Below are 243,793 nucleotides of genomic sequence, written 5' to 3' on the forward strand. Positions count from 1 at the left end.
AACAGCATGTGAAATTGAATGTCAATCAGTGTTGCTTCCTAAGTGGACAGTTTGATTTCACAGAAGTTTGATTTACTTGGAGTTATATTCTGTTGTTTAAGTATTCCCTTTATTTTTTTGAGCAGCGTATATATTGTAAGGTGGAAGCATAATCGATGGGAGGTATGTGTCACAGAGGTAGCTGTCCTCTGTGATGTGACTCAGTGTTTCTCTAGTGCACGTACGCACTAAGAGGACTAATTAGTGCACCTGAGACCGGGTTATGGGTAGCATGGAGAGTTGGGCGGGTCTTTCTACCCACATACCTCACCTCTGGGTGTGGTTAACAGCCTTTAAAATGGATGTTGGTTTTGGCTCATAGTCTGTGTGTTTGGAGGGAGAAGGCCTCCTGTGTGTTGTCGCCAGACTGAGCCGTGTACTGGATGCTTACCCACAGGATGGTTTACCAGAGACCTTCCTTAAAGGACTGTTTTCTTTGTTTTTGCCTGCACTAAAGGCTGTTTGTCTGCATCTTGTTTTTGACCGGTTTATGAAGCAAATAAACAGTTATGGATATTTAAATGAAAACTCTTCCTGTATGCCTCCCATCGCGCCCAAGTGAGTAACATCCCTACAATATATATATATATTTATATTATGTATAATAATATAGAGCTAAAGTGTCCCCACAACAGAGCCTGACTGCCCCTATAATAGCTAGAGTATCCCCATAACAGGATAGGAGTGCCTCCATAACATTACCAGAGTGTCCCCATAACAGAGCCAGAGTGCCCCATCACAAAATCAGCGTGTTTCCATAACAGAATGGTAGTGTCCCCATACCAGAGGCAGATTGCCCTTAACATAATCAGAGTGCCCCATAACAGAATCAAAGTTCCCAATAACATAACCAGAGTGTCCCTATAACAGAGCCAAAGTGTCCCTATAATAGAACCAGCATGTCCCCATAATAAAATCAGATTGTCCCCATAACAGAGTCAGAATGTCTCTATATCAGGAGTGTTCCCAAAACAGAGCAAGTGTATCCCATCACAGTATCTGATTTTGCCCATAAAAAAAAGAGGTGCTCCCATAACAGAATCAGAGCACCCCCATAAAAAAGCCAGTATCCCCATAAGGGCCAGAGTGTCCCATCACAAAATCAATGTGCTCATAACAGAACCAGCGTCCAAATAATAGAGCAAGAGTGTCCGCATACCAGAGACATCATAAGCCATCACAAAATAAGATAGCCCCCATTAAAAATAAGTGTCCCAATAACATTATGGGACTGCATCATCACAGAATCAGAGTGCGCCCATAAAATACTAAGTGCCCCTATAATAAAATCAGTGTTCCAATAGCAGAATCAGAGTGGAGCCATAACAGGACAGGAGCCCACAAATGACCACTCATATGGGACAGACTACACTTTTTTTCGGAAGCCATGACAGACATGCGCTACCCCCATGGTCCTCTGGCCACAGGTAACATTCCATCCCCAGTCTCAGTGATCATGAAGGACACAGCAGACGGGAATGGATCACCTCGGCACCAGATGATCAGTGTCAATTGACAAAAGCCTGCAAGGGTCTGAAACGTTCTGTTGTAGTTTTCCTACATGTGGAATAAATGAATTGATCATATACATGTGAGTACTGGGGTCTTGTCTCTCTAGTCCTGCATGAACCTGGATAGGATAGACTTTAATCTTAATATTAGTCCATGGTTCTTGGTCAAATCAATTAAAAAATGTCTGGTTTTAGTGATCTGAGCAGCGACTGCTATCTACAAATTGGCCACTAGATGGCAGCATAACTTACATAATGTGCAGGACCCTCCATCTCTGAAGTAGAGGTATGACAGGCGGAATTAAAAGGGCATGAAAATTTTTTTTTCTAGTTTTGGGTAAATCATTGTTTCTAACAAGATTTATGTTTGCGGTCAGTGAATGGAAACATTTATAGTTGTCATTATTACTTCTTTTTTATTTAATTCTTACAGCCTTCCGCTTAATCTCCAGCCATGGCAGTTTGATGGATGAACGATCTGTAGGAAGATCGATTTTGTACAAGCCTAGATAGGTCCACCAGGGTCTTCTCCACCATTATCTTGATAGTATTAAGCCATCGGTTTGCTGGTGTTCCTCTTCGCCTTGTTCCTTCTATTCTTCCAACTATGATGTCTTTCTCCAGTGATGTGTCCAAAGTAGGCAAGCCATAGCTTAGTGATCCTTGCTTCAAGTGATATGTCTGGCTTGATTTGTTCCAAAATTGATTTCTTTGTTCTTGCCATCCATGGTATTGATAACATCCTTCTCCAGTACCACATTTTGAAGCTGTAGATTCTTCTTCTGTCTTGTTTCTTTATTGTCCATGTTTCGTATTCGTATGTTACCATAGAAAAAAGACCAAACATGTATGTACGAGCCATGTCCTCATTGCCAGTGAAATGTTCCTCGATTTGAAGACTTCATTGATGATTCGCCCATAACTAATCTCCTTTGACTTCTGGTGTCATGGATGCATCTCAAATATGTCCCAGTCGTACCTGGCCGTAGTCAATATCTTTGTCGTCTTAGTATGGAGTAGCAGTCCCAATGTTCAAGCTTTTCATCTTGACACTCTATAATAAGTCCTTCATTCCATCAACGCTTTTTGCTATCAATGTTGTATCGTCTACGTATTTAAGATCGTTGATGATTTGTCCAGCAATTTTGATTCCTTCTTCTTTTTCAGCAAGTCCAGTCTCCCTGAAAATAGCTTCTGCATATAAATTGAAGAGAAATGGTGACAGGATGCAACCTTGTCTGACTCTTCACTCTACTTTGAACCATACTGTGTCGCCGTGTTCCGTTCGAACTGTTGCCTCTAGGTCGATGTAAAGGTTACTAATGAGACTGATCAGATGGTTCGGCACACACATATCCTTTCATGGTATTCCAAAGTTTCTGGTGATCAACACAGTCGAAGGCTTTGCTGTAGTCGAAGCTCCCCTTGTTGTATTCTTTGGCATTTTCCATCTAAGGCCATGGCCCCACTATCAGTATTCGGTCAGTATTTTTTCTCAGCAGTGGGAGCCAAAACCAGGAGTGGGTGATAAATGCAGAATTGGTGACTTGTTTCTATTATACCTTTTCTCTGATTGTTCCTCACCTGGTTTTGGCTCCCACTCCTGAGAAAAAGTACTGACCAAGTACTGAGAGTGGGGCCGTGGCCTAATGTCAGCAATCACATCTCTTTTTCCTCTGCCTTTTCTGAATCCTGCTTGTTCCTCTGGCAGCTCTTTGTCAAAATAAGGCTGTAGTAGTCTTTGTAGGATCTTCAGTAGTATTTTGCTGGTATGAGCGCAAGTTATAATTCCCCCAGTGGCACTAAAAGCACGCTCCGATAACACGCTAGCGGCAGGGCAGGCCAGGACCTCCAAGGCGTACAGAGCGAGTTCATTCCAAGTGTCCAGCTTGGATACCCAATAATTAAAAGGCACAGAGGAATCACAGAGGATGTTGGTACGGTCGGCAACTTACTCCCTCACCATCTTTTGAAACTTTCCACTCCTTGTGAGAGTACTCCGCGCCTCAGGGCCTGTAAGCTGGGCGGGTCTCAGAAAACTGTCCCAGAACGTTGACAGTGTTCCCCTGCCTCTGCTGGATTGGAGTTGCGTCTCTCTCGCCTGTACGCCTTGGTTGGTCAACGAACTGTGACCTCAGCCGCTAGCGTGTTCAGATGGGAATTTTTTTAACAGTTCTGCAGCAAGGGCCTTCTGGTACTGCCACATTTTTGTAGACCTCTCCACCTCAGGAATAAGAGAGTGAAAGTTCTCCTTGTAGCGGGGGTCTAAAAGTGTCACCAACCAGTAATGACTGTCACCCAACATTTTGACAACGCGAGGGTCATGGTTAAGGCAGCGTAACATAAAGTCAGCCATGCGTGCCAGACTGGTAACGGGCAAGACTTCCGTGTCCTCACCAAGATGACGACTGACTATGCTCTCCTCCTCCTCCTCACCCCTGTCCTCAGGCCACCCACGCTGAACCGACGGTATGACAGTTGTACAGGTACTACCGTCTACAGCGCATGATTCCAGCTCCTGTTCTTCCTCCTCCTCCTCTCCCTCATTGTCCCCCAATGCACATTGGGATGAGATAAGGCTGGGCTGTGTGTAATCGCCCATTACGGCTTCTTGATCCATCTCATCATACTCTGGCTGCAATGCCTCCTCTTTAATTCTCTGCAGAGAGCGTTGCAAAAGACAGACAAGTGGGATGCTGACGCTAATGATGGCGTCATCACCACTCACCATCTTGGTGGACTCCTCAAAGTTTGTCAGGATGGTACATATGTCAGACATCCAGGTCCACTCCTGAGGTCTTATGTGTGGAGTCTGACCTGAATATCGATGGCCTTGTTGCAGCTGGTACTCCACAACTGCTCTCTTCTGCTCAAAAATCCTTTGCAACATGTGGAGGGTAGAGTTCCAACGTGTGGGGACATCACACACCAGTCGGTGTGCCGGAAGCTGCAAACGCTGCTGCAACACAGCAAGGGCGGCGGAAGCTGTAGCCGACTTCCGAAAATGAGCTGACAGGCGGCGTACTTTGACGAGCAGATCTGGCAACTCGGGGTACGATTTAAGAAACCGCTAAACCATGAAGTTAAGCACATGAGCCAGGCATGGTACGTGTGTGATCTCGCCTCGCCTCAGAGCCGCCACCAGGTTACGGCCATTATCACACACGACCATGCCTGGATGTAGGTTCAGCGGTCTCAGCCACAGATCTGCCTGCTCTTTCACAGCTGTCCACAACTCACAACCAGTGTGAGGTTTATCGCCTAAGCTTATGAGTTTCAGCACAGCCTGTTGCTGCTTGGCTGAGGCAGTACTGCAGTGCTTCCAGCTTGTAACTGATGTGGTGATATCTGAGATGGAGGCTGAACATGAGGAGGAGGAGGAGGATGATGTGCAGGAGCTGTACACTGTGGGGGCAACTCTGACTGACATAGGGCTCGCAATCCTCAGTGTGGGGAGGATGTGTTCCGTCCCAAGGTCCGACTGGGTCCCGGCTTCCACTATGTTTACCCAGTGTGCTGTCAGGGAGATGTACCGTCCCTGGCCACAAAAGCACTTGTCAACGTGTCCGTTGTCAGGTGGACTCTCCCAGTAACTGCGTTGTTGAGGGCACAGCAGATGTTCTGTAGTGCGGGGATGGCACACCGGGCAAAATAGTGTCGGCTGGGGACCGAGTACCGAGGGACGGCCACCGCCATAAGGTTGCGGAAGGATTCTGTCTCCACCAGCCTAAAAGGCAGCATTTCCAACGCAAGCAGTTGTGAAATGTGCGAATTTAGGACTGTGGCCTGTGGGGTGTTGGCTGCGAATTTGCGCTTTTGTTCAAAGCTCTGTGATATGGACAATTGAACGCTGCGGTGGGACGTGGACGTGGACGTTGATGCTGTTTCTTGAGAAACTGCCATAACAAAGACTGAGAGGAGGGGGCATCTTTGCATGCAGTATGGACATGGGATTGCGTAGCGCCCCGAGGGTTCAGTTGCTACAGGGGTATTGCACCTCAACCAGAGGTGTGATATTCCACTCCCAGGTAAGGATGGAGTGTGGACCAGGGCTCAGTTAGCTGCACACACACACTCACCCCATTTCCGGGGGACAGCTCGACGGTGCTCCCAGCTGCGGGCACAACTGACCATGTCCCTGGCTGGAGTGGGGAGGGGGGAGAGAACCCAGTGGTGTAGGAGCAGAAGGGGGCGGTTTCTGGAGCACAGGAAGGAGCTCATTGGGTGCAGGTCACCTGAGCTCAGACACAGAGAAGCAGATAAAAGGTGGGAGCCATCTTAAGGAGTAGAGTTTGGAGTAGAGGAGAGAAGTGGTTCAGTCAGCGGGAGAGAGAGCTGACAGGGAGCAGCGGCTCAGCCTGAGCTCAGCTCCACGAGGCAGGCCTAGAGAGAAGGCCGGGGCCAGAGAGGAGAAGGAGAAGGAAGGAAGGAGAAGAGCCAGAGGAGTGGAAGGGCTCCAGAAACAAGAAGGCAGAAGGGACCCTAAGAGTGCAGAACGGCCAGCAACCGTTGCATACCCCATTATACCGGGTGAAAGGGTCAGGCTGTGGAAAGGTACCGGATCCCTAAATTGGTGGAGGCGAATCTACCCTCAGCCAAGAACCGGAGGTTGTGACCATTTATTGGTGCAACCCCCCGCTAAACCTGCTAGGAAGGCACCATATAGGATAGCGGGAAGTGAAGGCCAACGCTTACCCGACACGGTCCGCGGTAGCCGGACAGAAGTCAGGACACTGGTGGGGCACGAGAGGCCAGAGAAAGGACAGAAGGGGGTCCTGTGCCATACTCCTGAATTGCCTGGGGGTTGACCGAGCTCCTCACCTGGTGGACGCAGCACGGCTCGGGCAGTCCTTGCTGACAGAAGTGACTTGGATAACAACTGTGAGTAAAAGACCCTGGACTGCATCATTGGACTCTGTGTGATTTCTGCCGCGCCAGCACCATCACCCCCCAGCATCCAATTACACTGCCCTGAGGCTACACTCTTCCCGTGGGGAGTTATCCTACCCCTGTGCTGCACACCAACACCAGCCTCAGCGGTCTGCCTCGCAGCGGCGGTTATCTCTGACCGCAATCCCACGGGTGGCGTAGTCGGACATTCAAAACACTGATAAATAGACTGCCACAACATTTGGTCTGACCACCCTGAGCCACGGGATCGGGTTGCCAATACTACCCCCATCAGCACCGTACACCAGAAGGCCCAGTTCCGGGTACCCCACGGCCCAGGGGGTGAGTCAATTGCCTTGCACGTACAACCGCTGACACTGGTCATGGACCCTGGGGTACACCCCACAAAGTCGGGTGCTTTGCTGCCATGTGCCTGATCATGCTGGTGGTGGTCAGGCTGGTAGTTTTGTCACCCCTGCTGATGCTGGCATGGCAGGTGGTACAAATGGCCTTTTTGGGGTTATCAGCAGAGCCTTTAAAAAAATTCCAGACTCTGGAAGACCTACCGGTTGTACTGGCAATGTCCCTCGTGTTGGTGTTACGGGGAACTGTTGCCCGCCTTCAGTGTGCGGCCACCACACTGCTTCTTCCTGCCTGTTGGGGTACTCTTCCTCCCTCCCCCGTGTGCTGCTGGCCTCGCTCTGCGTGTCCTCCTGCCACATTGGGTCAGTTACTAGATCATCCACCACCTCCTCCTCTTCCACTTGCGCACCACGATCCTCCTCCTCACTTCGTGGCAATTGTGTCTCGTCATCGTCCACCTCTTGTGACAAATTACCAGCGTCGACTTCCTCTGGCCGTAGCTGTTCAAATATTTGGCCATAGCTACATGGGAACTCCTCTTCCACCACTTCAAGCAGAGCAGGCGAGGGGCACAAATATGGAAATGGACCAGTGAACAGCTCTTCAGAGTGTCCAAGTGTGGGATCAGTTGCTGTTTGACGACACTCGGCATGGTGGGAGGAAGGAGCATCAGGGTGAGGAGGAGTATGCGGTCGAGACTTACGGCTACTAAAACACAGGACACATGTTTCGGGTAAAACTTCCTGCTGGTTTATTCTGTGGCATAAACTCCAGTAACATCCCATAAAAATAAACAGGCCCTCTTGGGGTTAACGGGAAAACAATAGAGAAAGTACAACAGAGTCTATTAGCAAGCAAGACTCAGCCTGCTCCAGGTAGTACAGTAAAGTCTGAGCAACACCAGTCCTCCGGTGTTGCTCTCTGGCTTCAGCCCGACACAGCCTGGAGACTTCCCTCTCCAGGCCACACACTACACAAAGCAAACTACTGACTGAGTATTTAACCCTGCTCAGCCACACCCTGAGGGGAGGTAGGGGAATGGCCTCCCACCCTCACTGCCATTCCCATAAAATCACACCCTTTAAGAGAGTTAACCCCCAGCATATAACATGCTGGCAGAAATTTAGTAGGTTTCAGTTCACACAGGCTAGCAACCTGAGTGACACATACCTCCCCTCGTATATCAAACCAGTGACTCTGTCAGAATACATATATATATATATATATATATATATATATATATATATATATAATACATACATACACTGCTCAAAAAAATAAAGGGAACACTCAAATAACACATCCTAGATCTGAATGAATTAAATATTCTCATTGAATACTTTGTTCTGTACAAAGTTGAATGTGCTGCCAACAAAATCACACAAAAATCATCAATGGAAATCAAATTTATTATCCAATGGAGGCCTAGATTTGGAGTCACCCCCAAAATAAAAGTGGAAAAACACACTACAGGCTGATCCAACTTTGATCTAATGTCCTTAAAACAAGTCAAAATGAGGCTGAGTATTGTGTGTGGCCTCCACGTGCCTGTATGACCTCCCTACAATGCCTGGGCATGCTCCTGATGAGGTTGCGGATGGTCTCCTGTGGGATCTCCTCCCAGACCTGGACTAAAGCATCCGCCAACTCCTGGACAGTCTGTGGTGCAACGTGACGTTGGTGGATGGAGCGAGACATGATGTCCCAGATGTGCTCAATCGGATTCAGGTCTGGGGAACGGGCGGGCCAGTCCATAGCTTAAATGCCTCCATCTTGCAGGAACTGCTGACACACTCCAACCACATGAGGTCTGGCATTGTCCTGCATTAGGAGGAACCCAGGGCCAAACGCACCAGCATATGGTCTCACAAGGGGTCTGAGGATCTCATCTCGGTACCTAATGGCAGTCAGGCTACCTCTGGCGAGCACATGGAGGGCTGTGTGGCCCTCCAAAGAAATGCCACCCCACACCATTACTGAGCCACTGCCAAACCGGTCATGCTGAAGGATGTTGCAGGCAGCAGATTGCTCTCCACGGCGTCTCCAGACTCTGTCACGTCTGTCACATGTGCTCAGTGTGAACCTGCTTTAATCTGTGAAGAGCACAGGCACCAGGGGCGACTTTGCCAATCCTGGTGTTCTGTGGCAAATGCCAAGCGTCCTGCATGGTGTTGGGCTGTGAGCACAACCCCCATCTGTGGAGGTCGGGTCCTCATACCACCCTCATGGAGTCTGTTTCTAACTATTTGTGCAGACACATGCTCATTTGTGGCCTGCTGGAGGTCATTTTGCAGGGCTCTGGCAGTGCTCCTCCTGTTCCTCCTTGCACAAAGGCGGAGGTAGCGGTCCTGCTGCTGGGTTGTTGCCTTCCTACGGCCCCCTCCACGTCTCCTGGTGTACTGGCCTGTCTCCTGGTAGCGCCTCCAGCCTCTGGACACTACGCTGACAGACACAGCAAACCTTGCCACAGCTCGTATTTGTTAGAACTCTCCTGTTAGGTATTTTTAGTTTGCTGGTCACATGACCATTTTTGCCTATTTAATCCGGCTCCGCCCTCCTGGTCTTGCTGGACTTCATTGTATTTACTACTCTTGAGCTAGCTTGGTGCTCTGTTGCCGTTCTCTGTTAGTTTTGCTAGGTCTTCTGACCTCTATGCTTTTTGTTGTGTGTTTGTCTTTGACTGCTACTATTTCTGCTAGGAGGTGTCCAACTTATCCCAGTCCCTAGTTCTTGTAGGGATCCCTCCCTCACATCTATAGGTCTTCGTACAGACTAGCCGAGGACTTTAGCGGGTCTGATCGCAGGATCAGGTTCCCCGTTACATCGTAGGGATCTAGTTTAGTTCTATTGTAGGGACAGTTCTCCTGTCTTTCCTTAGTCCCTGTAGCAGATCATAACAGTAAGTCCAGCCCTAAAAGAAAAAAAAAATTTCTCTAAGGAAAGACCTCCAGTTTTCCATCATGGTCTCGGTTCAAGATTTGGCTCAACGCTTGCAGGGACTCTCTCTGGAGGTGGCCGAGCTCCAACAACACGTGAGTAGCTGTTCTGGAGCACATTTTGTGGAACCAAAGGTACGTCTGCCTGATCTATTTTTTGGCGAACAACAAGATTTTTTTTCTTTTAAAAATGCTTGTTTATTGTATTTTCGTTTGAGACCCGGATCCTCTGGTGATGAATCACAGCGCATAGGGTTCATAATGTCACTTTTGCGCAAAGATCCTCAGGGATGGGCCTTCTCTCTCCAACCTAGTGATCCGTGCTTTAGATCAGTGGATAGTTTTTTTTTCTGCTTTGGGGTTGTTGTATGATGATCCTGATCGTGTCTCATCTGCTGAGTCTGAATTGAGACGTTTGAGGCAGGGATCAGGTAATGTGGAAAAATATTGTTCTCACTTCCGTCGGTGGTCTGCCCAGGTGGGGTGGAGCGATTCAGTTTTGAAAAGCTTGTTTCTTGCAGGGCTAGGTGAAAGGGTTAAGGATTTACTGATTGCTTATCCCACACCTGGAAACTTGCAGGAGGCAATGCAATTAGCTATACGGATGGACAGGAGACTGCGTGCAAGGGTTAATGAGAGCAAATCCTCTGCTATGTCAGCTCCGAGTCCTGAGAGGGTCTGTGCTGACAATGGAGAGCCGATGGAGATTGGGGCGATGACACCCCGCTCTCAGGAAAAAGATGGCAGGCTTTCTGAAGGCTTGTGCTTCTATTGCGGAAATTCTGGTCATTTTATTAAGAACTGTGTGCTTCTTATGAAGAAAGAAAAAAAAATGGTCAGTTATGCCCGTATTGCCTGTTTAAATTCTAAGGGAGTATTCCTATCTGCCACTACTGCTGCTCAGGATGAATTAATTGAATTTCGGGTATTTGTGGATTGTGGTTCTACTCTGAATGTGATTGATGGGGGATTCTTGGAAAAACTTAGATTAGAACCTAAAACTTTGTCATCCCCTATTGCTGTGGTTTCTGTTGATGGCTCTCCCTTGAAGAGTGTTACTCATAAGGTCTGTGAATTTCCCCTCACTATTAATGGTATTCACCAAGAAAATTTGGATTTGGTGGTATTGGATAATTTGCCTTCTCCAGTAATATTGGGGTTACCCTGGTTAAAATTGCACAATCCTGTACTGGATTGGTCTACCAATGAAATTAAGTCCTGGAGCCCTAAGTGTTATGACAAGTGTTGTAACGGACATATTGCTGCTGTGGATAAAGGGGAATTGCCTGTACCTATTCAGGATTTTTGGAGAGTTTTTTCTGAGGAGGAGTCACAAATTTTGCCTCCCCATAGAGACTATGATTGTACCATTGAATTTGTCCCTGGAGCGACTCTTCCTAAAAGTCGTTTATTTAATCTTACTATTCCTGAGAGAAAGGCTTTGGAGGAATACATACAGACAAGCTTGGCCGCCGGTCACATTAGGCCTTCCAAGTCTCCTGTGGCTGTTGGATTTTTTTTTGTAAAAAAAAAAGATGGCGGTTTACGTCCTTGTCTGGATTTTCGTGAGATTAATAAAATTACTGTACGCAATCCTTACCCACTGCCATTGATTCCTGATTTATTTAACCAGTTAGTGGGGGCCAAGTGGTTCTTTAAAATTGATCTCCGGGGGGCATACAATTTGTTGCGCATGAAGGAGGGTGATGAATGGAAGACTGCTTTTAACACTCCTGTGGGTCATTTTGAGAATCTGGTTATGCCTTTTGGTCTTACCAATGCTCCAGCATTTTTTCAGAATCTTATTAATGACATCCTTAGACCTTTAATCGGCAAAAATGTGGTTGTGTATTTGGATAACATTCTGATTTATTCGCCTGATCTGGAGTCTCATTGGCGGAGCGTACGTGAGGTATTACAGTTATTAATGGACAATTCGCTTTTTGCTAAGCTGGAGAAATGTGAGTTCGCTGTACAGAGAATTAGTTTTTTGGGCTACATTATCTCCAGTGAAGGTTTTGAGATGGACCCGGTTAAAGTTCAAGCTGTGCAGGAATGGCCTAGGCCTATTGGTTTGAAATCCATACAGAGGTTTTTGGGTTTCGCCAATTATTACAGAAAATTCATAAAAAAAATTTCTATTATTGTCAAACCGCTGACCGATCTCACCAGGAAAGGTGCTAATGCGGTTCAATGGATTTCTGAGGCCATTGAAGCTTTTGTGTTTCTAAAGGAGAGGTTCACCTCTGCTCCCATCCTTATGCAGCCTGATGTGACTAAGCCGTTTTTGGTTGAGGTTAATGCTTCTTCGGTGGGGGTCGGTGCGGTGTTGTCTCAGGAAAACAAGGATGGAGTACATCCCTGTGCCTTTTTTTCAAAAAAATTTTCTGAGACTGAACTTAATTACGATATTGGTAATCGGGAATTGCTGGCGATTAAACTCGCATTTGAACACTGGCGTCACCTCTTGGAAGGTGCTGAATTTCCCATTCAGGTTTTCACTGATCATAAAAATCTGATCTATCTTGATGCTGCCAAGCGCTTGAATGCCCGTCAGGCTAGGTGGGCACTTTTTTTCTCGCGGTTTAATATTTCTGTTACTTACATCCCGGGTACCAAGAATGTTAAAGCGGATGCTTTGTCTCGCAGCTTTTCTCCCATGGTCGGTGTTGAGGAGGAAGAGGAGAGCATTTTACAAGAAGGTGTTGTGATTGCTGCTTTGGACTCCGTTTTGGAGGATGAGATTCTTAAAGCTCAGGAGAATGCCCCATCTAACACTCCCCATGGGAGGTTGTTTGTGCCTAGGACCTTTAGGAGAGATTTGTTTGTTGAGTGTCATGAGTCTCGGTTGGCAGGTCATCCAGGAATATCTGAGACCAAGAGACTTGTGGGTCGCAGTTTTTGGTGGCCTGGATGGCAGAAGGAAGTCATTAAGTGGGTGCGTCAATGTATTGTGTGTGCTAGATCCAAGTCTTTGCATGCTCCTGCTGCGGGGTTGCTTTGCCCTCTGGAGGTTCCTAGTGCACCTTGGACACATCTGGCTATGGACATCTGGGTGGTCGTGGACCGTTTTAGCAAGATGTGTCACTTGGTTCCCTTCATCAAACTGCCTTGCGCTAAGACACTCGCTAAGGCCTTTGTCAAGGAAATTGTCAGACTACATGGTGTTCCTACTGACATTGTTTCTGATAGGGGACCTCAGTTCGTGGCTCGTTTTTGGCGTGCCTTTTGTGACAGGTTGGGAGTTCATTTGTCGTTTTCATCTGGATATCATCCTGAGTCTAATGGCCAGACAGAAAGGAAGAACCAGGATGTTGAGCAGTTCTTGCGTTGTTTTGTGGCAGACAATCAAGAGGGGTGGTCTGAGTTTCTGCCACTTGCTGAATTTGCTCTTAACAACCATACATCCTCTTCTGCTGGGTGTTCGCCTTTTTTTTGTTGTTCTGGGAGACATCCGTCTTTTGGGTCATTCTCCAAATTGGTTTCGGCTGTGCCTGAGGAGGAGAGTTTTTCCGGTGATTTGGAGAGAGTTTGGACAGATGTGCGTGGTAATCTTCAGGAGGCTAACAAAAAATCTAAGAGGTACTTTGATAGGAAACGGCAAGAGGTTTTGTTTGCTGTTGGTGACATGGTTTGGTTGTCCTCTAAGAATCTGCGATTGAGGATTCCTTCTAAAAAATTGGGTCCCAAGTTTGTAGGGCCCTTTAAGGTGCTTCAGGTTGTCAACCAATCTGCTGTTAGGTTGGAGGTTCCTACATCCTGGAAGATTAACCCGGTGTTTCATGTTTCTCTGTTGAAAAAAGCTGATGTGTCGGATGGTGACGCCTCTGCCACTGTTCCTCCGGTGGTGGAGGACGGGGAATATGAAATTTCCCGCATCCTAAATTCTAGACGGTATAGAGGGAGTTTGCAGTATCTCGTCGCTTGGAAGGGTTTCGGACCTGAGGATAACTCATGGGTGAGGGCGGATGATGTTTCTGCTTCCAGACTTGTCAGAGCGTTTCACAGGAGGTTTCCTGGTAAGCCTGGGCCTAGGGGATCCGGAGGATCCTCTTAGAAGAGGGGGTACTGTTAGAACTCTCCTGTTAGTTTTTTTTTAATTTGCTGGTCACATGACCATTTTTGCCTATTTAATCCGGCTCCGCTCTCCTGGTCTTGCTGGACTTCATTGTATTTACTACTCTTGAGCTAGCTTGGTGCTCTGTTGCCGTTCTCTGTTAGTTTTGCTAGGTCTTCTGACCTCTATTCTTTTTGTTGTGTGTTTTTCTTTGACTGCTACTATTTCTGCTAGGAGGTGTCCAACATATCCCAGTCCCTAGTTCTTGTAGGGATCCCTCCCTCACATCTATAGGTCTTCGTACAGACTAGCCGAGGACTTTAGCGGGTCTGATCGCAGGATCAGGTTCCCCGTTACATCGTAGGGATCTAGTTTAGTTCTATTGTAGGGACAGTTCTCCTGTCTTTCCTTAGTCCCTGTAGCAGATCATAACAGTATTGATGTGCCATCCTGGATGAGCTGCACTACATGAGCAACTTCTGTGAATTGTAGAATCTGTCTCATGCTACCGCGAGTGTGAAAGCACAACCAACATTCAAAAGTGACCAAAACATCAGCCAGAAATCATTGGTACTGAGATGTGGTCTGTGGTCTCCACCTGCAGAAACACTCCTTTATTGAGGGTGTCTTGATAATTGCCAATAATTTCCATCTTTTGTCTATTCCATTTGCACAACAGCATGTGAAATTGAATGTCAATCAGTGTTGCTTCCTAAGTGGACAGTTTGATTTCACAGAAGTTTGATTTACTTGGAGTTATATTCTGTTGTTTAAGTATTCCCTTTATTTTTTTGAGCAGCGTATATATTGTAAGGTGGAAGCATAATCGATGGGAGGTATGTGTCACAGAGGTAGCTGTCCTCTGTGATGTGACTCAGTGTTTCTCTAGTGCACGTACGCACTAAGAGGACTAATTAGTGCACCTGAGACCGGGTTATGGGTAGCATGGAGAGTTGGGCGGGTCTTTCTACCCACATACCTCACCTCTGGGTGTGGTTAACAGCCTTTAAAATGGATGTTGGTTTTGGCTCATAGTCTGTGTGTTTGGAGGGAGAAGGCCTCCTGTGTGTTGTCGCCAGACTGAGCCGTGTACTGGATGCTTACCCACAGGATGGTTTACCAGAGACCTTCCTTAAAGGACTGTTTTCTTTGTTTTTGCCTGCACTAAAGGCTGTTTGTCTGCATCTTGTTTTTGACCGGTTTATGAAGCAAATAAACAGTTATGGATATTTAAATGAAAACTCTTCCTGTATGCCTCCCATCGCGCCCAAGTGAGTAACATCCCTACAATATATATATATATTTATATTATGTATAATAATATAGAGCTAAAGTGTCCCCACAACAGAGCCTGACTGCCCCTATAATAGCTAGAGTATCCCCATAACAGGATAGGAGTGCCTCCATAACATTACCAGAGTGTCCCCATAACAGAGCCAGAGTGCCCCATCACAAAATCAGCGTGTTTCCATAACAGAATGGTAGTGTCCCCATACCAGAGGCAGATTGCCCTTAACATAATCAGAGTGCCCCATAACAGAATCAAAGTTCCCAATAACATAACCAGAGTGTCCCTATAACAGAGCCAAAGTGTCCCTATAATAGAACCAGCATGTCCCCATAATAAAATCAGATTGTCCCCATAACAGAGTCAGAATGTCTCTATATCAGGAGTGTTCCCAAAACAGAGCAAGTGTACCCCATCACAGTATCTGATTTTGCCCATAAAAAAAAGAGGTGCTCCCATAACAGAATCAGAGCACCCCCATAAAAAAGCCAGTATCCCCATAAGGGCCAGAGTGTCCCATCACAAAATCAATGTGCTCATAACAGAACCAGCGTCCAAATAATAGAGCAAGAGTGTCCGCATACCAGAGACATCATAAGCCATCACAAAATAAGATAGCCCCCATTAAAAATAAGTGTCCCAATAACATTATGGGACTGCATCATCACAGAATCAGAGTGCGCCCATAAAATACTAAGTGCCCCTATAATAAAATCAGTGTTCCAATAGCAGAATCAGAGTGGAGCCATAACAGGACAGGAGCCCACAAATGACCACTCATATGGGACAGACTACACTTTTTTTCGGAAGCCATGACAGACATGCGCTACCCCCATGGTCCTCTGGCCACAGGTAACATTCCATCCCCAGTCTCAGTGATCATGAAGGACACAGCAGACGGGAATGGATCACCTCGGCACCAGATGATCAGTGTCAATTGACAAAAGCCTGCAAGGGTCTGAAACGTTCTGTTGTAGTTTTCCTACATGTGGAATAAATGAATTGATCATATACATGTGAGTACTGGGGTCTTGTCTCTCTAGTCCTGCATGAACCTGGATAGGATAGACTTTAATCTTAATATTAGTCCATGGTTCTTGGTCAAATCAATTAAAAAATGTCTGGTTTTAGTGATCTGAGCAGCGACTGCTATCTACAAATTGGCCACTAGATGGCAGCATAACTTACATAATGTGCAGGACCCTCCATCTCTGAAGTAGAGGTATGACAGGCGGAATTAAAAGGGCATGAAAATTTTTTTTTCTAGTTTTGGGTAAATCATTGTTTCTAACAAGATTTATGTTTGCGGTCAGTGAATGGAAACATTTATAGTTGTCATTATTACTTCTTTTTTATTTAATTCTTACAGCCTTCCGCTTAATCTCCAGCCATGGCAGTTTGATGGATGAACGATCTGTAGGAAGATCGATTTTGTACAAGCCTAGATAGGTCCACCAGGGTCTTCTCCACCATTATCTTGATAGTATTAAGCCATCGGTTTGCTGGTGTTCCTCTTCGCCTTGTTCCTTCTATTCTTCCAACTATGATGTCTTTCTCCAGTGATGTGTCCAAAGTAGGCAAGCCATAGCTTAGTGATCCTTGCTTCAAGTGATATGTCTGGCTTGATTTGTTCCAAAATTGATTTCTTTGTTCTTGCCATCCATGGTATTGATAACATCCTTCTCCAGTACCACATTTTGAAGCTGTAGATTCTTCTTCTGTCTTGTTTCTTTATTGTCCATGTTTCGTATTCGTATGTTACCATAGAAAAAAGACCAAACATGTATGTACGAGCCATGTCCTCATTGCCAGTGAAATGTTCCTCGATTTGAAGACTTCATTGATGATTCGCCCATAACTAATCTCCTTTGACTTCTGGTGTCATGGATGCATCTCAAATATGTCCCAGTCGTACCTGGCCGTAGTCAATATCTTTGTCGTCTTAGTATGGAGTAGCAGTCCCAATGTTCAAGCTTTTCATCTTGACACTCTATAATAAGTCCTTCATTCCATCAACGCTTTTTGCTATCAATGTTGTATCGTCTACGTATTTAAGATCGTTGATGATTTGTCCAGCAATTTTGATTCCTTCTTCTTTTTCAGCAAGTCCAGTCTCCCTGAAAATAGCTTCTGCATATAAATTGAAGAGAAATGGTGACAGGATGCAACCTTGTCTGACTCTTCACTCTACTTTGAACCATACTGTGTCGCCGTGTTCCGTTCGAACTGTTGCCTCTAGGTCGATGTAAAGGTTACTAATGAGACTGATCAGATGGTTCGGCACACACATATCCTTTCATGGTATTCCAAAGTTTCTGGTGATCAACACAGTCGAAGGCTTTGCTGTAGTCGAAGCTCCCCTTGTTGTATTCTTTGGCATTTTCCATCTAAGGCCATGGCCCCACTATCAGTATTCGGTCAGTATTTTTTCTCAGCAGTGGGAGCCAAAACCAGGAGTGGGTGATAAATGCAGAATTGGTGACTTGTTTCTATTATACCTTTTCTCTGATTGTTCCTCACCTGGTTTTGGCTCCCACTCCTGAGAAAAAGTACTGACCAAGTACTGAGAGTGGGGCCGTGGCCTAATGTCAGCAATCACATCTCTTTTTCCTCTGCCTTTTCTGAATCCTGCTTGTTCCTCTGGCAGCTCTTTGTCAAAATAAGGCTGTAGTAGTCTTTGTAGGATCTTCAGTAGTATTTTGCTGGTATGAGCGCAATAGTCTGATAGTTTCCACAGGCAGTAGCATCTCCCTTCGAAATAGGAATAAACACTGATCTTGTCCAATCCTTGGGCCATTTACCAGTTGTCCATATCAGTTGACACAAGCATGTGATGACATCAACTGTTGCTTCAGAAGATTTTATTATTTCTAATGGAATATTGTTACAACCAGGTGCTTTGTTGTTTGTCAGAAGCTTTATCGCAGCAACGACTTAGCCATAGACTATGTGCCCTTGATGCAGAAATGCTCCGGATTTTTTCCTGAGCGTTTCTGCATCTCCCTGGCAGAAAAAACGCATGCGGATTGTACATGCGGATTGTACATGCGGATTGTACATGCGTTTTTCCTGCCAGGGACATGCGGATGTGAAGTGTTCTTCACTTGCATTTCCGCATGCGGGTTGTCAAGCGCTTTCCAAGCGATTTTAGCATGCAAACGGCATGGATTTATATAGTGTGACCCCAAAGAATGTCAAAAAATAAAAAAATAAATCTATACTTACCTTCCGATGGCCCCCGGAGTCTTGCTTCGCTCTGTCCTGGCTTGCCGGCAGCTCGCGGTACACTGCACTGAAGGACCTGCTGTCACATGACTAAATGACATCAGCGCAGGTCCTTCAGTCCACCGTGAGCTGCCGGCAAGCGAAGACAAGGAGACCGGGGGCCATCAGAAGGTAAATATAATATTTATTTTTTATTTTATTCTTTTTTTCACAGGTTCTATGGTACCCGGGTCCGGAGGAGAGTCTCCTCTTCTCCAAACACAGTTACCATCCGCACATTGAAACGCTTGGATTCCGCATGTACAGATGCAGTGATGCGGATTCCATGCGTTCCAATGCAAGTCAATGGCGGCAATTACGCTGCGTGTCCACAAAATTAATGGACATGCTGCATATTTTTCCGCAATGATAATCCGCAGTGGAAATTTCCGCAGCATGTGCACAGCACATGCGGATTATCATTGGGGAACATGGCAGACCTTCTACCATGCGTTTTTTAAGCGTTTCTGCAGCGTTTTTGCCGCTGCGGAAACGCTTAAAAAACGCATCGTGGGCACACAGCCTTTCACGATGTTCGTCTCTCTATCATTTCCATTCTCAGTTTCTTCTTGTATCACTACCATTCTTTCCATCTTTCCTTGATCTGTTCTGGCTCAGTTAGTTTGTTCCGGTTGGCTTCTTTCTACATGCCCACTCTTGGTTGAAACTTTTGTCTCCTCTCTTAGCTATGCCTTCCTGGTCTTGCCCCTCAGATGTTCTCTATCTCTGTATATATATTTTGGTAATGCAGTTCTTTGTCTGCTCAAATGGCTCTCTTTAGTCTTTTTCTGATGTTGTCTGCGTCGTGCCTGTTACTTTTTACTTTTGCCATTTGTCTTTCTTAGCTGATCTTTAGGGTCTCTTATGTTAACCATGGCTGCGAAGGTCTCTTCTGCTTCTTATTTATGGTCTTACTGGCTTCTTCAGTAATAATAGTCTTCATATGTGTCCATAATTCCTCAGGCTTTCTTCAATCTGTGTCCAGTAAATCGGTTGTGCAGGCTGTACCAAAAAACTTCGGGTATGTTGGACAAATCAAAGTTGGAAAGGGCTTGTTGTCTAGTCCATTTGCGTACCTTGATTATAATCTTTGATGTCAAAAGGTTCATGATCAGTTCCACAGTCAGCTCCTGGCCTTGTTTTCAACGACCTCCATAATTGGTGAACACATATGTAGTCAATCCGATTCTTATAGCAATCAGCTGATTGCTCACGTGACCGCACCCTGGGAACTTTCAGAAGAAAGTTCCCAGGGTGCGGTGACGTCAGCGATCAGCCATCACGTGACCGATCAGCTGACCGCTGATGTCACCGCAGGTCCTAGCAGCTCAGTATACTGCGAGAAGCAAGCCCGCTTCCCGCAGTATACTGCTGGCCGCGGGGAGGAGAGGATCGCCGCCGGGGACAAGGAGGACACCAGGGGGCCGCCGGACAGGTGAGTATAGAGGGTTTTTTTTTGTTTTTTACTTTGTTTTTTCTTTCTTTTACAGCGTGTTGTAGCCGGCTTGGCTGGGAAGACTACTGCTCTTCCCAGCCACGCCGCACCCGCTGTTATCAGCGTGAGCGACGGTCGGGATGAGAGAAGTTGTAGTCCTCCTCTCCAACCCAGGAACCACCCGCACCGCGTTTCCGCCGCAAATTAGCGACCATTGACTTTAATTGAAATGCAGCAAATCCACTTATACCTGCGGGTTTGCTGCATTTCAATGGACCTCAATGGGTTCTAATTCACTGAGTGCTAGAAATTGTCCTGCTGCGTCTTTTAACGCAATGCGAATCCGGAGCAGAAATTCCCGCATCATGTGCACAGCACATCCGGATTAGCATTGCTATGCATGGCAGACCTATTAACAAGCGTTTTTGCAGCTTTTCCGAGGTGGGAAAACCGCCTCAAACGCATCAAAAACGCTATGTGTGCACAAAGCCATGAAACACATTATGAATTGCTACATTTGTAGAAGATAAGAACCACTGTCAGCACATGAGTGCAGTGCCAGAACCATCATCAGTACAGGAATGCAGCAGCAGAACCACCCTCAGCACATGAATGCAGCACGAGGACCACTATCAGTGCATGAATGCAGTGCCAGAACCACTGTCAGTACATGAATGCAGCGCCAGAACCACTGTCAGTACATGAATGCAGCGCCAGAACCACCATCAGTACATGTATACAGCACCAACCATAGTGCAGCAATCAAATGTAATGTCAGGTCAGCCCCTTATATAATTGTATTGCTTGAACCTAGAATTCCCTATATGTCCTTAAAAATGGTAATTAGATAGTGGGAGTTGTTGTTACCAGTCATTATCAGACTGCAGACCATACAGGAACCACAGTACTGATGAAACATGGTCAGTATCACAAATAAACATTTGCATCCAAGTACCTTATAAGTGACATCTTGCTTGATTGGAGTCATTCCCAATCCTTTTGTCTCTACATAGAACAGACGCCATGATGACATTTCATGCCCATAGCTAGTCTCTGCAGACTTCCCCTTCTCCATCTACAGCAGCACTTCCTGACAAGGTACCCTTAAAAATAAAAGTATCATTATACTGCACCATAAATATAAATATCTCCCATGCTAATCCCCTGAATAAATAATTGCTCCTCACTGTGCTTCCTGCACAAAATGTCCCCCCATACTACCCCTCTCTATAATATCCCCCCACTTCATATTATCCTTCTCTACACAGCCCCCTCTCAGTAATGTTCTACCTCACAGTCCCTCTCTATAATGTCCCCCAACAGCCTTTCTCCATAATATTCCCCCCACACTGCTTTTCTCCATAATTCCCCCTCCACACTGAGCCTCTCTATAATACCCCCCATAATGCCCCTCTCCATAATATACCACCCAGAGCCTCTCCATAATATCCCTCTCTCCCCCAGTGCCCATCTCCGTAATTCGCCCCCCACACTGGGCCTCTCCATAATATCCCCTTCCCACTGTTCCCCTCTCCATAATATCCCCCCATAAAGTGCCTCACTCCATAATATACCCACACACTGAGCCTCTACATAATATCCCCCTTCCCCACAGTGCCCCTATTTATAATATCCTCCCACAGAGCCCCTCTCCATAATATACCCCTTACACTGAGTCTCATGTTATCACCCCTCCACACACTGACCCTCTCCAAAATATGCCCCCAAACTGCCCCTTTCCATAATATTCCAATGACACTGCCTCTCTACATAAAGTCCTCCCACCCCATTGCCCCTCACTATACTTTTCTCAATTCACAATCCCTTCCATAATGAGCCTTGGCAGTAATCTCAATCCTCCCCGCCTCCTCATCTAAAACCATTGAACATTTAATCTTCGGCTCCTCCATGGAGCGCTTACTGGGGCCCGATGTCACGATGACTCTGCGGTGCCAGCAGCACTGTGATGACGGCACCAGCGTGATGACTTCATCATGTCGCTGCACGTCGGGGCGGGGGCTCCTCTGCCCAAGTCCTGGCGCCACAGTGTTCAAACGTATTTGCATCTCAAAGATGAAAATTTGAGCATGGAAGAAGGGAGCGGCGTCTGCGGACAGCTCCGCAGGCTGCAGCAAATCCTTTGGTGGGCTGTATATTGTGCAGGCCTGTACTAACTTGTCCTACAGCCTCACCATCCTGAAATGGCTGATAACAAGGAGTAATAGATTGTAGGTCTTTTTTATTTTATAGAAGAATACACTACATGACACAACAATAATACATTACAGGATATAAAGCATAAGAACAAAACTCCAGAACAAGACGACAAAACACGACACAAATCACAGAAAATAGAAGCAAAATAAATCAACCAGAAAGGGGAGAAGATTCGACCTACTGAGAAGGAAAAAAAACACAAAAATTAGAAAATAGAAAATTAATGAAACATAAATAACTATCACCACAGGAATATATAAATACACATAAATATATATACTTTTTTTTTTCATAAACAATTATAAATATTATAACATCATATAAAACCACAGGCCCAGCTTCATTCATACTACTAAATACAAACCCACAACGTTCACACTGTCCTATATTCACTTAGAAAACACGCCATCCTATATACAATATTATATACAATGAAACCACATTACACTAAACCTAAATATATTATACAATGTAACACATAACCTGAAACGAAACTTTCCAACTGGTCCCACTGCCTTACCTTACAGTTACACACCCTTACTGCACCTCATTCACACCACAGCAAACCAAAATACAATATATACAAAAGCAACATGGATTTTTTTTTTATATATATATATATATATATATATATATATATATATGTATATATATATATATATATATATATATATTTTAATATTTTTATTTATTTTCCTATATATAACCACACACCTACACTAACTATCCCACCACTCCTGATCCGGCCCTGGCCACAAAGTTCAGGATACTCCGAGCTAGGATCAGGCCCCAAAGTTTGTCCCCAGGCGGGGCCTGGGCCAGGCCAGATCAGTCCTCTTATCACCGCTGATGAAAAGCCCCCAAATCCCCACCTAACCTAACTAAAAAAAAACTATTATACATTATATACATATACAAGAAACCAGCATAACAGAAACACAACCTACATACTCACCATCCAAGGCTCAAGTTCGATGCTTGCAAACCTTCTATTCAGGAGACATAAATACAAAACAAAAATCTAGGGTGGAAAGACATCAGCCCACCACCAGGATATAGGAGTCCTACCTGACTAAGGCACCCTGAAGGAAAAGCCCCTCCAGAGACGGGCCGCCCTCTGGGCACTGAGTCTTTCATGCTCCAGAGAACGTACCTTCACCAGGTCACCTAGGATGTTCCTACAAACTTCATCTACATGGAGGATTTTACTCTGCGTCGAAACTAAAACTCGTGCGTTCCACGTGAAATACCTGACCACTCCACTTACTATGAATAAAGTGGTTTGGTCCCTTCTCCCAAGGTCTCCGAACGCTCCATAGGCCCATCCAACATAGGACTGAGTAGCCAGCCGCGGCCAAGCGCAAGACCCTCATATCGAGGAGTTTCCTCGGGACAGACCTCACCTTCCACATTTCCAGATCCCAACTGGCGGATCATTTTCAGAACCGGGGTAACGTAAGCCGGGAGATGCCCATGCGGTGTGCAAAGATTCTTCAATATTCCCTCTGTCTCCCATTCCTGGAAGAAAGGCTGAAACCATCCCTTGCAGGAGAATACCCACGGAGGAGAGCTCTCTTTCCAGAGGTTTGCCACGTTCACTTTCAAGAAGGTGTTCACTAGGAAAACAAGGTTCACCATATTCAACCCCCCTAGTCTCCTCGTGTGGTAAGTGACCTCCCGCTTGACTAGGTTCAGTCTGTTCCCCCATAACATCTGGAAGAACAGACTGTAGACCCGTGTCCAGAGAGGTTCTGGCAAGACAGACGCTGCCCATGTAGATTAGCAAGGGGAGCAGGAAAGCTTTGCACAGGCCAACCCTTTCCCTCAGGGTCAAAGACCAACCCTTCCATTGGTCCACTCTTTGGGCGACACCTTTGATTCTGCCTTCCCAGTTTTTCGTGGGGTAATCACCCTGGCTGAATTCGATGCCCAGGACTTTGGCATGTTCTTGGGGTTCGGGGAGGGTGTCCTGAAGATCAAACCCAGAATCTCCGCCTCCCAGCCAGAGACTCTCACACTTATCCTGGTTGACCTTGGATCCGGATGCCTCTGAGTAGCGCTCCACTTCTTACATCACCACCACTGCCTCCTCTAGCGAAGAAACAATGATTGTGACATTGTCTGCATAGGCCACTACCCTCAGGATAGCCTCCGGTGCCACCCCGCCCAATTGCACCCCCGCCAACGGTCCACAATCGATCCCTCTGAGAAAGGGATCAATTGCAAACGGGTAAAGCAAAGGGCTAATAGGACAACCCTGACGGACACCAGATCCTACCCCGAAAGGTTGTCCAATCCACCCATTTACCAGAGGGAAAGACTCAGCCCCTGCATACAAGGTCTTAAGCCAGTCCACAAACCCTCCAGGCAGACCATACCTCAAAAGAGTGGACCAGAGGTACTCGTGGTTAACCCGATCAAAGGCATTTGCCTGATCCAGGGTCAGCAAGAACCCCTTCCAAAGGCTTGCCCTGCCTTTCTCCACGGCCTCCAAGAACAGCACTAAAAGTGCTACGGCCAGGAATGCAACAGTGCTGAGCCTCCGAAAGGAGATGGGGTGCAAACTTCACCTGCCTGTTGAAAAGTATCTTAGCCAAAATCTTCCTGTCCACATTGAGAAGTGCTATGGGACGCCAATTCTCAATGCGTGATGGATCTCTACCCTTTGACAAAATGATCAAAGCTGACATCCTTAATGATCTCGGTAGAGTGCCCGAGGCGAGACACTCATTAAACACCTGACTCAAAAGGGGGACCAAAGAGTCCCTAAAGGTCCTAAAGAACTTGGAGGTTAAGCCATCCTGACCTGGCGACTTTTTGGGCCTAAGCCTCACTTCCTCTTCTTTGATCGTTTCTGCCAAACTGCCCAGCGAGAGGTCAGCCCCTGGCTCCTGGCTCAGGAACAGCTTCAGCCAGGAAAGCTGACATCCTATCACAATCCAGCTCTCTCCTTCCCAAAAGGTGCGAGTAGTAGGACCTGACGACCTCCAAGATCCCTGATCTGGACCTTCTCAGAGACCCCATACTGTCCATCAGCCCCGTCACTATATTACTCTTCACTGACATCTTACAGTTTCTGTAAGGGTGGGGCGAGCAGTACTTCCCGTAGTTCCTCTCAAAAAACAAAGATGCGTGCCTATCGTACTGACACCTCATCAGCAAGGACTTCACTCTGGAGATCTCCTCGTGGCTACCTCCAGTCGAGACAAGATGCTTGAGTTTCCTCCTCAGAAGCCTGAACAGGGATCACCTATATCAGAGCATGAGGTTCGAGAGCTGCCGGAAGAATTTTGCCACCCGATGTTTGAACATCTCCCATCACTCTGACTTAGTGTTACTAAGGCCGAGCAATGGTACCTGGCTCTGAAGGAATTCCTCAAAAGACCGTCTTACAGCTTCTTCCTCAAGGAGTGACGAATTCAGCTTCCAATAACCTCTACCCATCCAAGGAGTCTCTGTAACATTCAGAGAAAACATAATCAAACAGTGATCGGAGAACTCCACCTCCACAACCGACAACGGTGAAGAGATGGCCTCCTCCTTCAAATAAAACCTGTCTAGCCTAGACCTGCACTGACTACCTCTAAAAAAGGTGAATCCCGTGTGGCCTGAGTTGTGCCGGATGTGGACATTCACCAGGCGAGCCTCAGTTACTATCCTGTTTAAAGCGACGCAGTCATAAGCCAGCTCCAAACCTCCACTATCACAGGATCTCATTGTTGAAATCCCCTCCGAAGACCACCTGCCAACTCGAAAATAAAAAAAGTTTCATATTAAGGAAGAGACATTTGCGGTCCCACTTGGACTGGGGACCATAGATGTTAATGAGCCGAAGCTCCTGTCCCCCCATGGAGACATCTAGGATCAAGCATCTCCCCATTTCAAATTTGATCACTTGTCTGCATTCAACAGCAGCGGTCTTAAAAAGGACCGTCACCCCGCTATATGGCTCAGCCGCAAGAGACAAGTAGGTGGGCCCATGCCTCCACTCCCGCCTTGCTTTATACAACGTTGATATATCGGTCAACCTGGTCTCCTGCAAAAATAAAATGTCGGCGTCAAGTTGGCCGAGAAAATAAAAGGCCGTGTACCTTGCCACATCTGACTTTATGCTGCAAACATTAATAGTTGCCAGCATCAACGGGGTGGGTGCCGCCATCATGATTGAATTAGATAGCCTTTTTCTTCCCACCACTGACAGCCCCAACCTCTTCCTCTGATAATGATGGGTTTTTAGTGCACCTAAGACAAACAGACTCATCCACTCGCTCCTTACATACATTCTTGCCCTTGTCTGGTGGTCCTGGGTTAGTCTCCCCATCAGGAGGCTTTTTATTTGCCCCCTGAGAGGAAGACCCAGCCACCTCCTGAGCCCCAACCACCTTGTCCGCAAACTCCGTCCCCGTCCCTCCCACTCCAGAAGGAAGTCTTGAAAGGCCCAGAACCAGTTGGAGAGATCCACCAGAGGAGGGGCGGCTGGACCTGCCAATGGCACCTAGATCAGGGCCAGAGAGTCAGAGGGGTCGCACTCCAAAAAGGCAGCTCAAGACCTGGTTTCCCTCCTACCCCTGGCTGTTCTCCTGTTACCCTTTTTACTTTTTTGTGACCACTCCCCCTCTCCTTCATCAAGACTGTCACCAGATGAAGGTTCCTGGGAAGACATGGCGTTATCTAGCTCTTCCCTTTCAAGTCTCTTGACTTCCTCGCTCAGTTCACTGTCTTTAGGACCCTCAGCTGCAAGTAAACTACCTGGGTCAGAGTTTGGGGACATTACTCCCTTCCCTCTGTTCCCACGCACTGCTCCCTGCCGCCTGGTGTTGGATGGCAGCAGCTTCCTCCTCACCGATTCCCTGACTCCCCAGCCACTTCTGGCCCCTTCACCGGCAATATTAGTCCCGGCTTTCGCCTGTCCCGTACCTGCCGCTTTCAGGACCGCATTGGCTAAGGAACAAGGTCAGTTTCCCTCCCCAATAAGGTTGAGGACGGGATATGGGTAACGGTGTTTTCTGAAACCTTCAATTTCACCATGAAGGTCCATGCCCCTGACCAAATACCATGGTCATCGAGATTCTTTTGAGGAATATCGGTGATCTCTCCGTATTGACCTACTCAGGTAGTATTGGCCATACAGGAAAGCAACTCGTTACTAGTCAAAACGGTCACTTTCCTGACTGAATTCTAACGGGTTATTGCCAGGGGAAAGAAACTCTGACTTTCGGGGCGACTCCGAGCCAGCTCATGGCGAGACCAGAAAAGCTCAAGGCCCTCCAGTCTCACGAAGCTGACATTGAAGTATGAGGTCAAGGCAAAAATGTCATATGCCGCAAAGCCCATCCCCAGCAGGAGCTCAACCACCTTCGACCTATCAGGACAAACATCCTTGCTTACTCACTGAAGACGGGCCACGTTCCTATGGTTACTCTTCTGCCCCGTTGTCGGCAGAGACCAAACAGTCTCTGCCCCAGTCTCTGCCCCTCTATCTCGGAAAGCTGAAAGACCATGTCTCTCTATACAGAAAGACAGATCAACCTGCCTCCCCTCTACAGTGATGGAGCTCTCCCCTCTTCTCAGGGCGTCCAGGAGCTGCTGTTGCAAGTCACCATCCCCAGGGCCACCAGACAAGGGCGCACTACTACCCCCAGTACTGACAGCTCCTGAATAGCTTTGGGCTGAAGCCCCTGCCAACGCTGGGGGAGCAGCGGGACCAGGGCCTACTTCCTCCCCACCAACAACAGTGCTGCCCCCATCAATCACTCCACTACTACTCCCATCATTTGCTGCACCACTACTCCCATCATTCACTCCACTACTACTCCCACCATTTGCTGCACCACTACTCCCATCAGAAGTACGTTCCCCTATCCCATTCACACGCCTTTTCTCCTCCGTTGAGGCGCACTGCGCCCCTGTCACCACAGAGCGCCTCACTTCACTGGCTCCAGGAACCGCCTTGCCTGATGCTGGAGCGGTGCGCCCCCCTCTCACAGCAACGCGTACATCCCTCCTGGCCTCCCCGGCCCCGTTGATAACCGACTTAGTCGCAGAGGGCAGGGAGGGAAACTCCACAGGATTTGCTATGTCCGGCTCCATGAGTACCTCCACAGCCTCGCCCCCTGCACTATTCTCCGTACAGATGGCAGCATCACCGGACGTCCTCCTCTCCCCACCTTGCCTCTGCCTCGAACCCACTGCAGAGCCCGTGCCTTTAGGTTTGGGCTAGCCCGGCTGGCGGCTCTCCTGAGGTGTTCAACCCCTTCATTTCCGAGAACCGCCGCTGGTTCTTAAACCTCTCCAGGAAGGGACCTGCACTTTTCTCAATCCCCTCCCGTGGAGCACTAACCTGACCACCTTGTCTCTGAGGGCTTTATACCTCTGGGAGGTCACGAGTCTTTCCTTGTTAGACTCCCGGGTGTTCAGGACCCGGGCCTCCCGCAGCTCCTCTTTCAGCTGGGTTAGTGCTTTGCCGGCGTCCTCATACTCTCGCAACATGGCGACCACTCGGGAGGTGAAGGAACTTGGGGACTCGCTGGAGCTCATCTCCCCCGAGGATCTTACTGGGCTCTTCTTCCTGGAGCCTGGGGCACTGTAGCATCGGCGTCTCTGTCTCCTGCCAGGCAGAGATGCCGTCCCTCTCACCTCCCCGCTCCCCGCCCGGTGTCCTCCAGCGCTCCTCTTCCTGCAGCGGCCGGAGCGCGCTCTTTCCCGGGCACTGTGCTTAGGGCGCGTGCTCCCTCTCTCTTAAAGGGGCCGCGCGCACCGTCCTAAGGAGTCCCCGGCCAATTGCCGGAGGACCTCCCATATTTAAGGCACCTCCTCCAAAATGGAGGTGCCCGAGCAAAAGTTGTTGCACAAGTATACTTACCTCTGCTTCAGCCCTCAGGTCCCATTGCCAGCCTGACTACCAGTCCTGTCTGCCAGCTTGTCTACTCTCCAGCCCGACTGTCTGTCTCCGCTCATCCGCCAGTCTGTCTATGGGCAAGTCCACCTGCTTACCAGGAAGCACCTGCCAGTTACCTGCCTGCTACCTGCCATGCCTGCTAACCCGCTCACCTGGGAGCGCTCGCCTGCTACCCGTCTGTTACCTACTAGCCTACCTGGAGGCTCTGCCGTCATTTGCCGTGACCACCTGCCTGCTAGCCTAGAGACTTCAGCCTGCTTGGCCGTCACTTGCCGTGACCACCTGTTAGCCTACCTGGAGGCTCCTGCTGTCACTTGCTGTGACCACCTGCCTGGTAAACCTAGAGACTACCACTTGCTCTGCTGTCACGTACCGTGACCACCTGTCAGCTAACCAGAGACTTCTGCCTGCTTGCTGTGTCCATCCGCCATACCGGTCAGTCCCAGCCATCTGACCCGTGGGAGCCACCTGCTCTCTTACAAGGTCGTCCCCAGAGTAGCACCTGCTCCCTCTGCCCGGATCCTCCCTGGTCACGGAGTCGTTAGCCGCCATCCGACCAGGGTCGGTTTGGGTAGATACTTAGTTACGCCCCTCTGGGTCCCTCCTTGCACCGCGGCACAGAGGTTCCACCACCAGGACCCGTAACAGTTTGCTCGGGCCAGGAACTCGGTGGCACCCAAGCTCCCTCACTCTCTGACCTATATCACGAAGTCTCCCGTCAGAGATCTCAACAGGAATCCATCCTGAACCACCTGCGGAATGTCAACTCCCGCCTGGACACACTGACTGCTCCACCAGTACCCGCCTCTAGTTGCACAACTCGCACCCCGGCAGCACCACTGCCCATCAATACCATGGTATCCGGCCCCGGTCCCCGGCTTTCTGCACCGCCTCGTTTTGGTGGAGACCCCGCCTTGGCTCGAGGTTTCATAAACCAGTGCACCCTGCACTTTGAACTCTTGGCACATCAGTTTATCTCCGACCGGGCCAAAGTGGCATTCATCATGTCCCATCTCACTGGGGAGGCACTGGCTTGGCTAAATCCCCTGTGGGAGAGAGGGGATCCCCTGGTGTCCGACCTGTCGTCTTTCCTCACTGCTTTCCGGAAAGTCTTCGATGAACCGGGATGCAAGACCTCATCAGCCTCCTCTCTGCTACGTCTCCGCCAAGGGAGTCTCACAGTGGGCCAATATGCCATACGGTTCCGCACCCTCGCTTCTGAGCTTGCCTGGGATAACGAGGCCCTGGTGTCCGTCTTCTGGGAGGGCCTTTCCGGTCGGATTAAAGACGAGCTCGCCGGTCGGGGCATTCCTACCACCCTGGATGACCTGGTGTCACTGGCTACCCGGATTTACATCCGGTTTCAAGAGCGCACCAAAGAGACCACCCGTGAGAGAAGGTTTCCCCGCCTTGCTCCTACTTTCCAGAGACCTGTCTCCTCATCTGTCACTCCCCGGGCGCACTCACCCGAGCCCATGCAGATCGACCAGACCAAGATGGTCAAATCTCGCCAAGAGTCACGCCGAGCTGAGGGGAGCTGTTTCTATTGTGGCAGTAAGGAGCACCTGATCCGTTCCTGCCCGGAGAGGCCAGGAAACTCCAGTGTCTAGGACCGCTCGGAGAGGTTGCCCTAGACAAAAATAAGCCCTCTCCATCCCTGACTTTGTCTGTCTCTATCTCCTGGGGAGAGAACCGTCACTTTGAACTCGCCCACCTGGATTCTGGAGCTGCTGGAAACATCATTTCCCAGTCCCTGGTGGAGAAATACCGTATTCCCACCAAGTCTCTGGTTGAACCATTGTCAGTCGCCTCCGTGGATGGAAGACTCCTTCCGGTGACCATCCTGCTCATCACGGAACCCATAACCCTGCAGGTGGGAATGCTGCACTCTGAGAAAATCTCCTTCCATGTGCTACCCGGACTCTCTCACTCCCTATTGCTAGGCCTACCTTGACTCCAGACACATGAACCCGTGTTGAACTGGCAATCCGGTGAAGTACTCCGGTGGGGGCCGGCCTGCCATAAAACCTGCCTGGTTCTGGTTCGTCCACCACCTACCCCAGCTAATTTACCCGGTCTTCTGGCTCCTTACTGGCCCTATGCTGACGTCTTCGGTAAAAATGAAGCAGAGACATTGCCACCTCATAGGCCATATGATTGCCCGATCGACCTGGTACCTGGCGCCACTCCACCCCGTGGCCGTATTTACCTGTTGTCTGCGGCCGAAACCCAGGCCATGTCTGAGTACATTGAAGATAATCTGGCTAGGGGATTCATCCGGAAGTCTACCTCCCCGGCTGGAGCCGGATTCTTCTTTGTCAAAAAAAAGAATGGCTCGCTACGCCCCTGTATTGACTATAGAGGACTCAATCAGATCACGGTAAAGAATAAATACCCCCTGCCACTCATCTCCGAGTTGTTTGACCGCCTTAAAGGTGCCAGGATCTTTTCCAAGCTGGATCTACGTGGAGCATATAACCTGGTCCGTATCCGGCAAGGAGACGAGTGGAAGACAGCATTCAATACCCGGGACGGTCACTATGAGTGCCGTGTGATGCCCTTTGGTCTCTGCAATGCTCCCGCCGTCTTCCTTGAACTGGTCAACGACATCTTCCGTGATCTTCTTTACTCCTGCGTGGTGGTATACCTGGACGACATCTTGGTCTTCTCTTCGGATCTTACCACACACACGGGATGTTCGTCAGGTCCTGCTTAGGCTCAGGTAGAACCACCTCTATGCTAAATACGAGAAGTGCCTCTTCGAGCAGACCTCTCTTCCATTCCTGGGCTATGTTATCTCCCAGACAGGCTTGCGAATGGATCCCAAGAAACTCTCTGCTGTCCTAAAGTGGCCCCGTCCGGAGGGATAGAACGCGATTCAGCGATTCCTGGGCTTCGCCAATTACTATCGTCTCTTCATTCCACACTACTCGTCCCGGACGGCTCCCATATCTGCGCTCACCCGTAAGGGAGCAAATCCCAAGGTATGGTCGCCCGAAGCCGAGGAAGCCTTCCTTTCCGTAAAGCAAGCCTTCTCCTCTGCCCCAGTACTGCACCATCCGGACTGCAATAAACAATTCTACCTGGAGGTTGATGCTTCCTCCTCCGGAGCCGGAGCGGTGCTCACCCAAAAATCTTCTTCCAGGAGAATGGTAACCTGCGGCTTCTTCTCCAAAATCTTCTCCTCATCTGAGCGCAACTACTCCATAGGAGACCGAGAATTGCTAGCCGTCAAATTGGCGCTGGAGGAGTGGCGCTACCTGTTTGAGGGGGCTCTATACCCGGTGATCATCTATACGGATCACAAAAATCTGGCATATCTCCAGAATGCCACTGAATCCGCGTCAGGCCCGGTGGTCTTTGTTCTTTCCCCGCTTCGACTTCATCCTACATTTCCGCCCGGTGGACAAGAATGTCAAAGCCGATGCCTTGTCCCGATCCTTCCTGTCCTCCGATCTAGAGGAGGACCTATGCACATCATCGATCCCTCTAAGGTGATGAATGTGGCCCCCTTGGATGTAACTCGTCTTCCACCCGGTAAGACGTTTGTAGCGGTTGCAGAACGTGAGAAGGTTCTTCGCTGGGGTCATTCTTCTAAACTTGCTGGCCATGCTGGCCAAAAGAAGACCTTCCAGCTCATTACCCGGCATTACTGGTGGCCTACTCTGCGTAAGGATGTGGTAGACTTCGTCTCAGCCTGTTCATCTTGTGCCCGCAACAAAGTTCCCAGACATTTACCAGCCAGTCATCTCCTACCTCTTCCCGTATCTGCTGCCCCGTGGCAACACATTGCTATGGACTTTATTACCGATCTCCCTGTTTCTGCCGGTTGTACAGTCATTTGGATGGTCGCGGACCGCTTTTCTAAAATGGCCCACTTCATTCCTCTGCCTGGTCTCCCGTCTGCATCTGAGCTAGCTAAGGACTTCTTTCACCATATCTTTAGTCTCCATGGCCTACCCCTCCACATCGTTTCGGATCGAGGGGTTCAGTTCACCTCACGCTTTTGGAGAGCTACCTGTAAGTTGCTGGATGTCACCCTGGATTTCTCCTCCGCTTACCACCCTCAGTCCAATGGTCAAGTAGAGTGGATCAACCAGATCCTTACCAGCTACCTCAGGCACTTTGTCAATGCCCACCAAACTGATTGGGTGGACCTCCTACCATGGGCCGAATTCTCTTCTAACAATCATGAGAGCGAATCCACTTCCAAGTCCCCGTTCTTTATTGTCTATGGCCAACACCCCCGGATTCCGTTTCCCGTCTCCGCTTCTGTGGACAACCCGGCTACGGAGTCCCGGGTCAGTGATTTTTCCACTATTTGGGAGAATACTAGGTCCGCACTTCTTCAGTCTTCCGAGTGGATGAAGAGATTTGCTGACAAAAGACGTCTGGATCCGCCTCAATTCCGTCCGGGAGACAAGGTTTGGCTCTCCTCCAAACATGTGCGGCTCAAAATACCCTCCTACAAGCTGGGTCCTCGGTTCATCGGTCCATTTGAGGTCCTTAAACAGATCAATCCAGTGGCCTACAAGTTGAAGCTTGCACCCACCCTACGCATTCCCAACTCCTTCCACGTATCTCTCCTCAAACCTGCTGTCTTTAACTCTTTCTCCAATAATTCAGGTACTCCTCCTGCTCCGGTTGCTGCTGAGGACATTTTTGAGGTAGAGAATATTCTGGCCACCAAGAGGGTAAGAGGGAGAACCTTTTTCTGGTGGATTGGAAGGGGTTTGGCCCAGAGGAGAGAACTTGGGAACCCAGGGAGAACATCCACGCCCCGCTTCTCCTTGAAAAATTTCTTGGCAGCCTAAAAAAGAGGGGGCGTAAAGGAGGGGGGTACTGTAGCATCGGCGTCTCTGCCTCCTGCCAGGCAGACACAGCGTCCCTCTCACCTCCCTGCTCCCCGCGCGGTGTGCTCCAGCGCTCCTCTTCCTGCAGCGGCCGGCGCGCGCTCTTTCCCGGGCACTGTGCTTAGGGCGCACGCGCGCTCCCTCTCTCTTAAAGGGGCCGCGCGCACCGTCCTAAGGAGTCCCCGGTCAATTGCCGGAGGACCTCCCATATTTAAGGCACCTCCTCCAAAATGGAGGTGCCCGAGCAAAAGTTGTTGCACAAGTATACTTACCTCTGCTTCAGCCCTCAGGTCCCGTTGCCAGCCTGACTACCAGTCCTGTCTGCCAGCTTGTCTACTCTCCAGCCCGACAGTCTGTCTCCGGTCATCCGCCAGTCTGTCTATTGGCAAGTCCACCTGCTTACCAGGAAGCACCTGCCAGTTACCTGCCTGCTACCTGCCGTGCCTGCTAACCCGCTCACCTGGGAGCGCTCGCCTGCTACCCGTCTGTTACCTGCTAGCCTACCTGGAGGCTCTGCCGTCACTTGCCGTGACCACCTGCCTGCTAGCCTAGAGACTTCAGCCTGCTTGGCCGTCACCACCTGTTAGCTTACCTGGAGGCTCCTGCTGTCACTTGCTGTGACCACCTGCCTGGTAAACCTAGAGACTACCACTTGCTCTGCTGTCGCGTACCGTGACCACCTGTCAGCTAACCAGAGACTTCTGCCTGCTTGCTGTGTCCATCCGCCATACCGGTCAGGCCCAGCCATCTGACCCGTGGGAGCCACCTGCTCTCTTACAAGGTCGTCCCCAGAGTAGCACCTGGTCCCTCTGCCCGGATCCTCCCTGGTCACGGAGTCGTTAGCCGCCGTCCGACCAGGATCGGTTCGGGTAGATACTTAGTTACGCCCCTCTGGGTCCCTCCTTGCACCGCGGCACAGAGGTTCCACCACCCGGACCCGTAACAGGCACCCTGGTCTCCCTCTCTGGGCGGGCGATGAACAGTCTCAGGCAGTGCCGGCTCCAGGTGTTAGAACCTTGCTCTTAGTTTTTTTTTCCTTTGCTGGTCACATGACCTTGTTGGCCTATTTAATCCTGCTCCGCCCTTCTGGCTTTGCTGGACTTCATTGTATATCTACTTTCTAGCTAGCCTGTGCTCTGTGTCTTGCTCTGTTAGTTTGCTTGGTCTACTGACCTCTATGTTCTATATATTTTGTTTGTTCGTCTGTCTGCTACTATTTCTGTTAGGAGGTGTCCCATATTCCTCCCAGTCCTTAGTACTTGTAGGGATTCCTCCCCCACATCTATAGGTCTCCGTACAGACTAGCTTAGGACTTTAGCAGGTCTGATCGCAGGATCAGGTTCCCTGTTACATCGTAGGGATTAAGTTGAGTTCTATCGTAGGGACAGATCTCCTCTCTTTCCTTAGCTCTGATAGCAGAACATAACAGTAAGTCCAGCCTGCAAATTCTCTAAGGAAAGATTTTTCTGTTCCATCATGGTGTCGGTTCAGGATTTGGCTCATCGCCTGCAGGGACTCTCTCTGGAGGTGGCCGAGCTCCGTCAGCACGTGAGTAACTGTCCTGGAGCACATTTCTTGGAGCCTAAGGTATGTTTGCCGGATTTATTTTTTGGTGAACACCGAGAATTTTTTTCATTCAAAAATGCTTGCTTATTGTATTTTCGTTTGAGACCTAAGTCCTCTGGGGATGAATCCCAGCGCGTAGGGTTCATAATGTCACTTTTGCGCAAAGAGCCTCAGGAGTGGGCCTTTTCTTTGCAACCTAGTGATACATGCTTCAGATCAGTGGATAGTTTTTTTTCTGCTTTGGGACTATTATATGATGATCCTGACCGCGTCGCATCAGCTGAGACTGAGTTGAGACGTTTAAAACAAGGATCAGGTAATGTGGAAAAATATTGTACTCATTTGCGTCGTTGGTCTACTCAAACAGGGTGGAACGATTCTGCTCTGAAAAGTCTATTTCTTGCTGGGCTCAGTGAAAGGGTTAAAGACCTGCTAATTGCTTATCCTACACCTGAAGATTTGCAACAGGCTATGCAATTAGCTATACGGGTGGATAGAAGACTGCGTGCAAGGGTTAATGAGAGCAAATCCTCTGCTATGTCAGTTTCTGGTTATAAGAATGTGTGTACTAACAGTGGTGAACCGATGGAGATTGGATCGGTGGCACCTCGCTCTCAAGAAAAAGACCGTCGATTTTTTGAAGGCTTGTGTTTCTATTGCGGAAAATCTGGTCATTTGATTAAAGGCTGTGAGCTTTGTATGAAGAAAGAAAAAAAAATGGTCAGTCATGCCCGTATTGCCTGTTTAAATTCCAAGGGTGTATTTTTAGCTGCTTCCACGATTGCTCAGGAAAAATTAATGGAATTTCGGGTGTTTGTCGATTGTGGGTCTACTCTGAATGTAATTGATGGGGGATTCGTGGAAAGACTCAATTTAAAACCTGAACCTTTATCATCCCCCATTGCTGTGGTTTCTGTGGATGGTTCCCCTTTGAAGAATATTACTCTCAAGGTCTGTGAATTTCCTCTCACTATTAATGGTGTTCACCATGAGAAATTGGATTTGGTAGTGTTGAATAACTTGCCTTCTCCAGTAATATTGGGATTGCCCTGGTTAAAATTTCACAATCCTGTACTGGATTGGTCTACCAGTGAAATTAAATCCTGGAGCCATAAATGTTATGACAAGTGTTGTAACGGGCGTATTGCAGCTTTGGATAGGGGAGAATTGCCTGTTCCTATTCAGGATTTTTGGAGAGTTTTTTCTGAGAAGGAATCGCAGGTTTTGCCTCCCCATAGAGACTATGATTGTTCTATTGAATTTGTCCCTGGAGCGACTCTTCCTAAAAGTCGTTTATTTAACCTTACTATTCCTGAGAGGAAGGCTTTGGAGGAATACATACAGACAAGTTTGGCCGCCGGTCACATTAGGCCCTCTAAGTCTCCTGTGGCGGTTGGATTTTTTTTTGTAAAAAAAAAAGGACGGCGATTTACGTCCTTGTCTGGATTTTCGTGAGATTAACAAAATTACTGTACGCAATCCTTACCCACTGCCATTGATTCCTGATCTGTTTAACCAGTTAATGGGGGCCAAGTGGTTCTCTAAAATTGACCTTAAGGGGGCATACAATCTGTTGCGCATGAAGGAGGGTGACGAATGGAAGACTGCTTTTAACACTCCTGTGGGTCATTTTGAGAATCTGGTTATGCCTTTTGGTCTTACTAATGCTCCTGCATTTTTTCAGAATCTGATTAATGACATCCTTAGACCTTTGATCGGTAAAAATGTGGTTGTGTATTTGGATGACATTTTGATTTATTCGCCGGATCTGGAGTCTCATTGGCGGAGCGTGCGTGAGGTATTACAGTTATTAATGGACAATTCGCTTTTTGCTAAGCTGGAGAAATGTGAGTTCGCTGTACAGAGAATTAGTTTTTTGGGCTACATTATCTCCAGCAAAGGTTTTGAGATGGATCCGGTTAAGGTTCAGGCTGTGCAGGAATGGCCTAGGCCTATTGGTTTGAAATCGATACAGAGGTTTTTGGGTTTCGCCAATTACTATAGAAAATTCATAAAAAAAAATTCTAGTATTGTCAAACCTCTGACTGATCTCACCAGGAAAGGTGCTGATGCGGTTCAGTGGTCTTCTGAGGCCATTGAAGCTTTTGTGTATCTCAAGGAGAGGTTCACCTCTGCTCCCATCCTTATGCAGCCTGATGTTACTAGGCCGTTTTTGGTTGAGGTTGATGCTTCCTCTGTGGGGGTTGGCGCAGTATTGTCTCAGGATAACGGGAATGGATTACATCCCTGTGCCTTTTTTTCAAAAAAATTTTCGGAGACTGAACTGAATTACGATATTGGTAATCGGGAATTATTGGCTATTAAACTCGCATTTGAACACTGGCGCCACTTCTTGGAAGGTGCGGAATTTCCCGTTCAGGTTCTTACGGATCATAAAAATCTGATATATCTTGATGCTGCCAAGCGCCTGAATGCCCGTCAGGCTAGGTGGGCACTGTTTTTCTCGCGGTTTAATTTCTCCGTTACTTACATCCCTGGTACTAAGAATGTTAAGGCGGATGCCTTGTCTCGCAGTTTTTCTCCCATAGTCGGTGCTGAGAAAGAGGAGAACATTTTACAAGAAGGTGTTGTGATAGCTGCTTTGGACTCCGTTTTGGAAAATGAGATTCTTAAAGCACAGGAGAATGCCCCTTCTAACACTCCTCATGGGAGGTTGTTTGTGCCTGGGACCTTTAGGAGAGATTTGTTTGTTGAGTGTCACGAATCTCGGTTGGCAGGTCATCCCGGAATCTCTGAGACCAAGAGACTGGTGGGTCGCAGTTTTTGGTGGCCTGGATGGCAGAAGGAAGTCATTAAGTGGGTGCGTCAATGTACTATATGTGCTAGATCTAAGTCCTCACATACTCCTGCTGCGGGGTTGCTTTGTCCTTTGGAGGTTCCCAGTGCTCCTTGGACACATTTGGCTATGGACTTTATAACTGACCTTCCCCCCTCTGAGGGTTTTACTGTCATCTGGGTGGTCGTGGACCGTTTTAGAAAGATGTGTCACTTGGTTCCTTTCGTCAAACTGCCCTGCGCTAAAACTCTCGCTAAGGCCTTTGTCAAGGAAATTGTCAGACTTCATGGCGTTCCTACTGACATTGTTTCTGATAGGGGTCCTCAGTTCGTGGCTCGTTTTTGGCGTGCCTTTTGTGATAGGTTGGGAGTTCATTTGTCGTTCTCGTCCGGATATCATCCTGAATCTAATGGCCAGACAGAAAGGAAAAACCAGGATGTTGAGCAGTTCTTGCGTTGTTTTGTGGCAGACAATCAAGAGGGGTGGTCTGAGTTTCTGCCACTTGCTGAATTTGCTCTGAACAATCATACATCTTCTTCTGCTGGTTGTTCGCCTTTTTTTTGTTGTTCTGGGAGACATCCGTCGTTTGGGTCATTCTCCAAGTTGGGATCTGCCGTGCCTGAGGAGGAGAATTTTTCCGGTGATTTGGAGAGAGTTTGGACGGATGTGCGTGGTAATCTTCAGGAGGCCAACAGAAAATCTAAAGACTACTTTGATAGGAAACGACAGGAGGTTTTGTTCGCTGTTGGTGACATGGTTTGGTTGTCCTCTAGGAATCTGCGGTTGAGGATTCCTTCAAAGAAATTGGGTCCCAAGTTTGTAGGGCCTTTTAAGGTGCTTCAGGTTGTCAACCAATCTGCTGTTAGGTTGGAGGTTCCTACCTCCTGGAGAATTAATCCGGTATTTCATGTATCTCTGTTGAAAAAAGCTGTTGTATCGGATTGTGACGCCTCTGCCTCTGTTCCTCCGGTGGTGGAGGACGGGGAATATGAAATTTCTCGCATCCTTAACTCTAGACGGTATAGAGGTAGTTTGCAGTATCTTGTGGCCTGGAAAGGTTTCGGTCCCGAGGATAACTCTTGGGTGAGGTCGGATGATGTTTCCGCGTCCAGACTTATCAGAGCGTTTCACAGGAGATTTCCTGATAAGCCTGGTCCTAGGGGATCCGGAGGATCCTCTTAGAAGAGGGGGTACAGTTAGAACCTTGCTCTTAGTTTTTTTATCCTTTGCTGGTCACATGACCTTGTTGGCCTATTTAATCCTGCTCCGCCCTTCTGGCTTTGCTGGACTTCATTGTATATCTACTTTCTAGCTAGCCTGTGCTCTGTGTCTTGCTCTGTTAGTTTGCTTGGTCTACTGACCTCTATGTTCTATATATTTTGTTTGTTCGTCTGTCTGCTACTATTTCTGTTAGGAGGTGTCCCATATTCCTCCCAGTCCTTAGTACTTGTAGGGATTCCTCCCCCACATCTATAGGTCTCCGTACAGACTAGCTTAGGACTTTAGCAGGTCTGATCGCAGGATCAGGTTCCCTGTTACATCGTAGGGATTAAGTTGAGTTCTATCGTAGGGACAGATCTCCTCTCTTTCCTTAGCTCTGATAGCAGAACATAACACCAGGTTTTCATGGGCCCCGGACGAAAGAGTCTCAGTTGGGCCCTTTTAAACACACACCACGATTCCTGATGCTGCCCTTCACTGTGCAAGCCCCCCAACATGCAGCCCTGTGCATGCAGCATCAGCCAGATTCCATGTGCAAGAGGAATGAAATGCAACATCGCTCCCTTACATATGCAAGGCCCCAACATGCAACATTAACCCATTCCCTGTGCAAGCCCTCACAACATGCATGCATCACCCCTTCCCTGTGCAAGACGCCCAACATCACCCACTTACTTATGCCAGCCCCAACATGCAACATCACTCCCCTATGCAAACCTCCACAACATGCAGTGACATGCATGCATCACCCCCTTCACTTTGCAAGCCCCCCAACATGCAGCCCTGTGCATGAAGCATCAGCACATTCCATATACAAGACCAGTGACATACATCACACCTCTTCCATGTGAAAGGCCCCAGAACATGCAGCACATGCATGCATCACTACCTTCCCTGTACAAGACCCTCAACATCACCCACTTACTTATGCAAGGCCCCCACATACAATAGTAACCCATTCCCTTTGCAAGCCAACACAACATGCATCACCCCTTCCCTGTGCAAGACCACCAACATCACCCCCTTGCTTAAGCAAGCCCCTACAACCTGCCGAACCGTGCGTGCAACTTCTGCACATTCCCTGTGCAAGACAAACTACATGCAACCCCCCATATAGTAACCTAATCCAAATTTCTTTTGTGGCAACAAAACACTGTATCAGATCACTTACCCTTGACCTATATATAAAAAACTAAAATACATAATTCCCGTCTGTACAGAGACCCATTATGCATCTGCTCAGTCCTCCACGATCTTGTGTAGTGAAGTATCACATCTCATGTCCAGCAGCCTCAGTAGCATACTGCTTCCTGATATGGGGTCCATCTGAACTGGAGGAGGCCCCGCCCCTTCCAATGACATCATCCCTTAACAGGAGCAACTCCATTATAGATGCTACTCAGAACTGATACCAGGAGCAGCGTTGTCCCTGACAGTGAGTGGGCCCCCCAGTTTGTCCAGGGCCCCAGAACTTGCCCGGGTCCGCCGGATGGTAACGCTGGCCCTAGTCTCAGGATTGGAGTAGGTAGGTACGGTCTTCCTCACCCTTCCTGATCTCTTCACTCCCTCTTGGGCCTGTTGCTGGTGCTCACTGTTCCCCGCCGGCATGGACCGGGGAACAGAAGCCTAGGAAGCCATGCTGGTCTCCCAGGAAGCCTGCCTCTCCCTGGGGAGAAAAGAGGCAGACTATGGGCCTCCTCCTGGAAGTCCTGGAGCTCACGAGGCAGGTGCTACTCTCAGCAGGGAGTAATAGATTGTAATCACCTGTCCTACAGTCTCCTCTCCCCATTAATGGCTGATAACAGGGAGTAATAGATTGTAGTCACCTGTCCTACAGTCTCCCCCCCCATTAATGGCTGATAACAGGGAGTAATAGATTGTAGTCACCTGTCCTACAGACACCTCCCCCCCATTAATGACTGATAACAGGGAGTAATAGATTGTAGTTCTTTTTTATTTATGGAAGAAAACATTACAGGACACAAAACATAAGAACAAAACTGCAGAACAAGACGACAAAAACCCGACACAAATCACAGAAAATAGAAGCAAAATAAATCAAAACAGAAATATAAGGTCCGACCTACAGAGAAAGAACAAAATCACCATCACCCCAGGAATATATATATAGAGAAGAAATAACTATTATAAAACCTATAAAACCTCAGCTTCATTCATACTACTATATACAATCCCACACAACGCTCACACCGTCCTATATACACATAAAACACCGTCCTACATACAAGATTATATACAATAAAACACTAAACCTCATATAACTTATATACAACCGGACACTAACACTAACCTACTGGTCCCACTGCCTGACCTTACAGTCACACCCTTACCGCACCTCATTCACACCACAGAAAACCAAAAATAACAATATATACAATAGTGACATGGACAAAAAATTATTATTATTATTTTTTTTAATATATTTTTTTTATATTTTATATTTTTTTTTGTAATTTTTAATATATATACATAAAACACAGACCTACACTAACTATCCTGCCACCCCTGATCCAGCTCTGGCCACAAAGTTCAGGATTACTCCGAGCTAGGATCAGGCCCCAAAGTTTTTCCCCAGGCGGGGCCTGGACCAGGCCAGATCAGTCCTCTTATCGCCTCTGATGAAAATCCCCAAATCCCCCACCCAACCTAACTAAAAACCCCTATTATACATTATATACAATATATACAGAACACAACCTACACACTCACCATCCAAGGCTCAAGTTCGATGCCTGCAAACCTTCTATTCAGGAGACAGAAATACAAAACAAAAATCTAGGGTGGAAAGACATCAGCCCACCACCAGGATATAGGAGTACTACCGGACTAAGGCACCCTAAAGGAAAAGCCCCTCCAGAGACGGGCCGCCCTCCGGGCACCCAGTCTTTCATACTCCAGAGAACGTACCTTCACCAGGTCACCTAGGATGTTCCTACAGACTTCATCTACATGGAGGATTTTACTCTGCGTCGAGACTAAAACTCGTGCATTCCACGTGAAATACCTGACCACTGCGCTGACTATGAATAAAGTGTCTCGGTCCCTTCTCCCAAGGTCTCCGAACGCTCCATAGGCCCACCCGGCGTAGGACACAGTAGCCAGCCGCGGCCAACCAATGGAAGCCCCCACCCTGTTGTACACCTCTGTATTAAAGGGACAATGAAGCAGGAAGTGCTCCATGCTTTCCAGCACGTTAGCACAAGCCTCACGGGGGCAATTCCTGTCCTCGGAGCTCCTGTACTTCAAATTGTCCCTCACATACAGCTTAGCAGGGAAGCATCGCCAAGTCAAGTCCCAGTACTTCTTGGGGATCCTGCTAGAATTTAACAAACTCAACCCAACCTCCAGATCTCGACTTGGGCAGTCTTTGAGGACCAATGGACTCTGAAAATGAGAAAGCAAGACCCTCATATCGAGGAGTTTCCTCGGGAGGGACTTCACCTCCCACATTCCCAGACCCCACCGGCGGATCATTTTCAGAACCGGGGTAACGTAAGTCGGGAGATGCCCGTGTGGTGTGCGAAGATCCTTCACTCTTCCCCCTGTCTCCCATTCCTGGAAGAAAGGCTGAAACCATCCCTTGCAGGAGAATACCCACGGAGGAGCCCTCTCTTTCCAGAGGTTTGCCACGTTCACTTTCAAGAAGGTGTTCACTAGGAACACCACGGGGTTCACCATATTCAAACCCACTAGTCTCATCGTGTGGTAAGTGACCTCCCGCTTGACTAGGTTCAGTCTGTTCCCCCATAACATCTGGAAGAACAGACTGTAGACCCGTGTCCAGAGAGGCTCTGGCAAGACACAGACGCTGCCCAGGTAGATTAGCAAGGGGAGCAGGAAAGCTTTGCACAGGCCAACCCTTTCCCTCAGGGTCAAAGACCAACCCCTCCATTGGTCCACTCTTTGGGCGACACCTTTGATTCTGCCTTCCCAGTTTTTCGTGGGGTAATCACCCTGGCCGAATTCGATGCCCAGGACTTTGGCATGTTCTTGGGGTTCGGGGAGGGTGTCCGGAAGATCAAACCCGGGATCTCCGCCTCCCAGCCAGAGACTCTCACACTTATCCTGGTTGACCTTGGACCCGGATGCCTCCGAGTAGCGCTCCACTTCTGACATCACCGCCGCTGCCTCCTCTTGCGAACAAACAAAGACGGTGACATCGTCCGCGTAGGCCACCACCCTCAGGATAGCCTCCCGCGCCGCCCCGCCCATCCGCACCCCCGCCAACGGTCCACAATCGATCCTTCTGAGGAAAGGATCGATCGCAAACGCGTAAAGCAAAGGGCTAAGAGGACAGCCCTGACGGACACCGGATCCTACCCCGAAAGGTCGTCCAATCCACCCATTCACCAAAGGGAAAGTCTCAGCCCCTGCATACAAGGTCTTAAGCCAGTCCACAAACCCTCCAGGCAGACCATACCTCAAAAGAGTGGACCAGAGGTACTCGTGGTTAACCCGATCAAAGGCATTTGCCTGATCCAGGGTCAGCAAGAACCCCTTCCAAAGGCCCGCCCTGCCTTGCTCCACGGCCTCTCGGACACCTAGAACAGCACTAAAAGTGCTACGGCCAGGAACGCTACAGTGCTGAACCTCCGAAAGGAGCCGGGGAGCAAACTTCACCAGCCTGTTGAAAAGTATCTTAGCCAAAATCTTCCTGTCCACATTGAGAAGTGCTATGGGACGCCAGTTCTCAATGCGTGATGGATCCTTACCCTTTGACAAAATGATCAAAGCTGACCTCCTTAATGATCTCAGCAGAGACACTCGTTAAACACCTGAGTCAAGAGGGGGACCAAAGAGTCCCTAAAGGTCCTAAAGAACTCGGATGTTAAGCCATCCGGACCTGGCGACTTTTTGGGCCTAAGCCCATCGATCGCCAGTCTCACTTCCTCTTCTTTGATCGCTTCTGCCAAACCGCCCAGCGAGAGGTCAGCCCCTGGCTCAGGAATAGATTCAGCCAGGAAAACCGACATCCCATCAAGATCCAGCTCCCTCCTTCCCAAGAGATGTGAGTAGTAGGAACTCTCGACCTCCAAGATCCCTGATCTGGACCTTCTCAGGGACCCCGTACTGTCCAGCAGCCCCGTCACTATCTTACTATTCACTGACATCTTACAGTTTCTGTAAGGGTCGGGCGAGCAGTACTTCCCGTAGTCCCTCTCGAAAACCAAAGATGCGTGCCTATCATACTGACACCTCTTCAGCAAGGACTTCACTCTGGAGATCTCCTCACGGCTACCTCCAGTCGAGACAAGATGCTCGAGTTTCCTCCTCAGGCTCTGATACAGGCGATCCCTGTTCAGGCTTCTGAGGTTCGAGAGCTGCCGGAAGAATCTCGCCACCCGATGTTTGAACATCTCCCACCACTCCGACTTAGTGTTACTTAGGCCCAGCAATGGTACCTGGCTCTGAAGGAATTCCTCAAAAGACCGTCTTACAGCTTCTTCCTCAAGGAGTGACGAATTCAGCTTCCAATAACCTCTTCCCATCCGAGGAGTCTCTGTAACGTTCAGAGAAAACATAATCAAACAGTGATCGGAGAACTCCACCTCCACAACCGACAACGGTGAAGAGACGGCCTCCTCCTTCAAATAAAACCCGTCTAGCCTAGACCTGCACTGACTACCTCTAAAAAAGGTGAATCCCGTGTCGCCCGGGTTGTGCCGGATGTGGACATCCACCAGGCGAGCCTCACTCACTATCCTGTTTAACGCGACGCAGTTATAAGCCAGCTGGTCTCCGGAACCTCCTCTATCACAGGATCTCGTGACGTTGTTGAAATCCCCTCCGAAGACCACCTGCCGACTCGAAAATAAAAAGGTTTGATCTTCAGGAAGAGACATTTGTGGTCCCACTTGGACTGGGGACCGTAGATGTTAATGAGCCGAAGCTCTTGTCCCCCCATGGAGACATCTAGGATCAAGCATCTCCCCATTTCTAATTCGATCACTCGTCTGCATTCAACCGCTGCGGTCTTAAAAAGGACCGCCACCCCGCTATACGGCTCGGCCGCAAGAGACCAGTAGGAGGGTCCATGCCTCCACTCCCGCCTTGCTTTATGCAAGGTTGATATATCAGTCAACCTGGTCTCCTGCAAAAACAAAATGTCGGCGTCAAGTTGGCCGAGAAAATGAAAGGCCGTGTACCTTGCCGCATCTGACTTTATGCTGCAAACGTTAATAGTTGCCAGCGTCAACGGGGTGGGTGCCGCCATCATGATTGATTGAATTAGATAGCCTTTTTCTTCCCACCACTGACAGTCCCAACCTCTTCCTCCGATAAAGACGGGTTTTTAGTGCGCTTAAGACAAACAGACTCGTCCATTCTCTTCTTACATACATTCTTGCCCTTGTCTGGTGGTCCTGGGTTAGTCGTCCCCCCAGAGGGCTTTGTATTTGCCCCCCGAGAGGAAGACCCAGCCATCTCCTGAGCCCCAACCACCTTGTCCGCAACCTCCGGCCCCGGGTCCCCACTTCCCCCCTCCAGAGGGAGGTCCTGGAGAGCCCCGAACCGGTTGGAGAGATCCACCAGAGGGGGGGCGGCTGAACCCTCCAATGGCGCCTGGATCACGGCCAGAGAGTCAGAGGGGTCGCACTCCAAAGAGGCAGCTCGAGACCTGGTCCCCCTCCTACCTCTGCCCGTTTTCCTGTTACCCTTTTTCTTTTTCTGTGACCACTCCCCCTCTCCCTCATCAAGACTGTCACTAGAAGAGGGTTCCTGGGAAGACGTGGCACCCTTTAGCTCTTCCCTTTCAAGTCTCTTGACTTCCTTGCTCAATTCGCTGTCTTTAGGATCCTCAGCTGCAAGTGAAGTACCTGGGTCAGTGTTTAGGGACATTACTCCCTGCCCCCTGTCCCCACAGCGCTGCTCCTGCGGTCTGATGTTGCATGGCGGCAGCTTGCTCCTCACCAGTTCCCTGCCTCCCCCGCCTCTGCTGGTCCCTTCACCGGCAGGATTAGTCCCGGCTTTCGCCTGTCCCGCACTCGACGCTTTCAGGACAGCATTGGCGAAGGAACGCGGACAGTGACTGAACGGGTGACCGAGGTCACCACACAAGTTACACCTAATCCTGCCACAGGCAGCAGCAAGATGACCAAGGTCCCCACACAGTGCGCATTTCTGGGTGGTACACTGCGCACTGAAGTGTGTGGGGCTACCGCACCTGTGACAGACCTTAGGCTGCCCCCGGTAGAAAATCAAGATCCTATCCCTCCCCAAAAAGATTGAGGAGGGGATATGGGTAACAGTGTTTCCCGAAACCTTCAATTTCACCATGAAGGTCCAGGCCCCTGACCAGATACCATGGTCATCGAGATTCTTTTGGGGAATATCGGTGACCTCTCCGTATTGACTTACCCAGGTCGTAATGTCCATACAGGAAAGCGACTCGTTACTAGTTGTCAGGAAAACGACACCCACTTTTGGGTCAGACCTTGCAGCTCTCTGGTGCCCCCTTATCCTGCTGGTCAAACACGGTATTGACCGAGGATAAGCACGGGTGCAGCTGCTCTAATTTATGTCGACTATTGCGGCACGTGATGTGACAGGACGTATATATACCACCAGTTCCTTCCAGGAACGTATATATACCTCCGACCAGCCACCCTCAAACCACAATATCACATAAATACTGGTATACTGCCACCACCGATCGCTTAACAGGTGGATCGGGTACCCGTTAGGTAACATGAATTAGCGGTGAGGAACGTGTTTCCTCGACATAGGACAAGAAGAACGAAACTGATAACTAATAATGATTTACTCCCAAAGGGGGGCAGTGTTTACAAAATATATACAAGATATTATAAAAGAGACAATTTACATATATGCATAAAACAGTTATTAAAATAAAAGGGATAAGTAATAGCAAAACCTGTGCCACGTGGTGATGGTCTCAGATTCTGTGGGGGGGACGGCTCCCCGGAAATTAGATTTGATTCCTCCACGCAGCGTGTAGTGCATGCGTCTGACGTCCCTGGTTGGAATGACTTGAAAATGGCCGATTTGCTTTTTAGTAAAATGGCCAAATTATTAGGAACCACCCATATTGTCTACCTCACAAGGGGGCTCGGTTTTGTGAAACCACCCAGCTGCATAGAACATAGAAACCTTCAGATTTCATATCTTGGTGTGGGGGAGTCCCACCTCCAAGATGGAGACATCATGTTGGCCGTCACCAATATTCATGAAGATTGATATTAAATATGAAACCTCTATGACGCTCAGAATCCATTATCTCAGTTCCCGGTCATTCCTCAGTTATGCAAGTTATACTATTGTAATGGGAAAAAGGTGAGCATTCCAAAAATGTGGTCCCGGTGTTTCTGTCAGACCTGTGCGTTATTCAAATTGACATTAAACGTTTGTACAATTAAACAATGGGGTTTTTTGGAGGGACTTTCCGGTTTGTACCAGTGCTTGCCCTGGACTGAGGTTTTATGGCGGGTCATAAAGATTCCTGGTTTGGGGGAAAGCAAAAGTGAGTTCTATGTACTCTCTACAAACGGATAGGGGGTGGGGGTGTTTCTTTTTCTTTGAGACGTCTCTCTTTTTTAAAAACTCGGGCAGAAATACATTTTGCCTGACACCTCCCCCTTTTAGACTGCGCTATGGAGGTAGGACCTTCTGGTACTCCTCCAAGCGTATATCTGTAGGTTCCCCCCGCCGGGACAACCCATCGGCATTGCCATGCTTGCTGCCCTTGCGGTGTTGAACGGTAAAGTCGTACTGCTGGAGCGTGAGGCTCCAGCGTAACAACCTTCCGTTGGCACCGGACATGGTGTGCAGCCAACTCAGGGGGTTGTGGTCAGTCACGACAGTGAAGGGGCGCCCGTACAAAAAAAGGCTGTAAGCGGTTGAGGGCCCATACAATGGCCAGGCACTCCTTCTCTATGGTGGAATAGGCCACTTCCCTCGGCAGCAGTTTCCGGCTTAGGTACAACACGGGGTGTTCTTGGTTTCCCGAGTCAACCTGGCTGAGTACAGCACCGAGGCCAAACTCACTGGCGTCGGTCTGTACTAAGAGTGGCCGTGTGCCGTCGACCGCCTTTAGCACAGGGGATCTGCTCAAGGCAGTCTTCAAAGCCCTAAAGGCCACCTCGCATTCATCCATCCATTTGACGGAATGGGATAGGCTCTTCCTGGTGAGGTCTGTCAAGGGCTTCGCAAGGCTACTATAGTCTTGTACAAAGCGTCTATAGTACCCTGCGGTGCCCAAGAAGGACTGCACCTGCTTCTTGGTCCTGGGGGTGGGCCAGGACACGATAGCGTCCACCTTCCCAGGCTCTGGCTTCAGAGTACCCCCACCTACCCGGTGCCCCAGGTAGTGGACCTCGTTCATGCCCATCTGGCACTTTCCTGGCTTAATGGTCAAGCCCGCCTGGTGAATGCGCCCGAGCACCTGCTGCAAATGCTTGAGGTGATCCTCCCAGGTGGGACTGAAGATGGCCATGTCATCCAGGTACAGTCCCTGGAGAAGGTGGTTGACCATTCGCTGGAACGTGGCAGGGGCATTTTTCATGCCGAAAGGGATGACCGTGGATTCATACAATCCGAAGGGGGTGATAAAGGCGGACTTCTCCTGGGCCCCGGGGCTCAAGGGAATCTGCCAATATCCCCGACTCAAATCCATAGTGGAGAGATAGCTCGCACTGGCTAACTGCTCTAGCAGCTCCTCAATGCGTGGCATTAATTGTGCATCAGAGGCTGTGATAGCGTTGAGCCCCCTGTAGTCCACACAGAACCGGGTGGTCCGGTCCTTCTTTGGCACCAGGACTACAGGTGAGGCCCACGCGCTCTTGGACCGCTTAATCACCCCCAACTGCAGCATCTCCTCGACCTCCTGGCGCATGACATGCTGCACCTCGTCGGAGATTCGATAGGCTGTCCGCCGGAGTGGGGCATGATTCCCGGTGTCCACTTCATGGACCGCCGCCTCAGTCCTGCCAGGCATGTTGGTGAACACTGCTTGGAAGGGTTTCAGCACTGCTCGCATCTGAGACCTCTGGTCTGTGGATAGCAAGTCGCTTATCTCTACATCCTCTAGGGACCCGCTGGCCTTCGTTTGGGTGAGCATGTCCAAGAGGGGGTCATCCTCCCCATCCTCGGGCAGGTTGCAGACCGGTAGGACGCAGGTTCCACGTTCTTGATGAGCCTTCATCATATTAACGTGAAACGCCTTCCGCCTACCCCGCTCGTGGTCAAGTGTGATCACGTAGGTGACCGGGTTGAGCTGTTGGTGAATGACGTAGGGGCCTTCCCAGGCCGCCTGAAGCTTGTCCTTTGGTACGGGGACCAGCACCCACACCTTCTGACCCACCTGGTAGGTCCGTTCTCGGGCGTTCTGGTCGTACCAATGCTTCTGGTCAGCCTGGGCTTGCGGCATGTTGTCATGCACCAACTGCGTCAAGGTCTGCATCTTGTCACGGAAGCGCATGACATACTCCACGATTGACACTCCTGGGGAGCTTGGCTCTTCTTCCCAGAATTCCCTTATCAACCCAAGGGGTCCTCGGACACGCCTGCCATACAGGAGCTCAAAGGGGGAGAACCCCGTTGAGGCCTGTGGAACCTCTCTGTAAGCAAATAGCAGGTATGGGAGGTAACGTTCCCAGTCGCGACCCTGGGTTTCAACCAGCATTTTTAACATCTATTTGAGGGTACCGTTGAATCGCTCACACAAACCATTGGTCTGTGGGTGATACGCGCTCGATACCAAATGCTGCACCTGCATTTTCTTACATAGGGCCTCCATTAAGCGTGACATGAACTGGGTCCTGTGATGAAAGCCGGCCGGTGGGTGCAGCTCTCTGGCGCCCCCTTACCTCTCAGGTCAGTCAAGGTACTGCACCTAGAGAAAGTAGTGCCAGGAAGCTGCAACCAGCGCAGGGAACACGGTAGTGTGTTATCCCTTCAACGTCACTAAACCGTAACGTCACTACACAGCACAACTCGCTAGCGCCCTCTTAGCCTCAGGTCAGTCAAGGAACTGCACCTAGGATAAGCGGTCGCCAGGGAGACTGTCCTGTAACCTACTGGGTATCGGGGCCCTCTGTAGTGAGGGCGGTATATATATCTTCCTTGGCCGCGCCAGGAATATATATATCTGAACCTCCGACCGTCACTACCAGCCTTCCCCAATCCCCAGTTGGTATGCTGCCACCAGTCCCTATTTTAGATATACGCCCAGTCCGTGAATGGGCCTATATCGGGTCAGGAACCAACCCTGGGTAGCGTTTTTGGCTTGAGCCGAGCTCACACGGACGTGCGTTCGTTATGCAGAATAAAAGGCAGGCCCACAATTACTTGAGGTAATTGATTATAATAATACATTAGATACACGATATACAACTAAATATACACAGGTATAAGGTCAGGCTAAACTATACAACAATGGAATACAACACACAGAATCACCACAGCATATCAGTTACCGGTTTCTTGATTTTCTTGTGACGCAGGGAGAGGATTCTGCGGTCGCAGGCACGGTTCTTTGTTACAGGCTGAGGCCTACCACCGCATGGTCAAACTGCTCCTCCCCTTGGTGGCCTCAGCTGGTGCTCAGATGTTCAGCACACCACTCTTGGGTCAAAAACTGACTTGTCTCTTGTCTGTCCTGCTATCTTACCTGCCCCGTCCCGCCCACTGCTGGTGAGGTCAGCTGGCTCAGTCTCCACCCTCAGGTCTAACTTCGATCAGAAGCCCAAATTCTATGGAACCCAATAACTTCTTCTGGGATGGTCTCATGATACCCCCAGGGGTTCCCATGGATTCGGGCCGCCGTAACCGACCTTTTGATATCAATTATGATACCATACGGTCCTCAGGAATGGCTCCGCGCTATATCTTGGCTTCCAGAGCACGTACAAACGTCTACCGCGGAGGCTTGTGTGCGCAATGGCTCCGGGACGCCGTGATATTTTTTTATTGGCCCATCCCACGCAACATGCGTGTACTATTCATGTTTCTATATCTTATGCCTCCATGCTTGTGACAGACAAAGAAACTAGTCCTATGGGACAAATGGTCAGGTACAGATAGACGAAGCACCCCCCCCTGCTGGCTGTGTTTCCTCTCGAAGTCTTTGAAGCTCCTAGCATTCAAGTGTTAAGTAGGCTTCTTATCTTACAGGAGCCTGGATGGGGGGAAACTATCTAGTTGACGTTTTAACAGAAGGTCCCAAGGGTGGGGGCTGCTGAAGTGTGGCCATCCCTGGATATGATTTATCATTACCAAGATGGCGGCTACAGGTTCATCACACCTCCCCCTATACGAGGGCGCGAGGGGGTAGCACATTCCTGTGTTCCCCCGTGCGTCCTTCTGCACCCTCCCCTTGCCGGGATAACCCGTCAGCGTTACCGTGGTCACGGCCTCTTCTGTGGCGAATGGAGAAGTGGTACTGCTGGAGAGCGAGGCTCCAGCGTAGCAACCTGCCATTCGACCCAGAGACCGTGTGTAACCAGCTGAGGGGGTTGTGGTCCGTCTCCACGGTGAAATGGCTCCCGTACAAGTAGGGCTGCAGACGCTGCAGGGCCCATACAATTGCCAGGCATTCTTTTTCCACCGTGGAGTAAGCCACCTCCCGGGGCAGTAGCTTCCTGCTCAGGTACAAGACAGGATGTTCCTGGCCTGTCGTGTTGACCTGACTTAGCACAGCACCGAGGCCAAAGTCACTGGCGTCGGTCTGTACCACAAACGGCCGGTCGAAGTCGGCAGCTTGCAGTACAGGGGAGCTACTTAGGGCGGCCTTGAGTGCCCCGAAAGCTGTCTCGCAGGCGACTGTCCAGTCGACTGCGACGGGCAGCTTCTTCTTGGTGAGGTCCGTCAGGGGCTTGGCCAGGGTGCTATAGTGTGGGACGAACCTCCTATAGTACCCGGCGGTCCCCAAGAAGGACATCACCTGCTTTTTGGTCCTAGGAGTGGGCCAGGATGCGATGGCATCCACTTTCCCCGGTTCTGGCTTCAGAACCCCCCCGCCTACCCGGTGACCCAGGTAGAGGACCTCACTCATGCCCAGCTGGCACTTTTCCGGCTTGATGGTCAAGCCTGCCCGGTGGATCCGACCGAGCACCTGCCGCAGGTGCTCTAGGTGATCCTCCCAAGTGGGACTGAAGACTGCAATATCGTCCAAGTACGCAGCCGCGTACCCTTCAAGTCCCTCAAGCAGCGTATTGACCATCCGCTGAAAAGTGGCAGGGGCATTCTTCATGCCGAATGGCATCACTGTGGACTCGTACAGTCCAAAAGGGGTGATAAAGGCAGAGCGTTCCCTTGCCGCGGGGGTCAGAGGAATCTGCCAGTACCCCCGGCTCAGATCCATGATGGTCAGGTACTTAGCCCCGGCCATCCGATCGAGCAGGTCATCGATGCGTGGTATGGGGAACGCATCGGTGGCCGTTACAGCGTTGAGCCCCCGGTAGTCCACGCAGAACCGTGTAGTTCGGTCCTTCTTTGGTACGAGGACTACAGGCGAGGCCCACGCGCTGCTGGATGCCTGGATCCCCCCCAGCTTCAGCATCTCGTCTATCTCTTGGCGCATGTTTCCCTGCACCTCGAAAGAGACCCGATATGCTGAACGCCGGATCGGCGGGTGATCGCCAGTGTCCACGTCGTGGACAGCCATCTCAGTCCTTCCGGGCAGGCTGCTGAACAGCCCCCGGAAGGGGTGCAGGGTGGTCCCCAGCTGGGACCGTTGGTCCTCCGTGAGCTGGTGGCCAACCCCCACATCCTCGATGGACCCACCCGCCTTGGCTTGGGTGAGCAGATCCAGGAGGGTTTCTACCTCTCCTTCCTCGGGAAGGTTGCACACTGGGTGGGCAGTCGCTTCCCGCTCATGATGAGCCTTCATCATGTTCACGTGGAAGGCCTTCCTCCTTCCACGGGCGTGATCCAGGGTGACCAGATAGGTGACGGCATTGAGTTTCTGGTGCACGAAGTAGGGACCTTCCCAGGCTGCCTGAAGCTTGTTCTGTGGTACGGGGACCAGTACCCACACCTTTTGACCCACCTGGTAGGTCCTCTCACAAGCATTCTGGTCGTACCACCGCTTCTGGTCGGCCTGGGCCTGGGCCATATTGTCCTGCACCAGCTTTGCCAAGGCCATCATCCTGTCCCGGTGGCGCACGACATACTCGATGACCGACACCTCGGGGGTGGCCAAATCCCCTTCCCATGCTTCCTTCACCAGAGCCAGGGGGCCCCGTACCCGTCGCCCGTACAGGAGCTCAAAGGGGGAGAACCCCGTTGAGGCCTGCGGAACCTCCCGGTAAGCAAATAGGAGGTGTGGGAGGTAACGCTCCCAGTCTCTCCCGTGGGAGTCGACCAACATCTTAAGCATCTGCTTTAAGGTGCCATTGAACCGCTCACACAGGCCATTAGTCTGTGGGTGATACGGGCTGGCCACCAGATGTTGCACCTGCATTTGCTTACAGAGGGACTCCATCAGCCGCGACATGAACTGGGTCCCTCGGTCGGTGAGCATTTCTTGGGGGAAACCCACTCTGGAGAAGATCTCCAGTAAGGCGGTAGCCACCTTGTCGGCCCGAATGGACGACAAAGCTACCGCTTCCGGGTACCGGGTGGCATAGTCCACTACCGTGAGTATGAAGCATTTCCCGGAGTGGCTGGGAGTGGACAGAGGTCCAATAAGATCCACAGCGACCCTCGAGAAAGGCTCTTCGATGATTGGCAGAGTTACCAGTGGGGCTTTGGGGCGCGGCCCCGCCTTCCCCACCCTCTGACAGGTGTCACACGAACGGCAGTAGGCACCCACCGCGGCTCCCATCCCAGGCCAGTAGAAATGCTGAGCTATCCTGGCCTTGGTTTTAGCGATCCCTAGGTGTCCGGCCATCGGAATCTCGTGTGCGATCCGCAACAATTCCGCCCTGAACGGATAGGGTACCACTAACTGTCGGTCCCTGGGCCACGCCTCCGGTGAACCCTGCTGGACCGTTACCCGGTACAGCCGTCCCTGGTCCCAGACCACCCGCTCGCAGTCTGACTCCATGGGAGGCTGTGCCGCCTGTTCCTTGAGAGCTTTCAGGCTGTCGTCTGCTTCCAACGCAGCCTGAAATTCCTGACTTGATGTGGCCAGAATTGACGAAACTGCCACATCCTCTGTCAGCCCCTCCGGGCATGTCACCTGGCCGCTGTCTGACCCGGCAGACACTTGGTCAGAAGTGGGGAAGCCGTCGGACCTCTGCAAGGCTCCTTGGGCTCCGGCGCTCCCACTCCTGGTGACAGCGGCTATGACCGCTGTGACCGTGGGTAGTGCCTGCTTCCCCTCTGTTTCTGACCAAGCCGCCCGATCAGGCAGGCTTCCTAGGCCTTTGGACATCTCGGATGTGGGGAACTCCTGCCCTGGGGTCTTACCTGGCGGCTCCTCTCTTGGGACACCCCCACCTCCCATGGCCTGTTCCTCCCCCTGCAGTGGGCCTATACTCAGCAGCCTGGATACCCCTGGGAGCCCTACACTGCCGGTAGCTGCCCCCCTCTCCATCCCTGAGCTTCCCTCTACAGAATCCTGCCCGCCCCCTCCCTCACCGGAGGACAAGAGGTCACGGCACGCCGGCTGAGCACCTCTGCGGGCATCCCCACACTCCCCACCTGCTTTCACTAACCCTGTTTGTGTTGTGTCTGTGCAGGTGTTACCCTCAGGTTTCACTCCCTCCTCCTCAGCAGGACACACACTACATACAACATGGTTGGCATTAGCAGCAGACAAATCAATACACTCTTGGGGGGCCGAACTTGGGGGTTCAGAGGGTACATACTGCGATACTAGACGCCCCAAGTCGGTCCCTAATAAAACATTTGCGGGAATATTTGGCGTTACTCCCACCTCCCGCATCCCCCTTCCGGCACCCCAGTCCAAATACACCATGGCAACGGGAAGTGCCGGCTCCACGCCTCCAACCCCGGAGACGGAAAGAGTCTTCCCTGGTACCAAGTCCTGGGGGGACACCACCTCAGGCCGTACCAGTGTTCGTTCAGCGCCCGTGTCCCGCAGTCCCATGACCGCAGAACGGCCTATGGTGACGGGTTGGATGTTGTCCAGGGACCTACCACCACCCCCTCCCACACACAAAACATTGGGCGCTCTCTGGGACTGGGATGGGGTCTTTTGGCGCTGGGGACACTCAGCCCTAAAGTGTCCTGGTTTGTTGCATAGATGACAACGTCTTACGTCTGGTCCTTGCCTGGAGAGGGCAACAGGGGGATACACCCCTTGTGTTCTAGGGGCCGGGGAAACAGGGGCATGACTGGGCTTACCCCCTCTCCAGGTGCTGCTGGCAGACTTCTTCAGCTCAGGCGCCCTGTTATTGGCATACTCGTCTGCCAGGGCGGCTGTAGCAGAAGCCCCTGTTGGTTTTCGGTCACGGAGGAACTGTCGGAGGTCCTCTGGGCAGTTCCACAAGAACTGCTCCGTGACGAACAGTTCCTGGACCTCCTGGCGGGTAGTAAGCGCTAGACCCGAGGTCCAGTGCTCTGCGGCTCTCAACAGCGCCCGCATATGATCGGTCCAGGTGTCCTTGGGGCCACGCAGCAGGCTCCGGAACTTCTGGCGGTACGACTCGGGAGTGAGGTTGTACTGCCGGATCAGGGCCCGCTTGATGCAGTCGTAGTTCTGTACCTCCCCGGCAGGTAAGTCCCCCAAGGCATCCAGGGACTTACCCCTCAAACGGGGGGTCAGGTATCTGGCCCACTGATCCCGGGCCAGATGGTGCTGAAGACAGGTCCGTTCAAATGCCACCAGAAAGGAGTCCAGGTCCCCATCCTTCTCCAGTAGAGGGAAGTCCTCAGCTCGGACTTTGGACGACTTGGTCTCCTGATGGGTTGGTTGCTCTAGCGGAAGCCCCCGCTGGGCCAGGTCCAGTTGGTGCTGGCGCTCCGCAGCTCGCTCTGCACGCTCCGCAACCTCCCGGCGCTCTGCAGCTTCACGCTCCGCAGCCCGCTCCGCAGCCCGCTCTGCACGCTCCTCCTCCGCTGCCTTCTCTGATGCTGCCAGGAGGGTTTTGTAGACGGCATCGCCATGAGACTGGAGACTTGCCATAGCCGCTTGTAAAAGGGCTTGTGATCTGGACAGGCTGGGCTGGGTAGGTGGTGGGCAGCCCACTGCGGGACCGTATACTGGGGACTGGCTCCCTGAGGTGCCCGGGCTGGACTCCTCCTCGCCATGAGTAACAATGTCCTCCCCTCCTGCCACACGGACCGTAGCATTAGCCTCTTGCAGGGTCTTGCTCCTGGTGCCGTCTGCCATCTTGGTAACTGACACCGCTGCAACCCTGAGTTTGCACACACCTTGTTATACTTTTAGCCTGACCGTCTAACGTTGGGCTGACCTTAAGACTCCAGCAGTGGAAGTTACCACTGGCAGTCTTTAGTGCCTGGGAGTAGGGGTCCCACAACACTATTATTCTGCAATCCCACCGCTCTGCCACCAATGTGATGAAAGCCGGCCGGTGGGTGCAGCTCTCTGGCGCCCCCTTACCTCTCAGGTCAGTCAAGGTACTGCACCTAGAGAAAGTAGTGCCAGGAAGCTGCAACCAGCGCAGGGAACACGGTAGTGTGTTATCCCTTCAACGTCACTAAACCGTAACGTCACTACACAGCACAACTCGCTAGCGCCCTCTTAGCCTCAGGTCAGTCAAGGAACTGCACCTAGGATAAGCGGTCGCCAGGGAGACTGTCCTGTAACCTACTGGGTATCGGGGCCCTCTGTAGTGAGGGCGGTATATATATCTTCCTTGGCCGCGCCAGGAATATATATATCTGAACCTCCGACCGTCACTACCAGCCTTCCCCAATCCCCAGTTGGTATGCTGCCACCAGTCCCTATTTTAGATATACGCCCAGTCCGTGAATGGGCCTATATCGGGTCAGGAACCAACCCTGGGTAGCGTTTTTGGCTTGAGCCGAGCTCACACGGACGTGCGTTCGTTATGCAGAATAAAAGGCAGGCCCACAATTACTTGAGGTAATTGATTATAATAATACATTAGATACACGATATACAACTAAATATACACAGGTATAAGGTCAGGCTAAACTATACAACAATGGAATACAACACACAGAATCACCACAGCATATCAGTTACCGGTTTCTTGATTTTCTTGTGACGCAGGGAGAGGATTCTGCGGTCGCAGGCACGGTTCTTTGTTACAGGCTGAGGCCTACCACCGCATGGTCAAACTGCTCCTCCCCTTGGTGGCCTCAGCTGGTGCTCAGATGTTCAGCACACCACTCTTGGGTCAAAAACTGACTTGTCTCTTGTCTGTCCTGCTATCTTACCTGCCCCGTCCCGCCCACTGCTGGTGAGGTCAGCTGGCTCAGTCTCCACCCTCAGGTCTAACTTCGATCAGAAGCCCAAATTCTATGGAACCCAATAACTTCTTCTGGGATGGTCTCATGATACCCCCAGGGGTTCCCATGGATTCGGGCCGCCGTAACCGACCTTTTGATATCAATTATGATACCATACGGTCCTCAGGAATGGCTCCGCGCTATATCTTGGCTTCCAGAGCACGTACAAACGTCTACCGCGGAGGCTTGTGTGCGCAATGGCTCCGGGACGCCGTGATATTTTTTTATTGGCCCATCCCACGCAACATGCGTGTACTATTCATGTTTCTATATCTTATGCCTCCATGCTTGTGACAGACAAAGAAACTAGTCCTATGGGACAAATGGTCAGGTACAGATAGACGAAGCACCCCCCCCTGCTGGCTGTGTTTCCTCTCGAAGTCTTTGAAGCTCCTAGCATTCAAGTGTTAAGTAGGCTTCTTATCTTACAGGAGCCTGGATGGGGGGAAACTATCTAGTTGACGTTTTAACAGAAGGTCCCAAGGGTGGGGGCTGCTGAAGTGTGGCCATCCTTGGATATGATTTATCATTACCAAGATGGCGGCTACAGGTTCATCACAGGTCCCCTGGTCGGTAAGCATCTCCCTGGGAAATCCTACTCGCGAAAAGATGTCCAAGAGGGCGTCCGCCACCTTATCCGCCCTAATTGAGGACAGGGCTACTGCCTCTGGATACCGGGTAGCATAGTCTACCACGGTAAGGATGAAACGTTTTCCAGAGCTGCTGAGCATGGCCAGTGGTCTCACAATGTCCACAGCAATCCTCTGGAAAGGATCCTCTATCACTGGCAAAGAGATCAGGGGGGCTTTGGGGGCCGGCCCTGACTTTCCCACTCTTTGACACGTGGTACAGGAGCGACAGTAGTTCACCACATCTGTCCTCATTTTGGGCCAATAAAAGAGATGAGACAGCCGGGCCTTGGTTTTGCTGACCCCCAAGTGTCCAGCGAGTGGAATTTCATGGGCGATCCGCAACAACTCATCCCTGAATTGGTAGGGGACGACCAGCTGTCTTTCCCTCAGCCACTCCTGTTGATGTGTACAGGGAACTGACTCCCGGTACAACCTCCCTTGGTCCCAGAATACCCTCTCCTTATCCGACTCGGAGGTGGGCTTCTCAGCGAGGCTCCTTAACGTCTCTAGGCTAGCATCTGAGTGCAGAGCTGCCTGAAACTCCTGGCTGGAGGAAGCCAGAAGTGAGGTTAAGGCCACGTCCTCACTGGGACCCTCTGGGACCGGCTCTGGGTCCATACCTGATCCTGTTATTCCTCTGTCCGAGGAGGGTCCAGAAGGCAGGGCATTACTTGCGTTCTGGGCACGCTGACTGCGGGTAACAGCGGCTATATAGGCCGTCTCCCCGGGGAATAACACCGTCTCATTAGCCTGCGAGGCCATGAGAACTACTTCTCCATCATCAAGGTCACCTTCTGTTGTGACACTGGTCACTGGCACAGCACCACCTGCTTCATGGTCCTCGTGCCTCTCCCCATTACCCTTGGCACTGACATTTGCTCCTGCTAGGGGATCCTCAGCAACATCACCCCGCAGAGTGACAGGGCTGAGTTCTCCTGCACCTTCCAATACAACATCATCATCATCAGGTAAAGCATTGACATTCACAGTATCAGTATTAACCTTACCAACCGTATCAGATCTGGGAGGGGTGTCAGGGACATAATAAGCAAACATCCTCCCCAAATCAGTTCCCAACAAAACATTTGAGGGTAGGTTTGCAGATATTCCCACTTCCTTCACCCCACTCCCCGCACCCCAATCAATAAAAACCCGGGCCATGGGCAAGGGGCATCGGACGCCCCCAATCCCGGTGACAGTCAGGATCTTTCCCGGAATAAGCGCTTCAGTGGACACCAGTTCGGGTCGGATGAGGGTTCGTTTGGCCCCAGTGTCCTTGAGGCCTACAGTGAGAGTGTCCCCCACCCTGACAGACTGCAAGTTTTCACAGGCCCTCCCAAACGGCACACCCACCAAAAGAACTGAGGCATTAGGCCCTGGGGCCTTGGATGGGGGGTTCTTCCTCTGCTTCTCTGGGCAAGTGGCGCTGAGATGACCAGTCTGGTTGCAGAAATAACACCTGCGGGCATCAGATGCAGGCCGGGCATTGGTAACGGGAAAAAGGCCTCCGGAAGGTCGGCTGGCAGGGGCAGGGATGGTGGTTGATGGCTTACCCCCTTTCCAGCTGGCGAAGACCAGCTTCCGCACCTCTGGTCTCCGGTTGGCCTCGTAGGTGTCTGCGATCTGCGCTGCTTTATTGGCATCTGGTGGCTCTCGATCCATCACGAACTGCCGTACCTCAGTCGGACACAGATGCAGGAACTGGTCTTTCACCATCAGATCCTTTAGCTGCTCAAAGGTGGTCGCTGACAGTCCTTGGATCCACTGCTCAAAGTTGGTCCGGAGCCCATGCACCACATCGCTGTAACTGTCGTGCGGTCCACGCTGGAGGCTCCGGAACTTTTTACGGTACACCTCAGGGGTCAGTTGGAACCTCTGGATTAGGGCCTGCTTAATGGCATCATAGTTCCCATCAAGGCTTGGAGGAAGAGCCACAAACACATCCAGAGCTTTGCCTCGCAGCCCTGCAGTTAAATATCGCGCCCACTGTTCCTCAGGCAGCTGGTATTGTCTGCAAGTCTTTTCAAAACCCCTCAGAAAGGTGTCGAGGTCGCTGTCCTTTTCCATCACAGGAAAATGCTCTGGACGGGGCTTAAACAGGGTCGCATTGTTGGTCTCACCGTTCCGTGAGGTGGATGCTGGGATCCCGAGTTGGGCCATCTGCAGTTCATGGGCCTCGGAGCTTGGGCCTCCGCTCGCCGCTCGGCAGCCTCTCGCTGGGCTCTCTCGGCCTCTGCTCGCTCGGCTCTCTCGGCCTCCTGGTGCTGTTGAATTAGGCTGAGTTCACACGATGCGTTTTTCATGCGTTTCCGCGGCGTTTTTGCAGTTGCGTAAACGCCGCGGAAACGCATGAAAAACGCATGGTAGAAGGGCAGCAATGTTCCCCAATGGAAATCCGCATGTGCTGTGCCTATGATGCGGATTTTTCCGCAGCGTAAACGCTGCGGTCAAAAATCCGCAGCATGTCAATTAATTTTGCGGAAACGCTGCTCTTTTGCCGCCATTGACTTGCATTAGACCGCATGGAATCCGCATCACTGTATATGTTGATGCGCTTTTCATGCGGTCTAATGTGCGGATGGTACCCGGGTGTGGATGAGAGGACTCTCATCCAGACCCAGGTACCATTAAAAAAAAAAAGAATAAAATAAAAAATATATATATTCTCACCTTCTGACGGCCCGCGCTGCGTCCTGCCGGCTTCCCGCGCACTTCGCGGTTGAATGAAGGACCTTCGCTGACGTCAGAGTCATGTGACGGGTCACGTGACGCTGACGTCGGAAGGTCCTACAGTCTTCACTGCCGGCAGCCGGGACCGATGAAGCAGGACACCGGGGGCCATCAGAGGGTAAAGTATAGATTTATTTTTTATTTTTTGACATCACACACTATATAAATCCATGCCGGTTGCATGGATTTATATAGTGTGAAGTTGACAAGCACTTTCCAAGTTATGCTAAAATCGCCTGAAAAGCGCTTGTCAACCCGCATGCGGAAATGAAAGTGAAGACCGCTTCATTTCCGCATGTCCCTGGCAGGAAACCGCATGTACAATCCGCATGCGTTTTTTCCTGCCAGAGAGATGCAGAAACGCTCAGGAAAAAATCCTGAGCATTTCTGCATTGTGTGCACATACCCTTACTCTCAGCCGTCCTTCATGATCCTCTGCAGGAAGTTGCTGTAGAGCCATCTGCAGATAGGGGTCCACGCTGCCCTGGTCGCTGACGCGGCGTGCGTCTACAGGTGGGACCCCTGCAGCAGTACTGTCCATATCTCGGCTGACCTCTGGCCCTGCTGAGGTCTGGAGAAGGGCTTGCTCAGTCTCCAGTTGTGCCAGTGCAGCAGCCATTTGTTCTTTGTTTTTGTTGCGGTGGTCAATGCCTCTGGTTATACATATTCCAATAAGAGTGTCCTTTTTCTGCTGGCGGTACCAGGGCTCCCCAACTACGACCATGATCACCAAAATAAGAATATAAAAGAAAAACCGAAGAAGGGTAGGGGTAACAGCTACACATACAGTATTGTCTCAGATCTAATAAACACTGAGTTCGATCTTCAAAACTTTGTGCAGGGTCCAGGTAAGAACCGTGCAAGCTTTTAGTGAGAGGAATGATTGCTCAAACCAGATCACTAATGTCCTATGATCCCACCGCTTGCCACCAATTTGTCAGGAAAACGACACCCACTTTTGTGTCAGACCTTGCAGCTCTCTGGCGCCCCCTTATCCTGCTGGTCAAACACGGTATTGACCGAGGATAAGCACGGGTGCAGCTGCTCTAATTTATGTCGACTATTGCGGCACGTGATGTGACAGGACGTATATATACCACCAGTTCCTTCCAGGAACGTATATATACCTCCGACCAGCCACCTTCAAACCACAATATCACATAAATACTGGTATACTGCCACCACCGATCGCTTAACAGGTGGATCGGGCACCCGTTAGGTAACGTGAATTAGCGGGTGAGGAACGTGTTTGCTCGACATAGGACAAGAAGAACGAAACTGATAACTAATAATGATTTACTCCCAAAGGGGGGCAGTGTTTACAAAATATATACAAGATATTATAAAAGAGACAATTTACATATATGCATAAAACAGTTATTAAAATAAAAGGGATAAGTAATAGCAAAACCTGTACCACGTGGTGATGGTCTCAGATTCTGTGGGGGGGACGGCTCCCCGGAAATTAGATTTGATTCCTCCACGCAGCGTGCAGTGCATGCGTCTGACGTCCCTGGTTGGAATGACTTGAAAATGGCCGATTTGCTTTTTAGTAACAGGGCCAAATTATTAGGAACCACCCATATTGTCTACCTCACACGGGGGCTCGGTTTTGTGAAACCACCCAGCTGCATAGAACATAGAAACCTTCAGATTTCATATCTTGGTGTGGGAGAGTCCCACCTCCAAGATGGAGACATCATGTTGGCCGTCACCAATATTCATGAAGATTGATATTAAATATGAAACCTCTATGACGCTCAGAAGCTCAGAATCCATTATCTCAGTTCCCGGTCATTCCTCAGTTATACAAGTTATACTATTGTAATGGGAAAAAGGTGAGCATTCCAAAAATGTGGTCCCGGTGTTTCTGTCAGACCTGTGCGTTATTCAAATTGACATTAAACGTTTGTACAATTAAACAATGGGGTTTTTTGGAGGGACTTTCCGGGTTGTACCAGTGCTTGCCCTGGACTGAGGTTTTATGGCGGGTCATAAAGATTCCTGGTTTGGGGGAAAGCAAAAGTGAGTTCTATGTACTCTCTACAAACGGATAGGGGGTGGGGGTGTTTCTTTTTCTTTGAGACATCTCTCTTTTTTAAAAACTCGGGCAGAAATACATTTTGCCTGACACTAGTCAAAAAGGTCACCTTCCTGACTGAATTTTGCCGGGTTATTGCCAGGGGAAAGAAACTCTGCCATTCGGGGTGACACTGAGCCAGCTCATGGCGAGACCAGAAAAGCTCAAGGCCCTCTGGTCTCACGAGCTGACATCGAAGTAGGAGGTCCCGTAGGGATAGATCAAGTCAAAGATGTCATATGCCGCAAAGCTCATCCCCAGCAGGAGCTCAACCACCTTCGACCTATCAGGACAGGCATCCTTGCTTACCCACTGGAGACGGGTCACGTTCCTACGGTTACTCCTCTGCCCCGTTGTCGGCAGAGACCAGACAGCCTTTGCCCCTCTATCTTGGAAGGCTGAAAGACCATGTCTCTCTATCCAGAAAGACAGATCAACCTCCCTCCCCTCTACAATGATGGAGCTCTCCCCTCTCCTCAGGGAGTCTAGGAGTTGCTGTTGCAAGTCACCATCCCCAGGGCCACCAGACAAGTGCACTACTACCCCCAGCACTGACAGCTCCTGAATAGTTTTGGGCTGAAGCCCCAGCCAATGCTGGGGGGGGGCAGGGGACCAGCGCCTACTTCCCCCCCACCAACACCAGTACTCCTCCCATCATTCACTCCACTACTACTCCCACCATTTGCTGCACCACGACTCCCATCATTCACTCCACTCCTACTCCCACCATTCCTACTACTCCCATCATTCACTCCACCACTACTCCCACCATTCACTGCACCACTACTCCCATCCCCTTTACTTGTCACCCCATTACCACCATTTACTCCGCTTTTCTCTGCACCTTCCACAGTCACATCCATTCCTACTTCACTTGTGTCTGGTGTCTCTGCACTCACACCTGCTGGGCCGGGGAAGGGGAGCACTTCCAGAGACTCCTTTCCCTGCAGCACCACACCCGTTTTCTTTTGGTTGGTGCTGGCTTTCTGCAGGTCGTCTCCTGGAGCGCCCTGTCCCTCTACTGCAGCATTTTGTTTCCTATCATGGGCAGACTGTTTGTTGGGCACCGCTGCCCGCCCTGTACCGCAGATTTTGGGGCCTTAGTGTCCTTTTTGGGCGCTGGGGCACACTGCCCCCCTGTCGCAGCAGTGCGCCCAGTATTCCTTGCAGATGTTTTTTTTTACATCCCTCCCGGCCTCTCCGGCCCCGGTGATAACCGGCTTAGCCACAGAAGGTAGGGAGGGAAACTCCACAGAACTTCCTATGTCCGGCGCTGTGAGTACCTCCACAGCCTCACCCCCTGCACTGTTCCCCGCACAGATGGCAGCATCGCCGGACGTCCTTCTCCTCTCCCCACCTTGCCTCTGCCTCGAACACACTGCAGAACCCGTGCCTTTAGGTTTGGTGGGGTTTACACAGGAGGTGGCAGGCGCAACATCAGACATTGGTACATACTTGAAACTCAGCACCTCCTATGCAGCTCCTCCGGTCTTCTTCTTCCTCTTCTTTGTCTCCTCCACTGGTTCATCCTCACCAAAAGAAAACCGCGTCAGGTCCACAGGAGACTCCAGCAGTCGGATCTCCCTCAGCAATCCACCTCCCCCCCCCCCCCCCCGACACTCCAGCCTCTGCTGTCGGAGTCCTCTGCCCTGCAGGGAGACCACTTGAACACCAGCTCTACCCCTCGCTGGCTCCAGCACCTGGGACTCCAGTCACCTCTTCATCCTCCCCCTCCTCTTCACTAAGGACGCCCGCTGGCGGTTCTCCTGAGGTGTTTAACCCCTTCATTTCTGAGAACCGCCGCTGGTTCTTAAACCTCTCCAGGAAGTGACCTGCACTTTTCTCAATCCCCTCCCGGAGAAGCACTAACCTGACCACCTCGTCCCCATGTGCACATGTAGTGATGCAGATATTAAGCGATTCAATGCAAGTCAATGGCGGCAAAAATGCCAGCGATTACTCAAAATAATTGGTAGTGCTGCGGATTTTTCCGTAATGATAATCCGCAGCGGAAATTTCCGCAACATGTGCACAGCACATGTGGATTATCATTGGGGAACATGGCAGACCTTCTACCATGCGTTTTTTAAGCGTTTCTGCAGTGGAATTGCCGCTGCGGAAACACTTAAAAAACGCATAGTGGGCACACAGCCTAACACTGGCTAGGATTAGAGATACACGGCTCAGCAGACAGTATCACACAGGATAGGATTAGAGATACACGGCTCAGCAGACAGTATCACACAGAATAGGATTAGATACACAGCTCATTAGACAGAAATCACACAGGATAGGATTAGATACACAGCTCAGCAGACAGTATCACACAGAATAGGATTAGATATACAGCTCAGCAGACAGTATCACACAGAATAGGATTAGATACACAGCTCAGCAGACAGAAATCACACAGGATAGGATTAGATACACTGCTCAGCAGACAGTATCACACAGGATAGGATTAGATACACAGCTCAGCAGCGAGTATCACACAGGATAGGATTAGATACACGGCTCAGCAGACAATATCACACAGGATAGGATTAGATACACGGCTCAGCAGACAATATCACACAGGATAGGATTAGATACACAGCTCAGCAACCAGTATCACACAGGATAGGATTAGATACACGGCTCAGCAGACAGTATCACACAGGATAGGATTAGATACACGGCTCAGCAGGCAGTATCACACAGGATAGGATTAGATACACAGCTCAGCAGACAGTATCACACAGGATAGGATTAGATACACAGCTCACCAGACAGTATCACACAGCATAGGATTAGATACACAGCTCAGCAGACAGTATCACACAGGATAGGATTAGATACACGGCTCAGCTGACAGTATCACACAGGATAGGATTAGATACACAGCTCAGAAGATATTATCACACAGGATAGGATTAGATACACAGCTCAGCAGACTGTATCACACAGGATAGGATTAGATACACAGCTCAGCAGACAGTATCACACAGGATGGGATTAGATACACGGCTCAGCAGACAGTATTACACAGGATAGGATTAGATGCACGGCTCAGCAGACAGTATCACACAGGATAGGATTAGATACATGACTCAGCAGACAGTATCACAGAGGATAGGATTAGATACACAGCTCAGCAGACAGTATCACACCGGATAGGATTAGATACATGACTCAGCAGACAGTATCACAGAGGATAGGATTAGATACACGGCTCAGCAGATGTATCACACAGGATAGGATTAGACAGTATCAGACAGAATATGATTAAATACACGGCTCAGCAGACAGTATCACACAGGATAAGATTAGATACACAGCTCTACAGACAGTATCACACAGGATAGGATTAGATACACAGCTCTACAGACAGTATCACACAGGATAGGATTAGATACACAGCTCTACAGACAGTATCACACAGGATAGGATTAGATACATGACTCAGCAGACAGTATCACACAGGATAGGATTAGATACACGGCTCAGCAGACAGTATCACACAGGATAGGATTAGATACACGGCTCAGCAGACAGTATCACAGAGGATAGGATTAGATACACGGCTCAGCAGACAGTATCACAGAGGATAGGATTAGATACACGGCTCAGCAGATGTATCACACAGGATAGGATTAGATACACAGCTCAGCAGACAGTATCAGACAGAATATGGTTAAATACACGGCTCAGCAGACAGTATCACACAGGATAAGATTAGATACACAGCTCTACAGACAGTATCACACAGGATAGGATTAGATACACAGCTCAGCAGACAGTATCACACAGGATAGGATTAGATACACAGCTCAGCAGCCAGTATCACACAGGATAGGATTAGATACACGGCTCAGCAGACAGTATCACACTGGATAGGATTAGATACACGGCTCAGCAGACAGTATCACACTGGATAGGATTAGATACACCACGTTAACAGTACACGGAAATTCAGTGACATTACATGATGGGAGTTGTAGTTCTGTGTACAGTGGTGGGGGCATTGCTAGGGGAAGTGAGGCTGTCCCTTTAAGAGTGGGTGGAGCCAGGTCAGAGAGGCAGAGGATGTAACTGAATGCAGTAAGAGGAGGAGGCAGCAGAGATGATCACACAGCTGAGAGCTGGCCAGAGTGCAGACCCATGCCAGTCCATGTGCCACCTCCAGGCTGCTGCGGGTAGTGTGCACGGGGGTCTCCGGCTTACAGTAGATTCCACGCAGAGCCCCCTCCGCCTACAATCTGTTGTACCTCTTCGATCCTCTGGACACCTCATTGTATCTGATGTCAGCGTCATGGACGTGGCTTCTGCACGTCACCTGCCGCTAGATAACCCAGTGGCATAAGGCTTGCAGAGGCAGCGGTGCAGGTCCGGCGCCCACCATGGGGTTCCTGCATCAGCTGCACCTTCTGCTCTGGAAGAACATCTCACTGAAGCGGAGAAGCCCGGTATGTTACAGCATCTATTATATAGCACCAACATATTCTGCAGCGATGGCAACTCCCCCGGCACGGCAAGGGTTTACGCCAGCGGGCACACAATGGGTTAATGGTCGTGGACAGCTGGCAGGGCCTAGTGGGCTTCATGAATATGGAGTGCACATTCCTGATCTGTGCAGGGTGTCAGCGACTCCGCACCTCCAACACACCGGGCGGTGACTTCACCTACATGTGACTCTGGGCGACAAATGTCACCAGCAGCTACTGTACCTGCCATCTTGTCTGCCACCTGCCAGGAGGGGGCTGTCATTAATGTCTCTTCCCTTCCACTCTGCTGTCTCTCTTCCCTCCACCTTCCCACTCTGCTGTCTCTCTTCTCTCCACCTTCCCACTCTGCTGTCTCTCTTCCCTTCCACTCTGCTGTCTCTCTTCTCCCCACCTTCCCACTCTGCTGTCTCTCTTCTCTCCACCTTCCCACTCAGCTGTCTCTCTTCTCTCCACCTTCCCACTCAGCTGTCTCTCTTCTCTCCACCTTCCCACTCTGCTGTCTCTCTTCTCTCCACCTTCCCACTCTGCTGTCTCTCTTCTCTCCACCTTCCCACTCTGCTGTCTCTCTTCTCTCCACCTTCCCACTCTGCTGTCTCTCTTCTCTCCACCTTCCCACTCTGCTGTCTCTCTTCTCTCCACCTTCCCACTCTGCTGTCTCTCTTCTCTCCACCTTCCCACTCTGCTGTCTCTCTTCTCTCCACCTTCCCACTCTGCTGTCTCTCTTCCGCACTCTACCTTCCCACTCTGCACCTTTTATATTCAGTCTGTGCTCTATTTGCACCTAATCGTTCTCTGTCCTCAGTCTCTTGTTTGTATAGAGTTGATCTGTCTATTGCCTCAGCCACCTCTCTCTTACCCTGTAGTCTCTTGCTGTTTCTTGCATACATAGTTTTCCACCTTCTGTGTATTCTCTTGCTGTTTCTCGACTGTATATTTTCTAGCTGTCTCTTCCGCCTGAACTATGTTCAGCTGTCTCTATCCTTTCTTGTCTGTTCTCTTGCATGTTTATTGTTCAGCGGTCTCTTGTCTCTCTCTTCACTTGCTGCTTGTCCATCCCCCCCCCTGGATGGGTGAAAGGAATAATCCCCATTGGTTTAGATTTGGGGTGCAGCAGATATATGAATGGAGATGGATGCAGCCTGTTTAGTGTATGCAGATGTGTGGCCACTCACCAGACGTAGGACTCCATCATTGATCTCCATTACCGTACGCAATCTGTTCATCGACCCCCCCCCCCCATAGGATCACATATTTAGAGTGCAAGCTTCTCAGGCAAGTACGCCGTCGTGAAAACATTGCAATATTTGCGACTATATTGCCCTGATGGCCGTCGGCTTTGCTTGTCTTGCTTGTCTGTGTGGATGTGCAAGCGGTCACTCATCACCTCGCCGGTAATAAATGGGGAAAACTCCCTTTTCAAGTAGTTGGATGCTGAAATTTAAAAAAACAACTTAATTATTTGGAGTGAGTATATTCGCAATCATCCGATATATAGGGGCATGCACATTTACGCACTTGGCTGAAAATAGTTTTAAAGGAAACCTGTCACTAATTTTTTCATGTCTGAACTAAGACTATAAGACTATGACCTTAATCAGTGCCTGTGCTGCATTCCATATAGGGGTATATAACCCCTCTGACTCCCCCTGTATTCCCCCCCAAAAACCTTTTGAAATTCTGCCGCTCTATGTAAATCTTGACTGTCCGGTAGGCGTCCTTGCTGAGGTGTCTATCCCTCCTCCCGGCTGCTGTTCACCATCCTCCTGCTCTGATTGATGTGGATGATGCGCATGCGCTCTTTTGTTTTAGGTTCAGTAGGGCAGAGCAAAGTGCGCATGCGCAAGCTGGTGGTGTCTCTGCGCAGGTGCGTGATTTCGCCCAGCTATGAGGATGACGCTGGAGGCTTCATTCACGTCAATCGGAGCAGGATAACAGCGAACAGCAGCCGGGAGGAGGGATACACCATGCAGCAAGGACGCCTATCGGACCAGACCGTCAGGATTTTCATAGAGCGTTGGAGAATTTCAAAAGGTTTTTGGGGGTATACAGGAGGAGTCAGGGGGAGTTATATACCTCTTTATGGAATGCAGAACAGGTGCTGATTAAGGTGATAGTTGTAGTTCAGACATGAAAAAACTGGTGACAGGTTCCCTTTAAATCACGACGTTCTTCAATGGAAGGCGATTTCGATATGAAATTGTGCTTGAATTGGCTGCCGCCTGTTTATTTCCCTGTAATACGGCCACCTGGTGCTGTCTACATGGCCGAGGGCACGGCTTGCCGCTGTGTCACTGCATGGAGAGACCCCACCAGGCCTTGATCGAAGGCTGTCTCTAGCAATAGATGACACAAGCGCCTCACCCGCTTCTGCTGCGGGGAGGATAGTGAATGATCTGCCGCTTCCTAGCTCTATATTTCACAATCCGCCTCCTTTTAAAAAAGAACTTATCCACAAACCCAATAATACTGTGACTCACGTCGTGTTATGTACACATATAAAGCTCCCAGGCTGTAACTGGGTCACTGCAAGAAGCTGGCGGAAGCTATATGTACATGCAAATCCCTATAATGGAGACCTGTTATTCCCCCATATGTAAAGGGCAACTCCATCTACTATAAATATAACCATCAGCAATCATCCCTCAGTCACAGGGAGAGGAGGTGTAATGAATCCTGGTTAATAGCATCATTTTTATTCTGAATGTGTATTCTCCCATCATGCATCACGATGAAGCCCAGATTTCATATTCTCTTCATGCTGGGGGGAGATTTTTTTCACTGTCAGCCCCTGCTGAGTCGTGTATTTGTTCCCAGAGAAGTGTAGTGAAAAAGAAAATTATTACGGCCCCATATGAACAAGAATATAACTACTAGAATACTGCTCTCTATGTACATAAAATATAACTGCAATAATACTACCCCTATGTACAAGACTATAACTGCTATAATACTGCCCCCTATGTACAAGACTATAACTGCTATAATACTGCCCCCTATGTACAAGAATATATATTTAGGTCCAGAAATATTTGGACAGTGACTGAATCTTTGTGATTTCAGCTCTGCAGGCCACTATTTTGGATTTAAAATGAAAGAACTGAGATGCAATTGAAGTGGAGACTTTCAGTTTTAATTAAGGGGGTTGAGCAAAAATATCCTGTGAAACGTTTAGGAATTGTAACTATTTTTCTACAAAACCTCCTCATTTCAGGGGCTCAAAAGTAATTGGACAAATTAACTTCACCATAAATAAAACGTTTGCTTTTAATACTTTGTAGAGAATCCTTTTGCTGGTAATGACTGCCTGAAGTCTGGAAGCCATGGACGTCACCAAACGCTGAGTTTCCTCCTTTATGATGCTTTGCCGCATTTACTGCAGCGACTTCAATTGTTGCTTGTTTGGGGTTTTTCTGCCTTAAGTTTTGTCTTAAAGCACCACTCACGCGTTTTTTTTTTTTTTTTTAAATTTCACCACTGGAGCGGTGCTTAAAATCCAAGCCCCCCTGTCTGATACTCACCTTTCGGCGTTTTCATCTGTTTTTGCCTCCACTCCAGTCCTTCTCCTGCAGTTAATGACCTGCCGGCTGCGCATGTGTTTCATGGAGTAAGCCGGAGGTCACTAATCAATGTAGGTCTAAGAGAGCCTCTTTCTGGCTCTCATAGACTTGCATTGAGAGCTTGTGACATAGCTTCTAAGTTCCTGCCAGTCAGAAGCTACGCTCACAAGATGGAGCCGCGGGACCGGAGCGCCTCTGAAAAATGGTGAAGACGCTGGAGGGTGATTTATATGACTAGGGGCAGGGGATTTAAAGCATCAATCCAGCGATGGGGAGAAAAAACGCTGGAGTGGTTCTTTAAACTTGTGAAATGCTGCTCGATGGGGCTGAGATCTGGTGATGACTCAACCATTGCAGAATATTCCACTTCTTTGTCTTTAACTTCTGGGTTACTTTTTGTTTTTGTTTTGTGTCATTGTCCATCTGTCCTGTGAAGCACCATTGAATCTGAGCAGAAAGTATCGCCCTGTACACTCCAGAATTCATCCGGCTGCTTCTGTCTTCAGCCACATCATCAATAAACTCTAGTGACCCAGTGCCATTGGAAGCCATGCATGCCCACGTCATCATATTGCCTCCACCATGTGTTACAGAGGATGTAGTCTGCTTTGGATCATGAGCCGTTCCAATCCTCCTCCATATTTTCTTCTTCCCATCATTCTGGTACAGGTTGATCTTAGTTTCATCTGTCCTATGAATGATTTTCCAGAACTGGGAGGCTTATTTATGTGATTTTTGGCAAAGTCTAATCTGGCCTTTCTATTTTTGAGGCTTATTAATGATTTGCACCTTGTGATGAACCCTCTGCATTTGCTCTCATGAAGTCTTCTCCTTATGGTACACATAGATACTGAAACACCTACTTCCTGGAGAGTGTTCATCAGTTGGGTGGATGTTGTGAAGGGGTTTTTCTTCACCATGGAAGATTCTGCGACACTAATGATGGTCTGTTTCTCTTCCATTGAGAGCTCCTTTGTCTACATGTTGTGGGTTCACAGAAACAGCTTCCAACCGCAAATGCCACACCTGGAACCAGCTCCAGACCTTTTACCTGCTTAATTGATGATGGATTAATAAGGAAATAGCCCATGCAGCCCATTAAAGAGCTTATGAGATAATTACCTTTGGTCCCTATAAATAGAGGCAGCAGCATATTAAAGAACTGTAATTCCTAAAGCCTTACTCCAATTATGATGTGAATACCCTCAAATGAAATCTGAGTCTGCACTTTAAGCCCATATTGATTATATTACTGTATCCTGAATACTATACTATAATACTGCTCCCTACGTACAAGAATATATCTACTATAATAGTGCCCCCTATGTACAAGAATATATCTACTATAATACTGCCCCCTATGTACAAGAATATAACTACTATAATACTGCCTCCTATGTACAAGAATATAACTACTATAATACTGCTCCTATGTACAAGAATATAACTACTATAATACTGCCCCCTATGTACAAGAATATAACTACTATAACACTGACCTCTATTTACAAGAATATAACTACTATAATACTGCCCCCTATGTACAAGAATATAACTACTATAATACTGCCCCCTATGTACAAGAATATAACTACTATAATACTGCTCCTATGTACAAGAATATAACTACTATAATACTGCCCCCTATGTACAAGAATATAACTACTATAATACTGACCTCTATTTACAAGAATATAACTACTGTAACAATACAAGGAATACATTGGTGTCATATTCTCAGCGACCCTCCCTGCGGCAGAGATATGAATCTATCTTCCGCTTGTGGATATGTGAATGTTCATCTAATGATAAGTTTATCTAGAATTTTCTATTCCGTCTTTATAAATGTCAACACAGATTGTATCTGCGCCCTTTATGTTACGGATCCGGGTGGTGGAACCTCTGTGCTGTGATACAAGGAGGGACCAGAGGGGTGTAACTAAGTGCCTACCCGGACCGACTCTGGCCACACGGCGGCTTTGTCGACTCCGTGAACCAAGGAGGGACCGGGAAGGTGAACCAGGTGCCACTCTGGGACCAACCTTGTGTGAGAGCAGGCGACTCCCAAGGGACTGATGGCCGAGGCCCACAGGCACAGCAGATGAGCACGGCTGGTAGACAGGCCGGGGACTCTTTAGGACGGCGCATGTGGCCCCTTTAAGAGGGAGGGAGTGCACGCGCGCCCTAAGCACAGTGCCCAGGGAACTGCACGTGGTGCGCGCATCCCGGGCTGATGCGGGAGTGGAGCCTTAGGACGCAGGACCGGGACCGCGGCGGTGAGGGGATCGGCATCTCTGCCCGCCAGGAGGCAGAGACGCCGATACTACACTTCATATTAGGACACGTTCAGTATTTGGTCAGTATTTTACATCAGTATTTGTAAGCTGAAGTCAGGAGTGGAACAAACAGAGGAAAATTATAATAGAAACACGTCACCACTTCTGTATTTATCACCTACTCCTGGTTTTGTCTTACAAATACTGAGGTACATAAAACATTGACCAAATACTGGATGTGTGAACATGGCCTTGTATGTGAAAATCCCAGACATCTTGTTACCCTGATTGCTAAGAATTTCAGTAGAATTTGCATCACTTGCTCTTCATTCACATCCAAAGCTGCACTCTTAATTCTTTGCTGGATGTTGAGCAGACTGTAAGGCTGCGTTCCCACTATGCGTTTTTCAAGCGTTTTTTCCACGGAATTTCTGCAGAGCAAACGCTAGAAAATGCTTGGTAATACGTGCCCCATGTCCCCCAATGATAATCCGCATGTGCTGTGCACATGCTGCGGAAATTTCCGCTGCGGATTATCATTGCGGAAAAATACGCAGCATGTCCATTAATTTCGCGGACACGCAGCGTAATCGCCGCCATTGACTTGCATTGAATCGCTTAATATTTGCATCACTACATGTGCACACGCGGATATGAAGCGTTTCAATGTGCGGATGGTACCCGGGTCTGGAGAAGAGGAGACTCTCCTCTGGACCTGGCTACCTGTTTAAAAATAGAATTTAAAATAAAAAATAAAGATTATACTCGCCTTCCGATGGCCCCCGGTCTCCATAGCGATGCGTCCGGTGTGTTGGGCGGCTCGCGATGGTCTGAAAGGACCTTCCATGACGTCATTTAGTCATGTGACAGGTCATGCTACCGCTGACGTCAGTGGTCCCATGACCTGTCACATGACTAAATGACTATTGCTTTTCATTGAATACATTCTTTTTTTACGCCCAAAGACTACAAACCTGTACAGGCACAGTTCTGAGGGTTTGCTACAATTGTATCCAGCCTAGACCATCAAGTGCAGGGGTCTCAAACACGCGGCCCGCGGGCCGCATGCGGCCCCTGAGGCTGCTTTATGCGGCCCGCAGGCACAGACCCCTTGATGATCCCGACCTGGTCCAGGAGGAGCCGCCGACAGCAGCGCTGCATTGCCGCACAGAGACTGTTTCCCAGCACTGCATTTCCAATGCCAGCCGCTGGCCAATCAGAGGCCAGCAGCTGATATCTGCGTGTCGGCGCAGCGAGTATGACGTCATTGCCATATGCAGATGTCAGCTGCTGGCCTCTGATTGGCCGGCGGCTGACATTGAAAATGCTGTGCTGGGAGACAGTCTCTGTGCGGCAATGCAGCGCTGCTGTCGGCGGCTCCTCCTGGACCAGGTCGGGATCGTCAAGGGGTCGGACTCTGTGGTGCCTGCGGGCCACATCTGCAGGAAGGCCGCCGAGGGAACGGAGGACAGGTGAGAATCATCTTTTTTTTTTTTCTATTTTATGTGTGTGAAGAACAGCACAGGGGGCACAGAGCCAAAAGAGGGGACCTGGATGGGGCACATAGCCACAAGAGGGGACCTGGATGGGGCACATAGCCACAAGAGGGGACCTGGATGGGGCACATAGCCACAAGAGGGGACCTGGATGGGGCACATAGCCACAAGAGGGGACCTGGATGGGGCACATAGCCACAAGAGGGGACCTGGATGGGGCACAGAGCCACAAGAGGGGACCTGGATGGGGCACAGAGCCTCAAGATGTGGACCTGGATGGGGCACATAGCCACAAGAGGGGACCTGGATGGGGCACATAGCCACAAGATGGGGACCTGGATGGGGCACATAGCCACAAGAGGGGACCTGGATGGGGCACATAGCCACAGGATGGGGACCTGGATGGGGCACATAGCCACAAGAGGGGACCTGGATGGGGCACATAGCCACAAGAGGGGACCTGGATGGGGCACATAGCCACAGGATGGGGACCTGGATGGGGCACATAGCCACAGGATGGGGACCTGGATGGGGCACATAGCCACAGGATGGGGACCTGGATGGGGCACATAGCCACAAGATGGGGACCTGGATGGGGCACATAGCCACAAGAGGGGACCTGGATGGGGCACATTGCCACAGGATGGGGACCTGGATGGGGCACATAGCCACAGGATGGGGACCTGGATGGGGCACATAGCCACAGGATGGGGACCTGGATGGGGCACATTGCCACAGGATGGGGACCTGGATGGGGCACATAGCCCCAAGATGGGGACCTGGATGAGGCACATTAGTACAAGATGGGCGCCAGGATGGGGAACGTTGCCACAGGATGGGGACCTGGATGGGGCACATAGCCACAGGATGGGGACCTGGATGGGGCACATTAGTACAAGATGGGGACTTGGATGGGGAACATTACTACAAGATGTTTTCCATTATTACTATATGATGCTAATTGTAAGACAATATTACTGTATGTGGCCAATTGAGGGAAATAAAATTGTAAAAAAAATAAAAAATAAAATAAAGCATGAAAAAATATTGGGCACTAAAAATGCTGTTTTATATGTAAACTAAAGTAAACACAAAAAAGTGCACGTTTATTATCGCCACATCCATAACGACCCAAGCCATAAAAAAATAAACACGGCAAAAATGTTCAAAAGGTGTATACAAAAAAAATGGTATCACTAAAAATGTCACATTGAACAAAGAATGCGGCCCCCCAAATTCAAATTTTTTCCATGTGCGGCCCATATACCCAGCCGAGTTTGAGACCCCTGATCAAGTGGAAAGTCTGGACTCCAGACTTATACATTGTAACGAAATTGCAACACTGGAGAGAAATTTGTGCAGCTACTGTATTCTAGCCCAGACATCAGAGACGTAGTCTCGATATGACTGACACCGACTGTGAGAAGTATTAGTTTTAAAAACAAAGTGCAGCACTTAAATACTCTGCAACGCTCTGCACAGTGCAATTCTACTTTTTTTTATTATTATTATTGGCTAAGGTTGTCGACAAGATTTATTGTGGGAAATTCTATGACTGATCAGATAGATAATCATGGGGATATCTAGGATTGCTGAGCCCAGTCAGCTCCTGCATTCAATAGGGTATTACACCATTTATTATAAGGCTTTTTATTATTTTCTTCTGAGCATAGTTCGGGAAATATCATTTCCGTAATGTGCTAAAGGTAATGGTGACGTTATCAGTACTGAGGACTATGACACACGTATGGATAATCCTGTCCCTGTACAGAAGATTTAACAGTACTGACCTATTTGTTACAAGAAACTATTTAAAGGGACCTACCATCTACGTTCCTTTTATGATCTGTGCTGTAGAGCTAATGGTGCTGAGTAAAATGATATGTCTACCATTTCTGAATGACACTCCCTTGACAAGCTATTACGTATCAAATATTGTTTTGTCAAAACTAAGGTTTAATAATGGGGGCGCCATTGCATTGGGCCTATGGAAAACCCAGTAGTTATAAGTGGTATTGCAAGTAAGAAAAGTTTTATTTGTAATATGCCCATCACTATAATGTCACTAAATAGCAAGTCAGCAACCAATATACAGGTGCTTCTCACAAAATTAGAATATCATCAAAAAGTTAATTTATTTCAGTTCTTCAATACAAAAAGTGAAACTCATATATTATATAGAGTCATTACACACAGAGTGATCTATTTCAAGTGTTTATTTCTGTTAATGTTGATGATTATGGCTTACAGCCAATGAAAACACAAAAGTCATTATCTCAGTAAATTAGAATACTTTATAACAACAGCTTGAAAAATGATTTTAAAATCCGAAATGTTGGCCTACTGAAATGTATGGTCAGTAAATGCACTCAATACTTGGTTGCGGCTCCATTTGCATCAATTACTGCATCAATGCGGCCATGTGGCATGGAGGCTATCAGCCTGTGGCACTGCTGAGGTGTTATGGAAGCCCAGGTTGCTTTGATAGCAGCCTTCAGCTCGTCTGCATTGTTGGGTCTGGGGTCTCTCATCTTCCTCTTGACAATACCCCATAGATTCTCTATAATAGATTCTCTATGGGGTTAAGGTCAGGTGAGTTTGCTGCCAATCAAGCACAGTGATCCTGTTGTGTGTAAACCAGGTATTGGTACTTTTGGCAGTGTGGACAGGGGCCAAGTCCTGCTGGAGAATGACATTTCCATCTCCAAAAAGCTTATCAGCAGAGGGAAGCATGAAGTGCTCTAAAATGTCCTGGTAGACGGCTGCGCTGACTTTGGTCTTGATAAAACACAGTGGACCTACACCAGCAGATGACATGGCTCCCAAAACCATCACTGATTGTGGAAACTTCACACTAGACCTCAAGCAGCTTGGATTGTGGCCTCTCCACTCTTCCTCCAGACTCCAAGACCTTGATTTCCAAATGAAATGCAAAATTTACTTTCATCTGAAAACAACACCTTGGACCACTGAGCAATAGTCCAGGTCTTTTTCTCCTTGGCCCAGGTAAGACGCTTCTGGCGTTGTCTATTGGTCATGAGTGGCTTGACACAAGGAATGTGACACTTGTAGCCCATGTCCTGGATACGTCTGTGTGTGGTGGCTCTTGAAGCAATGACTCCAGCAGCAGTCCACTCCTTGTGAATCTCCCCCAAATTTTTGATTGGCCTTTTCTTAACAATCCTTTCAAGGCTGCGGTTATCCCGGTTGCTTGTGCACCTTTTTTCTACCACACTTTTTCCTTCCACTCAACTTTCCATTAATATGCTTGGATACAGCACTCTGTGAACAGCCAGCTTCTTTAGCAATGACCTTTTGTGGCTTTCCCTCCTTGTGGAGTGTGTCAATGACTGCCTTCTGGACATCTGTCAAGTCAGCAGTCTTCCCCATGATTGTGGAGCCTACTGAAACAGACTAAGGGACCTTTTTAAACGCATCAGAAGCCTTTACAGGTGTTTTTTGTTAATTATTCTAATTTACTGAGATAATGACTTTTGTGATTTCATTGGCACTAAGCCATAATCATCAACATTAACAGAAATCATAGAACGGTAGAGTTGGAGGGGACTTCCTGGGTCATCTGGTCCAACCTCCTGCTCAAAGCAGGATTCACTAAATCATCTCAGACAGATGTCTGTCCAGCCTCTGTTTGAAGACGTCCATTGAAGGGGAACTCACCACCTCTCGTGGCAGCCTGTTCCACTCATTAATCACCCTAACTGTCAAAAAGTTTTTTTCTAATATCTAATCTGTCTCATCCCATTGCTTCTAGTCTTTCCTTGTGCAAATGAGAATAAAGATGATCCTTCTACAATGTGACAGCCCTTGAGGTATTTGTTGACAGCTATTAAGTCTCTGCTCAGTCTTCTTTTTTGCAAGCTAAACATTCCCAAATCCTGTAACCGTTCCTCATAGGACATGGTTTGCAGACCGGTCACCATTCTGGTCGCTCTTCTCTGAACTTGCTCCAGTTTGTCGGTCTTTTTTAAAATGTGGTGCCCAGAACTGGACGTAAACACTTGAAATCGATCACTCTGTTTGTAATGACTCTATATAATATATGAGTTTCACTTTTTGTATTGAAGAACTGAAATAAATGAATTTTTGATGATATTCTAATTTTGTGAGAAGCACCTGTAGTTCACAGTGGAGTTGTTGTCTAACTTTCTGAGACTCCTGAATTGCAAATTACCCTAAGTTCACACATTCAGTATTTTACATCAGTTTTTGTAAGCCAATACCAGGAGTGGGTGACAAATACAGAAGTGGTGATGTGTTTCTATTACACTTTTCCTCTGTTCCACTCCTGGTTTTGACATAGAAATGGGTTTACAAATACTGATGTAAAATACTGAACGTGTGAACGTGGCCTTATTCAGTAGGTTATCCTTTCTTTAAACTCCTACATAACCAAGACAGAGCAGCCAAATAAAGCTGGGCAGCATATCCAGGCCCATGATATTTTGCAGGTACTGATGTCAGGGTATGAAATATTAATGGTCTGCTTGCTGTGTAAGAAGCCCCCTGAGACGTGGAGCTTGTTTTTATAGCAGCTGCTTCTGCTCCTCCAGGATGTCGCCCCCAGGGATAGGACCCATAATGACCGAATGCCTCCAGTCTATAGAGCAGTGCCTGTTATTTCATGCAGGGGATGGCTGGAATTCTGTAGTTCTGCATTTTTTTTAGTTCTATCAGGTCCCGGGAAAGCTGAGTGGTGGCAACCAATATGGCTAACATCATAATTCCTAGTGGGATTGCCACCTGGCTTTCCTGAATTCCTGAGAATAAATCTTTCTACTTGTGCACAGTCATATTTGCCTTTCTGGATTCTAGGAAAGCTGGGTTACAGCCAGTATGCATCAATATATTCCCCAAAGGTCTGCAGGAAAGGAGGTGCCATCCAGGACTCTAGCGAAGATTAGTCACAGCGTTGCAGTGTATTGTAGGGCGTGTATGGCAACGTTATATTGGCTCTATATTGCTGTATTATGTAGGCCGATTTGTACTTCTTTAATCTTGACACTATGTGGTGGTATTATGTGGGTTGTGTATGGCAATACATGGTGGTATTATATGAGCTGCGTGTATGGCAGTGTTATATTGGCACTACGTATATGGCATTACAATGTGGGCTTTATATGGATATATATGGTATTGTGTGGGCTGTGTAAGGCAGTATTATATTGGCACCATATGGCAGTATTATTTGGGCTGACTAAAGAATTATAATCATGACGCTATATCATAGTATTATGTGGGCTGGAGATTTGATTCAAAATATTTGAAGATTCCTGATCCATCGTCCATGTTGATTGTTGTCTATGACTGCCAGACCAGAGCCCTATGGACCATCTCCTACCTGTCGGCTTATCACTGGCCCCTCTTCTGATGATTGTCATGCTGACTGGTGATGTGGTGTAAGATGGGAGGTTCATAGGGCTCTGGTCTGGTGGCAATGGATTACTGACGTGGACTCTAATAGGCTGTATATAGCCGTATTCTCTTGGAAGTATAATGTTGGCACTATATAGTGATATTGTGCACTATTTAATGGTATCATGTGAGATTTATATATCAGTATTATCTTGGCTCCATATTTCAGCACAATATGACAGAATGTAGCAGTATTATCTTATCACTAGGGTAGTATGTGTTCTGTATACTGTATATCAGTTATCCTTGTGGTAGTTTATAGCAATATGGTCTTGGAACTATATGGTGATAGTATGGGGGCTGTATATATCAATATTACCCTAGCACTGTATGGTGGTATAACGTAGCAGAACCCTTTTGGCACTATATAGCGATAGAATGTAGCCTGTATTTAACAGTATTATCCTGGTTCTGTATGGCGGTGTTATGTCGCAGTATCTTTTTGGCGCTATGTGGTAATAGTATGTGGGCTGTATATATGAGTATTATCCTAGCATTGTATTGTGGTATAATGTAGCATTATCCTTTTGGCACTATATTTCTCATGCTCGTACTGACTTCAGTGAGGTGAACGGAGTTCATTGGCTATGAACTCCGCTCACCTTATTTACGTGACAGTGCTGCATCAGTGCCTCGCAATCACGCGCAGTTCAGGGTCTCTACTGGATGTCAGGCTGAACGGTCGCATCATGCCACCGTTTAGCAAGACATCTAGATGTAGCAGAGCCAGACTCGTCGTGGGACAAATGAATTATCTTCTCGTCGAACAGGTGCGGAACATGGTGGTTTATTATTTGTCCTTTTTCCATAATAATTGGGTAAAAGAGAGGGAGGTGAAGTGTTTATTACAATAAAGGAGTCTGTGTCATTATTTCAAATAAAGAACTTTATTCTGGGTGCTTTTTATTTACAATATGACTATGGGGTTAGTAATGGGGACGTCTTTTATAGACGCATCTCCATTACTAACACCTGGCCTGATGTCAGCTGTCAATAAAAAGCTGGCATCAACCCCAATACTATTACCTCTCTTGCCACCGCACCAGGGCAAGTGGGAAGAGCAACGGCTAAGCTGATGTATTTAGTCTAGGACGGGGCCAATATCCATGGCCCCTTCCCAGGGCCGGCTTCAGATTTTCGTGGGCCCCGGGTAAAAGACTCTCTGTGGGCCCCTTTAACACATACCACGATTCATGATGCACAGATATGGCGGAGAAATATAGATATACAACACATGGCCCAGGATGTTCCCTAATCCTTCACATATGTAGACACGCACGGTACGCAGAAGACACGCACACGGTACGCAAACATGCACGTACACAGAAATGCACATATACAATATGCAGACACGCACATACACAAACATGTACATATACAGACATACATACATATTTGAACACATTCTTAAAAACACATATAAAACAGACCTAAATATATATACACTGACATACAGAGATATTCACATCATACATGCACACACACATACACATTAGAAATATTTGTAATTTGGGGAAACTGGCAACAAGCCTCGCTCACCTGCCCCCGTCCTGTCTCCCGTCCAGCTCCTCGGATATGTGGCTGTGCAGGGCTGCCGGCGTGTGTTTGATGGCTGTCAGAGACATGGCCCTGGACCATCAGGGGGGCCCACTCGCCGTCGGGGCCCGGGCCGCTCCCCCATCAACTGTGAAGGACCTCTGGTGCTGTTTGATGGACTTTACCAGACATGGCCACGCACAGTGCGCTGTGCGGCTGTGTCTGCTAGTAATGATGCGGTAGGCGCGACACACAAGCAAAATTAAAGTCGCAGTGCCGACCCTGCCGTGTCATTACTACCAGACACAGCCGCACAGCGCACTTGGCATGGCCATGTCTGGTAAAGTGACAGCAATCAAACAGCGCCAGAGGTCCTGCATAGATGCCGGGGAAGCGGCCCAGGCCACGACGGCAAGTGGGCCCCCCTGATGGTCCAGGGGCCCTGCCGCTTCCTAGCCTATTAATATCAGCCACACAGCTGTCTGCCTAGCCTTTGGTTATTATTGGGGTAACCCCACAACATTTTTTTTTTTTGGGGGGGGGGTCCCCATTTTAATAACAAGTAAGGGCTATGATCTGATATTAATAGTCTGGTGAAGCTCCATGTGTATTACCCCTTTCCCAGGCGATAAACATCAGCCCCCAGCTGTCGGCTTTCCCCCAGCTGGTTAATAAAAATTATGGGGGACCCCATGCCATTTTTTTCACTAATTTATTGTTTAAATACATGTACAGTAAGCTACACACGCAAAGCACTGATTATATATCTCACTCACATATTCTATCTATGTTTTCAAACTAAATATTCTTAAAAGCAATCTTTAAATGATATAGAGAATTATTCTATGTAAAAGCTAATGCTAAAATCGGATTGCATACGGATTGCTTTCTCATGTCATTCGAATTCTAGATGAGAAAAATCACATTGTACTCGCATGACACTTTCATGACACTCGTTCAACGTTTCAGGAACCACATCGGACTGATTTTTATTTTTTTAAGGATGATGGATATGAGCCCTTATCCTGACTATATGGTGGTGGTATTACATGGGATCACCCTACTTTGCTTGTTGCCCCATTTCTATAAACCCGCCCTTGCATACATTGGTATTTTCCTGCGATAATAATAGAATCTCATTAATGGTAAAGGATCTGCGTGACAGCACCGATCGGAGGCCTGAGCAGCCTTTGCAGTCAATTGATTTAAGCTTCAATTGCAGAGCGGTGAATGATGAGAGAGCAGGGGACTCTGCAGACGCGCAAACCCTCCTGATTTATTGGCCGCTTCATTGAAATCCAATGTTCCGAACAGTGGGCGTGTAACGAGGGGATGCCGATGTTTCTAATTAACGTAATTTAGACGTATACGCAGGCTGTCACGCAAATCGTGTCCCTACTGTAAAGGACTTGAGAGTAGCTTATTATAGTGGGGAGCCCTTTTAGTCTAAAGTAAATAAATCCTTTCATGTGGATCCATATGTGAGAAGAAATGTCCTCTGTTGTTGACGTGCTCATATGGTTGAGGACTCCTCAGATGGGGTCACAGGGGTGGGGGCTTACTTATTTTGACCCTGTGTGCTTTTTCTGTGGATCATTTCTTGTGTGATTTTTTTTTTTTTTTTTTTTTTTTTTTTTTGGGTTCTTTGATTAGGAACAATTTTAGATCCCCTAATCTACAGGGCTATGGCAGTGGGGACGGGTTCCTTTAAACGTTCCTTGTACCTGTTCTCATAATTTGTATGCAGCAGAGGTTTACATTTAGCTCTGGGCAATTCTCCATTATAAAACGGAGCTGCTTGTCACTGATGGATTAGTTGTTACTGCAGTATAGGAGACATTAGAAGGAAATGACTAATTCAGAGTAGAGTTGTCCTTTAAATCTGGATTCAAACTAAATTTGAATTTAATGATGGATTTTTAAAATTTTAGGGCATTGAATGAAATACAAAGCCAGTATTGAGGTTACATGGAGGCACAAGATCCTAGTTATTCTCACCTCCTACACACTGCTGAGTAGATTGGGGGGCTCCATAGATAAGGGCAAGGGGGAGAGGGATGGGGGGCTTAACAAAGGTCCCCTTCATAGTCTCTGTTCTAGTACTGTACTGCTTAGCACACTGTGGAGAATATTGTGTTGGGATTTAAAGAGAAACTCCTCTTATTTTATTTTTAAACTCTGCATGAAACTTTTTGTAACTTTTCAAACTACTCAATTTTACTAGTTTAAACCTAATACTGGAGTTAAAACCTATTTATTCTTCATGCAGTAGTTATTCACTGCTAGCAAGCAGTTTTCCCTCACTGTTTTGGGGATCTTTGCTTGTTGTCAGTGAATGAAAACATTTGTGTTTACATTCAATGATGACTGTAATATCCATTCCTGACCTAGTGTTGTTTAAAGACTGTTACAATCCAGTTAAACACAACAGCTGCACACAGCTTCTGTCCTGCTAGTTTGTTACATCTTTCCTGCACTGATACATTGTATCAGTTTGGACTGTCCAAATTTCTAACAAGCCCCCCAGGGTGCAATATTACAGGTTTTCACATTCTCTATATAGAGAAAAAATGTTTCCCGTCTAGGGAGTAACTATAGGCGGTGCAGTTGTCTCCGGGACCTGACGCCTATGGACTCTAAAGGTCTCTTTGGCTAATATAAGGTGATTTAATACTTTTGTTGATCGGCGATAGTTGGGGACTGTGTTGGATATTTTGCATTGCGGCCAATGAACTTCAAAACTTCAAGTTCTGATACTGTTTTCCATCACTGAAAGCAGGCAGAAATATTGGGAATGTGGAGGAAATCGGACACAAAGGGGCCAATTTTGTTTTCCTAATTTTTTATTTTTTTGTGCCTTTTTGTCTCTTTTGTTTAATACGGGCATACGTAGCCAATTGATTTTGGAAAGAACAAAAATGTTATGTTTTTTTTTTATTTTTTATTTTTTTGCCACAAATACACACACTACACTTACCCAGCCCCTGGTGTTTTTTTTTTTTTTTTTTCTGTACTGTGGTTGAGGTGTTGGTACATTGATCTCCTAACGTGTCTGGGTTTTACAGATCAGTAATTTGATGCAATATTATAATTTAGTTCATTGTACAAATGGACCCATGAAAAATATACATTAAAAAATATATATCTTTAACATGCAGCATTTAATCGTTTGAGCCACTTTTAACTGTACAAAAGCACACAAAAAGAAGCTTCTTTGAATATGCAAAAATATCCAACATTGTGCGGTATTTTGATTTAATTTGTCTCAAAATCCACCAGGCAAAAAAGAACTACTTTAAATTTTTTTTTTAAAACAAACTCAAATGATGACTCAGGACCTAAGGGTATTAGAAGGTTCTACAGATACAGGAGCTCATTGACTCACATGTCCTGTTACAATGAAACGCAAGCTCAGACAGTAACATGTGACTCCCGGCTCCTTTCTCGGCTCTTATAATGGTGCTTGGTGCGAACTGGAGTTTATAGAAATCCCTTTTCTTTCCCAGATAAAAGTCTCCAGTGTCGGTGCCTGGATGTTTATCACAGGCGGCCCCTTATAATTGTCCCCTTGTTCTGAGAAGGGCACGCAGTCTAGACGTGGCATGCTCGCTGGAGCTGGGCAAAGCCAAGGTGGAATGTGATACGTCTCATTATATGAGCAGCGGGGTGATATTGATTGACAGCTGTCCATCCAGGCGGTGCAGCATGAGCTGTCATCTTCTGCATGACAACTAAAGTTTTGGCGGTCATATTGTTTGTCACCCAGCTTTCCCAGAAACAGATATAAAGACTAAAATGGAAAACTAGCATACTTGTACGTATTTGAGAGACCTATTAATGTTTGTTTTTTTTTGGACACTGGGACTGATTTCCCTCCTTTCCATCATTTAGTGTAAATGGGTCATAGATTCCTGTGAGCCACGATTAGGGTTTATCAATGCAGCTTGTCTCTGGTAGCCTGAGGGAGGAGATGGCGAGTCCTTGCTTCCTGCGTCACACACTGTCTGTGGGTGGAAATATCTGTGATCATTCCGCAGCCTCGGTACAGAGTCTTCATGACTCCCAACATCTGCTCTGTTTGCCCGCCACATGGTGCACACAGACCCCAGAGCTGTAGATCAGCCCTGCATCACAGAGCACGCTGGGAACAGGACATTGATCCTTCTCCGGTTGACTCTAGTATGCATTATACATTGAATTAATTATTTTTTATGCCTTTTTCATGTTTATATTAGTTTTGTTTCTTCATACAATTTTTTTTTTTAAAACATTTGTATTTAGCTTATTGTGTTTTCATATCTTCTTTATTTATTATATATATATATATATATATATATATATATATATATATATATATATATATATATATAATATTAAAAAAAAAAAAAACACAAGAAATATTAATCAGGTTTTGGCTCAAAAATTCAAGTTGTGGCATATACCGCACATGCGCTCAGGAGCGGCGTTATACATCCGGCACCTGAGTTTAAGGACTTCTGTACTTGGACTGGTTGTGGATCTCTTGACTAAAAACTCGGCAATGTCTTAAATGCTGATCAGGCAGTCGATTTCTTCCCCAAAACATTAGATCTGAAAAAATAAACCTAATTGCTATTGCTGGGTGCGTGACGGTCCAAATTAACAGAATATCTTATTTATCTCACACAGTAAATGCCAAAATTGAAAAGCAAAAAAAACCTAGAAATGGCAAAAACTTCCAGCATATAAAGGACAAAACAAAATGCATATGTTGAATTGGGGCACATGTCTGGATATCGCCAGGACAGACTCTCTTGTGGGTTCATCTGATTGCAGCCAAGTAACTGTTACCCATGTAGGTGACTTTGTCCAAGATGGCGACTTGAGGACTTTTTTGTATTTTTTTTTTTAGGGTGAAGTTTTCCTTTTGGGCTGGTTCACATCATTTGTGACATGTTAGGAGGCATGCGGATAGTTTTTTGTTTTTCTTTTACTGTTTTAGGTGGTTGCCCTGGAGGTTAATACAGGCAGGCAAAGGGATTTTATTATGTTTACTAAGGGAAGGGAGCTGGCTGGTTTATGACCGGGAAGTATAGAGACTGGAGGTGATGTGTCCACAGATACAGTAGGGTCAAGAGCAGTGTATGCTAATCTTGTGGAGGTTCACAGATAGAGTTAGAATGGAAGGAGCAGTGTCCACAGCAGCACAGAGTTTTTCAGGAGAGCTTTTGCTCTTCAGTGACTTGTTTATGTAACTGAGGTCGGATAGTGGTAATGTGAGAGAGTTACCAGTCTGATAGCAGCACAAAGCATTTAAGGACAGGATTGCAAACATTGCTATTGACAGTCATGAAGTGGTAGCACAATAAAGCTTTATGGCCTCCAGAACACACTCTTTACAGTATACGTCCTACGTCATGGCCTCTTTATAGGGCTGTAAGCTGGAGTTGAAAATATAAATATTTGTATCTATTGCTATGCTGCTTGTTTGCTTTTGTACTTTGGGAGGGAAGCAAAATCTTGACACAGAAAATGTAAAATGTCCTCCTACAACCAGGACTAAATCCTCATTTGCAGCAAATTGTTATAGATGAGAGAACTTGACCAACATTTTGTTCTTCCTTTCTGCATTCACATCCACCAATCACAGCCCTTGTTTCAATTCTCCAAAGCGGTTTTGGAGATGTAAGCTAAGTTCTTATTGGTTGCTATGGCGATGAGGCCTAGCTGTGTCTGAAGCCACTATGTGATTTTTCTGTGTCATATATGTATAATCATTTGTTGTGTGCCTTTTTAAATCGTATGACTTTTTTGAAAAAGTCTTAATTAATTTTGTGTGGTCTTTTTCTTGAGGTGGAGTAAAGCAGAGAATTTTGTTTATTAGTCAGTGAGTTGCACCAATTGCATGGCTGTCATTATTTTAATAAATATATGCCTGTCAATTGTCCACTTCTTCTTTTTTTTTTTTTTTTTTTTTTTTAAGCTTAATGATCATGAAAAATGGTAGATGTCATAATGATGTGTACCCCAAAATGGAAAATTTTCAGTAGGCCCCTATTGACTTCAATGGACATAGAATTCACCATAAAAATTGCAGTCTGTCTCGGCTTGCACGTGCTGTATCAACACCATATTGTGACCTATGCATCAGATTTGTATTAGGCCACGGCCCCACTATCAGTATTTGGTCAGTATTCGGTCAGTGTTTTTTCTCAGGAGTGGGAGCCAAAACCAGGTGAGGAACAATCAGAGAAAAGGTATAATAGAAACAAGTCACCAATTCTGCATTTATCACCCATTCCTGAGAAAAAATACTGACCGAATACTGACCAAATACTAATGGGGGAGCTGTGGCCTTAACCTGATAGTCAGTGTCCTATACTTTTCTATAACTGTCTGACCTGCTGCGGATGCCGTACTGCCAGAAGTTTGCAGAATCTGTATTAGTCACCATTCTCATCTATACTGCTCTGTCTCCCTTGCAGTGGGTCCTGGCTTTCGAAATCTTCATCCCTCTGGTCCTGTTCTTCATCTTGCTTGGACTACGCCAGAAAAAGCCCACAATCCGCGTGAAGGAAGGTAAGGCGTGTGACCACAAGGGGTTAAACGACACATGCGGGCATATGATCTCAATGGCGGGCACAAAGAAGCAAATTCAGGTCACAGACGACGCAACGATGTAAAACCGCTTATCTGCCTTTGTTTCATTAATCAATGATTGGCACTCAGCCTGGCACCTGTGACCTGTATGCACCAGGCTGTGCCACAATGACGGGTAGAACAAAGCCGCCGTCTATTATAATGTCACTTTATATAATGACCGCCTATTATAACGATCTTTTGTTCATAAAAAATTAAATAAATTTTTTGATCTAAGCAATAATTAATTTAGCATCGCCATATTTGTTATATTCATAAGGAATTCACAATTAAACCCCAAAATAAATTGGATGTTAAAATAGGTAGAATTAGGTTGCTACGGGTGTAAAGTGGCAGCCATTTTTGTATTCTGTGAAATTAGTATGTTTCTAGGTTCTGCTCAAGCTATCGTCATGGTTTCCAATCCTAAAGGAGCATTTCATTGACTTAGGCCGCGTTCACACTTCCAGTATTCATGGCACAAGTACGGACTGCTCTGTCTGGACTGATGAGACCCATGGCCAGTTTGGACCTAGCAGTGCATAATTGTATTGTGAATATCGGATGAGTGATGTCGGCCGTATAATGAGGTCCATCAGGTTTAATTTTTTTTTTTGTGGGCGGTCTTCGCAAATCTTGCTGTCAAAATCATTTGAACATCACTTTTGCACACTTTTTTTATTTTTTATATGAATTACAGCTTTGCTGTGATAAATGGCGGCCACATCCATTGTCTTTCTGAATTCCTAATAATTGACAGAGCATGTTTTATTTTATTTACTTTTTTTCAATTCAAGGTTAGCACCCAAATTATTTTTTTATTTATTACATTTTTCCCCCTGATTTGTCATTAGGCAGGGTAATTTTTTTTTTTTTTAGATTCGAAGGGTTTAGAATATCAATCCGTTCGTTTTACAGACGGACATAACTCGAGGATTACTCGTGTGCAGGGATATTTTGTGGCTGCAGTTCTCGGCATTAATTATATAATGGAGCTTCGGGGTATATTTTATTTGTATTGACAGCTGAGATTGGAAATCCCGACCTTCACCTGGTAAGACGAGATTTCAGCACTGTCATTAGTAGTGAAGGGGCCCCATATCTGTCCCCCTGTCTACTATTTACTACATCGCTGTTACTCATAAAATGGCATCCATTTTGTTTATTGAACAAGTCCATTATAAAACACTAGTAAAAATTTTGATTTGATTTTAGATTGTTTTGAGGGAGAGAAGAATGTATGTTTGTTTGTTTTTTTGAGAGATATAATTTCACCATTGCATGAAAATAAATGTTATGTGCTATGAATTCCACACAAATCAGATTATTTTATTTATTTTTTTAGGTATTTTATTGGTCATTAAAGTTCTAAAAAAAAAAAAAAATCAGGGAGAACTATGGTACACATTTTTCGCCCTCTCTCAGTGAGCACTTATATTTTATGGGTCATACCACAGGACTCAATAGTGGTACAAAAAAGGTTTAATGCCGGATCCACGAGGTACCACCCCAGCTTTGGCCCCTACACCATTACTTTAATTGATCACAAATATAACCACGTTACCTCCACACTGTATTACTCGGCATGTGTGATGCTGTTACCGCAATGCGAGAACGACAGGTCCAGTTTGTGATGGTAAGGGCTCATACTGATTTGCGAGAAAAACTGACTAATGCAATCCAATAAAAAATCGGATTGCACTCTGACTAATGTTGTTCTATGATTGCCTGCTCATCTGCGATTGTACATGTATTTTAATTAATAAATTATTACATTTCTGAAAAAAAAAAATGGCTTGTGATCCCCTGAAATTTTATTGACCAGCAGAGGGAAAGCGGACAGCTGAGGCTGATGTTTATAGCCTGGAAGAGGGTAATACCCATGTAGCTTCCTAGGCTATTTAATATCACCTCACCGCTGTATACTAAACCTTTGCTGGTCATTAAAATGGGGGACCCCCCCAAACAATGACGTGGGGCCCCCCTATAATAACCAGCAAAGGCTAGGCTGACAGCTGCGGGCTGATATTAATAGGCTAGGAAGGGGTCATGGATATTGGCCCCCTCCAAGACTAAAAACATCAGCTCTCAGCTGCCCCAGAAAAGGCGCATCTAGAAGATGCGCCAATTCTGGTGCTTAGCCTCAGCTCTTCCCACTTGCCCTGATGCGGTGAAAAGTGGGGTAATAGGGTTGATGTCTGCTTTGTACTGGCAGCTGACATCAAGCCCAGGAGTTAGTAATGGAGAGGTGGCTAGAAGATGCCCCTATTACTAACCCCATAGTCAAATTGTTAAATAAACACCCAGAGTAAAGTCCTTTATTTGAAATAAGGACTTCTTTATTGAATTAAAAATAAAAAAAAACACTTATACATACTTTTACGCCCAATCCATTGAAGCCCATGTCCCGTGTAAAAATAAAATCATAAAGCAACATATTCCTCACATGTCCCCGACGTGAAGATGATAATCCTTTTGTCCATAGACGACTCTAGCTCTGCTACATCTACTTTGCATGCTGAACGCTGGCATGATACGAGCGCTCAGCCTGTCAAGCAGCAGAGACACTGAGCTGCGCATGATTTTTGTGTTTTTGTTTTGTTTTTAAATGCAGGGTGCTTCGTGAATTGACTTTTTCTGCCTTTTTATAGCACTTAAAAATGGCAGATGAAAAATATACACGCGTATAATGTTGCAAAATAAGAAACTGCACTAAAAAAAATGCAATGGAAAAAAAGAAGCAATTGTCATGTAAATGTTCCCCGAATTTCCTTAGAGTGGAGTAGGCCTTTAATCTGCAGATACGGGTCATGATGGATACCGCTAGCGAGATATTAATACGTGATTAACACACCAGCTGCCATGGAAAGGTGTTCTAGCGGGCAAAGTGTAACACTGCTCTTATATCACTGTGTAATTGCATATCTTCACTAGTGGCGACAGGACCTCATTAAGACCCGCATGACATCACCCAGCTCTGCTACATCAGCAGCATTCCTGCAGTGTCAATGTAGATTATCAAATACAGGGTCAGAAATTCCTCTTTAAAAATAGCAGGTGAACCTTCCCTGTCAAAGGTCTTAAAAAAAATTCTCCAAACCTGCTGGGTGTCAGTTCTGTATTGTATTCGATACAGTAATGCTCGTTCTACACCCGCTTTCAGAAGTTCATGCTATGGTTTCTGACAGTATATATAAGGCCACTCCTTTATTGATATCTTTAGGGTAAATCCACACATTGCATATTTGGTGCAGATTTTTCGCAGCTTGTTTGCAGCAAATTCTTCATGCAAAGTGCAGATTTTGGTTCTCATTTTTCTGCAAATTTAGTGCAGATTTCACCCTTTCCACTGCAAAAGGTGAAATCTGCCCTGAATCCACACAAATAAATCACATGCACCACAGCTCCGTTCCACATGGAAAATGTCATCAGTGTGTAGATGACATTTGTCCGTATCTCATGTGGTTAGTTAGTGTTGTATAACGCTGCAAAATTTTGACAAGCTGAAGTTCCACACCAAACCTATCATTAGGAAGCGTTCACAAATTCTGGTCACAACTTTTTTTCTTTCTTTTGCTGCAATCATTGCAAAAATATACCACACCGCGTTTCCACAATTGCGTAAAAAAATAAAAATTTGCACTGCAGCTGCAAGGTGTGAACTCAGCCTTACAGTCAGGCAATGGAGACACAACTTTTGCCTCTTCTACCCAAGTGAAAACGCAAGGACAGGTGTGTGACAATTTAGAGGCGGAAAAACCTTTCTTGACCTCCTCACACAGCTTTCATGACAATGTGCAATGTGTCAATGGAGGTTACCACCTGGAATCCAGGACTAGACTGAAATGTGCACTGCCCAATTTAGCTTAAAAAAAAAATGGTGCAGACCAATGCAAACCCTCAGCTATAAGAACAGAAACAGATAGACATGTTTCCATTCACTTTCAGCAAGCAGATGTCTTGAAAATGGCGCTGAAAAATAAAAGTACTTAGTTGCAAACATTTTTGGAATGACAGTACTGATTTTTGATGTTCGTGCTTGTGAAGACCCAGGGTCTTCCGTGAGCGTAGCGCTACTCAGACAACACAGGGTGATGGTAAAACAGCGTGGCAATACTTTATTGAACCACAAAGCGGACAATAAACACACAGAACAGTCCCAGCAAATACCCAAGATGGTATAACATTACGCAGTCTCACCCTTCCACTGACCCGCCTGGGATAGAACAGCTGCGACTTTGGAGACTTCCAGGGCCAACTACCTCAACAAGTGGCCCCCTGATTCTGGCGGGCCTCCACAGAGAGGAGGTAGCGGAAAGCTTAAGAAGCTAGCAGTCCATCGAGGTACAAGACCAGGAGACCCGAGGGTCCAAATCTGGCCTCTCCAAGAGTTTCCATGGGGCCAGGCGACCGGTGGGTCCCTCCCAGCAACCCCAAAACAACATATCCATGGGGCCAGGTGACTTCTTCGTCCTCTCCTTGACTCCCCAAAATGTATCCATGTCTCTCTGATGGTTCATGGAGCAGATCCAAATCTTTCCAGTCAGGGCTGGTACCCTTAGGCTAGAATCATATAGAATTCAGCATCTGTGTCTCTTTGGTTAATGCCATGCAATCCATCTACTTTCCTGAAGGATGTTTCTCATTCTCTTTCTAAAGTCCGCCTGAATCTCTGTCCCAAGACTCTCTCTGCTTCTCTGGGCTCAAGTCTGACTCTTGCAAAAACAAATGTACCTTCTTAAATGCACATCCACAAGTTAAGAAGCAGGGCTGATATTATTCCACAGGGCTTGAGTATCCACAGCTCATCCCCCAAGATTGACTGGCAAACATCCTAGTATGGTATTTAACATATCTAGCAAACATTCATTGTTCTAGCTAATCTGTTTACATAGTTTGTATCACAGGGGCTCTTGTAAATACACATCATTGTTTCAGAATCAAAGAGCAGATAGCATTCAGGGTTATGCAAATAATAGTCTGTGTTAATCAACTAAAGAAAAACGCAGATTAAAGAGTCAACGTAAAAATAAAGGTATGCTGCTCTTGCCATCAGAACGTATGTCTGGCATAATTAATATTTTACGCTGTATTGTCACAGTGCTCACTGATGGAGGGTGGAGAAATTTGGTACCATCTGACCAAGAGCACTATTAGGGTCACAGATTGGCCCTTATCCCCATTATTGAATGTACCACATATAAGTGTGACATCTGTGATTTGTTTTGAACACTTACATTGCTGAATCTTTATTTATTTGCCTTTTTTCCCCCTTTTCCATGCCGTTATTTTATTTTCGTTCCTCCACGTCACTGTGTGACTCCACATCGCATGCCGCAGTCTGTAAGTTGTCCAGCGTAATTTCTAGGATTGCCTTCGGGTCGTAGAAACGATTTTAGTTTAAGGCCTTTCACCTTCATGTTGACGTGGCTTTTGTGTTCTCAATACTACAGCCGGACTTGGATGCCACATATTTCGCCTGATTGGCAGATTGGGTGTTTCTCCCAGTGTGCCAGCCTATAATACACGCCATGCCTCAAACCACCGCAAAATGGCGGCTTGCATCTTTTCAATTTTGGCCTTTTTAGTTTTTAACAAAAAGCAATAGTAAGGATATAGAGAATTTAGAGAGAAAGAGACACAAAGGTGATGTGTAACATGAAGGTGGTAATGCCGTTTCTTCCTGTCATAATGCCTCACTTCTTCTGACAGGTGGAGTATTTGCTTCTGCTTTGCTGTCATGGTGGGGTCATCATAATTCCAGATTTTACATTTCCCTTCCGCAACTGATACATCAGTAACTGTGCATCATCTTATCAGTGATATGAAAATTCTTGCCCTTTGCCCAGGTTCAAAGGGTAAAGTGCCACTCTCTCTCCTGTGCGCACTGTGTAGGGTAGCGCGCCTTCTCGTCTGGTATCGTGCACGGGGGCCACTGTAGTGTAGTGCGCCCTCTTGTGAGCTGGGGCCATTGTAGGGTAGCCTGTGCAGTCGCGCGCGCGGTGGGGCCGCTGTAGGGTAGGGCGTGCCGTCTTGCGCGCGGTGGGGCCGCTGTAGGGTAGGGCGTGCCGTCTTGCGCGCGGTGGGGCCGCTGTAGGGTAGGGCGTGCCGTCTTGCGCGCGGTGGGGCCGCTGTAGGGTAGGGCGTGCCGTCTTGCGCGCGGTGGGGCCGCTGTAGGGTAGGGCGTGCCGTCTTGCGCGCGGTGGGGTCGCTGTAGGGTAGGGCGTGCCGTCTTGCGCGCGGTGGGGTCGCTGTAGGGGAGGGCGTGCCGTCTTGCGCGCGGTGGGGCCGCTGTAGGGTAGGGCGTGCCGTCTTGCGCGCGGTGGGGCCGCTGTAGGGTAGGGCGTGCCGTCTTGCGCGCGGTGGGGCCGCTGTAGGGTAGGGTGTGCCGTCTTGCGCGCGGTGGGGCCGCTGTAGGGTAGGGCGTGCCTTCGGACCGCTGTGGGGGTAGCGCGTGCCTTCACGCGCGCACGGTGGGGCTGCTGTGGGGTAGTGCGTGCCTTCACGTGCGCACGGTGGGGCCGCTGTGGGGGTAGCGCGTGCCTTCACGCACGCAAGGTGGGGCCGCTGTAGGGTAGCACCCATAGCCCTATCTAAAATTTACCCTGATGGCTACTAACCTGTTAACCTTTCTGCTGCTGGTATGTAGTTGATGGGGATGGAGGGTTCTGTGATTGTGTTTTCCCTTTAATCACTACTTTAATATGACTAGCGTCCAGGTCTTTGCTGTCTCTCTAGCCAGTGTCTGTCCTGTGTCTCTTCCTGTGCTGCTTTCTCACCCTGTGTCCTGTCTTGCAGCTTTCTACACTGCGGCACCTCTCACCTCCGCCGGGATCCTTCCGGTCATGCAGTCCCTGTGTCCCGATGGCCAGAGAGATGAGTACGGATTCCTGCAGTACACCAACTCCACGTGAGTAGTGGTCGTCCTGAGCCAAACACTCACCTCCTCCCGAAATATCCCTGACCATGCAATGCCAGGCAATTCCCAAAAATGTCCGATCCCTTTATGGCGATTACTGGACTATTACATGCAGTCATCTATGAACACTCAGCAGGTAGCATCACATAGAATTATGCACAGCAGCTCAGCAGACAGTATCACCCATGATAAGATTAGATACACAGCTCAGCAGGCAGGATCACACAAGATAGGATTAGATACACAGCTCAGCAGGCAGGATCACACAAGATAGGATTAGATACACAGCTCAGCAGGCAGGATCACACAAGATAGGATTAGATACACAGCTCAGCAGGCAGGATCACACAAGATAAGATTAGATACACAGCTCAGCAGGCAGGATCACACAAGATAAGATTAGATACACAGCTCAGCAGGCAGGATCACACAAGATAAGATTAGATACACAGCTCAGCAGGCAGGATCACACAAGATAGGATTAGATACACAGCTCAGCAGGCAGGATCACACAAGATAGGATTAGATGCACAGCTCAGCAGGCAGGATCACACATGATGAGCTTAGATACACTGCTCAGCAGGCAGGATCACACAGGATAGGATTAGATACACGGCTCAGCAGACAGTATCACACAAGATAGGATTAGATACACAGCTCAGCAGGCAGGATCACACAAGATAGGATTAGATACACAGCTCAGCAGGCAGTATAATCGGCTGTAGCCGGTTGTGTCTCGGGCGCTGTCATGATGAGCCTGGTGTAGGTGCCATGAATATATGGGTGTGTAATGGCCCCTGTTCTGCCTCCTGCAGGGTCACGCAGCTCCTGGACCGGCTGACAGAACTGGTGGAGAACAGTAACCTGTTTGATGCGGAGCGGCCGGGGCTGGGGGAAGAGCTGGAGTCTCTGAAGAATCACCTGGAGTCGCTGAGCAGCGACCACAGCTCCCTGGAGAACCACTTTCCCCGGCAGTCAGGTACAGGGACTGACAGGTCTGCCACTAATCCAGCTGGTCAGGCCATGCCCATGCCGGCACAGTCATACACCTGCACCTGCTCAGTCCCTGCTGGGCCCAGGGATGCCTACGTCTGCACCTCTGCACATCTTTATACCTTTCTTATGTCCAGAATTGGGTACACAGATGCCTATGCTAGAAATGAGCATCGTGCTATGACCCCTAACTGACGTGTGTTCTTCACTGCAGGATTTACTTTGGATTCGGTAGTGAAAAACAAAACGGACTTCCGGGATTTCCTCCAGTCCAACCTCTCCTTGCCCAGTAATGTTGTTGACTTACTGGCCGGCTCCAGTATAAACCTTCAAGAGGTAATTGTACGGTTCAGTCACTTGTAACAGGTGGACTTTGCTCCTTTGAAATGCTCTGTGCTGCTGGGGCCCTGCTCCGTCCATTATGCTCTAAGACACCCTCCCTCCCATCTTAAAAATATGCTCCTTGTACCATGTATGCCTTCATCTGTGACTGGCACAATCCTCTCCTGAAATACTTTGTGCTGCTGGGGAAGCCTCCCTCTTTTCCTACATCATGACATTACCCAGTCTAACAGCTGGCACTTCTGCCTCCTCAGGTTTACCGCTTGCTCTTCAGCTCTCTGCACATGCCTACTGATGATTTGCCTGGGAAGAGCCCTTGGGACGCAGCCACGGCAGCAGGGGGGCAAATCTTCAATCTCCATGTGAGTGTTCTCCCCCAACATGGCAACCCCTATAAGCAGCTTGTAGCGGGGCGTCATTTACTTCCATTGATGTTTGTCAGTGCTCTGCTGCATCCTGATGCTCTGAAACTACAACTCCCAGCATGTTCTGAATGCCTACTTTACCTGTTGGAAGATCACAGGTTGTAAACCACTGGCTTTCATGGACATCTAGCACCAAGCTGGGCAGAAGACCCCTTTAGCCTGGAAGCTGATGTCTTTCACTTCTCTTTTTTTTTATAGGAGTGAGTATCTCACAAAGGGGATGACATATCGCTAGAATAGGCTTTTTCTTTATAGTTAGTGAGGATCCAACTTTTGGGAGTCCAACCAATCTGGAGACTAGAAAGGCTACATGACTGATAGTGCCGTGACCCATCCTCCCAGGTACCCGCTGTGGAGGGGAACTGCAGCACAAATCCATTTAAGTGAGCCTGCGGCAGTTTCCTTCACAGATCAATGTCAAGATGTAGGGCCAAGAGGACCAATAAGGTCCCAGATGTCAATCATGGGATGAGTTGTGGTCCCAGGTGGTGAACGTAGGATCAGTTTGGGGGGGGTGGGCGGGGTAGATATGAGGTGTCCATACTAGGATGAGTTGGGGGGGGGGGGGGGGGATCCCATATGTCGACTGTAGGATGAGTTGGAGGGTTTCAGGCGTTGATTGTAGGATGAGTTGTTGGGGAGCTGGGTCCATTTGTGGGATGAGTTGTTGGGGAGCTGGGTCCATTTGTGGGATGAGTTGTTGGGGAGCTGGGTCCATTTGTGGGACGAGCTGTTGGGGAGCTGGGTCCATTTGTGGGATGAGTTAGGTGGTTCATTGTAGCAGGTTAGCTGTGACATTCCCTAATGTGAATGGTGGATCGTGGGTCATTTTTCCTGTGCAGGGCAACTGTGGTACAATTCCATTCATGTGAATGGGGCCGGCTGCAGTTTCCTGCCCAGCTAGGTGTGAAGATGTAGGGGTCCAAGATGCTGATTTCATGCTGTGGCCCCTACATTTTTGGGATGATTGGGGATTCTAAGGGTCAATATCTTAGTTGTATGTAATCACTTGAACAATTGCTCATATTACAATTCCTGGATTGTTACCCTGGTTGTCACGTTTTTTTGTTTTTTTTTTACAGGGGAACATTTTAGGCAAATGGAAATTGTTCCAGGAAGGATTAATACACAAGGCGCTCCAAGATCCTCTGAAATCTTCCCATAGACTGGCACTTCTGCGGCTCCTGACCCTTGCACTTGGCCTCGCCATCCCCAATACGTCCTCTGAAAGCTACGATCCTCGGGCTATGGTGAAGGAGCTGGAGGTATGGCATGAGGCAGGGCGGGCTGGATGCATGCGACACGAAGCTGCTTATATTGTTGACGAGTCTTTTTTTTTTTTAGGAAATTCTCTTCACTCCTAAAGAGCTGGAGTCCCTGACATGTGAAGGGAGCCTGGATCAGCTCGGAAGCATCTTGGGGGTATCTGAAGCCAAACGTCCATTGCTGAGCTCCTATAAGAGCACCGTATGTGCTGGGGGAGAGCCCGCCCGCACCGAGCGCTTCCAAGAGCTGGCCGGGGAACTGAAGGAACAGGTGGACATGCAGAAAACTGTCAGCCGGGTAAGTGACTCCAGTTACCCCATACTCGTGGGCAGATGCTTTGCAATAACAGTAAACCACTCCTGTACCATCTCTTCTTAAAGGGATTGTGTCATCAAAATATTGCTTCCTTTTTTTGTGGTACATTTATTTATTGACAATTATTATTTTTCTTTTTTTAATATAATTATTTATTTAATTTTAAATTGTTTTATTGAAGATTGTACAACATAACAAGGTTACATCATAGAAGAAAAGAACAAACAGCAGTTCTCATTGCTCGTTAATACTGTCTGGCAAAGTTTAACCTTAACACACCATGGGTCTAATATCTTAGCCAAAACCACAAGACCCCCATGTCAGGCACCCAGTATCACATACTGTATCATGAGAGAATCCTCCTCCTCACTAATGTGAGTCAAATGGAATAAAACCAAGGCTTCCATACCTTATCAAGGTTTCAAGGACAGTGTCTACTTCTATATACCTCCCTCTCATAGGAAGCTGCAGTATTTAATGGAATGATCTTTATTTAATAAAATAGTAATCTTGCAGTTTTACACCCTGGCTTTTGGGGCTATTTTAAACTTGACTTGTACTTCCTGTCCTTTCATGAAGTTTTCAGCAGGTTCATTATCATCACAGGTAGGATTACAATGGCTGTTAACACCTCTATATACAGTAGATAACATGGGATCCACAATTCCCTATAGATGTCACAACTCGCATCCTCCTGTACAATGGCTGATAACGCCTCTATTTACAGTAAATAACACAGGATCCACCATTCACACATTAGGTGATGTCACAGCTCACCTCCTCCTCCTGTACAATGGCTGATAACACCTCTATATACAGTAGATAGCACTGCATCCACCATTCTGTGGATATCACAATAGGTGATATCACAGCTCATTTCCTCCCCCTCCTGTACAATGACTGATAACACCTCTATATGTAGTAGATAACACGGGATCCACCATTCACAATAGGGGATGTCATAGATCACCTCCTCCTTCTGTATAATTACTGATAACACCTCTGTATACAGTAGCTATGACAAGATCTACCATTCACAATAGATGATATCACAGATCACCTTCTCCTTCTGTATAATGGCTAACAACACCTCCTATATACAGTAGATAAGACAGGATACACCGTTCACGATAGAGATGTCACAGCTCACCTCCTCCTGTATAATGGCAAATAACACCTCTATATACAGTAGATAACACTGGATCCATCATTCACATTAGGTGATGATGACACAACTCACCTCCTCCTTTTCCCTTCAATATGTCCTTTGCACACGCTCATTAGATGCTTAGATGGGGTCGAGATCCGACCATTTTCATTAATGTACATGTGCATTTTCTGAATCTGGAAGTAAACTAAAAAAAAGCCTGTGTGGCCGGGGTGAAAATTGCAAGATTTCTAATTTTTTATAAAAATTATGATATAAAAATAAAACATTGCAAAAATGCTAAAGAAAGAAGTAAAGAAAAAAATACATATAACACACAAGCCTGATAAAAACAATAGGTAATTTTCTGATGACCCATTCCCTTAAGAGACCACCAGCTCCCTGCTGTTTAATATTGTGATATTCTGTATCTTGGGACCCTCTCATAACTGCCGTAATAAAGTATATACTTCCCGGTATTTATAATTCTTTTCATCCTGATCCTCCTGTTTCATGAACCTGCAGTGAAGACTGGCACATGCAGTGCAGTAGAACAGAGAGGGTTGTAATGTTTGATAGCTCTGCTCCAATGGGCACTGTAGTCGCTGCCGGAGCCAATGGCTTACAACTTTTATTTCAGCTCCGCCTCGACGAGGTAAATGTCACCGAAACACAGCACCAGCTGCACTCTCTGCTGGGGGACCTGTTGCAAGTGGAGAAAATCCTCAAAGACGTGGATATACTCTCCGCTCTGGCCAAGCTGTTACCCAAAGGGGCCTGTGCCAGCAAAGCCAGCCCCTCATTGGTTAACTCCACCAACTGGAACTACAACACCAGCAGTAATGCCAACGCCACTGGAGAGGGGGAAGAGGGCAGAGCCCAGGAGAGCGAGGCCGACGGAGAAAACCCACGCAGCCAATTCTCAGCCTTCGTGCAACTCTGGGCTGGACTGCAGCCCATCCTGTGTGGCATCAACCGGTGAGTGCCCAATATACACGAAGAGCATGGTACTGTGGAGACTGCGCCAGTAATGTCCCATCACCGGTTGGGTATTACTGCCCATGCAAAACATTCACAAATAGTAGAGTACATCTATTCAAGATCTGGGGTCTGATATTTGATCTAATTTATGGTCTGGTCTGAATTTAGATGTCTAATCTAATTAAAGGGTCTTTTCTGGGTGCTGCTTACATTTTGGGGTCTTGAGTCTAAATTTTGGGTTCTGATCTAGGCTCTGAATTTATTTTAAGGGTTTGGTCTGGGGTTTGAATTTATTTTGAGGTCTTCTCTGTAATATGGTTTTATTTAGTGGTCTGGTCTATGACTTTATTTAGCGATCTGGTAGTCTGAATTAATTCAGGAGTCTTCTGGTGTCTAAATGTAGGGGGTTTTGGTCTGAGGACTGATATTAAATTTGAGGTGTTGGGCCAGAATTTTGGAGTCTGATCTATGAATTTATTTAGCGATGTGATATGGTAAGTGAATTTATTTAGGGGTCTGATTTGTACTCTGAATGTCCTTTCAGGGGTCTAGATTAATTTGAAGGTCATGGTTAGGGACTGGTATCATATAGGGGTCTAAATTTACTTAAGTTTCTAGTCTGGGTTCTGGACTTTTACAGGGATCTTCTTTTGAAGTCTGATTTTTTTTTTTTTTTTTTTTTTTAAATCAAATAATTTTTATTTAAACATTTTCAACATGAACAGGTAAGGTGACAATCACATCCTTTGAAATTTCCCCCTAACTCCCACCCCTTCCCGCCGGCTCTTTCGACCTTTAAAGGGGAGAAACAGTTTATAGACACTGCCAATTTCTTCACATTGTAAAACTTGTTTCTCATGCAATAAAAGGATTTATTTTATTACGTATCAGATGTGTTCGTCACTTTCTATCTTTCCCTTATTTATTAATATACACAGTTCATTTAGCTACTTGTTCTCAATCTGCTAATTATCAATTAGCTGGAGTCATTACATTTATATTACAATCAAAACTGATTTATCTAATCAATGCAGTCGCTAACATTCTTGACCATGTTAATGTCATAGGGGCCAGGCCCGGAGAATCCAACCAAGGTGCCCACAATTTTTCAAATTTAAGAGGGTTCCCCCTTCTCTGGTATACATATGTCTAGTTTAAGTATATTGTTGATTTTAGGGATATATTCTTTTTATGTTTGGAGGTTCATTGTCTTTCCATTACGAAGCTATCAGCTTCCTGGCCTGGTATAGTAGACAGAGGATAGCTATCTGATGGGCCTCTTCAGTTGGTAACCATTTACATATCCCAATAGACACACAATAGGATCATGGGGAATCTCACATTCAAACACATTGGACACAAGATCTAGAATCTCCCTCCAGAATCTCCTAAGTTTAGGGCAGTTTCACATTACTTGACATAGATCTGCACCAGGATTACCACATCTATAACAGTTTGAGTCATTTTTGTAACCAAAATTGTGTAAGTGCAAAGGGGTATTATATACTCTATGAATCAGATAGTACTGCGAAAGTTTTTGCCCCTCGCTTGTCGACACTAGTGGTATGGACTGTAACATATCATCCCATGTGTCTTCCTCTATTGGGCCCAGGTCTTGCTCCCATTTAGTTTTAAGATTACTACCTCGTTTTTTGAGGATCAAATTCTGGATAGTTAGAATTATTCCATATGGGTGAGTATTTTGAGTATCCCACCATGCCCATCATCTAACTTTAGACCATATTTTATGAATCCCTCTGATTGTTCCTCCCACTAGCTCGTAGTTCCTTAATCTTCGTCCTTCCAGAGCGTCCACTAGGTAGCTTTCTCCTAGTACATGCCTAATCATTCTACCGGATGAGGATGGGAGTTCCGGGCTCTCCCACCCCCTCAAATGCTGTAATTGTGAGGAAAGATAATACACCAGTGGGTCAGGAACCGCAAGTCCTCCATCCTCCTTTGGTCTCTGCAGGGTCAAAAGTTTTATCCTTGGCACCTTTTTTTTCCATATTAAGTCTCTAAAAATTCTATTAACTTTATAAAAAAACTTGTAGGAAGCCATATTGGTGCATTATGCAGCAGGTACATTAACTGTGGCATGAGGATCATCTTAATTAGATTGGTTCTCCCTATCACTGACGGGGGCAACTTACACCAAGCTGCAATTTTGTTTTGGAATTTACTTAAAGGGGTCAATATTTAGAGATACATACTTCTCCATATTCTCGCTTATGTTAATCCCAAGATACTTAAATGAGTGGACAATTTTAAGTTGTCCCTCTTCCATCGCTTCATTTGAGAATTTAGTTCCCACCGTCATAAGCGCTGATTTACCCCAATTAATAGAGAGGCCTGACAAAAAGCCGTAGTTGTTAATAATTGCCATGGCTTCCCTCAATGATTCTGGCCTGTTATCTATAAAAAGAAGTATATCGTCTGCATATAATGCGATTTTTTTTCTTGATGGTCCCCATAAGGGAATCCCTGAACCCTTGGGGAGAGGCGAATTGTTGCAGCCAACGGGTCTATAGCAGTGGCGAACAACAGTGGAGAAAGTGGGCATCCCTGTCTTGTGCCCCTCTGCAAGGAAAACATATCTGATTTAAGGCTGTTAACCTGAATTTTGGCTTGGGGAGGCAGAATAAAGACGCTTAATCCAGGAGATAAATGTATTCCCAAATCCCATGTGTGACAGTGTACTCCACAGAAAGGCCCACTCTATACTGTCAAAGGCTTTGGCTGCATCCAAAGATGCTATAGCCCTGTAGCTGTTATTTTGATTAGGAAAGGACCTAGAATTGTTGGGAAGCTGAAGGTTTAAGTACAGTCTACATATATTAATCGCTGTTGACATGTTTGGCATAAAGCCTGCCTGGTCTTGGTGGATTAAGGATGTTATTACTTTGTTAAGCCTATTGGCTAGTAACTTTGCCAGTATCTTAATGTCCACCGTAAGTAATGAAATAGGGCGATAAGATTCTGGGAGCAGCATATATATCCCTTCCCTCCTTTGGAATCACTACAATTATGGCCTCTTTCATGGACGGTGGAAGGCTCCCACTCTGTAATGCCTCATTGTAAACCTCCATCAATTGTGGAAGAATATATTTGCTATACTTTTTGTAAACCTCTACCGGGATACCATCCTCTCCTGGTGCCTTATTATTTGATAAGGAGCCCAAAGCTTCTTCTAATTCCCCAAGTGAAAGTGGTTTGTCTAAGAGTTGGGATTCTGTGTTTGTCAGTGTAGAGAGCGAGGGGAAAGGATGTCCTCTAGGTCTTCCGTCGTGGGTTGTACCTTTTGAGGCATACAATGAAGCATACAAAATCTCTAAACACCCCAAGTATATCCGGGGGTTAGCACAGCTCTACTCCCATCGAATCCTTGATAGTCCCAATATATGATGATTTTTGTTGTGCCTTAATAACCATAGCCAACATGTGCCCTGCTCCCTCACCCTCTTCATAAAATGTCTGAAGTCTGATTTTTAATTTGGTGCTTTTCTCTGGGGTCTCAATTTTGTTTAGGGTTTAGGTCTTGGGTCTGAACTAATTTCGGGGTCTTCTCTGAGTTTTGAACATTTTTTGGGGGGATCTTTTCTTACAGAGGTAAGATTATTTTTTCATTTTTTTTTTTTTTGCCATAAATTTCCCATTGCTAAATCAATTGTAAAATCCTGCCTGAAAAAGAGTTCTGCCAAGTTAAAAGGGATAGGGGGTAACTTATTGATCACTGAGAGTCCAACCCATTCTCAGGATCAGGGAGAAACTCTGCAGTTAGACCCCCAGCAATCAGTGTTACCTCCAATCCTAGCCATAGGGAATAACATACCCTTGGTACAACTCCTTTAAGGCAGATTAGGGCCACCAGTGACGATTCTACATTTAGTATCACTACCAATGCTGCAAATAAAAATGTGGGATAGACGGTAAGGAGGAGAGTGCAGGGACGGTGCATTTCTCCAGAGCACGCGTGACTCTGTGGTTGGTCCACACTTTTCATACTAACCCTCCATTTATTTTCTTGCATCTTTCAGAACCATCGAGCCAGAAGCTCTGAAGCAGGGCAATATGAGCTCCCTGGGCTTTACCAGCAAAGAGCAGAGGAACCTGGGGCTTCTCGTGCACCTCATGACCAGCAACCCCAAAATTCTGTACTCTCCTGTGGGAACAGAGGTGGACAAGGTCATCCGCAAGGTAAGAAATCCTCAGCATCTCGGTTACTCTGCATTTTACAAGTGAATGCATTGCATGACGATGGGTATCTGCATGAGATGCTGACTTGTGGGGCTGGCTGTAGGTTACCCTATAGGTCTTGTTGACATCAGATCCAAAGACCAACACTGCATTAAATGGCAGATCTTGAGGTCATGCTGGCTGCAGTCACCACGGGTTAGTGAGTAATGCAGGATTTTTGAGTTGGGGTCCAAATTTTTTGGGGGAAAGCAAAGCAGGGGTTTTACTGATGGAAACCTAGAGTGTACAAGTTAGTGTATGCCACTGAGTTATACTGCCACATAGTGTAAAAGAACATGTACTGCATGTCTCTGCATATATACCAAGTGGAGGCCACCTGGATACTCTTCTGGCCTCCGACGCATGAATGGGTGCTTATTAGTGTTGAGCATTCCGATACTGAAATATCGGGTATCGGCCGATATTCACTGTATCGGAATTCCGATACTTAATTCCGATACTTTTATAATATCGAATACCGGAATCGGAAGTTCCCATAATGCCTGCGCTCTGCAGTGTCTCTGAAGGATGACAAGCTGGATGGCAGCGCTCAGCTGCGATCCAGCTTGTCATCAGAATGCCATCCCAGCGTGGGAGAATTCTCCTGATTGTTTAAAAGCCGGCGCGCGGTAAAAAGCCGCCGGCTTTTAAACAATCACGCAGCCCCATACTGCTTCCCCGCAGCCTCCCACCCCGATCCTCCGCTCCCCTCGCCACCTCCCATCCCGATCGTAAATTAGGACCGGGCGGGGAGCGCAGCACCAAGGAGCGAAGGACCCGGGCGGGGAAGCCGGCAGTGAAAAGACTTCACCGCCGGCTTTCCCGTTCTGTGCTGCGCTTTCCCGCCGGTTATTTCAAATGAACAGCTGAGGTATCAGGTGATGCCGATCAGCTGTTCATTTGAAGTAGCCGCGGTGCCCTCAGAGGGTTCATGTGAGTTCATGCTTGACTGCATGAACTCACATCAACTTTCCCACGGCCGCACAGGTCAGCCTCACCTCCCGGACCCGTCATGATTAGTGTGTGCGGGGTGTGTGTGTGTGCGGGGTGTGTGTGCGGGTGTGTGTGCGGGGTGTGTGTGTGCGGGTGTGTGTGCGGGTGTGTGTGCGGGCAGACATAGGCCGATGTGACACTACTACTCCCATCGGCCTATGTCTGTCCCCCGTCCACTCCTGCCAGCAGGATCAGCTCGATGGGAGCAGTAGTTCCCATCAGCCTGATCCTGCTATTTAAATTGCCCTACTGTGTCCCCAATAAATGTTAAATACATGTCATTGGTGGCCAGTGGTTACCTAAAAGAAATTAGTTCATACATTACCTGTCCCCGCCGATCGCCACCTAAAATAAAGTAAAAAATAAAAAACTACACCTATACTCACCAAGACACCTAATTCCCCGAAGCCATCGATCTCCTGTAATAAAATATAAAATAATAAACCACAACCTTATCCTTACCCCTCCGTAGTAGTCCACGAGTGTCCCACGAAGATCTCCAGTTCAGAGCAGCCACATAGAATGTGACCGCTCTGAACCGCTGCCGCCGCTAGAATGACGGGGCCGTAAGGGTTCACCGGAGTTCAGGCAGCGCTGCTCCGGTTAGCTCCTTTACGGCACTGCTGTATCGTGAGAAATTCCCACGGTACAGCAGTGCCGTAAAGGAGGTCTCCGGAGCTGCGCTGCCTGAATGCACTCCGGTGACCTCAGTCAGTGGCTCCCGCTGCCGGGAGCGGACGTGTTCCCGGCAGCGTGAGCTTACAGCAGCCATGCACAGCTGTCACCATCTCCAGATGTGACAGCTGTGCATGGGAGATCAGCGCAGGAACGTGGACAGGTAACTATTTTTTTTTTAGTAAACTAAGAATTAAATAAAATGGTGTTTTATTTCAAATAAATTATTTTTTTCTGGGTGTAGTGTGTTTTTTCTTTTTAACACTTTGTAGGTTAGTAATGGGGGTGTCATATAGACGGCCATCATTACTAACCTGGGCTTCATGGCAGCTGGCGCTGACATGAACCCCACCACTATTACCCCCTGCCACCGCACCAGGGCAGCGTGGAAGAGCGAGGCTAAGTGCCAGAATTGGCGCATCCTATGGATGCGCCATTTCTGGGGCGGCTGACGGCTGGTGTTTCTAGCCTGGGAGGGGGCCAATATTCATGGCACCCTTCCTGAGCTATTAATATCAGCCCCCAGCTGTCTGCCTAGCCTTTGCTAGCTATTAAAATAGAGGGGACCCCACGTCATTTTTTTTTGGGGGGTCCCCCATTTTAATAGCTAGTAAAGGCTAGGTATTCAGCTGGGGGCTGATATTAGTAGCCTGGGAAGCTCCGTGGGTTTTACCCCCTTCCCAGGCTTCAAACATCTGCCCCAGCCGTCTGCTTAACCTCCGCTAGAGACTAAAATTATGGGGGATCCCACGCCATTTTTTTTTTTAAATAAATCCTTTATTTTAACACTAAATGACATTTGAGGACTTAATAAAGATGCAGTCCCTAAATTATTATTTATTTTTTAATAAATTTTTCCCAAAACTTTTGACGTGGGCTTCGCCATATTTTTGTATGCCAGCCAGGTACAGCATCCAGCTTCTATGAACGCGCCATTTTCCGGGGCGGCCGCGGACTGCAATTTTCAGCGGGGGGGGGGGAGGGCAAAAAGCTTGGGCCTCCCTGCGCTGCAGATTCCATCCCCCAGCTGCCTAGTTGTACCTGGCTGGACACAAAAATAGGGAGAAGCTCCACGTTTTTTTTTTTTTAATTATTTCATGAAATTCATGGAATAATTAAGAAAAAAAGGGCTTCCCTATATTGTTGTGTCCGGCTAGGTACAAATAGGCAGCTGGTGGTTGGGGGCAGCCCGTTCCTGCCTGCTGTACCTGGCTGGACACAAATATAGTGTGAAGCCCCACGTCAATTTTTTTTTAATTATTTCAGGAAATTCATGAAATAATTAAAAAAAAATTATGTGGGGCTTCGCCCTATAATTGTGTCCAGCCAGGTACAGCAGGCAGGAACGGGCTGCCCCCAACCACCAGCTGCCTATTTGTACCTAGCCGGACACAACAATATAGGGAAGCCCTTTTTTTCTTAATTATTCCATGAATTTCATGAAATAATTAAAAAAAAAAATGTGTGGCGCTTCGCCCTATTTTTGTGTCCAGCCAGGTACAACTAGGCAGCTGGGGGCTGGAATCTGCAGCGCAGGGAGACCCAAGCTTTCTGGGCCCCACCCGCTGCAAATTGCAGTCCGCAGCCGCCCCGGAAAATGGCGCGTTCATAGAAGCGCCATCTTCTGGCGCTGTACCCAACTCATCCAGGGCCCTGGTGCGGTGGCTCACTGGGTAATAAAGGGGTTAAGGCCAGCTTGGCATTATCAGCTGGCCCTAAGCCCGAAATTCATGGGGTCACGCCAATATTAGACATGACCGCCATGAATTTCTAGTAAAGTATTTAAAAAAAACACAAACACCCAGAAAAAAGTCCTTTAATTGAAATAAAGACACAATTCTTTATTGTTCTAAATTAAACCATACTTACCGCCACACCCATTCCAGCTGAAGCCAACGATCTCCTGCAATAAAAGTAAAATAATAAAGCAACCTCATCCTTACCTTTCCATGGTTCCCAGGACAGCTTCAGCTCTGCTACATCGAGATGACAGGCTGGACCGCAGCAGAACGCTGCCATCCAGCCTGTCATCCCGCGGACACTGAGAAGCGCAGGCATGCTTGCGCTCCTCAGTGTCTTTCTGTGACGTCATCCAGATGAGCCGAGGTCATGTCCAATGAACTCAGCTCACCTCATGCACGTCACTGACAGCGTGGGAAAATTCTCCTGCACTCAGCGCTTCAGCGTGAGAATTCTCCCACGCTGTCAGTGACGTGCATGAGGTGCGCCGAGTTCATGGGACATGACCTCACCTCATGCACGTCACTGACAGCGTGGGAAAATTCTCACGCTGAAGCGCTGAGTGCAGGAGAATTCTCCCACGCTGTCAGTGACGTACATGAGGTGAGCCGAGTTCATTGTCGGCTCATCTGGATGCCGTCACAGCCAGACACTGAGGAGTGGAAGTATGCCTGCGCTTCTCAGTGTCTGCGGGATGACAGGCTGGATGGCAGCGTTCTGCTGCGGTCCAGCCTGTCATCTCGATGTAGCAGAGCTGGAGCCGTCGTGGGAGCCATGGAAAGGTAAGGATGAGGTTGCTTTATTATTTTTCTTTTATTGCAGGAGATCGTTGGCTTCAGCTGGAATGGGCGTGATGGTAAGTATGGTTTAATTTAGAACAATAAAGAATTGTGTGTTTATTTCAATTAAAGGACTTTTTTCTGGGTGTTTGTGTTTTTTTTAAATACTTTACTAGAAATTCATGGTGGTCATGTCTAATATTGGCGTGACCCCATGAATTTCGGGCTTAGGGCCAGCTGATAATGCCAAGCTGGCCTTAACCCCTTTATTACCCAGTGAGCCACCGCATCAGGGCCCTGGATGAGTTGGGTACAGCGCCAGAAGATGGCGCTTCTATGAACGCGCCATTTTCCGGGGCGGCTGCGGACTGCAATTTGCAGCGGGTGGGGCCCAGAAAGCTTGGGCCTCCCTGCGCTGCAGATTCCAGCCCCCAGCTGCCTAGTTGTACCTGGCTGGACACAAAAATAGGGCGAAGCTCCACGTTTTTTTTTTTTTAAATTCATGAAATTCATGGAATAATTCAGAAAAAAAGGGCTTCCCTATATTGTTGTGTCCGGCTAGGTACAAATAGGCAGCTGGTGGTTGGGCGCAGCCCGTTCCTGCCTGCTGTACCTGACTGGACACAAATATAGGGCGAAGCCCCACATCAATTTTTTTAAATTATTTCATGAATTTCCTGAAATGATTTAAAAAAAATTGACGTGGGGCTTCGCACTATATTTGTGTCCAGCCAGGTACAGCAGGCAGGAACGGGCTGCCCCCAACCACCAGCTGCCTATTTGTACCTGGTTGGACACAACAATATAGGGAAGCCCTTTTTTTCTTAATTATTTCATGAATTTCATGAAATAATTAAAAAAAAAAAATACGTGAAGCTTCTCCCTATTTTTGTGTCCAGCCAGGTACAACTAGGCAGCTGGGGGATGGAATCTGCAGCGCAGGGAGGCCCAAGCTTTCTGCCCCCCCCCCTCCCCCCGCTGAAAATTGCAGTCCGCAGCCACCCCGGAAAATGGCGCGTTCATAGAAGCTGGATGCTGTACCTGGCTGGCATACAAAAATATGGCGAAGCCCACGTCAAAAGTTTTGGGAAAAATTAATTAAAAAATAAATAATAATTTAGGGACTGCATCTTTATTAACTCCTCAAATGTCATTTAGTGTTAAAATAAAGGACTTATTTTAAAAAAAATTGATGTGGGGCTTCGCCCTATATTTGTGTCCAGCCAGGTACAGCAGGCAGGAATGGGCTGCCCCCAACCACCAGCTGCCTATTTGTACCTGGTTGGACACAACAATATAGGGAAGCCCTTTTTTTCTTAATTATTCCATGAATTTCATGAAATAATTTAAAAAAAAAATGCGTGGGGCTTCGCCCTATTTTTGTGCCCAGCCAGATACAACTAGGCAGCTGGGGGCTGGAATCCGCAGCGCAGGGAGACCCAAGCTTTCTGGGCCACCCCCGCTGCAAATTGCAGTCCGCAGCCGCCCCAGAAAATGGCGCGTTCATAGAAGCGCCATCTTCTGGCGCTGTACCCAACTCATCCAGGGCCCTGGTGCGGTGGCTCACTGGGTAATAAAGGGGTTAAGGCCAGCTTGGCATTATCAGCTGGCCCTAAGCCCAAAATTCATGGGGTCACGCCAATATTAGACATGACCACCATGAATTTCTAGTAAAGTATTTAAAAAAACACAACACCCAGAAAAAAGTCCTTTAATTGAAATAAACACACAATTCTTTATTGTTCTAAATTAAACCATACTTACCACCACGCCCATTCCAGCTGAAGCCAACGATCTCCTGCAATAAAAGTAAAATAATAAAGCAACCTCATCCTTACCTTTCCATGGCTCCCACGACAGCTTCAGCTCTGCTACATCGAGATGACAGGCTGGACCGCAGCAGAACGCTGCCATCCATCCTGTCATCCCGCAGACACTGAGAAGCGCAGGCATACTTCCACTCCTCAGTGTCTGGCTGTGACGGCATCCAGATGAGCCGAGGTCATGTCCAATGAACTCCGCTCACTTCATGTACGTCACTGACAGCGTGGGAAAATTCTCCTGCACTCAGCACTTCAGCGTGAGAATTTTCCCACGCTGTCAGTGACGTGCATGAGGTGAGCTGAGTTCATTGGACATGACCTCACCTCATGTATGTCACTGACAGCGTGGGAGAATTCTCACGCTGAAGCGCTGAGTGCAGGAGAATTTTCCCACGCTGTCAGTGACGTGCATGAGGTGAGCTGAGTTCATTGGACATGAACTCGGCTCATCTGGATGACGTCACAGAGAGACACTGAGGAGCGCAAGCATGCCTGCGCTTCTCAGTGTCTGCGGGATGACAGGCTGGATGGCAGCTTTCTGCTGCGGTCCAGCCTGTCCTCTCGATGTAGCAGAGCTGGAGCTGTCCTGGGAACCATCGAAAGGTAAGGATGAGGTTGCTTTATTATTTTTCTTTTATTGCAGGAGATCGTTGGCTTCAGCTGGAATGGGCGTGATGGTAAGTATGGTTTAATTTAGAACAATAAAGAATTGTGTCTTTATTTCAATTAAAGGACTTTACTCTGGGTGTTTGTGTTTTCTTTTAACTTTGACTATGGGGTTAGTAATGGGGGTGTCTTATAGACGCCTCTCCATTACTAACCTGGGCTTGATGTCAGCTGGCATTATAAGCTGACATCAACCCCAACCCTATTACCCCCTGCCACCGCACCAGGGCAGCGTGGAAGAGCGAGGCTAAGTGCCAGAATTGGCGCATCCTATGGATGCGCCATTTCTGGGGCGGCTGACGGCTGGTGTTTCTAGCCTGGGAGGGGGCCAATATTCATGGCACCCTTCCTGGGCTATTAATATCAGCCCCCAGCTGTCTGCCTAGCCTGTGCTAGCTATTAAATTAGGGGGGACCCCACGTCATTTTTTTGGGGGGGTCCCCCATTTTAATAGCTAGTAAAGGCTAGGTATTCAGCTGGGGGCTGATATTAGTAGCCTGGGAAGCTCCGTGGGTATTACCCCCTTCCCAGGCTTCAAACATTTGCCCCAGCTGTCTGCTTAACCTCCGCTAGAGCCTAAAATTAAGGGGAACCCCACGCCAATTTTTTTTTAAATAAATCCTTTATTTTAACACTAAATGACAAGTACAGTAATCAACACTGTCACTGTACTTCATATATATGTGACTGACATGTTTCTATCTATCTAATCTATGTGTGATTCTCTATTCCTTCTATTCTAAATTGTCGGGTACAGATGCTGAATTGCCGGCCGGCTTTCTTAAAGAGACGGTGCATGAAAACACTATTATTTTTTTAAATAAATCCTTTACACTAAATGACAAGTTCTGTAAGCAACACTGTCACTGTACTTCTTATATATGTGACTGACATGTTTCTATCTATCTAATCTATGTGTGAAGCTCTATTCTGTCTGTTATAAATTGTCGGGTACAGATGCTGAATTGCCGGCCGGCTTTTTTAAAGAGACGGTGCACGAAAACACTAATATTTTTTTTAATAAATCCTTTACACTAAATGACAAGTACAGTAAGCAACACTGTCACTGTACTTCATATATATGTGACTGACATGTTTCTATCTATCTAATCTATGTGTGAAGCTCTATTCTTTCTGTTGTAAATTGTCGGGTACCGGTGTATACCGTTGATGAATTGCCGGCTTTTCATGTCATTCTACATTATTCTTAGTTGTTTTACTTCATGTAGAATTAACCTACAAGGAAAGAAAGGGTTTATTTTCATTCCGATATTTGTGTCCCATTGACTTGCATTGGTTTCCGGTATCGGAATCGGCGATATCCGATACCCAAAAAGTATCGGCCCGATCCAATCCGATACGATATTTCCTGATATCGGAAGGTATCGCTCAACACTAGTGCTTATAGATACAATAAACACATGTGACATGAGCTTTCCCAGCACATATGGTGAATATACACTACAGACGTCATATGAAAGAGCTGTGGAATATGAGAAAATCGAAGCAGTACAATGCCCTCATTAAATAATAGCTATGGGTGCCAACATCCAGACCCCAGATAAAACAGAATATGTAAGGCCTAAAACTGACACATGGTGCCCATAGCAGTAGTACCAGTTGGTGCCCTTACAAATAATGCTACAAAATGCCCACATCAACAGTACCCGATGGTGCACATACAATTAATGTTGTATGATGCCCATATCAATAATACCATACAATTTCCATATCAAGCACCAAACAGTGCCCGATGCCCATATGAATGTGATACAATGCCCATGTCAAAATAGTGCCCATATAAATAAATGTTGCCCATATAAATAATTTTGTATGATGCTGATATCAATAGTGCCAGATGGTGCCTATATAAATATTGTGAAACAATGCCCATATAAATGACATTCAGGGTCCATGTAAATAGTGCCAGATGGTGCCCATATAAAGCTCTATGATGCGGTTATCGATAGTGCCAAACTGCGCCCATATAAATGCCATACAATGCCAGTATGAGTAGTGCCAGATGGTGTACATATAAAAAAAAAAATGTAATCTGATGCCCAAATAAATTGCACCTCATCTCTTAGTACCAACATAAACAGTACAGGATAATGCAGACGGGAATAACATGTTTTCTGTTTTCTCGTAGGCCAACGAGACGTTTGCATTTGTGGGGAACGTGACACAATACGCCGGGATGTGGATGAACATCTCGGCAGAGATCCGCAGTCTGCTGGAGGATGGCATGCTGCAGCAACGTATGCAGCGCCTGCAGGAGGTGAGTGATCCGTCTGTGCACAAAGCGACATGACGAGATCAGATGGGAGCGTGCGGTCACTCTGTGTCCTCTGCATCTGTCACCGACGCGTTTCGCAGTGCCTCTGCATCTTGTCTCCTACCATTTTGACTCTGGCGCTGTTGGATTTAATTTCTCGTAGGTTACCAGCTATCTTCAGAAACTTCCTGAGTTCCAGAACGGCTCTGACAGTGAATTGCTCCGCCGAGTGCTCAGCTCCAACTTCACCGCACTCAACGTCAGCACTTTACTGCAACAGCTGGACACCATCGACAACGCGGCATGTGGGTGGACACGCTTTATGTCTAAGGTGGGGGAGAGGTCGCAATATGGCGCCTTACTTGCACTTTCTGTCAGTTACGTGACATTAAAAGATTTTGCTCTTTTCTTGAATAGGTCAGTGTAGACATCTTTAAGGGATTCCCCAATGAGGACAGCATTGTGAATTACACCCTGAACCAGGCGTATCAGGACAACGTCACAGTGTTTGCAAGTGAGTTTATGCGATGTGTGCAATAACAGAGGAACGTTCAGTCATCTTCCCTAGCAGATGCCCTAGCAATTGCAAAGGGACCCTGCAGGGGTCACGGTAGACTTTCCAAGAGTGCAAGAAGTCAGGGGCAAGTGGACACTCCAATGTGCATAGACCTATTCGATTCATTATTTGCATTTTTTTTTTCAAGGAATTTTTTGTGATATTCCTTTTCTTTTTTTGCAAACACTTCGTGGTTCATAAATTTTGCACAAAAAAAAAAAAAAAGCATTTTGAACTTTTACCCTTTTTTGTGACCTTTCAAAGCAAAAAGTCATGTGCTAAAATGTTGCAAAGTTTACACAAAAACTCCCGAGGAGTGAGGACTAGAGAACATTTTTCACCAAACTTTTGCAACGTTTTAAAAAGTCACGATTGATGATGAATCCGCTTCAAACATCTGGAAAACAAAAACCCCGTCCACAATGTCAAACATGAATAAAGAACAAGCAAACACAAATAAAGCAAAGTTAAAGGTGCAGATCAAACACGTGCAAAAAAAATGCCGAAAACTAGACAAAAAAGTGCAAAGGCAATAATGAATCGGGCCCATAATGTTACTTATTGTAATGCATCCTATTTATGGTACATATAGATCCTTTATGATGTGATGTTATACTGTATATAGAGGCACACTACACTGAGCTGTGACCTGAGGTCTGGACCTGCACAGAAAAGCGGAACTCTATTTTTCGGCAACTTATTGCAGTAGCAGAAATGTGGATGAGATGTTAGTAAATGTCAGTCACATGCTGCAGGTAAAAAAAATACATACAGTTGTGCTCAAAAGTTTACATAATCCGGCAGAATTTTTGCTTTCTTGGCCTTGTTTCAGAGATTATGAATGATAACAAAAATCCTTTTTCCCCACTCATAGTTATTGGTTGGGTGAAGCCATTTATTGTCAAACTATTGTGTTTTCTCTTTATAAATCTTAATGACAGCCAAAAACATCCAAATGACCCTGATCAAAAGTTCACATACCCTGGTGATTTTGGCCTGATAACAAATGAGTTTGAATGGCTACTAAAGGTAACATCCTCACCTGTGACCTGTTAGCTTTTATGCACACATACTGATTACAAGCAGAGTGAAGGCCCCGTCACACTTAGCGACGCTGCAACGATCCCGACAACTATATGACCTGTCAGGGATCGTTGCTGTGTCGCTATGTGGTCGCTGGTGAGCTGTCAAACAGGCAGGCTCACCAACGATCAGGGCAGCAGCGACATCGTGGAAAGAATTTTGCTCATGGTTACCAGCCTGCTGAAGCAGGAGCAGGCTGGTAACCATGATAAACAGCGGGTTACTAGGGGCACACGCGCTCCTAGTAACCCGCTGTTTATCATGGTTACCACTCTGCTATGGTGAGCGGGAGGTTACCGCTCACCGTAGCAGAGTGGTAACCATGATAAACAGTGGGTTACTAAGTGCGCCCCTAGTAACCTGCTGTTTATCATGGTTACCAGCCTGATCGCAGGTCCCGCTGGTCACACACAGCTATGTGTGCTGACCAGCGGGAGGGCAAAGACCAAAAAAAGGTCCAGGACATTCTGCAGCGATCAGCGACCTCACAGCTGGGGCCTGATCGCTGCAAAGTGTCACACATAGCGACATCGCTGGTGAGGTCTCTGTTGCGTCACCAAAACCGTGACTCGGCAGCGATCTCGCTAGCGATCTCGCTATGTGAGACGGGGGCTTGAGTTTCTGGGATCCAGACAGACTCTTGCATCTTTCATCCAGCCACTGACGTTTCTGGATTGTGAGTCATGGGGAAAGAAAAAGAATTGTCAACGGATCTACGGGAAAAGGTAGTTTAACTGTATAACACAGGAAAGGGATACAAACAAATATCCAAGGAATTGATAATGCCAGTAAGCAGCGTTCAAACTGTGATTAACAAATGGAAAATCGGGGGCTCTGTAAAAAAACAAACCACGGTCAGGTAGACCAACAAAAATTTCGGCCACAACTGCCAGGAAAATTGTTCGGGATGCAAAGAAAAACCCACAAATAGCATCAGCTGAAATTCAGGACTCCCTGAAAATTAGCGGTGTGGCTGTTTCAAGATGCACAATAAGGAGGCACTTGAAGAAAAATGGGCTGCATGGTCGAGTCGCCAGAAGAAAGCCATTGCTGCGCAAATGCCACAAAGTATCTTGCCTACAATACGCCAAACAGCACAGAGACGAGCCTCAAAACTTCTGGAACAAGGTAATTTGGAGTGATGAGACCAAAATTGAACTTTTTGGCCACAACCATAAACATTACATTTGGAGGTCAACAAGGCCTATGATGAAAGGAACACCATTCCTACAGTAAAGCACGGAGGTGACTCTCTGATGTTTTGGGGATGTGTGAGCTACAAAGGCACAGGAAGCTTGGTGAAAGTTGATGGAAAGATGAATACAGCATGTTATCAGCAAATACTGGAGGCAAATTTGCACTCACGTACTTGGACGTTCCAACATGACAACGATCCAAAACACAAGGCCAAGTTGACCTGTCATTGGCTACAGAAGAACAAAGTGAAGGTTCTGGAGTGGCGATCTCAGTCTCCTGACCTCAATATCACTGAGCCACTCTGGGGAGATCTCAAGCGTGCAGTTCATGCTAGACAGCCCAGGAATTTACAGGAACTGGAGGCTTTTTGCCAAGAAGAATGGGCAGCTTTACCATCTGAGAAATTAAAGAACCTCATCCACATATACGCCAAAAGACTTCAAGCTGTCATTGATGTTAAAGGGGGCAATACACAGTATTAAGAAATGGGATATGTGAACTTTTGATCGGGGTCATTTGGATGTTTTTGGCTGTCATTAAGATTTAAAAAGAGAAAACACAGTAGCTTGACAATAAATGGCTTCACCCAACCAATAACCATGAGTGGAGAAAGTTTTTTGTTATCATTCATATTCTCTGAAACAAGGCCAAGAAAGCAAAAATTCTTCCAGGGTATGTAAACTTTTGAGCACAACTGTATATTGTGGAAATTGACATGCAGTGTGGATTTTAAATTCTCAGCGTGTCTGTATTTGGCTTATAGTTTCACCACAGATTGTACTTTTGAGGGTGAAATCAGCGGTAAATCCACAAAAAAGTTGCTATATTTTTTTATATATATATATTTCGCAGCAAATCTGCCCCCTTATGAACACCCTCTTAAAGGGGTTGTGTCAAAAGGACTCCCTAGTATATATGCTTTATTGGGGCACATGGACATCATAAAGGAGATCACCTCTAAGAGCCAGAATGAGTAACCCCCTAATCTGGGAGACTCCTGCTGTTCTTGTATTACATAGACAATCATTCATCTGCATGGGCAGTGCCTGGTTGTCTGTGGCAGTCATGGGCAAAATCAGCTGTTCACAGGGTCTGGTGCCTAAGGAGGCAATATGCTGATTGCCAGAGCAACCACTTTTAATAGGCATAACCTAGGATAAATACAAAATGAGCAAATACCCTGCAGGAAGTAAACAGTACATGTAAATAACATAGGGGACTTAGTTCACACTGTTTTGATCAAAAAAGCCTAAAAGCCATTCCACTACGACACAATCAGGATGGTCCTGTCTCTAGTGTAGAGCGTCGCTATGCACTAGCAGGCCTCAATAGATGGGGGCAGAGCTGGACCCAGGCCTGATTGTCCAGACACCTGCCCCATGAAAGCTGTATAAACTAAACTAAATTTCCAGCCCAAAAAGACGCAAGTACAATTGAACACTGGGAGTCGTCGCGCTGCACCTTCTGCTCTCAGCTTCACACAAAGTGTCTCGGCGGAGCCACTTCAACCCGACAGGGCCCCCCTGCTGGCTGCGCCCGCGGCAGGTGCTCCTCCTGCTCCCCCCTAGATACGTCTCTGGCCACTGTTAATGGCCACAGTGTATATGTGCACCTACACATTGCACTTATACCACCGTGTTCCAGCTCATTTCTTTGGTTTCAATTTTTAATAAGGGTTGTTTTGGATTAGACAGCCCCTTAAAATGTGCTTCAGATCAGTTGGCATCTGGGTCTTGAGAAAATATACAGTACAGTCTAAAAGTTTGGACACACCTTCTCATTTAAAGATTTTTTTTCTGTATTTTCATGACTGAAAATTGTACATTCACACTGAAGGCATCAAAACTATGAATTAACACATGTGGAATTATATACTTAACAAAAAAGTGTGAAACAACTGAAAATATGTCTTATATTCTAGGTTCTTCAAAGTAGCCACCTTTTGCTTTGATGACTGCTTTGCACTCTCTTGGCATTCTCTTGATGAGCTTCAAGAGGTAGTCACCGGAAATGGTCTTCCAACAATCTTGAAGGAGTTCCCAGAGATGCTTAGCACTTGTTGGCCCTTTTGCCTTCACTCTGCGGTCCAGCTCACCCCAAACCATCTCGATTGGGTTCAGGTCTGGAGACTGTGGAGGCCAGGTCATCTGGCGTAGCACCCCATCACTCTCCTACTTGGTCAAATAGCCCTTACACAGCCTGGAGGTCTGTTTGGGGTCATTGTCCTGTTGAAAAATAAATGATGGTCCAACTAAACGCAAACCGTATGGAATAGCATGCCGCTGCAAGATGCTGTGGTAGCCATGCTGGTTCAGTATGCCTTCAATTTTGAATAAATCCCCAACAGTGTCACCAGCAAAGCACCCCCACACCATCACACCTCCTCCTCCATGCTTCACGGTGGGAACCAGGCATGTAGAGTCCATCCGTTCACCTTTTCTGCGTCATACAAAGACACGGTGGTTGGAACCAAAGATCTCAAATTTGGACTCATCAGACCAAAGCACAGATTTCCACTGGTCTAATGTCCATTCCTTGTATTCTATAGCCCAAACAAGTCTCTTCTGCTTGTTGCCGATCCTTAGCAGTGGTTTCCTAGCAGCTATTTTACCGTGAAGGCCTGCTGCACAAAGTCTCCTCTTAACAGTTGTTGAAGAGATGTGTCTGCTGCTAGAACTCTGTGTGGCATTGACCTGGTCTCTAATCTGAGCTGCTGTTAACCTGTGATTTCTGAGGGTGGTGACTCGGATAAACTTATCCTCAGAAGCAGAAGTGACTCTTGGTCTTCCTTTCCTGGGGCGGTCCTCATGTGAGCCAGTTTCTTTGTAGCGCTTGATGGTTTTTGCAACTGCACTTGGGGACACTTTCAAAGTTTGCCCAATTTTTCGGACTGACTGACCTTAGTTTCTTAAAGTAATGATGGCCACTCGTTTTTTTTTTTTTTTTACTTAGGTGCTTTTTTCTTGCCATAATACAAATTCTAACAGTCTATTCAGTAGGACTATCAACTGTGTATCCACCTGACTTCTGCACAACACAACTGATGGTCCCAACCCCATTTATAAGGCAAGAAATCCCACTTATTAAACCTGACAGGGCACACCTGTGAAGTGAAAACCATTTCCGGTGACTACCTCTTGAAGCTCATCAAGAGAATGCCAAGAGTATGCAAAGCAGTCATCAAAGCAAAAGGTGGCTACTTTGAAGAACCTAGAATATAAGACATATTTTCAGTTGTTTCACACTTTTTTGTTAAGTATATAATTCCACATGTGTTAATTCATAGTTTTGATGCCTTCAGTGTGAATGTACAATTTTCATAGTCATGAAAAATCTTTAAATGAGAAGGTGTGTCCAAACTTTTGGTCTGTACCGTATATAATAAAAAAAAAAATAGAAAAATGTAGGTGCACTGTACATGCAATCCATCTGCAGTCACATTATTCCTGCTCATTCTGTGCCTAGGAGTCCAGTGGGCATTATTGTTGGTGATTTGGCAGTCTTGCCACACAGCTTTGTATACAGTGATAACTGTCAATCAGCAAGTAGGACCACTGGCCACGTGCCACCCACCCACTGACCTCTTAATACCCAACAACTAGACTCCACTGGCCATGTGCCACCCACCCTCAGGACTCCACTGGCCATGTGACACCCACCCCCAGGACTCCACTGGCCACGTGCCACCCACCAACTAGACTACGCTGGCCATGTGCCACCCACCCCCAGGACTCCATTGGCCATGTGCCACCCACCCCCAGGACTCCATTGGCTATGTGCCACCCACCCCCAGGACTCCACTGGCCACGTGCCACCCACCCCCAGGACTCCACTGGCCACGTGCCACCCACCAACTAGACTCCACTGGCCACGTGCCACCCAGGACTCCACTGGCCATGTGACACCCACCCCAAGGACTCCAGTGGCCATATGACACCCACCCCCAGGACTCCACTGGCCACGTGCCACCCACCAACTAGACTCCACTGGCCACGTGCCACCCACCAACTAGACTCCACTGGCCATGTGCCACCCACCCCAAGGACTCCACTGGCCATGTGACACCCACCCCAAGGACTCCACTGGCCATGTGACACCCACCCCCAGGACTCCACTGGCCACGTGCCACCCACCAACTAGACTCCAGTGGCCACGTGCCACCCAGGACTCCACTGGCCATGTGACACCCACCCCAAGGACTCCACTGGCCACGTGCCACCCACCAACTAGACTCCACTGGCCACGTGCCACCCACCAACTAGACTCCACTGGCCACGTGCCACCCACCAACTAGACTCCACTGGCCATGTGCCACCCAGGACTCCACTGGCCATGTGACACCCACCCCAAGGACTCCAGTGGCCATATGACACCCACCCCCAGGACTCCACTGGCCACGTGCCACCCACCAACTAGACTCCACTGGCCACGTGCCACCCAGGACTCCACTGGCCACGTGCCACCCACCACTGGACTCCACTGGCCACATGCCACCCACCAACTAGACTCCACTGGCCATGTGCCACCCACCCACTAGACTCCTAGGTCCAGAATGATGAGGAATTAAACAGAGAAAATGGCAAGTTGTGCCGAATCACTAAAAAAACAAACTATGTATCAATGTACTCGGCTCTGTAATGCACCGCTCTCAGATCTGCCTGCATGTTTAATGGGACAGGTTCCCTTTAAATTCTCTAATAAACCATCAGCTACCTTGCTTTACTAGCTTTCGCTATTTCCTCATCTCTTTTGTAGGTGTCATCTTCCAAACCAAAGCAGACGGTTCGCTTCCTCCGCACGTCATGTACAAGATCAGACAAAACTCCAGTTTTACCGAAAAAACGAATGAAATCCGTCGGGCCTACTGGAGACCAGGACCCAACACCGGGGGGCGCTTCTACTTCCTGTACGGATTTGTGTGGATACAAGGTCAGTATTATCTACAGTCTCCTCATACTGAATATTCACGAGATGATGATCAGTGCGGCCATTTTTGCTTCAATTTCTCAGTTGTCAGATCTCCGTTTACCATCAGTGAATGGAAAGTTAAAAAAGCATTAAGTTCGGGTCAGGTCTTTCAATCTGAGCACGGTTCATTCTTCACAAAAGTGTGAAACCGACCCTATTCTTATACTCTCAATACACATGCATCAGGCGGACATGCTCCTGATCAAGAATGTTTCCATTCGCTGACTGCAAGCAGAGATGGTGGTGAACTGAAACACAAAGAATATTCGAAAGCTAAAGAAAATTCTATAAAACGTTCATGTATTGCATCCATTCTTTTTACAGATATGATGGAGAGAGCCTTAATTAACACCATTGTGGGCCACGACGTGGTGGAACCCGGGAACTACGTGCAGATATTTCCGTATCCATGTTACACACGTGACGAGTAAGCCTGACTCTTGTATGCATACATATGGTACCATTGTTGTGTGTGGGGACACAGTGTGATGGCATGTACTCTGCGCCTGCAGCTTCCTGTTTGTGATCGAGCACATGATGCCGCTTTGCATGGTCATCTCGTGGGTTTATTCCGTGGCCATGATGATCCAACACATTGTCGCCGAGAAGGAACATCGTCTGAAAGAGGTAATGAAAGTCAGGGTTGTAAAAAGCGCCCCCCGAGATCGATAGATAACGTTTATTGATTTTTGCATTCTGCATCTTTGGTGGCCGCAGGTGATGAAGATGATGGGGCTGAATAATGCGGTGCACTGGGTGGCCTGGTTTATTACAGGCTTCGTCCAGCTCTCCATCTCCGTGACCGCTCTTACTGGCATCTTGAAATATGGCCAAGTCCTCATGCACAGCAATGTGTTCATCATCTGGCTCTTCCTCTCAGTCTATGCCGTGGCCACCATCATGTTTTGGTGAGTATTGCTGACGTGCAGGATGGATCTTATATCTATGGATGGAAGAAGGATAAGCTGCTGCCGTGATCTTTGACCACTGCTCATATACTGGACTGGGGCTATGTGGCAACTTGGGTCACACGACTACATATTTGAGATAAGTTATGCAACTCTAAAGTCTAAGCGAATTGTTTATGACTAAGAGGAGTGATTGGGTTGATATTGTGGTAGGTCGCTCACTCAGCTGCACACAGAGGTAGACACAGGTACGCTGTCTCTTTTTTAAAACTTCTGGTTGGTTTATTAAAATGCAGCATAAACCAACACGGAGTCCATAAAAGAAAACACAGCCTGCTGGGCAAACAGGAAATCAAAGCAAAACAGCAACACAAAAGCACAGTCTTTGTGGTAGCAGGAATCCGCCTGCTCAAAGTTCAGATACTCTATGTGGTTCAGGATAGCTCCACACAAACAGATCCGGAGTTCCTCTCTCCAGACCTACTGAATACTGAATGACTCATCTGGCCATGTATTTAAACTCCCCCCAGACCACACTCTGAGGCACAGAGATATGGTGCAAGGCCTCCCACCCTTCACAATGGCCATTCACAAAAAACACTCCCTTTTTACTATGGAGTTAACCCCTCTCAACAAATAACATGCTGGAGGAAACTGAATGGTTTTAGTTCACTGGCGCCATTGGCCTCAGGGAAACATATATCCCCTCCAGCACTTTACCAGTGACTTTGTCACAATATATATCAAATTGCAGATACATCCCAGCAACCTGCAGGTTTGGATTTTTGCAACAGTTGCGTTAATGCAACCACCTCATTAGGTGGAACCCGTACGTAACGTTGTGTCCAAAGTTGCCATATAGCTCCATAGAGAATCAGCTAATAAGCTTGATCAGGGCCTGCCTGCATTTTGCGGACATACATATATCTATACATGCATTGGTGCATTATTTTCACACGTCTCTCTTCCTGCAGCTTCCTGGTGTCCGTACTTTACTCCAAGGCTAAGTTGGCCTCTGCCTGTGGTGGTATCATCTACTTCCTTAGCTACGTCCCCTACATGTATGTAGCTATTAGGGAAGAAGTGGCCCATGATAAGATCACCGCCTTTGAGAAGTGCATTGCTGTAAGTAATTCATCAGGTGCACGACAATACAAATATCATCTGCCATACTTCCCCTAAAGTACCGTGCCTTGTTCTCTACCCATACAGTCACTCATGTCTACAACTGCCTTCGGCCTCGGCTCCAAGTACTTTGCATTGTATGAGGTGGCAGGGGTGGGAATCCAGTGGAAGACGTTCAGCCAGTCGCCGGTGGAAGGAGACGATTTTAACCTTATGCTGTCCATGATGATGCTGATAATTGACGCGGTAGTGTACGGTATCTTGACCTGGTATATTGAAGCTGTTCATCCAGGTAATGCCACAGGGCTGCAGGAGAATAAACATTCACTGTTTTAAGTTTTTGATTTACTGTTGCCAAAATGGAAGTCCTATGCAAGTAAATAACAATGCTTCCTGTTCTAGGTATGTATGGACTTCCACGTCCTTGGTACTTTCCCTTCCAACGATCCTATTGGCTTGGGAGCGGCCGTATAGAAACCTGGGAATGGTCCTGGCCATGGTCCCGGCCAACTCGTCTAAGCATCATGGAAGAAGACCAAGCCTGTGCCATGGAGAGCCGAAGACTAGGTAGGCTTTGTCCTTTTATTTCTATGATGCATTCATTGGCATCGTTGACAAAAATGAATTCTTCATTTTATATCCCAGAGGAGACACGCGGCATCGAGGAAGAACCCAATCACCTCCCGTTAGTTGTTTGCATCGACAAGCTTACTAAGATCTACAAGACTGGTAAAAAGCTGGCACTGAACAAACTCAGCCTCAATCTACACGAGAACCAGGTGGTGTCCTTCCTAGGACACAACGGAGCAGGAAAGACCACCACCATGTAAGTCTGCCTCCCACTTTGCATTCTCTCACAAGTTCCAAATTTGCTGATTACGGTTCAATACACGTGAATCAGGTTTTAAGAACCCCATCCATGTTATGAAGCGGAAGAAATCCGTACAGAACGTCACTTCTCGCGAGGATTTGTCACTGATTTTTTCACTACAAATTTCACCCCTATAGATTTTGTTTTAACCTCGCCCCACATTTGCAGTGCAAATCTGCAACTTCTGGATTTATCCTGACACTCTCTGCTCTGAACAGGTCCATCCTCACAGGTTTGTTTCCACCAACTTCTGGTTCAGCCACCATCTACGGACACGATATCCGCACGGAAATGAACGAGATCCGGAAAAGCTTGGGCATGTGTCCCCAGCACAACGTGCTCTTTGACAAACTGACCGTAGAGGAACATCTCTGGTTCTACTCTCGACTGAAGGGCATGGCTGAGGAGGCCATCCGCAAGGAGATGGATAAGTACGTGCTTTTATATACCTATTTATTTAACTATGCCTTGAAGTAAAATAAAGTATATGGTGCAGTCATTGGGCAATGTATACCATGGTTTGCATTCCCAGTGGCGCACAATGGAGCCTTTTCCCAATGGTTGGAAGTATCCATTGGTAAATAGCCTTAACATTATACGTCTGACAAGAGCAATGCCACGCCAGGTCTGTGCGGTTGGTACATGCTTTACATCTCCTTTGCATGTGTTTCTATACTTTTGCTTTTACTTGTGTAATTGTTTTTTTGATGCTGATGACAGATGATCACCATAATTTGTTTAAGGGTTCGATAACTCCAGAGTATAATGGATGTGGTCGGCTGGTAATTGAGATTTATGTGTACAGTTGAATTAGATCAGGGGTGGGGAACCTCAGGCTGGAGGTCCTTTCTCCAGCCCCCTGGCAGATTCCCTGGGGTCTGCAGTGCATGAGTCGGCAGCTGTGTTTTGACGGCCACCGGTCCTTTAATTTCTTTTTGCTCTGTGAGCAAGCCCATGTTGTGTGCAATGAAAGATTACGTCCTGACATCAGTGCCAGTGTCAGCAGGCAGAGTTAGCGCCTGATTTGTACGGCCCCCGAAGGATGGTATAAATATCTAAAATATCCATGGTAGAAAAAAAGGTTTCCCACCCCTGAATTAGAAGATGAGGACATTGTGGCTTGCTAAATTCATCCACTGGACATATGCCACCTGTACGTTATGCGTTTGATGCTTGCACAATGACTAAAGCTGAATGACGACTAGTTTTAGTGGAGGATCTGCAGTCTGATCCCCCTTTACCTCTTCATTTTCCTTCTTGCCTTTAGTTTTTTTACTCCTCTTTTCAAAAAGATATAACTTTTTTTATTTATTTTATTTTTTTAATATATATTTTTTATTGGTATTTTCATAAAACATAAGAACAAACCCGATTAAAGACAATTATCAGATACCCGTACGCAGACTGGGTATATAATGACAATGCTCATAGGATTGACTGGTAATAAAAACAATACAAGAATTAAGAACCATATAACTTTATAACTTACATCAACTAAGCTGACATAAAATCTAGCTGATATTCTATCTTATTGAAGCCATCGTGATGAAGTAATCCTTCTATACTCGTACTATAAACCCTTACCTAATGATTTCTCTACCCTACTCTTTCTTCCCCTTCTTTAATTTAAGTGTAGTGGTCCCGGGCTATTTTTAAGATCCTCCAAAATGTACCAAGCTGTAGAAGTGAAGGGTTCCACCATTTTCTTTTTTTCATTTAGTGAACAACAGTTCACAATAAACTGCTTCCATTTCGGAAGAAATTTTCCGGCTTGCGTTTCCTTATTACGAAGGGCGTCTTGTTGCTCCACTCCCATAAAATGTTTCATTTCAGCTGTCAATTCTTCAATGATAACTTTTTTATTTGGTCATCCCTATAGCCATACGAGAGCTCGTTTTTTGCCGAACGAGTTGTAGTTTTGAATGACACCATTCACTTTACCATATAATATACTAAAGCACAGAAAAAAAAAAGACCAGATGACTAAAAAGTGGCAATTCTGGTTTTATATATTCTTGTGTTTATTGTATGGGTTAATTTTTTTTTTATATATATTTTGATAGATTGGACTCCTACAGATGAGGCAAATACCAATATGTTTTTTTGTTCATTGGGATAAGGAGGTGGGGTATTTGAACTTATGTGTATTTTAGTTTTTACATAATTTTTTTTTAAACTATTGTTACTTATTTTTATGATTTGGTTGGGGGGTCTGACCTTCAGGTCTCCGGCCGATCCTGAGATCCAGATTTATTTTCCCTCTCATTTCCTCTGCAGGATGATTGAAGACTTGGAGTTATCTAACAAGCGTCACTCTCTGGTCCAGACCCTCTCCGGAGGGATGAAAAGGAAGCTGTCTGTAGCCATCGCTTTCGTTGGCGGCTCCAAAGCTGTGATATTGGACGAGCCGACCGCCGGCGTTGACCCCTATGCCAGGCGGGCGATATGGGATCTTATTCTGAAGTACAAACAAGGTAGGACTCTTGTTTCACTCATTGGTTAATACTGGGCTCCCCAGTAGGTGCTATTGATCAATGCCTGTATCACAGGCCGCACCATCCTTCTCTCCACCCATCACATGGATGAAGCGGATCTTCTGGGTGACCGCATTGCCATTATTTCTCACGGGAAGCTGAAGTGCTGCGGCTCTCCGCTGTTTCTGAAGAGTACTTACGGAGACGGCTATAAGTTAACCGTGGTGAAGAAGCAGAGCGGTCCAGGTGGGTGATAAATGGCTCCTCGTAGGCGGAGCATTGCCACATGGCTGGATCTGTCAGCATTTTATCACTTACTCTTTAGATATCGGCTCCAACTCGTGTATGAGCCCCTGCTCTGAACCACGGGTGTCTCAGTTCATTAAGAAATACGTGGCCTCCTGTCTTCTGATGTCAGACACCAATACTGAGCTGTCCTACATTCTCCCCAGCGAGTCCGTAAGGAAAGGCTGCTTTGAGCGTCTCTTCCAGGTACTTAACTTATAAAATTATAAGTCCTTGTGTTTTTTTTTTAGTGGTTAAAAAAAGATTCAGAACTTGGTAGAATAACCATTTTTATCATAGCTTTTTTTTCACATTGCCTGGTGAGCTGTCATTTTCAGTGGTATAATTTTGGGATACATACGAAGCTTTGATTACTCCTTATTGTTTCGGAGGAAGTGTCGTGACCAAAAAAAAAAACAGTAATTCCAGCATTTTTAATAACATTTTTTTTTTTTTTTTTTTTTATCCATACGGCATTTGGCACTTACCTTATGCACCATATGGCTTTTGAAATGTTATGACTTTATAGATCACACTTTTACAGACAAGCCAATGCCAAAGTTTTTTTTTAACCCAATCTGCATCCTGCATTCATGTTTCCCCCCCAAATACACCCACACCCAATTTTGCCTTACATGTACAGCCGATGTTGAGAAGGAGTTAAAGTGAGCCTGTCAGGTTGTGTTTGGTCTCTAAACCACCACCACCATGCCTTATGACATGAGCTGTGAAAGTTTATAAACTTGCCCCCATGTGGTGAATCTGATGTAGGAAATTTGCAAAATTCACTTTTCTAAGCCATGAGCTGTATGCAGATTCCCGCTGAAGAGTCACTGGGGTGGTTACATTATCAGTTCCGCTGAAGCAGCTCTCGGCACTGTTGCTTCTGGGCCGGTAACAGTGTCTCTGCCACTCCTCCGGTGGCAACTTCTCCTGCTCTGCCAAAAAAGCTTCTACATCATCGCCCGGGGTCATTTTTTTTCATGGCTCGTCTTACCGCTTTCCGGCCTTCCATGAACCGCCTCTACGAGCAACTCCATCTGCTGCTGCTGCTGTCGGAGCTGGTCTTGTTGCTGCTGCTGTTGGTATATCTGTTGCATAAGCAGGTTTCTGGTCTACTGCTGTGCTAGCTCAGGTCCTCCATGCTGTCTGTCAACGTTTCTTGGCTTATGGCTGCCTTTACCCAGGATATGCAGTTTGTCCTCAGCCGCTACATGCGCTTCCTGGGGATCTTTCCCACCTGTGGTAGAATGTGGTAGCTTGCTCAGCTGCACATGGAGGTAGACACAGGAACTGTGTTGCTTTAAATTTCTCAGTGGTTTATTAAGGCATGGCATAAATCGCTGTCAAGTCCATCAAAACAAACAGGCCTTTCTTTGCATAAAGGGGTAAACAAAACAAAAATAGAGAGCGCAGTCCAGAGGCCTGTGGGGGTTAACAGATTACACATGGTTCAGCTTTTCAAGACACATAGCACTGGAGCCAGCCTCTCCAGCCCTACTGAACACTGCGTCAACAGGCCATCGATTTAAACCCCAGAGCACACCCTGGGGTGGAGATATGGTGAACGACCTCCCACCCATTCTATGGTCATTTACACAAACCCAGCCCTTTTAAAATGGGTGCTTAACCCCTTGCACCACTTGGTTTGCTGGGTTTCAAATCACTGAAGCTAATAGCCTCAGTGAAACATTCCTCCCCTCCAACACTTTGCGAGTGACTTTGTCACAGCTGCATGACTCTCCCTTATATTTTCTCCACCCAGATGACTCTTCAGTAGTAAAATGCAGCAGATCTAGCATACAGAGAACGTTTAGAAACCTTAATGTAATAAGGCATGGTGGCAAGAACACCGGACAGGTTCATATTCACATCGATTTGGACACCTGACAACTGCTACACTTAGTAGTAATCATTTTCATCTCACGTTAGCAGAACTCTCCTACCATGATGCTGTCGTTTTTAATGTTTTCCCTGTTGTTGCGTTGACCCTTACCAGCACCTGGAGCTGAGCCTCGGTGATCTCGATTTAACCAGCTTTGGACTAATGGACACCACTTTGGAAGAAGTTTTCCTCAAGGTGTCAGAAGAAGACCAGTCTCTGGAGAACAGCGATGCTGGTTAGTCCCCGAATACGAGCCAGACTTGAGGGCTTGGATGATGTCTGAAAACTACTTCATAGAAACGTCTTTCTTTGTAGATATTAAGGAATCCAAGAAAGATACTCTGAGGCAGGTAATCCAGCCTGATTCCTGCACCCAGCCCTCGTCCTTCACTGAGTCAGAAGACAAACCCGAAGTGGAACTTAACAACTTTGCATCAGGAATTCTGGCGGGTCAGTCCCCGGGTTCCTTGCGCTCGGGCTCTTCCTCTTCAGTGGGATCGGTGAGAGGAGAGGAAGGTGGAGCGTACGCAGAGTTCTACGGTGACTACTCGCCATTGTTCGACACCTCCCAGGATGCAGAGAACATCAGCCTGCATGGTGGGTCAATCCGCCGGGTGATCGGAGCCATGCATGCAAATTTTAGAAACTTTGTTACTTTATAGCTCTGAGAACACATTAATGATCATCCTGGTTTGTAGATCCGGAGGTAGAAGAGCAGGTCATGGACGGCCAAGGCAGCTACAAGCTGGAAGGGTCCTGGCTGAAGTTACGGCAATTCCATGGGCTCATTGTAAAACGTTTCCATTGTGCCAAGAGGAACACCAAAGCTCTTTTCTCCCAAATCCTGCTCCCTGCTTTCTTTGTATGTGTAGCCATGACCGTGGCGTTGTCTGTGCCCGAAATCGGTAAGTGCCACTTCTACATCGCTGCGCTTCTTTTCTATTTTCTTTTCTATTTTTTTATCATTCACTTCCAAAAGCCACCATTTATTTATTTATTTTTTTCTATTACATCAATCGACCTATCCATTGCAGTTGTAGTTTTGAATGACACAATTGACTTTACCATATGATGTACCAAAAACCAAGAAAAAACTATTTTTTTTTTTATGGACCAATTTGGAGTACGTTTTTTTTGTTTTTGTTTTCTTTTTTCTACTTCGCCATATGGGATAAATATTTTATTTTTTATTTTTATGTTCTGATAGTTACAAATGTGGCGATACCTAATAGGTAATTCTTGTATTTTTTTTTAGATTTTTTTATTTTTATTTTGTTGTTTGAGATATTCCAGAACTTAGCACTCTCATGAAGCTTTTCTTATTATTTTCAGCACATTTATTAGCGGTGTCCTGGGACCTTGTGCCCACATGTTATCCCAGGCTCTGGTGTAATTCATCTTCCTGCTCTACTCTCTGCAGTTGCATTATTGATGAGCTCGTCTACGCGTCGGCAGGATTTCTGCTAATTAGTGTGTTCTTTTCTTTTTCCATCAGGTGATCTCCCGCCACTGATCTTGTCGCCATCACAGTATCACAACTATACGCAGCCCAAGGGGAACTTTGTACCTTACGCTAATGAAGAGCAGCCGGAGTACAGGTAAGCCGTACGCAGCACTAATGAAAATTAATGCAGTGAGGGAAAAATATGCCCCCAGATGCCATAGTCTTACTGCAGCGAGCCCACCAAATATTTATCTATTAATGCGCTGTGACCACTCGTGGAGGGAAATTATAGCACTGTGTGTATTCTGGTGCCAGTGTGGGCATTAGTATATCCAGAAATGCTTTCTAAATTGTACCATTTGCCCGGATCACCTCTCCGTGTGTCCTCGCTTGTTCTTCCAGGCTGAAGCTGTCCCCTGATGCCAGTCCTCAGATGCTAGTTAATACTTTCTACCTACCGTCTGGTATCGGGGCGACCTGTGTACTAAAAACGGCATTTAACAGCACCTTGGATCAGCTGGTGCAATCCCTCAACTTAAACAGCAACGAGTCCAAGATGCTGGCAGCCCAGTACTTTGATGCCATGTGCGTGGATTCTTTTACCCAGGGGCTGCCATTATCTAACTTTGTGCCACCACCACCTTCTCCGGCGCCATCAGAGTACCCAACCGAGGAGGACTTTGCTCGTCTGTGGAATGCCACGACTTATTTACCACCATCCCTTCCTGGTAAGGATACTTATGTACGTACTGAAAAAGATGGTAGACACTAGATAAAGGCTGTGCTTCCATTGCATTTTTTTCTCTGCATTTTTTTGTGCAGGTGCTTTAAGTGTGCAATGTGGTTTTCATGAAAACCCATGCGCAGTAAAGATGCTGCTGACCGCTGCCGTTTTTGGTGCGTTTTTCCCTATAGGGTATTATGGCAAGCCGTTAAAAAAAAAAAATGCAAAATCTCAACATTTCTGCACTAAAATCTCATGTAAAAAAAGAAAAAGGGCAGTGTGAAATATGGCCAAAAATGCATAAACTGCAGCAAAAACGCAATAATAGGAGCAGATTTCTACTTCGTATTTTAGTGCAGACGCCGCAGCTTTTTGGCACATTGGAACATGGCCTTCATCTTTCTAGTCATAAAAGGCGATTCATGTGGGATATGGGGCACTGCAGGGGGCCAGGTTATGTAGAGACGGGCAAAGGAGCAGGTAAGAGAGCCATGGACATGCCAGGAAAGGTGAATATAGTGTTTCTCCACTAAAATGCATTCACTTTGCTGCTGATTTACCCTCGTGATTCCATGAAAGATTCTTGCAGGATTACATTAATGTTGCCCAATGGTTTTAATTGTCATTTTGTCCATTGTGATATCTTTTCTTAACTTTTTTGGAGGGTTATTTGGCTCTTTGGATCATTTTTAGGTGTATAGTTATATTACTATTGTATGGTAATATTTACTAGATCCCAGAAATATTAAAATGGTTTTTGGTTCTAAAGACCATCCCCAATTAGGCACACACTTGCAACCTTTTTTGGTGCAGATTGCAGTTACATTGTGGTTTTTGTCCTCTCTACCACAGCGGAAGATATCACCACCACCCCGTCTTTGCCCCGGCGCATCCACGAGCCGGTCAGGTGTACTTGTTCCATGCAAGGAACGGGCTTCTCTTGCCCGAGTGGGGTTGGTGGTCACCCTCCGCAGATGAAAGTTGTGACCGGCGACATCATGGTGGACATCAGCGGACGGAACGTGAGTGAATATCTACTGTATACCTCCGACCGATTCAGGCTACATAGGTGAGTGGCAGGCCAGCGATCTAACCATCCACCTTTATTTAATGGTTCCTAATTGGCATCTTCTAATTTTCCTACACGTAGGTATGGGGCAGTGACATTTGGAAATGTGCAGAAATCTATCCCAGCATCATTCGGGACAAAGGCGCCCCCTATGCTGAGGAAGATTGCGGTTCGGCACACGGCACAGGTCTGTTCATTTACTGGAACCTCTGACAACCCAGCTCTGACAACCTTCACTGTTCGCCAACCTATTTTTTTATTTTTAGGCATTTTACAACAATAAAGGTTACCACAGCATGCCAACATATCTCAATGCACTGAATAATGCCATCCTGAGGGCCAACCTACCAGCGTCCAGAGGAAACCGCGCCGCTTACGGTATCACCGTGACCAATCATCCAATGAACAAGACCAGCGCCAGTCTGTCCTTGGACTATCTGTATGTAATGCGCCGCCCTCGCCCATGGATATAGACCATTACCGTCTCACCTTCCGGTCGTCTCATGTGCGCCTTTTGCCCACGTTTTAGGTTACAAGGTACAGACGTGGTGATAGCGATTTTCATCATTGTCGCCATGTCCTTCGTTCCTGCAAGTTTCGTCGTGTTCCTCGTGGCGGAGAAATCGACCAAGGCAAAGCACCTGCAGTTTGTCAGCGGCTGCAATCCCGTCATCTACTGGTTGGCCAACTATGTCTGGGATATGGTGAGTGGAGGATGCCCCGACTGGTATTGAGAAGTTGTTCTTATCTCTTGTTTTAGAAAAAAAAAAAAAAACAATAAATAAAAAATATATTATGTATTTATTCTCTTAATAAAAATGTCAGCTTGACGAGCAAAAGAACACAAGCTCTTACACAGGTCCGTTGATGAAAAAATAGTTTCAGAAAATAGCGAAATAAACTTTTTTTATTTTTTTTCATTCCATTTTACAAAGTGCAGAATTTTTTTTCAATCAATAAAATACAAAAAAAATTGTAAATTTGTTATCACCAAAATCGTACCAACCTGGAGAATCATATAATCGGGTGAATTTTCCTGCACAGTGAATGTGCTAAAAACCACCCTTCCCCCACCAAAAAAAAAAATATATATATATTTTTGTTTTCATCTTTCACCCCAATTTTTTTCAGTACATCATAGGATAAAAAGTGAATGGTGATTTACAAATCTGCAACTCATTTTGCAAAAAGCAAGCTCAAATACGGCTATGGGGATGGAAAAATAAAAAACAGTTATGACTCTTGGAATAAAAGGAGGAAAAAAACAAAAGCTCAAAATTGAAACCGTGGCCAGTCATAAAGGCCCGTACACATTGGATAATAATTGGGGCCTCCTAACTCCATAGTGCTGATATATGTCTGTAAGATTTTCTGTGCAGAAAAGGTTTTGTGTTTTTTTTCTATTCACTTTTTTGTTGTATTTTTCAGCTGAATTATCTGGTTCCCGCCACGTGCTGCATCATTATCCTGTTCGTGTTTGACCTTCCTGCATACACGTCTCCTACCAACTTCCCAGCTGTGCTGTCCCTCTTCTTACTCTACGGGTAAGTTCTACCATCTGACACCAGGCGATTAATGATTAACACTTTCAAGAACTAGCAATTTTCATTTTATTTTTTTATTTATTTTTTTTTGTTCTTTCGCGCTTTTTTTCTCCACTTTTTCCAGAGCCATATAATTTTTTTTCTGTATGTCGCCAGATTCTGAGACTGGTAAATTATTTTTTTCCATGGATGGAGCCGTGTCAGTGTTTTCTTGCTTTTTTTTGCGCACTCAGCTGTAGTTTTTAATACCATTTTAGGGCACTTTCAGCATTTTCTATCACTTTTATTGCAAGCCCTGCAACCCAAAAAAAAAAAACAGAAAATCTGACTTTTTTTTTTTAACACTTAAATACTTCAATATTTTGATAGATCAAGTAAAAGACTATGTCAAGTATATTTTTAAAAAATATATATCATTTTATATGGCAAAAAGGAGGATTTAATTTTTTTTATATATTTATGATCTAATATTAAATTTTTAATGTAAATCAATTCATTTTTGTAAATTATTTTAACTGATCAAACAAATGTTGTAACATTTTTATGGCTTCATCATTCATTTTTTTTGTTCCCTAATTTTTACTTTATTTTTATGTATCATGTGTATTTATATATATACTTCTGTATTGCAGTGTAATTGACGTTCTCTCATGAAGCCTAACCTGAGATTAGGCTTCATAAGAGGAGTAATATGGGGGGCCTTCAGCAGACACCCCTTTACCTAGCTGCCAAGGTGGCTCATTGGTTCTCTGCGATCGCATCGTTGGGAGCCACTGTCGGAGTGCACCGATAAGCAGGCCAATTCATGGCGTCACGGATTGACGGTGGCATTTAAATGGTTAATCAGCTGTGATCAGAGCTCTTTGCAGCCTCATTAGGAATGAATGGGGCAATGTTCTGCTGAATGAGAAATGAAAGTGCCCAGCTCTAGTGATTTGTGCGACCCTTCCAACCAATATATAACTACGGTAATTTTTACCAGAGAACCCCCTTTAATGCCATAACTATGGATTGTTGTTTTGCAGCTGGTCCATCACCCCCATCATGTATCCTGCCTCCTTCTGGTTTGAAGTGCCCAGCACGGCCTACGTCTTCCTCATCGTCATCAATCTCTTCATTGGCATTACTGCCACGGTGGCCACTTTTCTGTTGCAGCTGTTCGAACACGATAAAGTAGGTGGCACCATACTGGCATCACCACCAGCTAGCGGCAGCGGTCAGATGCTAACTACTCATCCTCGTTTTCTCTGTCCAGGACCTGAAGTTGGTTAACAGTTATCTGAAGAGCTGTTTCCTCATCTTCCCCAACTACAACCTCGGACACGGCCTGATGGAAATGGCGTACAATGAATATATTAACGAGTACTACGCAAAGATCGGTAAGGGCGCAAGACTCCAAACCCTGCCGGCATCATCCACAAATTCATTATGTCTTCTACTCCAATCCCTTCCAGAGCTGCATTCACAATCCAATCCACTGCATAACTGTCCGATATGAGAGATCTAATGTTTACACCAGTACTAGGTGCAAAAAAAAAAGAAGCAGAGTTCTGTAGATGGAGTAGGACATAATTCTTCATCATCCAGAGCTGCATTCAAAATTCTGCTTAGATGTAGTGTATTTTGCCTCACATTACTTTGCCCAGTGTAAACTCGCATTTCCATGAGACAGGACACAATCTGAACAATGGCGGTAAGTGAGGATCTGTTGCCCAAGAGATGGCAGGAAACCCGCAAAATTGTAATTGCAGCTCTGGATTTGAATGTAGCATCACATGAATACGTAAAGTAATATGCGAGGTTACTTGGTATGTGCAGGTTAGATGCAGCCACGGGAATCCTATAATTGTCGCTTCTCTTCCCACTCCAGGTCAGTTTGATAAGATGAAGTCTCCATTTGAGTGGGATATAGTCACCCGGGGGCTGGTGGCCATGACCATAGAAGGCTTCGTCGGCTTCTTCATCACCATTATGTGCCAGTATAACTTCTTCCGGAAACCACAGTGAGTATGCCACCTGTGTCTGACGTCTGCGCGCAGAGCGTAACTATAAAGTGCTGCCAGACGGATACAAGCCCCCCACACCAGACCCATAAATGCATTCAGATCCTCACCACCCCTATAGTTACACCATTGTATATGGTGTCTGCCCAAGGGCTATGAGTATTGGAAACAGTGCTTGACAGGAAGGACGTACAATCTGGTATTTCCCATGGAGATAAGTAGCATCAGGCATTGCTGATCTCCACCTGCTTTATAGAACCAATGTGCATATTCTGCTTTGAAAAAATTACTGGTCGTGACCGCCTGACTGGTATCTCTCATGCAGAAATCCTATGTCTATGGGCAGGCGGAGTAATTCCCCCAGTCCTCTCCTCCCTGCAGTTCTGGACTTATGTAGCAGTGTCCATGGTGCATCTGTGAATCAACAGAGTTTTTGTCTCATTGCTTTCATACTTCATTATAGGCGTCTTCCTATTTCTAATAAACCCATTGAGGACGATGACGTAGATGTGGCTAACGAGAGGCAGAGAGTTTTACGCGGAGGAGCAGATTACGACATGTTAAAGATCGAGAATCTAACAAAGGTAACTTGTATAGAGAGGGCCTTGTGGGGTGTTCCTGGTATACAGAGGGCCTTGTGGGGTGTTCCTGGTATACAGAGGGCCTTGTGGGGTGTTCCTGGTATACAGAGGGTCTTGTGGGGTGTTTCTGGTATACAGAGGGTCTTGTGGGATGTTCCCTGTATATGGAGGGTCTTGTAGGGTGTTACCTGTAGACGGAGGGTCTTGTGGGGTGTTTCCAGTATGATAGGTACTGCCTAATCTGTAGCACAACAGTGGCGTGGTGTTGGTGGAGGGTTTATGTCCTAAGACCCCCTACCAATGTCACAAAAAGCCGCGATGAAATATGATGTATGGGTCTGGCAGAAATTCAGAGTTTCTACCTGCTGAGCAGCGTACTGCAGATCGGCTTACTGAACGATCTGTGGACCCAGACCCCTCAGGACAAAGACCCCCCCACCAATCTGCATGTACACAAACACGTATATTTACAAAACTGGTCTACTTCAGGTGTATAAATCCCGTAAAATGGGCCGCATCCTAGCAGTCGATCGTCTCTGTGTTGGGGTCCAGCCTGGTGAATGTTTTGGACTTCTTGGAGTAAACGGAGCTGGGAAGACCACCACCTTTAAGATGCTGACTGGGGATGAGAGCACGACCGGTGGAGAAGCTTTTATCAATGGTCACAGGTACTCGGCATTATTGGAGGTAAATCCGTCAATCACCATAAGATCAATCCCTGATAACCAGGAGCTTCTTCTTGTGTGGCAGCATCTTGAAGGAGCTTCTGCAGGTGCAGCAGAGCATCGGGTACTGCCCACAGTTTGATGCACTGTTTGATGAGCTGACTGCACAGGAACATCTAGAGCTTTACACCCGTCTTAGAGGGATCCCATGGAAAGATGAAGAAAGAGTGAGTGTGGCGGCTCCAGTCTTGACCGTGACAAATCTTTGGCATTGCCTTAAAATTAATGCATTTTTCTTCCATGCCAGGTGGTAAAATGGGCATTGGAGAAACTGGAACTGACTCCTTATGCAGACAGACCAGCCGGAACGTACAGCGGCGGCAACAAGAGGAAGCTGTCTACGGCCATTGCTCTCATCGGCTACCCCTCCTTCATCTTTCTGGTGAGACATGGATGATGAAACATGGCCGATCATCACACGGACCCTCGTGTGCCTTAAATCCATATTTCCAAATGTGATTACAGGATGAACCCACTACAGGAATGGACCCCAAAGCGCGACGCTTCCTGTGGAACCTGATCCTGGACATTATTAAAACTGGGCGCTCTCTGGTCCTGACCTCTCACAGGTACAGAACGGGGTTCTGCATAATCTCCCTGTATGATCAGAATGATCAGCTGCAACTTTTCCAAAACATTTTGTATAGATGAGTGGCACAAATACTTGTCAGTCATTGCGGCCATTTAGTAATGACCTAGTGCAGTGATTGACAGCATGCAGCATTCCAACAACTACAACTCCCAGCATGCCGTGCCAAGCTGCGCCTCTCAGGGCATGCTGGGAGTTACAGTTTCACAAGAGCTGCAATGCTGCAGGTTGCTCCTGGTAAATAATATTGTCACATATTAGACATTCACTCATGATGTTTCGCTTCCCAGCATGGAAGAATGTGAAGCTCTCTGCACCCGACTGGCGATTATGGTCAATGGGCATCTGAAATGTCTCGGGAGCATCCAGCATCTGAAAAACCGGTAGGGAAAGATTTGACAGACACCAGTTGTGGGTTTAACACAGGAGGTAAATAAAGGAGTAACTAGACATGAGTCGTTTGCCTTTGTGTGGCTGTTATGGAGGGCAGGACAAATCAGTCTTCATGCTTCTGACATCTTGGGTCAGCATCCTGGGTGCCACTGCGCTTACTTAGCCCCATGAAATTGAAGCCAGCGCACGTCATGACGTAGGGCCTGGTAAGTGCCGAGGACACCAGACTGGGGATGCCAGGTGCAGAAGTGATGGGATGGAGGATGCGATCAGACACCGAATCAGTCAGCATGAATTGAATTATTCATCCCTAAGTGAACAATGGCCCAAGCAGCTCCTTAAAGGTGATGTCTTAAGTTCCCATATTCACTACTCTGGACCACTCTTTTGCTCCTGGCTTCCTGTTTGCTTGGAAGTGGTGCACTGCTGAAGAGTGCCGGTGGCTTGAGGGAGCCATGGCCCGAACCGTGCGCTCTCTATGCTGCAAGCAGAGACCATTTTGCCTCCGCAGCATCCGGAGGAGAACATGGGCACTGAGTCTGTCTGTTTCCAGCGATGGCGATCTGACCTGGTTCAGAGCGGTGCATGCAAGCAGTGTGCACTCCTGGCATAGGAAACCGGCCACTTTGGCAACAAGAAGAATACTATAGAATTTTTAATAAAAGGTCAATTGCAAAGTTGTTTGGTTTTATAAGTATCTTGCAATTTTATCCATTTAATAAGATGAGCCAATGCCTTAACAATGCTGCCGAATTTATGGCTCTTGTTACCTGCGTGCCTGCCGCAATGTAATAATACTTCCCGGTCAGGAGAGTGGCATCATAGGTTCATGTGACTAATCCCTGAGCCCTAAAGGCCAGATCTGTCCCCTTTCCCCCCAAACAATCATAAGCCGGTGAATGCAAAACTTCATATGTCAGATTGTTATAACCTCCCCTTAAACCACAGTGTGACCACCAGTGGGCAATAAATATGTCCACCCTTATAGTCACGCATCCTACAGCAAGTGTCGTCCTGTGTCAAACAGATTCGGAGACGGATACATGATCACGGTGAGGATGAAATCCAGCGTTAATGTCAAGGAAGTTGTCCGATTCTTTAACAGGAACTTCCCAGAAGCCATCCTCAAAGTAAGTATCGCCATCCTCGCACTGCAACCCTCACTGCACGTGATAAGCGGTTATACGACAAACTTGGTGACACTTATCTATAAACATCCAGAAAAGTTTTGGCTGCTTCCTTCCATCATGGTACCATTCTGTTTCCCGCAGGAAAGGCACCACACCAAGGTACAGTACCAGCTGAAATCCGAGCAAGTCTCCCTCGCCCAAGTCTTTAGTAAGATGGAACAGGTGGTGGACGTGCTGGGGATAGAGGACTACTCCGTCAGCCAGACCACACTGGACAACGTAAGAGAGACCTCGTCTATACGTGTCCTCCTTCCCTCATTGTAGCTTCATTAGGAGCATAAAGCGACGCCATGCGCTCGTTTCCTCCTCCTCCAATAGTGTGCGGGGCTGCCTGGTGCTGTGGCGCTGCTTATCTCCAGCCTGATCACTGATTCTGGTCAACGGCAATTTTTCAGGTATTCGTCAACTTTGCAAAGAAACAGAGCGATAACCTGGAGCAACAGGAGGCGAATCACAGTAACTCCGTCCCATCCCCCATGGAGCGGGTGCTGAGCCTCCTACGAGCCCGGAGCACTCCCACAGAACTACGGGCCCTGGTAGTGGAGGAGCCCGAGGATCTGGAGACTGATGACGAAGGCCTGATCAGCTTCGAGGAGGAAAGGGTAATAACTGGCATCTTGGTATTCTGGCATTTACCCAATGTTAAAGGGGTACTCCCGCCTGAGACATCTCTAACATATCGACAGCATAGGCCATCAAATGTCTGTTGTGGCTTCGCCTACCTCTGTCCTGTCTGGTGACCGCAGCGCTGGGGTCAGAGGGACCCCCGTTATAGAGTTACATTTGTGCCTCCAAGGTAGGACTATGATTTTTCAGTGGGAATACCTCTTTAAGAAATCAGCAGAGCCTGCAGAGACTTGTATCTATACCCAAAAGAGACTTCACCTAAGCACAGATGGTACTTTATTATAACCCATCTCTGATTGCAGTCAATGAATGGAAGGATTGTGTACACCCAGCGCAGCGTCTAGACAGGAAAAACACATCAGCCATACAAATTTCTACTGTATCCTGATACTTTGTTACAATGTATCAGCGCAGGTGACCTGTATCAGACTGAAGCTCACAGAGGATTGTCCAGACTGGACACAGTCAGGTCAGCACGAATGTTCCCATTCACTGATCGCAAGCAGAGATCTTAATGAGGAAATAAAATGTGAGGTTGTAGCAATGGTTAAAGGGGGATTCCCATCTTGTAAAGGTATGGAATATTTATTGGGGGTCTGACCGATGGATAGGATGGATGTGGGGAGCATGCTGCCGTTCACCTGCACGGTAGGTGTCCAGGAGCCGCTGCGCAGGGCACTGAACCGGCACTGAATTGGCTCAACGCCTTCATTCTCCGAGGTTCCCAGAAATCGATCCTAAAATGATTTTTGAGTCCTAAAGATGTGACCATCACTTTACAAGAGGGCGGTATACCCGTTTAAGTTTTCCTGTCTTCTGCCATATGGAGCAATGCATAATATCTGATATCTGGACCTGGACTGCATTGCCATCTGCAATTTATTTATTTTTTTCCCGCAGGCTCAGTTGTCTTTTAATACGGACACGCTCTGCTGAGACTACGTTGTCATCTACACAGCAGTAACGCCCAATACGCTGGAGACCACTGCCCCGTTTTTTTACATAATCCCCCGAGTCAAGCACCCGGGGGGTTTGTGTGAAAGGCTGATCATGGTCCACTGTGCCAGACAGCAGTGTATACAGTACACACACGGACCTGGCTCTGGACGCTGACACGCATCCCGCTGTCCATGCAAAGGGGGCGCTGCTCGGAATAGGACAAAGAGCAGACCCCCGACGGACATGGTAATGGCGGCTCTAGGACGTCGGCAGGTGCGGGCCTCCAAGAGCAGAAGGACTGGCATCTGCTGCGGCCAGTGAATGGATGAGACTGACTACAGAAGAGGATTTTCTTTCTATTAGGAATGTACATACATCACGCTGCAGACAGGGGGCTCCACCAACCTTGTCGCACTTTCATTTTCAGGACGTTGGCAGCAAACGTGGTGCTCTGCTCTGTGGGCATTAATTATGACCTAGTTTTAGTTTGAAACCATTTCTTTTTCGTTTCGCTGTTTTGTTTTGTTTTTTCCAGTGCTGACGTCCCCTCATTTCCCGTCTCTTTGTACAATATTAAATGTGCCAACCACTGTATATAGTGTCGCCACAGAGGGCGCCGACGGACAGCAGGTACCCTCACGGACGTTTTTAGGAAATGCACTGCCAAAAAAAATGGATAATGTATGTTGTAGGTAATGCTTTGTTTTTTTGTTTTTTTTTAGTTTTGTGTTTCTTTTGCCTTTTTTTTTTCTTTCAAAAATTGCAAATTAAATGACCAAATACATGCACTTTATTATGTGGTGGTCTCCCTTTCCTAAAGACATGACCAGTAAATTGCGGAAATATGGATGTGAAAGCAGCGGGAAAAGGTGAGTGAAGACAGATACTGATCTTTAGGCAGGGGCTACATGTGTCACTTGATGGCAATTCTCAGAGAAGTTGCAAGACGAAAAACATCTCTGGAACTTGCTGCCTCATGACTATTTGAGAGCTGCAATATTTGCTGTTAAAAAAACAAAATTGCAGAAATCATTTTTGCAATTGGGTTTCAATAAAAAATGTACACCATTTGGCTTTTACAGACATTTTGTTAACCAGCACATTCAACTTTGATGTGGTCTGTGGCCATAAATCAGCTGAGAGGACCTCAGAAAAAGACAGATAAACGTTACAAACGTTTTTGTCATTCAATCTGAAAGAGCTCACTGATGGATGCTAAGTTAACTTATTCTGCAGCCAGCAATAAACAATGCAGAAGCTGTAGCAGGCAAACTGTGCAACATTTTTAATGAAACCCACTTGAAAAAATAGTTTTTAGCCCCAAATTCAGTCATTTAAGCAAAAAAAAACATATTTCTAAAGGTGGACAACTTGTTTAAAGAAGATGATTAGCAAATGTTTTATATTTTAAGTTTTAATTAACGTACCGTAATTTAACACAGGTGGAGCTCTGGATGTGAATGGAGTATAAAATGTCATAAAACGTAAAGTTCTCCAGTCCGCACCAATTTGCTTTCCTAAAACAGCATCACCTCTGCCATAGGTTAATGCAAATTAGCCAAAGTCAACTAATTACTAGTCACAACCCAGAGCCAAAAATAGCACTGCTACAAAACAAAGGGGAAAAGAAGAGACCCTTCTTACTGATCTTATGAAAAGTGGCATCCCCCACATTAATCTTATATATAAATAGGTGTTTTACTTCCCCCTTTCCATTGTATCAGTTCATCTGAACTTGGAAAATCCCCACCCAACTTTATATATAAACTCTCATGTTTTCTTCTCAGTGAACTTTGATCAGCTCTATTCATTGTGTGAACACTTTTAAGAGCTTTCTGTCTATTTAAATTATAATAAATTACTGGTTGTCACTTTTAAAATATGGCGGAAGCTGCATTAGACTTGCCTACTATAATACTACCCATTATGTACAAGGATACAACCGCTATGATACTGACCCTATGTACAAGAATATAACTACTATAATACTGCCCCCTATGTACAAGAATATAACTACTATAATACTGCCTCCTATGTACAAGAATATAACTACTATAATACTGCTCCCTATGTACAAGAATAGAACTATTGTAATACTGCCCCCTATGGAGAATAATAGAACTACTGTAATACTGCCCCCTATGTAGAAGAATATAACTACTATAATACTGGCCCCTATGTAGAAGATAGAATAGAACTACTGTAATACTGCCCCCTATGTAGAAGAAGAAAACTTCTATAATACATTTGAAGTGACTTTGAGGGGCCTATATTGCAGAAAATACCCAAAAGTGACACCATCTTAAAAACTGCTCCACTCAAAGTGCTCAAATCTATATTCAAGAAGTTTATTAACCTTTTAGGTGCTTCACAGGAGTTAAAGGAAAAAAGTGAACATTTATACTTTTTCCCACAAAAATGTTGCTTTAGCCCCAAATTTTGCATTTTCACAAGGGTAAAGGGAGAAAATGGACCCCAAAATATGTTGTGCAGTTTCTCCTGAGTACGCCGATACTCATATATGGGGGAATACTACCGTTTGGGCGCACAGCAGGGCTCGGTAGGGAAGGAGCACCATTTGACTTTTGGAATGCAAAATTGGCTGGAATAGATAGCGGACACTATGTGGAGTTAGCAGAGTGGAAACCCCCCACAAGTGACCCTATTTTGGAAACTAGAGCCCTCAAGGAATTTATCTAGATGTGTAGCAAGCACCTTGAACCCCAAAGGTGCTTCACAGAATTTTATGACGTTGAGCCGTGAAAATAAAAAAATCACATTTTTACCCCCAAAAAATTGTTTCAGCCCCACATTTTTTATTTTTACAAGGGTAACAGGAGGAAATAGACCCAAAATTTGTTGTACACACTCCCCTGTGTACACAGATACCCTATATGTTTGGGTGTACAGCAGGGCTCGGAAGGGAAGAAGCACCATTAGACTTTTGAAACACAAAATTGTCTGGCTTCCATAGCGGATGTTATGGCCCATTTGCAGAGCCCCTGATGTGTCTAACCAGTGGAACCCACCCCCCACAAGTGACCCAATTTTGTAAACTATTCCTCTCGAAAAATTCATTTAGGTGAGAAGTGAGCATTTTTAAACCTCAGGCAATTCACAGAATCCTATAACATTGGACTGAGTAAATGGAAAATTACCATTTTTTTTCCAGTAACATGTTGCATTGGCCCAAAGTTTTTAATTTTCAGAAGGGATAATAGGAGAAAATGAACATTACAACTTGTTAAGCAATTCCTCCTGAGTACGCCAATACCCCATATGTGTTTGAAAACTACTTTTGAGGCATAGTGCAAAGCTCAGAAGGGAAGAAGCGCCATATTAGAGTTCAGATTTTGCTGGAATGGTTTGAGAGTGCCACGTCACATTGTCACAGTCCCGGAGGTGCCAGAATAGAAGAAATCCCTCATAGGTGGTAACCTCATTTTATAAACTACACACCCAATTAATTCATCTATGGATGCAGTGAGCATGTTGACACCACATGTGCCTCACAGAATTTTATACCATTGGGTGGTGAAGAAAGAATAATTACATTTTTTACCACCTAAATATTTATATTTTAGGCCCAAGTTTTTCATTTTTATAAGGGCTAATAGGAAAAATGGACCTCTCTGTTTGTTGTGCAATTTCTCCTGAGTGCGTCAATACCCTACGTGTAATTGGGAACTACTTTTCAGGCACAGTGGAAGGTGCACCATATTATAGTTCAGATTTTATTGTTATGGTTTGTGTTTGTCATGTCAGATTGGCAGAGCCCCTGAGGTGCCAGAACAGCAGAAACCCCCCATAAGTGACCTCATTTTACAAACTACACCTCTCAATGAACTCATTTAGGGGTGCAGTGATCATATTGACACCACGGCTGTGTCACAGAATTTTATACCATTGGGCGGTGAAGAAAAAAGAATTACATTTTTACCACAAAAAAAATGTTTTAGCCCCAGATTTTACACTTTCACACAGGGAAATGGGTAAAAAAACTACACCAAAATTTGTCACACAATTTCAGCTGAACGTGGCAATACCCCATATGTGGCTGTACAGAACTACTTAGCCACAAGTCGAGACTCAGGAGGGAAGGGTGCTATTTGATTCATGGAGAACAAATTATCGTAAAATAGTTTGCGGACTCGATATACAGAGCCCCTAAGTGCCAGAAGAGCATAATCCCCCCTCAAGTGACACCATTTTGGAAATTACACCACAGGTGTAGTGATGATTTTGACTCCATGGGTGTTTTCCAGAAACAAACAGCAGTGAATGTTGCTGAGTGAAAATTGCAAATATGTTGTAGTGACCAGTAGGTTGTAGCGACCAGTACGTTGTAGTGCCTGTACATTGTGCCCAGCTCATGCTTCTGGAGACATGCGCCCGTAAATTAGGCAGGCTCTCATCGCTACAAAAATGGCAAACATGTGGACGCTAAATGTGGTTTAGGCACACTGTGGAGCTCAAAAGGGAGGGGAGTATTTGAATTTGGGAGAGCAGAATTTGCTAAATTTCTTTACGGGGGCGAGGAGCCATTTCGCTGTTCCAGAGCCTTTGAGATACCAGTAATATGAAAGCCCCCTATATTTCCATTGGCAAATGACGGACCTGAGTGGGAACTTGTTTTTTTTTTATTTTTTTGTGCATTGATTTGAAGTTTTTGTTGGTAACATTTTACATAACATTTGGGATCACATTTATCCTGCGTTCTACGCTGAGCACTTACTTTGGGGTTTGGGCGTGACATAATTTCAGATGAAACCCCCGAGGGATCTGTTCACTATAATGAGGCAGCAGAGTTACTCTGGACTCTGTCTGGCCTCTGTTCAGCAGTGTCCATCTTTTCAGAGGTGCACAAAACTGTGACAGACTGCACTTTTATGCACACCTAAAAAGACGGACACTGCCGAATCACAGGCCGGACGGCGTCCACAGTGCCTCCATCTGCCTCATTACAGAGAATCTTCCGCCGGAGGTTCCGTCTGAATCATGTATTTCAGAGATTTACACGGAAGGGGTGTAAGTGCTCAGCGCAGAGCGCAGGATAAATGTGAGCCGAGCCTTACTGTGATCTTTGGGAGGCAGAATGAAAAAATCAACAGTGTAGAATTGGTTTTATTTATTTTTTACGCCGTTCCTCGTGCGGTGTAAGTGACTAGACGACTTTATTCTTCCGGTCGGTGCGATTACAGTGATGCCAGATTTATATCTGGTTTTTATGTTTTTCTGCTGTCACACATTAAAAGACGGGGTTTCTTTTTGCAAAAAAAAGTTTTTGCATCAAAATATTATTTCTAAGAGATATAATTTTTCCTATATTTCTGCCAACAGTCATGTGACGGCTTGTTTTTTGCAGGACGAGTTGACGTTTTTATTGGTACCATTTTCGAGCACATGACATTTTTTGATTGCTTTCTATTTCAATTTTTGGGAGGCACAATGAACAAAAACCAACAATTGAAGAATTGTTTTTTTTTATGCGATTCATCATATGGTAACATTGATAAGGCAGCTTTATTCTTCGGGTCAGTACGATTTACAGTAATACCACATTTATATTACTTTTTTTTTTTTAAGTTTTGGCACTTTTACACAATAAAAACTTTTTTAGAACAAAAAAATAATTTTGCATCGTTATATTGTGAGAGCCATAGCTCTTTTATATCTGATTTAGCTGTATGATGGCTTGTTTTTTTGCGGGACAAGATGACATTTTCAGTGGTACCATTTTTATTGACATTTGACTTTTTGATCGAGTTTTATTCCACTTTTTGTTCAACGGTATGATGAAAAAGCATAGTTTTTTTACGGTGTTCACTGAAGGGGTTAACTAGTGTGACCGTTTTATAGTTCGGGTTGTTCTGGACATGGCGATACCAAATGTGTACTTTTTTTTTATTTTTACAGAAATATATTTAGGTATTGGTATATTTTTTTCGTATTTTTTATTTTGTGATTTTTCTTTCTTTTTATATATTTACAATTTTTTTCATGGCTCTGGTCGCTGGTATAATGCATTGCACTGCACCAGCACTAAAATACGTTACCCTGACAGAACACCTCTTAGACAATGGTATAACAGGCTTGCCGTAGCTGGGAGACTCTGTGGTCGTCATGACTATCTTGGGTTGCCATGGCAACAATCGACCCTTGCGATGACTTCGCGGCGGCGCCGATCAGGAGGGAGAGGGAGCCCCCTCCCTCACCCAGCCTCTTAAATGTTGCGATCGATATCGATCACAGCGTTTAGGCTGAAAAATGGACCAGGGTGATGTGGGCACTGCTCCTGCCCATGACAGCGGGAGCTCAACTATAACTTACGCCAGCGCCGATCGCCATGACGTAAATGTACGTAATGGGTCGTGATGGGGTTTAGGAAGTTGTGTCAGGAACGTATGCTATTCCACATTGGTCTTTTAATGGATCTTCAATAAAGATGTAAATTTAAGGACCCCTTCGCTGGATTTATACATTTTTCCTGCAATAATACTGCCCCCTATGTACAAGAATATAAATACTATAATGCTGCCCTCTATGTACAAGAATATAACTACTATAATGCTTCCCCCTATGTACAAGACTACAACTACTATAATACTGCCCCCTATGTACAAGACTACAACTACTATAATACTGCCCCCTATGTACAAGACTACAACTACTATAATACTGCCCCCTATGTACAAGACTACAACTACTATAATACTGCCCCCTATGTACAAGACTACAACTACTATAATACTGCCCCCTATGTACAAGACTACAACTACTATAATACTGCCCCCTATGTACAAGAATATACAGTACAGACAAAAAGTTTGGACACACCTTCTCATTTAAAGATTTTTCTGTATTTTCTTGACTATGAAAGTTGTACATTCACACTGAAGGCATCAAAACTATGAATTAAAACTATGAATTAACACGTGGAATTATATACTTAACAAAAAGGTGTGAAACAACTGAAGATATGTCTTATATTCTAGGTTCTTCAAAGTAGCCACCTTTTGCTTTGATGACTGCTTTGCACACTCAGAGCTGCTTAGCACTTGTTGGCCCTTTTGCCTTCACTCTGCGGTCCAGCTCACCCCAAACCATCTCGATTGGGTTCAGGTCTGGTGACTGTGGAGGCCAGGTCATCTGGCGTAGCACCCCATCACTCTCCTTCTTGGTCAAATAGCCCTTACACAGCCTGGAGGTGTGTTTGGGGTCATTGTCCTGTTGAAAAATAAATGATGGTCCAACTAAACACAAACCGGATGGAATAGCATGCTGCTGCAAGATGCTGTGGTAGCCATGCTGGTTCAGTATGCCTTCAATTTTGAATAAATCCCCAACAGTGTCACCAGCAAAGCACCCCCACACCATCACACCTCCTCCTCCATGCTTCACGGTGGGAACCAGGCATGTAGAGTCCATCCGTTCACCTTTTCTGCGTCGCACAAAGACACGGTGGTTGGAACCAAAGATCTCAAATTTGGACTCATCAGACCAAAGCACAGATTTCCACTGGTCTAATGTCCATTCCTTGTGTTGTTTAGCCCAAACAAGTCTCTTCTGCTTGCTGCCTGTCCTTAGCAGTGGTTTCCTAGCAGCTATTTTACCATGAAGGCCTGCTGCACAAAGTCTCCTCTTAACAGTTGTTGAAGAGATGTGTCCGCTGCTAGAACTCTGTGTGGCATTGACCTGGTCTCTAATCTGAGCTGCTGTTAACCTGCGATTTCTGAGGCTGGTGACTCGGATAAACTTATCCTCAGAAGCAGAGGTGACTCTTGGTCTTTCTTTCCTGGGGCGGTCCTCATGTGAGCCAGTTTCTTTGTAGCACTTGATGGTTTTTGCAACTGCACTTGGGGACACTTTCAAAGTTTGCCCAATTTTTCGCACTGACTGACCTTCATTTCTTAAAGTAATGATGGCCACTTGTTTTTCTTAGCTGCTTTTTTCTTGCCATAATACAAATTCTAACAGTCTATTCAGTAGGACTATCAGCTGTGTATCCACCTGACTTCTGCACAACACAACTGATGGTCCCAACCCCGTTTATAAGGCAAGAAATCCCTCTTATTAAACCTGACAGGGCACACCTGTGAAGTGAAAACCATTTCTGGTGACTACCTCTTGAACCTCATCAAGAGAATGCCAAGAGTGTGCAAAACAGTCATCAAAGCAAAAGGTGGCTACTTCGAAGAACCTAGAATATAAGACATATTTTCAGTTGTTTCACACTTTTTTGTTAAGTATATAATTCCACATGTGTTAATTCATAGTTTTGATGCCTTCAGTGTGAATGTACAATTTTCATAGTCATGAAAATACAGAAAAATCTTTAAATGAGAAGGTGTGTCCAAACTTTTGGTCTGTACTGTAACTACTATGATACTGCCTCCTATAAACAAGAATATAACTACTATAATACTGCCCCTTATGTACAAGAATATAACTACTATAATGCTTCCCCCTATGTGCAAGAATATAACTATTATAATACTACCCCCAATGTACAAGAATATAACTACTATAATACTGCCTCCTATGTACAAGAATAGATCTACTATAATACTGCCCCTATGTACAAGAATATAACTACTATAATACTGCCACTTGTGTACAAGAATATAACTACTATAATACTGCCCCTTCGGTACAAGAATATATCTACTATAATACTGCTCCTATGTACAAGAATAGAACTGCTATAATACTGCCACCTATGTACAACAATAGAACTACTATAATACTGCCACCTATGTACAAGATTAGAACTATTATAATACTGCCCCTATGTGCAAGAATATAACTACTATAATACTGCCCCTATGTACAAGAATATAACTACTACAATACTGCCCCTTCTGTACAAGAATATAACTACTATAATACTGCCCCCTATGTACAAGAATATAACTACTATAATGCTACCCCCTTTCTACAAGAATATAACTACTATAATACTGCCCCCTATGTACAAGAATATAACTACTATAATGCTTCCCCCTATGTACAAGTGTAACATACCTGGCGGCGTTCTTGCATAGTGGTCCATCTCCCACTGTGCAAGAGCGCGCACTTGATCTCCAGTCCAGTCTGCTAGCCTGGCTTCCCTCCATGCTGTCTGCTTGCCTCTGTTTTTGCTGCTTAAGGGCGGCGCCCGATCACTTCCTGTTTCTTGTACCTGCTGCAGACGCACCCCTTGTGCGTCCTCAGCCTATTGCTGTCTGTCACCTGGTATTTAACCCAGCTCCTCCCAAGAAACCCTGCCTGAGCATTGTGTTCTGTCAGTTGGCTTCTGCTCACTGATATGCCAGGTCCCGTTTATGTTTCCTGCCTTCGGTATCAGTTCCCGTGTCTGAACTGTGTCCTGTCTGTATTGTCTTCTAGCCTGTTGTCTTCTGCCTATCCTGGAGGCTGTATTTCCAGGCCTGTGTGTACACGCTCCTAGCCTGTTCGTTCCGCCTTCTAGGGGCCGCATACCTAGACCCGCTCCTGTATCTTGCTGCTGTGTCTGTTCTTGTCTGAATACTCTCCTAGCCTGTTTCCTGTTTTTTCTCTATGTCCGTACCTTCCCTTTTCCTGCAGAATCTGATCCCGTACCTATCTCCTACTCGTTGTCTCTGTACTCCCGTTTGGGAGTTTAGAGTCCACTCGCTACTTCATTGCAAGTATCCTGTGTGTACCTGGTTCTGCCTTTCCCTTCCAGTCTGTTCCGTGTGAACAGAGCCCTGTCCCCTCTGCTCTGCCTTGCTTACCGCTCCGGCGATTCTTGCCTGCTCAGCCCTGTCCACCGCATCTGCGGTTTCGCTTTGCTCAGCCCTGTCCACCGCGTCTGCGGTTTCGCTTTGCTCAGCCCTGTCCACCGCGTCTGTGGTTTTGCTTTGCTCAGCCCTGTCCACCGCGTCTGCGGTTTGGCTTTGCTCAGCCCTGTCCACCGCGCCTGCGGTTTCGCTTTGCTCAGCCCTGTCCACCGCGTCTGCGGTTTCGCTTTGCTCAGCCCTGTCCACCGCGTCTGCGGTTTCGCTTTGCTCAGCCCTGTCCACCGCGTCTGCGGTTTCGCTTTGCTCAGCCCTGTCCACCGCGTCTGCGGTTTCGCTTTGCTCAGCCCTGTCCACCGCGTCTGCGGTTTCGCTTTGCTCAGCCCTGTCCACCGCGTCTGCGGTTTCGCTTTGCTCAGCCCTGTCCACCGCGTCTGCGGTTTCGCTTTGCTCAGCACTGTCCACCGCGTCTGCGGTTTCGCTTTGCTCAGCCCTGTCCACCGCGTCTGCGGTTTCGCTTTGCTCAGCCCTGTCCACCGCGTCTGCGGTTTCGCTTTGCTCAGCCCTGTCCACCGCGTCTGCGGTTTCGCTTTGCTCAGCCCTGTCCACCGCGTCTGCGGTTTCGCTCTGCTCAGCCTTGTCTACCGCGTCTGCGGTTTCGCTCTGCTCAGCCTTGTCTACCGCGTCTGCGGTTTCGCTCTGCTCAGCCTTGTCTACCGCGTCTGCGGTTCTGCTCTGCTCAGCCTTGTCTACCGCGTCTGCGGTTCTGCTCTGCTCAGCCTTGTCTACCGCACCTGCGGTTTCGCTTTACTCTGTTTGTTTACCGCATCTGCGGCTCTGAATTTGTCTCCCAGTCTGTAGTGGACCCTACCCAGCCTGCGCGCTAGTCTGCCTGTTCCTGTATTCCCCGGTGTGGGTCAACAGCCGTGTCCAGAGTCTGACCTGGAGTAGACCCTGGTCCCTCTGCTCGGTTCCTCCCTGGTGCACTGGCGTCGTATGCCGTCGTGCGACCTTGGTCGGATCGGGCAGATACTTAGTTACGCCCCTCCAGGCACTCTCCGGTTCATGGCACAGTGGAACCACTAAACACGCACACGCCAGTCAGTCCGAGCGTGTGCATTACAACAAGAATATAACTACAATCATACTTCCCCCTATGTACAAGAATATAACTACAATAATACTGCCTCCTATGTACAATATAAATATTATAATACTGCCCCCTATGTACAAGAATAGAACTACTATAATACTGCCCCCTATGTACAAGAATAGAGCTACTATAATACTGCCCCTACGTACAAGAATAGAGCTACTATAATACTGCTCCTACGTACAAGAATAGAACTACTATAATACTGCTCCTACGTACAAGAATAGAACTACTATAATACTGCTCCTACGTACAAGAATAGAACTACTATAATACTGCCCCTTCTGTACAAGAATAGAACTACTATAATACTGCCCCCTATATACAAGAATATAACTACTATAATACTGCCCCTATGTACAAGAATATAACTACTATAATACTGCCCCCTATGTACAAGAATATAACTACTATAATGCTACCCCCTTTCTACAAGAATATAACTACTATAATACTGCCCCCTATGTACAAGAATATAACTACTATAATGCTTCCCCCTATGTACAAGAATATAACTACAATAATACTGCCTCCTATGTACAACAATAGAACTGCTATAATACTGCCCCTACGTACAAGAATAGAACTGCTATAATACTGCCCCTACGTACAAGAATAGAACTGCTATAATACTGCCCCTACGTACAAGAATAGAACTGCTATAATACTACTCCCACGTACAAGAATAGAACTGCTATAATACTGCTCCCACGTACAAGAATAGAACTGCTATAATACTGCTCCCACGTACAAGAATAGAACTACTATAATATTGCCCCTACGTACAAGAAAATAACTACTATAATATTGCCCCTACGTACAAGAAAATAACTACTATAATATTGCCCCTACGTACAAGAAAATAACTACTATAATACTGCCCCCTATGTACAAGAATATAACTACTATAATACTGCCCCTATGTACAAGAATTTAACTACTATAATACTGCCACTTGTGTACAAGAATATAACTACTATAATGATCTTTTTATTTAAAACTGACAACCAAATATTACAGAATAATTACATTAAAATCACAAAATAATAAATATTAAAGAAAATAAATACTGTGTTGTTACATCACTTACACAATAATATTAGATAACATTGATAAATCCCGCCACATGAATGTTCCTCCAGTTCACATTACCTGAGTTAAACTTTATATCTTTCTTATACACTGTCTTGAGACTTTCCAGGATCTTATACCTGACACTATCACAGGACAGGACCTCCTTATTGATGAGCAGGCAGCACCGTGCACACCACAGATGATAGATGGTCACCACATTTATTACATACAGGGAGCTTCGGTTATACGCCCTGAGCTCAGGCTGGAAGTCTCCGTACAGCAGCTGACCATACGACTGTCCCACCAGGTACGGTAACTTTAGGGACAAGGACACACACTCCCATACCTGCATACTAAAAGGACACTCTAGAAGCAGATGCTCCATGGTCTCCTGTATACGGGGACACTCTTCTCTAGGACAGGATCTGTCTGATACATTCCTGCACTTTAGGTTATCTCTGACGTACATCTTACCATGGAGCCCCAGCCACGCCACATCTCTCATATGAGGGGGAATTCTGGGATCTAGTACGTTTTTTGCAGCTTGTTTTACATCTAGACTTGGGGCGCCCTTCAATTGAACATGGACACTAAAGTGAGATGACAGCACGTTCTTATACAACTCCTTCCTACTGAGCTGCCTGACGTCCTCCTACAGGATCCTCCATCTAATAACCTTACTTATTACATGGACACCATACCAAGAAACATTATTCTTTAGTCGGCCTGAGATTCTCTTGATGGGGTCCCCTACCGACCACACGGACACAAACTGCTGGATCTGGCTCTTAAACAAACAAGACCATGGCGTCTTCTCTGAATTCTTACAAAAAGAGAAATTCTTCATAAGAAACATGAGATTAAAGAAGAGCTCAGCACAGGGCATGGAGAGACCACCCTCCTTATGGGGGAGATAGACAATGTTTCTCCTGACCACATTCACTCTGTTACCCCACAAGAAGTGAAAGAAGACATTGGTAAGTCTGGGGAGTAACGCATCGGGCACAGGGAACACCACACTGATATAGAGGAAGAGCGGGAGCAGGAAGGTCTTCAGCAGGCGGACCTTCTCCAGATACGTCAGCTTCCAGTGTCTCCAGCTCTGCACCTTCTGCTCACACACCACCAGCTTCTCCTCCCAGTTCACCTTCCCATCATCTACAGCTCCAAACACTACTCCCAAAATCTTTATCTGACCCTGAACTGTTCTGAAGGGCACAGAGAAGACATCACTGTCACCCCCCAACCACAACGCCTCGCTCTTCTCCATGTTCACAGAGGAGTTAGACACATTGGAGAAGGCTGTGATCTCCTGCTGTAGAGCCGTACAGTCTTCTCTAGAAGACACCACCACCGACACGTCATCCGCATAGGCGCAGAACTTTACATCCTCCACTGTACTCTGCAGGCAACACCTCAGCCCTGTGAAACCTCTATGATCCTGCACTTTTCTGAGGAAAGGATCCAGACTAAAGACATACAACAATGGGCTGAGAGGACAGCCCTGCCTCACCCCTGACATGATCCTGAAGGGCTCAGCCAAGTGACCATTAATCAGCGGCAGGCTTACAGCCTCCTTATACACAACCTGCAGCCACTGCACAAACCGCACCGGGAGGCCATAGTGTAACAACACCTGGTACAGGTAGTCATGATGGACTCTATCAAAGGCTTTACTCTGGTCTAAGCCCACAATATACGCCCCCACATTGTGCTGCTTAATGTACGTCACAGCTTCTCTCACCAGCAGCAATGAGTCCTCTATCGTCCGACCCTTCACACCACACGTCTGGTTGGCGATGATCAGCTCACCCGCCACCTCACTCAGCCGATAATACAAGATCTTGGCCAGGATTTTATAGTCAGTGTTTAGCAAAGACAGTGGACGCCAGTTCTTTACATCTTTTAGATTTCCCTTCTTTGCTAAGAGAACCAGAACAGATCTATACTGGGACTGTAGGAGCTTCCCTGCAGAGAGGCAATCATTATAAACCTGCACCAGGTCCGGAGCCAACAAGTCCCTGAACTCTTTGTAAAACTCGCTGGTCAGGCCGTCCAGTCCTGGGCTCTTGTTGGCCTTTAAGGAGTCAATGCTCCTCTTCACCTCATCCTCAGTTATGGGATCGGCCATACTATCTGCCTGCACCAGGTCTAACGTTGGTAGGGACACCCCCTTCAGATAAGCTTTAATGTCATTCTTATTAATATGAGCCCCTTTATACAGATCTCTATAATAATCCCCAATGATCCTGTGGACTTTCTCCGGCTCTGACTGCTCCACCCCATTCTCATCTAACAAGCCAGTGATCAGCTTCTTACTAACCCTGTTCTTACAGGCAATAAAGGGATCTGGGTTATGGACGCCCCAACTATCAAACTGTCCCTCCGCCTTGAGAGACTTGAGGCGATCGTACTGCAGCTCCCTCATCCGCTGCTTTATATGGCTGACGCTCCGTCCGTCCACCTCCTCACCACTATTCATCCTGCTGTATAGCCGGCTGAGGTGCAGTCTCAGGGCTGTGTATCTCATATAATCCATATTACTACGTCTCCTGGCTGCTCGTATAATAAACTGCTTGATGTCACTCTTCATGATCTCCCACCACTCAGCTGTGTCATCACACATACACTGGGTGGTCCTACGTTCATTATAGAATGTGGTGAAGGCCTCTCTGAACCGAGGATCTTGGACCACAGAGCTGTTCACCTTCCAGTACCCCTTTCCACAGACCACAGCTTGGGCCAGATCCAGCGTCACACTCACCATACAATGGTCCGAATACTCCAGGGGGCTGATCCTGTACTGAGAGCATCTCACCTCCCTCTTTATATACACCCGGTCTATCCTACTGGCATTACCACCCTTATGGTAAGTGTACGTCTTACTGGTATGATGAGACCCATAGGGGTCTACTAGGTGGGCCTGCTGGACTATATTATTAAGGAACGTCTCATCATATCTTAGTTGCTTTTGACTGCTGGATCTGTCCACATTACAGGACACATTATTAAAGTCCCCACACAATATAAATACTTTAGATGTAAAGCAATATGGTTTCATGTGGTCAAATAGTTCCCTCCGCTCTTTCCTGGTCTGCGGAGCATAAATGTTTATCGCTCTATAATGGATGGAGTCCAATGTAAAGTCCAGCATCAGACAGCGACGCGGACAGATCTCCAGGACTCTGTCCACCTGGACATTCATGGTATTAAAGAGGACCCCCACACCGTCATTTCTCTCCAGACCGAAGGACCAGTATGACGGCCCAAGTCTCCAGTCTCTCTTGGCTGCATACACAAGAGCATTGCTCTTCAAATACGTCTCCTGCAAGAAGAAGACGTCAGATCTCTCGTCAGACAAACGCTGGTAAATCGCCTGCCGCCGGCTCACAGTCCTCACACTGTTCACATTAATGGAGTTTATTCTCAGCCGCATCCTGATCACTTAGACTTTTTGGTCTTCTTCCTCCTTCCACTGCTGTCACCTGTAGTGCCCCATCTCTTTGTGGACACGGGAGGGTCAGGATCCCCCTCATCAGAGACGTTTTCGAGGACGCATGAAGGACTTTGCTCCATTTGTGACTCTTCATCTTGGTCTTCTCCCAGCACATTGTAACGTCCAGGACTTATCGCCAGCACTGGAGGCTCAGAGGTTTTCTGTACTGTTGTGACTTTTCTGGTGGGATCCACAGATGCATTTTTTCTTTTTACGGTCACAAAGCCTTCCTCATCCACACTGGACAGTGCAGGCGGACTAACTGCTTCCACAGATGTACTGGGCTGATGTTTGGATAGTTTGGTGGCAGGCTTTCTGGACACCTTAGGCCTCTCTTTAACAACTGGCATTTTAGGCCCTACTTTAGTGGCTGATCGAAGCTTAGGTCTTATTATATTGGCTGATGGCGGTTTAGGTCTTTCTTTATTGGCTGGTGGGCCTTTAGGTGGTTCTTCAGTGGCTGGTGGTCCTAGTAGTGCAGCATCCGTTAGTACCTCAGACTCTGGAGCAGGTTCACTGACACTGTGACTTCTGTCCTCATCCATACCAGCTTCTGGGACATCAGAACCTCTGGTGACATCTTCCTGAATAACTTCTGAGGAGGTCTGGCCATTATATTTATTGTGTTCTGCATGCCGGCAATCCCGGAACGTATGCCCTTGTTCTGAGCACAGATTACAGATGACGGGTCCTGTGCATTTGTCCTTTGTATGACCTGACTGTCCACATAATGAGCATGTGATACGAGAGCAGTTTATGGCGAGATGCCGGCCCCCACATCTATGGCACAGACGTGGCTGACCAGAGTAGTAGCAGATCCCCCTCTCTGAGCCCAGGTAGAAGGAGTGCGGCAGATGTCTGGTCACACCGCTCTCTTGTATCAGCTGGATTTTTAGCGTATATCCTCCATTCCATATCTGCTCCTCATCATAGATCTTGTCAGGATGACTTCTCACTATGCACTGCCGGTTCAGCCAGTGCTGCAGATCCGCCACCGCCACCACCTCAGACTGGAACAGGACAGTGGCCGTTATCTCCTGCGGCTTAGACAGCTGGATACAATGGAGGTGATCCCAGATCTCATCTTCTCTGGTGTCATTACAGATGTTCCAGAACAAATCCAGATCGCACTGGAGCTTAAAGCTGATGTCATAGATCCTGCTGGATGGGATATGGATCAGAGCGTAGACCTCATACGCATTGAACTTCATGAAGTCTTTTAGGAGAACTTTCCCAATGTAAATTCTGGATGGGATGTTCTCCTCTGGTCCTGTGTATTTTATCCTGACTGCGTTTCTCCTCTGAGGCGGGGGGTTCACTGGTCTGGTGACATTAGAGAACAGTCTCCTGAACTGATGGTCAGCAGATGGGTCAGTGCCGGAGCTTTCACCAGCCGCAGATGGGTCAGTGCCGGAGCTTTCACCAGCCGCAGGTGGGTCAGTGCTGGAGATCTCCACCGCTGCTGGAGGATTAGTGCTGGAGCTCTCCCTAGCTCCATGATTACTGACACCTGACTGTGCTGCAACAACACCCAGATCTACTACTGATGGTTGCACAGTATTGTCTCTATTCACTGACATGGAGGGTTGAGAGTCCATTACCACTGCAGTGTGGTCTCCATCCGCTGACATACATGACATAGAGTCCATCACCACTGATTGCTGCACAGTATTATCTCCATTCACTGACATGGATGGTTCAGAGTCCATTATAATATTTGTATTATCTGTTGCAGACAGTCATTCACTAGCACCAGTGAGCGGGGTCTCACTCACAGCGCTGAGGGGGGTCTCACTCACAGTATCAGTACAGGGTGCACTTTCTTTCTCACTCTCAGCAGCTGAGCTCACTTCATTGCTGCATAGAGAGGTCACTGCAGTTAACCCCTCGTTTGCTGGCACACTTTCCTCTGCAGCACTTTCTGGTGTCTCGGACCCCTCACATTGTGCCCCTGATATCAGCGCTGCATTTCTCACTGGGCTTCCTTGCACCACAATGCTGTACACAGTTTTAGATTTAATGTCCTTATTCCCTATGAAGCGTTTTCTGCTCACAGTCTGGGATCTGGATCCTTTCTTTTTCTCTTTAGCCCAAGTCTCCTTTCTGGGCACAGAGATTAAACCTTTCTCCAGCTTTTCTTTCCTCATCAGCAGCTCTCGGCTGCAATCACCCAGACACTCGCACTTCATCAGTTTTACCTTAGGATCAGTCTCTTTCTTAATTTCTTCTTTTAGTTTGCTGATATGCAATTCCAGCTTAAATATACTTTGCCTTGTAACTTTAGCATTTAATCCTCCAACATAACAAGCAGGTTTAGAAGACTCACCAGCCACCATCTCCAGCTTTCCATTACCATCAGGTGCATGCTGCAGGCCAGACTCCAGACCAGGGGCTTTCCCTGGATCATCAGCCCAGATCCCCTCCCCTCCACCTGGGTCAGAAGCCATGCCTCCGCCCTGCTGAGAGCTCTCAAGCACACGTCTATCCTCTCCTATGGACAAGAATAGAACTGCTATAATACTGCCCCTATGTACAAGAATATAACTACTATAATATTGCCTCCTATGTACAAGAATATAACTGCTATAATACTGCTCCTGTGTACAAGAATATAACTACTATAATACTGCTCCTATGTACAAGAATATAAATACTATAATAATGCCCCTATGTACAAGACTATAACTACTATAATACTGCCCCTTGTGTACAAGAATATAACTACTATAATACTGCCCCTTCTGTACAAGAATATAACTACTATAATACTGCCCCTTCTGTACAAGAATATAACTACTATAATACTGCCCCTTCTGTACAAGAATATAACTACTATAATTCTACCCCTTCTGTACAAGAATATAACTACTATAATACTACCCCTATGCACAAGAATATAACTACTATAATACTGCCCCTATGCACAAGAATATAACTACTATAATACTGCCCCTATGTACAAGAATATAACTACTAGAATACTGCCCCCTATGTACAAGAATATAACTACTAGAAGACTGCCCCTACGTACAAGAATATAACTACAATACTGCCCCCTACGTACAAGAATATAACTACTATAATACTGCCCACTATGAACAAGAATATAACTACTATAATACTGCCCCATATGTACAAGAATATAACTACTATAATACTGCCCCTATGTACAAGAATATAACTACTATAATACTGCCCCTTATGTACAAGAATATAACTACTATAATACTGCCCCTTATGTACAAGAATATAACTACTATAATACTGCCCCTACATACAAGAATATAACTACTAGAATACTGCCCCCTATGTACAAGAATATAACTACTATAATACTGCCTACTATGAACAAGAATATAACTACTATAATACTGCCCCCTATGTACAAGAATATAACTACTATAATACTGCACCTATGTACAAGAATATAACTACTATAATACTGCCCCCTCTGTACAAGAATATAACTACTATGATACTGCCTCTATGTACAAGAATATAACTGCTATAATACTGCCCCCTATGTACAAGAATATAACTACTATAATACTGCCCCTCTGTACAAGAATATACCTACTATAATACTGCCCCTATGTACAAGAATATAGCTACTATAATACTGCCCCCTATGTACCAGAATATAACTACTATAATACTGCACCTATGTACAAGAATATAACTACTATAATACTGCCCCCTCTGTACAAGAATATAGCTACTATGATACTGCCTCTATGTACAAGAATATAACTGCTATAATACTGCCCCCTATGTACAAGAATATAACTACTATAATACTGCCCCCTCTGTACAAGAATATACCTACTATAATACTGCCCCCTATGTACAAGAATATAACTACTATAATACTGCCCCCTCTGTACAAGAATATACCTACTATAATACTGCCCCCTATGTACAAGAATATAACTAAACTACTATAATACTGCTTCTATGTACAAGAATATAACTACTATAATACTGCTCCCTACGTACAAGAATATAACTGCTATAATACTGCTCCCTACGTACAAGAATATAACTACTATAATACTGCTCCTATGTACAAGAATATAACTGCTATAATACTGCCCCCTATGTACAAGAATATAACTACTATAATACTGCCCCCTCTGTACAAGAATATACCTACTATAATACTGCCCCCTATGTACAAGAATATAACTACTATAATACTGCCCCTATGCACAAGAATATAACTACTATGATACTGCCTCTATGTACAAGAATATAACTGCTATAATACTGCCCCCTATGTACAAGAATATAACTACTATAATACTGCCCCCTCTGTACAAGAATATACCTACTATAATACTGCCCCCTATGTACAAGAATATAACTAAACTACTATAATACTGCTTCTATGTACAAGAATATAACTACTATAATACTGCTCCCTACGTACAAGAATATAACTGCTATAATACTGCTCCCTACGTACAAGAATATAACTACTATAATACTGCTCCTATGTACAAGAATATAACTGCTATAATACTGCCCCCTATGTACAAGAATATAACTACTATAATACTGCCCCCTCTGTACAAGAATATACCTACTATAATACTGCCCCCTATGTACAAGAATATAACTACTATAATACTGCCCCTATGCACAAGAATATAACTACTATGATACTGCCTCTATGTACAAGAATATAACTGCTATAATACTGCCCCCTATGTACAAGAATATAACTACTATAATACTGCCCCCTCTGTACAAGAATATACCTACTATAATACTGCCCCCTATGTACAAGAATATAACTACTATAATACTGCTTCTATGTACAAGAATATAACTACTATAATACTGCTCCCTACGTACAAGAATATAACTACTATAATACTGCTCCTATGTACAAGAATATAACTACTATAATACTGCTCCTATGTACAAGAATATAACTACTATAATACTGCTCCTATGTACAAGAATATAACTACTATAATACTACTCCCTATGTACAAGAATATAACTACTATAATAGCACCGCCTATACCTCTGGCTTGTGATACATATGCCTTAGTGAATGGGGGAAAAAAAGAATTGGTGATTTAGCATTTTCTTCATTGTCTCCTTGTTTTCTTTATTAGTGAGTCTTTTGATATTTCTGCATTGCTGTTTCACTCTTTTGAAAGGCCGGAGATCCATCTGTTCCTGGGTGGTGTCCTTAGTTTGTTCTGCTCTCCTCTCGTGTTTAATTTGTTGCAGTTTACATCATTCTCTGCATTATCAGAATACTGTGATTCCATCCTGAATATATGTGACATGATATAATGGACAGTAGAGGTAATTGGAAACATAGTCTAACACCATATGCTCAGTTACGTCTCAGTCTTAGATCCCATGGAGCTAAACGCAGTGTGGAGGTATGGCTTCAAATAAATGCCCATCTTATTAATTTCTCATATCTTGTGAATAGATGTCTGTTTTTCGGTAACGCAGCTTCAAACACTTCAATCTTATCATGTATCTCTATACAGCTCTGGCAAAAATTAAGAGACCACTGCACAGTTTTCTAACAATCCCCATCTCTCCATGTCTGACAGCCATTCCATTCCAGTGTCAGTTGAATTCCAACCACCGTCCACCTCATTCTACTTCATGTGCTTCTGATTAGGTGATCACCTGAACCAAATCTTATGTAACGAGGGAAAGTATAAGAAACACTGCTGTGGTCTTCACAATCCTCTTGCAATAGGACAAGCTGGATGGCAAAACAAGTGCTAGGAATAGTCCAAAAGTAATTTGAATGAAAAAATAACTTTTAACCATGCCAAAGGAGTTGAAAAGAAAAGTCTTGAGTGAGGAAAAGAAGGGCTCAATTCTGGCTTTACTAGCAGAGGGATACAGTGAGCGTCATGTTGCCTCCATCCTTAAAATTTGGAAGACGGCAGTCCATTACAACAGGGTCAAGCAGCAGACATTGGGGACAACAAAGCTACAGACCGGCAGAGGGCGAAAGCAACTCTCCACTGACCGGGATGACCGTCATCTTATTCCAATGTCACTCAGCAACCGCAGGATTACATCAAGTGACCTACAAAAGGAATGGCAAATGGCAGCTGGGGTGAAGTGCACGGCAAGAACAGTTCATAACAGGCTCCTAGAGGCCTCAAGTCATGTAAAGCTAGAAAAAAGCCTTTCATCAATGAGAAGCAAAGGAGAGCCACGCTGAAGTTTGCCAAAGACCATAAGGATTGGGCCATAGAGGACTGGAGTAAGGTCATCTTCTATGATGAGTCTAATTTTCAGCTTTGCCCAACACCTGGTCGTCTAATGGTTAGACGGAGACCAGGAGAGGCATACAAGCCACAGTGACTTGCACCCACTGTGAAATTTGGTGGAGGATCGGTGATCTGGGGATGCTTCAGCAAGGCTGGAATTGGGCAGATTTATCTTTGTGAAGGACATATGAATCAAGCCGCAGACAAGGTTATCTTTGAAAAACACTTGCTTCCTTCTGCTCAGGCAATGTTCCCCAACTCCGAGGACTGTTTTTTTTCCAGCTGGACAATGCCCCATGCCACACAGATAGGGCAATCAATGTGTGGATGAAGGAACACCACATCAAGACCCTGCCATGGCCGCCCAATCTCCAGACCTGAACCCCATTGAAAACCTCTGGAATGTAATCAAGAGGAAGATGGATAGTCACAAGCCATCAAACAAAGAAGAACTGCTTACATTTTTTTGCCAGGAGTGGCATAAGGTCACCCAAAAGCAGCGTGAAAGACTGGTGGAAAGCAGCCAAGACGCATGAAAGATGGGATTAAAAATCATGGTTATTCCACCAAATATTGATTTCTGAACTCTTCCCGAGTTAAAACATGAGTATTGTTGTTTCTAAATGAATAAGAACTTGTTTTCTTTGCATTATTTGAGGTCTGAAAGTACTGTTTCTTTTTTAATATTTTGACGATTTCTCATTAGCTGTAAATAAATACAAAATTTTTAGCTTTGAATTTCGGAGACATGTTGTCAGTAGTTTATAGAATAAAACAACAATGTACATTTTACTCAAAAATATACCTATAAAGAGAAAAATCAGAGAAAATAAAAATTTTGCAGTGGTCTCTTAATTTTTTCCAGAGCTGTATATAGGGAGCTCCCCCTAGTGGTGGCTGCAGACAGAATCATATCATGTATCTCTATATATAGGGAGCTCCCGCTAGTGGTGGCTGCAGACAGCATCTTATCATGCACAGTATCTCTGTATACAGGGAACTCCCCCTAGTGGTGGCTGCAGACATAATCTTGTGTATCTCTCTCTATATATATAGGGAGCTCCCCCTAGTGATGGCTGCAGACGGAATCTAATCATGTGTCTGTATATAGGGAGCTCTCCATAGTGGTGGATGCAGGAAGCCAGAATTTTGATAATAATTTCTATGTCTGTGCAGGAAGTTTTGGATCTCTGGCTGCTATGTAGACCATTATTGGTGCTATTATGAGGCTGGGGTATCTTGGGACCCTTCTGGTATCAGGCCAAGGTTGCTGTGTTTTGCCCGCTCAGTGCACATGCAGATCAGAGGATCGATGCTCTTACCTGCCCGTTTCTGCATGCCTCCTGTTGTGATGACCTGGATTGTTCTGCAGCGCTCACAGTTGACACACAATGTACACACCAATACTAGTTTCTTGGATCCACCACTTAGCACTGACATGAGCAGGTTTCGGTGCACACGGGCAGGAATGTGTGCCGGGATGACCGGTATTTGGGTGGTCAGGGGATAATGTATGACTGGAATGAATGATTTAGGAGGGTCATATGTGTATTAGAACATGAAGTGTCAGGAAAAGCATCTCGGCCTGACGTGTGTCATGGAGGAATGCTGTTTGTGCAGCTTTATAGGAAAGGGAGTGTCGCTTCAATCGCAGAGAAAACCGGAGGCGAAAATCACACCTGCATAGTCTGAGTGACGATCAGGACCTGGATGACTGCGGCCGACACCAGGGGACCCGCCACGGCATCAGCGACACTGAGCTCCACAATGGTGGACGAACCTAAAATTGAGCTATTCGTCAAGGTAAAGCAATGACCTTATTAATTATTATTCCCTGGTCTGCAGAGTGTCACACCTGCAGATGCCTGCGCTCCTGGAGTCACCGTACAGCGCACGCTGCATTGCATGACCCTAAATCCAGATGCTTTATTGTAATCTGCAGCTGATCTTATTACCAGGGGACATTTGCAAGTAAGCAGCGGTATTCTGCTACCACTGTGCGCACTGCCAGTATCTTCAGCTATAAAAAAAAGTTAAATGGGCTGTATATATCATATACTATACAGGAGCTCAAGTTTTATTTTATTTTATTTTTATCATCCCTATAACAATATAACTCTGTCTAAATACAAACCACTCCAATCCATAAAAATGTATTATGTTTCCAACCACTATCCCTCCTTGTTTATTGGGAGGAGAGGGAGAAAAAAAGGAGAGAAAAGGACAAGAAATAGTATATTATCCCACAGACCCAGAGCAAAGTTGAGTTTTTTTTCTCTGTTGATTATCTTTATATAATGTTGCTTCATAACCAAATTTAAATGTGAACTTTCCCTTTAAGACTGAAGAAAATTCTGCTCTTATGCAAAGTATTATTTATTCTGTGATTTTTACTGAAAGTCCTAGAGTGTAGCAAGGTGCTAAGCACAATATTAAACATTATTTGTATATTTCACTTCATCCTTCGTGTTATTTAACATTCTAAAAATAATTAAAATTTCTGTAAACTTTTGAAAAAGCTACACCAAAAATTGCAATGTTATTAACAGTGAAAAGTATTTCCATTTGGAAATATTCTTAATATTACAATACTGCCCTCCTACGAACCATAAAATAACTGCTATAATGCTGCCTTCTACGAACCAGAAAATAAGTGCTATAATACCGCCTTCTACGTACCAGAATATAACTGCTATAATACTGCCCCCTATGTACAAGAATATAACCACTATAATACTGCCCCCTATGTACAAGAGTATAATTACTATAATACTGCCCCTATGTACAAAAATATAACTACTATAATACTGCTCCTATGTACAAGAATGTAACGACTATAATACTGCCCCCTATGTACAAGAATATAACTACTATAGTACTGCCCCCTATGTACAAGAATATAACTACTATAACACTGCCCCTATGTACAAGAATATAACTACTATAATACTGCTCCGACGTACAAGAATATAACTACTATAATACTGCCCCCTATGTACAAGAATATAACTACTATAATACTGCTCCGACGTACAAGAATATAACTACTATAATACTGCCCCTATGTACAAGAATATAACTACTATAACACTGCTCCTATGTACAGAAATATAACTACTATAATACTGCTCCTACATACCAGAAAATAACTGCTATAATACTGCCCCTATGTACAAGAATATAACTACTATAATACTGCCCCCTATGTACAAGAATATAAGTACTATAATACTGCCCCTATGTACAAGAATATAACTACTATAATACTGCCCCTATGTACAAGAATATAACTACTATAACACTGCTCCTATGTACAAAAACATAACTACTATAATACTGCTCCTACATACCAGAAAATAACTGCTATAATACTGCCCCTATGTACAAGAATATAACTACTATAATACTGCCCCTATGTACAAGAATATAACTACTATAACACTGCTCCTATGTACAAGAATATAACTACTATAATACTGCTCCTACGTACCTGAAAATAACTGCTATAATACCGCCCCTATGTACAAGAATATAACTACTATAATACTGCTCCCTATGTACAAGAATATAACTACTATAATACTGCCCCCTATGTACAAGAATATAACTACTATAATACTGCTCCTACGTACCAGAAAATAACTGCTATAATACTGACTTCTACGTACCAGAATATAGCTGCCATAATACTGCCCCTATGTACAAGAGTATAATTACTATAATACTGCCCCCATGTACAAGAATATAACTACTATAATACTGCCCCTATGTACAAGAATATAACTACTATAATACTGCTGCTATGTACAAGAATATAACTACTATAATACTGCCCCCTATGTGCAAGAATATAACTACTATAATACTGCCCCCTATGTACAAGAATATAACTACTATAATACTGCCCCCTATGTACAAGAATATAACTACTATAATATTGCCCTCTATGTACAATAATATAACTATTATAATACTGCTCCCTATGTACAAGAATATAACTACTATAATATTGCCCTCTATGTACAATAATATAACTATTATAATACTGCCCCCTATGTACAAGAATATAACTACTATAATACTGCCCCTATGTACAAGAATATAACTACTATAACACTGCTTCTATGTACAAGAATATAACTACTATAATACTGCTCCTACGTACCTGAAAATACAGTGCTGGCCAAAAGTATTGGCACCCCTGCAATTCTGTCAGATAATACTCAGTTTCTTCCTGAAAATGATTGCAATCACAAATTCTTTAGTATTACTCTCTTCATTTAATTTGTCTTCAATGAAAAAAACACAAAAAGAATTGTCCTAAAGCCAAATTGGATATAATTCCACACCAAACCTAAAAAAGGGGGTGGACAAAAGTATTGGCACCCTTTGAAAAATCATGTGATGCTTCTCTAATTCGTGTAATTAACAGCACCTGTAACTTACCTGTGGCACCTAACAGGTGTTGGCAAAAACTAAATCACACTTGCAGCCAGTTAACATGGATTAAAGTTGACTCAACCTCCGTCCTGTGTCCTTGTGTGTACCACATTGAGCATGGAGAAAAGAAAGAAGACCAAAGAACTGTCTGAGGACTTGAGAAACCAAATTGTGAGGAAGCATGAGCAATCTCAAGGCTACAAGTCCATCTCCAAAGACCTGAATGTTCCTGTGTCTTCCGTGCGCAGTGTCATCAAGAAGTTTAAAGCCCATGGCACTGTGGCTAACCTCCCTAGCTGTGGACGGAAAAGAAAAATTGACGAAAGATTTCAACGCAAGATTGTGCGGATGGTGGATAAAGAACTTCAACTAACATACAAACAAGTTCAAGCTGCCATGCAGTCCGAGGGTGCAACAGTGTCAACCTGTACTATCCGTCGGCGTCTGAATGAAAAGGCACTGTATGGTAGGATACCCAGGAAGACCCCACTTTTAAACCCGAGACATAAAAAAGCCAGGCTGTAGTTTGCCAAAACTTACCTGAGAAAGCCTAAAATGTTTTGGAAGAATGTTCTCTGGTCAGATGAGACAAAAGTAGAGCTTTTTGGGAAAAAGCATCAACATAGAGTGTACAGGAAAAAAAAAGAGGCATTCAAAGAAAAGAACACGGTCCCTACAGTCAAACATGGCGGAGGTTCCCTGATGTTTTGGGGTTGCTTTGCTGCCTCGGGCACTGGAATGCTTGACCGTGTGCATGGCATTATGAAGTCTGAAGACTACCAACAAATTTTGCAGCATAATGTAGGGCCCAGTGTGAGAAAGCTGGGTCTCCCTCAGAGGTCATGGGTCTTCCAGCAGGACAATGACCCAAAACACACTTCCAAAAGCACTATAAAATGGTTTTAGAGAAAGCACTGGAGACTTCTAAGGTGGCCAGCAATGAGTCCAGACCTGAATCCCAAAGAACACCTGTGGAGAGATCTCAAAATGGAAGTTTGGAGAAGGCACCCTTCAAATATCAGGGACCTGGAGCAGTTTGCCAAAGAAGAATGGTCTACAATTCCAGCAGAGCATTGTAAGAAACTCATTGATGGTTACCGGAAGCGGTTGCTCGCAGTTATTTTGGCTAAAGGTTGTGCAACCAAGTATTAGGCTGAGGGTGCCAATACTTTTGTCCGGTCCTTTTTTGGAGTTTTGTGTGAAATGATCAATGATTTGATTTTTGCTTCATTCTCTTTTGTGTTTTTTCCTTGCAAGCAAATTAAATGAAGAGAATAATAGCAAATAATTTGTGATTGCAAACATTTTCAGGAAGAAACTGAGTATTATCTGACAGAATTGCAGGGGTGCCAATACTTTTGGCCAGCACTGTAACTGCTATAATACCGCCCCTATGTACAAGAATATAACTACTATAATACTGCTCCCTATGTACAAGAATATAACTACTATAATACTGCCCCCTATGTACAAGAATATAACTACTATAATACTGCTCCTACGTACCAGAAAATAACTGCTATAATACTGCCTTCTACGTACCAGAATATAGCTGCCATAATACTGCCCCTATGTACAAGAGTATAATTACTATAATACTGCCCCCATGTACAAGAATATAACTACTATAATACTGCCCCTATGTACAAGAATATAACTACTATAATACTGCTGCTATGTACAAGAATATAACTACTATAATACTGCCCCCTATGTACAAGAATATAACTACTATAATACTGCCCCCTATGTACAAGAATATAACTACTATAATATTGCCCTCTATGTACAAGAATATAACTATTATAATACTGCTCCCTATGTACAAGAATATAACTACTATAATATTGCCCTCTATGTACAATAATATAACTATTATAATACTGCCCCCTATGTACAAGAATATAACTACTATAATACTACTCCCTATGTACAAGAATATAACTACTATAATACTGCCCTCTATGTACAAGAATATAACTACTATAATACTGCTCCTATGTACAAGAATATAACTACTATAATACTGCTCCTATGTACAAGAATATAACTACTATAATATTGTTTCTATGTACAAGAATATAACTATTATAATACTGTTACCTATGTACAGTACAGACCAAAAGTTTGGACACACCTTCTCATTTAAAGATTTTTCTGTATTTTCATGACTATGAAAATTGTACATTCACACTGAAGGCATCAAAACTATGAATTAACACATGTGGAATTATATACTTAACAAAAAAGTGTGAAACAACTGAAAATATGTCTTATATTCTAGGTTCTTCAAAGTAGCCACCTTTTGCTTTGATGACTGCTTTGCACTCTCTTGGCATTCTCTTGATGAGCTTCAAGAGGTAGTCACCGGAAATGGTCTTCCAACAATCTTGAAGGAGTTCCCAGAGATGCTTAGCACTTGTTGGCCCTTTTACCTTCACTCTGCGGTCCAGCTCACCCCAAACCATCTCGATTGGGTTCAGGTCTGGTGACTGTGGAGGCCAGGTCATCTGGCGTAGCACCCCATCACTCTCCTTCTTGGTCAAATAGCCATTACACAGCCTGGAGGTGTGATTGAGGTTATTGTCCTGTTGAAAAATAAATGATGGTCCAACTAAACGCAGACCGGATGGAATAGTATGCCGCTGCAAGATTCTGTGGTAGCCATGCTGGTTCAGTATGCCTTCAATTTTGAATAAATCCCCAACAGTGTCACCAGCAAAGCACCCCCACACCGTCACACCTCCTCCTCCATGCTTCACGGTGGGAACCAGGCATGTAGAGTCCATCCGTTCACCTTTTCTGCGTCACACAAAGACACGGTGGTTGGAACCAAAGATCTCAAATTTGGACTCATCAGATCAAAGCACAGATTTCCACTGGTCTAATGTCCATTCCTTGTGTTCTTTAGCCCAAACAAGTCTCTTCTGCTTGTTGCCAGTCCTTAGCAGTGGTTTCCTAGCAGCTATTTTACCATGAAGGCCTGCTGCACAAAGTCTCCTCTTAACAGTTGTTGAAGAGATGTGTCTGCTGCTAGAACTGTGTGTGGCATTGACCTGGTCTCTAATCTGAGCTGCTGTTAACCTGCGATTTCTGAGGCTGGTGACTCGGATAAACTTATCCTCAGAAGCAGAGGTGACTCTTGGTCTTCCTTTCCTGGGGCGGTCCTCATGTGAGCCAGTTTCTTTGTAGCGCTTGATGGTTTTTGCAACTGCACTTGGGGACACTTTAAAAGTTTGCCCAATTTTTCGCACTGACTGACCTTCATTTCTTAAAGTAATGATGGCCACTCGTTTTTCTTTACTTAGCTGCTTTTTTCTTGCCATAATACAAATTCTAACAGTCTATTCAGTAGGACTATCAGCTGTGTATCCACCAGACTTCTGCACAACACAACTGATGGTCCCAACTCCATTTATAAGGCAAGAAATCCCACTTATTAAACCTGACAGGGCACAGCTGTGAAGTGAAGACCATTTCCGGTGACTACCTCTTGAAGCTCATCAAGAGAATGCCAAGAGTGTGCAAAGCAGTCATCAAAGCAAAGGGTGGCTACTTTGAAGAACCTAGAATATAAGACATATTTTCAGTTGTTTCACACTTTTTTGTTAAGTATATAATTCCACATGTATTAATTCATAGTTTTGATGCCTTCAGTGTGAATGTACAATTTTCACAGTCATGAAAATACAGAAAAATCTTTAAATGAGGTGTGTCCAAACTTTTGGTCTGTACTGTACAAGAATATAACTAGTATAATACGGCCCCCTATGTACAAGAATATAACTACTATAATACTGCTCCCTATGTACAAGAATATAACTACTATAATACTGCCCCCTATGTACAAGAATATAACTACTATAATACTGCCCCTATGTACAAGAATATACCTACTATAATACTGCCCCTATGTACAAGAATATAACTACTATAATACTGCCCTCTTTGTACAATAATATAACTACTATAATACTGCCCCTATGTACAAGAATATACCTACTATAATACTGCCCCTATGTACAAGAATATAACTACTATAATACTGACCCCTATGTAAAAGAATATAACTACTATAATACTGCCCCCTATGTACAAGAATATAACTACTATAATACTGCTCCCTATGTACAAGAATATAACTACTATAATACTGCCCTCTTTGTACAATAATATAACTATTATAATACTGCTCCCTATGTACAAGAATATAACTGTAATTACTAGTTATCACCTGTACTGTGACTTCTGTAACTTCAAAGTTTTGGTAACAAGTTTGGTTTCTGTTAATTAGGAGTTTCAGCGTCCTGTATTCTTGTCACCAGTTACTTGTGTGCAGTTACAGGTGTGATGTTGGCTGCTCACATGTAAATGATGCTCTGTAGTGCAGAGAGCAGCCAGATCTCTAGCAATAGACTAAATCTGGACAACTGGTCTATCCAGTTCCCTTTATAGAGGATATAAACATCCTTTCATAATTTTCCTTCCAGCATTGACTATAGAGAATGTGAAAGAGAATGGTCAGACATAGAGTAGCATCTTGTGCAGGCAGAGTTGTCATAGGTGCGGAACTGTCTTTCTAAGGTATAACACAGCGGAGGATCTGCTGCATTTACTGTAATATACTGTATTTTCTCTTCTGTTCTTGCCCTTTTTTGTGACCATTTGTTTGAAATCTGACAAATCTTCCACTTCTTTGATGTTTAGTGTTGTCATAGGGATATTGTGTGAATCTCTAATCTCATTTATGGGAATCAATGTGATTGCACCGTTTTGATTTATTTTATTTATATGGATTCTCACCAGATCCGTATGATGGAGCTGAATTTTTGAAGTACAAGACTGTAAGAGCTGTCATAGGGACAAAAGCTCTGCTAAGAGCTCTAAGACTGCAGTAGTTGATCAGCCATAGGAATAATGTCATCTGGGTATTAACTTTGGGGCAGATTTCAAAGTAAATAAAATGAAGACACCGAGACGTCTGTTATGTAACAATGTACATGGCGCAATGAGTCCAGGGCAGGGCCCGCAGTCCTTGGTGCCAGCGTAGGGTGCGGCGGCAGTAATTAAAAATGACGCCACTAATTAAATGAGTCACCTGGAAAAATCTCTGTGAATTAGAAACCCATTGTCCTCAATGTAGTGAGCTACGATCCCACAACCCCAAGGGGATGCACTCATTTCACAAATCCTATAATATTACCCAAAAATCCCCTGCTGCAGCTATACAACACAAACCCTATGGATCCGCTCCTGCAGGCGCCAAAAACCTAATACACATGGCATGCACAATATGGTGGCCCTTAGCATCCACACTGAAAAACCTGTGCCAGTTTACAAGACCCTCCCATATTAACAAGCCACACCCACTTCTAATGTGACGTGAACGCCATTTGTTTTTGTTTCTTTTTTGTCGTAATAGGTCTAAATTCTTCATAGCAGTCAGTGCTCCATTTTACTGATACAAATCTGCAAATCATCCGCATAGGGAAATTCCTGTGGACTATCTTATCACTGAAATTATTGATTAACTTTATGCAGGGAGCTCCCCCTAGTGGAGGCTGCAGACAGTATCTTATCATGTATCTCTGTATACAGGGAGCTCCCCCTAGTGGAGGCTGCAGACAGAATCTTATCATGTATCTCTATATACAGGGAGCTCCCCCTAGTGGTGGCTAAAGACAGAATCTTATCATGTATCTCTGTATACAGGGAGCTCCACCTAGTGGTGGCTAAAGACAGAATCTTATCATGTATCTCTGTATACAGGGAGCTCCCCCTAGTGGTGGCTGCAGACAGAATCTTATCATGTATCTCTATATACAGGGAGCTCCCCTAGTGGTGGCTGCAGACAGAATCTTATCATGTATCTCTATATACAGGGAGCTCCCCTAGTGGTGGCTGCAGACAGAATCTTATCATGTATCTCTGTATACAGGGAGCGCCTCCTAGTGGTGGCTGCAGACAGAATCTTATCATGTATCTCTGTATACAGGGAGCTCCCCCTAGTAGAGGCTGCAGACAGAATCTTATGTATCTCTGTATACAGGGAGCTTCCCTAGTGGTGGCTGCAGACAGAATCTTATCATGTATCTCTATATACAGGGAGCTCCCCTAGTGGTGGCTGCAGACAGAATCTTATCATGTATCTCTGTATACAGGGAGCGCCTCCTAGTGGAGGCTGCAGACAGAATCTTATCATGTATCTCTGTATACAGGGAGCTCCCCCTAGTAGAGGCTGCAGACAGAATCTTATGTATCTCTGTATACAGGGAGCTTCCCCTAGTGGTGGCCGTAGAAGAATCTCATCATGTATCTCTGTATACAGGGAGCTCCCCCTAGTGGTGGCCGGAGAAGAATCTTATCATGTATCTCTGTATGCAAGGAGTTTAGCATACAGATTTTCATATTTTACCTGATCCATGGGGCTAATTTGTGTCTATGCAAAGGTTCTGGAGCTGAGCAGGTTAATGAATTCAAGCTAGTATTATTCTGATTTTAGGATAATGTCTCACTTTTGGGCAGCCTATGTCCCCAAGGCCCAGGAAACCTGAAGATCAGCATCTTTTACCTCAAGACTGCAGTCTTTTGCTTTTCCCTTTAAAGACATCCGTGAGGCCGCTCCGGCAGTTCCAGGAACTGCGGATACCAGCCCGTCTGGTTTATCCAGTAAATCTTGCCGCTGACCCTCATTAGCCTCAGAAGTAGGGCCAGCACCCATGGGTGGGACCCATGGAGAGAAGGCATTCCTCTTGTGGGTTAATAATTACACAATGTCTACACCCCAAATACTGCACCCCGCCCCCCGGATATTTCTAATTCCTCCACTCTTTGTCATGAAATTATTTGTGGAATTTCAATTTAGCTTCAAACGTGTCAAAGAGCAATAATGTCAGGAATCTGTGACAGGCGATCTTTATAATTAAGATTATTGTAAAGAGCAGAGCACGAAATAAATCTTTATCCTACATCTCCTGTATGTAGGACTGCATTATCTTATTAGGCTGGGTGCCCATGAAGCATTTTCCAAGCATTTATGCTGCGGAATTTACGCAGCGTAAACGCTTGGGAAACGCTTGGTCATCCGTCCCCCCTGGTCCCCAATGACAAACCGCAATGTCAATGCCCATGCTGCGGATTTTTCTGCAGCATTTATGCTGCGCTCAAAAATACGCAGCATGTCCATTAATTTTGCGGACAGGCTGCGTAATCGCCGCCATTGACTTGCATTGGACCGCGTGACATCCGCATCACTGCATGTGCTCTAGCTGATATCACACGGTTCAATGTGCGGATGGTACCCAGGTCTGGAGGACAGGAGACTCTCTTCCAGACCTGGGTACCATAGAAACTGTAAAAAAAAAGAATTTAAAATAAAAAAAAAAGATTATACTCACCTTCCGGTGTCCTCCCGGTGTTTTGTACGCTCTCTTGCACTGCTCGCGCTGTTGTGAAGGACCTGCCATGACGTCATTGAGTCATGTAACCTGACACATGACTGAATGACGTCACCGCAGGTCCTTCACACCACCGTGTGCACTGCAAGAGACCGGACAGAGCGGACAAAACACCGGAAGGACACCGGAAGGTGAGTATAATCTTTTTTTTTTATTTTTTACCATTCTTATTCTTTTTTTTAACTATTACTTGGTCACACTATATAAATCCATGCTGGTTGCATGGATTTATATAGTGTGAACAAGTTGTCAAGCACTTTCCAAGTGATGCTAAAATCGCTTGGAAAAGCGCTTGATAATCCGCATGCAGAAATGTATGCAAAAACGCTTCACAAACGCTTCTACCTGGCGGGAAAAACGCATGTAAAATCTGCATGCGTTTTTCCTGCCAGGGAGAAGCGTAAAAAATATGCAGCATTTCTGCATCGTGGGCACATAGCCTTAGAGACATTAGAAGGAGCGGGCACAGGATCTGATTCATATTAGTCTCCTATATAGACTCTGACATAAAGGTCTATCTGACTCTGTGGTTATGTGCGATCAGATGAGATCCCTCCAATAATTAACATTAATGAGCTCCATGTCTTCTCGTTTTCTAGTCAAGTGAAGATGGCGAAAGTATCGGGGCAAATCCCTTCTCCCAACGTCTGGCCATGATCCTGATGTTTAAAGGGTGCACTTTCACACTGAACACTGTGGACATGAAGAGGTGATGACAGCAATATCTATAATACTGTCCCTATGTACAAGAATATAACTACTATAATACTGCCCCTATGTACAAGAACATAACTACTATAATACTGCCTCCTATGTACAAGAATATAGCTACTATAATACTACCCCTATGTACAAGAATATAACTACTATAATACTGACCCCAATGTACAAAAATATAACTACTATAATACTGCCCCCTATGTACAAGAATATAACTACTATAATACTGCTCCTATGTACAAGAATATAACTACTATAATGCTGCCCCCTATGTACAAGAATATAACTACTATAATACTGCCCCCTATGTACAAGAATATAACTACTATAATACTGTTACCTATGTACAAGAATATAACTACTATAATACTGCTCCTATGTACAAGAATATAACTACTATAATACCGCCCCTATGTACAAGAATATAACTACTATAATACCGCCCCTATGTACAAGAATATAACTACTATAATACTGTCCCTATGTACAAGAATATAACTACTATAATACTGCTCCTATGTACAAGAATATAACTACTATAATACTGCTCCAATGTACAAGAATATAACTACTATAATACTGCCCCCTATGTACAAGAATATAACTACTATAATACTGCCCCCTATGCAGAAGGATATAACTAAAATACTGCCCCTATGTACAAGAATATAACTACTATAATACTGCCCCCTATGTACAAGAATATAACTACTATAATACTGCCCCCTATGTACAAGAATATAACTACTATAATACTGCTCCCTATGTACAAGAATATAACTACTATAATACTGTTACCTATGTACAAGAATATAACTACTATAATACTGCCCCCCATGTACAAGAATATAACTACTATAATACTGCCCCCTATGCAGAAGGATATAACTACTAAAATACTGCCCCTATGTACAAGAATATACCTACTATAATACTGTCCCTATGTACAAGAATATAACTACTATAATATTGCTCCTATGTACAAGAATATAACTACTATAATACTGCTCCTATGTACAAGAATATAACTACTATAATACTGCCCCCTGTGTACAAGAATATAACTACTATAATACTGCTCCCTATGTACAAGAATACAACTAGTATAATACTGCTCCCTATATACAAGAATATAACTACTATAATACTGCTCCCTATATACAAGAATATAACTACTATCATACTGCCCCCGTGTACATGAATACAATAACTGTAATACAATACCGCCCCTTGTGTATCAGGATTATAACTGCTATAATAATACAGCCTATAGCGTATTTCACACAGTACAGTAACCCCTACTCTCTTGTTCTCAGGGCCCCAGATGTGCTGAAGGTTTTGGCTCCAGGAACACAACCTCCATTCCTTATTTACAACAATGAAGTAAAAACTGATGTGAACAAGATAGAAGAGTTCCTGGAGGAGAACCTGACACCTCCCCGGTAAGATGGGGCATAATATTAGGGCTCGGACCTGATGGAATTGGCCATTATACGTGGTGTGATGGCCTGTGGGTCCAGGTAGATGTTGACGTACTTGTCTTATATCGCCACTAGACAGTGTGCGGTATATGAAGCCTGTAGATGGCGCTAATGACCTGTCCTGTCCCCTTCTAGTTATCCCAGCATGGTGCCCAAATGCAAAGAGTCTAACACTGCGGGGAACGACGTCTTCCAAAAATTCTCTGGGTACATCAAGAATCAGTCCCCAGCCCAGGAAGACAGTAAGTACCACAATAACCAAGAAAAATCAATAATCTCTTCTTTAAAAGGTTGGTCCACTTTCGGGGATCACATGAATGTTAAATAGCGCCACCCTCATTTATGTGGTTGTGTACGGTGCTGCAGCTTTGTCAAATCCATCTGACTTTCTCTTAGATCAGCAGCATTTGGACCTCTACTTTGTGATTGGAATATCCCTTTAAGGGTTCATCCACTATTTTTTCCCAGATCTGCAGAAGAATTTGTTGCGGTCGCTATTGAAGTTAGACCTGTTCTTAAAGAATCCCCTACCCCACGAGCTGAGCTGTGACCCTAAAATGACTGTCTCAAAGAGGAAGTACCTGGACGGGGATAACCTGACCCTACCTGACTGCAACCTGATGCCCAAACTTCACATCATTAATGTAAGGGATATTTCCGGACACAATTTTACTGCTGAGAGCATGTAAAACTTATGGTTGCTCTGGGGTTGGCATGGTTGTATCAACAAATCTGCTCTGAATGGACTTCCTGTCATGTGATCTTTACTGTTTCAAATGATTGGAGGTGATATGACCAAGTCCATATTGTTATTATTATTATAGCGCCATTTATTCCATGGCGCTTTACATGTGAAAGGGGTATACATACAAAAACAATTACAATAACCTTGAACAAAACATGACGGCGACTGGTACAGGAGGATCGAGGACCCCCAGTAGGTAAGGGTAGAGCTGGTCGTGCAACGAATGGTGGAGCGAGGGTTACTGCAGGTGGTAGGCTTGTGGGAAGAGGGGGGGGGGGGGGGGGGGTCTTCAGGTTTCTTTTGAAGGCTTCCATGGTAGGCGAGAGTCTGATATGTTGGGGTAGAGAGTTCCAGAGTAGGGGGGATGCACGGGAGAAATCTTGTATACGATTGTGGGAAGAGGAGATAAGAGGGGAGTAGAGAAGGAGATCTTGTGAGGATCGGATGTTGTGTGCAGGTAAGTACCAGGAGACTAGGTCACAGATGTATGGAGGAGACAAGTTGTGGATGGCTTTGTATGCCAGAGTTAGGGTTTTGAACTGGAGTCTCTGGGCAATGGGGAGCCAATGAAGGGATTGACAGAAAGGAGAGGCCGGGGAATAGCGGGGGGACAGGTGGATTAGTCGGGCAGCAGAGTTTAGGATAGATTGGAGGGGTGCGAGAGTGTTGGAAGGGAGGCCACAGAGCAGGAGAGGTTGCAGTAGTCGAGACAGGAGATGACGAGGCCATGGACTAGGGATTTTGCAGATTCGCGGTTGAGGAAGGTGCAGTTCCGGGAGATATTTTTGAGTTGGAGTCAGCAGGAAGTGGAAAGGGCTTGGAAAAGTGGTTTGAAAGAGAGATCAGAGTCCAGGGTTACCCCTAGGCAGCGGGCATGCGGTACTGTGGAGAGTGAGCAGCTATTGACGTTGATAGATCAGTCAGATGAATTCGGTTTTATCCATGTTAACTTTTAGAAATGTAGCAAAGAAGGATGAAATAGCGGACAGACATTGTGGGATTTTGGTTAGTAGGGAGGAGATATCGGGTCCAGAGAGGTAGATCTGTGTGTCATCAGCATAGAGGTGATAATGAAAGCCATGAGACTATGAGCTGTCCCAGACCGAAGGTGTAGATGGAGAAGAGCAGAGGTCCTAGGACTGAACCTTGGGGGGACACCGACAGATAGGGGGTGATGTGAGGAGGTGGTGTGTGAGTAGGAGACACTGAATGTCCGGTCTGTTAGGTATGAGGAGATCCAGGATAGGAAAAAGTCTGTGATGCCGAGAGATGAGAGAGTCTGTAGTAAGAGGGAATGGTTCAGTGTCGAAGGCAGATGACAGGTCTAGGAGAAGGAGGACGGAGTAGTGTGGCCTGGTATTGGCGGTTAGTAGGTTGTTGGTGACTTTAGTTAGGGCAGTTTCAGTGGAGTGGTGCGGTCGGAAGCCAGATTGGAGGCGGTCAAAGAGAGAGCAGGAGGAGAGATGGGAGGACAGTTCAAAGTGGACATGTTGTTCCAGTAGTTTTGAGACATAGGGGAGAAGTGATATGTTGCGATAGCTAGTCAGAGAGGCTGGGTCAAGGGAGGGCTTTCCGAGGATGGGTTTGATCGAGGCATGTTTGAAGCATGAGGGGAAGACACCAGTTGTTAGTGACAGGTTGAAGATGTGTTTTTTTTATTATGCAATGAAGCAAAGAAAATTTTCTTAATTTTGATAGACCCCTAGGCACACACAGATGCCGCTCTGCCGCAGACTGGGACCGACTAGACATCAGATACCTTGAGAAAGGCCTATGATAGGCCGAAACGTTGGAAATATCTGATTTCATTAGGGGTCTATCAAAATTAAGAAAACTTTCTTTGCTTTATTGCATAATAAAAAATCATTTTCATGATAATGTGTGTGCCGGAGTATATATATATTTTTTGGACTGTTTCACTATTTTACTCCTGAGCACCACAAGCAGTGAGCACCCATTATTCACTTACTAGGTTGAAAAGGTGGGTTGGGATTAGGATAGTGGTAAGGTTGGGGATGAGGTGGGACGTGATTGGGTCAAGTTCACAGGTGGTGGGGTGCGATTTGGAGAGTAATGAGGAAAATTGGTCTTCCGTAATGGCGGAGAAGCTGGTTTTGGAGGAGGAGGATTGAGTAGGTGTGAGGAGGGGCTGGGGGGACTTTAGGCAAAAGCTTTGTCTGACGATGTCAATCTTCTGCTTGAAGAATGAGGCAAATTCCTTGGCTGAGAGAAGAGGGAGGAGGAGCTGGGGGACGGAGGAGAGAATTAAAGGTGTTGAATAGCTGTTTAAGGTTGTGAGACAGGGAGGATATGAGAGATGAGAAGTAGGTTTGTTTTGCTGTATTGAGTGTGGACTTGAAGGTAGTGAGGGACTTTTTGAATGTGATGAAGTGCTCATGGGAGTGGGACCTTTTCCATCTACGTTCAGCAACCCTGGAGGCCCGTCGCAGATCTTTGGTTAGGCTAGTGTGCCAGGGTTGCCTGTTGATTGTGCAAGCCGTGTGATATTGTTGCCTTGGTAATGTCAGAGCAAGCACAAATAATAATGAAAAATATAAAATTGAATTTTTCGTCATTACTGAATATCTTCCTTACTTACAGATTGTGTGCAAACATTACCGCAATTTTGAGATCCCCAGTGACCTTCAAGGCATCTGCCGCTATCGCCAAAATGCAGAGGAACTTAAGGCTTTCAAATACACCTGTCCTAACCCCCAGGAGATCATCCTCTTCTACCGGGATGTTGTCAAGAGAATGCCCTAAACCTGGATGGACTTCACTTCGACATACACAAAACATTCCCCCGGTGCTAAATCAGCGCGAAGCAGAAATAGACCGCCATCCACTGCCCGGGAAACACTATTATAATACCCTACAGGACACAGACGTCACCTGAGGCCAATACAGGTGGTCCCAGGTTCTCATAGTGTTCTGCATTGTGCCGTTCCTCTGTTACTCCTCCTGTAAATGTCTGACAAGTGAGCGTTATTAGTCGGATGTTGTCTAATCAGCACTGATATTATGAAACAGAGTTATTTTAAGTGGGCGATAGTAACACCCAGTTGTATATTTATTCATACGTTTCCAGGCGGAAAAAGAGGAATGGCACAATGCAAAGCTTAGACAAAGATGTCTGACATATTATTTCATGGGGAATACAAGGATTTAGTAAAACAGATATCGCAGTACAGTAAACTGCCATATCTATGCCGGAAATACACAAAATCACAATCTAGTCCTTAGATTGATTTTATTAAAAAAAAAAAGTCATAAAATACATATTTTAGTATTTCTGTACAATATTCCTGAAGGCCATTTTAGTTTTCTTGCTGTCAAACGCCAAGTTCTCAAAATGTCTGCAAACTCGCATGTGGAGGGGTCGTCTTGAATTTGTGGCTTATGCACAGTAACAGTGACTTTGTTATGTTGAAGTCAAATGACAAGAGGCTGAAATATGGATGGGGGCAATCGGCTGCCCAAATTACAAAATGGCCGACGTGACTAAACCACGGCCCCAACGTTAAACCTCCAGAATGTAAGTCATTTAATGGCAGCCTAATATAAAAATGTAAGATTTGAGAGTAGTTTAGAGTTGTCACAAATACCAAGGGGGGCAAAATTGTGGAAACTAGATCCCTAAGATCGTCAAAAAAATAAAATAAACTTGTGCATTGATGTTAATGGAATTTATTTAACTTTATGCTTGATAAATGTATCATTGTAAATAAACATTTTAAAAAAAAAGTCACATGATTGAGTCGTAAAATGACCAAATTAAGAAAAAAAAGTCAATTCCTATTTTCCAATATTGTAGTATCACTGACTCACCTGTAGGTGGTGCTGTTGATTCTGATTGAAACTACCACCAGTCCAAATTAGGCCATAGTAAATGTAGTTGCTATGACTGCCCATAGCAACCAATAAGACTACAGCTAGCATTATTTAAACACAATTTATAAAATGAAAGAAGCGATGCGATTGGCTGCTCTGGGCATCTCCATTTCATGACTGCACTACTGGCGTTTCCTCACGAGGGATGGCAGCCATTTTCTAGGCTAAAGCAGCATCTAACAAAACTTTGAATAAAAGCCAGTCACTTGCCCAGTTTTGTCATACTTTTACACATAATGTGGTAAAAAACAAAATTAAGACTTTTCATTGCACCAACCATAGTAACTGCTTTATATTTACCTGTATGGTAAAGGGTCTCCTCATCACAATTATGTCATGACAATTATGTGATACCCTCTCAATGACATGACTCTCACATTTACAATGGCTAACTTCATATAAAACCTCCATGGCGACTTTTGGTAGCACATAAAGGAAAAATGAGGCAATGCCACATCCTTAACGTTTCAGGAGTCATAGCATCCATATTGAAGTTCTTGCGACTTCTCTAGTGAAACACGCAGGTTGCGGCAATGCCACAATTTTACTGTGAGCCGCTAGCCACTGTATATCGCCATGCCATATTTTCATTTCCTTGAATTAGATTCTTTGTATAGAGAGGCCACATTCTACAGGCGTTCACAAAATGGTTGCTGCCAGCCTAACATGGCGTCATCCTCCTGCGCAAAGTCCTCAGGATTCATCAAAGTCGACCCCCTTGGCTGCCTTTTTTCTACGAAGAAATATCACAATAGTGTTATTATTCAATATAAGGTGAAGCTCAAATTTGTTTTCACTGAATTCAGCCTGCAGTTTAAAGAATGGGGGTTACCTTTTACAGCCAGGATTTATGAGCGACTCCCCAGGAAGCCTCTTCTTCACCTGTGATGATGACCCCCCAAAGCCTTTCTTTCGAGCGTTAAGATCTGTGAACACAAATAAAATGTAAAAAAAAAAAAAACCTCTCTACCATTTATTCAAAAATATATATATATTTTTACCAGATTTTTATCTACCTGGAATAAGGAGCAGATGGTTCTTCTGCGATTGCTTAACTGGGCTGACGGGTGTAGCAGCACTGTCCATTCGCTCTAAAAAAGATAAAAAGGGAGTTTACAAATAAAATATGACATCACAGCTTTTACTCCAGAGCAGCATTCATAATTCTGGTGTAAACAGTGCACCTTTTAGAACACATACCATCAAATCAGTCTCTATACAGACTCTGGACCAGCAGGGGGCGCACTGGGACATAACTCCGCTGAGCAGCAAACAAGAACCTAGCAGAATGACGAGTGCAGCTCCGGATGTGAGTAGGGTAGACAGATCTATACATACCTTTAAAAATCCCCTCCAAACTTGTCACACGATCTGACAAGTCAAATAACACCTCCTGCACCATGGCTCGCGCCTCGGAGACCGGAGCCTTTAAGAGGTCCAGAGAAACCTTCCCAGAATCCACTTGGAAGGACAAGTTTGCAATGCTGCCCTGCAGGTCCAGAACCGGAGCGCTGCTCTGGAACTTCTCTCTGCACGGAGACACCAAATGTGGAGAAATACATTATTTTTCACAGGGCAGGATTACTCCTCTGGCAATTTCATATTTATGGCCACATGTTGGGAATCCATGGTAGGAAATTATCACAGACAACTATATGGATCCCTTCCATACTGAATTATTCTCAGTGCTTTACAATTGTTCCAACATCCAAATCCACAAAACAAGAGGTCCCAAACCCATGAAGTCCGGCCCCCAAAAGTACAGTGCCAGTCCCAGAGACCAGCCAAAACAGTGACAACCACCAAACTCCAGAACTGTACTACCACCAAATCTGTGCCAACTACCAAGCATCAATACAGTACTACCACCAAGGCTGTGCCAACCACCAAACTCCAGAACTGTACTACCACCAAATCTGTGCCAACTACCAAGCATCAATACAGTACTACCACCAAGGCTGTGCCAACCACCAAACTCCAGAACTGTACTACCACCAAATCTGTGCTAGTACCACCAATACAGTACTACCACCGAGAATGTGCTAACTACCAAGCATCAATACAGTACTGCCACCAAGGCTGTGCCAACCAAACCCCAGTACTGTACCGCCAGCAAGACTGTGCCAACTACCAAGCATCAATACCATCATGACTGTACCAACCACCAAGCATCAATACAGTACTACCACTGAGGCTGTGCCAACTACCAAGCATCAATACAATACTATCACCGAGGCTGTGCCAACTACCAAGCATCAATACAGTAATACCACCATGACTGTACCAACTGCTGAGCCAATACAGTACTACCACCCTATCTGGGCCAACCAGCAAGAATAAATACAGTGCTACCACCAGGACTGTGCCAACCACCAAGCTCCAGTACCATACTACCACCATTGTGGCCAGTTGTCTTCTCAGATGCCAATGGTTAACAAGAACTTACCGCAATTTCTCCAGCAGATCATGAGACGTTAGATTACGGACCGCGTCCTGGAATACAGAAGTCAGATGTGAAGAGAAGCGTGATACCACTCGGCAGGTGCACGATGAGGTCACTACTGGGAGGACAGTGATGTCATCTGTGTCACGTGACCAACATGGCATATTAGAATGCGTGAATGACAGCCACCTTACCCAGTCCTCCAGAGCCTCCTCTACGGGGTCCGTCCTCCACACTTCATTGGCGTTAGTCACACTGTGCAGAGAGGAGAAGATGAAATGAATAACGTCTGCAGATACACAATACATCAAATGGCCGCACACGGGTTAGAGGCACCTGGTGGTGCTATCACTGTCATATGGCCATATAGTGTGGGAATAGCTATACCTCATACAGGATGGTGCCCACACAATGGTCAGAGGTTGCACACTGCTATTTTACATATTTTTTTTCCCCAGGCAGCACTGCCCTAAAGACTCCAGAGCCGTAACATCACAGGGCTGTAGTGGAAGCCCTGTACAGGAGACTAATGCCACCGGCAGGACTACTTACAGCCTAGGGCGTATGCCATCCATTCCTGGCTGTCTAACCCTTTGATCAAGAGTGACCCCTATATGATTACAGGAGACTCCCTTCCCCCGATCCAGATACCTATTAACCAGTTAACTCTATATAGATAGATATTACACACACAAATACACACACAAACAGATGCGATAAGGAGCTGGGGTGTCCTTATACAGTCAGCCCTGGGGACTTAGACAGGACCCTTTAAGGGATTTTTAACCCCTTCGCCATAACTTTTTTGGGTTTTGTTTTTATGGTGATCGTTGTGCGGTAAATATCACCTGGCAGCACCATTCTCCAGGTGATTTCTGTGATATCAAAGGTAGAAGTATTTTTAAATTTAGCAGTTAAAAAAAAAATACAATTCAGAACCTTTAAAAAAATATTTGTGTCGCCATTTTCTGAGATCTGTACTTTTTTTTTTTTTTTAACATTTTTCCATCAATGGGGCCGAGTGAGGTCCAGTTTTTTACGCCCTGGGCTAGGACTTATACACATAGCGTATGGTTGCCAGAGTTATCCCCGACTTAACTCTTTGTGCACTTTTTTTTTTTTTCAACTCAACCGGGCAAGGACTTGGGACAGCTATAGTTAACCATCTGTACACCTTCCTCCCTCATTAATTATGGCTGCTATGCAACAAACAGCCCTGACAACATGGCCGCCCCCCTGCAGCCCTGGCATGGAGGTCACTCACTGGATCCTGGTGCCAGGCTGGATCTTACTGAGGCACAGGTACCGCTGGCCAGCATGGCTCACACTGCACAGGCAGGACCAGGCCTCTGCGGCCATGGTGACGTACAGGATCACTTCCTGCAGCAGGAAGAGGGAGGCCATAATGGGAGTGATCAGCCCTGGGAGGAGTCTGCAGGATTAACCCTTAAGACACAAGATAAAAGGCAGGCAGGAAAGTTTATATTGAGAGGATTTGTAAGGAGCTGACCTCCATCATTGCCAGTGACCCTGGGAGAATGGGAGTTGTGGTCAATGATGGAGCAGATGGTGAGGTTTCCTGTCATTCACTTTTCTATATTTAACCCCCGCTGCACTGAAGAGGTAAAAAACATCACATAATTGTCCTGCGACTTTTCATACTCTAGGGTTACATTCACATCTGCCAGATTTTTTTTGCAAAAACAATTCTGCAGCTATTAATCAATCCCAGTCATCTAAGTGAGGTTATCCCTGCAGCTGAGGCTGGCATTTAGGTACGCTTCATTCAGATGATGGTACAGATGATTCTGCTTCTACATCACCCGATCGTCAATTCTCACCGGATATCATGTAGGACAGGGGTGCGATACCTGCCAGACGCCACATCACCTCCATGGTTATCCCCCTGATGCTCTGTAGAAAAATTCTACGTTTTTTTTTTTCTATGAGCAGACGGATGTCACATTCAGGAATCTGGGAAAGCTGGGTGACAACCAGTACAGCCACCATTATTGATCCCATAAGGTTGTCATTGAGCTTTCCTAGATTCCAGCATGGATAACCTGCCTAGTTTTGCTCTAATATTTCCCTTGCTTCTATATCTCTAAACTAGACAGGTTTACCATTCAGGAGTCTAGAAAAGCTGTCTGACAACCAGAATAACCAACATCATTGTAACTGAGCTTTCCTGGATTTCCAGAGCGGCTATCCTGCCTAGTTTCCCTCTGATAAATAGCTTGTATTTATATTTTTTGTATAACTTATCAGGTTTGTCATTCAGGAGTCTGGGAAAGCTGTCTGACAACTAGAATAACTTCAAATTTTGCTCCCTTAAGGGTTGTCATTGAGCGTTCCTAGATTCATAAACTCCTATCCTCCTTACTTTTGCTTTGATTACATCTCTTTTTTTGTACCACTGTATAATTAGGCAGGTTTACCATTCAGGAGTCTAGGAAAGCTGGCTGACAACCAGTATAATCTCTATTATTGCTCCCACTAGGGTTGTCAGTGAGCTTTCCTAGATTCCAGCATGGCTATCCTGCCTAGTTTAGCTCTGATACATCCCTTGGTGGTATATCTATGTGTAAATAGGCAGGCGTCTGGGAAAGCTGGCTGACAACCAGTATAACTTGTAGTAATCCTCTTATAGGGTTGTCACCCAGCTTTTCTAGATTCCTGACCATTACAATTTTGTCGCTGCGATATTTTATAGTGAATGTGGATGCAGTAAAATTTAGTCGGTTCGGATTTTTGGGTCACGTGACCACGACTTTGCGATCTTAAAATTGCTTAAAAATTATTGCTCTCTTTTTATATTTGTCAATCAGGAGTGTGGGAAAACTGGGTGACAACCCGTCTAGGAGCCATAATGATTGACAGCCAGGGCAGTAGATGTAAGTGGCACGGGGAGGGAAACCCCACTATTTGGGGTGTGTGGAGTGGAGGACACAGTAACCGGCAGCTGCTCCCTGCCTCCTGGAGGACGGTCCTCACCGCTGATTGGAGAAACTCAAGGAAAACTCATTGATCTTGGAAGGAAAAGTGCAGCAAAGCTACAAAACGTCTCATCAGCCCAGGGGCAAGGAGGACACAGGTAAGACGTCCCTGCACGGGTCACACAACACAACAGCCCATACTGTGCCGCCACTTATTACACCTGCACCAGGTATATGGCAAATAGAGGGAATTCTGCTAATCTGGCATCCGCAGGATCTGATAATCTGGCACTGATTTACGATTGAGAAATGCAATATATGGCGGAATTTCACAAAACTGAAGGATCACAAGAAAATAAAGAGATCCCTCTAGCCCCATAATCTGGAATATCTGATAATCGTTACCATTAACATCAGATTAAGGGAATTTTGGAAGTATTACTTTAGATATAGGACAGCATGGCAGTGAGCACTCCAAGTGTTCCTGTAGGAAATTGATTTCTTAGCAGGTAGATGTACCATTCAGGAGCCTGCGAAAGCTGTCTGACAACCAGTATGACCTCCATTATTGCTGCTATAAGTGTTGTCAGTCAGCTTTCCTAGATTCCTGAACGGCCATTCTTCCTAGCTTTGTTCTGATTCATCCTTTGCTTCTTTGACTCTGTATCTTCTATTTCTGACAACCAGTATGACCTCCCTTATTGCTCCTATAAGCGTTGTCAGCGAGCTTTCCTAGATTCCTGAACAGCTATCCTGCCTAATTTTGCAGGTTTGCCATTCAGGAGTCTGGGAAAGCTGGCTGACAACCCGTACAGCTGCCATTCTCCCTCCCAAGTTTGTCTAGGACTAGGCAGCAAATTTGTCACAGCGACATTTTAGTTCACTGCTAAACTTGCAACTAATGAGGGGCTCCCAAAGGTGCTGTATAATGGGGGCCCCCAAAGGCGCTGGATAATGGGGGTGCCCACATGTCTCTCCATTGGGCACTTTTTCTTAAATTTCGGCAGTCACACCTCATCACCTCTCCGCACGGGACTGATACCGATGCAAAAAAGCCGCAGTGAAATCTGCAGCGGCACAAAATGCACAATGTGATTTTTTTTTTTTTTTTTTTTTTTTTATAAAAATGTGGAATTTCAGCAAATTGTACCCAATCCACTGCAGAGGGATGAAAGCAGTGACAATTCTGAAATTGAATGTCCATATTTGCAAATTATTATTTTTTTAACACAGTTTGGATGTGATTTGGTAATGCACCTTTCTAGTGTGAAAATATCCTAAAGCTAAGTTCACACGTCACATATTTTTACACAGTGGATCTGCAATAAATCTGTTCATGTTACACCCGGATTTTGCTGCGGATTCAGCACAGATTTTCCATTTTCCATGCTGCATTTTGAAAAATCCGCACCACACAAATTCCGTGCAAAAAATGTCCACAATGTGCAGATTTATTGAAGCCTTATCTCCTTAGCTGGTACTGTGTTACGCTGTGGATTTTCTGCGCAGATACCACAACCCAGGGCCGGATCCTTACTCGATGGAAAACGGCGGCACATATCATGTTCCACTGACTTATATTGGGGTCTATCCGGCTCTAACCACCATCTTCATAAAAAAAATTGCGCTTCATTCAGTACTTTTTTCACCCCCCGTCAGGAACAACAGAAACTATGAGGGAAAAACGTAAAGCCGACAAGAACGTGGCCCTTTAAGTGTGCAAAGTTCTCAAGATGTTTCAGCCTCCGACTTCTAACATGTTGTCCACCGAAGTCTATGGGGCTATAAGTAACCTGGATGATTTTACATGTGGGGGCATAGTTGCGTCTTATTATGGAAAATAACAAGGAGATGATGTACTCTGGGTGGAGTTACCCTTTAAAATCCAAACATATCCTCTGCTTGTTTTGGCAGGCACCTCATGGTGACAGAAGAGCTAACAATTAAGACTGTAGTCATGGACAGCCTCTTGCCCCGGCTCCTCTCCCCGTTGCCAGACGAAGTGCAGGAATGCGTCGCCCTGTTGATGGGTGAAGTTCAGAGTCAATGTGAAGAATTGGTGGAGGCTTTGATAAAAGATCCTCAGTGTGATCAGTACCTGGCTGCCCTGTGCCGATTCCTGCACACCGCTAATATTCGGTAAGCATTATCCACTCCATATATTACAGGGTGGATCGTAGTAATGCCAACATACATATCATGCACTAATAATACCGCCATGTGGTGCTTACATGAATGTACCATACAGTGATATTAATGAGTGGTATGGAGCTGGATACAGTTTTGGAGTAACCTGTCCAGGGTTTACTAGATCAGTAGAGGGTTCCCAGCGGATGGAACGGGCACGATAAGAGAACTTCTTCCTACCCCTTAACCACCTCCTTGTAGACTACACCATTGGGTCATGTCAGGATAAGTGAAGGCGATCCCCTACTATAATTGCGATCATAACAAGACGATATTATTAGACATTCTCTAGATTTGCCTCTCGCTCAATGCCAGTCAGCTGCCTTTCAGCACATACATTCATGTATTACTCCAGGGTGAAGGTAACATGACGGCGCTCCAATCCTGTACACTTGGCCTCATTAGACGAGTCGTAGAGAGGACATTAGTGGCTTTAACGCAGATTGTCCTCCAGATACACACATCAAACAAGCTGCGGATGAAGTGTACTCAGGGTGGAGGGTGACTCTGCTGCGGCCTGGACCTTTCGTTGGGGATCATAGCATAATAGCGAGGCTAAACATAATATATCCGCAGGGTAAACACATCCCTTAAGAAGCATGACAGATCCTCGGCAACCGAGCCTAAAATACATTGTAGGTTAAATAACAATCGCGGTCGAGCAAACACGTGCGACCAATGGGGAAAATGTCAACGAGGTCGTGTTCACCCGCTGCTAACTGCTGGCCTCGGTCTTAGGAGGGAGGACGGTTCATCCCTATCTTTCTATTACTGCGAGCAACTGCAATGGCAGAATTTCATAGCAAATTGGGAGAAAATCTCCGTCATTCACATAAAATTTACCCCCCCGGTGTATAATGTCTGGCCCCATCGCCCCCCTCCGGTGTATAATGTCCGGCACAACCGCCCCCCTAGTGTATAACGACCGGCCCCATCGCCCCCCCCCTTCCCTGGTGTATAACGTCCGACCACCCCATATGGACAATTATAGCTTCCGACTTTGTGGGAACAGTTTGGGGAAGACCCTTTTCTGTCCCCCGTGACTGTGCCCAGTGCATAAGCTCCATACAGACATGGGGGGGAGAACATGACCGGCTGCACAAAGCCCGGACCTCAGCCCCATCCAAGAATGGAGATTGTGAGCCCGGTCTCCCCCAACATCAGGGTCTGACCTCACAAATGCTCTCCTGGATGAAGGGGCAAAAATCCACACAGACTACCAAAACTTTGTAGAAGTCCTTCCCAGAAGAGCAGGGGTCATTATATCTGCATAGGGGAAGACTCCATATTATGTGTAGGGATGTAGGCTGGGTGGTCAAAGAAAACCCAGGAGGGGGCACATACTTTTTCGTGTACATTAGAATAGTGGGACGGTGGTTTGCAGATCGCACCCTGGTTACAGTCAGGGTCACCCTGTGTCAGTCTTTTCCTATGTGACCAGTCCGGGATTAGTGAGGGCTCTCTCTACGTTCTCAGTGATTGTGCTGGAAATCCTTCTGGTCTGCTTGTTTACATGCCCAGCCCCGCGGCCGCCTGTCTGTAATCCTGCGCCTTTCAGATCCGCTGGCACCTTTCCATTCCTGGCTCCACAAGTCTCCGCTTGCTTACAAAGTGTTACCCCAGTAACTGGTGAGCAGAGCTGGCTTCATGTTGTTTACCAAGAGCCTCTCCTCCCTGCGCCCGCCATGCAGAGGTGACTGAGGCCATCTACCCGCCTACATGCCCTAATAATACTGCCACCCCTGCACCGAGCATGGGGTGATATAAAGGGGTGATGCCGGGACCCCCGGGCTGAGTGATCAATACACACAAGTACCTCTGTGTCCATCCAAACATTGCACCAAGCAGCTGCAATGTATTATCTGCTATGTGCTCACTGTATGGCAGTATTATACGGGCATTATACTGCACTGTATGGGGTTTCTATTTAGTACTGCAGATTCTGATATGATATGACTCCTGTTGTTGCAGCCTCTGCAGTAATGTTGCCTACATTCTTGGCATGGTGGCGGAAGATCCCGGAGTTGCAATCATGTTGGTGAACCTGGCAGAAATAGCGACAGACTGGGACTTGCTGGGGGGACTGGGAGCGATGCTGCTATGGGATGATGCAGAATCTGTGATGAATGCAGCTGGTGCCCTGGGAACACTGGTGAGAGATGAGCCGGACTGCTGAGAGTGGGTGTCCAGACTGTGCCATAGGAATGTGGGCCCATAAAGTATCATTATATATGGGGCCTCTGGTATTATACTCCAGAGCTGCACTCACGATTCTGCTGGTACAGTCACTGTGTACATGCATTACATTACTGACCCTGAGTTACATCCTGTATTATACTCCAGAGCTGCACTCACTAATCTGTTGGTGCAGTCAGGGCTGTGGAGTCGGAGTCGAGGAGTCGGTATAAAATGGACCGACTCCAACTCCTAAAATATATAATAAATTGGGTACAGTAGTTCAGTGCAGTTTGTGGGGAATATTTTTTCATAAGAATTTGGGAAAGTTATGAAATGTCCTATAAATGTCTGTCCTATTCCTGATCTAAGGGTCTAGACTTTTAGCTGAGAGGAATCTGTGCTACAGTAAATTTATCACTTACACATGAGCCGTGTATGAGGGAGTCAGAGTCGGTGTCATGGAAATTGAGGAGTCGGAGGTTTGGCTTACCAACCCCACAGCCCTGGGTGCAGTCACTGTGTAAAAACATTGCATCACTTATCCTGTATTGATCCTAAGTTACATCCTGTATTATACTCCAGAGCTGCACTCACTATTCTGCTGGTGCAGTCACTGTGTACACACATTGCATTACTGATCCTGTACTGATCCTGAGTTACATCCTGTATTATACTCCAGAGCTACACTCACTATTCTGCTGGTGCAGTCTCTGTGTACATACATTACATTACTGATCCTGTACTGATCCTGAGTTACCTCCTGTATTATACTCCAGAGCTGCACTCACTATTCTGCAGTTTCTGAGCTGACGCCCTGTTGCTCTCTTTGCTGCAGTGACTTTGGCAGGTTGTAGTTTTGCCGGTGTCACATCAGAAAGATCCGGTTACCAGTGCATTCTGTGGCAGGTAACTCCGATCATTCAGTGATATGTTGCGGCTTCTTATGACTTTGCACCGTGTGTGTGAATACAGATCCAGTCGTGAGCCATGCGGTGGATGTGGGACGGTGATCAGACATTGATGACTGAGCTGATGACATTTCTTCCTACAGGCGGAGAGCGGCCATGGCAGACATTGGCTCCTCTCCTCTGCAGATTCTGACTTCATCATCGAGAACATCACAAAACTCCTGGATTCTCCAGATGACTGGACCGCCAGCAACTGTGCCCTGGTGCTCGCCCGCATCTCAATGTGCCAGGAGGGGTGCACACGTCTCCTGGAGCATCCAAACTCTGACATAGTACTACAGAAGATAATGGCATCCCTCCATGTGGATGAGGCAGGTAAGAGAAAGAAAGAATCCAAGCATTGATACTACCTACATCAGAGGCACCGCTGTGCCCCAAGATGCCAGCTAAGTGGCACTGTATACTCACAAAATAATACTGAAGACAGTGGAAATGCTGTGACTCTGCTGCTTGGGCTCTTGTATGATTTGCATTGACTTCTGTGGAGTACAGGCCTTGCTGCAGCTGTCACATTAGGTCACACTTGCCATCAGCTGCCACCTCTGGTGCCACGTTGTGTCGGCAATCTGTGGTTGTGGCGGCAATCTATGGTTGTAGCTTCCAGGTCAATGCATCTCCTCTCTCTCTTAGGCTGTGGTCTGAATGCGGCTTTTACTCTCGGACGTCTGTGCGACACGGACAGAGGCAGGAGACGGGTGCTGGCTCTGCAGGAAGCCGACAACATGGTGAGTGCAATTACCACACATTCCCAAAATTGCATTTACTTAGATTGTGACCCAAGTGTCAGGTCGCCTCTCCCCGGCCGTCCCCCGAGTGTCAGGTCGCCTCTCCCCGGCCGTCCCCCGAGTGTCAGGGCGCCACTCCCTGAAGTCTGCATGCCCTCTGCCCCTTCAGGAGTAGATTGCCGCTGTCACCTCTGGTAAAGTCATGTCTTCCCCTGATAAGTCTAGATCTGCAGCCTGGAGGCAATGATGTCCGGAGGAGATGCCGGCGGAAGCAGAAACGCTTGCTTTGCCCTCACGTGCCTTGCGACTAGCCCAGCTGGCCACCAGCATGTCCTGAAGAGCCCGCACTTCCCACAGGTCCTGGAGACGCTCTGCCACCTCCTGCAGTCCAGCGAGCAGGACTCCTGCTGGTTTGCTGCCATGTAAGTTCTTCAGTTTCCCTTTGTTTTGCAGGCGCCACTTGAGTTTCACTTCACAAAGACACTGACTCCCGGACGTGGCCCTGGCACCGGCGCTGACGCCAAAATCACGCCACCATTCTGCAAATGTTGAAACTTATACTTGCTGACCCTCTAAGGTTTCCTCCATCAGATCGGATCATTAAATGGTTGCGATGCCACCTTTTACAATACCGCACCCTCGTTATCAGTGCCACATTTATAATATCGCACCCTGAGTATCAGTGCCACATAATCATCTTGGTGAGGATGCTTACACACAAATTTTTATTTCTAGAACTGTCAAGGGATTATCCAAGTTTCCTTCAGGAGTTGTGAGACTGCGGCAGCACCCAACGCTCGAAGCGATCCTAAAAGTAAGTGTCCCAGACCTGTGGTTAGGGGATGTGTGGGATCGGAGAAACATGGCGGCACCACAGCTGCCCGTTTACTACCCGGAACACTCGCCAGCTCTCCGGGGAATATCCAGGAGGCTCAGGGAAAGAGGAGGAATCTCCTGGACACCGCAGAAGCCTTCTGTAAATTGTCACTTTCTGAAGGTCTCTGGTGTGCGTTGCTGAGATACTTTGACACCGGACTGAGCCCCAGCATCCAGACGCACATTTAGGGTTGGGAAATTGGGGTTTAGGGGGATCATGGCGATGAAAAAAAGTAAGTGCAAGACCACATCCTGAGATCTTCACTGTGTCATATGAGAACTAAGGAGGCCTCACCATTAATCTACATCTGCCATAGACGAATGCCCTGCCCCCTCTCACTGCTGTCTCTCCAGAGAGTCTCTGTATCTGTTGTCTCTATGGAAACCCCCCATAAATACTTTACTGGTAACGGTGCTGTCACCGATGAGTTTAATGGTGAACTAGTTACCATGGAGACCATTGTCATGGATATTCCAGGAGAAAAGACAATTATATCAGCGGAGGACGCAGAAGGCCGGACTGATAGCGCCCAGGATGAATCCTGCACACATCGTACCTAGGTTATTTCAAGGGGGATTTTGTAACCGTAGTAGAAATGTTGCCGATTCCTAGTAAATCGGCGGTGAGTGAGCCAGGATGGGGGTCTTGGGGTCATATTGTAAATGTACATACGGTGATCAGCTGGAAATCTCAGCTCGGCATCTGGTGACAACGGCAACTAGAAAACAGGCTCAGATAAACCTCAAAACAGTGGGTCTTGCGGGGTGTTGCCAGTATATGGCGGGCCTTGCGGGATGATCCCGGTACACGGTGGATCTTGCTGGGTGATCCCGGTACACGGTGGGCCTTGCAGGGTGTTGCCTGTATATGGCGGGCCTTGCGGGGTGATCCCGGTACACGGTGGGCCTTGCGGGGTGTTGCCTGTATATGGCGGGCCTTGCGGGGTGATCCCGGTACACGGTGGGTCTTGCTGGGTGATCCCAGTACACGGTGGGTCTTGCGGGGTGTTCCCTGGTCTTGTGGGGTGCTCCCAGTACACGGTGGGTCTTGTGGGGTGCTCCCAGTACACGGTGGGTCTAGTGGCGTGATTACGGTACAAGGCGGGTCTTGCGGGGTGATTACCTTACAGGGCCGATCTTGCGGGTGTGTTCCCAGTATACAATGTGAAGGCATTGTGTGGATGTGACACGCACCATCTACCAAACATTGTACGGCCCTCCCTTCTCTCTCAGCATGGTAATGTTCGGTCACTCCTCTCTGTGATGCGCTGGGGTATTGCACTTTATTTGATTGCTTCTGAATATTGCAGCCTTTATATGTTACTTCCATGTATATTTTTTTTTTTTATGTCCACAATAGAAAATTTCAGCATTGCATGTGGCCGGAGAGGAGCTGCTACAAGAGGTAGAGGTCACATTAAGGACCCTCCAGCGTCTCCCCCAGCCCGGGCCTCCTACAGCAAAGATCTTGGAGTCTGGCTCCGTTGTGGTGGCCTGGAAGGAATATAGACCCCACAGTGGCCTGACTGTCACTTACAGGTCAGAAGAGATTCATTAGTCCTCCATGCTGAGAAACTTATGCTCCAATCACATCCAAAGCTGCATTCCCATTTCCATTTTTTTTCACATTGTGGTCAGTCATGGGTTAAAACTAAGATACAGAGTCCAGACATACTGCAGACTTGGTCAGGGCAGCCGCTGTCTGGATCTTTACATTTTGCTGAAGCTAGAGAAGAAAATATTTAGAATCAATAATTTTTCCTTATTTTTATATCATTTTTACACTGCGGTCCCATTTCCAAGACAAAGTTTTAAAAAAAAGAGCTGCTGCTATTCAGTTTGAATGCAGCTGTGGGTGTGACTGGAGTATATTCCAATATTAGTAAGTATAACTTTTACAAAGTTTCCTGAGCTCATGAACTATGAAGCAGGAGAGGAGAGCCCCCTGCCTCTGTCCCCCACACACGGTGTCCACTCCCTAATTTATGTGTTCCCCTTCTGTCCGCAGCCTGTATGATGGTGACCGGCTCCTTTACAGAGGACCTTCCTTCTCGCATGTCATACCTCGCTGCACCCCCGGCCACCATCCTCTGAAAGTTGTCCTGGAAACTGAAGGAGACCGTAGCCCGGCCAGCCCCCTCGCCCTGGTGACGGTGGAGGAGCCGCTGCCCGGATGCCCCACAGATTTCCAAGTCACGGGACGCACGGTCACAAAAGTAAAGTTGTCCTGGAACCCGCCGGCCGGCTCCGGCCCAGGGATTAAATATGCGGTGTATAGAGAGGACCACCTTGAGGAGACCACCTCCGATGTGACCTGTATTGTGGCCGGCCTGGCCCCTGCCACTTCGTACACCTTCAGCGTATGTTCCTGCAACTCCAGGGGGCACAGTCCAAGAGTCGCTGTGGTCACCCGGACTATGGACGGAGGAGACCACGCTCCGGACAGACTCACGGTCTACGTGGTCGGGCGCAGCGAAATGTTCATCACCTGGGAGGGGCCCAAGGACCCCGTTGGCAGGTTTTTCAATTACGAACTGAGCCTGAACGGGAAGTCTGTGTATCTAGGGACAGAGCGCTCGTTCACCGCCCGGCGCCTGACGCCCAGCACTGAGTACACCTGCACTGTATGCTCCATCACCAGCGAAGGCCGCCACGAGAGCCGCCCTGTCACCAAGAGGACCGCCAGGGATGAATACACCAACCTAAACAAGTATGTGGCTTTCCACCCACGCCGGGTAAGATACATACACGGCTCATACACCCAGCCCCGCAGTTATGTCAGCGACATGATCAAGATTTTCATCCTCTGGATGTAAATTAAGAAAAAAACAACTAAATTCTCCATTCGCTGACAGCAAGCAGAGATATTGTAGAGTAAGGAAGGCGATTAGAAAGTTGAATGTTTTTTTAAGCCCATTATCCCCTTAATGACTGGCAATAACCCTTGCCATGGCGGTCATTAAAAGGTAGGTGATAACTTGCTTTTTGGTGGGCTCTGAGATGCCACATCTGTATGGAGGGGTGGCCACGTCTGAATGAAGGGGTGGCCACATCTGCTGCACATTTCTTTGCTCATTGTCTATGGGACGGTCAGGGGGAAAAAACGAGCGCTTTACTCCGCTATCTCCGGAAATGAATGAAACACCGCTCCATTACATCGGGGCATATCAGAGCCCTGTTTTGGGATCGGAGGGGGTCCCTGTGGTCGGACCGTCGACAATAAGATTCTAAGGGGCCTAATTACACAGCACCCTGTTATTACCATGGAATAATCGCTGTATGGGTGTCCCCTCCCGCCCGGAGCAGGAGCTCGGCTCCCTAATGATTACCAAGTTGCTGCTCCGCGATCGAAGGAACTTCCAATCCCTGCTGTTTATCCTTTTCATTGCCATGGTCAAGCTTGACTATGTCATGCTTAAAAAGGTCTCGGTTTCCCTTCCCTCCCGATCACACCAACGGGGACCTAAGAAAAGACGCAGAGCTGAAATGCTGAAAAAGAAAAAGCGTAAAAAGAAAAGATGCAGAGCTGAAATGTTAAAAAAGAAAAAACGTAAAAAGAAAAGACGCAGAGCTGAAATGCTAAAAAAGCAAAACCATAAGGGGGAAAAAAAATTGTTGGTCATTAAATGGTTAATACCCGGTCACATATCCCCCCCCCCCATCTTCTCATATCAATTAGCATTAATCCCAGCAGTGGTTTCCAATAAGAAATCTGATTGCGTATAATCCCCTCACATCCACTTTAAGAATAAGCCTCCATCCATAAAGCAGGCGAGGATTAATCCGTCATCTGGATCAGACTGTGAAAATGATCCAGATTCTACCAGATGGATGTTATTACAGAGCCACACTCGACGTCGGGCTGCGTTTACTGGTTTCCTGCAAAAAAATTAAAATGAATTATGCTCTGGAAACCGTCAGCAAGCAGGATTTTTAACAAAGACGTTTTAGGAAACTTTCCTAAGTATAAGAAATGGTATAAAACAATCCCCGCGTCCTGTCCATCACAGCGCTCCAATCACCTGGCCAACGTGCGCTTGTCGCCTAAATGGGGCCATCACAGGACCACACACCCTTACATTTGAATCTACCCCAGAGACATGGCTGCACATTTAAAGGCACAGCACTCATAATAAATAAATAAATCTTCCATGCAAAAGAGAGTGCGTTCTCAGTCCTTCCACACTTGCTGATGGTTTCCATTTCTCTCTAGTGCAAAGGTAAAAAAGAAAAATACCTAAACACAACGTGACAAAGACAAAAAAAAAAGATTCATGACCGTAGAGGCAGATATAGCAAGGACCTGATCTGATATTTTTTTTGGGATAGAAACCAAATAGGGGGCTCTCGCCACACATCGGGCGCACCACCGGCAGAGGCGACCGATCAGAGCGAGAAACCGTCCAGGAGAAGCTCTCTCACCAAGAGCCAGGGCGTGCGGATGCTGGTGAGCAAGCAGACGAGCAGAACCAAACGAGACAACAAAGCCGTCTCCACCAGAACACGGTAGGTGACCATCACGGTGCAGCATCGGGGATACAACTATCTGGGGATGACGTATTCTCTTTTCTGTGTAGGAGAGATTCCGATGTATCCTGGACGGCAGAAACCAACGACTGCCCTGTGACCGGTCAGTCACTTGTGATCAAGGTAAAAGTGTGCAAATGTACAGCTTGTAATCCTGTGGGGAGAAAATAATCTGCAGCACAAGTGCTGGAGAATCCGGCCTTTAAGGGGTTGTCCTAGCTGTATTCTGGTATGATATGGAAGCATAGAGGGAGTTACTATCTCATACCCTTTTTTCTTTACTTTAACCAGCCTCCTTCACTCAGCGACGTAACGCCGGGACTATCGAGCAAAAACATCAAAAAGGAGAACAAAAAATGTCTCGAACAGACAGAAAACTGCTACGACAAGTCAGAGAGGGATCCTGCTGCCATCGCCGGCCCGAAGGTACAACATAAAGTTATAATCATTTATACCATTTATCTGTCATCTGCGTATTATATGTGAGCAACTCCAGAAAACTTACTCCAGTCACATCCAGAGCTGCACTCAAAATTCTGCTCACGTGGTCACACAGTCTGTGGACTAGGAGGTGCTTTCAATGGCATCTCACAAAATGCTGTGCCCTGCTTCAAAGGAACTCTGCTCAGTTGTTTTGGCTGCAGCTTTGGATGTGATTGGAGGAGACAACTTTTTTTTAAATGAAATAAGTAAATTTCTAGAAGAAAAAAAAAAGTAGATTAGAGCCAGATATTTGCAATTTTATGACGGGAATAAAACACGGACAGGATGCACACAGGTTTTGGAAGTGGACACTGCTGGATTTTGGTCGTCACCATTACGTTTTTTATTGTTTTGCAGCCTGCAAAGCAGAAGACCCCGGACATCACCCCAGTCCAGACCACCACAGCTGCAGTCCAGACCACCACAGCCGACACCAAAAAGCCACAAAGCGCGTCTGGATTTCGGCTGACGCCTATCGCCTCTCTCTGTAGCCTGGAGCCCGAATATTTACTGAGCAGCAGGGCCAAGACAGACAGTGATCTGACCAGGCCGGACCACCCGGACGGGCCCGCACCACCCAAGTGGGTTTACTGCAGACACATATAACATGTATACACTGCAGGGTCTGAAGGGCGGACTACTCCTCTGTGTGCGGACCTGGAGTGGGCTCCATCGAGCACCCAGTATGCACTGATGAGAGTTGTTGTCCCGTTCCTGCTGACTATAACTGCTGCTGAATTTGCACTGCTGTAAACTACTTTCTCCTCACTTTAGCAAAAAGCTGCTGGGATCTGTAGTTCCAAAGATATATAAATTGGTTGACAGATACTATTTTTTTTCTATTCCAGCCTCTTCCAGGATTGTTCCAGGGTGTCGGATAAAGACAGATGCATCACTCAGAAGAAAGCGCTGCAGCCGGTGCGAGGTGAGGCGTCCGCATGCAACCACCTAAAATCTGTCCAAAATATTCAACCAAATTGGTTCAGTTCATAGTCGTCTCTCCGGCTTCCATTCCCGGCAGATCCCATCGTGCGGTACAGACACAGGAGCCTGAAGGCCAATGCTTGGGACTTCACGGACGCTTTAACCAGCAGAGAGAAAATACTGTGCAAGTTTTCTGCCACGTGTCCCCTGACTCCTACCGAGGAAGCCTTGTCCAACCTATCCAACATGTCCCAGGGCCTGGTGCGCAGAGGCAGCCTCTTATCGCGCCGTGCTGGTGAGACGCCATGTTTGTTCACAGCAAAAAAAAAGTTACTTCTTTTATGATGGCAGCCTGTGAGACGTGTTGCAGTAGCTGTTGGGCAGTGGGGTATGGCCGGAGTTCTTCCCGGGGTGGACCGATATGGAGGTCTGATCACGTAATGTTACGGGCCTGAGGCTGCACTGCTGGGAGATTCTGACATTTTGCCTTTCCGTTCCCTATGGTGTGGTCATAGAGACCCCAAATCAACACTGTCTTTGTGCACACAAGACCCAGATCCGTAGGGGACGCGTTCTGAATGGTTATAATGCCTCCGTGTTTTCCTCTCCAGGTCACAGTGACGGCAGACGTCATTCCTGGTCTCACCTCCGCTCCGAACTGTCATCTCTCCACGATCTGAAGAGCATGGAAGCAAAATCTGTGGAATCGCTGCGAGGCCCAAGGTAGGAGAAAAGAGATCCGCTGGCACCTGCCAAAAAGTTGCCAGGCATGCAAGACCCCCAATAAAAAAAATAAATAGAAAATTGTTGTTTTTATTTCTTAGGAGCAATCCATCTGTATCCAGAACTTTCCAAAAGGATGTTCACGTCCTAATTGCAGACTCAGGAGTGACCTTCCGCCTCCCGCCTGCCCCCGTCCGCCTCCCTCAGAGGGTCCATCCCCACCACTGACATCACTCACCTCCCCTTTAATTTTAGGGTAACCCAACACCTATACCTCCCATAATCGGGGGCAGGGATCCGTGTGCTCTGGTGTCACCAGCTGCTGTAACCCGTCATTACAGGAACAAAGCGACTCGAAGGTGGCCGGTGATGACTGCAATAGCTTGAACCAGAGCTAGAGCAATGCCAAAAGCAAGAAGGGGCTTCTAGAGGAACCTGCACTCAATGTCTCTCCGGTACCCCAATATAAATCCTGGGTAACAATATGGCTGTCACCCAACTTTCCCAGGTTCCTGAAATATACATATGAATGAACAAATAATTCTGGGCATTCCAAGAATATGGCATCCGCTCAGCCTGGCAGAATATAGGGTTCCCCATCCAGCACCTGAACACTTGTTGGGGAGAGGGGGAAGGGGCAACAGGACATTTGGCCAAGGAGCCCAGGATTATTCCACAGCGACTTCGACCTGCTGCAGAGAAGACAGAAGGTGCTGTGATCTTGTGCTGCCACCAGACGGCACTGTGGAGGCATAATCCCCCAGAACAGCCTCTTATCCGTGCGCGGCTTCATTACCATCATAATGGACATTTCCAGCTTTGGAGATGATTATTTTACAAATGCAACAAAAATTAGAAGGAACTTAAATAGCAAAAATATTTATTTTCTTTAATGTAGAAACTTCAATAAAAATCACAGATTATCTATAAACAAGCAGAGGACAACCCCCACCTATTATCAGGAGATTGGGGGTCTCGGAGACCGCTGTGTGAACGGAGAGGTAGGGAGCATGTGCGACCATGGTCTATAGGAGTGGTGGTCACACAGCGGACTCCGGGGGTCGCAGCGATCGGACCTCCATACAATCATCCTATGCAGCAATAGGACCCCTACTACAGGGGGTCCTAATATACAAAGGGAGAAATCTGCAGTGAAAAAAGTCAGTAGACCTCCACAGGGCGGTCCATGTTATTTCTTAGCAGCGTGTGGATGACATCTTTGCTCTCTATGGGAGGATGAGTGTCAGCGATGGGACCGATCAGACCCTGATAGCGGGAGGGGGCAGGATTCCGATCTCTTCTCTCAGGGACGCCACCGTCTGCTCCCATCGATTCTCATAGTAAAAACTAAGAACGCAGCGGGCATCGCGCCCACTCTGCACGGCCCAGGGCACCAAATCAAGCAATTTCCTCTTCCTCCTGAAAAGAAAAAAAAACCTATTATACGCAGGGTGCACCGGATATCGTTACAGCTGACCACTATGGGTGTGAATAAGGCCCAATCCATGGGGAGGTGATCTATGTAAGATTGTGGGGGGTCCTGGATGCCACTACCCCATTCACAGTCTATGTGAGTGGTGGTATAGACCTCCTGCTTCTCACAGCTGAAGATTCGCTACAGCTGCATCCAGTCTAAACAATCTTCCCAGGGCAAAACACATGAGCAAAAGTAATCTCTCTCTCCTGTCCGGGCAGTTCCTGTATATAGAGGACCCTAGTAAGAAGTAGTTATATATGGGGCAGGTGATAACTACTAGATCAGTGTGGGTCTGACCACTGAGACCCCAAATGATGACAGACTTCATTACCCTGAGTGAATGGGCCCACTTCCTGATGATCTTCTGTACGGAATCAAGAACATTCCCATTCACTGACAGCAAGCAGAGTTTGTGAAAGTCTATTAGAAAGTTGCAAAACTTTACTTAATAATTAGCCCAAAAACTCTTTGCTCTTTAGCCCATCCTGACAGGGCATCGTTGTAAAGACCATGCTACCGGGAGGGTTTGGGTACAAGAGCTGTGCCCGTCTGCGGTGGGCGATATGCCACTGTGCTCCTACCTGGCGCTGAGGCGTAGAGGTCCAAACACAGCTCCCAGCATGCACATTGGCAGCCCGGTCTGCACGGCTTCAAACCACTTCACTACGACTTCCCCTGAAGGGAGAACAGAACGTGATCAGCAGCGCCACAACGTCTTATCTGCCTCTGGACGGCTCGAGATGCCCCCGGACAGCTCAGATCTCACCTAGCATGTTGGTGGGCATCCCCAGCAGGGTGTGCAGGAGGTCGTGCACTTCTCGGTATCGCTGAGCCACATACGCCAGCTCCTCGTCATCCACAAACTTCACCGGCATGCGGGTGTCAGGGGTGACACGCTGCAGCAAACGCGACATTCATTCATTAGAGGCGATACAAATAAAAAGATCGGCAGGCTGCGCACACTTTGGATATGATTGGAGTAGAAGACCTGACAAGTCGATCATCATCATCCCCTAAATCACATTGTTAAAGTGACAGCGCACTTACATTGACATCCAGGAACCTGGCGTACTCTCTGCCGAACGTCCCATCAGGCAGCGCTCTGAACCGCTCCATATCCAGGGTAGACATGCGGATACGGGGGCGCTCCCTGAGGGGAAAAGGCAGAGCCAGCGGATGAAGAATCCAAACAGCTGACTTATACTACTTCCGTTACATCCAGAGCTGCAATCACAATGCTGCTGCCAGCGAAACTGGCTACTGAACATCTCGTAGTGAACAAGCAGCAGAGCAGAACTTTGCACGCAGCTCTGGATGTAATTGGAGCACAAGATGAAATGTGACACCCTATATATCATGGGATAACGCACTGTAGGACCTGCATCCCCTCTGGGTCTTTGCTCATTTTTTCGTACAGGTTCTGCAGAGCCAGGGTGCCAGTGGTTTCCCCGAGAACGGCGATCATATCTGCAGATTTCAGAGAGAAACATAAGAATTATTGTCAACCATGTGTGAAAGCAGAAGTGAAACAGCAACTATGGATCAAACAGCGCTGTGCCCCACTATATACTGTACAATGCCATGCTGGGAGCCGCTATAATCTGCATGGTGCCATGCTCCGCTCCACACTGTGCGCTGCCACACTCTAGGGTGCGAGGCGCCATCCTCCTCTCCACACACTATCCTGTACTTCACCTACCTCCGTGGGCCAATAGCTGCACAATTATATAAATTAAAAAATATGTAACTAACTAGTGCTAATTAAGAATCCTACCGTTTAATGTCTGCAGCTCCTGTGCAAATCGATGCATCACCCTGGTTACAGACAAACCCTCTGTAGTCTGACCCTACAGTCCTTCTCCCTGACCAAATAAGTTATTAGCATGAAATAAGTGACAGATGAAAGACGAGTCAGACTACACAGGACTTGTCCATAGTCTGTAACCATCGAGCTGCATAGATGTGCACAGGGGCTGCAGACACAAAACGGTAGGGGCTATTGTGTGTGATCAGAGTGTCGGGCAGATTATTACCATGTCTGTAGGGGTCATATAAAGACATAAAGGCGGAGCCGGCGGACAGCAGCAGCTTCTGCAGCGCGGTGGTGGGAATGTGGTGTGGGTACAGGACTGGCGGTTCCCGGATCTGCGAGATGGATTCATGGTCTCCGGGGGGATCCACTGATGCAATGTGATGGGTCTGGGTACAGCGGACGCCTGTGAGGAGAGACAGTGACAGATCAGGATCAAACTAGACATGGGGGTCCCAGGGGCCACCGATCTCCACACATGTACGGCCCTGTGATCTTGCTGCTGAAATGGCCGGGATTGAAGATGTCTCTGATCCCGGGCATTTAATACCTTAGATGCTGCAGCACTAGTGATCAGAGCAGGTGACCGGTCCTCAGCATCACTCTGCACTAAATCCCCTCTTAGACCTCAAGAAAAAATGTAAAAAAAAAAAATATATAAATCTAAAAAAAAATTAAAAGTAAGAAAAACAAAACTGTTTTCTCATTGGAATCTCTGCCGGCTTTGGCCCCTCTGCAGAGAGATCATAGGAGCCCCAGGGTCAGGCTGAAGGTTATAGGGACTTCACCTTGGAGGAGGGAAGGGAAACCTGCAGCAGCTCTCAGGGTCCTCCAAGCAGGAGATGGCAGCAGCCCCCTCACCAACATCCCGGCCACTCCCAGCGCACGCTGGGGTTTGTAGTTCAGCCCTAGGGACCTAAGGTTTCTCCTTATGGAGAGTGACAAGCGAGGCTCGTTATAGAGGAGCTATTATTGAATTCTAGGATCGCTGCTTCCTATAGGTGGGGCTAGAGTTCTGGTCCTCTTCCTCTCTGCACAGACAATTTGCATAGTTCAGCCCTATAATAAAGTACACAGCTCGGTTACGGCTACCAACAACGGTCAAAACAAAAAAAGCGAAACTTCCAGCCACATGTGTCAGCCCCTGGAACATCAGCAGCAAGCCCTGCTGGTAAGGGTTAATGTTTACAAGCTTCTTACATCAGCCAGTAGAGTTAGAGTGTGGCAGCGCTCCTAACCAATCAGAATTCAGCTGGTCATTACTTTTAATCCAATCAGCAGCAGAGAACAACCAGCCAATCACCACAGAGCGTTCTACCGTTACAGCCAATGAGCGTCTTCGTTAGTCCTAAGCATCAGCCTTCCAGATCTTTCCCCAGGAATTAGCCAATGCGGAGAGCCTGGAGGCATTCCCCCAATCAGCGCTTGGTTCTACACTGATTGATGGCTGTTGTGACAAACCAGATGGCAGAGGAGGCGGGGTTTGCAGGTTTGTCGCCCGTCGGACAGTGTTAGGGGTTTGTTTGTTAGTGTGAAACGTCTGCTGAGGTAAAGACGAGACATGGCGGAGAGCGACTGGGACACCGTGACCGTGCTGCGGAAGAAGGGCCCGACGGCGGCGCAGGCCAAGTCTAAACAGGTATGGTGAGGACTACGACTCCCAGCAGCGGACGTCACGTGTCGCCGCTGCCCAGCTCACACTGTGCGGCCTGTACGTGCGGCTTCTGCCCAACTAATGTGCCGGATAAATGCAGCATTCTTAGGTTTTTTTTGCAATGTTTAATATACCTCTGCTGGCTGTCAGTGACTAGAAGCAGTCCACCCGATCCGTCTCACTGCTGTCTCCAGTCATAGTAAGAGGAGCCAGCGTGATCCGGGGGATCTGCCACAAGGTCCATCCATCAGCCCTAAGTGGGGCTGCGTACACAGCGCCGACCACTGACCATGAGCCGTGTAGATGTCACCGTCAGTCTTTTGACAGCAGCGTTTAGATGGGTCCCAGCAGCCGGGGATGTCGCTGCCAGCTCTGCCATTTACCTTCACACGGCTCCGTCCACGGAAATAAAGGGGTGCCGAGATCCGAAACTTTTTTATTTTCATATGGATGGGACCCGTCTCTGTGAGATCTGACTGTCAGGGATGGGGCTGAGCGAGCACCGCAGGATGGGACCCGCCTCTGTGAGATCTGACTGTCGGATGGGGCTGAGCGAGCACTGCAGGATGGGACCCGCCTCTGTGAGATCTGACTGTCAGGGATGGGGCTGAGCGAGCACTGCAGGATGGGACCCGCCTCTGTGAGATCTGACTGTCAGGGATGGGGCTGAGCGAGCACCGCAGAATGGGACCCGCCTCTGTGAGATCTGACTGTCAGGGATGGGGCTGAGCGAGCACCGCAGGATGGGGGACCTGCCTCTGTGGGATCTGACTGTCAGGGATGGGGCTGAGCGAGCACCGCAGGATGGGGGACCTGCCTCTGTGGGATCTGACTGTCAGGGATGGGGCTGAGCGAGCACCGCAGGATGGGACCCGCCTCTGTGAGATCTGACTGTCAGGGATGGGGCAGAGTAAGCACCGCAGGATGGGACCCGCCTCTGTGAGATCTGACTGTCAGGGATGGGGCTGAGCGAGCACCGCAGGATGGGACCCGCCTCTGTGAGATCTGACTGTCAGGGATGGGGCTGAGCGAGCACTGCAGGATGGGACCCGCCTCTGTGAGATCTGACTGTCAGGGATGGGGCAGAGTAAGCACCGCAGGATGGGACCCGCCTCTGTGAGATCTGACTGTCAGGGATGGGGCTGAGCGAGCACTGCAGGATGGGACCCGCCTCTGTGAGATCTGACTGTCAGGGATGGGGCTGAGCGAGAACCGCAGGATGGGACCCGCCTCTGTGAGATCTGACTGTCAGGGATGGGGCTGAGCGAGCACTGCAGGATGGGACCCGCCTCTGTGAGATCTGACTGTCAGGGATGGGGCTGAGCGAGCACCGCAGGATGGGACCCGCCTCTGTGAGATCTGACTGTCAGGGATGGGGCTGAGCGAGCACCGCAGGATGGGGGACCTGCCTCTGTGAGATCTGACTTTCGGGGATGGGGCAGAGTGAGCACCGCAGGATGGGACCCGCTTCTGTGAGATCTGACTGTCAGGGATGAGGTTGAGCGAGCACCGCAGGATGGGATCCACTTCTGTGAGATCTGACTGTCAGGGATGGGGCTGAGCGAGCACTGCAGGATGGGACCCGCCTCTGTGAGATCTGACTGTCAGGGATGGGGCTGAGCGAGAACCACAGGATGGGACCCGTCTCTGTGAGATCTGACTGTCAGGGAGGAGGCTGAGTGAGCACCGCAGGATGGGATCCACCTCTCTGAGATCTGACTTTCAGGGATGGGGCAGAGTGAGCACCGCAGGATGGGACCCGCTTCTGTGAGATCTGACAGGGATGGGGTTGCCCCTATAAGAGATGAGATTTGTTCTTGTGGGGTCTTCTGGCTCGGATTGAAGATCTGTGTGTACCTGATGCTCCACATTCCTTACCTGTGAGTCAGGGCATGCTGGGAGTTGTAGTTTTGCAGCAGTTGTGGAGCCACAGAACTCCGCTGCCTCCTGACTACTCCGCATGAGGCAGAATAAATAAGGAAGTCGGCCTCAGGTTTATCAGATGTGGCACAAGCCCTGGACTTCCCCAAACAGGCAGTGGCCAGGAGGGGGTGTAGATTCGAGCAGGGGCTGTGGGTGTCAGTTACTGCTGTTTATTGTCTTGTGGGACCTCAGCTATAATTGGGCTCCTGCTTTATCCTCCATGCTGTACACTGCAGCTCTGCTTGGTCTGTTTGACTTCTCTGTAAGCAGAAGCTTAGGGTCAGATAGTCACAGGGCTCGGGTGTGTATGAGCCTCTAGTGTAGTCACTGCTGGGGAATTCTGAGGTTTCGTCACTTTGTTGCCGTTTCTATTGCTGTGCAATAACAAATACAGAAGTCGCTCCTGTGACAAAGTGCAAACAATCCTGTCTGCTGTCACGTGTGTGATTTGTACACCTGGGTGTGTGTCCTGTGGGCCTTCTACAGGGCCGTACTCTGCACTATCTACAGCCTCTAGATGGCGCCAGGTCATACTACAATCCCCATAGGTAAATGCTGGACCAACTGCTGCACTTCTCTGCTGCTGTTTACTCATGCTGACCAGCTCTGTGTATCATTCATTACTCTACAGAGACAGTCACTGAATTACATCCTGAATTATACTCCAGAGCTGCACTCAACATTCTGCTGGTGGAGTCAAATGAAACACCGTGACTGCACTAGCAGAATAGTGAGCGCAGCTCTGGGGTATAATATAGGATAAGTAATGCATGTACACAGTGACTGCACCAGCAGAATAGGGAGTACAGCTCTGGAGTATAATACAGGATGTAACTTAGGATCATTAGTGTATGTACACAGTGATTCTTTCTTGAAGATTTATTCTTTGTGATTGAAGGCCAACCCCTCTAATTTGTCAGGGCAGCTTTCTAGTCATTGCCAGTGTTGTGCTCCTCCATACACAGAAGTGTGAGTTCTGCTCTGAGTGTTGCCAGCGTGTGACGCCTTGGTACTAATAATATGAGTTTCTTATTGTATTGATGGCTCTTTGTGTTTGTGTCTTACAGGCCGTTATTGCAGCTCAGAGACGAGGTGATGCGCTGGAGACTTCCAAGAAATGTAAGTTGCATCGGGGGTGGGGATGTTTGCCCATTGTATGCCAAAAGTTTCACCCCATTACCAAAGTTAGTACACCCCTCTGCTATATACTCTTAGCTACAGCCAGCATGGTCTCAGTAGACGGTCGGGCTGTGGCCTGTATAGACGTTTCTAATAGATGTATTAGTTTGGATCTATGTTATCTGCAGCCGGATCCATAGGATGAGCATGAGGGAAGTCAGTGAGGTGCTCCACGTCTTCCCCCGCTGTGATGTTGTAGGGCCGCAGTTTCTTTTCTGGACATATCTGACATTATCACTGCGTCCCCAGGGTCTGCAGGACAGAACAAGCAGCACGTCATAACCAAGAACACAGCCAAGCTGGACCGAGAGACGGAAGAGCTGCACCATGACAGAGTGACTCTGGAAGTGGGCAAGGTCATCCAGCAGGGCCGCCAGACCAAGGGCCTAACACAGAAGGACCTGGCCACGGTAAGGACTTGGGATCTTAAGGGGCAGGTTGTATTTTGTATTGATCGTAAAATGGCTTAGTAGATCATTTAGGAGTAGAGAGATGAGGGTCACAACCCTGAGCTTTCAGATTACGCTCACTGATCACTGGCAGCTTATTCTATAGCCTGTACTGTGATACACAGAAGATGTAGAAGACCATTGCTACAAGATGATTAACCACTTCGCACCAGAGCCTGTTTTTGCCTTCGTGACCGGGCCAATTTTTACATTTCTGACCACTGTCACTTTATGAGGTAATTACTCTGGAATGCTTCAACGGATCCCCCTGATTCTGAGACTGTTTTTTCGTGACATATTGTACTTCATGATAGTGGTAACATTTCTTCGATATCACTTGCGTTTATTTGTGAAAAAATCGGAAATTTGGCGAAAATTTTGCAATTTTCAAACTTTGAATTTTCATGTCCTTAAATCAGAGAGATATGTCACACAAAATAGTTAATAAATAACATTTCCCACATGTCTACTTTACATCAGCACAATTTTGGAACCCAAATTTTTTTTTGTTAGGAAGCTATAAGGGTTAAAAGTTGACCAGCGATTTCTCATTTTTCCAACAAAATTTACAAAAACATTTTTTTAAGGACTACATCTTATTTGAAGTGACTTTGAGGGGCCTTTATGACAGAAAATACCCAATAGTGACACCATTCTAAAAACTGCACCCCTCAAGGTGCTCAAAACCACATTCAAGAAGTTTATTAACCCTTCAGGTGCTTCACGGGAATTTTTGGAATGTGGAAGAAAACAATGAACATTTAACTTTTTTTCACAAAAATGTTACTTTAGACCCAATTTTTTTTATTTTCACAAGGGTAACAGGAAAAAATGGAATACACAATTTGTAGTGCAATTTCTAATGAGCACGCTGATTCCCCATATGTGGGGGGAAAACCACTGTTTGGGTGCACGGCAGGGCTCGGAAGGGAGGGAGCGCCATTAGACTTTTTGAATATAAAATTTGTTTGAATAATTAGCGGACGCCATGTTGCGTTTGGAGAGCTCCTGATGTGCCTAAACAGTGGAAACCACCCGCAAGTGACACCATTTTGGAAAGTAGACCCCTTAGGGATCTTATCTAGATGTGTGGTGAGCACCTTGCACCCCCAGGTGCTTCATAGAAGTTTATAATATTGAGCTGTAAAAATAAAATTTTCACATTGTTCCCACAAAAACGTTTTTCATCCCTTCATTTTGCATTATCATAAGGGTAATAGGATAAATTGCACCATGAAATTTGTTGTGCAGTTTCTCCTGAACACGCCGATACCCCATATGTGGAGGCAAACCACTATTTGGGTACACTGCAGGGTTCGGAAGGGAAGGAGCACCATTTGACTTTTTGAATGTAAAATTTGCTTGAATAATTAGCGGACGCCATGTTGCATTTGGAGAGCTCCTGATGTGCCTAAACAGTGGAAACCCCCCGCAAGTGACACCATTTTGGAAACTAGACCCCTTAGGGAACTTATCTAGATGTGTGGTGAGCACCTTGTACCCCCAGGTGCTTCACAGAAGTTTATAATATTGAGCAGTAAAAATAAAATTTTCACATTTTTCCCACAAAAAATGTTTTTCATCCCCTAATTTTGCATTATCATAAGGGTAACAGGATAAATTGCACCATGAAATTTCTTGTGCAATTTCTCCTGAGTACGTCGATACCCCATATGTGGGGGAAAACCACTGCTTTGGTGTACGGCAGGGTTCGGAAGAGAAAGGAGCGCTATGTTGGCTGGGATAGGTTGCAGACACCATGTCATCTAGGGAAGTAGTGAGTATTTTTTAATTTTTAAATTTATACCATTGGGCAGTGAAAAAAAACATAATTATATTTTTACCACAAAAAAATAATGTTTTACCCTCAGATTTTACATTTTCACACAGGGCAATGGGTAAAAATGGTGCCAAAATGTGTCACACAATTTCTTCTAAAAGTGTCAATACCCCATATGTGGCTGTATCGTACCGCTCAGCCATACGGTGAGATCTGGGGGGGACGGAGCGCTATTTGACAATTGGAGAACAAATTATTGTAGAATAGGCATTTGGATTTGGGAGCACAAAATTTTCTGAATTTCTTTTGGGGGGCAAGGGCCATTTCGCTTTTCCAGAGCCTTTCTGCTACCAGTAACTTGGAAGTCCCTTATATTTTTAACAGATGACGGACCTGAGTGGGGACTAGCTTTTTTTGAGGACAGAGTTGAAGCTTTTATTGGGAATATTTTACGTAACATTTATCCGGCGCTCGAGGCTGAGCACTTACATCGGGGTTTCCATCTAAATTTCCAAGTGATGTAATTCAGATGAAACCCCTGCAGGATCCATTCACTGTAATGAGGCAGCAGAGTTACTCTGGACTCCGTCTGGCCTCTGTTTAGCGGTGTCCTTTTTTTTTCAGAAATGCACAAAACTGTGGCCAACTGCACTTTTATGCTCGCCTTAAAAAAACTGACACCATGGGATCACAGGCCAGATGGCATCCACAATGGCCTATATCTGCCTCATTACAGGGAATCTTCCGTCATGGGTTCGGTCTGATTCACGTATTTCAGAGATTTACACGGAAACTCTGGTGTAAGTGCTCAGCGCAGAGCGCAGGATAAATGTGAGCAGAGCCTTACTGTGATCTTTGGGAGACATAATAAACAAATCAGTAACAGGTGAAGAATTGGTTTTATTTATTTTTTACGCCGTTCCTCGTGCGAAGTGATGAAATTACTTTATTCTTTGGGTCGATGCGATTACAGAGATACCAGATTTATATTGGGTTTTTATGATTGACAGCTGTCACACACTAAGAGACGCTTTTTTTTGCAAGATCTAGTTTTTGCATCGCCATATTTTGAGAGCTATAATTTTTCCATATTTCAGCCGACCGAGTCATGTGACGGCTTGTTTTTTGCGGGACGAGTTGACGTTTTTATTGGTACCATTTTTGGGTACGTGACCTTTTTTGGGAGGTAAAATTAACAAAAAACAACAATTCAGGAATTGTTTTTTGAGGGGTTTTTTTATGCCGTTCTGCGTGTGGTAAAAGTGATCAGGCAGCGTTATTCTTCGGGTCAGTACGTTTACAGCGATACTACACTTACTGTATATTTTTTTTATGTTTTGGCGCTTTTACACAATAAAACAATTTTATAGAAAAAATATTTTTTTTGCATCGCTTTATTCTGAGAGCTATAACTTTTTTATTTTTCGGCTGATGGAGCTGTATGGCGGCTTTTTTTTTTGCGGAACTAGATGACGTTTTCAGCGGTACCATTTTTATTTCCAATTTACTTTTTGATTGCATTTTTTTCCACTTTTTGTTTGGCGATATGAAAAAGCATAGTTTTTTGCTCCTTTTTTTATTTATTTTTATTACGGTGTGCACAGAAGGAGTTAATTAGTGTGACAGTTTTATAGATCGGGTTGTTTCGGACGCGGCGATACCAAATGTGTACTTTTTTTGTTTTTGCATAAATATACGGATTTATTGATTTAATATTTTATTTATTTATTTTTATTTATTTTGTGGGGGTTTTTTTAACAGTTTGAAAACATTTTTTTGACTATTTTTTTACATTTTTACTTAGTCCCTGTATAGGACATTCATTTTTATTTTTCTAATCACTGTTCTCATGCAATGCAATAGACATGTATTGCATTGGATGAGATCTTTGCTGACCGTTTTACACTGTCTGTCTCCTGCTAGAGTTCAGCTGCAGGCTGAGCCTAGCAGGACACCATATATGGCAGATCCGGATGTGGTCATGTGACCTCCGGCTGCCATAACAACGGCAGGCCCTGGAAGACATCAGGGGGCCATCGGAGAGGTAAGTTGACGACCCCCTCTCCTCTCACTATCTTCTATATGCCGCGATCACTATAGATCGCGGCATATAGAAGATAGCAAAGGGTTAACATCATTGGGACCTGATCCAATCAGGTCCCGATGATGTCCCCTGTCAGAGCTATCGCTCTGCACCGGAACCGCAGCGCTTGCAGGGCCCTGGGGGTCCTAAGCGCTGCGGGACCACCCACCGTTTTTAAACGTCGGCGCTGCACAGAGCCCAGGCAGGACCGACTTTTATCTACAGTGGGCCGTCCTGAACCGGTTAATGAAACGGAAGGAGGGTGGGGGGGTGACTGCGGTGGAGCGTGGTCACAGGAGTTTGGCGGCCGCAGTAGTGGGGTGATGCTGTGGGCCCTGCGATCTCAAAGAATGTCGACCAGCCCTGCAATGGGCTTTGGGAAATAAATATATATATATATATATATATATATATATATATATATATATATATATATATATATATATATATATATATATATATATATATATATATATATATATATATATGTACAGTATGTGTATATTGTTCCTTGTGCTGCACGAGGCGGCTATTTGATGACATAGGCTGCTTCTGCCAAGACTAAGTTGTCAGACTAGGATTCTTATGCTACCTTATGGTTGTTATTATCTTGGTTTCTTCTATTATATGTTTTTTGTATTGATAATTTTAGTATATTAGAGATTGCAGTTGCCATCAATTTTAACATATTTCTGTTAAAAGTTATCTTTTTGATGTATTATGGAATATATAGAAATGGCAATCTCCTATGAAGCCCGGCCACAGTCCCCATCCCACTTGAAGTTAAAGATGGTGGCCGGCGCGAGCTCTGATCTCTGCGGTGGTGGTGGCGGCGGCGGCAGCCAGTGCTCGCTCTGATCTCTCCTGCGGTGGGGGCCAGCGCTCGCGCTGATCTCTTTGGTGGGGGTCAGTGCTTGCTCTAATCTTTGCTGTGGTGGTTGTGGCGAACGGCACTCACTCTGATCTCGGTGGTGGCCAGCGCTTGGTCTGATCCCTTCTGTGGTGGCGGCTGCCAGCGCTTGCTCTGATCTCTGTGATGGCGGTGGCTGCCGGTGCTCGCTCTGATCTCTGCTGTGGTGGTGGCGGCGGCGGCGGCCAGTACTCACTCTGATATCTGTGGTGGGGGTCAGTGCTGGCTCTGATCTTTGCTGTGGTGGTTGTGGCGAACGGCACTCACTCTGATCTCGGTGGTGGCCAGCGCTTGGTCTGATCCCTTCTGTGGTGGCGGCTGCCAGCGCTTGCTCTGATCTCTGTGATGGCGGTGGCTGCCGGTGCTTGCTCTGATCTCTGCTGTGGTGGTGGCGGCGGCGGCCAGTACTCACTCTGATATCTGTGGTGGGGGTCAGTGCTGGCTCTGATCTTTGCTGTGGTGGTTGTGGCGAATGGCACCCACTCTGATCTCGGTGGTGGCCAGCGCTTGGTCTGATCTCTTCGATGGTGGTGACGGCCAGCGCTTGCTCTGATCTCTGTGATGGCGGTGGCTGCCGGTGCTCTCTCTGATCTCTGCTGTGGTGGTGGTGGCCAATGCTCACTCTGATCTCTGTGGCGGGGGTCAGTGCTCGCTCTGATCTTTGCTGTGATGGTTGTGGCGAACGGCACCCACTCTGATCTCGGTGGTGGCCAGCGCTTGGTCTGATCTCTGCAGTGGTGGCGGCGGCGGCCAGCGCTTGCTCTGATCTCTGCTGTGGGTTCCGGCATTTGCTCTGCCCGCTACTATGGTGGTGGCGGCTGGTGCTCGCTATATAACCCGTGCATGTAGAGAGTCCCTGGTCCAGCAGTTGTCAGTCAGTATTTTGTGGTTGTCAAATGTGAACTCTGCAAACCGCCTCCTACCTGTGGGCATCCCTGGCAGGTGGGTACTAAAAAGTAGAGGCTACCAGCTTGTAGTAAGTGGCTTGCAGGACTCCTTTCTGGCAGCCGCTAGACCATAGTCCTGCAAATCGATTTGCCCTTCTTATGCATACATACATAGCAGATTTTGCTATTTACTGGCAGGAGAGAAAGGGGATAGCCGGTGAGTTTGCCATAAGTTTATTGTGTGAATACCCCATTAAAGGGGGCATCCGTGTTATTAATCGTCAATCGCCCCTTATATCTTCTGGTCTCTTTTCATGTACAGAGAATCAATGAAAAACCGCAGGTGATCGCCGACTACGAAAGTGGAAAAGCGATTCCAAGCAACCAAGTCATGGGGAAGATTGAGCGAGCCATAGGTAAGTGTCGTGAATGCGCAGGAACCGGCTCCAACATTGTTATATTTGCCTTTATTTGAATCTGGCCCCAGAGCCTGCACCACATCTGGGGTACAAGCTCCCCCACCATGAACTCCTCAGCTGTATTAACTGTCTGATACCTGGGAGGTGTTTGCATTATTAAAAGTTCTGCTCTCTGATTCTTGTCTTTCAGGTCTCAAGCTGCGGGGGAAGGATATTGGAACACCCCTCGAAATAGCTCCTAAAAAGAAATGAAAATAAAGCCTCGAAATCAGTGTACCCCCGCTGATCTCGCCCAGTCCCTCTCCGGAGCAGACTGGCTCCTTACATTGCCAAGCTGAACACATGGGGGTTATTGGATAATAAACCAGATGGGACAATGATCACAGTCTCTTACCTGCCTGAAAATGAGAATTAGCGCATTTCTTCCAGATTAAAAAAAAACAAAACACAAGGTTCCTGCCAAGAACGGCACTTAACCACCTCCGGGCAGGAACGGGCTGGCTAGCCGTGAGATTCGGTGGTTCTCTTTAGTTGGTTTTTCCCACGGGAAGGTGGGGTTGCTTTTTTTTTTTTTTTTCTCTCCAGCAGCGAGGAGGCTCCGTCCTTCCGGTTCTAAGTTCTCACATCTTTTCTTGTATGTAATTGTAAAATAAAATTATCTTCCTTCACCGATGATTTCTTAACTACTTCCCTGCAAACCATTGCAGCACTGTATCCACAGTGTACGCTGGGATCAGTTGTGAGGTCCCATCTTGATGGCTGCCTACACCCTCTGTCATCCACTACAAGGGGAGTTACAGTCACGGTGTAGCTTGCTGTGCTACCACCTGTATGTATATATGTCCCTAGCACCCAGATAATCTGTAGGTATACGCATGGACCTGATGCACAGCAACAGACGCTTACACGGACAGGTTTTATTTGTGATAAATGGGCAGTAAAGCATGGACATATTTTGCAGCTGTGGTTTGAAGGCAGCACATGGGAGATATTTACTACTTTATTCAGCTATCTGAAGAATCTATGTCGTAAGTCACGTTATCGAAACTCTCGATGTCGTCGGCTTGTTCAGGCAGTGACGGTGCGCTCTGCACACTCCTTCTCCATCTGCGGTACAGGAGGAAGATCAACAGCAGGCACAGCACAACGATGATCACTCCAATGACGATGGCCCAGGTCCGTCCCGAATTGTCTGTACCTGGAAGAACACATGCACACATACTGGAAGGAGCGAGTAGCGAAGGTGAATGATCATCCCTAGGAAATTCTTTAATTATAAAGTAAGGGAAAATGGCAAACAAATCCAACTGCAGTGAAAAGGTGGAAAAAAAATGCAAATCTGCCATTGGTTTGCCCAGATCTGTGGGTGAAGGGTCCTGTCCTAGATATTGGCCTTCAGGGGGGTCTCCTTTAGTCCTAAGCAAATGTGCATCCTAAGGCTTGGCACTTACCTTTCTGTATCTCTACAGTGTTGCATAGCCTGTCCAGGGTGTACGTCAGATCATCCAGCGCGATGACGGCGGTGTGCGGGCGACTGCCCTTCGTTACTTCAAATATAATCTGTAAAGAGGCAGAACATGAGACAACCTCACACAACAGTGGCCTCACTACCAACAGACGGTGATAGGCATCCACACCTGATACTCCCCAGTGCTGTTGAGCTGCAGCTTTTCTTCCTGCCAGTCCCCGCTGTGATAGCCGTGTAGTGCCCAGACGGGCAGAAGGCCCTGAGCTCCAGCCACGTACAGGACCAGCTCCCCCAGATCTGCAAACGAAAGAGGAGCTTGAAAGGGAAAACTTACAGATCTGGTATAGTTAGCTCTAGTATAGGGCCTGCGGGGGGAGAAGGGGGATAGAGCAATAATTAGGACGTCGGTATAGGAATCGCTGCCTGGTAATGTTCTGTGGATGGGTATAGTGAGGAATGATGGCTGCCTGCTGGTGTACAGGGGATCTGGGGACTTACGGAAATGGGCCGAGGAGTCCGTGCGGTAAGAGAAGGTGAAGCAGGATCCAGCAGTCGCTGACAGATGCTCACTGAGCAGCCAGGCGGAGGCCCCCTCTGTGTGCAGCGCCCCTGTATCCACAAAGGCGTAGTGTCCTGCAGGGGGAGATATTAAAGGGGCTTTGTAGATTTAGGTCACTAGGGTGGGATGCTCTGATTACAGATTCTGTGGGCATTACCCTCTGCAGAGCCCAGGCTGCGGTCCTTCTCCGGAGCAGCACTAGGCCTATTTATGGCCGCCCCATTCGTCCAATCCCAATCGTACGTATCCATGAGTGGAATGCGGACGTTGGTCCAAGAACAAGACCCCCATTCAAAGTCACATGATGCTGCGAAAGCGAACGGTTTATTGCAGTTAATACTCTGTCAATTCACTAGCATCTAGTTATACCTTCCCTGAATGCAGCTCCCCTGCCTCATCGATGGGAGTACGGTGATGAATGGATGGCAGGCTGCCGGACTGGGTACATGTATGAGGGGGGAGGGGAGAGAAATCAGTTACCTGTATTATATAGTTGGATATGGTACCTGATTCATGACAACGGTGATGACCGGTGTGAATGTCATCGATGGCGATGTAAGCGTGCTCACCGCCTGCACCGACCGCTTCCAAGAGCAACTGCAAGGAGGACAGACAGAGTCAGCTCACAACTAGGGAGAGGATGCATAGCACCCTGTACTCCGGGTGGGAGATACACGCTCTGCTCACACTGGGGTGACCGCGTGGCTACCTGCGTTTCCATGTCATTATTTCAAGGCGCTGTCCAGGATTAACCACGCCACCACCACAACTCCGCAGAGGGTTTCTGCTACTGCAGCTCGGCTTTATTACAATGCCAGGAGCGGAGCTGCACTACCAGACGCTGGTTCTGCCATACGAACACTCCGCACCATGAGACGTATCTGCGTTACCTTCCACTGCACCTCGGCCTGCAGAGCCGCGCTGCCGTACCGCCAGCTGCCAGGTTTTGCGTCTGAAATCCTAAATATTTCCCTCTTCACTTTCTTCTTTCCGGTGTCCTCCTCAATAGATACGATCAATGTTCCTGCCGATTTCAAAAAGACAATTTGTGCATAATTACTATTTAAGTTCTGTACAATCGCTGGGTACCAGCACATGGTTCTGGGCCATTAGGAGCATGCGATGATGCCAGGCTGCTGTAATAGTGTGGCTGCAGCTCATATACTGACCTGGGCTGGTGCCCCCCATCTGGTACCAGAAGCTCAGGCAGCCATGGTCCGGGTGGGCATTGTACACGCTGGATGTTAGAGTTGCAGTCGACTTCCTGGGCAGGTTACTGGAGCTGGTATCCACCGCCATGTAATGCCCTGTGGATGCCAACATACATATAGCAGTGTCCGTACCGCCCCGATCAGCTGCTGTCTGCGCCGGAGTAGCCCTTACCTGTAAAACTCTGCAGGGTGTGATCACGAGCCAGGCCCGGCTGGTGGCTGAAGGGGACGGTCTGGTGTAACCGCCACATATATGGCCCCTGGGAGGAAAAGCCACAGGTTCCAGCCTCAAAAGAGCAGTGGGAGGGCGCTGCACAGGGTCCGCTCCTCACCGCAATGTCGTCGATAGCGATGTGGCCAATGGAACCGTCACGCACTGCTTCAAAGATCAGCTGAGACAAGAATAAAGATCGGTGGCCATTCATTAGCGCACACAGCGATCCGTAATACATCTGTAATAGATGGCTCAGTGCACATGGGCTGCCACGTTCTCACAAGCACAGGACAAGAATGAGGATTTCACTTCACTCCTTGGGTGATTGGCAGATTATTGGGAAGTGCCATCAAACTATGACCCTGCACCCAAACAGCGGCCCCCAGTGTTCATGAAGGAAAGTGCCACCCGGTCACATACCTGGTACTTCTTACTCGCCAGTGTAACCGTTTCCCGATGCCACCGATTCCCACGGGTTCCTGTGCTGGTCCAGATTAACGTCTCTTCTCCCCCGTCGTATTTACTGTACAGGTTCAAGGTACCTGGATTCCCCAGAAATAAAGGATTTATTAGTGATCGGATGGAGGTCCATCCTGTGAGGGGGCGGCCATTGTATCTTCATGGCAAACTGACATGTAACAAGATGGCCGCAAGTTACTGAACACGTCGCCTGCGGTCAGACTGTCCATCGCTCAGGCTACTGCTGCACACCAACACCCACCAAGCTTGGAGGGCACCGCTGTACCCATGCAGATAAATGGCACATGTCTGTTCAGCAATGCTCCAGCCAAATGACGCATGAGGACAGATATCTGACAGCCAAATCCCCTGACACCACCCAACAGATGGACATGTTTCCTGCTGTGGAGAGAAGGGACGTGCCTCAGCCAACTCCAAGTGCCGGACTGCTGCAAATTGGACATTAACAATTACTGCCAAAAAACAGTTTCTCATTTGTCTATGGGTTGTGTCTGGTGATGGTGATGAGCTGAAATACCAGACAACCTGTAGAGAGAGGGGGAGCTGTTTTTGGAAATAAATAAATGTTATAGTGCCCGTGGATCGACCAGGAGAATAATGCATGTAGGTGCAACCAACAATTCATGGTAGAAACATATGACCCTAAAACCGAGACAGAAGTAAAGACTCAGTCCTCTACCGGTGTGCAGCCGCATCATGGCAGGGAATCAGGAGGCCCCATGCCCAGGTCTGCCAACACATGTATAACAATACATTCTGCAGACACAGGTTTGTGCACCCCACATGAGGTGGGGTGTGATGTCCTCACCTGTGTCAGGACCAAACATTCTGTGGTGGAAGGATAGGCAGGAGGCGTCAGATGCCACAGATTGCGGGTACGACAACAGACGAGCCTTAGTACCACGATCCGAGTGAGACTTTCCCGCCACAAACATATAACGACCTGTGACAGAAAGAAATTTAGCGTGGCCACAACAAGCCGGCCGGTTCATTGCCGCAGGCGGACAATAGTTCTGCCAGGCATCGGAGGCGCTCACCCTGTCCTGTTGTGTGGTCGGATGACGTGCCCCACTCCCAGTCAATCTCGTCTGGGACATCTTGATACCAACCGCAGGGTCCGGTCTCGAAATTACAAGTCACAGGCGCTGAAAAATCACAAAATACATAAAGCTAATGTCTTACAAGTCTGCTTTCCCTGATGGCAGCCATGCTCAGCACTGACCACCTACACGTACAACCACCCAGCGCTTCATGGCTCTTACTGTTTTCAGTTGCCTCCTCCTCACAGCTGAGAAACTTTATGTCACTCACTGCAGCGCTCCAGCTCTCAACAGGTCCAGGGTCCACGGCCCCCGACAGCACCAACTACAAGCGGCACAGAAACGCCAGGATCAATACTGAGCCCCCCAATTATATATAAATACATACACACACACACACATATACACATACACACACATGCGCGCGCTAGAGAGATACACTCAGACAGACACACACACACACACACCTGCCTGCCTTCCTACACACATAGGCATAGACACACCTACATACTTTACTCACATAGGTAATCACGCACATCTGCCTACCTACACACATAGGTATACATACACACACCTGCCTATGTGTGTAGGTAGATATACACACATACATACACAATCACACCTGCCTAGCTACACACAAAGGTATACACAATCACACCTGCCTAGCTACACACATAGGCATACACAATCACACCTGCCTAGCTACGCACATAGGCATACACAATCACACCTGCCTAGCTACGCACATAGACATACACAATCACACCTGCCTAGCTACGCACATAGGCATACACAATCACACCTGCCTAGCTACACATATAGATATACTGTATACCTATCTGTGTAGGTAGGTGTCTATACCTATATGTGTCAGTAGGTAGGTGTGCATGTGTATACTGTATACACACATAGGTATACATATGCACACCTACATACATGCATAGGTATACACACGCACACCTCCCTACCTACATACATAGCGCTCACATCCCCCCCTGCTTCCTTCTATACCACAGGCCACTGCTTTAAAGCGCTTGTCTGTTCTCAGAATAAAAGTCCATAGTCATCTACCACCGCAGACTGTGCGACGTAAAGAAGCTCCTCATCCGCTACCTGGAAATTTTTCCGTTGCTCTCCCAGAGGAATCAGAAGAGATTTCCACGCATTACTCTTTTCTCCACGGCTCTGCCAGACATGCGAGTGTGTATGGAGCTGCGGATCCCACACACTAAGAGAGACGAAGCCTGAAACAGACGGTGCTGGTCTCTTAGGACATGTTCATACACAGCATTTTGATGCTTTTTTTCCATGTGTTTTTTTTTGTGTGAATAAATGCAGCATCTTACAGTAACAGCAAAATGATCACCGTTTGTAAAATCTCATTCACACAGTGCATTTTTACTGTAAAACGCTGCATTTTTTTTCTGCATGAAAAAAAAAAAAATGAATGAAAAATGCTACTTGTGAACAAGCCCTGAGGCTGCGTGCCTTACTGAGACATCAGGTTGCAGTGTCTGGGATGAGCGCTACGTCTCCTGCCGTGCGCCATGGCACAGAACACCCCGAGCAGACACTGAACCAGCAGGGAGGATGATGATGGCACATTGATGACGCACCTGCAGGTCCAGTGTGAAGGTAGTATGTCATGTTAATACAGGACGGTCCCGTGGGGCACAGGAGAGGGCTGCGGGATTCAGCGTCAGTCTTTAAATTGCCTTCAGCTTTGAGCACGGTCAGAGGGGAGCCTGAAGCGAGAATTAAAAAAAAAAATCATCAGTATAGATGGCGGCAGGTGTTCTGTGCAGATATAGCATGACCGATGTGGCTGCCATGTCTGCTCCTTGCTGTGCAGGTGAAATACCGATTTCCATTTGATGGATTTGCTATAACCAATTATTATTCTACCAATTAAGACACCAGAGGTGAAAATACGGATCCTTAAAAGATGGTGTCTGCAGAGAAGAAGGAGAATGACGCAGCCATAGGAGGGGGCAGCAGATATAGTTTGGCCCTTACCTGTTGTAGACCGTCCCCACTTGTGCGCCCCAATACTGACGTCCGTCCATCCGACAACACTGCTCTCATTTGCTTCAGGAAAAAAAAAAACAGTTATGACTGTTTAAACAATCCCCAGCCCATTTCCCTCATCCATTTATTAAGCACGTGGCCCCTACTCTGGGCCCCCATTAACCAGACGTAATCACTGTGTGGGGCACCCCATGAATATGATCATTCAGCCCAGTGTAAATCACGGAATGGCAACTTTTGTAGGACGGGTGGAGGTCCTAGAGGTTGGACGGTGACTGCAGCCCCTTCATTCACAGACAGATATCCACTGTCCATATATCAATAGAATATCACAGCGATAAGTCGGCACTCTCCGAGATGTGAACACTCCACTTACATGAGGAGCTGCAATCACAATTCAGCCTGGGGCTTGTAGGAATCCAACAAGCCAAAAAAACACAATCTCTTGTACAGACACAGAGACAGCAGGAAGCAAAAGGAAGATGGAGGTTTGTACGGCTGGAGAACTTATAGGAAGTGACAACTTTGAATGCAGCTCTTGCTGTGACTGGAGAATATGGAATTATGCAATGAAATACGAATACAAGATAATGAAGAAAACGTTGTAAAGTACAGACAACCCTGTGCAATAATGTCGGCACCCCAGTGCTGCACAGAGGCTTGTCCTACCTGGCGTACAAGCTTCTCTCACACTCCAGACCGCGCCGTCCCGTCCAGCCGAGGAGATCACTGATCCAGCGGATTCATCTGCAAAATGGAGAAAGGTCATTACAGGGTGAAGGCGGTGCAGGATCTCTGCTCCACCTGCACGAATACGGACGAGTCCCCTGCACAAACTGAGGGCGAAGCTAAAGATGCAGGAAGCAATGGACTTTCCTGGTGGATGTGCCCTCAACCCCAGAATCTGAAGAATTTTGGACTTTGTTCACCCTCTTTTTTTTCATGTTGCTTTGGAAAAATTTCCATTGTCGGGTGATCACATGGGTGACAATATTCGGGTGGAACCACGAAGGGCACCATATTGGATGGGGTGCAGAGGCAGGGTGTGAGAAGTAGGTCAGTAGAGAGACCAGCCATGGGCTGGCGGTGCTGGAGATCGGATAGGACAACAGTAGTGGGCAGGAGGGCGAAAACGGGCCGGAGAAGAGGGAAGAGGACCTAAATATAAGGTGGTGGCCACCTGGGGGGACAAGCAGGGTTCAGTCCTCAGACTCCTGGCTACAACCACACACCTTACTGTATTCTTTGCATGCTTATTGGCTAGTGGTGTCCAGGGGATTTCTAAGTGTCCTCCAGTAATAAGGCTGCTCAGTAAACATATCATATGGCTCAGCGTCCGAGAACAAGATCAGATCCCGCCCTATTTGACCATTCAGGTTTCATGCCGGATAAACCCATGGCTATTAATTTGAGAAGGCTTTTCTTAAATATGCAATTGAGAGCTAAAGATATGGGTTCACGGGCGGCTCATTCACGGGCGGCTCATTCACGGGCGGTTCAGTCACGGGCGGTTCATTAATGGGCGGCTCATTCACGGGCGGCTCATTCACGGGCGGTTCATTCACAGGCGGTTCGTTCACGGGCGGTTCGTTCACGGGCGGCTCGTTCACGGGCGGCTCGTTCACGGGCGGCTCGTTCACGGGCGGTTCGTTCACGGGCGGTTCGTTCACGGGCGGCTCGTTCACGGGCGGCTCGTTCACGGGCGGCTCATTCACGGGCGGTTCATTAATGGGCGGCTCATTCACGGGCGGTTCATTCACGGGCGGTTCATTCACGGGCGGCTCATTCACGGGCAGCTCATTCACGGGCGGCTCGTTCTTTGGATACTGCAAAGCATTCGACACCATTGAATGGACTTTTCTGTGGATGGTTTTAATAGGATAGGATTTGGTTCTAACTTTCTCGCGTTTATCAAATTGCTGTATAATGAACCAACTGTTAGAATAAGGGTTAATAGAAATTTGTTGGGCAGGTTGGCACTGGGGAGGGGTCACGTCAGGGTTGCCCCCTGTCTGCCCTCCTTTTTGCCATAGACCCCGTGGCGTGTCTTATATGCGCTTCCCCAAAGGTAAAAGATTCAGACGTGGCAAGATGGAAGAACGCATATCTCTCTATGCGGATGCTATGCTCTTGTTTCTTGGGGATGTTCCCTCTTCAATTAAACTGGTAATGGCAATTTTGGAAGAATTTGGGACTTCTCATAAACTGGGACAAATCAGTTCTTATGCCCTCAGATCCGATATGGGATTCACAGTAGATGGATTCCACTAACATTCAAGTGGTAAAAGAATTCAGATACCTGTATGTTATAGAAACAGTGAGACCTCAGGGCTATGTAACCCTACATCTGACTCCACTTTTAGACCGGTTTATAAATAAGATTAATGTGTGGTGTCGTCTGCCCATCTCAATTGTGGGTAGGGGCAACCTGGTAAAAATAGTATTAATGCCCCAACTGTTATGTACATTGCACAATTCCCCTGTCTGGATACCGACATATTATTTCCAAAAAGCCCACAGGTTACATAGATTATTACTATGGAAAAAGCAACAAGCCAGAATAAAGTTGGAGAATCTTCGAAGGGAAAAAACAGACGGGGCCAGCTATTCCCAATGCTCGGATTTACTATCTAGCTGCCCAAATCCAACAGATGAAAAGATGGGATCAGGGGAATGGCCAGGGGACAAGTGGACAACTAGTAAACAGATAACTTCTTGACATGAACCTATTTATATTTTGTTGAGGCGGGGGAGAGTGGAATACAACATCCCATTTACCAACATTGTCGATGATCTGTAAAGTGTGGGACAGAGGGAAGAATTGGCTGATTGGTAATGGTTGCCCAGTGGTCACGCCGCTCTGGCACAATTCCCTCTTGCCGGAGTTAATGAAGTTGGAGGGAAGAGAGCGGTGTCCATACTCTGACCCAAATCCAGTCCGGGAATATCTTGAAGAATCTTGAGCAGTTGCAAAGTGAGATTAACATTCCTCATCGCCAGTTCTATAGATTTCTGCCATCCGACATGTCTACACAGATCAGCTCAAGACTAAAGGCCTGGCCATATGGCAGAACCCTGTGGTTGGATGGGTGTCGGGGGAAGGAACAACGAGAGGCCATATTTCTAACCTTTATAAACTTCTGCCAACTGCAAACCTAAATAAGCTCCCTCTTACTATTAAACTCAATGGGAAGCCGATGTGCGAGTGATCCCAGAGGATCAGTGGGAATCTGATGTAGGAGTGATCCCAGAGGATCAGTGGGAAGCTGGTGTGGGAGTGATTGCAGAGGATCAGTGGGAAGCCGATGTGGAAGAGATCCCGGAGGAACAGTAGGAAGCCGATGTGGGAGAGATCCCGGAGGATCAGTGGGAAGCCGATGTGGGAGAGATCCCGGAGGATCAGTGGGAAGCCGATGTGGGAGAGATCCCGGAGGAACAGTAGGAAGCAGATGTGGGAGAGATCCCAGAGGAACAGTGGGAAGCCGATGTGGGAGAGATCCCAGAGGATCAGTGAGAATCTGATGCGGGAGTGATCCCGGAGGATCAGTGGGAAGCAGATGTGGGAAAGATCCCGGAGGATCAGTGGGAAGCTGGTGTGGGAGTGATTGCAGCGGATCAGTGGGAAGCCGATGTGAGAGAGATCCCGGAGGATCAGTGGGAAGCTGGTGTGAGAGAGATCCCGGAGGATCAGTGGGAAGCCGATGTGGGAGAGATCCCGGAGGATCAGTGGGAAGCCGATGTGGGGGAGATCCCAGAGGATCCGTGGAACTCATGCACATGATGTGGGAATGCAATAATATTGGATCCTTCTGGAATGCTGTTCTAGACATAGTTAACAGAATTTATGGTATAGTAATGAACCCAGAGTCATATATGTATATTGGGAGTCATAGTCATCAAAATATGTATATTAGGAGTCATAGCAGATCTCCCCGAGGAGGATCGGGGGCAATTGGTACGGCCAGAATACTGTATATTGCAAGAAAAACTATTGCTTCTCACTGGATACAACCTACTCCACCATCCACTGGGGAATTTATTAATAGAGTAAATGGGTTTATATGTTTAGAAAAAGGAACTTATAAAAAAAAAAAGAAATGTAATTAAAAAATGTGATAATATTTGGGGTCCTTGGATCAACACCCCGGGTTTACCGTCGAGAATCCTACTGTAGGAAAGCATTTTCTCCTCTCTACACAGATCTAACTTTCCCTTTCTAGCCTGTAATAAACAGTGTGAATGGACACTTGCTGGACGTCAGATAACGATTCTTTACACGATGAATCAGAGGAATTACTCTTGGTCTTATTTGCATCTATGGAAATGTGAATATGGTTATACAGAATATATTTTTTAATCTCCCTATATAACTGTATAACTTCCTATATATCCTGCTTTTGTGTGTCATTTATTTGGGGAGATGTTCCCTGTGGTTGTAATTATTTGAAAAATGTTTAATAAAAAGAATTTTATAAAAAACAATAATGAATGGTCACCTACTCTGCACTGCGCATCCAGGGGAAAGGATCAGGTCGTCCACTGCCAAGCTCCCCGGCGGGCTGTCACCGGAGCCCTCCAAGAAAACCTGGGGCGCAGATGAATACAATGCGTCAGTGAGAACGACCCTGCGCCGGGGGACGGCTTCCATCATCGCATTTACTTCACCAACACGATAGGAAATGACAATACACGGGGGGCGACAGGAGGGTATGAGGTCATTATCTGTGCCCATGTGTCCCTAGTGGTTGCCAGCTGCACATCATATAGGTGCCAAAGCGCCGGCGGCATCGCTATTCTGTGTTACAGTTACCTGGAATGATTGGTTGGTCTGACTGAAGGAGACTTTTTCCCGGATCCACAGGGCGCCCCTCCGTCCTTGCAGCTTTAACTCTACATTGTCTTTCTGTTCGGACCCAGTGAGGCGATAACCCACAGACAGGGAGGCCGCGTCAGATCTATCCATGTAATAATAAAACACGAGCTGTAAGGGAAAAGCCAAGATCAGGGACCAGAAGTCACTATCAGTCCGCTGCCCCTACACACAGCAGAGGGTCCTATCTGTACATAGACCCCCCTAGATTGCAATACATTGTATAAAGCCCCATGGAGGTCCGGGACACAGATACTAATGACGTCCGTGGTCAGGGACTGTTCACATCCATTAGGATCCAACATGGCCCCTCATCATCACATTCTGATCATAATGGGGTCAGCAGAATAGGGTATCTATGGGGGCAGCATGAGACAGATCGGGCACGTTAGATGGATGTCTGGGCTACCGATATCCCTGCTGTATTCACCGTCCACCAGAGACATCTCCAGGCACAACTACATGAGGGAGAATGGGGCATAGTAGGAAGGTGACGTACATAGCAGGGCACCGGGCCGGCCCGCACCGTGGGGCTCTCCAGTCTGTGCGCACCGCTCTCTGGAGCTCGCAGGAAAAAGCCTGAAATAAAGGTGAAAGCACAAAACAATGGAACTTATTAATGTAAGGACATCTGGACCCCGAGACCACCAACCCTGCAAGAACTAAGGATCCAGAGTTAAAGGGTCACCGTGACTACAACTCTCAACATGTAGTAATAATGACTATGGTGTGCTGCACCGATGTGTATCTAATCATATGATGCTGTCTGCCGAACTGTGTATCTAATCCTGTGATACTGTCTGATAAACCGTGTATATAATCCTATCCTGTGTGACACTGTGCTGAGCCGTGTATCTAATCCTATCCTGTGTGATCCTGTCTGCTGAGCCATGTATCTAATCCTCTCCTGTGTGATCCTGTCTGCTGAGCCATGTATCTAATCCTCTCCTGTGTGATACTGTCTGCTGAGCCGTGTATCTAATCCTATTATGTGTGATACTGTCTGCTGAGTTGTGTATCTAATCTTATCCTGTGTGATACTGTCTGCTGAGCTCTGTATCTAATCCTATTATGTGTGATACTGTCTGCTGAGTTGTGTATCTAATCCTATCCTGTGTGATACTGTCTGCTGAGTTGTGTATCTAATCCTATCCTGTGTGATACTGTCTGCTGAGCTGTGTATCTAATCCCATCCTGTGTGATACTGTCTGCTGAGCTGTGTATCTAATCCTATTATGTGTGATACTGTCTGCTGAGTTGTGTATCTAATCTTATCCTGTGTGATACTGTCTGCTGAGCTCTGTATCTAATCCTATTGTGATACTTGCTTCTGAGCCGTGTATCTAAGCCTATCTTGTATGATACTGTCTGCAGAGCTGTGTCTTTAATACTATCATATGTGATACTGTCTGTTGAGCTGTGTATCTAATTCTATCCTGTGTGATACTGTCTGCTAAGCTGTATCTAATCCTATCATATGTGATACTGTCTGTTGAGCTGTGTATCTAATCCTATCCTGTGTGATACTGTCTGTTGAGCTGTGTATCTAATCCTATCCTGTGTGATACTGTCTGTTGAGCTGTGTATCTAATTCTATCCTGTGTGATACTGTCTGCTAAGCTGTATCTAATCCTATCATATGTGATACTGTCTGTTGAGCTGTGTATCTAATCCTATCCTGTGTGATACTGTCTGTTGAGCTGTGTATCTAATCCTATCCTGTGTGATACTGTCTGTTGAGCTGTGTATCTAATCCTATCCTGTGTGATATTGTCTGCTAAGCTGTATCTAATCCTATCATATGTGATACTGTCTGTTGAGCTGTGTATCTAATCCTATCCTGTGTGATACTGTCTGTTGAGCTGTGTATCTAATCCTATCCTGTGTGATACTGTCTGTTGAGCTGTGTATCTAATTCTATCCTGTGTGATACTGTCTGCTAAGCTGTATCTAATCCTATCATATGTGATACTGTCTGTTGAGCTGTGTATCTAATCCTATCCTGTGTGATACTGTCTGTTGAGCTGTGTATCTAATCCTATCCTGTGTGATACTGTCTGTTGAGCTGTGTATCTAATCCTATCCTGTGTGATATTGTCTGCTAAGCTGTATCTAATCCTATCATATGTGATACTGTCTGTTGAGCTGTGTATCTAATCCTATCCTGTGTGATACTGTCTGTTGAGCTGTGTATCTAATCCTATCCTGTGTGATACTGTCTGCTGAGCAGTACCTAAGCTTATCATGTGTGATAATGTCTGCTGAGCTGTACCTAAGCTTATCAAGTGTGATACTGTCTGCTGATCAGTATCTCAGCACTGCCCTGACGTCCGTCACCTGCTCGGCTGTTTGTGGTGTGGTCTCTCTCCGGTTTGGCGTTATATCCATCCACTCTCTCCCATGTAGACTTCCATGTACACACATCTTTTTCAAAGCTGCAGGACCGGAACGAGCCTAAAAGGAGAATGTCAGGAGGAAATACAGAGGAACATGGGACACCAGGAACAAACATGCCAAAAAGAATGCTGGATCTCTCCCGACAGTGCCCTCCATCCGCTGTCAGCAGGGGCATTACACCAGTGCTGACCTTGATACGGGGGGATACTACGGCGCCCTACACTGGACACTCCGAGTCTGTACCATGTATACAGATCACTGACTGCAGCCAGAGAGACCTATACATCATCAAAACCACAGAGCAGGGCACTCCACCGGACAGACAGCGGACCACCAGACATAAATGGAGCCCTATCACCCCCCACTTACCAGCCATGATGTCATCTACAGAAAGTGGAGAAGCCTGAGGCATCCAATATCAGCTATACGTAATGATAAAGGCGACCATCAGCCACCAACACACAGCACCAAACCCAGACAAGAGCTGAAGCCGGCGGTCCGCACCGCCCCCTATGTATAATGTACAGGAAGAGGAACTCACCACAGTCACTCTCATCAGATCCATCACCACAGTCATCAGAACCGTCACACCGAGCACCGCCATCTATACAACTACCACGAAGACAGCGGTCCTGCCCGAGCCCACACACTGCCTGCAGACCTGGAAACACAGGGGAATGACAGCATAGGGGACAGTATTATAGTAGTTATATTCTTGTATATAGGGAGCAGTATTATAGTAGTTATATTCTTGTATATAGGGAGCAGTATTATAGTAGTTATATTCTTGTACATAGGGGGCAGTATTATAGTAGTTATATTCTTGTACATAGGGGGCAGGCAGTATTATAGTAGTTATATTCTTGTACATAGGGGGCAGTGTTATAGTAGTTATATTCTTGTACATAGGGGGCAGGCAGTATTATAGTAGTTATATTCTTGTACATAGGGGGCAACATTATAGTAGTTATATTCTTGTATATAGGGAGCAGTATTATAGTAGTTATATTCTTGTACATAAGGGCAGTATTATAGTAGTTATAATCTTGTACATAGGGGGCAGTATTATAGTAGTTATATTCTTGTACATAGGGGCAGTATTATAGTAGTTATATTCTTGTACATAGGGGGCAGTATTATAGTAGTTATAATCTTGTACATAGGGGGCAGTATTATAGTAGTTATATTCTGGTACATAGGGGCAGTATTATAGTAGTTATATTCTTGTACATAGGGGGCAACATTATAGTAGTTATATTCTTGTACATAGGGGGCAGTATTATAGTAATTATATTCTTGTACATAAGGGCAGTATTATAGTAGTTATATTCTTGTACATAGGGGGCAGGCAGTATTATAGTAGTTATATTCTTGTACATAGGGGGCAGTATTATAGTAGTTATATTATTGTACATAGGGGCAGTATTATAGTAGTTATATTCTTGTACATAGCGGCAGTATTATAGTAGTTATATTCTTGTACATAGGGGCAGTATTAAAGTAGTTATATTCTTGTACATAGGAGGCAGTATTATAGTAGTTATATTCTTGTACATAGGGGGCAGTATTATAGTAGTTATATTCTTGTACATAGGGGCAGTATTATAGTAGTTATATTCTTGTACATAGGGGCAGTATTATAGTAGTTATATTCTTGTACATAGGGGGCAGTATTATAGTAGTTATATTCTTGTACATAGGAGCAGCATTATAGTAGTTATATTCTTGTACATAGGGGCAGTATTATAGTAGTTATATTCTTGTACATAAGGGGCAACATTATAGTAGTTATATTCTTGTACATAGGGGGCAGTATTATAGTAATTATATTCTTGTACATAGGGGCAGTATTATAGTAGTTATATTCTTGTACATAGGAGGCAGTATTATAGTAGTTATACTCTTGTACATAGGGGGCAGTATTATAGTAGTTATATTCTTGTACATAGGGGGCAGTATTATAGTAATTATATTCTTGTACATAGGGGGCAGCATTATAGTAGAGATATTCTTGTACATAGGTGGCAGTACTATATTAGTTACTTTATTGTACATAGGGGCAGTATTATAGTAGTTATATTCTTCTTGTACATAGGGGCAGTATTATAGTAGTTATATTCTTGTACATAGGGGCAGTATTATAGCAGTTATATTCTTGTACATAGGGGGCAGGCAGTATTATAGTAGTTATATTCTTGTACATAGGGGGCAGTATTATAGTAGTTATATTATTGTACATAGGGGCAGTATTATAGTAGATATATTCTTGTACATAGGGGGCAGTATTATAGTAGTTATATTCTTGTACATAGGGGCAGTATTATAGTAGTTATATTCTTGTACATAGGGGGCAACATTATAGTAGTTATATTCTTGTACATAGGGGACAGTATTATAGTAATTATATTCTTGTACATAGGGGCAGTATTATAGTAGTTATATTCTTGTACATAGGGGGCAGTATTATAGTAGTTATATTCTTGTACATAGGGGCAGTTTTATAGTAGTTATATTCTTGTACATAGGGGGCAGTATTATAGTAGTTATATTCTTGTACATAGGGGACAGTATTATAGTAGTTATATTATTGTACATAGGGGCAGTATTATAGTAGTTATATTCTTGTACATAGGGGCAGTATTATAGTAGTTATATTCTTGTACATAGGGGCAGTATTATAGTAGTTATACTCTTGTACAAAGGGGCAGTATTATAGTAGTTATATTCTTGTACATAGGGGGCAGTATTATAGTAGTTATATTCTTGTACAAAGGGGCAGTATTATAGTAGTTATATTCTTGTACATAGGGGGCAACATTATAGTAGTTATATTCTTGTACATAGGGGACAGTATTATAGTAATTATATTCTTGTACATAGGGGCAGTATTATAGTAGTTATATTCTTGTACATAGGGGGCAGTATTATAGTAGTTATATTCTTGTACATAGGGGCAGTTTTATAGTAGTTATATTCTTGTACATAGGGGGCAGTATTATAGTAGTTATATTCTTGTACATAGGGGACAGTATTATAGTAGTTATATTATTGTACATAGGGGCAGTATTATAGTAGTTATATTCTTGTACATAGGGGCAGTATTATAGTAGTTATATTCTTGTACATAGGGGCAGTATTATAGTAGTTATATTCTTGTACAAAGGGGCAGTATTATAGTAGTTATATTCTTGTACATAGGGGGCAGTATTATAGTAGTTATATTCTTGTACATAGGGGGCAGTATTATAGTAGTTATATTCTTGTACATAGGGGGCAGTATTATAGTAATTATATTCTTGTACATAGGGGGCAGTATTATAGTAGTTATATTCTTGTACATAGGGGGCAGTATTATAGTAGTTATATTCTTGTACATAGGGGGCAGTATTATAGTAATTATATTCTTGTACATAGGGGCAGTATTATAGTAGTAATATTCTTGTACATAGGGAGCAGTATTATAGTAGTTATATTGTACATAGGAGGCAGTATTATAGTAGTAATATTCTTGTACATAGGGGCAGTATTATAGTAGTTATATTCTTGTACATAGGAGCAGTATTATAGTAGTTATATTGCACATAGGAGGCAGTATTATAGTAGTAATATTCTTGTACATAGGGGCAGTATTATAGTAGTAATATTCTTGTACATAGGGGCAGTATTATAGTAGTTATATTGTACATAGGAGGCAGTATTATAGTAGTTATATTCTTGTACATAGGAGGCAGTATTATAGTAGTTATATTCTTGTACATAGGAGCAGTATTATGGTAGTTATATTCTTGTACATAGGTGCAGTATTATAGTAGTTATATTCTTGTACATAGGAGGCAGTATTATAGTAGTTATAGTCTTGTACATAAGGGCAATATTATAGTAGTTATATTCTTGTACATAGGTGCAGTATTATAGTAGTTATATTCTTGTACATAGGGGCAGTATTATAGTAGTTATAGTCTTGTACATAGGGTGCAGTATTATAGTAGGTATATTCTTGTACATATTGGCAGTATTATAGTAGTTATATTCTTGAACATATGAGCAGTATTATAGTAGTAATATTCTTGTACATAGGGGGCAGTATTATAGTAGTTATATTTTTGTACACAGGTGCAGTATTATAGTAGTAATATTCTTGTATATTGGGGCAGTATTATAGTAGTTATATTCTTGTACATAGGGAACAGTATTATAGTAGTTATATAATACCTTGAAGACTGCAATGACGGAATTCCAGATCATATAGTAGTTATATTGTACATAGGAGGCAGTATTATAGTAGTAATATTCTTGTACATAGGGGCAGTATTATAGTAGCAATATTCTTGTACATAGGGGCAGTATTATAGTAGTTATATTGTACATAGGAGGCAGTATTATAGTAGTTATATTCTTGTACATAGGGGGCAGTATTATAGTAGTTATATTCTTGTACATAGGAGCAGTATTATGGTAGTAATATTCTTGTACATAGGGGGCAGTATTATAGTAGTAATATTCTTGTATATTGGGGCAGTATTATAGTAGTTATATAATACCTTGAAGACTGCAATGACGGAATTCCAGATCATCCACAGCAAAATCTCCCTGGCTGAGAGCGTCCCGGGAGGCAGTCACAATGATCTACAGGACAGACATGTTACCATACATCACTCGTTAGCTGGGGGTCTGTCAGGGACAGTGTGGGTATAAGTTGTACCTGGAATTCTCCTGTGATCCTGCCAGTGTACACGACCACTCGCCTCCATGACATGGCACTGCTCTGGGAGCTCTCCCACATTGTGTACGTCTGGGTCTGATCCGCCAGATGCACTGAGAGACTTCCGTTCACCAGCAGAGAATCTGCACAAGACAATATCCTTTAATACAAAGTCGCTGATGGTTAAGGATCATTTTTGGGTATAACCCTACCTGCAGAATACATGTGGTAGTGGAGGTGGACCTCACACGTGGCGGCGGCATCTCTCATGAGAGGAGACTGCAGTCGTGCAGATACCGCAGATTTACCACTCTGACCCTCTGCCATCATGAACCAACCTGTGAGAAGAATAGTCGCCCAGCCTTGTTAGTGTCCAGTGGGTGACTGCCTCGTCATGCAGTATGGAGAGACTTACCCCATCGGTTCCCCAGGGTGTGATCGCTGTGGGGTCGTGACCGCCATATAGGAGAAATCCGCTGGTCTCTCACCCATCCATAGTCAGAGGTGCTTATGTCTTTCCAACCACAATCATCATGTTCAAAGTCACAGCTGAACGGTCTGCCCCAAACCGGAGAATCCCTGTGATAACCTGGGGAGAGAAGACACCATCCGACATCACACCGAGGAACAGTCACCCCTCCCATCCCACAAAAAAAAAGCACAGAGGGTCCAGGAACATGCAGGGTACAGTCGATGTCCTGCAACAAAGGTGTCATGAAAGGGGTCCCTCCAGCAAGACTCCAAGACGGGAGACAAGCTGCAGCGAGAGGATACATGGTGCACGCTTCTCTTTACTGACAGTAAGCAGCGGGATTGAAACTAGTCAATAAATAGGGGCCCAGTACGTGCAGAGCTTTGTGTGTCTATATATACAGTATATCTGTGACTGTTCCCAGTAACCAGAGCACTCTCCTCCGATGTCTCACCGCAGTCCTGTTCATCCGCGCAGTCCCAGCAGTCACATATAAAGTTACAGCGGCTCTGTGTGCGGCCGTCACAGGAGGATGATGACGAGGAAGGAACCGCTGGGGAGAAAAAGGATGCCGGTCAGTCAAGGCTGGAAGCTACAAATGTTCACAATTAGGGATGAGTGGACCCATAGAAGTTCGGGTTCTGGTATCCGACCTGAACTTTAGTCAAAAAGTTTGGTTCGTGTAACAAAACTTTACCCAAACTTGAACCTGATTGAAATGTATGGGGATCCAAACTTTGGAGCTGGAAAACCTCTCTACCGGAACTCCAAACATTAAAACAGACTTCCGGGAGAAGTCCATGTTCGGCATTCAGCACAGGACACTAACTGTCCGGTACGAACCTTGAACATTAAAGTTCGGGTTCACTTATCTCTATTCACAATGTCTTGTGCTGAAGTATTAAATATCACAGGGACTATGAGGCCGAGCCCTGATAACAGCCCATAGCATTATCCTTCTCCACCGGAGACAATGCAGTCAGGGGGAACGTTCTCCTGGAATCACCAAACCCAGACTCCTCCATCAGACGCAGATAGAGAAGTGTGATCCATCACGGCACAGAACACTTCTCCTCCAGAGTCCAATGGTGGCGGCTTTACACCACTCCATCCGACGCTCAGTATTGTGCTTGGTCATGTACGGCTGCATGCAGCTGCTCGACCTTGAAGCTCCAGCCGGGGGCGCAGTGTTTGTGCTGATGTTATACCAGAGGAGGTCTGGACTCTGCAGTTATGGGGTCAGCAGCACGGTGGTGACTTTTCTGCCCTCTGCTCCTCAGCACTCGGCCCTCTTCTCTAGGGGGTACTGAGGCCGGATGTTATACACCTGGGGCAATGGGACTGAAAGGGAATCCTGAATTCAATGATGAAGGTGCTGGGCCACTACCTTCCTCCTTGTTGTGCAGATTTCAGTAGTATTTTGTGGCTTCCATGTGCCCATGTGACACAGTGACCTATGGTGGCAATGCACAGAGGTCAGTCACAGCCCGTTCTGCTCCGACTGACATTCTCGCTGATTAATCCCCACACACATATACAGTGGCATGTAAAAGTTTGTGCACCCCTGGTGAAAATTGCTGTTGTTGTGAACACTTAAGTAAGTTGAAGATAAAATGATCTCTAAAAGGCCTAAAGTTAAAGATGACACATTGTCTTTGTATTTTAGGCAAAAAAATATATATTTTTTTATTTTTTACATTTTAAAAAATACAAAAAAGAAAAATCAGCCAATTCAAAAGTTTGGGCACCCTGAATGGTTAGTACCTAGTACCACCCCCTTTTAAAAGTATCACAGCTTGTAAACGCTTTTTGTAGGCAGCCAAGAGTCTTTCAATTCTTGTTTGAGGGATTTTCCTCCATTCTTCCTTTGAAAATTCTTCCAGTTCTGCGAGATTCCTGGGTCGTCTAACACAGAGGTCCCCAACCGCCGGTCCGCGGACCAGGACCGGGCCGTTGGGGTTTTTCAGCCGGTCCGCGGCACCGCCACAGACAATCACTAAACATTGACAGTGTGCTCTGGTCTGCGGTGGCTCAGAGCACACTGTGTGGGGTGGATGCTGCCCGCTGTTCTAGACTCCCGCAGGGTAGACCTGTAGAGGACCTGTGATGACATCAAGGTACATAACTGTGATGTCACCACAGGTCCTGAAGCAGGATGAAGCAGGGGCGGAACTACCGCCCGTGCAGCCGGTTCATTGAACGGGGGCCCCGAGGGAGAGGGGGCCCCTCCAGCCTCCAGCAGGGCCGCCATCAGGGCATGACTGCCCTGACTCCAGTATGGGGCCCGGCCGGTAGGAGCCCCCTCGGAGCCCCCCTCTTGTGCGCCTCTCTCCTCATGGGGCCCCCGGCCCCATGCAAAGCGCCGGGTCCAGGACATCTCATAATTCCTCAGACTTCCGGTCATGTGACGGCGCCGTCACATGACCGGAAGGCAGGAGAACCTGGTGTCAGCGATTTGGACGAGCGCCAGGATTCTGCAGGGATCGCATGGGGGTAAGTATAACAAGTTTTATTTTTTTTTTAAATACAATTAACTAGGAGTGGGGGGAATGGGAGATGCACACGGGGGGAGGGGAGAGATGAGAGATGCACACGGGGGAAGGGGAGAGATGAGAGATCCACATGGGGGGAGGGGAGAGATGAGAGATCCACATGGGGGGGAGGGGAGAGATGAGAGATCCACATGGGGGGGAGGGGAGAGATGAGAGATGCACATGGGGGGGAGGGGAGAGATGAGAGATGCACATGGGGGGGAGGGGAGAGATGAGAGATGCACATGGGGGGGAGGGGAGAGATGAGAGATGCACATGGGGGGGAGGGGAGAGATGAGAGATGCACATGGGGGGGAGGGGAGAGATGAGAGATGCACATGGGGGGGAGGGGAGAGATGAGAGATGCACATGGGGGGAGGGGAGAGATGAGAGATCCACATGGGGGGGAGGGGAGAGATGAGAGATCCACATGGGGGGGAGGGGAGAGATGAGAGATCCACATGGGGGGGAGGGGAGAGATGAGAGATCCACATGGGGGGGAGGGGAGAGATGAGAGATGCACATGGGGGGGAGGGGAGAGATGAGAGATCCACATGGGGGGGAGGGGAGAGATGAGAGATGCACATGGGGGGGAGGGGAGAGATGAGAGATGCACATGGGGGGGAGGGGAGAGATGAGAGATGCACATGGGGGGGAGGGGAGAGATGAGAGATGCACATGGGGGGGAGGGGAGAGATGAGAGATGCACATGGGGGGGAGGGGAGAGATGAGAGATGCACATGGGGGGGAGGGGAGAGATGAGAGATGCACATGGGGGGGAGGGGAGAGATGAGAGATGCACATGGGGGGGAGGGGAGAGATGAGAGATGCACATGGGGGAAGGGGAGAGATGAGAGATCCACATGGGGGGAGGGGAGAGATGAGAGATCCACATGGGGGGGAGGGGAGAGATGAGAGATGCACATGGGGGGGAGGGGAGAGATGAGAGATGCACATGGGGGGGAGGGGAGAGATGAGAGATGCACATGGGGGGGAGGGGAGAGATGAGAGATCCACATGGGGGGGAGGGGAGAGATGAGAGATCCACATGGGGGGGAGGGGAGAGATGAGAGATGCACATGGGGGGGAGGGGAGAGATGAGAGATGCACATGGGGGGGAGGGGAGAGATGAGAGATGCACATGGGGGGGAGGGGAGAGATGAGAGATGCACATGGGGGGGAGGGGAGAGATGAGAGATGCACATGGGGGGGAGGGGAGAGATGAGAGATCCACATGGGGGGGAGGGGAGAGATGAGAGATCCACATGGGGGGGAGGGGAGAGATGAGAGATCCACATGGGGGGGAGGGGAGAGATGAGAGATGCACATGGGGGGGAGGGGAGAGATGAGAGATCCACATGGGGGGGAGGGGAGAGATGAGAGATGCACATGGGGGGGAGGGGAGAGATGAGAGATGCACATGGGGGGGAGGGGAGAGATGAGAGATGCACATGGGGGGGAGGGGAGAGATGAGAGATGCACATGGGGGGGAGGGGAGAGATGAGAGATGCACATGGGGGGGAGGGGAGAGATGAGAGATGCACATGGGGGGGAGGGGAGAGATGAGAGATGCACATGGGGGGGAGGGGAGAGATGAGAGATGCACATGGGGGGGAGGGGAGAGATGAGAGATGCACATGGGGGGAGGGGAGAGATGAGAGATGCACATGGGGGGGAGGGGAGAGATGAGAGATGCACATGGGGGGAGGGGAGAGATGCACATGGGGGGGAGGGGAGAGATGAGAGATGCACATGGGGGGGAGGGGAGAGATGAGAGATGCACATGGGGGGAGGGGAGAGATGAGAGATGCACATGGGGGGAGGGGAGAGATGCACATGGGGGGGAGGGGAGAGATGAGAGATGCACATGGGGGGGAGGGGAGAGATGAGTGATGCACATGGGGGGAGGGGAGAGATGAGAGATGCACATGGGGGGAGGGGAGAGATGCACATGGGGGAGGGGAGAGATGAGAGATGCACATGGGGGGAGGGGAGAGATGAGAGATGCACATGGGGGGAGGGGAGAGATGAGAGATGCACATGGGGGGGAGGGGAGAGATGAGAGATGCACATGGGGGGGAGGGGAGATATGAGAGATGCACATGGGGGGGAGGGGAGAGATGAGAGATGCACATGGGGGGAGGGGAGAGATGAGAGATGCACGGGGGGGATGAGAGATGCACGGAGGGGATGAGAGATGCACGGGGGGTGGATGAGAGATGCACGGGGGGGTGAGAGATGCACGGAGGGGATGAGAGATGCACGGGGGGTGGATGAGAGATGCACGGGGGGGGGAGAGATGAGAGATGCACGGGGGGGATGAGAGATGCACGGGGGGTGGATGAGAGATGCACGGGGGGATGAGAGATGCACGGAGGGGATGAGAGATGCACGGAGGGGATGAGAGATGCACGGGGGGTGGATGAGAGATGCACGGGGGGGTGAGAGATGCACGGAGGGGATGAGAGATGCACGGGGGGTGGATGAGAGATGCACGGGGGGTGGATGAGAGATGCACGGAGGGGATGAGAGATGCACGGGGGGGATGAGAGATGCACGGGGGGTGGATGAGAGATGCACGGGGGGTGGATGAGAGATGCACGGGGGGTGGATGAGAGATGCACGGGGGGTGGATGAGAGATGCACGGGGGGTGGATGAGAGATGCACGGGGGGATGAGAGATGCACGGGGGGGATGAGAGATGCACGGGGGGGTGAGAGATGCACGGAGGGGATGAGAGATGCACGGGGGGTGGATGAGAGATGCACGGGGGGTGGATGAGAGATGCACGGGGGGTGGATGAGAGATGCACGGGGGGGGGTGAGAGATGCACGGAGGGGGATGAGAGATGCACGGAGGGGGATGAGAGATGCACGGAGGGGGATGAGAGATGCACGGGGGGTGAGCTGCACATGGGGGGGTGAGAGATGCACATGGTGGGGGTTATGTTTACATAACTTTGTTGCCTTATGAAGGGCGGGGGGGGGCCCCCAAAAATTTCTTGCACAGGGGCCCACTACAGTCTGTGTCCGCCCCTGGGATGAAGTAAATGCAGCTGAACAGCAGCTGTCAGGACAGCTGCCCTGTCCTGCTGCAGGGCGTGATGGGGCCTCAGTGATGCGGCTCCTGGCACAGCACATTATGTGGGGCTCCTGGCATAGCTCCTGGCAGGGACCTGGTCTACACTATATGATAAGTATGCACTAAACTCCAAATCCCTCCATTACCCCGCCCCCATATGACCAAAGCCCCGCCCACCCCACCCCCTCCTTGCTGGGCCATGGAAAAATGATCTTGCTTCAAGCCGGTCCCTGGTGCAAAAAAGGTTGGGGACCACTGGTCTAGTATGCTCTGCTATTTTGCGGTCTAGCCACAGATTTTCAATGTTCAGATCAGGGGACTGTGAGGGCCATTGTAAAACCTTCAGCTTGTGCCTTTTCAGGTCGTCTATTGTGGATTTTGACGTGTGTTTAGGATCATTATCCATTTGTAGAAGCCATCCTCTTTTCAACTTCAGCTTTTTACAGATGGTGTTATGTTTGCATCAAGAATTTGATGAAATTTCATTTAATTCATTCTTCCTTCTACCTGTGAAATGTTCCCCGTGACAGTGGCTGCAACACAACCCCAAACCATGATTGATCCACCCCCATGCTTAATGGTTGGCGAGATGTTTTTTTTCCTGAAATTCTGAGCCCTTTTTTCTCCACACATACCTTTGATCATTGTGACCAAAGAGTTCTATTCTAACCTCATCGGCCCACAGGAGTTGTTTCCAAAATGCACCAGACTTGGTAGATGTTCTTTTGCATACTTCTGAGGCAGCATTTTATGGTGAGGACGCAGGACAGGTTTACTTCTGATGACTATTCCATAAATGCCATATTTGTGCAGGTGTCTCTGAACAGTAGAACAATGTACCACAACTCCAGAGTCTGCTAAATCTTTCTGAAAGTCAAGCGGGGGTTCTGATTTGCCTCTCTAGAAATCCTAGCAGCAGCTCTAACTGAAAATTTTCTTGGTCTTCCAGACCTTATCTTGACCTCCATTGTTCCTGTTAACTGCCATTCCTTAACTACATTTCAAACTGAGGAAAGGGCAACTTGAAAATGCTTTGCCATCTTCTTATAGCCTTCTCCTGCTTTGTGGGCCTCCACCATTTTCAGAGTGCTAGGCAGCTGCTTAGAAGACCCCTTGGCTGCTGTTTTCTGGCACAAGGTTAGAGGAGGCTGGGTTTCTATAAAGCTGGTAAATTTTCATCACCTGGCCTTTCCTAACGATGATAATGAACAAGCCATAACACTAACAGGCTAATTAAAGTCTGAAGCCTTGGTCAAAGTTATCTGAGCACAAATCTCCAAGGGTGCCCAAACTTTTGCATCGGCCCATTTTCCTTTTTGTAATTTTTAAAATGTAAAAAATTATGATATATAGATATTTTTTCCCTAAATACAAAGGAAATGTGTCATCTTTAACTTTAGGCCTTTTAGAGATAATTTAATCTTCAACTTGCTTAACTGTTCACAATAACAGTAAGTTTGACCAGAGGTGTCCAAACTTTTACATGCCACTGTGTCACTACAGCAGCTCTACACTGCACTCCTCATCCAACCGGGTTGCACGTGATGACACATTTGCACAGCACAACGCAAAGGCACCGCAACATGTTACACAACCGCAGCTTTAAAATCTCTCAGATCCAATCCTTAAAGAGGAAAGACTGACAGTGAAGGCAGGAAATTAACCTCCTCCAAGAGTCATCATCTAATTACGTAATCCATGGACTACAAAGCAGGTTACAGCTCTTAAGGAACTAAAAGTCCCAGCACAACCTCCTTAGAAGAAGTGCTCTCCATGTCCAGTGCAGCTGTAGATTTACATCCACTAGGACCAGCAAGTCCTCCACTGGGAACTACAAGACCCAGTACATCAAGGCAATAAGGCTTTTTGCTACAACAGAGCTGGCCAGACTGGGACTTGTAGTCCTACAGCAGAGTATGCATGACCAGAACGACCCATTTTTCTGTAGAACGTGCTTTATACTAGTTTGTCGGCCGATCAGTCGCTCGTTTACACGAATCAGGGATCGGGAACAAGTCTTCTTATAAACGCCTTATAGGGTTTTTTCTGGCCCCACTCTTTGGTATTGGAGGTTAGCGGTGTCATTGAGGTTATGACCCCATACACCTGCTACGACGTGGGCGCAATCAGAAGGCATAGTGGCCGCGTCCTATTCTAATGACGACATCCATAGGTGTGTGAGCTCGTCGGCACTGCTGACCTCCAATGTGGCGGCAGATCAACCCCTCTACCAGAGAAGAAAAGGATCGGACATGCTGAAATCCGACGATCTATTGTGTATGGGGGGGGGGGGGGTCTGTTATTTCTTCCCATTGACTGAGTACAACCTACAGACGCTGAGTCTATTAAGCCCTGCGTCCCAGACCCCCCACTGTCCATCTGCCATATAACCGCTATACATCATCCATCTTTACCATTCCCCCAATTCGTGATTTAATGGCAACATAATTAACCCTTCAATGCCAGGTAGCCCTGACCGGACCGGACCACCATGCCGGGACTTACCTAAGCTAAACAGAGCGAGCAAAAGCAGGGATATGCGTGCGCTCCACATGATAAAACCCCAGGAGGACTCCGGAGAGCGAAGGAATCTCTCAGAAATAGGGAAGTGGACTTTCACCCCCGGCTGAGCAGACGTGTGACACCCAGGATCTGCAGGAAGGGCAGAAAGCACCACAAAAGTAAAATGCTGACCAGATGCGTGTAGGTGACTGCAGTGTAAGAGCGCCACCTAGCAGCTAATAACCATGGAAAATAGCAGCTGTTTCCAAGTCACTGTGCAGGGGCCGGGCCTCATACACTCGCTGAATAAAGTTTACTCTTAGAAAGTTAGAGATCTTCATGCTGAGGCCACTGCACCGTGGCTTGCCTCATTTTCCAATAGTCGTTTCCATCACTCTGCTTGCGGTCAGTGAATGGGAAACTTTGTTGACAGTCACTAGAGGGTTAATTTGCTTGTGAAGGGAAAAAAAAAAACTGCACACCCAGCGGACCATGACCCACCTGTGAAAACGAGGACGCCGCCGCAGCACATCGCATCTGACCTTAGCACGAAACTCTGGTGATGGCGGCTGTTAAACCATAAAATATGGTTCCAAGAATTTACAATCCGGGTGCTGAGAGTGACAGGAGCAGCATCAGGAGGGGGAAAAAAGTCCTCCATCAGCACAGAGCATTTCAGAGAAGGAGTGTGGGGATCTAGTGAAAAATAATAAAAGGATACAGAATGGAAGGAGCAGCATCTACAGCAGCACAGAGCATGTCAGGAAATGAATAAGGGGATCTAGGATGTGTTACACAGTTAAAGCGGTTTCTCTAGCAGCACAGAGTATGTCAGGAAGCATGTGCCAATCTAGTTGGTCATAGACTGTTATACAGTGGGTGGGAAAGGTCCTGCCAGCAGCAGAG

General features: G+C 46.5%; 7 protein-coding genes across 8 annotated transcripts; 4 read left to right on the plus strand and 3 right to left on the minus strand.

The window, feature by feature from the left end:
• The first annotated feature begins 67,223 nt into the window (after nucleotides 1-67,223).
• Nucleotides 67,224-142,109, plus strand: ABCA2 (ATP binding cassette subfamily A member 2). Its single transcript, XM_073640622.1, has 48 exons — nucleotides 67,224-67,606; nucleotides 88,408-88,501; nucleotides 95,360-95,471; nucleotides 96,296-96,459; nucleotides 96,688-96,809; nucleotides 97,070-97,177; nucleotides 98,323-98,505; nucleotides 98,585-98,803; nucleotides 100,609-100,946; nucleotides 104,987-105,146; nucleotides 114,011-114,139; nucleotides 114,300-114,467; nucleotides 114,554-114,650; nucleotides 121,728-121,901; nucleotides 122,265-122,367; nucleotides 122,453-122,567; nucleotides 122,658-122,848; nucleotides 123,823-123,973; nucleotides 124,061-124,265; nucleotides 124,376-124,540; nucleotides 124,619-124,799; nucleotides 125,063-125,275; nucleotides 127,122-127,318; nucleotides 127,394-127,564; nucleotides 127,644-127,810; nucleotides 129,603-129,723; nucleotides 129,804-130,085; nucleotides 130,187-130,393; nucleotides 130,984-131,086; nucleotides 131,335-131,660; nucleotides 132,509-132,725; nucleotides 132,807-132,912; nucleotides 132,992-133,164; nucleotides 133,255-133,429; nucleotides 134,154-134,269; nucleotides 135,295-135,442; nucleotides 135,525-135,648; nucleotides 136,140-136,272; nucleotides 136,736-136,856; nucleotides 137,343-137,521; nucleotides 137,604-137,745; nucleotides 137,826-137,960; nucleotides 138,044-138,147; nucleotides 138,458-138,550; nucleotides 139,588-139,690; nucleotides 139,832-139,969; nucleotides 140,146-140,352; nucleotides 141,278-142,109. The coding sequence occupies exons 1-48, from the start codon at nucleotides 67,541-67,543 to the stop codon at nucleotides 141,311-141,313; spliced, it is 7,482 nt and encodes a 2,493-aa protein (XP_073496723.1). The 5' UTR covers nucleotides 67,224-67,540; the 3' UTR covers nucleotides 141,314-142,109.
• A 22,372-nt stretch (nucleotides 142,110-164,481) lies between these two features.
• Nucleotides 164,482-181,590, plus strand: CLIC3 (chloride intracellular channel 3). Its single transcript, XM_073640628.1, has 6 exons — nucleotides 164,482-164,860; nucleotides 175,554-175,663; nucleotides 176,991-177,116; nucleotides 177,291-177,397; nucleotides 177,624-177,799; nucleotides 180,502-181,590. Exons 1-6 carry the CDS (start codon nucleotides 164,768-164,770, stop codon nucleotides 180,661-180,663), a joined length of 774 nt encoding a protein of 257 aa, XP_073496729.1. The 5' UTR covers nucleotides 164,482-164,767; the 3' UTR covers nucleotides 180,664-181,590.
• PAXX (PAXX non-homologous end joining factor) lies at nucleotides 181,134-185,677 on the minus strand. The gene is made up of 7 exons (XM_073640629.1): nucleotides 185,499-185,677; nucleotides 184,429-184,489; nucleotides 184,238-184,284; nucleotides 183,130-183,320; nucleotides 182,808-182,882; nucleotides 182,624-182,717; nucleotides 181,134-182,524 (listed from the first exon to the last, which is right to left on the minus strand). Exons 1-7 carry the CDS (start codon nucleotides 185,636-185,638, stop codon nucleotides 182,485-182,487), a joined length of 648 nt encoding a protein of 215 aa, XP_073496730.1. The 5' UTR covers nucleotides 185,639-185,677; the 3' UTR covers nucleotides 181,134-182,484.
• A 1,437-nt stretch (nucleotides 185,678-187,114) lies between these two features.
• LOC141154552 (uncharacterized) lies at nucleotides 187,115-202,139 on the plus strand. Its single transcript, XM_073640625.1, has 17 exons — nucleotides 187,115-187,328; nucleotides 189,085-189,309; nucleotides 191,329-191,509; nucleotides 192,587-192,818; nucleotides 193,134-193,228; nucleotides 193,454-193,650; nucleotides 193,964-194,042; nucleotides 195,465-195,643; nucleotides 196,113-196,814; nucleotides 198,434-198,610; nucleotides 198,682-198,754; nucleotides 198,923-199,057; nucleotides 199,472-199,695; nucleotides 199,963-200,039; nucleotides 200,136-200,333; nucleotides 200,650-200,761; nucleotides 200,863-202,139. The coding sequence occupies exons 2-17, from the start codon at nucleotides 189,092-189,094 to the stop codon at nucleotides 200,987-200,989; spliced, it is 3,006 nt and encodes a 1,001-aa protein (XP_073496726.1). The 5' UTR covers nucleotides 187,115-187,328; nucleotides 189,085-189,091; the 3' UTR covers nucleotides 200,990-202,139.
• On the minus strand, nucleotides 201,625-205,114 carry COQ4 (coenzyme Q4). Its single transcript, XM_073640627.1, has 7 exons — nucleotides 204,837-205,114; nucleotides 204,272-204,454; nucleotides 203,609-203,705; nucleotides 203,286-203,388; nucleotides 203,005-203,134; nucleotides 202,820-202,913; nucleotides 201,625-202,180 (listed from the first exon to the last, which is right to left on the minus strand). Exons 1-7 carry the CDS (start codon nucleotides 204,913-204,915, stop codon nucleotides 202,021-202,023), a joined length of 846 nt encoding a protein of 281 aa, XP_073496728.1. The 5' UTR covers nucleotides 204,916-205,114; the 3' UTR covers nucleotides 201,625-202,020.
• Nucleotides 205,115-205,501: 387 nt separating this feature from the next.
• EDF1 (endothelial differentiation related factor 1) lies at nucleotides 205,502-216,005 on the plus strand. Its single transcript, XM_073640631.1, has 5 exons — nucleotides 205,502-205,687; nucleotides 208,693-208,744; nucleotides 209,054-209,214; nucleotides 215,236-215,329; nucleotides 215,523-216,005. Exons 1-5 carry the CDS (start codon nucleotides 205,610-205,612, stop codon nucleotides 215,582-215,584), a joined length of 447 nt encoding a protein of 148 aa, XP_073496732.1. The 5' UTR covers nucleotides 205,502-205,609; the 3' UTR covers nucleotides 215,585-216,005.
• Nucleotides 216,006-216,229: 224 nt separating this feature from the next.
• On the minus strand, nucleotides 216,230-243,434 carry MAMDC4 (MAM domain containing 4). Of its 2 annotated transcripts, XM_073640623.1 has the most exons (29): nucleotides 243,389-243,434; nucleotides 242,891-243,037; nucleotides 235,228-235,326; nucleotides 234,717-234,890; nucleotides 234,514-234,639; nucleotides 234,302-234,444; nucleotides 234,141-234,225; nucleotides 230,141-230,260; nucleotides 229,540-229,656; nucleotides 227,702-227,781; nucleotides 227,143-227,313; nucleotides 226,833-226,917; nucleotides 223,002-223,079; nucleotides 222,321-222,392; nucleotides 221,921-222,049; nucleotides 221,418-221,548; nucleotides 220,527-220,629; nucleotides 220,302-220,409; nucleotides 220,073-220,207; nucleotides 219,205-219,326; nucleotides 218,743-218,962; nucleotides 218,529-218,666; nucleotides 218,250-218,383; nucleotides 217,866-217,956; nucleotides 217,517-217,666; nucleotides 217,299-217,433; nucleotides 216,970-217,097; nucleotides 216,784-216,892; nucleotides 216,230-216,530 (listed from the first exon to the last, which is right to left on the minus strand). In XM_073640623.1, exons 1-29 carry the CDS (start codon nucleotides 243,417-243,419, stop codon nucleotides 216,337-216,339), a joined length of 3,555 nt encoding a protein of 1,184 aa, XP_073496724.1. In that variant the 5' UTR covers nucleotides 243,420-243,434; the 3' UTR covers nucleotides 216,230-216,336. The 2 variants fall into 2 exon arrangements, with proteins under 2 accessions (XP_073496724.1, XP_073496725.1); XM_073640624.1 differs by lacking the exon at nucleotides 230,141-230,260.
• Nucleotides 243,435-243,793: the final 359 nt, after the last annotated feature.

The sequence above is a fragment of the Phyllobates terribilis genome, unplaced genomic scaffold (assembly GCF_046119375.1).
Source record: "Phyllobates terribilis strain yellow unplaced genomic scaffold, ASM4611937v1 Scaffold_7__3_contigs__length_470593459, whole genome shotgun sequence".
Classification (NCBI taxonomy): domain Eukaryota; kingdom Metazoa; phylum Chordata; class Amphibia; order Anura; family Dendrobatidae; genus Phyllobates; species Phyllobates terribilis.

Excerpts from the sequence above, each read along its gene's own strand:
- LOC141154552 (XM_073640625.1), top strand. The coding sequence starts at position 189,092 with ATGGTGACAGAAGAGCTAACAATTAAGACTGTAGTCATGGACAGCCTC. Across the intron at positions 193,229-193,453 it reads TGCAGGAAGCCGACAACATG|ATCTGCAGCCTGGAGGCAAT; the intron begins GTGAGTGCAATT and ends TGATAAGTCTAG. Across the intron at positions 199,058-199,471 it reads CTGCCATCGCCGGCCCGAAG|CCTGCAAAGCAGAAGACCCC; the intron begins GTACAACATAAA and ends ATTGTTTTGCAG.
- MAMDC4 (XM_073640623.1), bottom strand. The coding sequence starts at position 243,419 with ATGTGCTGCGGCGGCGTCCTCGTTTTCACAG. Across the intron at positions 227,782-229,539 it reads CACCACAAACAGCCGAGCAG|GCTTTTTCCTGCGAGCTCCA; the intron begins GTGACGGACGTC and ends CCTTTATTTCAG. Across the intron at positions 216,531-216,783 it reads CACTGTAGAGATACAGAAAG|GTACAGACAATTCGGGACGG; the intron begins GTAAGTGCCAAG and ends GTGTTCTTCCAG.
- PAXX (XM_073640629.1), bottom strand. The coding sequence starts at position 185,638 with ATGGCCTCCCTCTTCCTGCTGCAGGAAGTGATCCTGTACGTCACCATG. Across the intron at positions 183,321-184,237 it reads GATCTGCTGGAGAAATTGCG|AGAGAAGTTCCAGAGCAGCG; the intron begins GTAAGTTCTTGT and ends GTCTCCGTGCAG. Across the intron at positions 182,525-182,623 it reads ATAAATCCTGGCTGTAAAAG|AAAAAAGGCAGCCAAGGGGG; the intron begins GTAACCCCCATT and ends ATTTCTTCGTAG.
- EDF1 (XM_073640631.1), top strand. The coding sequence starts at position 205,610 with ATGGCGGAGAGCGACTGGGACACCGTGACCGTGCTGCGGAAGAAGGGC. Across the intron at positions 209,215-215,235 it reads CACAGAAGGACCTGGCCACG|AGAATCAATGAAAAACCGCA; the intron begins GTAAGGACTTGG and ends TTTCATGTACAG. Across the intron at positions 215,330-215,522 it reads GAAGATTGAGCGAGCCATAG|GTCTCAAGCTGCGGGGGAAG; the intron begins GTAAGTGTCGTG and ends CTTGTCTTTCAG.
- CLIC3 (XM_073640628.1), top strand. The coding sequence starts at position 164,768 with ATGACTGCGGCCGACACCAGGGGACCCGCCACGGCATCAGCGACACTG. Across the intron at positions 177,398-177,623 it reads GTCCCCAGCCCAGGAAGACA|ATCTGCAGAAGAATTTGTTG; the intron begins GTAAGTACCACA and ends ATTTTTTCCCAG. Across the intron at positions 177,800-180,501 it reads CCAAACTTCACATCATTAAT|ATTGTGTGCAAACATTACCG; the intron begins GTAAGGGATATT and ends CCTTACTTACAG.
- COQ4 (XM_073640627.1), bottom strand. The coding sequence starts at position 204,915 with ATGTTGGTGAGGGGGCTGCTGCCATCTCCTGCTTGGAGGACCCTGAGA. Across the intron at positions 204,455-204,836 it reads TTTCCCTTCCCTCCTCCAAG|GCGTCCGCTGTACCCAGACC; the intron begins GTGAAGTCCCTA and ends CTCTCCTCACAG. Across the intron at positions 203,389-203,608 it reads GAGGGGATGCAGGTCCTACA|GGAGCGCCCCCGTATCCGCA; the intron begins GTGCGTTATCCC and ends TTTTCCCCTCAG.
- ABCA2 (XM_073640622.1), top strand. The coding sequence starts at position 67,541 with ATGGGGTTCCTGCATCAGCTGCACCTTCTGCTCTGGAAGAACATCTCA. Across the intron at positions 122,568-122,657 it reads AGGAACATCGTCTGAAAGAG|GTGATGAAGATGATGGGGCT; the intron begins GTAATGAAAGTC and ends TGGTGGCCGCAG. Across the intron at positions 139,691-139,831 it reads TCCCAGAAGCCATCCTCAAA|GAAAGGCACCACACCAAGGT; the intron begins GTAAGTATCGCC and ends TGTTTCCCGCAG.